At 45.7% G+C, this 226,747-nt stretch overlaps 5 protein-coding genes across 34 annotated transcripts; 1 reads left to right on the top strand and 4 right to left on the bottom strand.

Moving 5' to 3' along the window:
• Nucleotides 1-422: 422 nt before the first annotated feature.
• Nucleotides 423-44,997, bottom strand: RBM44 (RNA binding motif protein 44). Its single transcript, XM_072874980.1, is given in 18 exon segments — nucleotides 423-1,384; nucleotides 11,376-11,514; nucleotides 30,866-31,149; nucleotides 36,107-36,144; nucleotides 36,146-36,254; nucleotides 36,376-36,521; nucleotides 37,301-37,697; nucleotides 38,018-38,091; nucleotides 38,192-38,265; nucleotides 38,972-39,103; nucleotides 39,449-39,551; nucleotides 39,863-39,935; nucleotides 40,902-40,927; nucleotides 41,008-41,197; nucleotides 41,890-42,063; nucleotides 43,290-43,348; nucleotides 43,467-44,798; nucleotides 44,856-44,997. Coding segments are annotated over 18 exon segments (3,723 nt in total). The 5' UTR covers nucleotides 44,973-44,997; the 3' UTR covers nucleotides 423-1,128.
• Nucleotides 44,998-48,313: 3,316 nt separating this feature from the next.
• On the bottom strand, nucleotides 48,314-167,511 carry LRRFIP1 (LRR binding FLII interacting protein 1). Of its 29 annotated transcripts, XM_072875421.1 has the most exons (20): nucleotides 167,332-167,511; nucleotides 115,080-115,166; nucleotides 107,661-107,678; nucleotides 103,668-103,715; nucleotides 101,995-102,039; nucleotides 101,415-101,465; nucleotides 96,003-96,050; nucleotides 92,774-92,830; nucleotides 82,312-82,389; nucleotides 73,610-73,642; nucleotides 72,686-72,811; nucleotides 71,258-71,329; nucleotides 68,875-69,045; nucleotides 67,830-67,922; nucleotides 65,369-65,510; nucleotides 55,064-55,110; nucleotides 54,009-54,126; nucleotides 53,443-53,522; nucleotides 52,674-52,778; nucleotides 48,314-51,264 (listed from the first exon to the last, which is right to left on the bottom strand). In XM_072875421.1, the coding sequence occupies exons 1-20, from the start codon at nucleotides 167,419-167,421 to the stop codon at nucleotides 51,154-51,156; spliced, it is 1,620 nt and encodes a 539-aa protein (XP_072731522.1). In that variant the 5' UTR covers nucleotides 167,422-167,511; the 3' UTR covers nucleotides 48,314-51,153. The 29 variants fall into 29 exon arrangements, 24 of the variants coding, with proteins under 24 accessions (XP_072731522.1, XP_072731523.1, XP_072731524.1 ...); XM_072875422.1 differs by lacking the exon at nucleotides 71,258-71,329; XR_012044493.1 differs by lacking the exons at nucleotides 48,314-51,264; nucleotides 52,674-52,778; nucleotides 53,443-53,522; nucleotides 54,009-54,126 and adding an exon at nucleotides 59,876-63,691 and having other exon boundaries at nucleotides 55,062-56,739.
• Nucleotides 167,512-187,299: 19,788 nt separating this feature from the next.
• RAB17 (RAB17, member RAS oncogene family) lies at nucleotides 187,300-191,746 on the top strand. Its single transcript, XM_072874379.1, has 6 exons — nucleotides 187,300-187,394; nucleotides 188,287-188,446; nucleotides 189,816-189,967; nucleotides 190,405-190,530; nucleotides 190,739-190,832; nucleotides 191,332-191,746. Exons 2-6 carry the CDS (start codon nucleotides 188,290-188,292, stop codon nucleotides 191,442-191,444), a joined length of 642 nt encoding a protein of 213 aa, XP_072730480.1. The 5' UTR covers nucleotides 187,300-187,394; nucleotides 188,287-188,289; the 3' UTR covers nucleotides 191,445-191,746.
• A 1,529-nt stretch (nucleotides 191,747-193,275) lies between these two features.
• On the bottom strand, nucleotides 193,276-194,976 carry PRLH (prolactin releasing hormone). Of its 2 annotated transcripts, none has more exons than XM_072874382.1 (3): nucleotides 194,896-194,976; nucleotides 193,745-193,940; nucleotides 193,276-193,459 (listed from the first exon to the last, which is right to left on the bottom strand). In XM_072874382.1, exons 2-3 carry the CDS (start codon nucleotides 193,842-193,844, stop codon nucleotides 193,287-193,289), a joined length of 273 nt encoding a protein of 90 aa, XP_072730483.1. In that variant the 5' UTR covers nucleotides 193,845-193,940; nucleotides 194,896-194,976; the 3' UTR covers nucleotides 193,276-193,286. The 2 variants fall into 2 exon arrangements, with proteins under 2 accessions (XP_072730483.1, XP_072730482.1); XM_072874381.1 differs by having other exon boundaries at nucleotides 193,730-193,940.
• A 3,272-nt stretch (nucleotides 194,977-198,248) lies between these two features.
• MLPH (melanophilin) lies at nucleotides 198,249-225,992 on the bottom strand. The gene is made up of 17 exons (XM_072874369.1): nucleotides 225,868-225,992; nucleotides 221,636-221,857; nucleotides 221,288-221,424; nucleotides 219,256-219,294; nucleotides 218,070-218,164; nucleotides 216,866-216,994; nucleotides 215,268-215,463; nucleotides 213,771-213,931; nucleotides 209,054-209,137; nucleotides 207,177-207,368; nucleotides 203,996-204,190; nucleotides 201,619-201,774; nucleotides 201,405-201,497; nucleotides 200,837-200,902; nucleotides 200,602-200,659; nucleotides 198,963-199,060; nucleotides 198,249-198,561 (listed from the first exon to the last, which is right to left on the bottom strand). The coding sequence occupies exons 1-17, from the start codon at nucleotides 225,975-225,977 to the stop codon at nucleotides 198,535-198,537; spliced, it is 2,058 nt and encodes a 685-aa protein (XP_072730470.1). The 5' UTR covers nucleotides 225,978-225,992; the 3' UTR covers nucleotides 198,249-198,534.
• Between the last annotated feature and the right edge of the window lie 755 nt (nucleotides 225,993-226,747).

The raw sequence follows: 226,747 nt of genomic DNA on the forward strand, positions 1-226,747 counted from the left end.
CTGGGTCTCCCCAGGGGACCCCTTCCTGAGCCAGCGAGGCACGGAAGGGGGTCTGGAGTGGTCCGGAGCCGTCGGGGATGCTGCCCAGTCTCCCACCCAGGGCGCCGACCCCACTCCTGGACCCCCGACCTGCCCACCCACACCCAGGGTCCCCCCTCAGGGACCCCGCTGCCAAGGGGTGCCCATGGGGTGGGGTTCAGCATTATTGGGGGGGGTCTCTGGGATCACAGAGGCTCCTTCAGGGCAGCGAGGGGGACGACTGTGGGGGCCCCTCGACCCACCTGGACCCCAGCTTTCACGGAGAGGATTCACACCAGAGACACCGAGGATTCGCACCAGAGATGCCAAGGATTCACACCAGAGACGGGCACCTGCTTTAGTTATGTATTTATTTATTTAGGTAGGAAAAGCACCTTATTCCCATTGCTCCTTAGTCCAGGGCCACCGCCAAGGCCACCACTGGTGCCACCAGCTCCCACTGCCAGTTTTCACCCATTGCTCCTCATCTGCCAGGCAAAACCCACCCCACGCAGGCCTTGGCCTTGCGCTGGGGGCCGGGGGAGGAGATGCCTTTCCTGGTGTGGAAAAAAAAAAAAAAAAAAAAGACAAAAAGAGAAAGCCGTGACGGTTTCATCACCCAGGGTGGCACCCAGACCCACCGGCCTCGCGGTTACACCCACTGGCACCTCCCGACGCCGTGCCAGCACTGCGGGGCTGGCAAGATTTCAACACCCCCACCCCCTTTTCTGTCTTATTTTTAAAAAATTTTCCTCTTTTGGCAAAACGCGATGCTGTGGGTGCTGGGAGGGAAGCAGGTGGGAAAGATGAGGCCATGCCGATGCCCGAGGCGAGCTGTGTTCCCCGGCACCCCGAGAGGGCTCCCTGCTGCCCGGGCAGCCCACGGCAGCCTCGCCAGCCACCGGCATCCCGTATCGCCAAACAACCGAGTCTTAAATGCTGTATTTATTTGGAAACCGCCGGGCGAGGGAGGAGCGGTGGCGTTACCGTCTCTGCCTCCTGGCCTTGGTACCCCCTGGGATGCTCCTCTGCCAGGGTCTTCCCAAAAAACCGGGTACTTTCGGGGTGGGGGCCCCCCCGTCCCTCCCCTGCGCCGGCGGCAGGGCATCCCTACACGATGCCCTCGCTGCGTTTGCTCCTCCACACCACCAGCGCGGTCATCAGCAGCGTGACGAGGACGGGCAGCAGGATGAAGGGGCAGAGGACGCCATTGGGGGGGTCGTGCAGCGCCCGGCCGGAGGGCGAGCAGTTCCTGAAGTACTGCTTGTGGACGGCCACGAAGAACTCGTCCACCAGCCGGTTGGGCCAGTAGCAGTCGAGCCTCTCGGCGATCAGCGCCGTGCAGTTCGTCAGCTCCCCGTAGGTGCTGCAACACAGAGAAGGGCACTGGGGTGGCACCAGGGAACAGCCCTGAGCACACCACCCCGTATCATATAAAATATTATATACTTTCTGTTATAGAAGTGTGTATACATTATTTGAGATTGTTATCATCTCAGTTATCTGAATTTTTTAGGGGTTTTTTTTGAGATTGTAGGTAGGTAGGTATAAAAATATGTTTATCTTTTTAAATTCCCATCAGGTTTCGCCACTTTGAGCACACTTTAAGTGCTCACCCACAGCCAAAAGCACAAGGAGTTTTCGTTTACAGAAGGAAATTACTAGAAGCATACTACTTAAAATTCTCCTTTTAATTGCCTAGAAATGGGGGGTTTTGCATATGCACCAGCAGCATGCTTTTGAAGCTCATCTCTCTGCAGTACCCCGCTTTGCAGGTCCACGGGACCATGACCCATCCCACCTCTCAATGGCCAGCAAGTCCCATTTTTTGAGGGTGTTTGGTTTTTTTTTCCAAATATTTGGAAAACAAGGAGCAGCCCTGAGCGAGAGGCACCACAGGGAGAGGAGAGCCCCTGTGCTGGTCCAACCTGCCACCCTCTGGAAGGACAAGTATCACCATGGGTTTCAAATCCTACCTGCTTTAAAACTGGCTATGCATTAAAAAAATACGTATATGTAATTTTTTTTTCCCCATCCCAATCACTCACATCTAATCCTAGCAAAGCAGAGCTAACCAAAACCCAGCTAGCCAATTAAAAACCCGCCTGGGGGAAGAAATCTTTTATAAGCAGCTTCCCAGCTACTCGCCGCAGCCTCTCTGCGTCTCATCAGCTGGGTTTTCGGGCAGGCTGCGGTTGCCTTGCCGTGCCCATGGGCACACGGCAGCGCCGGAGGGAGGCCCTGCGGAGTCCGGTGATTTAATTAACGGGGCGCCTGGAGCTTCTGCTCAGCATCCCAATGTGCAAAATTACCATTTCCCGTTCATCAGCAGCCTTAGCAGATCTCGGGAGCTAAAGCAGCTTCAGGAACCAGAGGGAAAGAGTTAACAGAAAAGCGAATAAAAGCTATTTTTAAAACTGAAGGGCCATACAGCAGCTGGCTTAGCCCTTCCCCGGCTCAGACCATGTTTTTGTGCTGAGAAATAGCTGCTGCTATCATTATACGTGAAAACGTGCAAGTAACCAAAGCAAAATGGTGTCAGCAACTAAAAGGATAAATTCTAATTACACTTTGCACTTAGGCAGCATCTGTAGCTCAGCGCTCAGATGGCTCCGTGCGCACCGGCTGGGGAGAGGATGGACCCGAGGCGAGGAGCCGAGTGGCGGCAGCCCCACGAGCAGCGAAGGGGGGCGAGGAGGCGGCCGTGGGGCTACGGCCGTCTGTCCAGGCGTGGAAGGAGGGCCTGCCATCCTGATGGGGGTCTGCAGCTGTGGCTTAAGATACCCTAAGTCTCCTGTCCCTTTTATTTTCACGTCCCCTGTCTTCATTATAGCCACCCTGCTCTGGGTGGGATCACGTCCTCGGCAGGAGCAGGGTGGCATCACGGGGACCTGCCAGCCCTGCACATCCCCCGAGCCTAGCAGAGAGCGAGCAGGAGGGGACCGGAGGGAAAAGAAAACATCTTCAGCAACAGCTAGAAGTGTAAAAGTGACACTGAGAGCTGCTGAGCTCTTGGCCAAGGGAAAGCAAGTCTGGATGCTCTTCAAGAGATGATTTTTCTGCCCTTTGCTTACACAAAGCACTACCTGACCATGACAGTTTTATGAACAGCCAACTACAAGCAAAGCCAAACTCTCAACTGTAGCCGAGTGCTTTAATTTCTTCCACTTTATCTCATAAACCCTTGGCCATCCATAGACATGAGCTGCCAACCACCGGCCAAGTCCATCCCTGCCAGCTGCACGGGTCCTGAGCTGCTGCGTCTCGCGGTGTTCGGAGAACGGTCCTGTGAGATTCCGTCTGTCTTCTGTCCTCACATGCAGAGCACCAAAACACACGGCATGGAGGACCTTCTCGTTACAGATGCACCACCAGCTACCGTAGAGGGCTACCACAGGGATCCATTTGCTGGGATACGGATAAACCAGACCCGGCGGACCCAGGCTGCTGCTTGCGATGCCTTGTCAGAAGGGATCACAATCCCACCGGAGAGCAGCAATGTTGACGCCCAGGGCTGAGCGTGCTCTTCCCTGCCACAGTGAACGTTCATCCTATTGCATCTCCAAAGCAGCATCTGGTTCTCCCTCTCTCCCTCCCCCCCGCGCAAGCACAGCCGCATTACTACGTTAGCACCATGCCAGCGTGGTCCCACCGGGGAATTCAGCCCGTGCTGATGGTGAAACCTCCTGGGGGGGGTTGTTCTGCTGCCCAGTACGACTGCTCTGCCCTCCCCTTGCCACCCACCTCCCACCCCACAGCCCAGCCCGGAGGGTGATGTCCCCCCGCCACACTCAGCCAGGCAAAGCTGAGCCAAGCTCTGGGAGCTGCAGGGATGATTGCGCTACTTCTGGCGTCCAGACAGAGGGGTAATCAGTCATAGAGTGAGAAACTCTCTTTGAAAGAAGTTAAGAGTCAAGCTTTTGGCTTTCGGACAAGCCTACAGCTCATTTGCAAGCCTCCATCTCCTCCCGCTGAGCAAGGGCACAGACCTTCCAAAGCAAAGCCTCCAGAGACGATATCCTTGCAAGCAGGAAAAAGGCATCGCCAAATCTCAGCCCCATGTCGCACACTACGGAGGACCGCGTGCCATGCCCCGCTGTGCTGGGGATGCTGCCGGGGTTGGGGTGCTGCTGCCTGGGGAGGGACCCCGCTGCTGCAGCTGAAGCAAGACGCGACATTGGTGACCGATGCAGAAATAGAGCGGCACGGCATGCCACCGGCTCTGCCGCCGTGGCTCTGGATGGGGGGCTCAGGCTGTCACCCACTGCCAGGGGAGGCGGCGGTCGAAGAGAGGGGCCGGGTGTTTAGGGAGCCCGCAGGGTGCAGCTGGAACCACCTTTGGTGAGGACACAAACCCAAGTCAGTGGCATCAGGGGTGTCTGGGGATTGCAACGCCTGGCAAAACACCCAGATGATTTTTTTGGGGCCGACCTAAGAGACCTGAATGCCACCAACCCTAAATCAGACCTGAGGTCAGGAGGTGCGCAGAGAAATACCTGCGCCCTGCAGACCAGGGGCTGGCTGCCCTCTAAAGCAGCTGAGCAGGGCCTTATGGCCGTTAGTGAGAGCGGTGGGATTAACCACAGGGCAGCTCCCTGGCTGGGCTTCTGACAAGCTCCGCGATGGCTCAGTTTGGTCGGGGTAAATAAGGAGGTTAGAGAAGCCACCGGGCCACGCACCGGCACCGTGGCACGTCCCCACGGCTTTGCAGAGCAGCCAGAGGATCTAAGGATGCGACATCTAAAGATGGTTGTCCCTGACTTCCCAACCTGCCTGGGAGCAAGGAGTACCCGAAGGAGCGGGTGTTTTTAATGCTGTTTGCCAGGGGCTATGAATAGCCAGCGCAGCCCAAAGCTACATGCCATGTGCTATTCATAACAGCCAAGAGCCAGGCTGCAAAACCTGGCTGGCAACGGAAGAGTTAGTTAGGATGATATTTGGAATTAGAGGATGTGACAAAAGCCCTTCCACTGGGTGCCTCTCCCCCACGGGAAGGTATTTGAAATTTCTCCTTGCCTCTCGCAAGGACCGTCCAGTTGTACCTGCAGGAAAATCCTGGTCAGAGCACTGGAGCTGGTCCTGCTTCCCCCGACCCCGAGGACAGCTCAGCAGCTTGGAGAAGCGTCCCCAAGTCACGCTCCCTTTTCCCAGGTAGGCTTGGGCTTCTCTGGGCTCCTTCCCGGTGCCAAAAATGGCTGGCAGCCCAGCAAGGGCTCCCTGGGAACGGCAGCTCTCGGGGGGTCGCCTGCGCTTTGAGATGGAGGGATGGAGGAGCGCTGAGCACGGAGGGTGTCCGTAGCTCTCTGTGACGGCCAGCGTGTCCCCAGGGACCACTAGACATGGGGAGAGAGGGAAAGGAGAAGCGGTCTGTGCCCATGCCACCTCCTTTTCCTGCCCCCTCCCTCCCCCCCCGGTTCTGCCTTGACTACCAGCATCTTAATTTAAAATCCTTAAAAATGCCTTGAAAGACTAGCTTTAATTACTAAAAAAAAAATATTAAAAATTGTGATTATTGAGCTGATGTAGGATAGCACCGGGAACAGGGCAGGTTTTTTCCGAAGTCATCCCACCGCCACAGGCTGCGGGGCTTTGCTTAGTTCTAAATATTTTTTCCCCACCCAATGTGAACTGCAATTAAAACTGTTTTCCTCGTCGCCATGGAAACGGGTTGGGTTTAAAGGATGCTGCAGCAGGAGGCGGCTGAGCGGCGCGGGACGAATGCCCGCGGGCAGGACGGGGCCAGGGCTGGGCCGCTGCTGGGAAGCAATCGAGGGCTGATTTATGGTTGGATGGGATCCGAATGCTTACACCGCTGTAAATCCTAAGCAATGCCTCTGGGGTTTTTTACCACTGCAACCGAGCCTAGAATTTGATCTGCCATTTATTCCCTGCCAGCACCTTGGTGCGGACGGTGTTACACTACAGATACCAGATTGGGTTCACAGGATTGCCAGCTCTCTCTTTTGCTGAGTATCAGGATTTTTTCCTTATCCTCCCCAAATCCCTTGCTTCAGAAGGAAAAAAAAAATATACCACAAGGCTTTCCTTTTGCTCTGTAAATTAAAAGAAAAAATTGATTTCTTCCTCTGCAAGGTTGCAGGGCGAGTCTGGAGACATGGTAAAGGGGTATCCAGAAGGGACCTGGCGACCTGAAGATAAATAAGTAGATAATGAGGTAATAAGCTAATGGATCAACCTCTTTTCTATAAGATGATGGATAAATAATCCAAAGACACACCGTGAGTATATTCACAGCTGTGAGAGCAGCCCCGCAGCGGGGGTAGGAGCGGGCAGGGTACCAGGCGTGCCGGGAGCCGGCAGCATCGGCACATTTCTGGACCCGGCTGCAGCTGTCAGACCGGCGGGCGAAACACCGCGTTGGTGAGCTCCTTCCCCGCAGGACGCCCACGGCAATGGGAAAGCATTCCCTGGAGATTTTCAGGCGTGCCACAGAGCAGATATATTTGGGATGAAGGCGCCTGGCTCGGCTGGAGTGACATCCGCAGCTGCCGCACCGCTCGGCACGGCGAGCATCCTCCCATCCTCTCGCTGCTGCCCGATGCACCAATGCCATGGCAAAAACCGCCAAGCCGTTCCCCAGCCACGGCCTGCTGGCGAGCTAAAACGGCGCAGGAAAAATATCTACAAGTCATCGGCTCCTGCTGATGCATGCGTGGGTGAGCGGCCAGCAGCCCGACCCCTCTAGCAGCTCCGGCTCTGCCAGCAGCGCTCCGCCTCCCCAAAATAGCTGCCCCGAGGGAGACCACAGCTAATCCCCCGGCTCAATCGCCGCGCCGATGAATCTGGACCTGGAATCAAAATAGCCAAGTTGCTCTTCGGGATAATTAGTCATGCACAGCTGAGCTCCTGGTCAAAGCAGCTCGGCCACCACCATGAAGCAGAGGAGACCACGATGCAGCTCCAGCTTTAAATAACTGGGGTGGCTGCAAGCCCTGGAAAACAAAAGACCAGGGTGCTTGGTCCGAATTGCTCTCGGGCCAGGGACCCACAGGGCAATGTCACGGAGGGGCCGGAGAGACCAGCTTGCAGCACATGAGCTGGGAGGTGGGCAGCTGACCCAGCAGGCACCGGCACGCACGGCTCCAGCAGGAGCATCCGAGGCCACACCGGATCGCTAGTCCTTGAGAGGGAAGGAAACCAGATGACCCAAGGGAAAACACCTCTCAGAGCAGTCCTTCTCCCCTTCCAGGAGACAGCGTTCATGGCCAACTTCAGGAACTAATTATTTTATTAAAAACCACCTGGCAGCCTGTAACGGCTCACACAAGTTCCCCTGTACACGATTTTGCATATCAAAAAACAGCAACCTTCCCCAGATAAGCACGGCTGAGAAAGCCAGCAGAGCTCAACGGTGTCGGACAAACCTTCTCAGAGAGGTTTGTTCACATGGTCCAAGCCCAACCTCAGCAAACACTCCTGGTCCAGAGAGACCCGCTCCGTTACATCTGAACGCAGCGCTACCAGCGATGCAAGAGCTCGGTTAATACTTCTGAGGGAGGATAATCTGCAGCCTATAAATAGGACCAATAAACCACAATTACAAACTCTGCCGAGACAATTCATTTATCCAGATGTTCCCATCATGTCATTCTCAATTGAGCAGTAAATGATGGGCCTAACGGGCATTTCTCCACTAAATGCTGCATACGAGAAATCACGGCTCCAACCCGATGCTGCTGATGGTATGGGACCTGTCAGAGGCAAAACCTTCAAATATTTCTCATTCTCGTTTTGGGCAGGTTTCAAGCATCAGAATTCCTCAGTTTGGGGGAAGATTCGGAGAGGAGACGAGGCTCCAGGCAGGTGGTTTACTTCCATCTTCTTTCACCATCTCACACCTGGTGGAAGTCAAGTCCTTGCCCCTGAAGCCGGAGGGGCGACCAGCCAGTCTGTGCCACCCCCTGCCCACTCCCGCTGGGACAGCTCCTAACAGTACCTTTTTCTCCTAAAAGGGGATGGTGAGTCCCATGCACACCCAGGGAGCAGGGGTGTCGAGCGAGGTGGCCACCCAAAACCCATATCCTTGCAGAGCAGCTTATTTACAGCAGCAGCTGAGCTATTTCTACCTGATTTTTCCCAGTGTCCCGAGGGCACAGGAGGATCAGAGGAATGTCATCCCTTAAATAACCTGAGCCTTGTGTTTGCACGGACTGAATGGATTCACGCAATCAAATTAAACACTGCAAGTTTATCAACATTTCCTCCAAGTGCCTCAAGGATAACCAGTTTAGTAGAAGCTATTTAGAAGAAAAACAGGACGTCGGAGATAAAGAACAAGCTCTTTAATACACCTCTGCTTCCTGTGTAATAGCTTTGCCGAAGGTCTGGAGGAGGAGATGGATTGCATCTCATCAACCTTGCAGATAGCACCAAACCAGGACCAAAAGCAAAGTCCTGCCCCCCGGACACGCTCAGCCCCTGCATGGGGACAGCCCGGGTTGGGGACAGCTCTGCTGGGATGTCCCAGGGGTGGGAGCTCACCCCCAGCACAGCCAGGAGACCCAGGGAGGTAGTTATCCCCTTCTCCTGCCACTCTCCACACCTGGACCACATCTGGATGCTGCCTCCAAAGGTGTCGGCAGAGGGGGACAGGTCCCATGGAGACCCCCACGGTGGCTGGAGCAACAGCAGCAGCCCTGGACATTTTTGAGGACCAGATGAGGCTTCCCAGAACGAGAAAACCTCCCACGGTCTTTCCACTCTCTTTTCTTCCCCTCCATTTTGTCACTGATAAAGGGGAAGGAAAACCCAAGCCATCCTTTTCTATCTATATATATATGTATGTTTATATAGATAGATTTTAATTTGCACAGAAGAAAGGGGCATGAAGCAGGAAATCAAGCAAAATCTTACAAAAACTCTAATTTTTGTCCAGAATACTCATGACATACGGCAACATCTGCTCACCATTTCCAACTGACCTCAATCCCCCTCCTTGTGTCGCAAGAGCTCATTTTTGTCTGCCACGTTTTCCCGGAGAAAGGCCACGGCACGACAACGCTGTATGATGTGTAAAGCCAGCTCAGAATGGAGAATGGGGTTTTATTTTCTCTTTTCAGGCCCTTGCGCCAACACACGGACACCCCTGACTGGTCTTTGCAACTTTAATCAAAACCGTCTCACCAGGAGAATGATTTATGCCATGGCGGTACTGAAAAATTCAGCTCTGCTGGTTATAAATAGGAAAGAGCTAAGCCAAAGAAAGCATTGTTCAGGTGGTTTGCAATTAAAAAAAAAAAATAATCAAAAGAGATGCCAAAAAAGCCAAAAAACTCCCCCCACAGAGCAGCACGTTCCCCATACGCAACATCCCTGCTCTCCCTGATGCTGCCGCCTTGAGTAGGGTTCCCTTATCACCCTCATCGTCCTCCCAGGGAAGCCACCGAGCGCTCCACCAGGAAAGCAGAATCTCTAGTTCTCCCAGGTCATAAATCACCGCTAATTCCCTGACACTGATTACAAACAGGAGGCTTAGCAGAAGACTGCCATGCCGTACCACGCCAGCCTCTCCCTCCAGTCGCTAAGAAAAATCAACACGCAACTTTTGGAAGTAGCGGGCGAGCCAGGACGTCTGGTGGGACAGCCTGGGATCTTCTCATAGGGTCTGAGAGCATCTTGGTGGATTGTGGGGTTTTCAAGCTGAATTAGCGCATTTTGGACTGTCTGGAGAACCTGAGCGCTGAGAAAAAAGAAAAACGTCATGGAAAATATGTCCATCAAGCAGCGCATCACCAGAAGAGGTAATGGAGGAGCTGTGATGGGGATCCCAATCTACTGCCTTATTAACACATCGATGCCCAGCACGTAGCAGACAGTGAGAAGAGTGGCCGTCTCCTGTTGAAGCGTGAGGTTTCTTCATACGTACATAACTGTATTGAGCAAGACCGCCATCCTGATTTCCAAACACAGCTTAGGTTGGGCGCCTTGAAAGCCCGTTTAAGCACAGAATGGTTGAGGTTGGAGAGGGCCTCTGAAGGTCCACCTCATCTTGTCCAAACGCCCCTGCTCAAGCAGGGCCACCTAGAGCTGGTCGCTCATGACCATGTCCAGATGGCTTTTGAATATCTCCAAGGATGGAGACTCCACAACCTCCCTGGGTGTCCTATGCCAGTGCTCGGTCACCCTCATAGTGAAAAAGCATTTCCTGATGTTCAGAGGGAACCTCCCGTGCTTCAGTTTGTGCCCATTGCCTCTGGTCCTGGGCACCACTGAGAAGAGCCTGGCTCCATCCTCTTTGCACCCTCTCTTCAGATATTTATATACCTTAATAAAATCCCCCTGAGCCTTCTCTTCTCCAGGCTGAACAACCCCAGCTCTCTCAGCCTTTCCTCAGAGGAGAGATGCTCCAGATGCTTCATCATCTTCATGGCCCTTTGCTGGACTCTCTCCAGTATGTCCATGTCTCTCTCGCACTGGGCAGCCCAGAACTGGACCCTGCACTCCAGGGGTGGCTTCACCCATGCTGAGTAGAGGAGAAGGATCACCTCCCCCGACCTGCTGGAAACACTCCTCCTAGTGCAGCCCCAGACACCGTTCACCGTCTTTGCTGCAAGGGCACATTGCTGGCTCATGATCAACTTGGTGTCCACCAGGACCCCTTTTCTGAGAAGCTGCTTTCCAGCTGGATGGTCCCAGCATATACTGGTGCCTCAGGTTGTTCCTCCCCAGGTGCAGGACTTTGCACTTCCACTTGCTGAACTTCATGAGGTTCCCATCAGCCCATTTCTCCAGCCTGCCGAGGTCCCTCTGGACAGCAGCACCACCCTCTGGTGTGTCACCCACTCCTCCCAGCCTGGTGACATCTGCAAACTTGCTGAGGGTACACTCTGCCCCATCACCCAGACCGCTAATGAAGAGGTTAAGCAGGACTGGACCCAGCACTGAAGGTCAGCTAGTTGCTAGGGGTTGCTGGCCTCCAACTAGTCTTTGTCCATTGATCACCACCCTCTGGGCCTGGCCATTCAGCCAGTTTTCAACCCACCTCACTGTCTGCTCATCCAGCCCATACTTCATCAGCTTGTCTGTGAGAATCTTACGGGAGACGCTGTCAAAAGCCTCACTGAAGTCCAGGTGGACAACATCCACTGCGCTCCCCTCCAAGCCCACCTCGTGGCCCCTCCACAAGTGACTGGGATGGGGAAGCCCCTTCAGCTGGACCCAGCAGGGATGGAGCCAGGGCAGCATCAGCGCTTGCAAAGTAGAGTGAAATGGCAGATTTGTCCCTCCCCCATGAAATAAAACCCACCACTGACCTCTTTCCACCCCAAAATCAAAGATGGGTGCAGGTGGTCCCGGGACACCAGGAAGGAAGGGGCGAGGAGAGGGACCTCACTTACCCCACGGTCTCATCCCAGTCGCACCAGAGCTGCTGCCCAATGCCCTCCATGCTGACCTGGAACTGCTTCAGGCAGTAGTGCCGGATCATCCAGCCGTAGTCCGCCTCCTGGCACGCCGTCGCCGCGATGAAGTGATGGGCTGGAAGACAGGCAAGGGGCGAGTGGCGTTAGGCTCGTGGCCCAATGACAGCCCCTTGCCCCGCACCGCGCGGTCCCCCCGCAGCTTTTCACGTGGAGGGCATCTGCCAAAGCAAAGCTGGACATTAAAGCAACCCCACTCTCAACCAGCTTCTTCAAAACCTCCTTCTCAGGGTTTTATTTCCCTCTTCACGTCCCTCTGACCCTGCAGCATCACCCTCTGTTACCCTCCCGAGTGCCTGATGCTAGACAAATCAATTATTCAAATTATGCCAGGTAAGTCATAAATAAGTAAGGACGCAGATTTATTCTCCGCTGATCACTCGGCACGTGTCTTTGGACTTTAAATTCCTAGTTTTTTCGGTTTACAAAAAGAGGAAGGGTGTTGGGGAATAACCCCCCAGCTCCCAGCCACATCCCTGCTGCTGCTGAGCAAAGGACCCCTTAAAAATTGTCTGCACGGTGCCACGCTTGGAAACAAATATCCATCTCTGATGGAGCCCAGGGACAAGCGCGGCGAGATTCAGCCCTGGCTGGACCGTGCTGGTGTAATTCACCTCTGCGTAGGTGTCCCTGCTACACGGTGCCTTCTGGTTTGGGACCGGAGAAGGAAGAGAGGCTGCTTACTTCCCCACACGTTTGTGCACAATTAGTGCAATGTTGCTAGCGCCTGGAAAGGGAAAAGGACAGTAATGCTACAAAGGGAAGAGGGAGGAGGCTCGAAGAAAAAAAACCTTCGGCGGAATGATTTACTGAGCCTGGCTATAAATAATATCTTTCCCTTGGTCCCAAAGTGCCAGCTAGTGCCTTTGCAGCTCCTGGAGTACATTGCAGGCAGGCATTGCATACCAGCTCTATTTTTTGCTACGTGTGAATAACTCTGCGCAAAAGAGTGGGGCTTTATTTTTATTTTTATCTGATTTTTTTTTAACAAAACAGAATTCAGCTACTTATTTAGTGGCCTGCATACGAAAGCCAGGGGACATCACCAGCGGCTCCTGCCCGGGGGATGCCCTCCTTGAGCAATCCCTCTGCAGCCCCCAAATCCTCGGAGCGCTTAGGTACCAGCATCCTATGGCAACGGGGGGGAACCCAGGACCTGCTGGGGGACTTGGGTGGCGAAGGGCCCCCAGACCTTTGGGCGAGGCTTCTGGATGGCTGCAGGGCTCCCAGGCTGCCTCCCACCATGGTAGCCGCTTCGGTCTGGCTCCGGATAAGACAACGTGAGTTATCAAGCCAAGGGAAGGGAGTTAAGGAGCATTAAACCCTCACCGTTGCAATAATAAAACTGAGTTTATCGTAATCTAAAGCTCTCCCCGAGCGATACCAGCCGGGGGCTCACCCTACAGCACCTGCGCAACACGACCTCAGCCAGAGACAAGCCCTGCTCTGAAATGGGAAGGCTTGGGATGCTGAAGCAAAGCGTTGAGCGAGGAGGAGGAGGAGGAGGAAGGAAGTTGCAATAATTTTACATGAGAGCTGGACTGCAAATCTCAGTCTGGGCAGGCTCAAGGATGACTGATGGCTGGGAGGCTTTTCTCCCTTTCTCATGCCTTCAAATCTGGATGAATCAAGTGAAGCAGCAACATGGCTGAGCGAGCACCAGCATCCGAGGGAGGCTGAGGTGCCACCCCAGGGGGTCACCCCTCGGTGACGACCGTGCACTGGGCTGCGAAGCACAAGCACCCTGCAAACATTACGCCCATCACGCGGCCGGACAAACAGCTTGCAGAGGAAATGCCGCCGGCGAATGCATCGAGTGCGGAGCAGGAGGGAGCTGCATAAGGGGAGAAAGGAGAGCAGGGGAGGCGAACAGATTAGAAAGCAGCCGGGTGAGCGGTTGGGGGGACTGAGGAGCAAAGGAGGAAACAGAGCCAGGCAGAAATGAGCGAGACGTGCAAAGCGTGGGGAGAAACTGAGGAAGACAAAGCCGCTTTAAGAAATTCAGCAGTGATACAGCACAAGAAGAAAGAGAAGCAGAAGTTAACCGAGCATGGCCAGGCTGCCCTTCACCTGGCTTCGCTCCTCCCCACTCCCCATTAGCACGGATGAGCCTACAGACAAGTCATCACTTGTACCACAGAAAAAACAGTCCTTAGAGATGCCCAAACATTTCCTGACGACCACGCAGCTGCTCCTGCAGAACGGACCTAGAGGAAAACACCTTAACAGGCAGCCCCACCTTGGGTGGAAAGAGGAGGAACACTTAAATAAACCATGGGGATGAAGCAACTGAGAACCGCAAACTGGCCACAACGCCTGCTTGACTAGCTGCAAGCCACGCATATCTGGTAGTCAGCATCAAAATGAGCCCTACTATTAAAACAAAAAGAAAAAAAAACCCAACCCAAACCAAGTGAAAACAAAAACCCAGGGAGCTTGAAGCACTTGCCAATCAAAGCAGCTCAAAAGACACTGCTGGGTCGGACGTGGCCATGGGCTGAGTACAGGTTTGGGCAGCCAGGAGAGAGCCAACGCGTGGGCTTCGTCATCCCCGGCGCAGGACTCCTACGCTTGCACTTTGTTCCTGCCTCTTGTCTCAGCTCTGGAGGTCCTTCGCAGGCACATCACCACCTTTCTTCCCCCCCTGGAAGCTCTTCACAATTTCTCCAGGAGCTCTGCCTTCCCCATGAGGATTTGTCTTCTGCAGCGGTGGACACTGCAGATGCCAACAGCCGAGGCTTGGCTTGGTAAGGCCAAGGAGTGGCGCAGAGACCGTGCTCCTGGAAGACATCTCTCTCCCACCGCATCTCCCATACCTCCCCGCCAATCCTTTTCCCCAGGGGCTGGGGAAACCAGACCCATCAGCCAGTCACCGAGACATTTCATGAGGACATTTGCTTTTTAACATCGTGAAGGGTTCTTTTGTTTTATACAGCAGAGGTAAAGAGCATCCAAGAGGAGCAAGGCTCAACAGAGCCCGTTGTGTAAATGCTGCGAGGACAGGGCTGGGCACAGCGAGGCCGAAAAGCTCTTTTGTTTTCAGCTGGCCGGGGAGAATTGGCTTTAGCTTTAAATGCACATTTTAAGGTCAAAGTGAGGAGAAGCTCCTGCCACGTTTCCACATGGTCCCCAGCTAAACCCACAGATAGCTCCCTGCTGCTTCCCAGATTTCCCCCAAACCCATGTTTATCAACACATTAGGCCGTGACGGGCTCAGGGCTTGTAACAACAGGGGAAAAGAAGCAGGGAGGGATTTTTGTATCTCCGGGCTCTCATTCCAGAAGGTTTTCCTTCCCCCCTCAGCCCTGCTGACGGAGGCGGCGTAAGTCAGCTGCAGTGAGCTGTAAATAACTGAGCTCCGGAGCGGTCACGTCTCTGTACTTAGCAGCATCCATTTGTGAAGGCTCTAAGGAGCTGCTGAATAAATGAGCTCCAAAACCCAACTATACTGAGGCTGAGCTGCCTCCCAGAGCTCCCTTCTCGCGTGCCCCCGGTGCTCCCGTTCCCTTAGGAAAAATGGCACGGGGAGCTGGGGGAACGCAGTGGTCCGCTGGGAACATCCCACCAGAGCCACGCGGTACCTCCAAAGCCCCGCTTGGTCTTTAGGTGCCACCTAGACAGGGGGTTATCTCCATCCTCCCATGTCTCCCCAGCCTGTGCATCCATATAGGTGATACCACTGCGAGCCGTCCAAAATTCATCCTCGCAGCACGTGTGAGCGCTGCCTTCTGTGTGCAAAGACGTCTTCAGCTGGAAGGAGGCACCATCCGATGTGATGTTTATCTCAGCGCGAGGACCTGCACAATGTTGATGAACAGCTTTCCCTGCCGAGAGGAGCGCTGATTGCCTGTTAAAAGACGTAACTTTAAGGATCTTTAATTTGCCTCCTCACAGGGAACATCCGGAGAGCGGCGGTGAGGAAGTGATTGGAGGGAAGGCTTTTTCAGGCATCCCAGATCCTCTTGATTGCCCTGGGACTGATGTCCTGGAGAGTCCCAGCAAATGTCTACCAGGGTTCAGCTTACTGAGGGTTAGCTGCAAAAAACCCAAGTCGCTCATGTATTTCAGCAGAAAAATAGCGTTGGCCCTGAATTGTTACAAAAATTTCGCGAAAATAACTGGACTTTCTTCCGTTGCACTTCTTATAGCCCAGCTGGAGTCTGGGCCAAGAGCACTGGGCTCACGGCTCCAGAAAACAACTTGGTGGACACCATCTCCTCCTTCTCCTTCTGCAGCCACTGCTGCAGAGCCCGCACACTTGCCACGGTGACGCTTCACCAGCAGAAAGCCCTGAGCTTTCTCTACAAGAAAAGTTTTGCATTTCACATCACCGTCCCCTCTGCATACTTCTTTGGCCTCTGACCATTTTCTCCTCAGTTTTCTGGGACTTCTTGGGCTGGTCTTGCTGGGACGTGCAGCCAACCCCAGGGGGAGGCGGAGGCAGGGAGGGCTGCGGAGCCTGAGAACAGATGAGCATTTCAGGCTGGCATGGCAGAGGAGGTCAAAGTGATGCCAGCGCTGATGGACCCGGTTCCCAGGCATCACAACGGAGCCTGCTGGCATTTTTTACAAGCCTTGCCGCCCCGGCCTTCTGCCATTTGACCCCTGCATGCTGCCCGTGACACGTGTGCACTGGGAATATAGGGAGAGTTTGGGGCAGCGAGTCCCAAGTAAGGCAGTCTCATTTTGGGGGACATCCCATCGAGGTGGACTCACAAGTCCTTCTAGGCTTGCTGGGTTTCTCCAGACGCAGCCAGGGCAGCCCCAGGCCATTGGCCACGTGGCTCCTGCAGATGAAGGCTCCTCACCCAATGCCCGGACTGCACCCCCCATTTGCAGTCTCATCCAAGAAGGAAGCCCTTGATGGAGGCTCTTATATAGGATGGGAACTGGAGACACCCTAATTTGTGAACCCTTTCCGAGGCACCGACTGGGTGCTGTTGGAAGGGCTGCCAGACCCACCCAGCACGGCTGTAGCTCACTGCTATTCAGCAAAAGGGGGGCTTGACTCCCCCAAGCCCACGACACCCCTTGAGGGTGCTGGATGAAGGATGGAACTATTGGACTACGTAGTCACCAGAGTAGTCACCAGACCATCCTGGCTACAGCTGGACTGGCAGGGTTTTTTTTGGTGGAAACCATTCAGGGCTTCATAGCAAAGAGCAGAAAAATAGCCAGTTATTCATCTAAAAGCTTAAAGGTCTCATTAAACCCCAAAAGATCACAGATAATTGCAAAGTGACACTCACAGCAGGGCTGGCAATGAACAAGCCAAACGTAGCTAAACCCGAGCACCAGCAAAGCTCTGGGCTCAAAGAACAAACAACCCAGCATCTTCTCCTGGGCTTCTCCCAAATGCTGTGACCCCCTCTGTGAAATGATTAGCTCTCGCAACAAGCCCGAGATGAAAGCAGTCTGTTTCCCCCTCCTTTTTGGTGTGGTTGTTTGCTCTGTTTTATTGAGAACAAGCCTTGTGGTTTGGACCCAGTTGCAAAATAAAACCCAACAAGAGCTGGAAATCTGGAGCTCATTTCCTGAGCAATGCATCAAGCCCTGCCTTTGCCATATCCCCATCCAGCAGGACAAATCCTGCCCCCACAGGTACCAACCCAGGAGATTAAAGCGGGGAAAGCCCAGCTGGACAGCCGTGCTGCATGCTGCCAAACCGGGTACTCGCCAGCTGGGAGCGATGCTGGGAAGGAGACGGTCACTTGCAGCTAAACCCAAATCTGATTTTTGTCCCACTCTCTTCTGGCCAACATCCCCCTTGGCCTCGCAGCCATCCCTGCCAGGACACACCGCTCGCCCTGGTGACAAAAATGATGTGCAGTGACCACAGCCCCATCTCCTCGCTGGAGGTACCGCATGGCTCCAGGAGAGCAGGTTTTGAGTGGGGGAATTTTGCAGGCACAGTCCTGGGAAGCCTTGAAAGCCGCTCCGTACATGGGGGAAGCACACATTAATTAGCCTCACGCTGCCTAATTTTGCTTTTCAGCCCTTCCCTTCATGTTGGGACCCACATCCACAAACAGACCAGCCGAGCCGGTCCTCACCAAAGTGCATTTCTCAGCATCTTCGCTTTGACTCAGCAGAGCCGCTACGTCCGCTGCTAATCAGTAACTCAACATAATTAAGCTCAAGTTTTCATCTTAAGCCTGGCGAGCAGGTGGTACCCCTCCATCAGGGTCTGGGCACCCTTGGGAGCATCCCTGGGTCACATCCGAGCGAGTCCCCTCCCTGGTGCTCTGCCCGGATTGAAGCACAAAGCCGAGGGAAGAATCAGACCCAGTCCAAACCTCCTCATCCAAAACATTCATGGGAGGGTGGGGAGAGGACACAGGGGCAGGAGGCAGAAGACGAGCATGAAAAACATCCTGGTTTGCGGCCAAAAAATGGAAAACTTGGGGTGGGGATTTCGCTTTGTTGACTCAAAGCCCACAGACCAGCCCGACTGCAGGCAGCAGATGGTTTCGCAGGGGATGGAGCAAGTGGCTCGCAGGACTAAAAATAAACCCACCGCCCCCGGCACTGCTTGCACATAAAGGGCTGGACTGGGCTCTGGCTGGCGCCCACAAACTGCCGACGTGGGAACTGGCAGCATTGCTGCAAACCTGCCCCAGGGACCTCCCTGACCGCCTGCCTGTACCTATCCACACCTTCTCCTAAGCCTGATTTTGCCCTCCCCAGACAGAGCCAGAGTTGGCATGGGGAGCATTTCCAGCCTGCCGCTTCCTACGTAGCCTCTGGCCCCCATGGCGGTATTAGAAAAAGTCAGATGTTTTCTCCAAAAAGCAGGCTGAGCCCCAACAGAGGTGCAAACTGGGCGCTGGGGACCAACCTCTGCAGCTCACCCATCCGAGGAGCACCTTCTGCACCAGGCTCAGCAGACCACATTGGGGTACAGCTCTGGATAGGGCTTAAAAACCAAACCACTGCGTAACCTAGCAGGAAGCGCAGGTCTTGCGCAAGAAACCTCATGCCAAGAAACATGAGAGGAGGGGAAGTCGCCCATGCCAGCTGGCGAGAAGCACGAAGAAAGGGATAACTGCCCCTTCCAGCATCTGCAGCCCCATAACCCCCAGGAAGGGTCCAGCACTCTCGGCTTAAAAATATACCTCCCGCCGGGGCTGCTTCGGGCAGCTGCCAGCTCAGCAAAGGCGTCAGAGCTTGCAAACATTCCCTTGGTTCACCAGGAAAAAATGAAGCTGGTGCTTAGCAAAGGTGTAACTCCCTTCAGCTGGAGCTGGCGGGGGGGCAGAAAAAGGTAGATGTTGGTTTTGGGGAACGACAGGGTGGCTGGCCCAAGGCTATTTATTTCTCTATCAGAAAGGAGGGAGCCATCCGCTAACACCTCTGCTCGCTGACAGCCTGGGATGCACCCCCGCAGTCAAACGAAACCTCCGAGCCCTGCCAGGGGATGCTATTTCTGTCCCGGTTTTGTACAGGGAATGTATTTTTAAAGCCTCTCCTCCCTGCCCGGCTGGGTCAGGCCGGGGGCACTCCCACCCGCCCCGAGCGGCTGGGATCCAGCGGCTCCTGTGGCTGTTGGGGCTGTGCAGCGGCTTGGGAACAGCGAGAGGGATGAAAGCACCCAAACTGGGCAGGCTGAGACCTGTCCTCTTCCCAAGCAGCCTGCCTGAGCCCCCCCACCAGCACAGGATCATCCCATCCCATCCCATCCCATCCCATCCCATCCCATCCCCATCCCTTCCTGTGAAGGCTGAGCCCAACTTCCCCCCAGGCAGCTCCTCCAGTCCCTTCCTCCCTTCCAAGCTTGGCAATATTTCATCTCCAGCATCTTTCCCTCTCGCTACCAGCCTGCTGCAGGGGAACATCTGTGGAGGCTTTCAGTATCTCCTTTGTGGTGATTTCCAGGCCCAGGTTAGAGGAGCACTGCATTACGGCTCAGGACACCTTTTCCTCCCGAGCCCAGCAAATGTAGTAGAAGGAGAGCACTGACCACGCTGACTCCGGCACAGCCCCCTGCCCGAGGTGCTCTCTGGCCCCAAGTACCCGCTTTTCACAGAATAGTATAGGTTGGAAAAGACCTTTAAGATCATCGAGTCCAACCATAAACCTAACACTGCCAAGCCCACCACTACACCATGTCCCTAAGCACCTCACCCAAACATCTTTTAAATACCTCCAGGGATGGGGACTCAACCCCTTCCCTGGGCAGCCTGTTCCAATGCTTGAGCACCCTTCCAGTGAAGTAAAATTTCCTAATATCCAGTCTAAACCTCCCCTGGCACAACTTGAGGCCATCTCCTCTCGTCCTGTCACTTGTTACCTGGGAGAAGAGACCGACCCCACCTCTCTACACCCTCCTTTCAGGCAGTTGTAGAGAGCGATGAGGTCTCCCCTCAGCCTCCTTTTCTCCAGGCTGAACAACCCCAGGTCCCTCAGCCGCTCCTCATCAGCCTTGTGCTCCAGACCCTTCCCCAGCTCCGTTGCCCTTCTCTGGACATGCAAGGCACCTCCCTTTCCTCAACTGCAGGCAAGGACCATCATCCTGGCCTCTTCTGTAAAGCACCTGCAGATGCCAAAAAGCAATAATTGTTATTTAACAGGCAGAAAAGGAGCCCGCAGCCAACTACCCACCAGGCCTGCTGCTGCCAGAGCTACCCTGCCACCACCTCCGACCAAATAAATTTGGCCAAGGAAAATGGATAATATTCCATCCAGCATGTCAAGCATCTCAAAAACTTCATTTATTAACGTATGATTGGATAAGCTGCTGCTGCTTTTGCCATAGCAAAGCACCAGGCTCCCCGCATCCAGTTTAGGGACCTCAAAAATAAGTGGACGTGTCTGAAGTCCTCGCAGAGATGCTCCTATTTCCCGACTGCTGCAGGGATGCGGGTGCTTGGCAGGCGAGCCCATGGGAAGAGCCTGTCCCCTCCACCGGCAACCCACAGGCACGCAGCTGGACTCAGGCTTGGGGACATCAGGACAAGGAGGGACTCACTGGCCACCCAAAGCAGTCACCAACCATCCTGTTTAATGCGAGAAGGGCATTTCTCATGCCAGCAGCATTAATTGAGAGCGCTGCTCTGTCCCAAACCCGCTCCCTGATGCTTCTGGAGTATCCTCGGGTCCCAAAACCAGGCAGCCCCTGCCTCCCCTGCCTGCTGCACGCTTGTTCACTTGGCGTGTTGTGACGCTATCCCTTAACCCGCAGGATTTTCCTTCCCAGCGTAGCCATTCACGATGTAAATTAAGAGGGAATTCATGGGATTCAGGGGTTTTCACATGCTGAAAGGGAGCAGGGATTTTTCAACATGACACTGAGTCACAGTGCAGCAAGGATTTTGGGGGCAGAGCAGATGCTGGGAGGGGGGCGAACATCTGCCTGTCTCCCAGCACCCAGGAAGGCTGATCCCGGGATGTCCTGGACATGCTGCCACCGCTCGCTTTGGAGAAGAGAAGCCCCCTCCCTGCCTCCCCTCCGCCCCGGGGGGCTGCAGATGGAGCAGCAGAAGGAAACTACCCAGCTCCTACTTGAACGGAGCGGTCCGTAAGCACGGCACAGATGCAGTTACAAAGCACGGCCAGAGCTCCCCAGAGAGATCTGCAGATGAAGCCACAAAAGTTTTCAAAGGACTTGAGAAACTTGGATGGGAGAGAAGTCACTCAGGCTGGGGATGGGGAGGGGGGAAGCCTCATGGCAGGGCAAAAGTGTTAAATGAAAAGAGACAGGGCTAGGAAAGCTCAATTTTAGGAAATCAGATATTCCCTGAAAAACACACATCAGGTTGTGGCTTTGCTCATGCTGCTTTGGGGAGCGAGCTGCAGGCGCTGCAGTCCCAGGGCAGAGCATCGCTGTGGGCCTCCCCCCGGGGCTCCCCAGGTCTCTGCGCTGCATCTCCCTCCGTCCGGGCTTGCTCACAAAACAGCCCTGAATAAATTCTTGCTGGCTAATTCCATTAAACCACAGCGGAATGTGACCACCCTGGCGGGAGCTGCCCTGGCATAAGTGCCATGCCAGGGGTGTAAGCTGCGGCGAGGGTCAGTGTAAAACCTCGCTGGCTTGGGAGACAGGGGGGACCCGAATGCAGAATCCATAGAGAAAGTCAGTCCCTGCTCGGCCAGGCTGGGGACAGTCCCCTGTTAGGGACCCGGCCACACAGAAAGCTCCAGGTGCCCTCCAAAGAGGCCAAAGGCTTCCACATCTTCGGGAACGAAGCACAATGTATGGTGGGTCTGAAGAGCGCGCCGCGGTCCTGCCAGCCCCGTCCCACCGCTGCTTCCGGAGAAGCGTCCCCAGAAGTCCCATTTCTGGGGGGCCGTGGCCCGGATGAGCGTGGGAGCAGAGCCAGCGCCAGGGCTGCACCTTGCAAAAGCCAGGCTGCAGGCAGCGCGATGATGCTCCAGAAACACTTCTGGGGATAAACGTCACCGGGCATGAAGACTTATTTACAGTAAAAGGCAGTAATAGGAGAAGGCCAAAAGGAAACAAGCGGATCACAAATAAGCATCGGCTCCAGCTCAGCTGCACACCGGCAGCCGGATGCGGCTCTCGGCACAAACGCCAGCCCAGCAACCGCAGCAGCCCCGTACCGGCACGCTGCATTTCCCCATCCCCAAGCTGTACCTGCAAACAGGGCATGCAGCACCAAAGCGCTACCATTTCTACCCAGGACTACATCCCTACCTATTTTTTTGGCAGCTCAATGACCATTTGATAAACGCACCGTCTACAACTCGCTCTGAAGCGATACCAGGCACCGTGTTTTTACCAAAGCACTTTGTACCCGAGCGCTGCAATTGCTTTGCCCCGGCCGCGGTGAGGTGAGCGGAGCAACTCCAGTCCCTGCTCGCCACAGCCAGCACCGGGACCCTGCCGCCCCGTCCCGGCTCTGTGGCCCCACAAGGAGCGGGGCTGCAGTACGCTCCGCTGCGCCCGGCAATCAGCTCCATAGCTAGGTCCTTAATTAGGGCTGCTTTGTGAGCGGCGGGCTAACGAAGCCAGCCGGTACACGGGTCAGGAGTCCTTTGCTCCTCATCTCTCTTCCCAGCGCGACACCTCCTCGCCGCGTCCCGGCCCTTGCTGCCTGCCAAAGGCACCACACAATAACGCAGATTTCCCTGCCCGTCCCCCCGGGGATCTGTGCCTGCCCTGCCTGCCGTGGCAGCTGCTTTCCCACGGGACAAGGGACCCGGCCTGAAGCGCCTTTCGGAGATGCCCACGCTTCTCCCCGGGCATTGGGGAGTGCTGCAGCCGGAGACGGGGTGGCAGCTCTGCAGGGAGGAAAACAATTTGGGAGACTGAAATGAAAACCACTATAGCCTTCAGCCTGCCCACGCGGGATTTCACCTGCCTACCTCTGCCGATAACGCCGTCCGCCTCCTGCCCGGCAGAGCTCTTGCCTTGCCATTCCCCCTGCCCACAGTGACCCATGCCGCCCTGTCCCTGTTCCCCCCAGCTCACAGCCCAGCCTGAGCGGGAACCCCGACCACCAATTAACAAAAATACCATAAATCTGCTGGTTGAAAGTGTCCTGCCTCATCAGCTTAATAAACCACTTGCTTAAAAAAATAATTTAAAAAAAAAAAAAAAAGGGAAAAAAACCCCAAACAGGCATTGCTTTCAGGCAGCTGGCTCCTACCTCGACTTCGACAAATAATTCACTGGCAGTTATCTTTACACAGTTTATTTTGTGCCTTTTTGTAATGCTTGGGATAACTACAAAATGATAGCAAAAACTCAAACACCCCCATCCTAGCAAAAAACTGACTACAAATCATCAAAGTATCAAGTCAATGGATAAATCACTACATTCCTTCGCAGGCACAACAGGATGCCAAAATTAAAACCTTGGATATCCTTTTGGGTTTCATGATTACGTTCAGCTATATGCAAAACATCTCATTAGTGCTGGCTGGAAAAAAAAGCGATCTATTGATTTTGCTTTGTGTAATAAAACGAAGGGGAATAACCGTTCCAGGAGCAGGGTCCCACTGGATGAAGTCCCCCTTCTCTACACCGAGTTAATAAATCAGATTAAAGGCATTCAGGTTCTGCGTGCAAAGGACAACTCCAGTTCTCCTAAACATGAAAATGATTCGTTTTCTGAGGATTTGAGGGATTTAAGAAACATGGAAATGCTTTTGGACGGTGTAAGGCTTCCAAACCACTAAATTACTGCAAGATGCAGCGATTCACAAAAGTATCAAGTGATTGCCTCAACAAGCCCGCGGAAAACAGTTTCCCCAGCCCCTCCGGCTGGATCCCTGCCATGCTCAGGAGATGCTTGGGTAGCACAGATACTGCTGCACCCCATTATTCCTCTTCCAAGTTCAATATTCTACTGAACACCTCAGAAAGCAGCTTTCCTGCACCTACAACACAACAGCTGACCCCTCCCCAAGCGAAGGACAATTTAACATCGTTCTGATACAGGTTTCCACATAACGGCTCTTGTAAGATGCAGAATATTTGATTAAAATTAAAATGCAAAATAAATGCTGGTACTTTGCGACACACCACCCGGCACACGACAGTCCTGCCTTAGCTGGGTCATAAGGGATTAGCTTTTTGCCATATAGCATTGCTGTAAAATAATATTAACTACTAAATACACTGAAATAGGTTGTTCAAAGAGCCAGGACCACGGTCCAGTTTCTCTCCTCACCACAGTTTCCCAGATGTATCTGCACGAGTTATGGTATGTCCTCGTTATTCATTAGTGGCTGCCAAGCACATTTCCAGGAACGGGACTTATCTTTCATGTCCCTAGACTTGATTCTGCGTAGGGCAGAACGACAAATACTTTTCTTTCCCCAAAAAAATTCTTTTAGTGAGCAAAATAAAGTCAAAACCCAGGAAGGGCGGAAGGAGAATGGGAATCAAAACTCAGGCATGCTGAAAACCAACTGCTGGCTGACTGCAAATCAGGAGAGAGGAAAATCCACCATGAGCAGCTAGTTATAAAGATAATTATATCCTTAATGAATAGTGGCATCTTTTTAAAAATAATCCGCCTTGATTAAATTAATGGAGGAAAAACACAGGTTTTAGACACACACTGGAGATGCGGGATGGTACAGCCCTGACTTCACCCCTTCCTAGTTCAAATCGGCTCTGGCCGTTACCACTGTCAAATACCTGCTCGCTGACCTAGAACAGCCGAACCAGGGATCCCCGTTTAATTCTGCACGCCCTTCTTTTGCAAACAGCCCGCGCAGTCGGCAGCAGCTTCCAGGGGCTGAAGGGATGTCACCCCCGGGAACCAGCCGCCTCTCTCCTGCCTACCGGGGGAGGACAGTGGTTTCCAGCATCGTCATCCCGGCAGCTTAACCCGGCGTTAGACCCGTGCTTTAGAGCTAGTTTTAAAACACCAACAAAGCATGGGATGCCAAAAGAGGCCAGGTGTCGGCTGGGTCTCAAAGCCGGGCTGGTCTTGTTGCAGAAAGCCACAGAGAAACAAGCGGCCACCAGGCTCAAGATCTCAAGAACGTGCTAAAGGCAAACGTGCCCTTCTCCCCCTGCCCCCAGACTATTTTTTCCTTCAGCTATTTCAGTTGATTGAGGCTATAATAAGAACAGGGAAACTAACACCAAGGTTAAAAGTGCCCGGCATCGGTTTGGAGACAACACGCTTCGATCCTGTCGGTTCAGGTTTCAACGAGTTTGTGTGCGTTAAACGCCGATTATTCTGGTACGTGGGATTATGAACCATTATACTGAACTACCTTTGAGATTACATTTGTCTGGGAACCGATTTTTTTATTCACTCAAACAGATTGCCTATCATGAAGCACATAATAAATAAATATAAAAATTCATTAGGGAGAAAACCAAAATAAATAGCCGCGCTATCTTGTTGGTGCATTCATCACAGGCTGCAAAGAGCAGCAGCTTGACTAAATGCTTTCAATACACAGTCTCCAGACTAAAATCTGTTGCTGAGCCACGTGAGCAGCCTGGGAATAATTTATTTTCCTTTTTAACAGAGGTTTCTCGATGCGGTTTTCTTTCCTTCCAGCTGAATAACACGCAGAGATGGCACTTCTCTGCAACTCACCCACACTGAGCGCTGCCTTTTTCCCAGCCAGCGTTACCTGAAGGATACGGGGAAGCCCGGACGGATCGCAACCCACCCTCGGTTGAAATCCAGCGTTGCCGGAGGTGTTCGCCCAGGCTGCTGCCCGTTTCCTGGTGCAGAGCCCTGCTGAGATGCTTTCCCGGAGTGTCAGGCTGTGGTTTTAAACCCTGAAAAGCTCAAGTTGTAGAAGTGCAGAGACAAGGGACTGAAACCATTAAGCAGGTTCATTACTGGATTTGCTGATTAAAAGCACCAAGCTCGTAGGCAGCATCCACAGCAGCCCAACGGCAGAGCAACGGCACCCCAGGCTCGGGATTCCCTGGTACTCACCTACCCACAGCCCGAATTTGCTCAGCAAACCCTAGCCATGGTTATCTTTTAGAAGAGAAAAAGGTATGTAGCTATTTGACCAAGTCGAAACACGCTGCATATCCCCTATAAGCGGTTTTTAACGCTCCTCTCCCCCAAACCCAGGGCTGCGCTGTGGTGTTTTCAGTCCTCGCTCGGTGCGTGGTCTGTGCCGGCAAGGGCCGCGACCACAACCATCGCTTTGGGGTCAAAACCTCCACCAAATGTGCCTGCTAATACCAACAGAGCCAGACTTTACAGCTGGTTAGGGAGGCAGAAGGAACTTGCTAGCTCAAAGCAGTAACTCCGGATTTCCACCCGCAGGTTTCCAAGACCTCCCTCAACTCTGTAATGACCCGATATTGATTTCTAGCCCTTTGAAAACATGAAGGATGCCAACCCCATTTTTAGCGATTATGAGGTCTCTAATTTCATTCCAGGTCATGGCATTTATATTTTCATTACCCACAACCTCCAGGGTCATTACAAATACGAGATTACAGTGTCGGTGCTTAACGGCTGTTTAATTCAACAGCATTTCAGAGTTAATAAATGCAATTCAATTTCTCAAAGCCAAGTGGCTTCCTGACCGGAGAACACAGCCTGAATCCAGCCAACCAAACCCGTACGCCACTAGTTTCTATAGGAATAGAGCTAGCACATATGGCAGCGGTACGTGAAATTACACGGTGGAAGTAATTTCTTTTGCACCACTCACGTGCTTTTCTTTTAATGTATAGGAAGCCTCGAGTCCTCTCCATCTCAGACATAATCTGAAAGGGAGGAGGAACGTTATACTTTATTGTCAGGGATTCATAACACGGCACGCTTTAAATATTTAGGAGGATCCTCCCAGAGACGTGGTAGCCTTCAATTAGTCTTTGAAGCAAGACTAAGTATTTTTCTAAGAGAGGTGTTCAAGCTCAAATTACACGCAGGCATTACTGAGTGCGTTTTGGGGTGAAGGAAGACACAAATAATCCTAACGCACCGCAAAATTCTGCGGTAACGGTACAGCCGCCTGTCTCACAAAGCTGCTCCTGCTGACAGGCAGACCCTTTCGTGTTAGTTTTAGTGTTAATCTTTTCTTATTAATATTATTTTTGAGTCCAGGAAATTCAAGTGATCAGCTGACTACAGCCTGCAAAGCACTGATTGATGGTATTAAGGTGTAAAGTGTAGTGGTTTTAGGATGGTTACAGGGCAAAGGGAACATACAGGCACTCAGGTACGTACAGAAAACCCAAAACACCTCCTCTCACTGCCGCCTCCTCTCCCGGAGGACCAAAGTCCAGGGATCAAAGTTGCGATGTTTATATGTGGAGTTAAGACAATTTAAACCACTCCGAAGAACTCCAAAGGTTTTAAGTTGCTACCTTTTCTCCTGACTCCAGGGGTCCCAGCAGCCGAACAGAGGATACAAAGGCACTTGTAATCTTGTGTTTTCCGGGAGAGATCATAAATAGTGCCAATAACTGTTTTGTTTTTTAAGAAAGCATCATTTTCTGTAGAATATGCAAACATAATGCTGTACAGCACATACAGAAGATGCAGGGAGTCAATATGATATTAAAGTTTTACTGGCCTTATTTGCAATTCCCTCTTATTTCTTTCAATAATACAGCTATCTAAACCCGAAAGACATCAAAGCAGCATAGCACAGCACTGCGTGCCAGCAGAAACAGGCACAGGAAGCAACAGCAGACACCGGCGTGGGGAATGTCCGTACCCGGGGGGACCTCCAGCCACCGGCTAGCACGTTTGTGCGAGGCACCGCAGCTCCGCAAGCAGCAGCACCGAGCATCACACGGCCCTTCTCACGCCAGCCAGCATCCCTGGGTATGCACACAGGGGCACGGGAGGGATGCTCATCCCTGCAGCACCTCCAGCAAGCGGTGCAGCAGAACTGCCATCGGTGTGGGCCCATCTCTCTGCAAACCTGCGTGGGGTTTAGCAGAACTAACAGCGTTTGCCTGTTAACTCTCAGCTGCACGACCTTGACCTGGCTTGCAAGACATAATCCTGCCTCATCCATCATCAGCAGCAATAACGAAGTCTCCTTGTGAAACCCAGCCCTCAGGTAAACCCTTAAACACCGAAGTACGGCTGCAGAGCAGAGCGTGGTGCTAATCATCACCACTCCTGGTAACGATGAGCGAGAGCACGGCTCATTCCCTCTTCTCGGAGCAGCCTCTGCAGGGAACCGCAGCCAAAAAACAGGAAAAGCCTAACTTTACCTCTAATGGAAGTGGTTACCTTGGGATACAGCTGGATCTCAGGCCTGCTGAATGAGACCAGGGTTATTTTTAGGCAGTCGATACCCTAACCATCACTGCTTTTTAAGGACTCCGCAGCCAGTTGCAAAGTTGTTTAAAGCTTGAGCTTTACGAGAAAGGCTTTTCTTGCATAGGAGGAAAGCCCAGTCGGTCCTGCCAGGATCTGAACCCCAGCTTCGGTACAGCCGGGAGGTTATGGTGGCAGGGAGAGGGTCTGTGTCATCCTCTCGTGGCCCGGACCGCATGCAAATTTGGGAGTCAACAGCTTTGAGCTGCCGGGAAAAGCTCTCCAGTCAGGCTCTCAAAGCTTTAGGCCAGGGACTCGGTCCCCACCACCAAGAAGTCCTGCAGAGGCTGTGGTCACAAGGCAGGAAGGATGCTCCCAAAGTGGCAGCAGAAGTTGCTGCGCTCTGACTTGAAGCAGAACTGACCAACTTAACCAAGGCACAACGAAGCACTATCAGCCTTAACCTTGCTCTCCCTGTTTTCTTCTGCATGCCATCTGGGCATCTCAAATGGTATCTTTTTCTTTTGTAATAGAAAGACGGCCTCCCCAGACCACTTCTGCATCCTGCCGTGGGCTGCAGCGGCAGACCGCAGCTAAACGCAGCACGAAGGAGCTGGGGCAGGACCAGGCTTGGCGGAGGCCCCTGAGCTCAGGGTGAGCTGCCTATGGAGGCAGACACATCTCCAGAAACACAGATCTGAGGAGGAGAGCATCATAAGCCACCACCCAACACTCATTGTTCATAAAGCTCTCAACAATTTGCAAGGGAAGGCGCTTTAGTGACAAAGGCAGATGTCCGAGAGCACGTCCCAAGGCAGTGGCAGGGCTCACGAGCTGGCAGTAAAAACACCAACACAGCTCTAAAACTGATCCTCCCTGCCCGCTGCCTGTCCCAAGAGACTGCAAAGGTGTGTGGCACGATTTACAGGAGCGGAGACGATGCTCCCCACGTGAGCGTTAGGACATGGCATTGAGCAGAGGCACTCCGGATTTGTCTGCTACCTCAGTGCTCATGTTAGCAAGATCCTGGCACTTCCGTTAGCTTTTTTCCTCCCCCTTCTACCTTTCCCTTTTAAAAAAATATTTCTTTTCATTTTAAAACACCTGCTTCCTCAGAAGCATTGGCAACCTCGAAATTCACGACTCCACTGTGACTTCTGGGCTCTCCGAGTTGTCACTTGCAATTTCAGCGCAGCCCTGTCTGTGTGCGGGGCCGTAAAGCAGAAAGGCACAAACAGGTTTTTCTGTTGGGTTTTTTTTTAAATAGTGCAGAACATGTTCAAAAAACCAAAAATTGCAGGAGGATACAGTGAAAGACAAACACATCCACCACTCGACACCACAATTAGCTGTCATCTATCACGGTTAAGTGGCTTCCACAGAGGCAGACGTCCTGCTGCGACCGAGCCTACTGAAGATGGAAAAGAGCAGCTTGGAGTATCACCAACTCCCACTCCCTTCACCTTCAAAAGTTACAGTGCCCAAAACCAAGAGAAGGAAGGGGCAGGAAAAAAGGAGAAAGGGACTGGGAAAACAGAGCAGAGAGAAATCCTAACTCAGCAGGAATTAGTGCTCCCTGGCAGCAATAGCAGCCACAGGTCTCTCTGCTCCCTCCTCGGCCAGGGACCCAGAGCCCTTCCCTGCAACCCAGCACGGAGAACATGCTTCGTCTAATGGCACGGCCCTCTCCTCCCTGTGAATAACTGCCAGCTAAAGAGTAGTAACTGTTTAACTACGTGGTTCAAATAACACCATTACATGCAGCACAGCTCAACGAATTATTCACCAGGGTTCAGAGAAGAAAACTGGCAAGAGAAGGAAGGGGAGGAAAGAGAAATCCATGCTTCCTCAAAGAGCACTTTGACTTCGTGAAGGAACAGCATTAGGATGAGGGTACGCGGTTTCCCTTTTAAGTTACCTTAAACAAACACACTTCTTATACCAAGTACCAATACGTGATCCTTCCGAGCTTTCTGCTGCGGACACACAGGTTACAGGCACAGCACAAGCCGCTGCCTGTTGCATCTGAAATGCTAGGGACATCAAAGAAAGCCGGGCACGCTGCGCCCTGTGAAAATGATCAGGCAACACAAGAATTTCCAACCCGATTTTAAGTCGATCATCTGCTAAACCCAGAACATCCGACCTCAGCTTAGAAATGCTTGCTTGAACGAGCGCTTCTGGCTGCGTCCTCTCCCTGTGGCTCAGAAATAGGAGAGCAGAGACTCTTAAAGCAGTCTCCTAGTAATTAATTTCTACTTTTGAAACAAATGGCAGAGGACGTCTGCCAGCACGAGCATGCCTCAGTAAATCTCACCTGCCTCACAAAACAGGCTGTGTCCGATAGCATCATCACCTGGCATATTTAGAGGCCAAGTTAGGCGTTTTATTGTTTCCTAGCGCTTCGGAACAATTTCTCCTTTTAATTTCCACCTGCGTTCCGTGTTGCCAGCAAAGCCCAGCTGGAGACTTCACGGACTGCGGGATAAACAGGTCAACGGGCGCTGGTAAAGTCAGGGAGGGGGAGGCCGGTGCTGCACAGCGCGGGGCAGCGCACACCTCCCGGCCCCGCTCAGGAAGGCAGAGGGCTCCCCGCAGCCCCCACCGCCACGGCCCGGCTGCTCCGGGGCTTCCAGGGGAGCGTCTCCCGCTGGCACCGCCACCGGCACCCACCCGCTGCAGCGGCGGCCGGAGAAGTTTGCTCCCGCGGGCCCGGGGGCGCGCACTTACCCAGCACGAAGCAGAGGAATCGCCGCGGGAGCAGGGCCATCGCCGCCGCGCTCTGCCCCGCGCACCCAGCCCGGCCGCGGCGGGCTGCCGGCCGCCCCTGGCGCGGAGCGGGGCGGCGGGGCGGGATCCTCCCCCCGCGCCCGTCGCAGCCCCGCTCCGCTCCGCTCCCCGGGGCCGGGCTCCGCGCAGGGGCGGGCCCAGGCCGGCACCGCGCCCCGCTCTCCCGCCTGCCCCGCGCCCCCCGCTGCGGCCCCGCGCCGGGAGTGCCCGACCGCAGCCTCGATCTTGGGGAGAAGGCAGGACCGAGGGCAGGTGAGCTCTCCGGTGACCCAGCAGCCCGGTAAGACAGCGTTAGCCCCCTCTCCTCACCGTGGAAGGGGCAGGGGGGCGCCCAGAGACGCGGGAGAGGCAAAGGAAACGGCTCGGAAGGCAAGCACGGAGAAACCCTTCTTGCGCACACATTTTCCTTAGCCCTCCTTCCGTCTCCACCGAAGGCATTTCTCTCTAGCCTAAGGCTAAACACCATACCTTCCCTTTCTTTTTACAGTGTTGAATATGCACATAGAGAACGTAATACAATTTTAGGAGAAAAATAAATGTTTTGGGGTTTGAGGGGTTTTTTTTAACTGAGCGGAAAATCATTACTGAGCAGAAAATCATTACTGAGCTAGTACAGCTCCACCTGCAGCTGGTAAGTGAATGCGTGCCTGAACACGAGAGTGCCTGCTTGGGCTCTCGAGGAGCACATTTAGGATTAGGATATGCCATCAGGAGCCTGTCGTGCCAGTGGGCGAGGGCTCCAGCTGCAGGGAGGTCATCGCCCCACAGATTAGTCCTCTCACATTTTAAGTTAACTCCTCCTTTCAAAGGGAGAAGAAGGAACAAGAACTTGAACGAACACCACAGTGTGCTAACTTCAGTGTTTCATATTATACCCGTTCCTGCTCTCCCAACAGAAACAACACAGCTTGCATACCAGAAAGCCAGTTCTATCCTAAACTATTAAGAACACCCACCTAATTACAGAATCAAGTCTGGGGAACACAAAGGGCAGCACTTTCTATTAATAATGTGGTAGAGCAAAGCCTACGCCTGCTCTCATCTCGATACGAACAGGGAAGAAACCAAAGTTGGTCCTGAAGCTGCAGGTGAGGCCTCAAGCTTACAGTACCGGCTGTCAAAGACAAGGCTACCTACAGTGTTTCTGCTAAGAGGAGAGGGAACAGATGAGATCTGACAACAGCAGAACACCGGCACAACTTTTTGAAGAAGGAATTTTAACCTTTATTCACCAGGTAAGTAAGGCTGCTATTTTCAGCAGGAAATGCAGCTGTGATCTAGAACAAAGTACAACAAAGAGACAGAGATGGACAACAGCAACGTACGGTCTTGTCGTGCATCACAGCATGGCCTGTCTGTGTCAATCAAGGATAATTCTCCTCACCCCCTGACCAGACACGTACACCTAAGCTGCCTTTCCATCATTTACCAGAAGAGGATTTAAAATCTAGACCTCTTCTGTACACTAATGACACACAAACATGAAAGACTGGATACTCCCAGCTTTCCTCTCTCCCCTGTATCACCCAAACTAAAAGTCTCGGGGAGCGTGTGCTTCCCACTATACCAGGCCGTGGGACACAAAAAGAGGATTTAGAAGCTCATCCTCTGCTTGCAGCAACAGAAGTAGAATATGAGACAGCTAAATGCCATATTCTGGGGGAAAAAAAAAAAAAAAAAAAAAAAAAAAATATATATATAATTCAAATCTAGGCTTCATCCTGAAGGAAACATTTGGCCGCATCACCGCTCTGCAGTCTGCAAGATGCTTCCAAGTCAAAAATGGACACGAGATGACTCTGCTCCCGAGCAAGTGCTGCTGCTGCAGCAGGGGGTTATGTAACCACGGCCACCAGAGCTGCCAGCTCCGAAGCCTGGTTTTCTAAAATGAAGCCCTCGCTGCCTCCTCCATGCCTCCCTGGTATTCAAAGGGTACGTGGAATTTCTACAGACTATTCAGAATCAGATTACCCGGAAAGCACAAGCGTGTTGGCTATTTATTAACGTTTTAGCAGCCACCACCATGCCTCAAATGAAGCGGCACGAAAGAACTGGGGGTTGTGTACTTCAGCCTAGAAAAGCTCTGCCGGTATTAGAGAAGGCTTGCTTCGCTGAAGTGAGATCTTTCTACCTTAGCGAAACCTGCTGAAACGCTTGAACCAACTACAGGGGCAACAAAACTGGGAAGAATCATTTAATATCTGCATCAACAGAAAAATACCTCAAACTGACCTTCAGGTTATATTCTCTTGGATAAGACTGCATATCATGCAGTGATGATACATGAGCTTTCATTAAGATCTGCTGAAACAAATCAAACAAGAAACACAGTACGATCCCGGAACAAGCTGGAGTATAGAATTTGCAAAAATCTTCCAAAGGGAGATGATTGATTCTTCATAATCGGAAAGCCATCTACTTAAAAAAAAAAAAAGAACAACACAAAAAAAAGCAGCAGGTAAGTTTTGCATGTACACACTCAAACTGAAATAAAAGGAACATCAGCAGTTTTAATACCCCAGAAAACCAGGAGAAACTATAATAATTTCACTATGTACTACAGAAGTACACAGAAAAGTGAGGTTTCCTAGCTTCAAAAACCACATGAAAGAAATGACTACAATAAAATAACCTTTGTGCAACAAATTGTATCTGGTGCTCATTTTTTTTAATCAATTCAATTAATTCAAAATTAAGTTATCAAATGATCATTTAGGAGTACGTAGACACTCTGCATTTCTTTATGTTTCTCAAAGCACTGTTTTAGTGATGCTTTGATAAGACCCCTCTCCATTGGTCTGGTTTTAAAATTTTTACTATGCAGATCATTAATTTCACAGAAAGCTTCCAAGCATGGACATTTGGTACTGAAAAAAATTAAGGAAACAGCCATTTTTAATGCTGCACTGAATAACTTGTATAGCATCACGACTCCTGTTAACTGCTGCCTACCATTAGGTTTAGAAAACAGAAAAAGGTTAAACGTGCTGTTCAGGTAAATATGACAGCTGCTCACTAATGAGAATAAAAGGACTTTCCAGCCCAAAACCTAACTTGCCATTTCTAATGAAGTTACTCCTTCAAAATTAACAAATATACAAGATCTATAAACATGCAGATGTCCAACTCTGGGCCAAGTCAGCCAAAGAAAAAAGCAAGATTATATTGTGCTTTACTTTAAAGCTGAATTTAAGCTGTTATACATTAAATACTATGTAATACAGCTTGACATAAAAGTATTATCTGTACAACTCTGGACATTTCATCAGCCCGCAAGAACATAAGGCTCCGAGGTGGTATTTCTCAGTGGACACTTAGCCTTCAGGAAAGTCTGAAGCTATACATATACCAGAATTAGTATAGATGAGCTTTGAGCAGAATCATCTTTTCTTAAACATACTACGTACTTGTTTCTTACTACGGAAAGATGATAATTCTTTTTCCCCATTACTTATAATGACCTAGCTATTTCACAGCTCCCTCATGATGAAAGTAAAAATTGTTATAGGTCATCATCTCTTTAGCAAAGCAACAGAAAAAAAAAAACCCATCATAGGAACAATTATGACTGTAAAACCAACACACCATTTAAAAAAAATAAATATATCAGTTGACAAGGAAGGCACAACACATTTGAGGCTGTTAAAACCTTACTAATTGAAAATACTCTCAAGTGTAAGATTTTCTTTTTTTGGACGAGTTTATGTCCATATCTGCAGTCCTGTGGAAGTCAGTCAGTAGATTAATATGAAGACTTTTCTTTTTTAAATTTTGTTTTGATTCAGAGGGGCATCTGTAAAAGCTCACAGGGCAGCCAAATGCCACACTAACAAACTTATATTACACTGGTCCTTTCAAAAGGAACTCAGCCAAACACGCACACTGGTTGAGATTCTTTCATGCTCTTCATCACTACAGGAGGTACAATCTTACGCTGTATGTAAAATCCTATCCTATGTCTCTGTGGATTTAACACAATCTACAGTCAGTCTTTCTGAAGGACTTTTCTGGTCACTGGTATTACTTCCCAAAACAAGGCTGAGACGAATGACCTATAAGCATCTATTTGTATATTTAATGCATCTATGGAAGCTTTTCTAGCCCAGGCTTCCACTTCATCTTACTGGGCAGGATCACTCTACTACCATTACACTTCTAGTATATAACGCACAACGGTTCTGTTCAAGTTAAGGCTGTGTTATGGTTTACTTGTGCACTACAGTGACACATGCACAGGCATCCGACCAGGAGAATTTAGTCTGATAAGCAACATTCAATGGGTGGGAAAGATACTTGGATATGTAAAACCATCGGCATAAATACTACTTATCTTGGAAAAGGTGGTATCGATTAAAACCAAACTGACTCCTTGACCTCCTTGAAACGGGAGCTTTGAGACGAAAATCAGAGCATTAAGAATTTGGTGCAGTTTCAGGAAGAAACACTACAGAAGAATAAATATTGTACAGAGTGTGTTTGTGGGCAAAGGTGAAGCTGGAGCATTGCACTGGACAGCGTGGAAAACCTGCACTGCTAGCAGCCCTAAAGCAAGCAGAACACCAAGCTTAGTAAGAGACTGACACAAGCGCCAGCTCAAGGATGTCTCCTACAGGAGAATGTATATACACATCCCTGGAATTCTCAGCTGTGGTTTTAGCATGTTCAGCTTGCTGCAGCTTCCTGCGGCATCCAGTGCTGTGTCATCAGGCAAGAGGTCTTTTAACACGAAAAAACTAAAAAGACATACAATCTTACTCTGTTAGATTTCTAGTCCAGAACCGAATCTCATACATCAGATAGAAATCATCAATTATTAAACCAAAACTGAGCCTATGCTGGGATTTCTTTATGAACTGCTACACAAGGACTGGCCATTAGGTGTCACCTTTGTACAGAATATGTATGACGACGTTCTCCGCTAAGTTAATCAATAAAACAGTTTGCATAATAAAAGCCCTAGTATACCAAGCTTTATACAGCGCACAGAGCTAGCAAGCCAATCTGTTTACAGATGTTCTGCAAAACAGCTAACAATCCTTAGAGACCACTGTTTCAGTAGATTCATCCAGGTACTTCTTGCAGAGCTTTATACTAAGTTATTTACTAATCTGGTCAAGCTATACAGCTACACAAATTCAAGTGTTTTTCTTTCAGTATCTTTCTGTAGGCTAGAATACTCACTTATTTACATTGCCTTTCCCATGCATAACTGGGCGTCCATTTCCTTAGAATGACAGAGGTCCTTTCCACAATAGAACTGATGGACAAGCCACTTAGGATACCTTTGTTGTTTTTCCTCACCTCCAGCAGAGCATCCACAATTTTGTCTCTATATGAATAAAAGTAGTAACTGTTTACATCACATTTTGTGCAATACATTTAGCACTTAGTTACCATGGATATTGGATCCGTTACAAATCAGGGCAGAAATGAAATCCAAATACTCTCACCTGCTAGCCTCTGGGTGGATTTCTTGAAGTTTCTTCATTAATTTGGTAAAGCTGCTCAAATTCAACGTATTAGGAGAAATAAAGGCATCGTATGAATTAGTGGAAAAAGGAGCAGATGTTTTCTGCAGGAAATGTTCTCCCGTATCCTAGAATTGCATCAAAATAAGCAAAAAGTGAACGGGTTAAGTATTGTACAAGTAATACAACATATCTTTACTACTAATAAATATTCCTGTTATGGAAAGAGAAAAAATGACAGATACAGATTCAGATCACTAAGTTATTCTAACACAACCAGTCATATTATCCAATCTGTAAATTAGAAATAAAAATACTACATGCATTTATGTGTAACTGACATTCCTGCTACTTTAAATTGGATCCAATTTATATTTCCCAGAGGACTGGCATGTTTAAAGTTAAATCCCCAAAGGTAGCATACCTATGTAGTTTATGAGAGCAACACCAGCAGTTACTAACTTTGCCTTATCCTCCAACCTGAGCGAATACAAAATACTACATTTATACATAGATGTTTCTTAGATTTATATTAAAAAACCCAAGAGTTTCCCCTCCAGTATCCCAAAATCTTTCCTGTATACAATCACAAGATATTCACATAGAAAAACTGTTACAAATGGAAACTCAAAAGAGGAGAAAAGCAAGATAAAAATCTAGCACAAATGCCTAGGTTCCCAGCTAGCTTAGGATTACAAAAAAAAGATGGGAGTATCACAATTTGATGCAGGGGCAAATGAATGGTGCTCTCACTCTTCTGCAGCATGCCAGAAATTTATTACTGACACATAACATGTTTTCCTATACTAACATCATTCTATATATATTAAATGTAACATGTTACGGGACAAGAAGTTTTAAGGCTCTTAATCTGCCATATAAAGGAGCCTTAGTAATAATTATTTACCTTTTGATTAACTTCAAGCAAATAACATACCGAATCTTCAGTAGATGATTTCAGACCAGGGCACTTTGTTTCTGAAGGTACTTGTGTAGAGCGAGAAATTTTTGAAGAAGTTATGGGAAGGAGATGCATTTTCTCAGAAGCAGAGGTGGCGCCAGGTTCTTTCACAGAATTGGAGGTTGAAGTGAGTGTTTTATCTTGATCATTTCTTTGACTGTTATCAACAGGTTGGATTTCATGCCAAAGCTTATTTGTAAGTACTTGGGAAACCAAATCTTTATTCTCTGATGAAGTATTTACAAGTTCAACACTTACTGGTTTTCCTTTTATTTTTTTCTGGTTCATTTCCTCTACAGCTAACTTTGCTTTATTAGTGTCTTTAAAGGAAAGAAATGCATATCTGAGGCATAAAGTTTAGGAAAAAGAAAAAGAAAAAAGGAAACTAAGTAAAACACATATTAAATCACTACCAGTAAGAACACATGGTGGTTCTCATCTTCTGAATATTAACTGTATCTCCATTAAACATAACAGAAAATTTCAGACTCCTTAACTTCTCATAAGATGAGAAGCTGTCTGGGATGACAAGTTTTTGTCAACCTATCTGTATCGACATTAATTACCGAAACAAATTAATGAGCAACTCCCTCCTCTCTCCCATGATTTGCGCACTTTGACAGAAAAAAAAATCTGTAACATGTGAAACTTGTATTAATATACCTGTAGTTACTAGAATCCACAGAGATAAGGGTGTCAGAAATCTGATCCTTCCGGAAATGTGATCTTAAATCACCCTACAAAATAGAAACATATTTGGTTGCAAATGTAGAGTACGAAAGAATTCAAAAAAGAGGCAAGACATTACTGCTACTGTGTAAATAAGAACAGGCATACCTCTGACACTGAGGAACTTAGGCCACCAACACGAATAGAAGAACACTCATTTCCATTCTCCATTATCTTCCCTTCTAATAGTAAACATAAGAAAGCAAAGGGTTACTAACTATTCTTGTTTCAGTTCAAGCTAACATCTTCTCTGTAGATTTCAGACGGCACAGACAGAAAACCTTTAAAAACCCTAAAAGAATGAAGAGTATCTTCTAACAGAAAATGAGAGTGTCATGAGAAGGAACAGTTCAGTTTGTGAAATCTCTTTTCCCTGAGTATTTCCTGAGGGTTGAAGAGGCAGAAGAGGTACAACAAGAGAAAACACTGGCCTGAACTAACAGGTACCAGTGCTAAAGCATGGGTCGTGTACTGCGAGTCCCCACCACGTAGCACACAAGCTCTCTGCTTTCAACACCCTGGGACTTCTAACCATGCCCGTCACTGGGACCCAAGTCTCCAAACACAGACCATTCCCAGCTAACTCTTAAGAAGCCAGTATGGGGAAGGAAGCAGAGAGAGGAGGAAGAGGAAAAAAAGGAAAGATTTACAGCTACATGATTGGCTGGACATTTACTAAATTGAGTTTAACCACTGTAGGTAAAGTTTTCAAGGAAAAACATGGATTAAAAGAGCTGAATATCTGTACAAGCATTCACTGCAAGTCAATGAAAAAGTAAGTCTGAAAACCCAGCTAGCATTTTTTCCAAGTTCACTTATGCTTGTAGAAGGAACAATAATAAACAAACACCATTATTAGGTATGGCAGCTTACAGCACGTGACCTCACCTCTTAAATCAACTGTGTCTTGTTTTTCTTGTTGCTTTTTTGTTTCTTCAGATATTATTGAAAAATCTGCTGCTGTCAAGTCCTCTTTAGCATCAAACCAATATTCATTCCATTCTTCATTTTTCACACAGCCTTGACAGTTAAAATAAATTTCAGCGTGTTAAAATTCAGACCATGGTACATCATATGAATTAATATCAAATTTTTCTGTGTCTAGGGTGATTCCAGCTGCCTACATGACTTGGTACTACATTACGAAGAGGTGACACATACTAGTTTTCACTTCTGATTTAAGTAGCAAATTTTTTTTTCAAGATGCAAAGCATAATATAGAGCTGATATAATGTTAAGCATTCCATCACAGAAAGGACAGCTGAGTATCCATGTATGTGTTTTACACAGGGTTTGTTGTTTTTTTTTTTTTAACAACTTAACTAATAAATAATGTAGTACTTGTACTAGAAGCAGATCACTTACCACGTTCCACATTCTGATCTTTATGCTGTTCTTCAAATGTCTTGCAGGAAGTAGAGTCACTTGGCTGACCGCCACCAGTTAAACGTACAGTCTGTGGATTGTCCTACAAACATGTTTCAGTTACGTCATAGCACTTACACCTGATTACACGTTATTTTTCTGAGCTTCACAATATTAATTGATTAAACAGGTAAATTTTAAAAAGTTAACCTACTGATTGTCTTCAAGAACCCCCAGGTTATTTAATTTTGAAAGGACGATCAAAATTCTGGTCACATCAACTGCATTTGTGATTACTGGCAGAGAATCCCAGCTTGAGCCCTGAAGACTGTGACTGTATTTGCATACACCTAAAAGGAGACTATGCTTCACAACATTAACGTCTATGAAACTCAGTAATGAAGAGGTCCTTACCATGTTGACAGAAATCTTCCTTTCTTGCAGTTTTGGTGCTTCAAAGTCAGCTTTCCTTGTGCCTGAAACGGAACTAAAACAGATCCAAGAATTTCATACAAAATACGGCAAAACAATTTTAAATTCTACAATGATACCAAGTACTCTGAAATATTAATTTAAATATTTCCAAAAGCTCACAGTAAACTAAATAAAGTGTCCTTAATAAATCTTAGCTGAAAATGAGAACCAAAATTTTTTGATAGCTGTATTTTATAAAAGCATTGGTTGCAACCTGAAACATAAAGCTATGTTCTAGGTTTATGTTAGGCTATTTTTCCTTTATATCTAGATGGCTTTCTGTGTGATGTTTTGATGTATGTCTTTACAAGTTGAAATATCTGTGCAATTTTTGATTAATCTTACTAATACTTAACAAGAAATTTGAAAAAGATCTCTAGTTCTTTACCTGATGCAGTAAAAACTTATTGCCAAATTTGTTTTAATCTCTACTTACATAAAGTAACTGGACATGATTCCTGAACATGCAGTACCATATGTCTGCCTGAAATATGAAGTTATTTTTCTACCATTCTTCATAACTGAATGATAATCTTAGCAGAACAGCTGCTTATATGCCTAATATGATCTTTGTTGGCAGCAAAGTCTTTTTGTTTTGTTGGAGTTTTTTGTGGTTTGTTTTTTGTTGGTGGGGTGTTTTTTTGTTTGTTTGGTTTTTTTTAAAGACAGATAGCATTAAGATTGGAGACAGATTTTAGTAGTGAAAGTAGGGAACCAGGAAAATTACCTGTAAATTGAAAACTTTGGCTATAAAGACAGTAAAAATACAACTCCATAGTTTGCACATTAGAACACTACAGAGTAAAAATTTCCTCAAAATAAAATCACTGTACCCAAAGTACTACGCTAGTTTTTCAGCTGAACAGTTTGGAGCACCAAGATACATCCTGAAATAAAGAAATTCTAAGTTTAATGTCTTTTAAACTCACTTCTCATTTATTTTTAACTTTAATAAATACCACAAATGAGGACTACTTACTCATAGCAAAGATCCTCTCTGAACAACTGTCAAAAAAGAAAAGATTTGTCTTAATTTTCTGAAGAAAGCAATTTATATTAAAAAGAAAAAGCAATTAAGAAATTACCTCGCACGGAACATAAGAAGAGGAGATGGGGAACAACTTCATCTCAACTGATAGCGGTGGAAGTGCATTTAAAGGTATGCCCATTTTTATTTTCATTCTCATGATGTTGTAATTCTTTTTTAGCTCTTCCAAAACCAACACGAGAGATGAACCTAATTCAGTATTTCCATTACATCTGTTAAAATACGTGTAAGAAAATAAGACCAACATAGACAGACATTTCATTAATTTTACTGCTTCCAGAATTGCTCAAACCTTTGACAGTGTTTAAAGATTCCTCCACATCGCGCAAGAACAGGAGCTCACTCCTGACGCACAAAGTAGCTCTCTGGAGCCATACTCTGTTTCACAGCACTACTAGGTTCTCTCTTGAACCCCCTCCTAAGCTATGGAGCAGACGCTACGGTAACGAGGTTTTATCGCTATCCGTGGCACAGTAAAGCGTTCAGTGACAGGACTTCTTGGTTGAATTCCAGGTTTGTTGCATATGCTTTATCAGCTAGAGACTCTGCAATCGCCACCCCCTTCCTGCCTCGCCTCTTAACAGTCCTGCACCTCCTCTCTCTTTCTCCTTTACCGCTTCCTCCCCAGCTCCCCCTCTATGCATCTCGTCCACTCCTGAATGGATTCTCTGTACTATTCCTCCTGTACAGAAAGCATTCCTGGAAACAAAGTGTATTTTGCTGGGTCTGTGAATGCTACAAAAAATTTCAGGCTGAAAAGAAGACTTGGCGGTTATGAGAATGTAAACTCTTTTGGACAACAACGCTAACTATAAACACTATACAAGCTATGGATAGAATACATCAGTAACATTTAGCAATTTATGCCTCTTAACCAAGTTATCCATTTCATTTAAAAGGACATTAAAGTACATGCCTGCTAAAACATGTGTTTTCCTCCAAAGCCAGTTTGTAAACCTTCAAGCAGTGCTGATAGCACATCCGATAATGAGCATTTAGAATCTGCAATTCTGCTTCAATCGCTCTCTGCAGTATTTTTTGACAGTAGCTTGATGCAGAATTCTTCACAGCTTGTTTGTCAAGGTGCACCGGCCTTTAAAATAATAATAGACAAAATCTTGAAGCCCTTGAATCAATATTTTACATTCATTATGTTTTATTTTGAAACAAGTAGCTTTCCAGAAGCTATTTCTGATATGATTGAAGGAAAAAAAAAAAAAAGAAAAATAGAATCAGTTCCTCCTACTTACTACGCAGAAAAAAATGATGTCTTACAGTAGCTTTCGCATTATAAACAGCCTTAACTTAGAAGCAGAAACTGCACGAGCACCATAATCATTTCTATCCAAAAAGTGCAGTCATAAGAACAAAAAGAAACTTAGCAACTCTGCTGATCTACAGACACACTTATTTTGTTTCCACAGCCACAGAACAATTCAGGTTGGAAGGGATCTCTGGAGGTCTGCAGTACAAACCTCTGTTCAAAGCAGGGCTAACTTCAAAATTAGCTCAGCGTCTTATCCAGTCCAGCTTTGTGTTGGGTTTGCGGTTCTTTGTTTTAAATCTCCAAGAAAGGAGACTGCACCATCTCTCTAACGCTGTTTCATACTACTCTCACTGTAAAAAGCTTTATCTTGAACTACTTAGAATTCCCCTCACTAACTGCTGGCTCTTGCCCTTTCAAAAACACACCTCTGCAAAGAATTTAACTTTGTCTTCTCAGCAACCCACCACCGGGTTGCCAAGAACTACAGGGAGGTTCCCCACCTCCCCAGCCTTCCCTTCTCTGGGCTGCCCAAACCCTCAGCTCTCCTCACACATCAGGTGCTCCACCAGCTCCCCTCACCATCTCCATGGTCCTCTGGTGGGCTTTCCCCAAGTCTGCTAATCTCTTTCTTGCACTACAAGGCCCACAGCTGGAGATACCTTTCCAGATGCAACCTCATGAGCACCTAACTGAGAAGAATCAACACTACTCTCCATCCGCTGGCTGCACTCCTGCTAATGCAGCCCCAGGACGGGGCTTCCCTTCTTCACCATATGGGAGCACTGCTGACTGACACTCGACTTGTTCTTGGCCAGTCTGCAACTGCAGACCAAGGCTGCTTTGGTGTTTGTTCAACTTGAGGAGGTCTTCAGCTCATTCTTCTCACTTGTCCAGGTCCCTCTGAAAGGCAGCCCTACCCTTCAGCGTAGGAGCCGCTGCCCAGCAATCTTTTAGTACCAGCAGTTTTGCTAAGTCACAGACAACCTTTCAATCATAAAAAAAAATCTAATCTGGCATCTAGAATTCCAAACCAAAAACAATTCATGACCCACCTGTCAGTGCTTATCTTTAAATTGCTGCTACAAAGCTCATTTTTTGATTCCTGCTGTTCCTAAACAAAACACATTTTAAAAAGTTACAGATTAACATTTGTATAGACAAGTTCTGAGCAACTTCAAGTTAAAAAAAGTTCTATATATCAAAATTGTTTGGTTGGTTGTTTTAATTACCTGAATTTGTGAACTTCTTTCAGGTGTTGCAGTATTGCCATCTGAGTGTTCTTCCAGTGTGTCAGTAAGCTGTGACCTAATTTTCTCTGTGCTACTGGCTCCACATGACCAGTCTGTATTGCAAGCAACGTCTGCACAGGTTTCACGGCGCCATCCCACGGGTCGAGATTTGTTCATCATTGTTATCTCTGTATTAATAGCCCTGGACGAGAGACAAACCTGAGCACTGGTACTTCTGCTTGTTGTAAAGCAGGCTCTAAAATCAGAAGTCACATCAACAGCCTGGTTAACCGTAGAGTCACTGGTAACGTTTTTCAAGTTTTTACAATGCTCCAACTCCGAGTTCAGACAGCTGGTATTTCCACAGGAGGATTTATCTGTAACTTCCACTTCAGAAAAGGGAGTCTCGCTAGTGAGAATTGCAGAGACTGGAAACTGGGTTTCAGCATCCTTTGCAGTGCAGTGAACGCAGCCGGCACCATGTGCACACACACCAGATTCTTCACAACTGCAGAAAGCAGAGTCCCCTGCACGTTTGCAAAGTTGCATGGCTACTGCAGGGGCCCTCTCCCGTGCTGACAGCAAAGGATTGTCTTGCTTCACTGAGATGCTGTGAATGTGTCTGTCATTGTTTTCAGACACTTCGTCACTTGTAGCTGTTTGGGGTGGCAGCGTGCCGTCAATCAGTGGGATGTCTTTCACCTCTCCATTTTCTAAACTGTCACATACAAGCAGATTTGGACAGACCCTTTCTTTACTCCCACAAGAATGACTTTCAAGTGTACTTCCACAAACAACACTATGATACTCTGTTTGCTCTTCCTGATGATCACAAGTCATGCCATTGCAATCTGGCAGAGACAGAGAGTCCTGAAGCAGGTGGGGAAGCTCTGGCATAGCTGCTTCTGGGCAGGCCTGGTCACCTACGCCATACTCAGAAGCAGGAGAACGATCTTCTGACACATCAACGAGATTTGGTTCCTTTGTTACTCCACCCCCTGGAACTTCATGAACTGGATCTATCAGCTTTAAGTTTTCGATTCCTATAGTTTCCCTTTGCTCAGAAAACTCACTTGAGCTATTCCTATCATCAAAATCTTGCTCATTAGCACTGAGATACTCCAGGTGCAAATCTTCACCTAACTGGCTTTGTCTGCAATCATCACACACGCCGCAATTAAAGTGCATATTGTCACACGCCCTTCCTAACATATCAGCTTCTTTCTTGCTTTCATCTACCCATGCACAGCAAATTCTCATTCTCTTTTTATTATACATTTCAATATCTGCATCTAAAGATGAACTTAAATAAGGTAAGCTTTCTTCTGACAACTTTAATTCTGAAATATTGCCAGAACATGCCTGGCCAAAACCAGAGCGGTTAGCTGCTGCTGCAACGTCTCTGAGGAGCGTGTGCTCAGCTTCCTCAGAATAAGAAAAAAGATGCGAGATCTGATTGAAGCATCTCCTTTTGCTTTTAACATTGCTGTTCTTTTCTAATTCCATGGTGCAAACACTTAAGTCCTCCTCCCCAGAAGTTAACCACGCAACTCACTTCCACTGCAACCTCTCAAAGTCTTCGGCTTGTCTCTTCCTATCAGTTTCTCACCTTAATAAAAATAAGAGAAGTTCAAGATACTCCGCGGTGTACAAGAAGACACGATTGTTTAAAAAATATGTTAAATTAACCATCTTATTATTACCTACTGCATGCTAGTATAGAAGCTAGGAATTATATGGTACGTTCTCAAAGAAATCCTAAACAGCTCACCAAAGGCTGTTAAAAGAATTTGCCGTTCTTGCTTTTGCGGTTTCAATTGAGTAAAAGCATCCTCAGAGACCAATCAATCCTATTTTCTTAACTCTTGGGCAAAGTTTCCATCCTCTTACCACTGAAACATTTCTTGGCTGAATCATCAGAATCTCTGCTGATACATAGTGAGTTATCTAAATCGTACACTAACTTCATGACAGCCCACAAGGTGTTTCAATGTACGTACTGATGCCGAGTCAGGATGCTGATGTTATCCTGGATTCAGCAACCACAAACTGACCTCACATCATTCCTGATTGTATACTTGGCCTGTAAGCACTCCTTGCCACAGAAAGCTTACGGCTTCTCGATCCAAGACCAGTGTATTTACTGCAGGGAACATCCTCCAGTCCAGGAGCTATAAAAATTTTTAAAACTACTTAAATGTGTGAAGAGGTGAACTTAGAGCTCTGTGCCTTCCGAGAACTAAAAACCCTTCAGATGTTGGACAAGGGGGAAACAGAAGCACATTCCTTTTAATTCTGGGGAAACAAGAAGAAATGGCTATCAAGCACAGAACTGTAAGAAAACCTGAGAATCTTTACAACCAAGAAATGTAAACATAAGGGAAAACAGGAAGATTGTTTCTCGGATCAGAGCGCTTCTTTTAGCTAGAGAAGCAAGCTGGACGATACACCAAAACAATACACCTGCTCTGGACTTGCAACAAACCTAGTTTTATAGCAAACACGAACGAAAAGCAGAGAAAAAGCATACAGGGATGGAAGATGCTCTTTGTGAAGCACGTTTCTTATGAAGGGTTGTCAGGCCTTCTCTGCCTTCCCCCAAAGCTCATCATGAAGAGAGGAATACATAGAAACGTTAGACATATTTCTCAGCTAGGTATGCTTTTTAAGCTACTGAAACGAAATATAACAATTTTATATTATAGCCACAGGTCTCAAACCTGACTATAATCTTACATAAAGCACAGCAAATTTCAGTCCTCTCTAACTCTTCCCCCTGCGAGGGCATGCAGGCCAACCAACAGGCCCAAAGTCACTGGTTCATCCTCCAGAGGAAGCTTCCCGCTTGGTGAAACACAGCCCATGAGGAACCGAGTGAAGTACCGAAGCGAGACACAGGCTGCTGGTGGAGCATGAGAGGAGACTGGAAACGCAGGCCTGTTTCTTGGCCACTGCTCTGGGATTAACACACAAGTTAGGCGAGCTCAGTCCACTCCAGACATAAACAGTGCGACCCAGGCCTGGTGTCTGCGCAGGAAACTTTGCAGAATGGACCCCTACGAGAGAACTTCATGACAGCCCTTCCTCGCAGGGAAAAACGGCTTGTCTCTAAATCTGCATCCAGATTCTCCTCCACTAAGGATCATCATTAAAATGGCATCATTTAAAATCACTTAGTAAAAATCATTTAATAGAAGTCATCGATAGAAGTCAGTCACCTTCCAAAAAAAACAAACCTTACCGTGATTTCATTCTGCACTTCCAGTTATTTTTGCTTCACAAACATTAGCCTTCTTCTTATGCTATCTTTACCTTCATCTCCTAACTGAAGTTTTGAGCAACTATACCTATGAAATTAAAAATCTTGCCACAACGCTGCCAAAGCACATCTCAGACGCCTATACATAAATTACAAGATATTATCACAGAGAAGTGACTTCCCACACACACACACTTTTTTCCTTAAGAACAAGTTAAGAAACAAGAACTACCGTAGCTCTAGGTATGCCCTAGATAAATAACAATAACCTTGTTGTTACTACTACTGACACAGCTAGATGCTTGACAACAGCCGAGTCGGTTAGAAACCGGCCCTGATATTAAAGCACTGCCTCCACTCCACAACGCAGCGCGCACAGCCACAGCTGAGGAAGGGGGGAGCCCTCCGAGCAGCCCGGTGCTCCCGCTGGCCCAAGGGGAACCCCCAGGCAGGGACCTGCCGCTCACAGCGCTCACCCCGGCTCCAGGGAAGGCTGAACAACCTTCCCGACGCCTAAAGGAAGCCTCCCCGCCCGCCCCGTAACGCCTCCGTACCAGCGCCGAGCCCGGCCGCTAGCCCGCACCCGCCGCCTCCGCCGCCTCAGCCGAGCGACAACGGCCCCGCCGAGCACGCGCTCAACGGCCGCCAGCCGCCGCTCCCCGCCCGCGCCTCCAGCCCATTGGCTGCGGCTGGAGGCGCTCGAGCACCTGATTGGCCGGCGCGGCGCCTGCGCCCCCGCGGCCATGTCTCCTCAGAGGGGCTGGGGCCTTCTCCTCCTCTTCCTCCTCGACGGCGGCGAGGGCTTCTCCCAGCGCTTACCACAGAGAGCCCCAACCGCAGCCTGCGGGGGACAGCACCGTGTCTTCTTGTACCGTTGTTAAAACCCACCAGCAGCTGGAAGGCCTTTGGTCTGAAGAAGTGCACTACAGGCAGCAGAGAGTGGAGACGAATGCAGTGAACTGGGGAATGTCACCCCACAACTACCAGCTTCTGCTACGCAGGTTACCTGTTATTTTTACAAGGTTGGTTCTGGCCCTTTTAAACACATACATGTAAAGTTCCTAACAAAGTGTGCAAAACATCGTTCAGCTGCCTAAAACAAACTAAACCCCAAACCCATATAATTCATTGTTTAGAGCATTTAAAAAAGCACTAACTTCCTCCACTTATTTCATCTAAGTGACCGCTGTGTGACAATGCCTGTGATCCGTGCAAGATTAAATTTAATACTAAAATTCACATGTTTTTGATGAACCTAGTTGCCTCCTGTTGTGAAGGATTCTTCTATTGAAAGTTACTATGTAGGTTACCTATACGTTCACCATAAATACTTTAAGGAAGTGGAGAATGAGTGCCATTAATAATACCATTCAAATTTCTCCTGATGGGATGCTGTCCCTGTCCCCCCACTCCCTAAGCACACCCTGCCATTAAAAAAGTTAATATTTGGGGGTATGTCTCACCTCAGTGCCCTTACTCACACAAGCCCCTGCCTTTGCACATTTTACAAGCAGTGTTGCTCACGTTTGTGTGTCTGCAGTAATACATTAAGAAGGAAAATGAGCCCGTTACACCAGTATCATCCAAAAAGTCTGTATTTTCCAAGAGAACTTTTTACCAGTAACATCATCATGACAGACCACTCCATAAAAACTACCCGAACAAATGACATTTTTATTGGCGAGTTCTGCTAATGAATTTCCTTTTCCACGCTCGTTATCTCCTAACAGATTTGCTTTTAAAAATCCAAACAAACAGAAAACCATTTGGGGTAACATTCCATTTGCAAACAATAAAATTATTTAACATTTAAAAACAAAACAAAAGATAGCCATTTTAAATACAAATTCTGGGAAAACCCATCCTGGTTCCCCCAGGAGCCGTTCCTCACCAGGATGCCACCACCTCGGCTCCGCTCTGAATTGGCGGGCTGGGTACCGAGGCTCTCCTGTTTGGAGATCAATTAAAAGGACTGGGGCATGTGCTATTATTACCATTCGAAGCCCTGTTGTACATTCTTCACAGGAAAACATGAAACAGTTTGCAGGAAACCAACCAGTACTTTTTCTTCCCTTATTCTAAAGCTAAGTCATACTGAAAGTTAAGGGGGAAAAAAAATGTGGCTTCAACATTCAGCTACTTTATCACACACAAAGATTTCTACTAAGAGCATATCCAGGTTGAAATACACATCTGATTTCTGTCATGAGGTTAATGCTTATGGGTGCGAGATGCAATCTACTTCGAAATAATAAACACGTCACTTCTTGATGAGCAAAGTATTCTTGTTAGCCTTTTGGACCAGCGCTTAGTTGCTAGGCTGTTTCTCCTCCATCTTGCCAGGAGAGACAGTCTTCACCGCTACCACAAATAAAAAGATGACCAGTGGCAATCACACACCTTATCATCAGTTACTAAGATGTTGTATTTAGCACATTTATTTGCATTCTGAAAAACCCTTAGTTTATTTTTTAGGCCCCAGAGGCTTTGTACACCAGAAATTACACAAGTCAACCACAGAAAATTGTAAATTGGTATCCACAGCGATTTTGAGGTATTCCACAAGAAACCTGGCTCTGCACCTGAATGTTCCTCTCAAAAACAAAAAAAAAAAAAAAAAAAAGAGAAAGAACCCAAAGCCCTAGCTGGAGTGGAAATTTCATTTAAAAGATTCCTTTAATGCCCGTGTTCCACCACATTTGATCGACAAGGACATACTTATTTCCCCAGGTGCACCAAAAAAGCCTTCTTCATCCTTTTCCTGGAATATTAATTTCAGTACTTCATTCCTAAATTTCCGGGTACGCTCAGAAAAGATGACGAGAAAGGTGTTATTTTTCTAGCCAAACCAGAGAAACACATTCAGACACTGTTTTTGGTTTATTTAATTTGTGAAGGTGCTCTAAGAAGATACCAGCGATCCCCTTAACGTTGAAAATAGCAGCGGTTTAGACTCTAACCTCCAATCTGCGAGGAAGAGGCTAGGGAAAGATCTGGACCAGAGAGTCTGAAGACCAAGTTAAGAAGAAATGGTCTCCCGGGTCTGGATTTGGCTTGAGAGAACCGCATCTATTGAGGCCGTCAGCATCGACAGAAGATTGCGCCTGTCGAACGGGAGATGTTGCTTCATAGCGTGAGCAGGTTCCTAAGGGACTGGCTGCCTGCCTTACTCGCAAGCTTCTCTGTTAGGGCTGAAGGGGGAAGGACAGCTTTATTCTTCAGGTAACTGCTGTTCTCCTTTGAGTAGTACATTCAGAACAATTTCCAACAAACCAGAGCTGTAGTGCTAGCTGTGTATAATAAACTGCCTGCAACGTTTCAATTGGTTATGTTACTTTTCATGAAAAGTGGAAAACCTTTAGAATGACCTTAGACGGAAATAATTTGCTACCTGTATTTGTACAAAAACCATAGGCAGTAATATTTTCTAAAGTGCTTCTTTACTATCAGTTACTTTTTTAAAAATTAGACTTGTATTTTGTAGCGGCATAGTTTCCTAGTAGTTCATGGACCAGTAGATAGTTTCTGATGTAAAAAACCCATTACATATTTTGTTTAAGCAAATTACACTTGCTTTGACAAATGCACCGAAGTGAGTGATCTAAGTGCAAAACCCACCATTTCTTAAAACACGGCCTTCTGCTGGTTTATTAATGCAACTTACATCCTTTAAAAGTAGTTTACTTCAATTCAAGAGCAGGGATTAAATAATACAAATAAAAGTTGAAAATTCAATGAAGCTATTGCCTATTTACCCTGAAATAAAATAGTCTTATGATTCAACTGGTGCAAAAATCCCTCCAAACACCTTTGTTTTATTGGCAAAGTCATTTAAGGTCACTTTTGCTTCCAAGACCATCTTCTTCCATGGTTTCCACTGAAGGAGTTTTGCTTTGTAATGGCTTGTGGTTCCACAGTGATTTGTAAATGAAAAACCTACTATGAATAACTCTACCGTAGTCACTAAATTACAGATACTGCCATGAGAAAGTCCAAAACTTACAGTGTTGGTTGTTTTTTTTTAAATTTTCAGCAAGACACAAAATTCCAGTCCAGTTAAAATGTTTTCTTTGAATGCCATTTTAAACGGCAATAAATGGCTGCTGTGCCTTCTGGATGGAGAACTTAACGCGATGCCCGATGTGCTTCTTATATGGTAGACGGATATTGTACTTCAAATGTACCCAAGGAAATGTGTAGAAGGGCCCCCGCAGGCACAGCCATTTGGATCAGCTACTCCTATGTATATAGTGCAGTAGGTTTGAGTCTGCGTAGAGTGAACCACAACTGGGTGGCACGTAGCAAATGTTGGGGTTGTCTGTTCTCAGAAGGCATGACACAAAGCATCCCGGACAGCAAGAGACAGAAGCATCTGCGACGTTGTTCTGATTCTGTCAAGTAGTAGCAGTTTCCATCGGAAGGTGGTGGTTATTGCTGAGACAGTAAAGCACTCCGGTTGGCTTTCATCTTCTCCAAGCGTTTTACTAGATGACCATTGCTGACTTCAAGCTCTTCAGTTTTATCCAATGCTGAACGAAGCTGAAGGAAGGAAGCAGGAAAAAACCCGTAACTTTCACAGTCTTTTCCCATTCCAAACATAAAGCAAGGTTTGTAGTTACCAACACTAACTGACCATATTGCTGGAATTTCCTTACAAGATAAAGCAGTTGAAAATTCCTGTTAGCGGAGTTAAAAGTAAATGTTGTGTAACTGCTTTGAAGGCCACGCACACAGATATTTTCTAAGCACAGTGCCAAGAATCCAAGGTATTTACAGAATGTTGAACAAATGGCTCAGAGTTTGCCTCAACTTCAGAGGCACGGACGCTCAGAGATACCTGCTGAGTGACATACACCTGTCTCACTGCCTGGCTTTCATGTTTCTGGTTCCTGGAACTACAGCCACAGCCGTGACTTTGGTGCCTTAGTTTTCTATAAAATCCACCACGGGATGGGGTCAGGGAGAGAGAGGTGGACTGCCCAGAGCAATATTTATAGGGAGCAGAGCAGAAGGTGTATTTAGAAAAAGCAAAGAGCCACACTGAACAAAAGTCAGGAGGCAGGTGTGAAAAGCTGACAAACGTATTTAAGCTGGTTGTAGCAGCTACTTGCAGAGAACACAAAGTCTGGTAAGACAAATAAGGTCAAAATTACAGACAGCTTGAAGATGCAGTGTTTTGAGAGAGAGAAACATGGACAGAGTCTGCAGATGGACACATTACAGCAAACAGGCATAAACAGATTGACAGAGCAAGAAAAACAGGCTCAATAAGAACGATTCACATCCATTTAGCACTCAAGTTTAGACTCTGAAGCTTGAAAGTTTAGACAGTCATTCCTGGTAAGGTGTGGCACTGTGCTTAAATAATGAAGCGCCCAAATTAACCTTACAGCACAATTTCCAGCTTTCTACTGCTATAATTTCTGAATCACATATTCTAAAAAGACCAGTGATTTGTATTTACAAACTCAGAATTTATAACGCCCAAAGTAACGGGTCTTCAGGTACAACAAAGGACAAGGACAGCAGAGTAGAAATAGGAATTCTTCAGCTTGATGAATGTCAAAGCACATGAACATTCACAGCTGCAAAGTAGCATGCAAACCTGAGCATCTGAAGACTGCTTCTAGATTCAAGTTGTACAAGTAGAACTTGAATTTGCTCCAGAGAACCGACTCTGGTACAAAGCAAAGCATTGCAAGTCAGTTTAGGAAGGAATGGTGAAAAGGCAGTGGGAGTTCACCCTTGTGACTGTTACTCCAGTTTGAGTGCTGAAAGGTTGGTTAAACATTTAGAATGAATAACTAAAGCAATAAAAAAAAGTCGATGTCTATTCTTTGCTCTACCGAGAAGGGTAGTTCCTCCTCTAAAATGCACCAGATGGACAGGTCTCCCCCCATGTGGTGCAGGCTGACTGCTAGCCTATGACACTTTGCATTTAGAGTTACCTCTCTCTGTAGTTTGCGTTTCTCTGCTTTCAGTTCATCTTCTACTCTTTCAGCATTTTCAGCAGCAGTTTTGTACCGGGCTACCTGACCTTCCAATCGTATTACCTAAGGTGAAGGCAAATTTTCTGAATTAAAAGTTGTACCAAGAAGTTACTCTGAAGCTTCACTCTTCCACTAGTAGTTAAGCAATAACCAGAGAGATACTCACTTTGCTTTAATAAAATAAAGGCATATTTTGGGGAAAAAAAAAAACTTATACCAAGGAAGCCTGGCCTTATGGTAATTTACTCCATATTTTATACATATCCATATTTAATACGCTTCCAGCAACAAAAAAGTACAGTCCATTGACTGAATTTATCTTAGCAAGAGTATCGCTGACATACTCTGGACAACAGCGAACAGTCAAAATTGAACAGTCTTGTATAAAATCCATATATACTACATCATATGCCAGGAGCCATTTAAAAATTGTCGATAGCTAGGCATAAAATGCATTCTGAAGAGTTCAGTAAATGCTCTCAATATACCTTTGTGTTTGAATGTTTTTCCTTCAGTAAAGATGAGTAATACATTCACTCTTCCCCATACATAAATGAAAGCATTTTAGTCTTTATGACAAGTGCAGTAGCCCTGATGCTCCAACACTCCTGCTTCTTATTTTAAGGGAAAATCGCAGTAATCATGATTTCATTTATCACATAATAAAATACACTTTCTCTTTGCATTCTCACCATGCCTGAACAAACAGAACAAGCCAGAAACTTACATTCTGCTCCAGTGCTGTTATCTCTTGCTCAGACTTTGCTAGTTTAAATTTGAGATCACTGATCTGTCTGTTGGCATCTCCTAAAAGAATTGCAGATTTATCAGAGATGTCAGAACAAGGGTCAACAGTGTCTTCTAACAAGTCTGTCATAAAATTTCCGTGCTACAGGAATCTACTTGGGGCAGCAGTAGATTAGCAAATGCCCTCTGCCAAAAAAGTTTCCTTCTACATCAGAGCTGGCAGCTAGCCCCACTCAGTGCCCAGCAGATAGGAGCTATTCCCAGCCTTGCCCGATTCCCTTGTGACCACTCTGAAAGCAGAATTAACCAGGAACTCAAGCCCAGCTCTCCTGGGGAACATAAGGGAGATTTCCAATTGCAGTCTTGTTCAAACAAAGAATAATTGTTCCCTCACTTATAGTAGAGGTGCATGGCTGGCTCCCAGATTGAAGCTCTCTTAGAACTGAAGGCTCATTTCTACTTAGACCCATGTCGTTATTGTACAGATACATTTTCTCGCTCACATGCAGGACACAAAAGTTCTCTTAAAATCAAAATGTAGCTCACTTTGGAGGTCAATCATGTGCATATCTGTCCCATTTTCCAGAACTTCATCTTCAGACTGTGTATTTTCCACCTTGCCATTCTTTTGCTTTTCTTCCAGTTGTCCCTTTAATTTTTTAACCTGAAGGGCACAAAATAATTAGTTATTAAAATCTGTAAGGGAAAATTGTGGCTCAGTACTCAAATTCACTTGAGTGTTATGAAACTTTTTTTTTTTTAAACCCTTAATTCTAAAAAGCCTTAGAAAATAATTTCCCAGACATTCTTTTGGCAAGTGACTCACCAGTTTTTAAATATCAGTGCTTATGTATGTGTAAGTTCAAGACCAAAAGTAACGAGGGGAAGAAGAATGTTTTATTAGAAAAGCCATAGATGTTCTGTAGGCACATTCACATAAAACATCCTTAAAAACCCAAACTGTGTTTGGCTGTGCATGAAATCTCAAGGTCAAGGATATAGTCCGTAAATGAAAGCATAGAGCATCCTGCAGAGAAACAGATCAGCTAAATTTTTTTTAATAAGCTTTATAACCACTATGGAATATCACAGTACCAGCAATAATTACTTTAATTGCTATTTACCCATCTACTGTAATTCTTCCAGCATTTCTTTATGAATGGCCCACTGGCCACAGATCCAGCAATCAGGAGGGCTTACTCTTGGAGATAAAATTTGCTCCTACAGTTTCTGGACCATATTAGTTTCTCCCTTGGGCTTGGCCAATCTGAAGTATTATTTTTCAGAAATAGTCCTGGGGAAGGAGTTTTAGGCGACTAAGGACACTGAATATGACTGGTTAGCAACACAGAACAGGCACACTGGGTCGTATCTTTCTTGCCCTGTATCCTGAGTTAACACGCAGGAGAGATGTTTCAGAGGAAGAATAAAGTGGCAAGCAACGCAGTAAGTCTTCAGCAAAAGCAACCCAGCACACGTTCTGAAAGGCAGTGGCACTGCTGTTCTATACCTTATGTTAGGGCTACTTTGATTTTTTTAATCTCTACTATTCTTATCAGAGATTTAGGAAACACACAGCATTTCAGTTTTCCTGTGATTACCTGGTCTAGTAAGGATTCTCGTTCATCAATGAGTTTTTTCAGCCTGTCTGAAAGAGAAAACTGAAAGTTCAGTGCTGATTTGATCGGGCTGCACATTTCAGAGTGCATCTGATGTAAGACCAAACCGTTAAGGTTAGTGAAACTAACGATGAAGGTAGTTATGCACGTACCACAGGAAATGAGGCCACAGACAGGGCTGGGAAGGGGCTGCAGCCGGGGGAGGTTATGTCATTCTCACAGAACATGCTTGTCACGGCAGTAGCAGCACCCAGCTGCATGCAAAGAGGCTAATCTTCTACGTTAGGTTAGCATGCAAGAACTCTAGGGTCAAACACAACTGCAACACAAAATCTCACAAATCTTTACAGTTTAACATAATGACAATACTGTAAACACCTATAATCATAGCTAAGCACATTCTCAGCACTTTAAATCTGCACTTCTTTTACTAAACAGCATAGCAATAACACTGTGTGATCTCCAGTATTATGACCAGAAAAAACATTTGCCCATTAAATTACTTTTGTTTCAAATGCAGCAGTCTGGTAAAACATTCTTTTCTCTTTAATCCTTCATAGTCAATCCTCCTGGTCAAACATCAAGCAGGCGATGGGCAATACGGACCAACTGTTGTGTTACACTTGAACTTGGAAGTGCTACAGATCAGCACATGGGTGTGCGTGCCATTGATTAATAAAGTACACACTACAGAATGAGACAACTGGAAAAAACAACTAGAAGTAATCAACCAAATCACTTGGGTTTTTTCTTCCCTCTTAAGGGGTGCAAAATGTGAAAGCATTTTTAGCAGGTACTGTATGCAACAAGTCTTAACTCACAAATCTTCTTATCACTAAAATTACTTTCCCTCATTAATTAACAACCTTAGTTTGTTCAGGTACACCTCAACAGAAGTACACCGGAACATAGCATTCAAATATTCTTATTAGAAGAGGATATATTGACCGCAGGCAGGGTCTTACTCCACAAGTTTGATGTGTATGTTTATTGCAGTTTTATTTAGCTTGCCTCCCTTGCCAGCAAGCGGTCACCTGTGCAGAACCAAGCCAGTGGATGTTCCGAGCTCAACTCCACATCTAAGGTCTGGCCTGTTAATTAAATGGTTAAAATCCAAAGGTCACTCAAGAAAAAGGTCTTTTTGTAAACTTAAGGAAAGCAATTGACAAATTACAGATAAAAGGCTAGTGGGCTTTTACCAGGTAAATTCTGTTAATAGACTTAAGTATTTTTGAAAAGCTTTAAAAATGCCAACACTGTAGTCCTCATTTGTTGTTAAATCCTGAACAGGCCAAAGCCTTGTGGTTCAGCATTTTTCTTGTTAACACACGCAGTAAAGGGAATAAAGAGTCTGTATTGAATCAAATCATGGGGAAAACTGAAGTTTTCAAATACAAGTCCCTCTATGTGGCAGACATGTACAGTCCATTAGCTAGTAATAGTGTCTCATTCCCCTCCTGGGTATACAAGTTCCCATTTACCAACAGTCATTCTAGAGCATGGAATAAAACCTTTACCTTGGCTTCTGATGCAATACCCAAATAGAGATCTTAAAGTGACATCCCCGTTCAGCAGTTCTATGCATTCACTTTGAACCTCCTCAAGTCCTATTCTTTTTTTTTTTTTAGCCATTTGTAACACACTCAACATTGTTACACCTGAGCATTGACATGGAAAAACAAAACAGAACAAAAACAAACAAACCACATTTTTGTAAACTATCAAGAATAACAAAAATTTACAAGTATAAACACCTTCAAAATAATAAAACAATTTCACATATCTATATGGAAAGGAAAGGAAGTGTAAGACAGAAATTCTGTAAAAGACGAAAGAAAGGGAAGAAAAATAAAGGTCAATGAAGAAAGCAAGGAGAGCGACCAGTAAAAGAAAGGTCAGAGGTATTCAGACTTGGAGACAGGATTGGGAGTCAGAGGTCTGCAGAGATCAAGAAATAAAGTTACTAAGAATGGGGAAGAGAACAAGGACTGATGCAGAAGGAAACCTCTAGGCCACTACAAAGTTAGCCCAAACTTACTGACTCCAAAGGGGCCAAATAATCCACCTTGATCCTGAAAATAACTTCAGTCATGCACACAGCTAAATAACTTCTATTAGCACAACCAGTGCTGCAGGGTGAAACATGCCTGCCTGAAGAAAGGACACCTCCTCCAGTTTCCAGTAAGGAAGCACATCAGCTTCTCCCAACCCCTTTCCCTGCAAAAGGGATGTTAGCATTTTGGGATGAACCTTGAAATCCAGTCTCACCATCAGTTCTCTCTTCCCTCATTACGGACATCCGTGCACCCCACTGGGACAGGTGACATGCTGGCAGCAGGATTTACAAGACCACAGAAGAAATTAGTTTGCTAAAATTGCCATACATGTAGACAAGTTTTCTGCAGGTACAGATGAAGGTCTCTTAGGTTTCACTTATCTTAAAACCCCACACTAATACAGAAAACTTACTTTAGCTTTAACAGGTATCTCTGCAGAGCCACCTTATTTTTGCATTTAGGAGACATTTTTCCAACAAATCAAGGATCTGAGGACCTCTAGAACTATGAGCAGAAAAGAGCAATCTACTGAACTAGCACATGAAGCAGCTAATTACAATTCTTATCTGTAAAAGTAATTTTCCTTATTTTACGTACAAAGGTACTACAACGAATAAGGCGTGACATTCATCTCACTTAAATTTAACTTTGGTAACATGATTCCCAGGCTACTCACTGCACCAATTCACGGCTCACGTACGCAAAGGAGCTTAACAGAGGGCTGATGCGAGGAGCTGGGCCCTGGGAAGGCCTGGGAGAGAGCAGGGCAGACAGGGGTGGTGGTGGTTACCAGTGTCTTCTGCTATTGTGCAGGCCTGTTTGTAAGTCAAAGGACTATTCTCATGACCTTGGTAATGCAGTCGACTCAAGTTATCGCTAATTAGGGTGCTGTTTAGTGGCACAGTTGACCTAACATCCCCTAATCAGCCACAGATCCTTGATGTCTCATCCTACTTGGAGGGGAGCACGGGGTGGGAAGCAGCTGGTTTTAACCTGAATCATTTGTACGATGTGTGGCCCAGCAAGTAATTAATACTGATGCAAATGAGAGGGGTAAATTGTACTTGGAGGGTGGGAAGGCATCCCATGAAATCACACCAGTAGCCCTAAGCAGCTATTCAGAACAGTTTGCAAGAACCCAACTGTCAGATCAACAGTAGGTTGGGCAATACTCCTTCTCCAGATCTGTCAATTTTTTTTGGATAATGAGAAAACAACCACCACCACAACAAATATTGAGAAACGCCTTCCTCTCTTTCTCAGAAGAGGGATCCTGCTGGGGACAGGCTGTTGGGACAGTGAATAAGCACAGGATTTAGAAGACACCAGCTTGCAATATTGATTTTGAGGGGGACAGGAGGACTGTTCTTTTCCGTAATAAAGGAAATATTGACCAAGGCCTTTCACTATTACTTGCTGAATAAGAGGGGAAAAAAAGTTCCTTCAGCTATTGCTTTTGAAAGCATTTCAGGCTAGCTCTGAGTTCGCAGTAGTGCACAAACCTGGGCTACAGGCTACATGTGCCACTAGGTATTGAACAGAAAACCCAGCGAGCATTTGGAGCTATGGCGCTATTCTGAAAGACAAAAGTCTTACGCACGGAGAGCAGTGCTCACTGCAGCACACATCAGCAAACTGTCCCTGCTCAAAACAAAATGGGCAAAGAATAGTGGCAAACATGAATCTTGATGTTAGTTCATCTCATGATTTCTTGGTTTCACGTTAGACTTCATGAAAAGACTGATTTTGGTATTTTGCTGTCTTTGAAAGTCAAAACCAGTGAAAGGGACAATCTAGACGTTATCTTGTATCTGTTAGATATCGCAGGGAAAATGCCAAAAATGGTTTTCAATTGTGTAACTTTATAAAAGATGGATCTTCTAGGGAATTCCTCCTGAGACACTGTCCCCTCCCTCTCTCTTATGGCACACATTTCACTCAAATGCTAGCTGGCATATAATATTTAAATTATTACATTTGGAATATAACACCTAGCAGTTCCCTTTATCTTCAAGACGATTTATCCCTCGATGTGCATATACTCAAGCAAACACCAAAAAGGTAAAGAACACCATGACCTTCTCCTCCATGGTACTTGCCCAATTCCAAGTCAGGGACCAGCTGCCCACAAAGGTACCACACAGGTAATGTTCAAGAATGGATTTATAGTACACCAGCTATTCTTCATTGCCTGTCCATGTTCCTGCTCCTACTCTAGTTTCACCGAGAGCTGGCCAGTTACTGCGGGGTAAAAGCTGGTACGTGGACAGTTAGTTAAGACTAGAGTTGTTATTATTTCTCCTTCTGTGACTTGGCCTTAAAAAGGACTTCTCTTACAGCTGCTTTGCTTTCTGAAGTGGGAAAGCTAGTTAAAAACAGCTCACCATTAATTCCCTCAACCATCCAGAAGGATTTATATTACAAACAAGCTCATACGAAAAATACAGGAAATGCTGGCATGTGCCTAATTTAACTCAGAGTTGCTTATAGATCCATCCCCAAGTATATGTGAAGCCTGGCAAGCACATTTAATTATATATTTAAGTGTATTTAACATTTAAATATAAATACATTTAAAGTACTTTCAACATTAAACCATATATTACAGTTGCGAGTATAGCAGAGAAATCTTTAAATAAACACTGCTACGTAGCAAGAAGAGATGCTTTTAAGATCTATGACTTTCTAGATTAGCATTTAGTGTAAACCCTTAAGAAGAACAACTGCTAATACTTACAGAAACCATACTGGAACTGTTGTAAGTTGGAGAGAAGCCATATGAAAAGAGTTACAGGTTTACAGTCCTGTTACAGGTTTACAGTTACGGGTGCCATCACATATTAAAGGTCCTCAAACACCAAGGCTGCCCATTCCTAGTAAGATAGCTCTTCTAGCTACGTAGCACAATGCAATAAATTTAACGAAGAAAGCTGCAGAAAAATGTTTCTGAAATTATATAGTTTAAATAAATATTTATGCAGGTTTATAAACAGTGCACTGGACAGGCAATTTAAAGTATAAAATATGTTTATTTCAATTATATACAGCTCAGTACATTTTGATATACATCTTGAAATTTTGCAGTCTGTTTGTGCTCCATCAGCTTTGTAACATCAACACAAATACAGCCTTCCATAGCCCCCCCACCCCGACTCCTCAACTTGCATTCCCTTGGGACGTTCATGGCTTAAAACAACTGTACGTGAGTTTTTAATTATGCAAAACATGCTCTTCCTCCCAAGCACTAGCAAAGATGCAAGAAGAAATATACCAGTGGTGTCAAAGTGTCTCATTTATGCCAGCAATTCAAAGCAGTCCAGCTTTTCAAAAAGGCATGGGGGCTAGCATACAGAACAACAATCATCTATGGACTGGTATCCAACAAGAATTAAGACATGCAAAGTTATCTTCTTTCCAGAAAGGAAGAGGAAAGAATTTTCCAGAGATAAAAACTTTCCTTCAGAATAATAGTTTGCAAAAAAATATAATGCAGTAAGGAAATGCAATTTTAAACAAAAATCTTCTTGGAAAAATAGATATTTTATATATTCATAACTGGACAGTACTTGATAGCAAACCTAAGCACACATTACAGTGTGTATTGACACTTTCTTTAGAAAAAAATAAAAAACCATGTGAGACATGGTGTAAAAGGCCTATTACGGTGCAAAGTGCCTAGATGAAGTAAACATGTATATATTATTCCTTTCAGCAAACTAAGGCCTGTATGTTCCTCTTTCTTCAAACTGTACATTGCTCTTCCAAAGTGTTTAGACTAAGCTGATTCTGTGATCTAACTATATTTTGGAATATGACCATATTAGAAATACAAAGTGGAATGAGAGTATCTTTTTTTTTTCCATAGTAAAAAAAATAAATTGGTTCCTAGGCTTTAATCATTCAGAAAGAAGTTTCAACATCAGATCAGCGTTGCTGATCGACTGAGTTCCTTCATGAAGTATGAACAGTACGTTCAACAGTACTGCAGGTCTAATGCACGTAAGTACACATAAGTACGGCATGAGTTCAAAGGTCCAATGCACAGAAGTAAATTCAAGACATCTCTCTATTCAAGACAGGCTAGAAAAAAAAGAATTTCATATAGAAATTCCTCAGTAGCAGTTATCCACACTAAAAGTACTTTAATTGCAAGATAGTCTGAACAGTTGATTTGTGAAGCTTGCTCTTTTGGTGATAAACTTTAAACCTGAGACATAGCAAAACCAAACCCACGCACGATTTCTTGTGGCTAGGTACGTCAGTGAATAACTGAATACTTGCATCATTACCGCTTACATAACATTGTATTATGATGAGAGTTACCTATAAAGAAAAAACCCCTTAAGAGGATTCCTAAGGTCTGATGTACTGTGCAAAGTGCATGCTTCTGTACTGGGACTGATCAAATGGCATGTAACTCGCGTAGTCTTGAGATTCTCAGCTTACGATATTGTACAGTCATCTCTGGATTTACCCTTACCCCTTCTGCCACCCTGCAAATCCTCCTTGCTTTCATCCCTGTTATTGCCAGCACTTGCCAAATCCTGTTCCAAAACATTTTCATCTGGTATTTTTTCCACTTTATTGGAATCTGATGCTTTGATTTCATCTTCCATCACATCAGTCTTCTCATCAGTTTTCCATGACGCTTCCGCTTGCAAGCACCCTGTTTCTTCAGGCTCATCTCCTTTTGTATGCTGCAAGCTGCCATCTTCAGTCAAGGCATCTTCGGTTTCTGTTTTGTCTGTTCTTTCTCTGGCTTCATCTGCTTGGGGAGTTTTTCCGACAGCACCATTTGCTTCATCACCCTCTCCTTTCTGTGTATCAGCTTTCTCTCCATCACATTTTTCATCAGTTTCTGCTATCTGTTTTGACTCCTCATCAAAATCAAATGCATCACTATCATCTTCCAGTCTTTCCTCTGCGTCACTCTCCAATTTAACTTGTTCACTAACACTTTCATCCTGCTCAGCCTTCTGCGCAAGAGAATTATTCGCACCTTCCTCAGAAGCAAATCCACCACCATGGGGGTCTGCAAGCTCTAACTCTTCCTCATTTTCTTTCAGTGTTTTTTTATCAACTTTGTTTTCAGTAGTCACACTAACATCTGCAGTTGACTCCTCTTTAGATTCACCTTCCTCTTGTTTAACTACATTCTGCGCTTCCCCTTCTAAGGGAATGTTTTTCTCTCCCACTGTCTCACCTGTTGTTTCTTCACTACGCTGAACTGTTTGACCTTCTAGCTTTGGCTTTGAATCTTCTACCCATTCTGTCCTACTTTCCTTTCCTTTCCCAGACTCATCTCCTATTTCCAATTCTGACTCCTGAATTTTGTCATCTAAAAGGCTTGGGTCTAAACTGGTTTCCTGAGTCGTCACCTCTTTCACAACATCCGTGCCTGGCTCTGCCTGCTGCAGCACACTTCCTTTTACCTCAGTAATACAGCCGACAGCCTCCACAGATGCCTTATCTTGCTCGCCTGTTTCTGCAGAATCTGAACGCATCTCCAGCTCTTCTATTAATACTTCCTTCTGTCCGTCCTTCTCAGCCGTAGCATTTTCAAGTTCAGTTTTATCTTGCTGATTTTGTTCCTCTGATGATGCTGAAGGACTGTCCTCTGAAGAAACTGGTTGGATCGATGCCTCATCTCCTCCACCTTCCTTTTCACTTGTATCTGCTGGGACATCACTTTCACATGACTCCCTGCCCTCCAGACCCACAGACTCTTTTTCCATCGTCTGACCCTGAACTGCATTCCCAACCTCATTTTCTTCTTCAGCTCTATCACCTCCTGTTTTATCAATTCTTCCATCAGTGCAGTCTTTGCTTTCAACAAGCTTTTCCTCCAAGACATTTGTAACCTCCTTTTCAGCACTTTCTTCTGCGTGCTGGAGTCCCTCAGCGTGACTCTCCACATCTACCTCTTCACTAAGCGAGCCTGCTACCGTAACCTCTGGTAGCCCTGCCTGGTTAGAAACCAACTCACAGCTCTCACTTGTAATGTCGGCTTCCTGATCCATTTCATTATCACTCAGGGCATGGCTAGTTTTAAGATCCTCTCGTTCTTCCTGTTCGGGCGCAGCTTTTTCCAGTTCATGCTCTGTACCCAAGACACTAGGCATTTCCTGAGGAGTCTCAAAAATCTGATGACCTTGCAGAGAGCCCACCTCCAAGTTCTGATTTGTCCTTGCATTTAAGTCATGGTGTTCAGCCTCAGTACTAACAGGCTGTTGGACTGCTGTGCATGTGGACTCTGTCTCCTTTCTCAAATCATCTGTGTCACTATCATCGTTTGAAGAAGCACCCCCTGATACATGTTCTGTAAGGCTTTGAATTTGTTCTGTAAACCTACTATCTGGTAACATCACTGTTGACAGGCCATCACGTTCTTCAACCATTTTTTCTGCCTTTGCATTTTCATCAGCATGCAATGTCTGTACTTCCTGCTCCTCAGACTCCTCTTTGTGTTCCTCATGCTCAGAATTCTGCAAGATTTCTCTTTTCCCCATATCCTCCAAAATCTCATTTTTCATGTCCACTTCATTGGCTTTGCCTAAAAGACCATTGAGAAAGTTGAAGGGACCACACCATAGCACTTACCTCCCCACTTAAAACCCGAAAGAGAATGAATCAAAGAATAGGTTAATAAAAGATCAGCTTTTGCCAATTACGTGAGGCAAAGCAGCAATTGAATTAGTAAGGGTTTGGGGTTTTTGACCAGTGAAATTCACCACCTCCCTCTCAAAGCAAGAAGTCTCTGGTGCTGGCTTGTGGTTTTGTAAAGTAAAAGATTTATGCTCTTGGCTGTGCGAATTACAGCTTTTGTAGATGAAAACAACTCTTTCAAGCAGTGCAATTTAACAGTAATGCTTGCAAAGGTAACACTAACAGTAAAGATTATTTTTTCCTCAGCAATATTCTCTACAACTTTAACCCTAACACCACTCTATGCATGCAAGAGTGTGTGTCTGATGCCATTATAATGAAGTAATCAAGGATTATTCAGTAATATTTTACTTGTAAGTATCATAAACAGGCATCATCAGTGTATGAGACAAACACTGAATGTAAAATCTGATTGGCAAGCAAATGGTTCAGCTGTTTAACATTACCAACACAGATCAAAGCTCAGGTACTTAGTGCCCCTTACAGCCACTTCATCCACCCAAAGGGATGGGGATTTCTGTGGTTTTGGGGTTTTTTTTGTAACAGTTTTTCTTCAACTTCTATTTAGAAGCAACAGGTATTAGAACAACAGTGTTCGTAGTTTCAACGGTTAGCTTTTGGGTTTATGTTGTACCTAGGTCCAAAAAATTAAAAAATAAAAAAATAAATTAAAAAACCCCAACAGAATAAGGAGAGACAGAAAACATATTACATTTTAAAATACACCCTTACCTTGGTTTTGGTGTTCCAGATTGTTTCCACACAAAAACTCAGTGAGGAAAAAGCAGCCAACAGCTAAAAGCAAGATAACTTCCACTTGCAACAGTTGGCTGCCTGTTGCTATTTATTAGTATGTTCATTTAGAACAAAAACAGGAGGAAAAAAAATAATCTATTATTTCCTTTCCTTCCACTAGTATAAAAGTTCTCTGAGTGGCCATTCATCACAAGTGCATAAGAACAATGTTTTTGCCAACCAGATTTCTCCTTCCTAACACTATCCATCTCAGAGTCATATTCTTTGAATTTAACAGCGTTAATCCTGTTACAACAAGTAAAAAATGTTGAAGTGTTAATATTAACTGCTCAATAGTACTAGATACCAAGAACAACGAATTCATACATTAGTGTGTTTTAACAGCGCCCAGCACTGTTGTTCAGCAGACAAACCAACATACAAGTTCTTTATAGGAAACTAGAATGCTTTTTTCCCTGATTCTTTAGGAGATGTGCTGAAAAATATTGAACAACAGGAGGATTATTCTGGGACAATTTTCAAATTCAGGGTTTAAATAGTAATCTGAATGATTGCTACTTATCTGTAATGTAATATTTGTATTCTCGTCCTTTGTCGCCTTGAATGGGAAATGAAGTCTGCCTTTGCAGGAAACTGCACAACATACTTGAAGTGATAATAAATATTAAGCAGAAAAATGCATAGGAAGTGATTCGACAAGTAGCATGCTGCGTGATGTGTTAATTTTCCCACTAACAAACGCCCAAACTCCAAGCAAAGATGAATGAATGGACAGACAGAAAGATATGAAAGGATATTCAGCACTTACCTAGCATCCCATCCCCTCCTGTCTTTAATGCCTGAGTTGTGCCTGGAACAGTTTTGGAAGAATCCAAGTGTCCTTCGTTATCAAGAATGTCCGATGTCTCCCCATTGGTGGCTATGTCAGAGTCTGGGATTATTCCATGTTTCTGTGGAGAAGCAAAAGCAATGCTTTAGAGCCTGCTGCTCAGAAACGGGAGGATCGTTCAGGTGTTCTTGTCCTTGATATTCTGAATAAACAATTGCTTCAGTCGTTCCATTAAACATGGCTGGAAGTTGGAAAAGAGCACAGAATATTACAGTTCTCAGTTTGTTTGTTGGGGGTTTTTTTATTTTTTTTTTAAACATAAATCTGCTGCGTAAAATGTTCCTCAGATAAGCGTCTCCTACAAAAGCAACTACATAATACTACAGTCTATACTAAGGGCTCACGGTCAATATTAGGGGGAAGGACTTTATACAGAAAATTCCTGAAAGGGCAACTTAAAGCCAACGTGAAAATGGAGTACTTGCTGCTGAGCTACATTAAAATTTTTTGCAAAAATGTACAGGAGGAAAAGGTCAGCAGTTGAATATAAGTTTCTTTTATTCCTCTTGCATACCTTCAGTTGCTCCTTCAGCACAACCACTTCATCTCTAAGGTCATCCCGCTCACTCCTTATGGAATCAAAGAAATCTTTCTGCCTCTCTAATGCCTGAGTTCCCAACACAGACAGAGGGCGAGGAGATGTGAAGAAAGGAAGGGAGACAAGTAAAGACCATGAAAAGCAAGTGTAAACAAGAATGAGTAGATTTAAGATATTCAGAGATTCATGGAAGTGGCATGTATGAAAAAGGTAAAGTTTACAGATTAAAGGACCAAGTTTACATACACACAGATAAACTTCAAATCCAAGAAACGCACAGCTTATTCAATAACCAGGAATTCCTGCTAAAACATTCAGAGCCCAGTCCTTCACTAGGGATCCTTCAAATGAGGATGATCCACTTTTCATTCTTATCTGCTAGACAAGTTCACTCATATCCATATTACTTCAACATGCACATAGAAGACATAGTGCCATGCCCATGTGTTAACAGAAGGGCATGAAAGCAGGCCCAGCAGATATTAGTAGTCTTTTTATTCCATGGGTTACCATGGCGGGTGCAGTACTTTTCAATGAATTTGAAAGCTGCCATTAAGCGATCTTTAGACTGGGATGTACCATGTGCAAATGCGTATTTTGCTATTGACCCCCCCCCCCCATATTTCTATATAAGTACAAATAGAAGAGTAACAAAAATTAGACAATTTTGAGCTTCCAGTTGCTAGAAGTTATTGGACATCACAAGCATCGGCAAGTTGCCAGATTTCTTTCTCCTTCTATATTCAGAAAGTCTTTCAGTGCTCATTGGTAGAAAAAAAAGCCATGCTTTTCTTTAAGAGTGGCTTTCCATTTGGCCTTGATGGGGGGTGGTGGGAAGGGATGAGGAGCAAGGGAGAGTTAGAGACTTTCATCCCAATAGCCCATAAATAGCTCTATTACTTCTTTCTCACACTCCAGTTTCTGCTCAGTCTGCAGACTAAATCTGAATAAGCAAAAATTCAGTGCTGATGGAATTGCATTATAAATAGCACTTCCTTTCTCAATATGGCAAATACAAATGGTGCACCACAGCAAACAAATTACCCTAGGTTTTGAAATCAGACCAGCTGCTAAATTTTTCTTGGATTTTATGGTACTGGCCAAAGACAAAATCTGCTATTTGCTAGTTCACTGGTAATATAGCAAGACAGCCACACCAAGCAAAGTCACTAAGGAGGATTTTATTCACGAGGTTTTGCAAAAGCAGGATCAGCTGGAGACTGACAGTGCCACTCTGAACACATTTCAGGAGTTGACAGTCCTACCCCTATTTTTTTGTCTTTCCACTCTATTGTCTCCTGAAGATCAGAAATTTCCCTGACATAGCTCTGCTGTTTCTGTTGCAGCTGTTGGATTTCCTGAGAGACGGGAGCAAAACAAGAAGACAGAAAGCAGGTAACAGGTTAACAAAGAAGGTCAAGATTGCAGTGATGCCAAAGAATGAAAAAAGTCAGGTGCTAAAGTAAAAGAGTATCTACATGCACAGTTTCTGACATCTCAACTAAACCTACGCTCCTGAAGACAATCTTACTATCCACGAGATGACTTAAAACAAGTTAGCTTAATCAGTTTCCTCTGCACCTCCACAAACGGCTGTCCAGACACAGCTTATTTCATATTAGGGACAAGGCGAAAAAGCAGTCCAACTTCAGACAGTACTTACAAAGGTACTATTTCTATTAGTCAGCTCTGAACCTGTTTGGCCTGAAACACTAGTATTTCTTCAGGTGAGAAACTTGAGCAGGTAATAAAATTCTCCATGCCTCGCCTTCTACACTTCTACTGCTAACTGGGAACATACCAATCAAAGAAGCCATTAAAAAAACCCCAACAGTTACTTACTGCAAGCATTTCTTCTCTTTGCTTCAAAGCCTCTTTGACTTCCATGAACTGAAACTGCAATATGCTATGAGCATGCTTCTCCCTCTCAAATTCCTATGAATAATGAAATATTAATGAGATTTTTATTGATGAAAAAATAGCATCCCATTAAAAAAAAAAGGGAAGAAAATAAGCCCAAATACAAAGAAAATGCTTACTGCAATGCAATTCTTGAATATTCCTCTAATCACAATCCCACCAATAATATAATTTTTGTCTTATTTGTCCTTTTTCCAAGAACCTATTATTCCATCAAATATAGAAGTGACAGACATCATTTAGCCAGTTCCATAAACTGAGCAGCAGGCTGGCAGTGAATAGCTTTTACACTCAAGTCCTACAGACTTCACAGATGAATGGATCAGAATTAACCCACTCTTTCCACGTAGCCGTGTACTCAAAGTTAGCTAGACATTGTGGACTTTAAAAAAAAAACAACACACTGTATCTTCCAGGAACTGTGTGTTTTGAAGTGCACCATAGTCAGCTTGCCCCAAGCTAAAAAGCCAGTTCTGAAAAGCTAACACAAGCCACAGCTTTATTGTTTAACACCAACTTACTAGCTGTCAGGTGCTGAATTCATGTAAAACTTAATTCAACATTCAACCATGTAGCTGCCTTAACTATATAAACTGCACAACTCTCCCACGGGCCTTCTGAAGAGAGCTTTGTGTGTAAAAACGCTCCAGAAGTCACTATGAACAAACCTTCTGAATTTACATTAAAGATGGAATATAAGGACATGTGATAATATCAATATAGCCTTACCATATTAAAAATTTCTTCACTTCTTCAGAAATTGCTTTATAAGACAGAAACTTGGGGAAGATTCCCATTTGTATGATCACAAGCACATATTATGCTGCTACTCCACTTGCTTTAACAGTAACTAAAACAATAACTTATTTAAATTCTTGAATAGTAATTTGGTTGCTTCCTCCCAAAGGTCTCTGACCCCCCCCATAATTTTTCCCTGTGAAATAACATGCCATAGCTATATACATACTTTACTTTTTTCTTCATATTGCCGCCTGGATTCTGCCAGCTGTTCTTCTAACTCTAAGAGCGCATCCTTCAGGGTATCTACTTGGTACATGAAATTTGTTTTTTCATTGTCTAGTTGAGCATTTGACACCATAGCCTTTTTATATTTCTCTTCAACTTCAGCTAGGGAGTCCTGCAAAGAATAAGCAACCACAGAGTCAGTTATAAAAGACACTTTGCCAACCAAGCCCTTGCACAAGAAAATTAAGTACTAAACCACAAGCACGCCGAGTACTCCTACAGAAACCAGTGCTAACTGTGTGCTTGCCAGCTGTCCCAAGGTGAGGATAACCTCCCCTGTGTTCCCACCAGATGTCTGTTTACAAGCAAGGAACCTTACCTCAGGATGGATAAAACGTCTCCTGTTCTCTGCTGCTTCAGCTTCTGCCTTCTCAGAGTTTTCTTCCTTCTCCCTCCTCCCCCTGCCCCTGCACACTGGCAGCTCAAAGCAGCTGCTGAAGATGACATGTTGGATTTTTTTTTTTTTTAAAGGTAAACTGGCCTTGATTTAAGATCATTTTAGATGATCTTAGGCCTTAAATTAAGGCAGTTTGACAGCCACTTCACACAAATTTCAGGGATCCTGGCAGTGTGGGAACCACTAAATATACCAACTCAGGAATTAGAATTTGCCATGAAAGAGCTGCAGCTTTTGTGACCTGATGTATCATTTTTCATTAGGTTTCCTATATCACATCCCTTCTTTACAAATTTACTCTGTAAGATACAATTCCCGGGGTCTCAAAAACCTCTCCTATCAACTTGACCTGAATATAAGATACTGAGGTATTTATAACAATAGATGGTGGCAAAATAAAGATCAGGATCATTTTCCATGTTGTACAGTCAAACATTGCAGTATTTGATTTTAATACAGAAATAAAAAAGAGTTACATAAACAAAGCAGTGCAAATATGCAAACAAGGTGGACACTCATGTCAACATTTTAGTTTACTGATCAAGTAATTAAGGAACTTAAGTAATTCTAATAATTACATCTAAAGCACAGCTGAGTTCCATATACTTCCCTTTTCATTCAGTCAATGGAACCGGGGCTGACAGTGGTGAGATGATGACAAAATGAAGTTTGAATCAGTTTAGTTTACATTTCTATTGACAAATAAGAGAATTTGTCTTTAAAAACATGAATTTGTACAGTTCCAAACACAAACCAATGTTTTGGTGCACCTTCCAGCCCAAGGATGAGAAATACCAAGTAACGGAAAGCAGCCAGGATTTGGAAACAGTGGTAGGATCAAACCTCAGAAATTAGCTGGAAAGGAAGTATATGCAAGTAAGAAGTGAAGGTAGCTGCTGCACCACTCCTTCAGCATGCTACGTTTTATTTTCTTAGCATCAAGCAGTGCGGCTTAGGTACAAATCACCACAAAAGGCAGTCTAAGGGACACAAATTTAAAAATGACCTACATTTTTTATGCAGTGTGATTATTTTGCTACACCTGCTACATAGTGATCAGGGGAAAAAAAAAACACAATTAAGTTTTACAGAAAAACAGCCAAACTACTCTTTTTCCATTGAGAATTCACTTAAGACAGCAGCATCTTCACCTGTCACAGCGTTGAGCCAATGACACAGTCAGCAATTAATGCTGATAAATGTCGCATTATATGCCTGAATGTCTACATACATATTTGCAAGACTGCCTTTTCCAAAAAATGCAGCTCATGTTGCTGCTCACTTATAGGTGGTGGTACACAGATGCACAAGGTAGTTGTTGGACCAAAATTCATTTATGGCTTCATGAAAGTGGTAAGCGCTTCCTTTGTGCCAACTGGTGCGAGCATTCATTCTTCACGTAACAAGCTTTGTTACAAGAAGGTTTGTTACAAGAATTGTTTAAGGGTGTCTTCTGTGTTCTAAATATGAAACCAAAACCATAGTCACCACCTCACAGGCACAACTTTCCAAAGGTATGCTGGACCTTATCGAAACAAAAACATACAAGCTTTTAAACTCCAATTTTTCATAGCACTGTAGGACATGAGTTTTAGTTCACGTTCCAATACTGGGAGGCTTCCTGGACTAGGCAACTATAAAAAACCCCTAATAATTTTAATTTGCTAGCAAAATGATTACCTTCTCAAAACAGCAAAGACAACATGCAACAGTAATCAGCAGCCTTTCAGTTAACGTTTGGAAGCGTTCCTCACCACGATCAATCGAGGTCAGAACAGATACTTTTCCAGTTAATGAAATGCTTTTCACACGATTTACAACCCCTCCCAGAAGAAAGCATGCAAGGTCAGTTCTAGGTCTCACACTGACTCTCTGAATGTTTAGCTGGTGTTAATGATCACACTCCCAGTCTGCGGTAAACCAGTACCTTCATTTCTTTCAGTCCCTGCATGTATTTGCCTTCTACATCCTGAATCTGGTCCTTTAATTCATAGATATCCTGAGGGAAACGGTGAGAAAGGTGAATGATGCCACTGAAACTAACGGGCAGAAGCACAGCTGATAAGGAAAAGCAAGTATTCAAAGTTCTCATTTAAATATTTCTACCACACAGGTTAAGCGGTCTGATCCTAACCTGAAGCCTTGCCGGACAATGAAATTTCTTGGTTAGAAGTTTATGCTAATTCTGCTCTTCTTGACTGGAAAAAATGAAGTCTTCAACGTTACGGACAAGATGCAGACCCAGCTTCAAAGCTTCCAACAATTATATGCCCTAGCCACACAGCCCTTCTCTACCTCTTCCACTGATTATCACCCTCTTTGAGGAATTCTGGTATTAAGGGTAACGGCTGCCAAAGCAGCCCTGAAATACAGGCTATACTAGAGATGTAGGATGAAAACCATCCGTCACACTAAATTTAATTAAAAGTCCTATTTCACAGTCTCTCTCCTCTCTTGTCCTTGGTCACCAGCAAATGGCTATCTTTCAGCTGTTTTACAGTGCTGAAACTGGGACAGACCTGCTTGTATCTGAGGTCCTAATATGAATTCCAGATGTTTTAACTGGCTGTAATTTCAGAAGAGTTGTAAGTCATATGCATGAAAGTTAATAGAATTCAGATTCCCCATTTTAAAATAGTCTTCGGAATGGAGCATCAAGAAACAGATTACATAACACAATTTAGCCACGGGCTACCCAGATGAGCACTCAATTATATGAACACTCGATTGCATAGCTATTTGCTATTCAAATGTGTCAAACTTCATGGAATCACGAATTAAGATTACAAAATACAGTCCCCTCCCCAAATTAGCATCCAGTAAGTGTAGTGCTGCTTGCATTATTTCAATCCTCCTATCAGTGTGCTATACCGAGTCCACTTCCTATTTCGTTAGGTTAGGATGAGGTGTGTCTATTATGATCAGGCTGATCTGCTATCATCTGCCGTAGGACTTCCCAAATATTCCTGCAATACACACTAGCTTCCCAGCAGCATCGCTCTAATAAAGCTATTAACTTTTCACTTACAGTACACAATTCATTTTGTCAGAACTGCCAAGAGGGGGAGACAAGACAGTTTCTTTTTTGGAAAGAAGTCTAAAGCGTATTTCATAATATCCTTTAGACGATATTAGTCTATTTAATTTATTAGTCTATGGGGCGGGACAGTCCTAGTTAGTATTAGCCTGTCAATCCCAATTCTTACTGCCAATTTCTATAGTCAGTAATGGGAACATCAGCACTACTTTCAAGTAATCTTATAGTTTATTAATTTATCAAATGCAAGGCATAAAAACATTCTGATCAAAAGAGACATAGTTAAGAGACAGATTCCTAACAATTTATGCTTCTTACCTTTATTTCTCTGATAGATGCCTCTGTATCAGCTGAAATGGAGGTATCCCCACTGCCTCTTCGTGAAGAAGTCCCACCCAGAGAAGCTAAAGTAGCTGCTGATAAACTTGAAACAGTACGTGCTCCCTACAATCACACACAGTTAAAAATGGTTATAATTTTTTTTCCAGATACACTGTAGGTTTGTAGTTCGGGTTTTTTTGTTTTGGTTTGGTTTTTTTGTTAATACACACATTACACCAACCCTTGCACTTCTAAATTATGCAAATTTGATTAAAATGTAAACTTTCTAAGAAGAAAAATCAAAAGACCAAGATTTAACAAGGGAAACTAATGAGAAAAGGCAGATCAGATGTATTTAAACACTATTGTAATATGAGTTTGCATGACTTGGCTTCTAACTATTAATTCTTAATTAGACAAAATCTTCAGGGGCTAGTATCGTCTTGCCAGATATTTTCAAAACTTGTAATAATACATTTTGTGGATGCTTTTGTCTACCTCTCAAGCTCCTCTCCTTTCAGGGATATTTATCGACTCTGCAGCAGTAGCTCCATTAACTGTTTTACTGTACTGAGGGTTCTGCATTAAGCCAATTTCTCACTACTGCAGTATCCTCTTTTGTAATTATTATTTGTTTTTCATAATACCATAATTAAAGTCTAATAAACAAACACAGTATTCATGTGGCTTAGCCTAAAGCAATTTCAGCCAACTGCTGTTGAAGGTCAACTACTTAACATCCTAATGAACAGAGGTTGAAAAGTTCTTCTTCAAAAGTGTAGTACTAGCATAGCTCCAACAATTCAAATTTTTGCCCCACAATGGATTTTATATATTTCTGTACACTCACTGCGAGTTCTACCTACCAAAAAGAGTGTGAAAAAGCACTATTGTCAGAATAATTCATAACATCCTTCTTACCTTCTCAAAGTCTTTTTCTGGCCTTTCCTCAATCTGTAAAACAAAGATTTAGAAGGAATCGTTAGATAACAAAGGACAAGTGAAGGCAGGAAGATATCAGAAAGAGAATTCTTAAACCTGTAAAAGACTTTTCATTAGCAATTTCTATCCACTCAAAAAGCAGCCAGCTCGCTCCGAAGAACAGTGTCCTGGCTGGCATCTCAGGGCTCAAGGCTGGACAATTCGCTTCAAATTTCTAAGCAGTATGTAATTAAGTGGAATATACTTATTGATAAAAAACTATTTGGGCTATTAAATAAGACAGAGGAGTACTTTTTCCCATATTCTACATCACAATATTTCAAACATGAAGATGGCACTCGATCTAGGAGTTAACAATGCAAGAATACAAAGACCTACCATGGGCATGAACTCAAAGCCTCAGATGTCTTTCCCTGGACATGAAAACAGCCGTATGCTGTGCCAACATATGCACCAGCTCCTATTTATTTTAGAACAATTTAAAAAAAATATGCCTCAAATAAATCCAAAATAGTAATTTACCTAAGTAGAGAGGTTAAGTTTTTAATTGAAAGATCAAAAGACTTCCTGACCAAGACAGCTTATTGAAGCTACAGTTTTATAGACCTTAACTAAAATAAGCTACCTCTGAAGCCTGCCAGCACAGCCTCCCCTGCTTCAAAAAGCAAGGTACCAAGTCAGACTTCAAGGACTGTACTATGTCTGCACCGCTCCCAAAAGAAGAATGGGACAAAAAGAATGAAAGAAGAACTCTAAAGCTTAAAACCCCTGCTAAGTGTTCTCCACTCAAGACAAAAGGTGACTGTGACTTCAAGTGAAGATCCAAGTAAGGCCGAGACTACAAAAACTGACCCTCAAGTCAAATATCAGGGACCAGTTCAAAGTCTAAATAAACAGCCCATTTATGGTTTCAATGCTTCACTGGAATTTACTGATTCAGAAGAGAGATCCTGCACTAAAACTAGTCTAGAGCCAAAATCAGAGCCAAAGTAGCATTTAGGAGTACAGAAAATTACCACAGATAGAGACAACTTAAAAGCTTAGAAGAAAGTTACAAGGCACAAAAACCATACAACCTGGGCAGATATTTTTTTTTTCTCCTTGATGGGAACAATCCTATCACTTTTTCCTGCTCTGAAACCAAACAAGATATACAAGTTCCCAAGAGCAGAAATTTAAAATCAAGTGTTTTGTCAGATTCACTTTGGTATTGGGGGGTGGGGGGGAAGTGTTTCAAAACAGAATCTTTTTATGAGTATCTCCATCTAAAATGGATCTGAGTGTAGGACGACTGCATGAAAGGAAGAGCTCAGCAGAACTCAGAATGTCCAGAACATGTCAACTACTTCTGGAAACATTCAGCATCACAGTCAAGATGTTTTCCCAAAAGACTTCTAGAAAGTTAATGGCTTCCTCAGATCAAGAGCCTGAGTCAAAGGGATAATTTTTTTGAAACAACTGGGGAAAAAAAAAAATAAATCAGAAGAGATCTGTTTCAGGGGAAGGTGAGGAATAGTTGAGGTTAAGTTGATAAGTTTCATTGAAAACACACTCAAAAACTCCATCTCTTTCCAACCAGTTCACATTCAGCATAGATTTTTTTTCTTTGAATTATACAGAGCAATGTGTGGATGATCCCACTTGTTATTTTTCACATTACCCATGGTACTCTATTAAAAAAAAAAAATCCCAGAACTCAGAGATACCTATTACAAATCAACTTTTTACACTGACAACACATCTCATATCGTAAATTCCCTATGATTAGCATTAAGAAAATTTAAGACTTAGGCTTTGAAGTAAAATAAGCCAGACTTAAAGCACTAGATATAAACTTTGCAGAGACACTGAATACACGGAGTACTGGGGGGGGGAGAATATCTGCATTTGAATGCAATAAGAAAAGGTCACTAATGAAGGCAGATACTTCAGTTCAGACCCGAGAAACAAGATGGACTGATTTTGGCAAACAGCCTACTATTTTCATGCCAGCCAGCTCTAAGTGGTGGATTTGGCAGCCTTCTAACCCAGCCAAACACTATGTTGTTGTTTGTCAAGACAGTTGTGGCAGTGTAAATATTGGTGTGTTATCAAAGATTAGTGTATTCACACACACAAATCTATCTCCAGAAATTTAATGTACAGCCTTTTGCGAAGTCTGAGTTGTGCCCTGAACCCATACGGTAAAGTATTATTTTCCTTAAGCCATTTGCAGAATGTCCTCTATTGTGCAACCAGTTTTTAATAAGATAAAAGAAGGGAGTAAATCTTGATATTGTTTTAAGGATGCATCACGAGTCAAATAAAAGCTTCCATTTACAAAGGGGAAAGCGTTGAAGACAATGTGGTGAGAGATATGCATACAGTGGACATTTCTACTCAGAGCACTCATAACCACAACTGTGAAGCTTGCCACACATTCATTGCAAAACAATCTTTAATAATTCTCTGAGGTGGCATAATCTTTAATAATTAAACTATGAAGTAACTTCTAAAATACGGGTGGGTTGAAAAAAAAAAAACAAAACAAACAGGAGACTTCATTTTCCCTAGTGATGCCCTCATGCACACATCCATTTGGTGCCATAAATTGAACACTCAGAGCATTTTCTCCTCAAAACCAGTAATTACCACTACCAATATATTTAAATATTACCGTTTAAAAATTTAATCTGTTTTGAGAGAAGCCAGTTCCTCATCCTAACATAGTTTCCTTTCATTACAAAGATGCCTCCTGCTACACAACACCTTTCTAAGCAAAAAGTCAGTCTGAAACAAGCAGCATTTAATTTTATGGTTACATGGCAGCAATACACTAAAAGCTGCAAAGAGTGTCTTGTAGAAAGACAGAAGTCTATTTTAGATGAATATTTTATTGAGTTTTCATTCTGCTCATCTTTAGATCAAGGTATTCACAGTATCACTCCCTTAAAAAGATATCTTGTGATTTCCAACAGCACTCAGCCACCAGAGGGAACTCCAGGTTTTCAGCCTTCACCCGGTCCCCAAGAAGCCCTTTGGCATTTGATCCAGTAACAAATCAAACAGATAAAGGTCAGGAAAAAAATGTTTATTTTTATTTGAAGTTGCACAAAATTCTTGCCCAAAATACTTACCTTCAGTATTATCATTCATTAAAGAATGCTGTAATGATCAAACAGACTGAAAACCACCTCTCCACCTTCACAGTACCGTACTCAGCATAGCCCTTCATAGAAATATACTGGCTTTGGGACTTTTCCACATGAAAATATAAAGGACTAACAGAATACTTGCTGGAAGAGGAGATCTAAAGAGGAACTCACCTAATGATATGAGACCTTTAATTTCTAGAACATTATACTATTTTTCATTTCCACAAGGGTACAGGGCTGGCTCTAATCACAGATTACCTTCCTCTTCACCAACAATTTGGGCAATTTGCAGTTGAGTGTGTAAAAAAGCAGGAAAAGGAAATAATTTTCCAAGGAACTCCAGCACACACACTGTTGTTTTGGCAAGGGGAATAGGTTGCTCTCTGCAAAATAAGTACAATGGGATCAGAGTTCAGCCTCTTCTGACAGAGATTTCGGAATAAATCCAGAGCAGTGTTACAAAAATGTCAGCAATATCAGAGGCTTACTGCAGCTGGAAACTTAACAAGAGCAAAATCATCCCACAAGTCTATATATGGATATATTGCCTATTTTTCATAGATGATAAAAACATTTTAGTATAATGTTTGAAAAAGTATTTCTCTCTACTCTGCAGTCAGCTAGCAGGTTAACCCTTGAAGCTCTTTGCCAGTGGTGAGTGCCCAGGCCAAAATTAGAGCCGCTGCAGCACTATCGCAGTGCATCCAAGAAGACGACTCTCAAACACCTACTGAAAAGACCAGAGACCCTGGGACAGTTAAGCATTACACCCCAGCTGCAAGTAAAGAGAAAAAATTACTCAGATCTTTAAATCGATGGAGGAATCAGGACTAAGGCACAATTTCCAGCTTCCAGCCTGCTAAACAAGGCTAGAGAGGAAGGGAAATACGAAATGCTTGCAGTTGGGCAGCACCGCATACCACCCTCGGGTATGAGAACAACTTCAGCGTGTTCAGTACGTGGCTGTCACTGCTCAGCTCCATCTAAGATCTTGCACTTAGGTCAACTTCTTCATAAAAGCAAGGGGGTTTTTTGGTGACAAATCAAATTAAGACCATTTCCTGCTCTTAAAGTAGTACAGCACAGTTGGAAATGGAAATGCAGCCCATACCAAAGAAAAATTCCTGCAATAGGTAGTGCTGAACACAGGATGGTATCTAGAAAAACTGGAATTAAAAAACAAGTAGTACTGCAGTCAATATAATCGCTCCTACAATCCCCATCTTACCGGTTTGATCAGCTGGGCTGGGGCAGGCAGTAACACAGAGGGTTCCTGCGTGTTTTTCTGGCGAGAGCCACCTTAACACTAGCAATTAGCAATAAGCCTTTAAAAGTCAGCAGGGGAAAAACGCTGCTGAACTTTGTCAGGTCTAAAGTGGATTCGTCAGAAGTATCCTCGCTCAGGAATGAGTGTTATGCCAAACATCATTGCTTAAACAAACTTATCAGTCTCTGAAATGCACGTTAGCACTGCAGCAAATCCTCACTCCGGAGGGGCCGAAAATACACCCAGACTGTCAGTGGCTGGGCTAGGATACAAGCCTACCGTAAATTTGTAAGTGTAGAGGAGAGAAGGCAAAGCTTGAGCATGCGGATAACTGCTTCCATGACAATTAAGTCTGACTGTCTTCATTTTATTTCTGGTGAGAACATGACAAGCTTCTGCAAATGAAAAAAGCTACTCGCAACTGTGCATTAATGTATGACCGGAGGACTGCACACTCGCTGAGCGGCTCTTGCATTTTCAGTCTTGCACTTTGTATGATCACGCTGCTGTCGGTACCAGCCCGCCTGGCTAGGCTGCATGCTGACTGCTCGTGCCCGCCATCTGAGACTCCACGAGAAGGGAGAGAGTTAACATGAAAGATCATCTTCTCAGGGTAGCAAAACGTGCCCTCTCCTATTATTTTGCCTTCCTTTGCTCAGAAAGTCTTCACAGAAATACTATTGCATTCTGAGTCTATTTCAAATGTATAAAAAATTGCTTTTCACTACTAGTTTATTCATTAAAAAAAAATCAGCAATTCCTATTAAAAAGCCCATCTCAGCCAAAACATGCCACTAGCTCGGGCACAAGATTTACCTCCATTTGTGCAGACGGGCCCAACATTTGCTCTCAGCAGTCTTAAGATCTGTACTATATATCAAGTATAATATTAAACAACACATTTGCATATCTGCAGTAACTGCAAGGACAGCAGATAATAATTACTAGTGGGGATAACGGGAAAAACGTTAAAGAAAAATAATCAAACAGCAAACTTCATGCAGATATATTGAATTCTTAAAAATACATACAAAGACAAATAAATATTCACATGTTGCGTTTAAGTATCTTCCTGGCTCTTACTGTATCACAAACATGGTAACACAAATGAGAACACAAGCTGGCAAAGCCGTGCGCAGCAGGAAAACTACTGTCGCTTTTTGCTCACTGTTTAATGAACAGTGATAGAAGGGGGAAACAAAATTCTGAGAAAAGATTTAAGGGTGAAGTAACAAGATATTGTACACTTTAATTTAGAAAGTTACATTGAATCATTCTCCATTCTCAAGAGATAATTTCTCATGACAGTTAGTCAGGCTTGGGAGCAGTTCAGTTTTGGTCTTCTGCCTAATAATGCCCATAATCATAAGAAAATAATATTTAACTTCAGTGTTAAGCACTCATGATTACACTACATGAATTTTGTAAACTATCACACTCAAGTGACATAAGCATGCTGGAAACTCAGCTTTTCAACCCAACAGATACTCCCCCCCCTTTCTTTCCTCCTCTGCCAGCCATTTAAAAAGTAAACTTGGAATCAAATCTTTACGTGTGTAAATGCCAGAAGACATATAAAGCAGAATCACGAAAGCATATGGCTCGATACATTAAGGCAGGGAACAACTCAGTTTTGGGGGTTAGCACTATTAAAACAGTTCTAACATAGACTACCGATATAGACAAAAACAACCACTTTTTTCCTCTCATAAGTTATCGCCATCATCCAAGGAGATTTTTATTCTTCCTTTAGGAAGTCCAACCAGATGGCATTTCGGGAATGTACGAGTGGAAGCGATACACTGCTAAGCCCACTGAGAAGACAGGGCTCTATTTCAGCATCTTTACTGCCAACAAGAAGTACAGAACTGGAAATGTTAAACGCCTCGAATCCTCTGTTAGTAAAAGGCAAGGCAAGTGACTCCTTACTGTGAGTTACATGAAAAGGTGTTGTCTGTTTAATACAGGGAAAAAAGAAAAAAAAAAAATCACAAGGTGCTGCTGCACTGACCCCGTGTAGTCATTAGAACTTAGAAGAGCAACACCACCCTGTTAGCAAGGCTTGTACTACCTTGCATCAGGAGAAGCAAAGCCCCTGCAGTGGTGCCTTTTAGAGCCACTACAGCATTAACTCTCAGCTCTTCTTCAAGGCCATGGACATAACGGAAGCTCTTCACACCCTGCGATAAACCACTAATGAAAAAACTAAAAAAATTAAAAAGTGCCTGTTGTCTCCTTGCAGAGCAGATTCAGCTTGGCACCTCTCCAGCATCGGTGCTGACACAGCTAACCATCTCCAGCCACTTGCATACAAACAGTCCAAAGTGTAAGCAGAGAATTAAAAAAAAATCCCCTATAGCTCCCAGGAGGGGCAAGCTGCATTTTGTGATTACCATAAGCAACTTGCACAAATGACTCAGACTGCGTACAAAAACCACATAATGGAAAGCGACGTCAATGTATGGGTAACCAATTCTTACACTTAAAGAACTTTAATGGAATCCCTGGTTATTCTGATTATTTTTTGCTTTGGGGATAATTGAAGTTCAGTTTGCAAAGCCATTTAAGAAGTATTACTAATGTAAGATATATATATACTGCAAAAATGCATAGCTCAGGGACTAATTGAAATACTGATTTATTTATAGCTCACCGGCTGCCCTATATTATCTGATGAAAATCCTCTTAAAAAAAAAATCATCATTTTAAAAAGTGGATATACCCTTGTCTTTAAGAAACACCAACACTTCAGAGCACATAGCTTTTCTATCAGTTCCATTTCCTCTTGCTCCAGTCAATTTATTCAGCTCTTTTTCACTTAGAAGGAAAGGGCTCGCTTGATGATCAAAAGGCTCGCCTAGTCCCTGCCTGATGACAAGCAGTAACCCGGCACGGAGAGTTCAGGCCCCTTTCACCACCGGGATGCAGACCTACTGCACAGTTCTAACTACGGGAGAAAACCCCCATAGCACACAGGTTTTCAAATCGCAGGCTACGTTTGAAGGGGAATCAGCACGATGGGGGACATCAGATACAAAGCAATTCCTTACTGCAGACGATGTGTGTTTGCTGAAGAGGAACACTCCAAATGTTCCTGTTACAGCTTACCGTGTTGCATGCTGTGGTAGCTTCTTTGACTATCCAGACGCTCCTTTTTAATTAGTCCTTAAGGCAACATTTACAGCATTTAAGGTTCAGCTCCTCACCAAAGGAACACAGGCAACAGGATGTTATGACTAGAGAAGCACACTGTGTGTGTTAATTTACAGTATCACCCTCCTCATCACTTCACATCTTGGGGATGTGGTAGGTAATATGTGACAGGTCCCAGGAGAACTAGCACGTTAAAACTTCACTAGGAGGAATGCTTCCATGAAGTAAAGCCAGCTTACCAAAACTCGATGCAACGCTTCAAAACTCACTTTCCATGGAAGATTAATTTTGTTATAGACTAGTTTACTGTAAGCTGCACATTTCCTCTACAAGACACGCTACTGCCCTCCACTACTGTCACCACTCTGTCAGGCCTTGCTCTGAAATTAATCAGGAAAGATATTCAGAGTTGTAAACAGCTAGATGGAACAATCACAAAGAGAAAGCACTGATACGCCATTGAAAAAATAGAAGACAATTACTTCATATCTGTAAAAAGCAGGGGGAAAAGTCTTGTCTTGGTCAACTACAGTCACAGGAGTTGGACAAGCCTTTAGCATTTGAGCCTTGTTCTGCCATGACTCCTTGGGAATTCATGATGCTATACATGTCGGGTACACGTAATCCTTCTAGCACTTCACCATGCTAAGGACTCCGCAGTGCCTAGTAATCTACAGTCCAACAAATATGTTCAAATCCAATCTCTGGATAGCCCTGCTGCCCTGCAGCAACACACCACCAAAATACTGCTGAATAGAGAGAAACTAAACTACTTGAACGCTGCAGTAAGATTTAGGGTCTCCTGATTTTAATAACCAAAGGAGATGTGGCACTAGCATCAACAATGTAGTCTTTTTCACAATACCCTTGCTGATGTGCTTTATGCATTGTCACATGAGTCCAAAGTGTACTTCTATTGCAAAACATGTACGTCTGCATAGAAATTACTTTGGTTTTGTAATTTCTCATCTGGTTCACCCCTTCTTTGTCTTAAGCATTGCCCAGAAGGTCCAATTAATACCATAAGAAACTGTCTCATGAGGGACAGTGACCTCTTTGTACAAGAGAGACGTTGATGAACAGAAGAATTAAACAGTTTAGAGACAAAGAAAAATAGAGGAGCTCACCACCGGACTGGCCCGAGCAGAGCTGGCTCTTGAAGATGCCCGAGATCCCGAACCAAGGTAGCAGCTGTACTCGGAAGGCTGCCGCAGGTAAACCAAGAATAGCAAGCAGAGAAAAGAGAAAAGAATTAGAATTGGGAAGGGAAGCGAGAGAGGATTTAGAGCATTACATCTGAAGTTAGTTACAAAAATAGTTACATGCAGCTGGACAAAGGAACAGCGGTGAAAGTCAGAGAACAGACACCTCAACTGTTCATTTAAAAATTAAGGCAAGCAGTAATTCCAGTTGGCAGACCAAGTAGAGTTTTGATTCAATTCTTAGAATGACAGAATACTAATGATTTATTTGTATATCTTAAGATACCAGTCACAATTAAACAACTCTCAGTCTCTATACAAAAGGCTCAATCGTACTACTCTTCAAGAGCTCTGAGGTTCTCTGGTGAGCCTTCTTCCCATGTTTCTGACATTGTGCACATATAAAATGAATCTGTGCTCCACAGGCCAAAGCAAGAAACATCCATGTGGTGATTAAAGTAAAAACTGAGACCATCTCAGAGACTGGGTATCTCTCCTGCTTTTCCAGCACCTGCAGTCCTCATCTCCTGCCAAAGAGAGTATTTTAGTCCTCCTTAAAAGCAAACATCTAAGCAGTGATGCAGAACAGACAGGGCTGACTTGTTGCTGACAAGGACAAAGAATGTGTCTACACTGTTTTATTTCCAGGGGTTATAATGCAGTGGAAGTACAGAAGGGAAATGAAAGTTTAAAGCATCAGGGGAACAGAACTAAAACTTATCTGGAAAAGCATTTTAGAATTATTGCCTCTATTTTCAGATTTCAGAGTAGCAGCTTCACACTCAATCTTGTATTTAGATGAACTTTATAAAAAGATACATAAGCATATATAAAAGGGAGGTTTTGATACATTCAGAACAGAGATGAATTAAAGAAGTTTTTGAGGTTTACCGGACATGGTATTATTCCGATTGCTGCCACCTCAAGGCAATTGTGAACGTAGCCTTTGTAAAGAGGCACGGCAGTCCGTCAAGCGTCACGTGCAAAAGCTTGTACCGGCACAAGGGCAGAGGCAGTTCAGGGACAGGAACAAGCACGAGGAACTGCTCTTCTCCGCAGCTCAGGCTATGCTGCTAATGACCTTTATGTGTTTATTTTGTAGACGCTTAAGACTGTTTCTCAGATACAAAACCACTGAAATCTAAAGAATTATCCTACTTTTGAGATGCATGTACTCTGTCTTTTTTTTTTTTAAGGTTTCTTCTATTAAGTTACCTGGCCACTACAGGAATCCCCTGGACTCCTCAGCTACAGAGACAGCCAGGTCTTCACCAAGCTACTGAAGGACTGTTTCAGCATCATTAGTCACGCTAACGAAGCGGCACAGTATTAAATGAAAATTAAGCTTACAGCACTAATAAATGATAAGAGGTAATAAATGATAGGCTGGAAATAACCCCAGCTACAGTACAGCCATAAGTTTAGTTACTAACCACAAAGCATTACGTTCCAAGGTACGCAGCCCTTAGCAAGCCCCTGAAGCAGGGCAGAATGTGACCAAGCCATGTCCTCGGACATCTTACATGAAGCACCGAGTTCATGCACCTGAACTACTGAGCTTCATTTCAGAGATGAGAATACGCAAAATTTAGGACTGTGTTGAAAATACTTGTAAACTGTGCGCAATCACAGCCACTTCAATTCCTAAATTAAAACCAAAAAGCACTCTAGTAAATATTTAGATTTTGTTTTCTTAAGAAGTTCTAGCACAGAAGCCTTGCGCCATCACTGGTGTTGTATGTTTAACATAACAAGGATGTAGCATAAACTTGAAACACATGACAAGGAAGAAGTATTAACTGCTGATGAATCCCATATTAATGTTTCACAGGACCTATTTATTCCATAGTTGCTCTCTGTGTATTGCAGGGCAGAAGATGGAAGCAAGCGTCACTTGTTCAAGCTGAGACCAAGCACAGCCAGTTTCAGCCTCGCCCCCTGCATTCACCTGTCCTGCCATCATCCAAAAACATTCTTTGGAAACAGCTACCCAAATGGCACACCCTCTACGTGTTACAAGTGCTACGAGGTTCAGAGACTTTAAAATAACCACAGATAACTCGGTAATTGTGACAAGGCCGTTCCCTTTGAAGCAAAAATCTCATACTTCAACTCTCTCATTACTATAGGTGGCTGTGCAACAGAAACTGGAAAGGCTGGGTTATACACAGGCTTCCAAATACCTGTGGCACAGGGTGGGATGGGATGGAGGAAGGGGAACAAGCCCCAGCATTTTATTCAGCGTTCCCTGCTCAAGCCATTAACAGTGGCTGAAAGACCTGTAAAGAGCGTCTGGGCTTGGAGCCCACCATAAGTGATTTCTCCCAAGAGCAGTAGCGTATCATCGGGACCTTTGAGAGACTTATCTCAAAGGAAGACATCCTGTACAAAGGGCTACAACCAGCTCAGCGCAGCCTCAGTAGCAAATTCACTGAATTGCAGGCTACCACAACAGTCCAAATGGGTAAGTATCAATGAGTTTTCCAAGGCACAAAAGGTGAAACAAAAAGTAACCTGAAGCTTAACATCAGTAGCAGCAAGATGCACAGCCCAACTAGTGAATCAGTGTGACTGCAAGAGGATGGAATAGCCCTTTAAAGACTAACAAGCACTTAGTAGGCATTCTTGAAAGTTTGCTTCCTTCTCCAAGCTAATAAAATTGTAACTGGTAACATTAAATTAACATCGACACTTTGTCTTGAGGCTTTTTTCTATTCAGGTCTTGGGCGGTGTTTTTTTGTTTGGTGGGGGTTTTTTTGTTTGTTTGGTTGGTTTTTTGGGTTTTGTTTTGTTTTGGGTTTTTTTTGATAATCAGCAAAGGAGTTCAGAGGCAGAAGCAGCACTGGGTCCCCAGAGCAGAATTTAAAAAAATCAAAAAAAGACTGGTTTATTTTTTCCAGGCAGATACAACAGCAGCAGATGTACGGGCTGGCCCAAACACCCACCACGACACAGAGGCCCCATCTGAGAAGAGGTGAAGGCATTTTCTGCCTTCGAATCTGTAAACAGAGTCCTGCAGCCTCTCTTTTTTGAAAGAAAACAATTTATATTGTCATTCCCCATATCGTCTCTCCCCATAAATGACAGAGCTCTCCACTTACAGGAACATGTAATTCAAAAACGTTGTCACAAGTTGCCCGAGACATCCCTACAGACTATAAATCCAAGAAACAAAACCAAGCAAGCTATATGTTCACAACAATCCTTTACTTCATGCTAGCAGATAAGTGCTAATGGGAAAATGATTTTATTAGTTTCTTTATTTATTAAAAAACCCTGTTTTATTCTCAAGCTTTCAAAAGAGGAATTAAGTCTTAGTGAGGGAAGGGACTTTATGTACCGTCTTTCCAAGGTGTTGTATCTGCAACCCAAGTGCAAGGCAGAGCTGAATTCCCCTCGCCGCAGGGGAGGCGAGTGCCTAGCGTCGGGCTCTGTCGGTGCTAGCCAGAGCCGGTCTGCACGAGGCCAGGCATTACAACAGCAGATAAATCACTACTTATTATTTCACGGAAGCTCACAGAAACAGTGCTCGTACTTTTGCCTACAGCAGCAGGCTATGAATCTCACACAGTCTATCTTAAATGTTCCTCAGCCCAGAAAAGGCTGTGTTCTGGTACACACAGGTTACTGGAGGACAGAGACAAGACAACAGGGAAATGCAGAAAACATCTTACAGCACGAGAACTAGAGGCACTATACCGACGACTCCCACTGTAAACGCTCTCGTCATACACAGACGCCTACAATTAAAAGACAGAGTCAGAACAGGACTGGCAGACCTAGTTTCTGATTTCAGTCTGGAGCATTACAAATTCACAAGGTGCAGCGCGAAGGACGTACGGGAATGAGCAGTATGTGCAAGGACAGGGACATCTCCTGTACGCAACCACAAGCAACATGCAAGTGAAGATCTAACACAACCTGAAGTCAGTGAGCTGGGAAACGCCATAAGGCACGTGCAAAACCTGACATCCACCCCCCGGTCCATCACACAGTCATGCATTTCTAACTGTTCTCCCAATCATCAATTCAATGGTTTATGTTGCCTTCCAACAAAATGGCTACATCAATTCTCAAGTTGTTCAAATCTGTTCAACTTTCATTTCTGGTGCTGGCAAAATATGGGGGGAAAAAAACCCCACACTTATGCCTGATGAATTTCACTTGCTAGCCAGTTAACCAAATTAATAAAAGAGGGGGAAGACGCATATTCTAAGACTCTGGCTCCAGTTTAGCGTATAAATGTCTGGCTCAGGAAATGCAGGAAACTCTACCTTTAAGCATTGAGAATAAAATCTGAGAGCAGCTCATTTTAAAAGGTTAAACAAGAAGAGTGGAAATTGGCTCCAAAATCTTTTTAAACAGAGTTTAGTTAGCTGTTACACAACCAGAAAGAATTGATGTTGCCTCTCTCTGGCCTGCTCCTGCACGCTGTAGCTAACACACCAAAATGAAGACGACCGTCTCCATCCAGAGAGAAGCCCGTGGCAGCATCACAACCCCGCGAGCAGTGGTTGCACAGTTCCAACGGGAATAAAAGGAAGGACGAGCAAATCCAGGTCTGTACAAACAGCATTGCACACGTGCATTCAGATGGATCAGACACCAGAGTGTGAAATAAATGGACCCAACAGGAACTACAGAGACAACATATGCACGGCTGAAGGCGAGTGGCTTCGGTATTTGTGTTTAGAGCATTAGTACAACAAACCCTGTAACTTCTGGCTGGCAGGGCATCGCTGTACAGCAAGGAGGGCTGAGGAAGACAAGCACAAAACTTTTTTGCACAGAAAATGAAACATAAAAAAAAGGTGCTTACAGCAGAATTAACCATCTTGATAAGAGATTAGGATTATTAAACTACAACAGAAGGAAACCCAGTACAGAGGGTATTAGTCATCTGCGCTGTAAAAGCATTAGATCTCAACTCCCGAAGACTAAGAATACAAAGCAGACACATGCATTTCCTACAGGAAGGGAGGACACAACAGTATGCAAAAGAAAAACAGCATAATTTAATTTTAGGTTAAGTTGTTATCGTCTCACACAAATTTGTGGATAGCAACCAGAAAGGGTGTTTCTCCTCACTTCAACCAAAGCCAGAAAAAGAGCTACATACAAAGACAGAAGTGTTTTAAGGTATACATTTTAAAGTGTTTCACACAGCTATAAGATCATCTCTTCTGTATTTTATTATTAAACAAAAATGCAGAGAAAACCCAAATAATTCAGGACAAAATTATGAGTACTTAAGTCAGAGCACCATAAAACAAATGACTTTGCCGTTAGTAACCATCACTCACAAGATGCAGCAATTAAGTTCTGAGAGCACATACTGTATCCGGCATAATTAGGTGCAAGAGATCCTCCAGCAGCGGTCCCCAGCCCGCAGCTTGCAGACAACGTGCTGCTGCAAGTCACCCCGCTCATCTGCGGTGCCCCCATCGCCAGCCACCGCAAAGCACCGGGCGATGTCCCCGTCCCGCTGCCCGTCGGGCAGGACAGGCTGCGGACCGCTGCTCAAGCACTGCTTTGCTAGCGCCGGACTGGCTGAGCTCTAGAGTCCACACGCAGAGGACAATCCAACCTCCTGGGTGATTTTGAAGCTTCAGTGATTTTCTTCTAGCAGTCTGTGATTTACTTGCTTGTGATTTCGTTTTATGCAGACTGGATTGTCTTAAGCTTGCTAAACTGACACGGTCAGCAAAGAGTTGCCTCAAATAGAATACAGAGCTTCAGTTAATTAAGATTTCCCTGATTTTTCCAGACCAATTCAGGCCAAAACCAAACAAAATAACTGTAGGAAAGGGAGGAGCAGCAAAGGAAAACTAATTGTGCTCGTTTTAAAACAGCCTTCCATTACTCACTCCACCCTTAAAAGGTCTGTTTTGGGTTTGTTTTTTTAAGTTCTACTAAAAAGAGCTACAGAGACTCTTGACAATTGGTCCAAATTCATGCCTAAATACAAGAGGTTGTAGTGTCCAAATGAAGTTAGAACAAGTCCAGGCCAGGTAAACCCAGAGGGCAACAGACCCAGTTTCCGTTTTGGGAAGAAGGTTGAGATGTGGAAGCATAGCCACTGTTGTGAAGACCCAGATCAGAGTAGTACGAAGCCTGCATTAATAACAAACAAAAAAACCCAAATCTCGATAACTCAGCTTTGTAACATGAAGGACCTTCTAAATTCCTTTAAATGGGAAGCAAAAAGTAAATTAGGTGATTACAAATAGAAAGGAGTCAAAGCAGTCACAGATGCAAAGAGATAACTGCATTAAGGAAACTGCATTAAAGATGAGGATGTGTGAAAATTGTGTGCCCTTTCCATTCGTAAGGTAGAGATTTTTTTAAATAAACAAAAGGCCTTTCCTCTATCGCTACAGCATCTTATGCACAAAATACCCATCTGGTTTACTTTCCACTGAAAAGGCTTCAAACCCTCACATTCTCTCCTCCCTTCTCGTGGCTATGACCCAACGTGACAGTATGCTGCAAGGACAAGGTTTGTATGGGACTTGGAAGATGGACCATGTTTCCAAAAGCACATATGCAGTTCATGCACCTAAGTTTCATCCTAACTCTAGTTAAGTGAAGCTGTATTTACCAACATACTTCCAGCTTCTGTAAAACAGAACAGACAACATCTGTTTTACAAGATGCTGGAAATGTTAGCTTCCAGACTCAAATTCAGAATAAATGGCTGCATCACAGCTTCATACCTAAAAACCCAGGCTCCTGCCTTAGAAGATTTATTTCTTTGCATGTGCAGTCCCACGGGTGCAGACAATAGAGTGGATTGCCACTGCCCATCAAGCGCTGGAAAAACATATTGGTCAGAGAGTAAGTAGGTCAGCTTCCTTCTGAATTCTTGAGGAGTTTATGCCCTATAAGCTAAACCCACAAGAGATGCAGGAGAACGTGTCAGGACAACTCTGCTGGGAGACAGAGAGCAAAGCCAGGGACCAAAACTGTTGGGTGTGCCCATGAGGAAAAGTGAGCAGCCCACTGTCAGATACGGCAAGACTGAATGCAAAGAAAACTTTTCTGTAAGAAGTGAGACTGTCTAAATTAAAGACCTCCTTTTGTGCAGCTTCCCACCTAGCATCTAGCCAACCTTGCACTTTTGGTCCACCCGTCTGGTCTCCCCACGAATGGGGAGATCTTAATTCAACTCCAGGTGAAATACCAGAAGTACCAATAATGACTGACTCTGAACTCCAGTGGACTTAAAATCACCCTTACTCTCCAAAATACTACCTTCTTTATCTAGTGTGATATACAACAGCTCCATTCGTTCCCCGCCAGCACCTGTACTGGAGTGCAGGATGCCAGCTCAGCTTTGCTGCTGTTGTGTGTTATCTGTGAGAATTTCCGCTGCACAAAGGCTTCAACACAAAGCTGGCAGGCACGTAGGGCTTGCCAGGGTGCAGGAAGGCTGACAGCAGTAGGATATTTATAATACCGAGTGGAACTCAGCATTTTGGCTTCCCAAAAGCTTTAGGAGCATGCAACGATATATTATGAACAACTTAAGTTGTTATAAACAGCTGTTTTTAACATGGACGAATATTTAAATTTGCAAATTCAATGCAGATTGGAAATCCATATATAAGACACTATGCATCTCACAGACCCAAAGGAATCAAGAAAAATACAGGCATACTAGGAAGACTTTGTATTTTCCTTATTTTCGGAAAAACGGCAGCCTAAAAGCACACCTAAAATATGATAAAATAGTTACTCTGCCGCGCCAGGGACAGACACAGCCCCGAGCCAAGCAGGCAGGGTATAAAGCCACACCAAGCAGGCGTGCTTAGGAGCGAGCGCAGGCTGCCGCAGCCAGCGTGCAGGGGCGAGGGAGGAAACGCTACCTCCCCGCGTCCCCACCCTCGTGAAATGACTTCTGTGCTCGCTCAGTCTCCTGTAACTAGCCCTGCAACAACACGCTAGTTGCAAAGGTATTTTCAAAGCCTCCAAGGCGCTGTTTAGGTTCCTTATTTTCCCACTGGTGCATGCACGCTGGTGGGAATGGTTGTTCTGAAAGAGCTCCACACCTCTCCCTTCTTTGCTATACTCCAGTCTCCTTTTACAGCTGTTCTCTAACATCCTGCTTCTCCAGTCATTTCTTACGGGGGTCTAGACAACCAAGATACTCTGCTTTTAGTAGTCAGCAATTACTCAGCTTTCTTACAAGCCCTAACTAATCCTTGCATCGTCACTCTAAGTTACATAGGTGTTAACTCCATTTACAAATGAGGGAGATCTGCGGCAAATTAAAGAAACTTGTTTGTTCTTGACACTGGACTTCTGTCACTGCAGGCAAACAGATCCGTGGATAAGAAACAACACCCACAGGTATACACTGAGGATAAATCATTGTCCAGCCTCAAAAATGTAGATCCCTTTCTGCCTCATTCTTCCTGAATGCCTGTAAAATAAGACTTTCACTGAAAAGAAATCTGAATAAACTGAACTGATCTTAAAGAAATTACTTTCATTCCCACCTAGGGAGTTTGTAATCCACCCGTGGACTACCTAGGCACAGAGCATTATTAATTTTTACGGAATCGACCCACAATGTTGCAAGTACAGTGTACAAAGGTTGATCTCCATGCGGATATCACTCCATTTTGTGACTTAAAATTGGACACCTATTTTGGAAACAACTATTTTATCAGCAGATTCCTCACTTCCTTCCTGACTTGAAGAACTCTGCCTCTTCTCTGGTTTTTGTTGTCATTTTGGTAATCTTTACAGTTAGGTTTGGGGTTTTTGGAGAGATTATTCCTAAAGGTGAATGCCAGCTGGACTGGCATCAACTGGTTTTGGAGTTTCAGCTCTTCCAAGTCACCCCCAAATTCTCATCCCCCTTCTAAATAATGATTAATCTCAACTACCCCTAGTAATGAAAACAGCAAGGAACTAATGATGTTGCCGTGATTATGCTCTACATACACTAAACCTCCATGCTACAAACCCTAATACCAAGATGATTTTAAATTATTTAAATGGAAACCAAACAACTTATTTTCCCTGGATGACTTTCTTACAGATATTTTGCTCTTCCTGCAGTACTTGGAGCTCTGGGGTATGTCATTAAAGAATAAGAACATCATTTGTCAGAAGCACTACATAATAAAGTTGCTTGAACTTGTCAAGCGGTTCAGCAAGAGTGCCAACAACAGGACATACTGTTTTCTTAACGGTTTAAGCAACAGTATTTCATTTTCTCTTGTCCACATATACAACCTAAATGCATAAAACCATATGGAAGCAACAATTTAAAATGGACATGAAATATAAGGTCCCATTCCACTATTTATACAAGCGCCTGCTTAACTTCATGCTTACAAAGTCACTCACTGACGTCTCTCTCACGTTTACCATGTATTGCTCAAACACTTAGCTAAATGGAGTCTTAAAATAGTTTATTTTTCCCCTAAACATAGCGCTCTAGTCTGCATACCACTAAATTTCTTTAGAAGTCTTGATAGCGTAAAGTCCTACAGGCTCTGAGCTTTTTTCTGCCTTTGTTAAAATAAAGGCAAAGAAAAAAAACCCCAAACAGTTCCCCTCCCTGCCCCCCAAGGAGGCTGTGCTTGAGACAATGCCTATAAATAATTTGCACAAACCCCAATATTTAACAAAGCAGGACAATGAATTCCTATAATTGACACAGAATACTTGTGCTGGAACAGAAGGGAACATTGTGACCCACATAACACAACAGAGTTAATTATTAAGCTTTTTTTTGACAAGAATATTTCTAGAACTAAAAGTAAGTAGCTAAGTGGTAAGTAGCTAAGTAGTAACACTTGCACTGGCTGTTCACCTCTGTGGGAGTTTCCAGAAACCCTAGGATAACAAGTTTATAAAGGAAAAAAACACCAAACATTTAGTTAAGCAAACTTCAAATAAACAACATACATTTGGAGAAAATTCAAAATCCAAAGCCCATTTTACATATGCAAATCTCAAGAACAGACTGAATTCTAGCTTGGGAGTTTCAGTGTGACAGCATGACGTGAACATGTTGCACAGGTTGGAAAACAATCGTTCTGTTGTCCAGCACGTGGAAAGCCTCCATGCCAGGTGCCACCAAACTGTTTCTTGTCACAATTTAACTTTTACCCAATTTTGTTTACAAGTTAAGCAGTTCTGGCTTCCAAGTTCTACTTGTACCAAATTCAGAGACTTCCCACTCATGGCCTAATTTTTTTATTTTTTTTTTAGACAGCTTATTGCTGCACCTCCACATCTGACAAACTGCAAAACCCTTAACGTGCAAGACAGGAAAAACCTGCTTTACCACAGAAAAGAATTTGCTAATTAGCTTTAATCCCATTAAATAGAGCAATAGATTTTATAGCAATATAAATCATCTACTAACCCTGCTAGATTTTCTACTCTGGGATGATCCATACACGTCTTCCTCATAACCATTGGTCTGTTACGGAAGGAAAGGAAAAAGAAAAAAAAAAAGAGGAGAGAAAAAAATTGACACAGACCCAGAAGGGAATTTTTAGCAAAAGTCATCACTTATGAAAAGCAAAGGCAGACACAGAACTTTTCAAAGATACACCAGAGACAGGGGAAGGGCAGGATTAGGTCATGATTTCAAACGTGAGGCCATGAACATTTGCGTGTCTGTCAGTACCTTTATACCAGCCAAAAATGTCAAGGATACTCCTGCTTGCCTTTTCTGACCCCTTTTTTTCTTGTTAAGAAACACTTTTGCTTCCCCTATTATTACTGCACTATAGCACTTCTCTCTTCAAACGCTCTGTGAAAGGAACACAGGACAAAAAGGGGACACTAGGGATGAGAGACTACAATAAAAGAAATTTATCACTGTAGTTTCTTACTGCTCTGGCAACTAAGCAATTAAAAAGCAGCAAATTGTAACAAAAGAATTAAGTCAAAGTTTATATTTGAGAAATTCCGGTTAGTACCCATGCAATGCTGTGCGAAACCTCTTCTTTTTCACTTTCCCCAATTACATCAAAATTAAAGCCAGACAGCGACCATCTGCCACATGCCAGTATTTTGTGTGGCAGTCCAAAGACTAATAAGAGATTTCGGTCGGTTCAGCTGTCCTCCGTCATGCTCAGTAGCCTGCCTTGTTGTCATTAAGAGGTTTCCTCTCAAAGGAGAAAACACAAACAGGCTCTGAACAAGCGTTTCACAAGCAAGGTGAGATGCTTCAAGTCCTGACAGCAGCAGGGTCAGGAATAAAATAAAACAATCACTACAATGCAGTTTTTAGTCTGGAAACATGATGTTGAAGAAAAGAGAACAGACCTAACAGTCACCTCAATCGATACCATTAAGAGCTCAGATTTCTCAAGCAATTCACTCTTCTGGCACCACTTCACAAAGAGGCCCGGTTTAACATCAAAAATGAGGAAGCGCTCTGTGTATTTGGGGTGGGTTTTTAGTAGAAATTGAATTAGAATTTCGATTCAAATTAAGTTTTGAAGTCCAAGTTTTAATGCATTCCCCAAAACGAAAATCCACTAAACCTGTTCTGAATCAATTTCCAAGCAAAATAATCATATACTATACAATGACTTCCAAGAAAAATTAAACAAATTAACTTAGAAACCAAGCTGGTAAAGCAACTTCTAGGAAAAGCATAGATTCTCTACTGAAATGCAATATTATCACCACACATGGAGGGCCAACATCCAGTTTCTTTTTTCAAGAAGAACTGATTTGAAATACTGCTACAGCCTTCTCACACAGCTTGGCTTCTTTCCAGTTTTTACTAGGTTTTTTTTTCAGGCTCCTTGAATTTCTCTAACACTTTCCTAAAGAATGGTTAAAACTTATCTTCAGCAGCTGAAGCCAACACTCCAGCTGCAGCCTCAACAGCACCGTGCAGACCCGATACCTCCACTGCCCCTGCCACTACTACACGGAGGAATTAAGTTTACCTTTTTCCAGCAATGTAATATTGACTAAATGTAACCTCGGATCATTATCTGAACCATTCCTATGCAGAATTCTTTACTTTGTAATAGTATATTTTATTTTTCCTCAAGTGTGGTATTCTTCATTTATTTTTACTATTATTCAGTTTTGACAAGTTGTCTCCTGTTCATCATTGGTTGTCTCCTATTCATCATCAGTATTTTTATTCTAACATCACATGAAACTGCCTTCACTCCCTGTACTTAGACAGCTAGGCAATACAGACTCCTGTAGAACTGTTTTCTCCTTTAAAAACAGATGATGCTGTCTTAGACGGGAATAGACCAGATGAGATCCCTTCCAGCTGTCTTGTTTTCCAACAGATTTCTTTCTCAACTAACTGTGCATTTCTTTTACAAGAAGTAGATCTTGCCCAAGGTTTCACTTGATGTCATGTAAAGACAGGCCAAGAGGCTTATAGTCAAGTTATAGTCACATCTAATGCTTTTCCTTTATGCCCTTAAATAATTACCCTGCTTAGGGAAATTAAGTTGAATCGACATGATTAATTTTCCACAAATCCATGTTAACTGTTTATCACTTTATATTTCAGACACTTCTAAATGTTTTTGTTTAGTTTACCCTGTATCTTTCAGATTTCAAACTGAAGCCCCATAGCTCAGGTCATTTCCCTTGTCACCATGACCCATCCTCTCCAGAAACGTCTCCAGCACATATTTTTGAAGGCAAATGCTCCAGACAACTCTTGAAGAGCAGGATCAATTTTAATCAGACCTGGCTGACCTTTGTTCTATGCTACATTAGCATGCTAAGCATCCGATCATAACTTTCATGAAAACTAGAACAAATAAAATTGCATACTGGAGTGGCTAAAATATTCAGATTGTACTTGTTCTCCCTTCATGTGCAATTGCCCCTATTCTATTCCGTATTTTCCTCTTGCTTTTAACGGATGCTGAAGACTCTTCTCATTGCCGTTATGTCCATTTATACTTGTAATGTTTTTTTACCTTAGACTGTGGCTAACACTGCTCCTTCAGGCCTTCTCAATCCCACATCCAACCTCCACCTCTCAGAAAATTCTCTGCTGATTCCCAATGTACTGAAGAACCCCAATGCAGCCTGGCAACCTCCTTCTGCGATGAGGAGCCTTCCCTCCGCAGCAGCAGTACACCTCTCCGCCCTCTCTCGTGTACTCTTTCACGCCCTGGAATTGCTCCCCATGAGATACAGCTAAAATCCTGACTGTGTGAAAGCACGTTATTCTTTACCTTCAATCCAGGTTCGGCTTTGCAGTGCTCTAAGCAGTGCCCTATTTGTACAGGTGCTAGTAAGGCATTGATACTACGCAGAGCTACCTTTATGAAAAGATGCAGCCTTTACTACATACATATTCTATCAATATGTCCTACTTCTGTGTAATGTTACAGCTCAAGTTACGTTTTGAGTTTTTCAAGATGTTTTTTATGTACAACACTGACGTAAGCATTTGGATTATACCACATTTTGCAGATGAAGTCAGGCTCAGTATTCTTGCAGACCCAACAAGTCCTGATAGTTACACCGTATCCTTGACATTAGGCTGGTGAGCTCTTACAGCCAACGTATTTGCACGCATTCTCTTGTCCTCTCACAGTGGTTTCATATGCAAAAACCTCTTTGAGACAGTTACTCAAGATACATACTGCTTTGGAGTAGTTCTTCTTTTTGGTCCTCTCATTCTCTAATCCAGCCTGCAGTGAGATTAAGAATGCAGGGTGAAAAGATCAATGAGTTTATGCGCACCCATCCATAGCCAGGCATGCATATCAACATGCAAAAACATCAGTCCAGTTTTCCTCCAGCTCTACACAACACGGCTCAGTAAGCACACATGAAAAAAAAAATCAAATCGCAAAGTCAAATGACCAGTTATTAAAGAATATTGTTAAAAGTGATGATAACGCTGTTAAATTTAGTAGCCACAGTTAAAATCATTCACGCTTGCTGGGTTAAGTCAATTAAAAGAGCTACCAGCTGTCTATACTTACTACATCGATACATCCATGCAAAATCCAAATGTGTTTGAACTATTTCTGTATATAGGTCACTCAAATAGATACATTGCATTCCTGATTTGAAATAGTGCAGGGAACAAAGGAGAGTGAAAAAGCTAGAGAGTCTGTAAAGCTGCTCTCCGCAGTTTGATTTCTGCGGAAACCGAGACACCTCTATTTCAACACAGAGCTGCCACAAGACAGCACTGCTGACAGTACGAGGGAGTTTTTTAAACTGAGCTTAAACTCCCAACCCTCATTCTCCCTTCCACACCCTTTCTGTTCTTCCAAGAGTCAGCTTTATCTCAATGCGTTCAATGCAAATACTTGCTCTCGTCTTCTTACTACCTTCAGAGTTTGATTTTACCCTCCAAAGCAAAGGTAACAGCTTGACACACAAGCTGCAGCTTTGGTAGGCCATGTATTTGTCCTGTCACCTTTGCTAGATCTATTCAGAGTGAGTTTGTGAGAGTTTTATTCCTTTCCAGATTTATGCTGAAATAAAACCAGACATACCTGGTCAAACGATGGACAGACTGTAACAGAGAAAGTCTGTTAGGAGAAATAAAAGCTATTCTGCTCTGTCCTATGATAATTACTGAACTAGACCTAGGTTAGATCTCTCTAATCATTCAGCGCTTTTCATCTGAACTGCGTCACATAGTAGGTAAGTAAAGTAGCATCTTTACATCACAGACCACAAACTGCCTCAGGATCATTTCAGATCATCCCTTATCTCAGATCAACTATCACAACTCATGTTAGCTGCTTCTTCATGATTAGTTTTTAACACACGCTGCAACTTGCAGACTATTCTCACCACTGGGTAGGTGCTGGTAGATTCCAAATGAGACTGTCAAGGCATGAGAGGAAAGAAAAATCAGAATACAAAGGAAAACACTGAAGCCAGTTACGGCAATCAAAAGAACCCCCCAAACCAAAACAAAAACAAACAGGCACAGAGATGTAAATCCCACCTAAAGAACTTTGATAATGCAGGACTTCTTGCACAAAGCCAGGAGTTAGGAACTTTGTCGAGCAAACAAAACAAGGAAAATGCACAAACTCCATCACGAGTGATTAGTAACACAACAATAGTTCATGCTGAATGGTCTCAGATTAAAAGCCAGCTGAGAAGTGGGAAAACAGGGACACTTGCAGTAGAAAAGAAACTGAAGAGAGGCTCGAATGTCTCAACAAACACGGTAACAAGCTCAGTAACAAGGAGGATGTTACTGAGCTTCCCTAGGAAAAACTGCGTGATACAGAGCCAAGCTTGCAGAACTTCTGAAACAAGAGAGGCAGGAGACTTTGATGGGTTCAGGATGAGCCACAGAAAAGCTAAACATGCCCCTTGATTGCAGCTGAAGGTCTGCCTGCAGGAGGCAGAGATATACTCAAGCTAGCATTATATCAACACACTAGGCCACTGTTTACAGTATAGTCAAGCTATGGAGCTTAAATCAATTTGCTAGCCTGGTCTAATCAGCATCTCAGGTGGTTTTGCAGTCCATGCTGATGGTTGCTCTGCCAGAAACATCCAGGCCAGCTCCCCAAAAGCTAGCTCAGCAGATCTCTGGTGCCTGCAGTTCAGACATCCACTTAGAAAATATTCCAGGAGAAAATCCAGAGTAAAACCCACACAGATTAGTAGGGTGGTAAAGTTTTAGGGAGAAATACATTTTGATGTTGGCTCGTTTCATTGAAAACCTCCTGTACAGAAAAGAAGCATACCTTCAAAAAGCAACCCCTAACACCATCAGCCCCTCACAGTGCAATGAGCCCGAGTGCCAAAGATGCAAGATCAATTTTCAGAAAATGGAAGTCTCGTAGACCAATTACAATGGCATCCTGCAACTATGGAAGGAGCCTTCAAATATCCAAAAAAAGAGGAACATTCAGAATTCTCTGACTACTTTTATAAACCTTTTGTGGACACAAGGCAACAGTTTTTGGTGCCTTCTTCATGCTAAAATAGTTCAGAAGCCAAACTGAACTATGGTTCTCAGAGGTAATTTTTTAGGTTGGTCACTGTTAGGGGTTTTTTGCCTTTTTTTTTTTTACTTTGTTGTTTTGAAGATACACACAGCAAGAGCCAAACCTTCACAAATAGCCAGAGAGGATGCAGTCAAACTATTAAAAGCATCTACTATAAACCCACACTAGGAAAATGATCAATGTCTGTTCTATCAATTAATTGTGAATAAAACAACTAAAAGATGTGTAAGGGTAAATTTCAGTTCAGACTAGCAAACATTTACTTTCTTCTACAATCCCAGTGACATTCGAATCAGGGAAGGAACCTCTGTCAAAACTCTTTTCCTGTGCATGCCCAAGCATCAGCTTGCATAAGAATATTCACCCAGGACGGGGGAGTCTGTGCAACATCACTAGAAATACCAGGGTGAAAAGTTTCAACCAGATCCTTCTGTCAAAAAAGGAGATTCTTTGCAAAAGTATTAGGTATTTATGGGCCATCCCGTAAACCAGCTGGAGACCGTTGCTCACCAGACCAGCAGTGGTTATCGCAGCCTGAAGGCGTGCTGGCAGCCCAGAGACTGGCTGCTCCGGGGGGAAAAAAAAAAAAGGTCAGAAAAGCTCCTTCTCAAGGGATGGTGGGGAAAGAGAATGCAAGGCTTCTGTTGTTTAAATATATAACAATAAAACACAGGATCGTATTACAAAAACACATCAAAAGGAATCAGTAGTGGATTTCCATGAACAAAAGGTATTTCAGATGGACAGGGCTCCTGCTATAAATACAGTGCCAGTGTACTTGTGTCTTCCTGTATCAAGGGACACACAGTTATAGTCATGGTTGAACAAACTATTTGTATCGTAATCACCTTCTAAATAGAAAAAATTGACATTTCAACCAATCTAGAGATTTTTTCCCCCTCCAAAAAACACTTCCATAAACATGTCCAAATTTAAGTAAAATAAACATCGGTTTTCACATTCAGCTGCGAAGATAAGCTTTTCTTCGTTGAATCTTTGGAGTTTTAACACATCTTCTAGCTTGGAAAAGCAATTGAATAAGTTTGCAGTCTTAAAGATTTTAACAGCATTTCATAAGCAGTAATAAGGATTCCACTAAAAAGGGAACAAGGCAACACTTAAAATTAAGTACATCTTATGCTATCTTACAATGAACTCCATTAGGAATCATTGAGCAGGCTCTGCAGTAGTAATTTTTTTTTATTTTTTATTTTTTTACTCTTCCAGACTCTTTTAGAGGCATATGAGGTGTTTCACTCAATCCTGTTCTTTGGGGGTTACTTTGTCAGGAAAAATGGTAGTTCTAGCCTAGATAATTATTAGCAAGATTTTTAAGGAGAAAAAAAATAATACTTTTATGACAGGAAATCTCCAAAGAAGCCAGAAACCAAGGATTACAAATAAAGATCCTGCTATGAATGATACAGGTCTTGCTTGTTCTATAAAAATACAACTGATCATCCAGCTTAACCACATAACCAGCGCTACCAATAAGCTAGGAATAACATCAGCAGAAGAACAAATTATTCTCAAACACAACTGGTTTAGGCACAAATGACTCCATAACATAAACTAGTCGCAGCTGATTCAGGTTCAGGACTGCAGAGAGCTTCCTCCATAGTGCTGTTACGGATTGTTTCAGTTTTGTGGTTAGCTGAATGCTTCTCCATAGGTCTCAGAAGCAGTGAGCTCTGATCGTCTTCTGAAGACTATCAACACATGCAGAGACAATAGCATTAGCTGTTCACGACTACTAAATTGCTTAAACTGTCTTCACAATTACAAGAGCTGGTTCTGTCTATGCTAGAATGGAGTTAAGATTTGCACACGTGTATTATCTAGAAAAATACTGTATGGATATTTTGAGGAAAAAACTGTTTGAACTTTTCCCATAGATGAGTACTGGTGCACTCCAGCACTCTGTGCTCTGCTAATCCCTCCCTCCACAAAACTGAAGTCTGCAGATGAATTTCAAATATTTCGAAAGCAGTTTTGAGGAGAGCGTTCACCTGCAATTCCAAAGTGCTTAAGACTTATTTCTGCTGATAATTTTCTTTTGCTTTCCTGAGCTAATAAACACTGATCATGGAGTAAGCTAGCACTTCCTCTTCCCAAATTCTCAGTATCAGTAATGAAACATGGAAGTTTACAAGGTGCATACAAGAAATAGCTGCCTATACCAATGTTTTGGCTAAGTACTTCCTGCAACAGTAACAGTGAACAGCTTTTACCAGAAAGGTTTCTATAGAGTCTCGCACGTTGTGCTGGTGTTCCTGCACAGCACATACAAATCTGACAGTTCCCCCAGTTGAAAGAATTATTGACCTACATGTACTCCAAAAAACCCCTCATATGCCTTGAACATGGAACATGTCAAGACCTTGGAAGGATGATATTGTCAGAGAACTTGTGCTGGTTTTGGCTGGGATAGAGTTAATTTTCTTTATAGTGGCTGGTATGGGGCTGTGTTTTGGATTTGTGCTGAAAACAGTGTTGATAACACAGGGGTGTTTTAGCTGTTGCTCAGTAACGTTTACACTAGCCACGGACTTTTCAGCTTCCCATGCTCTGCCAGGCGCACAAGAAGCTGGGAGAGGGCACAGCCAAGATAGTCGATCCAAACTGGCCAAAGGGCTATTCCACACCATATGGTGTCATGCTCAGTATATAAAGCTGGGGAAGAAGGAGGAAGGGGGGGCATTCAGAGTGATGGCGTTTGTCTGCCCAAGTAACTGTTACATGTGATGGAGCCCTGCTTTCCTGAGGATGGCTGAACACCTGCCTGCCCATGGGAAGCAGCGAAGGAATTCCTTGCTTTGCTTTACTTGTGTGTGGCTTTTGCTTTACCTGTTAAACTGTCTTTACCTCAACCCACGAGTTTTCTCACTTTTACTCTTCCGGTTCTCTCCCCCATCCCACCGGTGGGGAGCGAGCGAGCGGCTGCGTGGGGCTTAGTTGCCGGCTGGGGTTAAACCACGACAGTACTATAACCACTCTGGTGGTACAGAGGGACAGCAACATCGATACACACACATGCACACTTAAATTGTACAGTTTACCAACCCTCAGGCTTCCATGGCTACCCACTGACATGCGCTCATCTTCATCCGAAGCCTATCAAAAGAAAGTATAAAGACAAGAAAACAATGAAAAGAACACAAGTAACAGGCAGTGAGGTAAATGCTGATGGCTTTGATGGAACAGAAGGAAAGAAAAGACATACAAAATAAATGTCTTTTTTAAAGAATCACATTAAAACTATAAGCAGAAAGTCAATGAAATCATACCCTGCCCAAGAAACACTGTCAAGCATTTTACTACAGGATGAATGACAAGCTTGCTCAGGTGTTCCCTGCTCTCTGCTCTTGGCCCACAGTCTGAATAAATGAACATTAAACACTCCAAGCAGGTTATTTCCCCACCTTCCACCCCTGCCCCCCTTTATTCTAGCACATTTGCAAAAGCTCCCCGGAGCGACTGGGGAGAGGGCAGAGAAGTCAGGAAGTGGCTTTGGGGTTTCCACTTGCCTGGGGTGGGGGGAACTTGTTGTGTTTTTTCTTTTAAAAAGGAACTGCCTTATACATGTCCGTTTTCTTAATTTGAAACGTCTAGCTAAGAAGAAAAAGCAAAAGTAGATACTAACCGAGGCATTTCTTCGGGCTCTACGGGAATAACGCTCACTGTCTTCCTACCAAGGCAGCACAGAAAAAACAAAGAGTGAAGTGTTGAAAGGACAGATACACCAACAGAGTGCTTTCAGAAAGCCACAGTGAACTTCAGCAATGTTTAGGAGTCAGTAAGGTTAAACCAAATAACAGAAGGTGACACCTTGTCAAGTCAGAAAAACCCTTTTTTCCTCATTTGTGACCACAACTTTCTTCCCCTCCATTTTCTTCTGCTACACACTTTTATTACTTTTGCAGAAAACTGTATGCAGTCACACCTTTATCTCAAAAAATTCTTTCAAGTGCATCTCCCTGCATCTGGGAATCAGTATACTTACAGTGCTTTTGTAATTAAGCTTTCCAGTTTGCAGTCCTTCAAAATAAATCTCAAAAATCTTCTATTTGAAATAATGTGGCAGGGCAATGGTCTCTCTCTAGTGAGTATCCCAGAGGTGCACAGCCTGGCCCCTTCTTCCAGACCAGAAGCATCTGTGCTCTGCTTACAGCCTCTGCGACACACAGCACCCACTGCCTTTTGCAGCCCAAAGGCTGCGTTAATGCTAGAAATGCTGTAGGATGCATTACGTTTCAACAACCTGATTTTACATGGAAATTAGAAACAGTGATAGAAAACAAGAAAAAAGAAGTTTCAACATTGTAGTTAATGGTTCTCACAGGTGAACTGATTTCTAAGCAAGGGAATTGCTAGTAAGGTGGAGCTAAGCTCACCAAGCAACGATTTGAAGAGACTTAATGGTTTATCCGTGAGATTGGAGCATCTTGGGTAGATGGTTGGTCCGTATTGGCAGCAGGCTTTCAAGAAGGCATAGAGAAACCAGCATTTATGCTGATTAATTATCAAGGGTCAAGGAAGTCAGGGAGTTTGAAAAATTATCTTCCACACTGGAAGCCAGCTGTTCGGTTTTTGCCTTTTCCAGTGTGTGCTACTCAGCTTGTAGGGCAAGGCCACGAACAACAGTTTTCACCTGGCGTCACTGGTAAGTTTATGAAATCACTTATGTTTGAAAGACATTTGAAGTGAATGCCTTCCAGCCCTTTAGCAACTTCTTCATCTTATATTACGGGTGTTAAAACAGTCAGATGTTGCTAATGGCCAAGTCCATATCTGGGATCAACTTCACTGGCTAAACAAATAGTAAAATCCAGGACGTTGCATTATCGGAAGAAGCAAGCATTGCCATAGTAGCAGTAATAATGCATCCGAACAGTGCCCCTGGACCAGTAAGTACAAAAGTAACTGAAGAAGCATGGATAAAACTTGCCCAAAATTTAACTGAAGACAGATTTGAGAAGACTCAAATTGTAACAAAATCCACAAGAAGTAAAATGAGTACATATATTCCTTGTATGACAAGTGGCTTTAACGGGTCTATATGCTAAGCTACTCTTCAAGTGACAGGGTGGAGACAGAGGTCTGTAAAAAGAGATGGCTCTAACCAAACCCTCGACAGGTTTAAGCTGATCATAAGTCACATTTCAGGTGTTGATGCGGACTGCAAAGAATCCCTGTGTTGAGTGGAATTCACGTTTCCAATACATGAAAATACCTACTTTGTGGGATTTCAAACTCTACGAACTATACAAAGCTTCGACATGTAAAAGTTGTTCAGCTATGTTGATCAAGGCCTACCATCCATTGCTCGATGTCTCCCCATTTAGTATCCAGACCATAATATTTCTACAGACAGAAAAGGGAAAAAACAGAATTTAGATGAGAAAGGCAAACACATAACATTGAGACATGCATTGCCAGGTTTTTGCCAAGCCACACAGCTACACACACACAAACATGCCAGGGAAAAGCCACGCCAAGTGCCACCAGAGCCCTCTGCAGCACGTGCCCAGGAAAAGCTGCCCAGCAAGCGGAAAGGAGTGGTTGGGGTACGGCCGGGGTACTCGACAGCTTCTTCTTTCTCGGCAGTGCAAAAAGCCAGTGCTATGGGACAGGAGCAAGGAGCGTAATGAGTCTTGAATTCCTGACCCATTTAAGTCAAGTCTCATTACAAGCCATCTGAACGCAGAACACTTTCAGGATGAAAAATGCTGTCAAATCATGTTTACCGTATAGATTTGTCAAACCGGGAAGACAAGTTGAATACAATACAACTAATCTCCGTGCATTCTTATTCACTGTATTCAGAACTCCCCAGAGCTTCTTTTCTGAGCATAAGGCTTTACGCCTACACTTCAGCCATCTTGACAGTGGTGGTATCACCAAGAAGGATAGAAGAGGACATGTTCACCAACGCAGGCAAGACTGGAAAGCTCTCTGCATTTCAGCACCAAGTGCCACGCACTTTCCTAGTAGGCCGCCTCTTCTGAACCGTTTCTCAGTTCATAATTTCTTTGCACAACATTGGGAACTTCCCAATGAACTTGCATTTCCACCAGACAGCAAATTTTTCAAAGATCCACAAGTTTAGTTTCCTCCCAAAACACACGCTTCAAATCAGGTCTCAGGAAGTTTGCATTTATGATGGTGACCATAACATTCCTGTGTGAAGAAAAATCACGGGCCTAAAGCACAGTAATCGGCAAACAGAAATCCTGCTTAAGGAAGCGTAGTATGTATTTTAGAAAAATTTAGATTATGTGCTTTGAGGTTCGTGTATTTGTGGAAAAAACAAGCCTGTATTTGCCAGCTTTCCTAGAGGCTTGAGGAGGCAGGAGTATAGACAATCAAAACCTTACGTAATTATAAAAAAAAAAACAGAAAGCTGTTCTGTATTACACTCTGCATTTAACACTCACTCAATGGTATTAATGTAATTTTACTTTCACCCTTAAAAGCCTCATTCACTATTTATTAATAAACCAGAACAAATAGCTGCGTGTTCTTTGATACTGTTATCAGTTTATTCCCACTTTAGAGTTCTTCCTCATTAAACAACAAAATTATTTTCATGTTAAGGTCATCTTCATTTTCATCTTAACAGCTCTGGAGAAAAGAAAGTCTGTAATGAAGTAGAATAGGCAGCGGGGTGCTCAATTACACATCCTGGATAGCCCAAACTGCACAAGGACCTTTAAATGCTGCCAGTTTGGGGGTCAAACTGGGAAAAGGCAGGAGCTCACAGCAATCCCATTTATTAGGAAAAATACTAGAAAGTAAGTTTTTAGGCCAGTAATTTGAAAACAGGAAATAACTTCACTGCATTGCAGATTTAAATAGGATGCAAACATCTCTCCGAAACAAGGAAAAGGGGGAACAGTTCAACAAGCTCTTTAACCACATCCCTATGAGAACAGGGAAGTATTCCCCTCCGCTCTCCCTGCAAAGCATCTCAGTGCGTGCTCAGATACATCTAATACCCCTATACAATGCCTAGCCAAATTGCACAAAGTGAAATTTCTCCTAAATTAAGAGTGCACAACATGAACCACTGTTTCTTCAAGCATTACACACTTCCTCACGAGTGCTCAGACTAGTTACTTCCAGGCAGAAGTGTAACATACACAACAGCCTGTTATAAAATTAAGTTTTATGTACATCACATCCTGAAAATTACCCCTGAAAATTATATGAACTCCAGCTGGTCAGGACTGCGTACATGATCAGAACCTACAGATTATATGCTTTGTAGTAAATCAGGTCAGGTAAAGCCTTATTAGAGACCTTCTTTCCCGCAAGAGATGTATGACATCTTCTAACACGAGAAACCAATTTAGAAAAACCACTATGAAAATGGAGAATCCTTTTCTCACAGTTAGGAAGGATCCATAAACATGCTAATAATTTCTGTAAGGTCTGCTGCTTCCTTTTCCTGCCTTCTGTTCTCCTTACCTTCTGACATAGGCTCCTGAATTCAGTTGTGCAAAGGGAGATGAGGAAATACCCCTTACAAGACTTGTTATGTCACAAGTTAAGTTCCACTTACAGTCTTTTCCTCCACCACTTAAAATTACATAGCTACATGCTTAATATCCCCTACATAAAAACGTTAATGAATAGCTTTGCCTTGAGACTATTTTTAAATTATAATCTTTTAAACTGCACGTCTCATGGTGGACTGAACTGGCAGCATTTGAAGTCTCAGGTATTTTACCCCCACTGACAATTCCCATTTCTTTCTCTAAACCAACTGTTCTGTTCTGCCCCAAAGGGCCTGGTCTGAATGGCCTCATGGGTTAAGGGAAGAAATTGTGCTTATCCATTCATTTGGTGTTTAGTTGGAGGCCTTTGCCAGACTCAAGTTCCCTTCTACCCTGAAAAGTGATAGTACAATTAAATTATTAATGACATTAATACCATTGAGAGAGAATTCCAGATCAGATTTGCTCACTAAGTGACAGTGAAACTGCTAGACTTGCAAACTTGCTACAGGATGTTGTGAGGCTAACCCACTTATCTTCTCATCCATGTCAGGACACCAACAGTAAACAACCTCCCTGTCTCCCATGAGGCTGCATATGTACCAGAAGATTAAATTAGTTCCTATAAAGGAGATTGATAACGAGCCTGTTGATCCATGGGCAGATGTTAATTTGAGCCACTCAGTACATAGTCAACTCCACAAATAAAAACAAGAGTAAGATATATTTGTCGTCAAATTAATGCGGTCAGGATTAAATACCAGAGCACATGATTTGAGTAGCTATCTTCATATACATATGCACTTAAAGAGGAAAACAGCATTTCCAAGAAGCACACGCACTGCTGGGTCAAGCGAGTGAAACATGCAGTTAAGGCTGCTGGAGTGCCGGAACAAAAACAAACAGGCTGTGGTTTTAGGACACATTTATCATTCAGCAAGCAATAAAAATATCTCAGGAAAAAAAGAAATATTCAATAAGGTAGAAAATGGCAGGCTTGAAGAAAGATATGCTTTCCCCTTCCCTGCAAAATCTCTTTGGAGCTATTTCTCTATGCAAGTACCACACAGTCCACATGCTGGAAGTATACAACAGCCAAACATGGTAACACAAAACCCAAAGCTCTATTGTTACATAGCAAGTGACCTCAGTTATAGCTATTATCATTATCTTTGCCATCATTTGGAACTGTGAGAAGGAAAGGGGGAGGAGGGAAGAGATCATGACTTTAAACTGAGGTGAGAGAGGATTAAATAATACAAAAGCATTTACAACGCTTAGGTCACATTGGAAGAAAGGCCATACGGTTTATTTACCGAAAGATTTCAAATTCAAACACAGCATCCTTGATTTACTTCAGTGACTTTTTGCAAACAAAGTCATCTGAAAGTCATTCTTCCTGCTGGCACCTGTTAGATGCTTGCCCGGCCTGAAATATTTTCAGCAATACACCTGGCCTTCAACACACAAATGTCTGTACGGTTCTTGGTGACACGTGGAGCCACCGCACTCTCTTATGATGGCTGCTTTGCCAAATTACTCTTCTGCTCATTGCTTATTCTTTGCCAAATAGCCCGTAGAAAAAAATTGTATTAAGTGCCTGACCAGACACATTTTACACGGGTCATCTTCCCCCAACTCCCCTTTATTATCCACCCCACAAGACTATGGGAGGGAAGGAGAGAATGGCATGGAAATACAAAGCCTGCTGTGCATCTTCCATTCTTAAGAGGTTTTTCTGAAATGCTAGCAAGACTCATAATATGGGAACACACACATGCAAACAAGAATGAAGGAGAGCAAGCCCTACCTTCTGAACTTGATAGATCTAGGGGAAAAGAAAAAGGAAAGAAATAAGGAAACAAAAGCTAGCGTGAATGAATAAATAGCAATGCAAAGTTCCATAGCTCATTCTGAAGGGGAAAAAAAAAAAGTCATATACAGCAAAACACGAATACAAAAAAGTACACAGTGAAGCCCTGTAGAGTTAGGTAGAGTGAAAGCAGCGTTTACATTCTAGGCCTCCTCCGTGTGCCCAGCTAAAATACAGCATTCCTGTTTTCATACCCGCCAGGCTCTTGGAGGCACATGCAACATTTGCTCCCTAGACTTTGCACCTGAGCAGAGCCTAACCCCGCTGTGAGCTTAGCACCTCTCACTTTTTTAACCCCCGTCCTTCAAAGTAATGGATGCCCAGAGATTCGCCTAGGATGACAGTTCTGCATCTACCATCCCAATAAAAGCAAACAGCGTTTACTACAGAAAAGCTGTTCTTCTGTTAAGGACAAATTTTGTCCTTAACCGACTAAGCATAGTTACAAAAGCATCGATGCTATACATCTTTCACCTGCGCACAGCACAGTGTCAGCTTGTTAAAAGCCTTGGAAAATCTCTTGCACATATATTGCGAGCATTGGAGGATCTCTGCAGGTTGCTTTTTCAATCTTTAAATGTTTCCATGGAGCCTCACACCAGTTGCAGGCCCTAATAAATGCACTGCTGACTCTACAAAGTTGTTCCATAGTCTTGAATCATTTTAATAATACACAAAAGCATTACAGCCACTCTAATACATCTGAGTTATGTTTAAGTGGAGAACTGCCCTTGACTGATCAGCTTTGTAAATTCACGTGAAAACAGAAAACACGCATTTCTAAAACAAGAAACCCTTCTTGTTCAAAAACACCTAACTGGCTACACAAATCCAGAAGGAAACTGCAGCTTCATTCTCCCCGCTTGTCTGCTGAACACCTAGCTTTGTATCTGTAGGAAAGGTATCACAGCTCTGGTCCCAAAGCCCTCTGCTGCCTTACTGCTTATCTTCCTAGATAAGCACTGATGCTGAATAAACACCAACATGAGCCCCTCTGCTCTCGGAGCACAACCCAGGGGGAACAGTACATTGCTCTGACTCCAATCCTTCAGCTGGTCAGCAGGCGGCAGGGTAGTCAGTCTCCCCTATTTTGGGATATTCAGCGGATCCCTGCCATCCATTGCTCTTCTGGGCCACCTCAGGTGAGCCCAGATCCCAGTGCTGGGAAACAGAGCGTACTTCTTTCAATCCCTGCCTCCACGCCCTGATCAGGTTCCCCTTCGTGATCGTGAAGGACAACTGCAGAACCCAGCTTAATACCTCAGAAGCATTAATTCCTATTCCTGCAAGCGCAGGGGGGATAATTGAGACCCACATTTGAAGCTAGCATTCCCACACACTAATCACCTTGCTTACCTTTCACTAAGAAAGCCTTGAAGAGGAAAAAGAACTAAACCCTCCCACAGTTCCCAAGACTGCATACTGACTCTGATCTTTTGCTTCTCTGTTGCACACACAGAGTGCCTTTCATCCATACGCAGAAGCCAACCACCGCTGTTTTGGACGTGGCAATTACCACGTAGTTGTTTAACCTTTAAGCTTTAACTTTCCCATGCCGATGTTTCACCCATGCTTCAAGGCAACATCATGGAAGTCTTCTTTTCCAAACCCCAATGCTTCAGGCTTGGCATAGCAGGTATTCCTGTTGAGTGCAAAGTGAGACACACAAGAGGTCTTGTGTCCAGGACCCAGATTGCCAATGGGTAAGATAACAACGAGGCCCTTGTTCCAGGCCAGACACCGCGGAGGGTGGTGGAGAGGGGCACAGGGACAAAGCCAAGCGCGTCATTGTAACTGTTCCAACTTTTTATAAAACCTGGAATTTTTTGGTCATCCGTTAGCTAACAGGCATTACAACAGCTCTGCTCTGAAGTGACCGATCTCTCATCAGCGTTCTGTCCCCCTTAGATAGTATGTTATAGGAAAAAACAATCACTTTTAAACAATAATCTGTATTGCAGGAATGCCCCCCCCCAAAGAGCTTAACAGAGTCAATGGATATCTAAGCAATCTAATGTCTTAAATAGCACTTTCTCGTATTACAGTATGACAAAAACTGTGGTTTTGTCCACAGAATTAGTGGCAGACTGCTTTCCTGGTTTCCTCATCATATGAGGTTTCCCACAAAAGTAAAGCTTTTCATAGAAATAACTTTTGAACTGGACAGAACAAGCCAGTGAAGCATGGTTAGATGGCAGCAGAAGGCAGAAATTCAGAGTCTACTAAAAACACCTTCAACATTGTCCCTCTCCAAATTTTCCTGTGCATCTTCACACTGGTTGTATAAGAAAGATACAGATAACCATCACAAATCTCCTTAATTTCTTCCCTGTATAGGCAAGCACCAAGTTTCATAGTCAGCCTCTCCCCTCCCATTCAAGCCACGAGAATTATGCTTTTCTCTAGTTTTCCTTGCACTGCCTGGCATTTTAAACAGCTTCAAACAATCCCGAAGGCCAGCTACGCCATGGGACCCCCTGACTCAGACCAGACTTGCAGGCACCAAATCCTAGCAAGGAAGAAGGGGCCTAAGTCACAGTCAAGAGGATGGGCGAGCAGATCAAGAGCGTTTGCAAGTCTGTTGCCCACATTGACTTGGCTTTAGTACGTTTACTAAATTTACTACATGCTCAAGGAACTGACATGGAAAAAAAGAAACCCACGGCAGAAAGTACTGGTAACATATTTTATTCCAAAGAAATGTGAATCCAAAGGAGGAAAAGTACGTGCAAATGAGTATCCTGGTAAAGAACAAATTTACAAAGCAGCAAAGCCAAGTTTTGTCCAAGCTGTGTCCTTAAAGCGAGAGCTGAAAATGAAGCGAGGAGACAAGCACAATGCTCTTGCCTTGAACTAAAAGTACAGGCTCATCTGCTGTGTGAACTGGCAAGCAAGAATTTTATCCTGCAGATTAAGGAGTGGGAGGAGATCATTCTCTTTTCACTTCAGGCATTAATATCAGCTTAAATTGTGGTCTCCAAGTGTCAGGCCTCAAAGAGACATTTAAAGTCTTGCCAGCAGAACACACAGAAGGTACTCCTACATAAAACGTTCTCTACAATTAGCCCTAATGCTGCAGCTTTTACGTGTCTTGAAACATTACTGTTAAATACTTCTTGGAAAAAAAGGCTTTAATATATCTTACACCAACTTTCTAAGAAAAAAAAAAATACACAGAAGAAAATTCTTCTCTCCATTTTACCTGGTAGCCCCACAAGAATTAACAATTTGTTACTCAGTAAAACTAAGCCAACAACTCCTGACATAATCTTTTTCATGAATTAAAAATAAATATCTGAATGCACACAAGCATTTGCCTCAGTACCAAACACATTTCTATAGTATGAGCCAAACGGCCTGGCTTTAGACTCTGCAACTGTAAAACCAAGTGTTTAGAGACCATGGAAGCATGGTATGGTAAAAAAACACAGGACCCATCACTGCTCTGACTCCCACCAGCCAGGTGGGTACCAGTGGTATGGAAACAGGCAAGAGAGCAAGGACCATCTATTATAATCATCCTTTCAGCTTAGAACGTGCATTGGCATTGCGTCACGAGAGTTCTCCTGTACTGACTTACTATGCATGGAAGCATACCAGAAAACCTACCGTGACCTCCAGATTAATTATTTACATCTTTGGGGGATAACAAGAACAAAAGCAGCACAGAATAAGAAGTCAGAAATGTTCAAGCAGTTACGTTTATTAGATCTGTGCCTTTCTTAGAGCCTCATGTCCAGGAACCTCTTCTCTACTAAACAAATATTTATATACATAAATATAGCCATCTATATATGATTCAAGACTTACCACTACCCTTATCTTCATAAATCAGCATATATCAGATCATGATTCTTGTGCTTTTCTTTCTTCAGCTTCAGAAAACACTTTCCATTTAGCTAGATTACTTTCCTACTAAACTTGTAGTCATGATCTCCTCCTTACCTTCCTCTCCCCCTGGAAAACCAACCAACTGGCACACTTATCTATCCTTCTTTCTGCTGCCTGGCATGAGGTGATGCCAGGTGATGAGATGATACCGCCTCTGGAACACACATGCAATCCTGCCCTACCACAGCGAACGGCAGCAGCCTTCCACAGTAACTTTCCCACATCTCACACTGCAAGTCAGAGTGTTTTCTTCCAAAAGCCCATCTATTTCTGCTATATAATTTCTCCAGCTATTGTTCTACTACAGCAGTATGTTGCTTCACATTATGTTTCCAGAAGAATTCTTGTATTTCAAGCCAAGTTTACTAAAGCTATCCCTCCGAGCACACAAGCCACGAGATGAATAGCCGCGACCGCTGGCGAGAGGTACGGCAGCCTGAGCAAGGGCTGAGCCCACACCTGCAGCAAGCGTGCTCACCATCATCTAAAGCCAAGCTGTCTGCCATGAGCTTCTCATCGTATGCTCCTTTTGAAAGGAAAGGAGCTTATCAATAGTGTGGCTGATGATGAATACAATTTCACATTTCCAAAAGAATTGACTATGCAGCAAATTCTGCTGTCAATTATGTGTGCTACATGAAATAATTTCTGCCAAAAAGAGGAGCTCGGTATGATATCGTGTAGCCCTCGCCATTTACTGATGAGCTTTACTACACAGTTGTGACCAATCTTTGGTGCACTCTTCATGTACGGCTAGCCTACGGAACCAGCACAGGGCATTTTAATAACTTTCTAATGACGTTGCTGCTCATTCTACCTACAGAAACATTCATAAAAGAACAAAACTCTCAGATACCTGGTGCTTTTGCATCGATACTTCTTTCGTAATGGCTACAGAACATTACTTAAATCACATATGTAGCCTCATGATGCAAAAGTCACCGAATTTATTTAAAATGAGGAAAATGAAGCACAGATTAAGAAATGTCATTAATACTAGGTGATGGGCAGGAAAGGAGCCAATTTCCTCTCCAAATCCAAATCATTAAAACACCCTACTTCACTGCCAGCGAGAGCTATACTGCTACGTTTATAGCTTGTAATGGTAACATATGGAAACTTTTAACCCAGACCAACAATATAAATATATTCTCAAGTAATCCATGCTCCACAAGAAGCCTGTCAGGGCATGTACATTGCTTTAAGCATGAACAAGTACATACACATGCAATAAATTTATTTATTGCTTTTTAACTCCTGTAACTGGCTCTAAAAAGCCTTCTGAAGTAGTAAAACAAGTGCTTTAAGTTCTGGTTATTCAACCTGGCAGTAGTGGGAATGTGCTATTTATTCCTCTGAGAAGTTTGCGAAGGAAAGTGAAGATGGCAGACAACAAGCTGTACCGACACCAGTATCACAGTATGTTCTAAGGGGTAGGTGCCAAATCTCATGTTGATCGCTGCTTGGATTTTCTATACTTATGTTTTCTTTTATTATATCTGCAAGATACTTCTGGCAACAAAAAACTTCCTGCAGCCATCCTTACTAGCTCTACCTTGCATCTGGGGGCTGAGATTACGCTATCTGAAAAAAATTACAGAATATCCAAGCTTGCAAAATATTAAATAAATGCATAGTCACATTATGTAATTTATGCCAGTGAATTACAAAACAGATTGTAGTGGATATCTGGCTTAGCTTTCACTGAATTTGGTATTTCAGAGCGACATCCTGTACCATGCGATTTCTCTTTATACAAAGAAGTTTTCACAGATTTTCAAATCACTAGCTCTTCATCTATTAACTGCAAGAGCACGCACACAAGCTTTAGTTTTCGTACCAAAGTTTCAATTTACTAAGACACCCTTTGCAGCATCGGCTTTTAATCTTCAAGGGGGTCATCAGCTGCGTTAAAGTTACCTGCAAATTAGATGGTAACACCACTGTCAGCTGCCATGACACCCATATTTAGTTTGCCACCCAAACAAAACACCCAGTGGCTGTTTACCACAGTTCTTCCAAAGGCTGCTCGGCAAGTCCCATCACTCAGGCTGTAGGCACAGCAGGCAACTTGACAGTACCGATGCTCATCTGCAGTCCACGCCTTCTGACTGTGGTCCAGGTTGCAAGAAACATCCTTCAGAAAGCAGCAACTGTAGCAGAAAAAGGCTCCTCTTCCACAAGCACTGTGCTTGCAGCAATGCTCCCCCACAGCTCTTGCTCCTGGTGTGTTTACAGGTACATCTAACCCTGCTGAGGCTCCAGGGTGCTACGACACATCCAGACCTGCCTCAACTAGACGAGACACTCCAGCACAAAGCTGAGCACAGGCAAACTGCCCAAGTGCTTCTGTTCCAAGCTGATTACTGCAGCCTGCACCGACACTAGTCTGCGTCTGCTATCACATCCCGATTCACTGTTTAAAAGCTCAACTGAATCCTTCTCTGCACCCTAAAGCACCGATGTACATTTATTCTTGCTACGTATTCCCACACCCTGCCCCCAAACTTACTTCTTCCCTGTCCTTCAAAATCTTTTTGAAAAAATTAAATTATGACTCCTGCTGGCGCTGTTATGTCTACTCTGCTGTTTCATTAAATGCCCATAAACAAATACAAGTTTTAAGCCCTTCTGGTTCAGCCCACCTGTGCCAACCTGTGCTTGCAGCCCCATTCTAATAGCACTGCTTTAGCTTCCAGAGCTTCAAAACAAATGCTGCTCTCAGTTTCTTGGAGTGGAGAGAACGACATTTAGTAGAGCTCCTACTTGTCCAACACAACAGGAACCAAACAAGCCTTTTTGGTCTTTACGATCATTCCTACACTGGAAGCCCATGATCTCCCACACACTGACGTGCAGAGGCACGGAAACTTTGCTGATGGTATAAAAACAACTAGCTCTTCCAGAATCTGGAAGAAACTACACCGGGCATTCAATCCAAACACTTTGGAGAAGGTAATGTTTTGCCAAGTTCAGTTTCTATCATTACTTCTGCCAAGTTCAGTTTCTACCATTACTTCTGCCAACAGCAGACCATCATTTTTACAAACGGGGGCGACCACAATGCCAGCTTCACAGCAACGAAGCAAAACAACTTGCAAGTGAAGAATTATACAGGGCCAAGAGTCTTCCATATTCATTAGATTTCTAACGAAGTGATAAGAATCCACCCCCCCAATGCACACACAAACAAGCTGTGTACTTCAAAGTTTAGTATTCAACAATGATTACTAACTAACCACCAGTATTTTCTGTGAATAATTATCCTGGCTTCACCAAGATAAAATTCTTGCCACAATCCGTACTTTTTCCAGGCTATTTTATTCACTACCCTATGATCAATATTAGCTCCACACAGACTATTAATGTTTCAACAAAAATACAGATTAACCCTTTGTTCCAGGATCTCAGATTATATGCAGGAAAGAAGATGATCAAAAAACACCCCCAAAGCCTTGACCATACCTCCTTCTGCTGCCTCTCCAGTTCCTTCATTCGGATCTCCCGTGCCTCTGCCCGTGCCGCTCGCTTTGCTGCAAGTCTTGCTTCAGCCTGCAAACGGGAACACAGCAATGAAATAAAAGCTGGACAATTCAACGTGAAACACACTTGTTAAGCAGGGCATGAAATAAGGAGACTTGACTCGGCAAGACTGTAAACGCATCCGTAGGAGTTAATTCCCTATCGCAAGTAATGGCCCTGCCTTCCATAACTTGTTATGCTTCACAGGCAGGTAATACACCCTCACGTAGGCACTACCTTTGGTTAGCACTTGTGTTTAAAAGTGCCCTGCGTTTCTTTAATTACTATTTGTGTGGACAGAGGGGAAACAGCAACATTTATTTAAGAAAGGCAGGTTTTGCTCCCCCCTCCCCCGGCGCAGATTATTTTTTATTGATGAATTAATTTGACCAACAGCAAACACATTATGTGCAATTTTTCCTAACCGCTGACATTGCGCACACATGCATTGGCACTGCGGTTAAGTAAGCATTGCTGTTCGGCGTGACTATGCACAACTCGGGCTGAAATGATTGAGGCGAGGGAGTAGGGAACCTGAGAAAATGCGCAAACTCAATTAAAGTCTCCAGACGTCCATATTCAAGTCCAAACCTCTCCGGAGTGGAAATCTGCCAAGGACGGGCCTCTTGGGAGATGTACAGTGCTTCCTCATGTCAGCCCAGTTGGAAGTGCTGGAACATGCTATACAGTAACATTTTTAATGCTCTGCTTTTAGTCCCAGGCAAAACCAGTTAGTCTTATAGAGAAAAATGCAAGATTAGCTCAGGCTTGGTACAGAGTGACTGCGAGCAGTTCGCCCAGTGTAAATCAGAAAAGCTCAGCAGGGAGCAAGAGGCATCGCTCAGCTAGTCACCCTGGCGTTACACCCAACTCCTCTGCTTCCGAAACCTTTTACTGTAAGTACAGCATCCAATTTAACAGGAAAAACTGCAGTAATATCAAGGTCAAGCATACAGAAAATCAGTACGCCAGCGCTTTCACTAGCACTTCTAAACAGAAGAAAAAACAGAAAAAAAGAAAGGTGTAACTTCTTTTCCCTTCTGTAAGTATAGTCGCCACTCAAACTTGCAGAAAAGGGCCATAACCTTCAAAAACACAAAACAAAACACTGACAAAAGCCAAAAAAAGGAGTAGGTTGGCTGAAACTTTCAGCTAACAAAAAAGGGCTAATGAAAACCAAGCACAAGCTGGTGTATGGGAGGACTAGGAGCCTCGCAGTGCGCTAGATCTTAAATCCTCACCACCAACAACAAAACCCAATATATACAGTCACTAGGCCAAAATTTAAGTTCACATCACCCACCTTCTACAAAACCCCACCACAAACAGCCCCAATCCCTAAATACTGCCGTTGTTCCGTTATCAACATTCTCCCCCGTTTTCCTGTGTTGCCCCTAGACTCGAACTGGTAGGCAGGCAGATTCCTTTTGACGACTACTGCAGCTCCCTGTTGTGCAAGTATGATCCATTTAAACGAACTGAGTTTCTAATTCTTGCAACACAACTTCAGCCTGAAAAATTACTGTAACAGAAAAACCTTCTCAGAGGGTAAAAATGCCCATGGCAGAAAGAGAAAAGGGTTGGTTTTGCACAGAGTGCTGTTCTCTCTTCAGTTCCTTGCTTGAATTTCAAGGCAACTGGCTCTGCCATGGAGAGAAATTGCAAAATGCACCCGTGGTTTGGTACCTAGAGCAGACCTCCATGCTTGTGCCCGAAAGCTGTCCCCTCTCGTCACCACAGTGTGCTGTTACTTACGGAGCCAAATGACGGCAGACTCCGGGGTGAGGGCATCTATTACCACAAGCGCTTTCAAGGGACTGTGGCTTCAACAGCACTTACCAACCTGAAGCGGTTTGTCCAAAAAAAAAACCCCACAGCCCTGCTGCTGGGCAAACACTAGGTGGAATCCCTGCCAGGCTGTGTTATGATTTACCGGCAATGTCTGCAATCGTTTATGACACCCCCTACATAAACGTGCTGTCAGATGTACTCTAAAGGTACGAAATCACAGTACGGGAACAAGTATGATACCGACTTGACATGATCCATTTCTGTTTATCCAAAAATAAATTTCAATACCTCAAGAAGCACTACTGTGTGTCAGTCTCACAGTCCATACTGCTGTAAATACAGGACAGTGTCAGAGAGAAGGACAGCTCCGAGCTATTCATCGCAAGAGGCTGCCAGGCGATTCATACCATACCAGGTAACAACCACCGTCTCCTGCCAGTAGCCGCTCAAACACAACACGCACATACCCCAAGGAAGGGGAATCTTGCTCCAAGGACTTCAGCTCATTAATGATTTTTGGGGGAGAGAGAGAATAGGAGATACAGCTTTAAACAACACCTTTGAGTCCTTATAGTTTAGGGATGCATTCCCTCATCCTGAGACGCAAACTGTAAGTAGTCTTAAGAAACAGCACAAAAATGAACGTAAATAAACTTAACTGTACATATATTTGAAAATTGCACTTGATCTGGGTGAAGAACAACATCAGTGCAAACAATTAGCTATATTTTCCCCACATGTAAGACAAAGGACCTTAAAGTCTCCATAAGCAAAATACACCAAACGGTACAGAACTGTGTATCTCTAACTTCCCACCTGCCAGGAAAAGACAGAAACAAGATTATTTTGATGTTAACATTATTGTAGATACCATCCTTATGAATTTCAATAACAAGCTGAGTTTTCATGTTAGAAAAACTCTATGCCTGTATGTAAAATTCAGATGTTGTGCTTAACACACACATAAGTATTTCCCCTTCTGTTTTCTTCGTATGATTAGGGTCAAAGGATTTACGTGCTCGCTAGCTACGTCGCAGAACCATATATTCTCCAGAAGTGAGCACAATATACAATGAAATGAAGCAACTTGAAAAATGGAAGGAAAAAAAAGTTTAGCAAGTTATCCTAAGGCCTCCCTGAGAACAAGGCTCACCAGTTCCCTCCGTACCAACTGCAGTAAGTTAAATTAATTTTTCTTTGTCCAACATCTTGGTAAATGACAGGTTACATGTACGATACATTTCGGTTTTAAGTGCCAATCCATGGGGTGTCTCAATTTATTCTATTTCAGCTTTGCAGTCCTCCACCTGCTCATGCAAAGCCAACTTGCAAACCTTTAAGAGATGCAAGAGTAAAAATGCATTTTCACCTAGTATCTTTAACTAACAATAGCTCACATCTGGAACAAGCATATTTTTTATTTATGAACTTTTTCTTTCCATGGCCACATGGCTCTTCAGCATTAAGTATCTTTCAATACAAACAAGAGAAACAATATAGTCTGGAGCCTTTTAAATAACTGAACTTTTTTTTTAGCATAACAAATTCTGCCATGAGCACATACCCTCCCAGAACCTTTGTAAGAAGTCAACACAACGTTATTCCACCCAGAACACTAGTATTTTAAAGCAACTCATTTTTATCACATCAAAACAAAGAATTACAGAATCGTCCAGGCTGGAAGGGACCTCGGGAGGTCTCCAGTCCACCCTCCTGCTCAAAGCAAGGTCAGCATCAAATTCAGACCACGTTGCTCAGGGCTTTGTCTAGCTGGCTCTTGAAAACCTCCAAGGCTGGTGGCTCCACAGCCTTTCCAGGCTCCTGCCGCGGTGCCTGATCATCCTCACAGTGAATATTTCCCCCACCCACCCAAATCATGTCAGATGTCAGTTTCAATTTAAAACTACTGTCTCACTTTTATTTTATTTGATAGAAGTGTTTAAAAACACTTCCACCAAATAAAATTTGTTTCGTCTCCTTGGGTAAGGTTGGTTAAGAAAGACTTAACATGCTCTTACTCGTCATCCATCTCCCTTTGGCACCTGAAGGAAACAGGACCACTAGAGTCCCCGGGAGGGTAAATAAGAGCTCCGCATACTCACAGGTCCCCAGGAAAGTTGTCATCTGACAAACAGCAAAAACAGTCCCCAGCTGCACAAGTCCAATATCCTGCCTCAGCGTTTCCAAACCTCAGTCATCTGAGGCTACGCATGAGTCTTTGGAGGGTGTTCTCCAACACGGCAGAAATGTATTATGCTATAATCAGGCTGGTCATTAAATGATCAGCCTGTGCCCTTCATAATCCTGTTTCTATCATGCTTTAATTGATATAGTTACTTAACCCGAATGAATGTTTTTGATATCTTGTGGGTGGCATTGGTGACAAACCAGGCATAGCTCATGAGCTCAGAGGAAGTAAATCAATCAGGGCAGGGATGAATCCACACCTAACACTTACTGTGTACGATTTCATCGAAGTCAAACTAAAAGTCTGGTAGCAACCCGAACACCTTGCAAATTCTGCAGCAAGCGTGAGAGACAAACAGGAACCATTACACGCAGATTTTCCTGTGCAGAAGCACAGCTCACCTACTGACCGAAGTAGCTACCCCAACAGCAAGCCACATGGCATGGACATTCATAACACGACCTCCACTGTCACCTACAGACTTTCAGACTAACACTATAAGGGCGTCAGATTTATTATGGACCTCTTCCTCAAAAGCAGGGGCATGAGTGAACTCGTCTGAGTTTGCCAAACCACACTCTTTAAAAATCTTGGACTTTGTTTTCACGTTAATAGTTCTGTGCTATAAATACCTTGATTTCTTGCACACCCTGCAAACAGCAACTTTAACTGCACATTTCTCTCTCTGTGCTGACTAAAACAAAACAGGCTTTGCCTGGATGACTTTGGCCTTCATCCAGCCCAAGCACTTGTCAGAGCCCAGACCCAAGTCACCTCTGAGGGTGGTGGCAGAGACAGACACCATAGCCTGCAAGAGACACAGCTAAAAGTCATGAAATCACCATTAAATTCATACGGATTTCTGAAATTCAGACTACAAAAGCTAAAACGACAGTCTCAAGGTTGCCAGCATAAATAACTGTTCAACAGATTCAAGATTAAAAAAAAAAAAAATCACTAAGATTGAAGGAACTAATCTTAAAATCATCTAAAATTCACTAGTGACTCAGTGAGCAATACAGGCCTCAATCAAAAGTGACAGATCGCTGGCAAAAACAGAAGAATAAAAATATGACGCCTAATTGCACTCATTACCAAGCTTTTGTAACTTCCCTTTTATGAAGTATTGCTCATCTGACAAGGAGAGCTGGCAGCTTCAGCTGTACTGTGCATATCATACAAAAAAAACCCCAAACCAACCAAACCTCTCCTAAAGGGCTTCTGTAAAGCCCTGTGGGCAAAACAAGAGGAGATGGCAACCACACTGCCGAGATGAACACGGAAACGCACACCAGCTGAAAAGTAATCACCTTAATTTATGTAACTCGCTCAAATACTACAACTACACATCCTGCATTTTTGTTATTTTATTGCTGTTGCCCAGAATGCCCCTAATAGCCTCTAAGCCCCAAAACAAGTATACTGTTGCACTGCAAAATGCTCGTTGCTTTTGTTGGTCCACTTGCTCAGCACTCGATGCCCCTGCTTAAGGGTCACTTCAGTTTTAAAATAAAAAATCAGTCCTATGCAGCAGCAGATCTTTACCCTGCTTTAAGGAGTTCAGTACATTTAGCTCTGAACACAGAAAAACTAAGCAGGTTGTAACCTGGTTCACTACTGAAATGCAACTGCATCTGAAAAAAGAAAAAGCCAACGGAGATCTTTGGTATCAGTTGGAAAGGGTGAGAAACATCTCCTTCTGCTGTCTGCAGCATGAGGCAGTGGGGAGAAGTGGGAGTATGAGATCTGCAACTGCTGGGGAGTTACCCCCACACACCCCCTTTTTAAATACCACTCATCAAGACGAGGCGAGGTCTGGTTGCACCCATAGCCAGCGCTGCCGGGGCCGGCGTGAAACGCACAATGGTTACGGAAGCGACGACTTCCTGGCCCCGAGCGCAGCGCTGGGGAAGCCGTACATTCATTATCATTTTGATGAGAGAATTATTTAGGTGACTTCGTTAGGTAGAGGCTAATGACAGACATCCTGAAGGTGGGCATTCTCAGAGCTTTTCCCTTACGAAATGTCCAAGAGTTCATTGTTCCACTGGAAGCCCCAAGAAACAGCCAACAAAGGCAGGAAATTATGCTGCTTTTTTGAGCAGTGAAAAATTACTATGTTGACTTGCCACATAGCTACATACGTAAGAGTTTTCGATCTATACAAAGCACCCCTTAATTCCAATGTACTCAACATTATCTGCTTCTAAGACTAGTAATCAAAGTTAGTACCATATTTTTTGCGGAGGACTGAAGTCTTAGTTTGCCAGCACCAAACCATATTCAGAAAGCTCTCTGATCCCACTGTCAGAGCAGCTTTAAAACACAAGTCTGCCCAACTAAATTACACCTGCTCACTGTATGCAACTACTATTATGTACTTCTGCAATAACTATGCTCAGGCTGATTTAACTTCTTGTCAACATGCTTAAGATACAGCCAGCAAGCCCCTTTTGGGGCAAGCATAATAATTTTTCACGACTGATGCTGTCCCATTCCAATATTCTGCATGTAGAGGCTTTTCTTCAAATGTTATACAACTGTTCACTCTATGTAAGTCGTACTTCATCAGACAAAAGAAGTCTGATAGAGTTTGTTGTAATTCCACAGAATTTAAAGCCTAACTAGACAAGCAGCACCTGATTTGCAATACTCCTGTAGCACAGCTGACCAGCGTAGCTACAAGGTGAAAATAGTGCTAACCCACGGCAATGTTCTTCCTGTCTCCACTTGAGTAACAAGTGACCTAAACCAGTGAGTTCCAGCTCACCAGGAGTTACCATGCGCTCCTTAGCATCAAAGCAAGCGCGTCTATAAATGACTTCTATGTTTAGAGGTCAAACCGGCATATTTACCTGACATTTTTTGTATCCAAGTTATAAATATAAACATACTTTGCACCACTTACTCACATGACAATGAGCCTATGAATCACGTAGGGCTCGTTCAGTCCACATCCTGCTTAACTCCTCACCCTTCTCTTAAACGCAGATTAGTATTAAAAGGCAGCATGTTCATGAACCTTAGCCTACACATAAACATAAGGATTCCCTTCTAATACCCACGTACCAGCGTCACTGGTTACACAGTCAGGCCCATTATGGGCTTGTCTAACAGCTCCGCTCCCGTTCGTACAGTAACGGTGAACCAGAGAGCAACACTTTATGTCAACGGATGACTAATCCGCCCAGTAACATTTTATGGTCACACGGGGCTGTTTTGAAACTTTATTTAGAAAATATTTAACAGGTTCAGTTGGCTATCTGCTCCCATACCAAACCGAGCAGTAAGAAGCTTACGTTTTAGTCTCCGATTTTTAAAAGAAAGCCTTAGAAAATTCCATGCACTCTCAAGAATTGGCTACCTTACGCAGCTGTCAGCGGCAGGCGTAAGTACCTCCCTGGCACCCACCTCTGCAGAGCTGCTGCGAACTACACGCCGTGCCCAAACGGAGACTACATCCCAAGTCGTACCAAAGCCCGGGGACCCCCGCCGGCTCCCCAGGCCCCTAGACCTCTACGGCCGAGCTCAGAGAGCGAAGGCACCCGCAGGGCCAAGCCTGCGGGAAGCGGCGGCGCGCAGCGGGGCTCAGCGGTTTGACAGCCGTGCAAGGGCACACGCCGCCGGCCCGGGCCGCCACGTGGAGTGCCGGGCTGTGCCGCTCGCTTCCCACGGACGCCCGTGGGCGCGACGCGGAGCCCGGGCCGGCGCCCCAGCACCCCCCGAAGCGGGCGGGAGGGTGCAAGCGCCCCCGCCGCCCCGCCTTACCTGCTGCCGGGCGGCCGGGCTGAGGCAGTCGGCTGCCGCCTCCATGGCTCCGGCCCCTCCTTCCCGCCGCCGCCGCCGCCGGCCGTCTGCCCCCGCCGCTCCGCGCTGCAGGAAGCCGGCCCGGCCCGGCCCCCCGCGGCTCCGGGGGCGGAGCGCTGCCGGGGCCGGCCCCAGGCCGGGGGAGCCGGCGGCTCGGCGCTGCTCCCGGCCGGCTGCGGAGGGTCTGGTCCCGGCTTCAGAGCGTCTCGGCGGCAGAACGGAGCGGAGCGCGCCTCGGGCTCCTCCTCTCCGGTTAGCAGCACGCCTGCCGCTGCTCCCACCCATCGTGACTCTAAAATCCCCGCCGGAGCCGTGCAACAAGCTTCCCTTCAGCAGTTTGCATCGGAGCAGGGAATTCTGAGAATGGTTTCAAAGCTCATAAGCCCCTTTTTCGGCTGGAGGAAGGTGAACACCCCCAGCAACAGCCCAACAGCCCTCCGGGCTGCACTTCTAGGCTGCTTCTCCCAGCACCCTGGAAGATAACATTCAGAAGCACTTGAACAGATGCTTATAAATATATATTCACACCAACCTGCATTTGCATAGCGGAAATAAACCTCATAACTGTTGTTAATTTGCTGCAATTATCAGTATGGTGCATTTGGTTGTGTAGAGCGAAGCTTAAAGCGGGTAACCAATGCTAGATATGCCGGTGCTGGTTTTATTCTTTAAGAAACAGCATTACACTCTAAGCAATTGAAAAAAAAAAAAAAAGGGAGCAAAAGAAAAGGCCAGGAAAAAAAGGCATCTAATCAGAGTTTGAGTACTGCAGAAGGGCAATCAGGAACAGTGCCTGGACAAAAAAAAGAAAGGGAATTCTGCTTTTGAAAAGGTCTCTTGTGATGAGCTGGATGAGCCTAGAACACACTAAGGGAAAAATCAGAAGGGTTAGAGGACACAAGTATTTTTAAGTGACACTAAATGGGACAATGCCCCAAGATCAGTTCAAGGCACAGTCAGAGCAGAAATCTTGGCTCCAGGGAAATTAGTGCCATCTTGATTTCCACCTGATTTCATCCAACCCACCTCTTGATTCCCCCTGATTTCATCCCAAGTGCACACACCTACCCCCTCGCGGGGAGAAGAGGGCAGAGAGGCAAGCACCAGGGCAGGGAGAACTACCAAAGCTTAAGCAGCTCATTTTATCCACTGCAATTTTGCAGCAGCAACGACAGAACACATGAGAGTCACCTTCCTGGCACCAGCTTTTCTCCGGTTGCAGAGACAAGCGGAACAGGTTGCTCCTTAGCAACTCAACCCTGCGCTCTCCTTCCCGGTCAGCCAGCACAGGTCAGGGAGCCCTGCAAAGCCTCCACCCAGCAACTGAGCTCAGTTTTTCCATGAGCTGCCAGCTCAGTTTTTCCATGAGCTGCCAGCCCAGTACAGAGAATCCAGTTTTTCATGCTGGCAGAGCACACATTGCCATGCTGCTGACAATATTTTAGCTAATTTGGAAGCGCTGGTGCTATTTGACATTCAGGGGGCAATACTTCAACTGGATTCATTGACGGTCCCTGGACACCAGCCATATCCCACTGTCCCTGGTAAGGCCAGACACGCTTCCTTTAAATAACAGGCATTAGGGATGTCTTAACTTGTACCCTGGCCCTGGGAGAAACCCTGCTTAAGTGAGGGGAAGCCTTGCATCTGTAAAACACACTGTGGAGCCATAGAATCACAGAATGGTTTGTGTTGGAAGGGACCTTCAAAGTTCACCTAGTCCAACCCCCCTGCCATGGGCAGGGACACCTTCCACTGACCAGGTTGCTCAGAGCCCCGTCCAACCTGGCCTTGAACACTTCCAGTGACAGGGCACCTACAACTTCTGAGCAAGCTGTTCCAGTGCCTCAGCACCCTCATCGTAAAACATTTCTTCCTTGTATCCAATCTAAATCCACCCTCTTTCAGTTTAAAACCGTTAGACCTTGTCCTGTCACTATAGGCACTGTTAAAAAGTCTCTCTCCATCATTCCTATAAGCCCCCTTTTGGTACTGAAAGGCTGCAATAAGGTCTCCACAGTCTCCATCTTTCATTAAACTCCAAAACCACCTGTTGAACCTACAAGTTATTCTTTCCTCTTGATTCATATTTTCCTTCATTACAGGGTAAAGGACCCAATTTTGCTTAAAAAAAAAATCTGAACTGTCTTAAATCCACTTCAATGTGTGTATGAAAATAAAGTAATAGATGCAGAAATAATATATGTTCCTGTGAAGCAGGAACATAATCACATGCCTCAAAAGTATTGGTTTTTCAATTAGAAAAAGTCAGGCTTAAGGTACTCTGAAAATTGATAATTGGAGATTCAATGATACACTATAGCCTTGTGTTCAATTTCTTCTTGGTAAACCTGCTAGCTGGAGGGTATGACAGGTATGCCTGCATAGCAAAATATGTGAAATTAAAGGGGAAAAGGAAGCCAGTCAATATAGCCTGCCCAGCACACTTCATAGGCGGGCAACACTCAGCACAGAGAAAACACCTGTAATTTAAAACTAAGTTTAACAGATACCCATTTCATCCCCCAGTATGGCTTATACTGAAGTCAGGAACCAGGCCAACGTAAGATGACCAGGAAATGCTTTCCTATTCAGGCGGTATAACACACAGCCCTAAACCTTTAGGATGGCAACCGCTCCGCTCTGCAATGCCGAGCAAGTCTGTCTTTTGTGAACGGCCCTGAGTCCAAGAGAAGTTACGCCCTAATTCCCAGAGAGTGCTCAGCATTTAATTTTGGTGCAGTGAACAGTATCAAGCATTGCAGAAACCCAAAAATCATAAACAGCTGTGAAGTCCAGAAGTGAGGAAGGCACTCCTGGACTACGGCAGCTCACCGTAAGGTAACCAGGGGCCAGGCACTGGAGTTAATTCTTCAGGAAAAATATGTCTTGCCTTATATGTAGAAGTTTTCACAGAGAAGGAAAGGAGATTGATGTTAACCATGTAAATCTGAAGCATCATAACAACTCAGCATGAAGAAGTATGCATATTTTCATCTTAGCTTAAAATAGACAATTTGTTCTGGTTTTCTTGGTTAATGAGAATTAACCTCCCCTTACATTCACTAGCAAATCTGTACAGTTTTTGTACTGGCACTTGGAAGATACACTAGAGATGCGAGTACTTCCTATAAAAGGCATAAATTACTGAGGACCTGCACACGCACCTTTTTCTAACTACTTTCTAAATCAATGTAGAAGCCAAGATGTTTGTTTTTATTTGGTTTACTTGAGGAAGCACTTCATACCTCAGGATAAATTCACACACACAAGTGTGCTATGGACCTGCTGGGTAGGAACTGAAGGATCAGGAGGTCTTTTTAATACTAGTGAACATCCATTTTTTGGTAATACAGAGCTGACAGCATTCCAAACACACACTTTGGCACGTCTGAATTGATTTTATATGGAGCGAGCCCCATTCTGCTTGGACTTGCAAGCAGGTCCTGACAGATTTCCCAAGAATGGGAATTCTCTGTATACCCACATACACACTTTCTTCCTCATCTCTCCTTCCTCCTGGCACCCCACACTCCACTGGATCCTTCAACACACTGCTAAATAAAAAGCAAGTGCATATGGTTCTGTAACTACAGGAGCTGAGCCACAATCTAGGAAGCTAGTGATGCATCTTACTTGATTGCTTGCCAAAGCTATTTAGCATTGTTAAGCTGACAGCAGTCAGCTCTGACTCCTTGTCCTTTGAACTGCCGCTATGTAACTTGGGGGAGCAGGGGGATACTTGCAGTACCTAGAGAACACTGTCTGAAAGTGGGTATTAGTCCATCTGTTTTTTTCCTCCCCTCAAAAATGCAGTGTCTATCTAGTCATACCTCCCCTGTACTCAGAAAGATAGCCAAAGGATCTGAAGCTCTGCTAAATATTGTGCCATCAGTGCATGGTTCTTGTGTCTGTGCATTTCCCATCTGAAAGAGGACATTGCAAAAGTGACATGAATTCAGGGAGACATCCAAGCAGGAAGAATGTTCACAATGGAAATATGCATTACATGTAGTACAATGCTAAACTGCGCATAAGAAAAACAGGTAACAGGAGAGGTTGAAAAGGGGAAAGAAAAAAAAAAGTCAGCTGACGTTTTCATAAACCTGGCTGGTTAACTGTGAGTTCATCTTAGGTACTTGTAAGCAGAAAAAAAAAAAATTACGGCACTCAGGACAGCAGCTCAGTTTCTGATGACAGACTCCTTTATCTCTCCTTGGGGAACGTACCTCACCTTTGCAAACATGCATACACAAAAAATGCATGCTTGCACACAACACAATGCATTCTTCCACAAATACAGGCCTAAATCCTAAAAATCAGTTTCACAGAACTGCAACCCTTTACCCTTAACTACTAAGGAGTTGGATCAAAAGGAAGAGGCAAAGATCATACAGTCATCTTTGAGATACGTTACAATCACTGAGAATGCAAACAATTCCAAGGAAGCCTGGCTTCCAACACAGGTCACACCCAATTGATATTTTTGTCTTCAGGGTGTGTTGTGCCAGAGGTAGTTTTAAGAAGCATGGAAGCAGGGCTTCAAGTAGGAATACCGCAGTCAAAACCTTTACAGACAGGTTTAAACACTGAAAAAACCTGCAACATAGAGCATGCTGGCTCCAGCTTGGCCCACCCCAACATTTATTCTTAAGCAGTATCAGCAGCCACCTTGCAATGCTATCTGTCACCTACATGTAGAACTCTGCTTATTTCATTTGTATCTAAAGAAAAAGAAATTATATTGTGCATTTCCTTTATTCTCTTCAAGTAGTATCTCTTAGAATTTCAGTAACAGAATCACATTTACTCCTGGCTTTCAAAACGGCGGGAACAGACAAAGCAAGGCTCATTTGGTAGAGAAAAAGGCTGGAAAATAGTTCATATTAGAAGAAAAATTCGGTTACTCCAGCCTTTCCCCCCCACCTCTTTTTTTTTTTTTTAAGGTTCATAATCTTGTTCTTCTAATGTTGAAGAAAGTCTATAAAAATCTATGGAGTAACACCCATCTGAAGTCACAAAGACAGAAGAAACTACGCATGCATCTCACTTCATCATCCCCGTCTGCTGTGGGCATCCTGGCACCCTTGCAGCTCAGCTGGCAAAGTTAACAAAACCTCCTTGTAAACCGTAACCAAGGCAATGAACTCAAGTATACACAACTAAGTGCTTCTTAGGAAAACAATGTCCGGTTTTCATCACCAAAATGTACTGCCAGTATCAACAGATTATTTGCTATTGAGGCTAGAACACGACACAGCAAGGAGGCGGCAGGAAACTGCTGAACCAGGCGCAAGTGCTTCTCGCCGCACTGAAGTCAGAGGAACTGAATCGTGCTGGTGGGGAAGTTGGAAGACTCTTGGGCAGCCTATACATGGCATGTTTATCATTCAGCTCAGGGAATCCATTCAAAACTCAAAAGCATTCTGAGACTGAATATATTAATGTCTTGCTACTATCAGAAAGCTTCAGAAATTTGAAATAAGGGTGGATGAAAAGTTACGTGATCTTTCAGTTTTAGAAGAGACAGATTTAAGAATAGTTCCCATAAGCCAAAAAATTCCTGACCTACTCCTAAAACCCACACGGAGTTTTAAAAGATCAGACAAAAAAAAAAAAAACTTTGGTTAGGAGTATCTCACAGAACCTGAGTATACAGACATCTGCGTAAAAAAAAAAAATTATGCAAAAGTGATCCAGTAAGAGACTTTCACTTGTGCTTCTCTGCTGCTGTATCCACAATATTAGGCTTTGCCACCTCCCAGGCTCTACCTCAAACCTATTCAGCTTTAAAGAGTTGGAAGCTGCATTAACCATTTCCGCCATGACTGCAAATTTTGTAAATTGGAAAACTAACAGTAATTTCAAAGAATACCAGGCAGAAGGGCAGAGGGTCTGCACTTCAGTCCTACCCCCCGTTAGGGGCATGAGGTAGGGAAACAAGCAGCATTTGAAAACTCTGGGAGCGCTTCATCAAGCTCTCCAACTCAACATGCAAAGAAAAAAGGCAACCAACATCCAATTCACAGTAAAAGCTGAGTCCGAAAATTCAGACTCACAGCTAAACATAATTATGGTTTCAACTCAAATATTTGACTATATTCCCAACAGAGAATAAGCCAGTATGGCATCTTAAATGTACAATGATCATGTCTTTACCTGAAGATCCTTTGCAAACACTGAAGAATCTCATTATCAAACATCTTAGCAAAAAATGGACAGTTCACTTTGAGAAGTGAACAATTTTCCCATACAAAGGGGATAATACAGACACCTACAGAGGAAAACTGACCAAAAGAACTGTTATGGAGTTTTCCATGACCACCCTAACTGCAGCCTACACCTCTTTTTCTGAATTGAACTCATTCACACAATGCAATCCTACAAGACTGAAGTTTGGTGGGAGATTAAATAAGTTTTTTCATGGAAAGTTTTTCTTGGAAGGATATTCCAAGACCAATTTCTTATTCTGTTTTTAAAGTTTCTCAGAATGTCAGAGCTTTGTTTTTCTCTTTTCATTTATTCCCAAGTGCCAGGAGCAGGGAGTACAAACAGGCAGACGTTCCCCTCTGACATGCCAATGGTGCTGTTGCGAGTTATCTATGTTTAAGGGGTCAGCATTCTTGGTCTTCTTGCTTATACATTTTGAGCCTAAGACCGGGAAGAGGAGGAGGGGAACAGACCCATGACTAATGAGGAATTTACACATGAACATTGTCCACTTCAGAGAAACATTTGCTTATGTGTTTGCCAGGAAACCCATCTCAGAGATATAATTTAAGCATGTGACCAGAGGCTGGAAAGTCTTGTTGACATGGACCTTTTTTCCTCCATAAAGAAGGAGAATGTTTATTCTGCAGAACACTGCAGTGAACAGTGTGTACAGCTCTACAATGTAAGAGACAATTAGGGAGTCGCGTCCTACTTCATAAATTATATTGCCATGCACACTGCTAAAAATGCAGTGTAAACAATAACTGAACTCCATCATGAGCTTGCATGGATTACCAAAGTAAATCCTGCCACAAGGAATTGATCTTAAAACAGGGTATGCTGTAATCATTTCCATAGATCCTAGCAGAGTTTTAAAGGCATTTATTACCTTGGTAAATGTGTGTGGTTTGTTGTTTGGTTTTTTTTTTTATTCCCCTGGGGGTTTAAAAGTGATATTGTTGTAAAATTTACTAGTTACTCAGGAAAGTGATACGGTCTCTGTATGGTCTCTTTCCCTCTGCTACCTGGTCACATACCTTCACATGCACACTAGTAATAAAGACCTCGTCAACAAGTTCTTCAGCGGCTTGTGCCTGGTGTGGTCTCTGTTGCAGTGCTGGGTTCCCTTTGCATACTAAGCCACCGGCTTAATTCCACTTTAAGATGCGCTGCACTTGTGGTAGGAGGCAAAGGAAAAGTGCTCAAAGCATGTCCTTCAATTCAAACCAACCCTCTCCATGAGAAAACACTGGAGAGTTCAAAGCAGCTTCAGAGGCAAGATTCAGAAGAAAATTACAGAATGCTACAGAAAAAAATCAGTTCTGTAGAATCCTGTAAAAACAGATTTTTCATAAGCACTGTAGCTCCAGAGCCTGGAGAATGGGAAGATCACTGTATATATAGGGCATACCACTTCCACTGCTATTTAGCAGTAAACAACTTGTCCTGTTTCCATACTCTGAAAAAGCAAAACAGGGATGAAAGAACAATTCCAGCATAGGATGTTGGCTAGCAGCTCTGCAGAAGTGTGTTACAGCTTTAAACCCCAACCAATTTTCTATAGGTAGTGTATTCAGCAGAGGACCAATGCAGTACCAACTAACCACATTTACGTCACTTCTTCAATTGGCATTTCCTCTCAAAATAGCTCTAGTCAGTAAGTGGCTGCTCCCACCAGAGAAGAATTTGGATACCACTCTACAGCTGTTATCTCAAAGAACAAAACCACACGTTTTATACACCCTGTATAATACTGCACTCATATACTTCAGATCAAGACTATTACTCATGTAAAATAGTTTTGAGGGAGTTGACATTGTCCTTGGAAACAGCTGGATCACTCATTCAAGTAAATGAATCGGAATTGTTGAGGCTACCATGATACCTAGAAGGAAAAAATTAAACAAAACCTGCTGATAGTATTAGCACATATGAACTGGAATTTCACCAGAAAAGCATACAGAGCTTCCCAGTGTTGTCTCCTGAAATGCTTTATTTGCATGAAGCTGCATTCAGTGGTTTCTTCCACTTGCTTTACCCAACTTCTTTATAAAAAGAGAGAAATTTCTCTTTTACAGCGACCGCACTGATCCTTTTAGTTCTCCTTCCATTAGATCAGCAGTGTTTTGCAGCAACTGCTTTCCTCATTTAAAATTTAGATAAAACTGAACCTCAAGACAGACAAGTAGAATGGTGGTATTCCAGAGTGCTTTTTAAATCCTGTATTTCTGTATAGTTGTAGAACAGCCTTTGCAATTAAAGTCGCACAGAGTTCACTGCAGACTTTAGAGGGCTTAATGCAATCTGGCTGAAAGAGGGGCAGTATGCAAACAGGGGGGTACCTACGGGAGATAAGAGCTTGTAAAACCCATCCCACAGTAAGTCTATAGTATGTACACCTCAAAAGGCTTTAAATCCTTCTGTATTACAAAATGCATATGTTTGGCATTCTGCATTTCTTTCTTTGGAGAGAAAAAACAGCATGCTTGCTATAATACAGGCACTAGGGTTATCCAGGTAGGGCAAATGAATTGGTAACAGAAAACTGGACAACTTTTGCTTAAACCAAATATAAAGTGAAAGATAAGGTACCACCTTAACGACCCTGCATTCTTCCTAGTTTGATATCTTCATGTGACACCACAAATAAAATAAATAAAAAAAAATTAATTGTATTTCAGACTCTTGGTGCTTGACTGCCATTTCTTTCCAGTGAGGGACCAAAGCTACAACCGGTGTTTCCCACCAGGACCAGTCCGCAGGCACCCAGCACACGGGGGAGATCAGCAGGAAGACTCTAAGTAAGGAAGCACACATGCAAAATTAATTCAGCCGTTGGTACATATTACTGAAGAGCAAACACATTTATCTTGACCATGCTCACAGAGAAAGTAAGCACAATAACCAAATTTGGAGCCTGCAATAAACAGCAATATTTCATCCGGCTTCTTTACAGCATAAACACAGCTTGGGGAGGGCTTTGGGGCTGGGTGAATGCCAAAATCTTTTTGAACATGGACATAAACAAAGGTTTTGTTCCTGACTGGTAAAAATATTTGAAGTATAAATAAGAACTGAAATTCAGGGACTGCTACAAGCAATGTAATCTGCGGGGACTGCATTCTGGTGTCCACTGAAATGCAAATTTCATCTGAATAAAAGTTGGCAAATCTTGAGCACAGCTCTGTGCTCATAGCACATTAAAATGTAGATACAAACCTCAGCAACTGCTTAAAACAATGTTCAAACTACCAGTCAAGAGAAAAGAAGCCATGAAGTTTGAAGTAAAGGTTACTGATACTGTTCTAGGGATTACCCAGTCTGCGACAAGAAGTGATGATATAAAGCTGTAAGAAAGGGCATAAATACAAGGTTAAGTGCTGTTTTGTTTCTCAAATCAAGTGCACCTGTTTTCTGGTTTAATCACCTTAAAAAAAAAAAGCAGCAACCAAAAGCCCGCCTTTACTTGCATCACAGTGAGAACAAACACATTTACAGGGAAGTATGTGTCCACCAACACCACCGGGTCTCCACAGAAGCACAGTCTTTGCATCCAGACAAGTTGCAGACCGATTTATTCTTTTAAAGCCAAGTAAAATGAAGATCAGAAGTTTCAGGTAATCCACTGAATACTCCCCCATATTATACGCTCCTGAAGAGGTACAGAGGCACTAACAGATTTCAAATGTTATCAGATACCTAGTAGCTGGAGCTGCTTGGTCAGACGCTAATGAAATGTCCAGTTCTTGGCCACACAAGTCATACGGTACTGAGAAATTATGCAAACAGGTAGTGTGACGTAAAGAAAATAAGAGATAAAGGAAAAAGGTGCTGAAAATACCGTAGACCAACCAACCAAAACCATTACATAACTAAAACAGATGATGAATATACAAGAAGAGAGCACAAGAGGGAAGGGAAATAAGACACTAGTGAAAATTAAAAGTCAGGCCTAATAAAAGCATAGGAGACAAGCGCCAAAGCCTAGGGGACCCAAGATTTAATAGCCATAGTCAGTTCCTGTACACAAACAGCTCAGCATCAATTAAGTGAGTGAAACTGAACAGCCTCCAATGCTAAGACAAATTGTATCATTATTTTGAAATGGTGTAAGACTGGAATTAGATCATGTGAACTGCTGTTATTTCAGTGTCACACTAATGTGAGACCTTTCCATTTTGCAATAGGTCAGAACAATTTGTTTCAAAAATTTCCCAGTGAAAGTTAAGAGCAGCTTCAGGCCAAGAACTAGTCAGGGAAGTTACACAGGTCTTTGCCACCAATTAGGAGCAATTCAGAATTCCTCTGTGCTTCAGCTTCTTGCCTGGAGAATAGAGATTACATGTCCCTCTGGAGGAAAACAAATACAAGTAGTATTTTGCACAACACGTTACATATGGAGATTTTATGCCAGCAGAGCAATTGAGAAACTACAAGGAAAAAAAAAAAATCTTTCGCACAGCTACGGCATTTATATTACTGGATATACAGGAGAGCACACAGGAAGCAAACAGCGCTCTCTTTTAGAATTTAGTTTTCAGGAGAAACTTGCATAACATAGCAGCTCTCTGCAGACAAGAGCTATAGCCCGTGAAGTGCAACTCAGAAGCGCTGACTACAGGAGAGGAGATATGAGCAAGATCTTAATGCTGTCAGTATAGCAGGCACTTGCCAAGTCTGGTACAGTTGCGATACAGACTTCTCTGCTTTTACAAAAAAGTCATACTGTATACTAATATAGTATGTAATACTGCACAGTATAGTACATATACTGCACAGCAGCACAAGTTCTTGAAAAAGAGTAAATTAAAATTTAAAAAGTTAATTAAATGCTTTTACAGATTTAGTCCTCTGATATAAAAGAATGTTCTAATTTGTAGAGGTATGCAGTGAAGCAAGTCTTAAGGTCGATATCCCACTCAGTGGATCAGAGGAGTCCTGCTGATAAATTATTCCATCTAAAAAGACTGAGAATGAACTTCAAGCTTGTTTAAACTGGCCTGAAACCCACAAGAGGGAGCAGCAATCAAGTAAAGCAAACTTTTTTTGTGTTTCTAAGGAGACAGTACTTCCATCACACAAAGCTGGATCCCCGAATTTTCAGTATAAATGTTTAATTACCTGACTATTCAGTCATTGAGAATGCGAATGAAAATTATTAGCACCTTTTAATCTGACCTTGGGATAACAAAGAAGATAAGAGACCACAGTAGAAGGTATACTCTTCTGTATTCCTGCTGAGGACATGGTAATTCAGCCTTCCTTAAAGTATTACCCTTACCAAATGAATTTCAACCACCTCTGTAAAGTAAAGAAGCAAACCAACAAAGGTGACAGGGGTGTGGGTATATTTAGAGTTTGTGTTAAGTCTCCAGATCCCACAGCCCCAAAACCCACAAATCCTAGCTAACTATTTGGCCAGTAATTCACACTTTATATCCTCGCTCTTCACTTCATCAATGCTTTTGAAGAACTCCAACAAACCCCACACAGTTTTTCTTCAACTACCAGCCTTTCAAAAGGTAACAGCTTCTGCATTCAGCATCGCTTCAACACAGCAGAAAAAACATATTAAGAGTTTGAAAAGGTTCACAATATTGTTTCTTGCAGGCTCCCACAACCATATGACAGCCTTGTTTTCACATGAAAGAATAGAAACAAATAAGACAGCAGCATGCTTTGCTGACAGTTAGATGGTTTTTTAAGTAGGAACACCTCAGAGCTCAAAGCAGAAGCTGAGGACTCAATTAAATGCTTACTTATAGAGACAGAACCTCCTGCATACTTTGTCTCCTACCTCCCAGCCCAGTATTTCAGGATCTATTAGTAATTTATTGCCTTTTCTTAGTTTAGAGCAGGAATTGTAAGAAGAGCACATTCAACTATAAATTGCAATAGAGAGGAGAGACTGCTGGAAGATTTTTGACAGAAGAATACTTCAAGACAGAATTTTTTCTTTTCACACTTCAAGGCGATCCCAGGAGGGCCGAGGAAGTGCAGCTGAGCAGGTTACCAATGCAGGAGCCACTGCATCAGCCAGCTACGACCCACGCCGTGCCGGGGAGCCGGGCCCCACACAGCCTCTGCTTGGGGAACAGCTCCCTCGGGCTTTGAACCTGCGGTGTCCAGCCAGCCCCATGCAGTAAGGCTGAGGAGCAAGGCTGCAGAGTCCCATCAGCAGTTCTTCTAGCAGCTCCTGGAGGGTACACTTGAACTTCTCATCCCCCCTGTAGTTTTTGTTACTGCTCTCCCTTCCCAGGTTTCTCCCTCTGGGTTTATCCATAGTGACCTCAACAGGTATTTCATTATATGCATACACTACTCACCTGAAAAAGGGGGAAAAAGTAGGAATGTGAATTGAAACTATGCCTTGGGTCATAAAAAAATTAGGATTTTACATTCATGTGTAAAATCCAGCACAGTGGCTAGCAAGCCAGTATCACAGACAAAAAAACAACCCAACCCATTTTTGCATGTTCTGGGTTCCTTTGGGAATAGACCTTGCACACATCAGTTGCTCCAACACAGACTTTAGTAAAAGCTCTGACTGCCCCTCATGCTTCCCTGACTTTTTAGAGCCATCTGTTATGGATGCAGAATTACTCGGAGCCACAGACATACAAAACATAACTGGTTGTAGAGGCATGTCTGCCAGAGAATACAGGATTTGCTGGTAATCATTCAAGAATGCTAATGTCAAATATTATTAATAATCACAATACAGTTTACTACTAAAGCTAGAGTAGGTTTTTAGGTTATATGAAAAAAAGCAATACATAAGGAAGTTGTACACCAGAATAACTTCCATTTATTTTCTTAGCTTTGACAACAGTTCATGTTTCATGGAGAGTAACATTTCAGAAAAAAATCACAGCAACTTCTCAAAAGCTTTAATGATGCTTACGGCCATATCACCTCACACAGTCAGATAGTACAAGAGTTTAAACCAACTAAAATTTGGAGAGAAGACCTCAAAGCCTTCCATGTTGCCAGAAGCAATGATGCTTTAATAGGCAGCAAATCTCCATGGCTCAACAGCACCAATTAACTAGGGAAGTAACAGAGCTCCTTGAAACCTGAGATGCTGCCTGAAAGGAAAAACATCTCTTTGAGGTCACTGAGAATTCCTTGTGACCTTTTGCAAACACAGATAAAGCCATTAGTTTGTCCCTGTTGAACTCCAAGTGTCCACCTGCTCTTCCCTGGCAGTTACGTGAGGATATTGCGCCAGTGTACTTTATACAGTTGTGAAGCACTTGTGTCCTGCATTACAAGCAGTGTGCTGATAAAAATGTACGCTTGCCAAGCCAATTAAAAATAAATAAATAAATAAAATCAATCTGTTGAGACTTAAGGGCATGAATGGCAAACTCATTCTACTACTCCCAGCAAACACCAGTGAAGCAAGTAGCACTACCTGACCATTTTAAGTGACTCTTCAAAAGATCTAAGAATTACTGCTGATCAAAATATTACCTAAAAATTTGCACAATTAAATTTAAGATAGCGCTGCTGACAGTAGCTAGATACAAACTGAATTATGGAAAGACTTATTTGTCTTTAAGTCCAGCACAAATCTTTTGTTAGGAGTGCATTTTAACTACACTACACAGAATCTGCAGATATTGCATGCATCTTACGGAGTAAAACTTGTTAGGGAACGAAAGTGTGCAAATATAGCATACAGCTTGGATATGCTCCATCTACAAGTAACTGAGAAAGCCTACTTTCACCTCGCAAAAGCATTTAACACTACTTTAAGTCTAGCCAGTGCTGAGGAACAGACTTGCAAGCTATTTATACGCAGAGATAAAGGTGCCAAAAAAGGTTTTTAAAAACCTTGAGGTCATCAAGCCTCAGTCTATCTAGGAGATGTAGCGTTCCTGCTATACAGCCAGTTCTTCATATAGCTGCTAGCAGAGAGCAAGCAGAATAAAGTAAAACAGGGGAGCAATGCACTATTTCTCTGAAAAACACATTTAAATAAGCAAGGACAGAAGCTAGAAGTGCTGAGTATTTGGCCAGCATACGAATGCGTTCAGCTCAGTACACTATGCATTAGTTAACAGCAGGTTTAAGATTTCCTCTAAATAAAACATGTGGAGCTGCATGATTTTACACCATTACACAATTAATGAAACAGTCACCTCACAGTGGGTAGCAATATCACAAAATCACGTCATTGCTCCATTCATACAGGAGGAGAAAAGGCTGTAGAATTATATCGTTATTAGCTTGACAGGGCTTTTGAAATTCTGGCAACGTCAAGGTTATCTGAAAACAACCTTGAATGTTCAGAGGACACTCCCCAGTTATGTTAATGGCTTGACAAGAGCCGCAGTCAGCAAAATCCGCTTCACTGAAAGGCTAGAGTACCGAGACTGGAAAAGCCACTGGAGTATATAACTACCGTTTGTGCAAATCCAGCATAGCATCTATAGCAGGTCTGGGAAAAGCAAGGCTAATTCTCTTCAAATGGCAGAAGCTCTGCCATAAATCCAGCTATATACTAGAAATAAGCATGATAAATAGTCTGGGTTTTGACAAAAATGCCATTATAACCATTCTGCTGCAACAAACTGCTTGGAGATGCTCACACGCTTAAACGGCATCTATCAGATCACCATAACGTAACACACTACCCGTGCAGAGACGCTACAGCTAATATCCTGGCAATTACCTGGACACAAGGAAACATTATACACAAGAACGGGTCACAAAGCAATCAGTATCAGTCCCAAAGGCACATTTAGTAGCTACAAATTAAGGATGTCCAGTAATATTTCTAAGCCTGTCAAATACCTAATTTTTTTTTTTTTTTTTTAATCTGAACAATGTGGCAGCAGGAGAAAATCCATCCATGGATTATTTAAGAGACAAAGCAGTGCACAGTAGGATCCTAAGGAAACTCTACATACAAAGATATGCCCATGGAAACAGCTCTTCAGCTATGTAAGAAACAGCTAATTGTCTGTTTCTTGAAAAATTTAGGCAATGTCTTATTCAGAAGGAGAAACGGGTCACATCATACTAAGCACGTCTCAGAATTTGCTTTACGGCAGGCTAAATGCTCAGCACTCATACTGAACACTGGGTAAGCAGCAGCCAGGACAGCCAGATGCCACAGAGGTCCTCAGCCCAACCTGTATTCCTCACTGGCCAGTTCTTCCACTCCAACCTAGGAATAAGGCTCCCTCACCCCAAATACTACTTTGAGGGGTGGGCGGGAAGGATGCCCCTGCTCTCTGACATTTCCACACAGTAGCCAAGATGCACAGTGGTTTCAGTGGGGAACATCCACAAAACACAGATCTTTAAGAAATGCCTTGGGGCTGCACACCTTCCCTTTGATGACACTGCAGCTTCTCCCCAGGGCCCCTGGCAGCCAGCCCTGCAGCATGCTCTGCTCCTGTCCCGCTTCCCTGCGGAGACCAAGCCGGAGTCACACACAGAGTATCAGACAGGGACTACACTTGGACACAAGCACCAAATCCAACAAGCCCTGCATCTTCGCGTATGCACTGATGGCATTTTATTTTCCGCATCAGATACAGGATCCCACTGAGCTTATCATGGAGAGCAAAGCAAACACAGGCTTTGCAGGTATATTGCATCCAAGCCTGACTTAGGAGGCGCCACTTTTAAATACGAGTTAAGAGGAGAGCCCAGCCACCCAAATGCCCACTGCAAAGGATGCAACTACAAGCATACCACGGTAATGCTTACAAGTCTGCCTCTCCAGTGGCCACTTCTGAACCAGAAATCATTTGTCATGATCTGACCTCCTCCAACAGAGAGGATTTTCCAACTAAAGACACAAGCAGGCCAACTAATTTTAAAAGATTGATAAAAAATTTCCCTCAGTTTATTCACCAGGCTCAGGTTTAACACCTTTGGAGATAAATCATCCAGATTAAGCGTAATGGAGTATCATTACAGCTCTGTTGCAATATTTACTCTTCACAAATAAGTATCTATTTCTGCTCTCTTGTTTATCAAATATCCTTTAAAAACTGTTCATTTTTGGTGGCATCCAGAGACCAACTGAGATCACAACTCACCTGTCTAAATATTTACGCTACATAATATGCTGTAGTTGTGATGGACAACGCAGACCAAGTATAACGCTGATAACTTGGGTATTATTGACCCAGTAACGGTATCTGGCTGATACCATCATCCACATCAAAATAAACTACTTAGCTGATCAGGATTAAACATGATGTTTGCTCTATATTAGATGTTTCATGCTGTTTAGGTTTTGTTCTCCAACTGGCGTGTCGATAGCAAAGTAGGTGACAGCTTTCGTATGCTACTACTGGAATACATTCCTCACTTTCATGCAGACTCACGTGGCTTAAATACTATGGAAGAAGAAAGCCTTCTGCCACAGTCACTGTGAAGTCATATACTCCACCTCCTTACAAAAAGCCACCATACAGCTTTCATTCTAGCTACCTGAAGAAATCAAAGTATATACAAACTATTTAGCACCTTTCCCTCTTGTGTAGTTTTTGTTAGTCCTGTAAGTTTTACATAAGTATACTGTTGGGAATATTGATCATTTGCCCCATATAAGAAAGCGTACCTATTTGACCTTTTCAATTTTGCTGTGATATTGCATCAGTTGAAATAACAGCCATCCCTCACCACCACCAAGCCAGAGGAAGGGTTTATTTTCCCTTAACGATGTTCAGGATTGAGCTTCTGCCATGTTCTTTCACTGCAGCAGAAAGAACTCTAAATAGGCCAATTATCATCATCAACCCCATGAAAACCTCTATCCAGAGGATCAATGAGGTACACACAGACCAGCCCACAGAGGCAGCTGCAGAACCTGAATATTCACGTGGTGAAGCCTTTGGCATTTACAAGAGGAATTCACACGTTTCTCCTGTGCTGAGTCTGTACCTCCTGCACTATTCCCCTTTCGCAACTCGTGGGCAGGCACTGCTTGATCCGATCTCCTTAGGGAATTAAATACGTGCTGCTAGCACAGCAGCTGCCACCCGTCCTGCTCCGTCCTCCAGAGCAACGACAGCTCCGGTCTTAACTAGATGGATACGAGCGACAAGGGACAGATGGCAAAAGCGTACTCGCCATGTGCTTCTTTCTGCAGGAGATACAGTGCTTCACAAATTTGTTGCACTAAGAAAAAAGCCTGACTTGGACTGCTGACGGATGCCAAGGGATACTCCTATACGACAACAGATTACAGTTCCCTTTTCCTTTGTTCAGCTTTCAAAACCAGTAGCAGGGGCGTAGCTGAACCAAGACTGCCCATCTCTCCTTGTCCGGCCACAGACTTTACCTTTACCCCAGGGTGGTAAAGAAATGATTTCTCTGTTTGTTCCCCTGTGGTATCTTAGTAAGAAAAGACAAAAAAAATTGGCCATTTTTCATCACATTCATGCTGTGAAGCTTCCCCATGACAACACGGCTGATTTGCACAACAGTATTTTGGTCGCTAACAAAAAACACCCAAAAGATCAGGAACAAAAGGAAAATTGAGTAAGAAAGGGAAAAAAACCACCCTAGTGCTGGAAATATGATTCAAGTGTTAAAAAATGGAGTCTGACTTATAAAGAGTACAGGCTACACAATCAATAACAACCATGTTCTCTGACTTGAGTGACAGTACCTGGCAAAGGGGGAAGAAATGGGACTTCGAAGTCCTGTTTATTTATAAAATCTAAGACCTGATCTAGTTGTGAGACTAACAAGGAGAAAACAAATTTAAGTGCTGACCTATAGTTCTAAACTTAGTTTCATTAAATGCATTTACTACTAGCAAATGCCATTCTGATGACATGAAAGACAGAACAGGACTCTAGAAAGCTGTGTGTTCCTCACGGCATACGTCACCCTCCAAAACTAGATTTCTTCGTGTCTAGTAGGTATCGATGCTCTTCATAAACATAATTATTAGGGTTTTTTTATGGGCTCTTCTATGTTGCCATAGCATGAACAGTATCAAAGTCCCCAACTTTGTAGTCCCCCAGTGACACAAAGCACCAGCACTGTTCTGAATCCAACAGAACTGCCCAGAGCCTTGACAATAAAAACAAATGTTCAAGCGTCCATACAGAGGCAGAGTTCTGCTAAATATAAGTAGAATATTATATTCCTGATCTTAAAAAAGCATCCAAATTGACAAGATGCAACTGCATGTTTTCTAACGCACAAGCTGTATATAAAAAATAGTCTTTTCTCCTTAAACCAGTCTTTCATTCTTCACAGTGACATTTAAACCTTGTATGCTACAGGGGCATTTCATCCTGAATTCAGCACAGTTCTTGTGTTTTTTATCCTTCAAATGTGTTCACTAAAACACTCAGAGACCATTTCATTAGATTCATGCCCCACCCCCAGGCATCCTCAGTCCCAGCTCGCCAAGCAATAGTCCATCTACACATTACTGGGCTTTCTACAAAACTGTTTCAAAGAGAAACTGAAATAGTTGTATACAAAAAAAAAATTGATGAGAAGTTCTTGTTTTTATTATTTTAAAATATAAGCACTGATTCTCTTCTTGTCACCACTGTCACCAACAATTGGTCAGACTGGAAATGATGAGAATCAACCTTTTAAATATGAACCTTTTTCCTTGGAGTTAGATACTTCTAAACAGGTTTTCAGTCTCATGGACACAAACTTGCAAGAGTCATTTACCTAAAGCATTCAGAGAACACAAGATCAGGATCCGTGCAATGTTCTCATCGCTAAACCTCTGGTTACTGAAAGGAAGAAACAGGGCATCAGGCTGCTGAGCTTAGGCAAGCCCCGATGTGATGAAGCCGCACTGGAGTGAGGCGAGCGGCCTAAGCATCCTGCTCCAAGGTCTCCAAGCTGAGTCTCAACTGCATAACCATAAGGAAAAAAAAAATGCAGACAACTACAGAAATGGGGGCAAGCGCGAGGTGGTTTTGAAGTCACCGAGACCTAGATAATCAAGAAAATATTTTCATGATCTGAGCCTTAGGCTTTTGATTTACAATTCACTGATAGTTGATAGGTTTCAAAGTGTTCATGCTGCTCCAGAAGACCTTACAGACAAAGTTGTCTTAAGTAAAAAGCTATTAAGCTCCATTAACACAGAGGTATTTACAGAATATTCTATTTAAAAAATGGGCAGTGTCTTGATTTGCCAAATCTAAACTTAAACCAACATCAACAACAGCCTATATTAAAGTTTGAAATACCCATCAGCTACATCATTAGTAAAGCAGAGTCTAATAATGTTTTAGTTTTGCAACAACTTATAAACAGACCACTTCAGCAAACTCAACAAGACAGGAACCTTGGCACATGACACAGTGAATTTCTAACCCAGTTCTCCAGCAAAATCCTGGTTACTCCAGCCAAAACCCCTTTATTCTCATCCCGTGTTTAGCATTAGTTTTTATATTTGTCAACTGACACTGTCAGTTTGTTCACATACCTGAGTGGAGTAGTAGTTTATTACAAACAGAAAAAGGACAGGCTCACGAAAACAACAAACAAACAACCAAGCTAAAGTCAGTCTCTCACCCACACTGCCTAAGCAGAAGATAAGATCTGTAGCTCTGGGAGCCATGGAAGAAGTTCAGTCCTACAGAACAAAATCTATACAGGCTAAATTCTTCATGAACACTTGACTTCACCTGAAAGAGTATTTTTATTCTGAACTTCAGGGCTGCAAGCGATGAAAGCATGCATGTAAAAAGCTTCCCAGAAGCACAGCAATGTATTCTTGCTTCCACCAGAGGAATAACAGCACCTGCCTGAATTTCGCTTCCTTCACACGGAAATAAGACTCAACCACAGCAGACACAAACAGCTCAACTAAATACAAGGGTCTGAATGCATTTGTCAACTCGTCTCCCTGATCCCTTCTGTAGATGTATTACAGGCTCTCCAACACCACAGGCCCTACCATATTCTGCATAATTCCCACTGGTTCGGCGGGGAGTAGATTCAGGACCTGTGCAGACCCATGAGAAGATATGGCCATCTCCAAGAATTAACTGGTAGTTAGTCTCAGCCCTTCTTCCTCAACACTGCGTGAATCTGCGTACCTTTCTGGGGATGACTGCACTGCACTCCCAGGCAGAGGTGGAATGGGACGCTCAGAAATAAGATGACAATTTATCTTGATGACTTACTGACTTTGCAAACAACATATGAATTCCGTCTTTAAATCCAAGAGTTGCCACTATTAAAATATCAAAAGTATAAAGTGTAAGCAAAAAGTTGAAGCTACAGTTTTATTGATGACAAAAGGGATTGTGAAAATACTGGAATTTATCAGTCCAAAAAATTGAGTGACTGACTGTTTCCTGGTCCCTCATGCAACCAAGACAGAAATATAGGCAAAGTGACTTTAGGAGCAATGACACTTAAGCATTTCCATAGTGCAGACGAAGATATCTCAAACTTAGCCTAGCGTGTCACTATAGTTTTTTTGTTGTTAAAATCTAGGAATGAACATTCTGTATTTTGATGAATAAGACATTAAACTCATCTTTAAGCTTTAACTAAACTGAAGAAATACCTAAGGAACAGGACCAAGACAGCTTTACTACCTAGAATTTTAGCACCTTCTTAATTATGTCAATTGGACAATGTTGTAAAATACTCTCCCTCCCTTCCTTACACAGGCTTTGTAGTGAGTAGGTAGTGATTAACTTTTCATTAACAGGAAAAGCGCTAGCAAACAGCCTACTCACAAATCTGCCTGGAAGACTGAGATTATTCTAATGTAAGCAAGAATACCGCAACAGGCCACAATCCTGAAGTCTTTATAAACACTGCACCAAAAGATGGAGTGTAAATTCCTCTCACCAGGAAATCTCCATCAGCCAACTATCCCAATATTAACAGGCGAGTTTCTTTTCTGCATCTCTTCCATGCTAATCGTTTTCGCAGGCATCGAACTGCAACAGCATCTTCCTTAGTATCAATACAGATCTGACAGCTAGAGATGAGAGTTTACAGAACCCACGAACAACAGTCTAAGGCATTAATTCCCTTCCATAGTATCATTTTAAGTTTATTACAAGTGCTCAGGTGACTAATTTATGCATGCAGACAGTCGCAGATTAAGTTAAGCATCCTCTCTGTAAACACTGCACTCTAAGGAGAAGCAAGTGGAATACAAAGAGCAAAAAAGCAATGTAAAGTTACCTAATTTGGCACACACTTTTGGTTGAAAAATGTCAGCTGTTGGAAGTACAAGCTGTCAGACTTCCTATGAAATATTACTTAGTAACGGTCATCTCGGTGCATGTGCCAGCACTGCCTTGCTCATTTCCAGAAATCTGCCTAAAATCTGGATGTTTGGGTTCACAGAATTGTTACTAATTTAAGAGGTCCCCACTGAGTGCCTAAAATTGAATAATCCTTTTAATTTCTAATGTGGTAGTAATAGGAGAGTTATTTTTCCATGTGCTCAGATATTTATACAGCCTTATTTTTGGTATGGTAAGCTGTTTGAGGATTTATATTCAACCTATGGCAGAGGAAAAGGAAAATATGCTACACCGTACATTCCCAGTAAGCCAACTACGGCTTTGGATGCCATACTTTATATATTTAGACTCAGGCAGAAGCAACTTTACCTGAATAAGCTGCAGCTAAAAAAATAACGCCATTTAAGTCTTATTAACAAAGTCTAATCTAAAAGTTTTTTTTCTTATTTCTGTTTTGATTAAGAAGAGCGCTTTGACTTTGGTTGCAATTTACCTTAAAATTAAACCATTCTGTGTTTCCTTTGTCACATTTGTCTTAGCAAGAGCTTAGAGGACAGGACAGCAAGCGTCTACATCAATATACTATCTGAATAAAACCAGAGACTCCAGAAAGAAAATCACTTTCAATAGTGGGGAAATCCCAAATGGTAAGCCACTATCATCATGACTTTGGGACAGGGGATGGGACCAAAAAAACGCATGGATTTAATTACAAAGGAAGTTTCAGAGATTATGAGTTGCCTCTTTCAGAAAAGTGTCAGCCCCTTCGTAAGCAATTGCTGCTTCAGCCTCCCCCCCACCCCACAGTCTCTTTCCTTTATCAGGCAAAATGTCAACATTTTGGAAACTGCTTCTGCACTAAACAAAAAGTTATCCGCCTCATTTTCATATTCAACCTTCATCTGCAACCCAGTAGACTGGACAACTCATAGCATCTATACTGCACTGTAAACACCATCAGCCTAGCAATCTGCTTTCTATTATGGACTACACTATGGACAGATGGAGTTCATTAAAATAAGCAGTGTGGCAAAAAGCAAACCATTTACACAATAGCAGAGGGCTGCAGCTGTTGACCAACTCAGCCATCTCCAAATAACTCTCATAACTACAGCATGTAACACAACCCTTCCTTACTTGTTCGCCTCCCTGCAAGGGAATGACTGCAGGAAACGTACTCTCACCCTTCCTTTCCAACAGGGGAAAGGGTAAAGAGAGCAGATCAGGTTCAAGGTGACGTAAGTAACTTATCCTTCAAGACTTCAAAAATCCAAGCAGATATTGGAGATATTAGCGTTGACCAGTCCTGGCATGAAAATTCTTTAATGGGGGCTCTTTGCTTGTCCATATCCATAGAAGACTATGTAACACACCACTGGGAGAAAGAGGGGAAAAAAAGTTATGTGAAAGTTTGGTTTAGTTTTAGAAACTGATTTCCACACCCCACCCCATGAATCACAAGATGATGTGGGATCTTAAAACCCCTTCCTTTTGTCAAGCACACAAAGTCTTCACTTTCATGAATGGTAAAGACACTTTCAACTCAATGCCATTCAAATTCAGTGTTGAAAAGCCAAACACCATCACAAAAAGCAGCTTAAAGGACTTGACACACTACAACACTATAAACCTACAGTTTTACACAGGTTAGGAGAGTGTATCTGAATATTTTTTTTTTTACACTGCAGAAATTCAACACTGTTTACATAAGTACACCTAGTGTATTTACTATTATGAAAATATTCTATACAATGATTAATTTTATTGCACAAGGTATGTAAACAATGTTATTTCCTCAAACTAGAAGCATCAATAAAATCCTTGCCAGAAAGCTGCCGCTTTCTCTGTGAGGTCTTGTTCTCAAATCACAGTTCTGCTCAAGCCTATTAGTTCTCACCAACATAGCAACTTAATCTTTACTTCTCTAACATGTAATTTCCTTTAATTATATTTGCAGAACATTTGTAAGGCTATTAATTATAAGAGTCAGAGAGTTCTTCAGCAGTAATTACCAGTACAAATCAAAGTTCTGAGTGATTTTTTTTTTTAAAGAATCAATTTGATAATCTATCATACTGAATTGCTCAGCATGATGGAGCTACTTCACTCAATACAATGAGCAGCTGAATGGGCAAACGTGAACATCCCTGTAGACAAGCTTTAGCACCCAAATACAAGTCTATATTTCCCCTCCTGTTCCAGCAAATCCCAAAATTCACTTGGAGATATGAAATGGACTTCTGAGAAAAAGCGTCAGAAAGAACTGACGCTACTTTCATACCTTTTATAGAAATCATCTTACTTAAACACATGTGTTTGGACCTCAACTCACATTGTGTAGCAATTAGGAAATCTAGTTTTTAGCCAAGGCGCTAGCCACAAGCGACAACTGAATGACTGCAAGCATCAGGGGTCTACTGGGGGACGTTCATAAGGTGAAAAGGAGATGCTGCAAAGGAGGGAGGCCACAGGGAGATCTCAAACCAGTAGTACAGAGGCTGGTTCAGCTCTAGTTATTATGCACAGATTTACTACGTCACGCAGACTTCACTCTCACAGACCAAACCTGCAAAACTACAACCTGGTTCCACCGTATGATAGCGTTAGCAACGCATCTGTAACGCAGGGAGGTGTCGTCAGAAAATCCTGCATAAGCCCTTACCAGTGTCTGAACAGTGAAAAGCATCAGGAGCTCCTCCTCTTTTAGATGCGTGAGTTTTTTTTCAGCTCTCAGCTGTCATTTTCAATGTCTTTTTTGACAAAGCTCTAGCTTCAGATGGCACGTGGTTGCAACATAATCTTATAAAAAGAAATTAGCTAAGCTTTCAGACTTCCTACAAGGGGCAAAAAGCTCAACTGCAATCACAGTGCAAAGCTCTAATCTAGTTTTCTACTGTTGTTCAGTCTTTTTACCAGAAGTAAATGTACACGAACCTCCACAGCCCATTCAGAGGTGTATGCCATTTGTTGCCAGCAACAGAGCTATGACCTTGCCCCCTTTACACACACACACTTCCCATATCTAGCTTTGTTACATCTGAGAGCACGAGGAATGGATGAAGCCAATAGTTCTGCTCCTGAACTTTACCAGGATGCTTTTCTAGCTCTTCTTTTCAAAAAGCTCTTTGAGACTACTGCTAAACAATCATGGTCTAAAGCCTCTACAGCTAGATGAGGAGAAGAGTCAGGATGCCAAAAATCTTGGATGTGAGGAAATGACTCCAGTCCAAATGCAGTGATAAAAGGTACTCTACATACAAAAGCAGCCAGAACTATTAAGAGTCTCTTGGCTTGTCCTGCCTACTCTTTTCACCTCATTCATTAACTCATAAGTCCTACTGATTCTTTTCTGAGACAAATATTTAAAGTCATATAGTTTAAACCTGCCAAACTTGGGGGGGGAGGGGCGACTTCTCCAATGTGTACCAGAAGAAGAGATGTCCTAGAGGAGCAGAAAAACTGCCAAGCACAAAAGTTCATTTTCTCTAGGTTTTTATTAACAAATCAGTATTGCTTCTAAAGATATACCTTGTCTTCTAGAATTATCATAATACAACAACCATTGCACCAGGGAGCTTATACTCACAATAAGTAGGTCCAGTGCCATTTTTGCTGAACTCAGGCTGTAGTTTACAATGTGCAATTCCATCCAGTGTAATCACTTTATAACGGCCTTTAGCATCTAAAATCTAACACTAGATTAAAACCATCCTGACAAGGAGATAGGTGAAGGACTGGCTGCATCAAGGTTAACCTTCCAGTCAATTCATCTCAATAATAATCCTTCAATTTTGGCTTCCCATCTTGCCAAATCCAGGCAGGAAAAGACAGGTCTTCTACAAAGAAAAAGGCCCTTCTCATAATGCTACCACTAATGTCCAAAGATGCTGAACCCAAAAAAGCTGCCGCAGATCTCTAATCTGTTTCAGAATGGAAAGGCAAATTAGTCAGCAACACACACATGCAGAAAACCTCTGCTGCCTGTCTGTGACACCTGAACCGGAGAGACTGAGCCAGTTCAAGTCTTGATCTACTTCAGCCTGAACAGGAGATTTCTCCTGGTCAGGAGATTTCTAGTACTGAGGCAAAACACAAACTCCAAAAGGGAGCGGGGGGGAGAAGGAGGGAGACCAGTTTTCCTGCATTCACAGAAAAGTTACTATTTTTTCTCTTTTAAGGAGTTAACTTTGTCATTTGATCGCAAGCATGAGTCAGCGGCAGGGAGGGGAAGACGACAGAACCGTTAGGACAGGAAGCTCATTCCTATGACACCCTACTTAGCTAAACCGCAGGCATCGCCCCGGCAGAGCTCAAAGCCCTGCCACAGCCGGCATTGCTTCACCTCCAAACAACGAGAAACAGCAAAGGGAGGGAAGCGACTGCTTGGGAGTTAAGAAACGGGATAAAGATGCACCCTAACCGGGTTCTGCTCTCACATCTACGCTAGTCAGGCAAGACTTAAGCACTGTTTTTGCCCCATCTTTTACAGACGGGCAACTGCTTTACTGGTACACTGGATGGACCTACAGTATCATGCCCCCTCCCTTAATGATGGCACAACTTCCAAGGAGCTGTTAAAATCAACACCAGCGCTTTGATTTCAAAGATATTTTAAGGTGTAAGACGCCTCCCACCTTTTTCTCCTCCGCTTTTTGCATGATCAACTTATTTTTCCTTTTTTCCCCCCTTCTGAATAAGCATTGCAGTTGTAAAACGTGGCATTTGACCGCCCCAGAAGCATAGATTTTTCCCATGATAATCTGCCAGGATCACTTTGTTCTCGCTTTGACTCAATGTCCAAGTGAGGAAAGTTCACTCTGCATTTCCATTCCAGCCATAATCCTTTCCTCTGAAATTTCCAACAATGCTGTGGTAGAAAAAGCCACCAGACAACAGAATAAAACAGGCTCTTGTAGTTTTCTGCACTCCATTTAAGTGTACCCAAAAAAAGGCTAAAACTTGGATTTGATGAGCTTAGAATATTCCATAATGAAGACAGCTGACGCGAGCATGAGAGGCATGAAAATGAGAAAGCGGTTGCACAGAACATTGATTATCTTCTAAAAGCAGTAACATTAAAAAGCATTCAAGCAAAACAAATGCAAAGTACTTTGACATCTGAAGCATTTGATGGCATTACCATGATTTTCTCTCATGCCCCTGAACTATCCTGTTTCTAAAATAAGCACTGCTTGACAAAGTAAAAAGGCTTCTAGGAAGCTGTAGGATATTTTCTTTGTCTTGAGGTTTCATTTTTATGTAGTATAATCTCACAGCATAAGCAGCCAAACAGGATGAGGAGATAACCCATCAGAGTGCAACTTCATTGCTGTGCTCACACTCAGCCCTCAGTTGGAGATCTTTTATTTAAGAGACCTTTATGCCTAAAGCTTGATTTTATTTTTTATGGGGGCATGGGGGGGGAGTACTGAGCATTGCCAGTCACACAATCTTTCAAGGGTCTCCGGCTCTAATAAAACTTGAGAAATAAACAGGATGCTTTGAAGCCAACACCTATATTGATTGATTTGCAGTGTCAAACACAGCAGCGGCATAACCAGGCTCCTGAATGAGCTGCCTTCAAGAACCAAGGAATCTCAGCATCTCATTAGTGAAACAACACTCAGGAGTAAGAATCATGCATAAATAATTATTATTTCTGCTCTTCAGAGATAAAAAGTTTGAATTCAGAAAAATTAAGACCAGCAGCTGATGAGTAAGAGCACAGAAGCTGGCCAAGAGCCATCGCTTTAGGGAATAAAAATATTTATTGCAGATTCCCACCCACCCTAAGTATTTTCATGCACTATAAAAATAGGCCTGGTTTAAAAACTATTGTGCAAGAAAAGTTATTTCAACTTCATAATTAAGAGAACAGAAGACTGTCAACAAGACCCATTATGTTATATAAAAACAAATCTCACTTTTGTACTTTCCAAGGTGTTCCATGTACAATCAGGTCACACTTCAGACAGAATTCACTGCAACGCTACAGAATTGGAAATTAAATCCATTTATACGCTTGTCCTGGTTTGGCAGTATTAGGATGAATATTACATCTCACTGCACCCAGTCTGCCTGTATTCCTGTTGTAGAACTGAAGCAAAAGCAAACTGAAGGCAATCTGACAACAAACAAAGAAACAAATCACATAACTACTGTATTAGCCATTTCTAAAGCAAGTATAGTATTTTGAAGGAAACCATTTCATGACGTTAAATATCTGGATTGCCCTTATTTGCCATACCATACTTTCCCTCTTTTCCTCAGTGTTCATCACTAAGCAAATCCAGCCAGAGTAACCACTTACTGCGTCTCAAATGGAATTCTGTCAAGCTTAGCACATTAAAGAGAGTACTGGAAGGGTGTCGTTCTATATATAAACTGGCTATCTGGTGCACAGTATGTCTGAATAATATGGCCTGCTTGACACCGAATGCAAGTTCTCCTGGGTGGGGAAAACAGAAGTCTTCCTTTGGACTTACTTTCCTATGACCAAAGCACAGCATAATGTTCTCAAGGAACAAGAGTGCATGTAGAACAGAAATAAAAATATGATCCAGTCTTTGGAAACACTCGTCACACCTACCACTTACACTTGATTATTTAATTTCTTTAAGTCAGTAAAAGCCTTTCACAAAGCATGTCACTCAGTGGTAGAAATAAACGTTTGAGCATGTAAGTAGACAAAATACTTCAGGAGTTACAAAGTTATACTGCACAGAGGGTTATCTGCCTACGATCTTGGGCTGCAGCATCAGACCTCTTCAGCTGCCTCTTTGCTCTGCACCCGCATCAGCCCTTTCCCTCAGGTGGCCTTTTCTTCCTCCCTCTCTATCTGCCCACGCCTTTTCCTTTTAAAAACAACATATCTGAAGACACACCCAAGAAATTCATGTATTTACTAATAGAAGAGCATGGGGTTTATCCTACACAGAAATAAATCTACCTAAAGTTTCCACCCACCACCATCTAGGCATAAGACAGTTACCTGCGATACAGTTTATAAAAGTCCGCAAGGCCTTCCCAAGACGACACTTGGATTTGCAAGGCTGCTAGGCAGGATTTCCTGCCATGCCCATGGTGTAAGTTCCTGGAATGTCCTCAAGTTTAACGTCAAAAACTCAAGTGAAATTAATATTTGTACTGACTACTGACAAAGGCTGCAGGAAGGATTTTTAATGCGTCTAGTTTTCAGAATGCCTGTTCTCTGCTTTAGCACACCTCGCTCCAGCGTTAGGTAGCACTGACCGTTTTGCACAGCATTACTCATCTCCGGTGCTACATAGCATGTTCTTTTAAAGAAAACACTGGACAATGTTCATGTCAGCCTTACTTTACAAGATTGCATGATCAAACTCAGTTATATGGATACTACACTAACAGTTTATATCAGTAGTATTTAAACTGTTAGGGAGTCAAAATGATTAATATATTATCTATACTAAGCACTCTTGACAACAGTTTTGATCCTCAATCCTACCGCTCACTGACAGCAAGAGGAAAATCAGCGTGTTGTGACGCTTGATGTAAGTTCTCATAGTAAGATAGATATGCAGAGCCTACCTCCAAAATGTAATTAAAAAGTTTGTTAAAAACAAGAGATAATACTATAAAAGCCACTCAAAAATGTGGACACTTTACAATACTGTTTGAGCACCCTTTTCAAAAAAGTCCGTCCAAAACAACTTTTTAGTAGTGAAAAAGTTTTCATGTACACTCAGTGCGACTTTTCTTTCCCAGCCATGTAGTGGAAAATAGATATTCTTCTTCTTCCCCATTTAAGAACCTTTCTTCCTGGAAAGAGCTGACCTAGAAGTCAGGATATTTAAAAAAAAACAATTCACTATTTACAGTTAATTACTTTAATAAGCGGGAGTTCAAAACACAAACATTGAAGTACCAAGTCAAAACAGAGGGTTCAATCTTTGTTTGCATAGCACTTTCAATAAGTAAGAAATATCTAAAACTACATACACAAAATTAGTTCCTCACACCTTATAGGTATACTTCTATTTTCTGTCACAAAAAGTCAGGAAGGTCAGACCTCTTCAAATAATAATTAATAATAATTAAGAAATCCTTAAAGCTACATTCCTATCTGGCTTCAAGCAAATGAAAGACAAAACAGATTTTTACATGTAACGTTAAGATGCAAAACTGGAGATGACCTTTAGTGTATCTTTCCATGGGTGGAATGTTCTCATCCACAAGCAGATTTAATTAAATTTAGCTCTTTAGACTGATTAGAGTTAATAAAGCAACCTAGTAATAGACCATTTTATTGTGTTTACAATATGATGGTTTGTGGGACTACATTATAACGGTTACAAGTTGCAAGGCACTGTTTTTCCATTACTTCAACTACACTGACTTTATATCAAAAGAAGGACCTAGAGGCATTGTAAGTACTGGAGAAGATCAGAAGTCCAGTACATAGATTATATGAAGGACCCTACAAGAGACATCACCAGAGGAGACTGACAATTTTTACAATAGTTCTCTTGTATATGGTAAGTGTGTGTACATTTTATTTATAAAATAAAAACATTTTCATGCCCCCCACTACTTTATACTTCTGTTAAGCACTGGACCATTTGTTACCTGTGTGTAAGCAGTGTTTGGGGACAGCTAGGTGGGAAAGAGTTGCGTGCAATTCTTTGAGTTGTACCACCTTCCTGCAGAGAAACTGTGCGTTTGATTAACTTAGATATTCTACTAGAACAAATAACCTGCAGCTCTCCTTCAGCTACCTATATTCTGATGGAAAAGTCAGGACACTGCAAATACAAGCTGAAGTTCTTGATTTGCAACATCAACCAAAGAAATGCCAAAACCTGCTTGAGCAAATCTGATTTAAGGAAAAGTGTTGATATCCAGGGAAACGACCTTAAAAAAAGTGTGGTGAAATTGCCTTTTCTTGTTAGTACAGCTGTGTGCTGCAGAGTATGGACACCAGCTTCTACTACATCGTGCTTTACCAGATTTTCTGTCCTTTAAGCACAAATATCAAAGTTCAAACATTTAGCAACAGCACTCTAACCATGTCTCTTCAGGAGAGGAGCCAAGTTCTACACTGAGTTTGCAGAAAAAGCACAGAGAGGAACCTTCATAAAGAAAACATTTTAAAAATTCACACTTCTCAAGGAATTAAGAGACCCGTCAAAAATAAGTTAAAAAAAATGTAAAAAACAAAAACAAACAAACAAAAAATCACACTATCCTCCATATCTCACCATTACAACCAATTCAAAAATTTTTTATCTACAAGATACTCTTACCCAGCCAGTGGACAGGAGTTACCCCCTCATGCTTGCACAACCCATTCCCTCGTAGAAAGAGGAGTTCCCAGAGAGAGCCAGGACATGTCAAGACAACTTGCCCCGAGGAAAAAAGCACTGAACAACCCATCAGAATCACAGAATGGTTTGGGTTGGAAGGGACCTTAAAGATCACCTAGTTCCAACCCCCCACCATAGACAGGGACACCTTCCACTAGACCAGGTTGCTCAAAGCCCCGTCCAACCTGGCCTTGAACACCTCCAGTGATGGGACATCCGCAACTTCTCTGGGCAACCTGTTCCAGTGCCTCAGCACCCTCAGAGTGAAGAATTTCTTCCTTATATCTGACTTAAATCTGCCCTCTTTCAGTTTAAAGCCATTACCCCTTGTCCTGTCACTACATGCCCTCTCCAGCTTTCTTGTAGGCCCCCTTCAGGTACTGGAAGGCTGCTAGAAGGTTTCCCCAGAGTCTTCTCCAGGCTGAACAACTCCAACCTCTCTCAGCCTGTCTTCATAGGACAGGTGCTCCAGCTCTCTGGTCATCTTTGTGGCCCTCCTCTGGACTCGCTCCAACAGGTCCATGTCCTTCTTATGTTGGGGGCCTCAGAGCTGAACACAGTACTCTAGGTGGGGTCTCACAAGAGCAGCGTAGAGGGGGAGAATCACCTCCCTCAACCTGCTGGTCATGCTCCTTTTGATGCATCCCAGGATACGGCTGGCTTTCTGGACTGCAAGCGCATGTTGCCAGATCATGTTGAGCTTCTCATCAACCAATGCCCCCAAGTCCTTCTCCTCAGGGCTGCTCTCAATCCATTCTCCACCCAGCCTGTATATGTGCTTGGGATTGCCCCGACCCATGTGTAGGACCTTGCACTTGGCCTTGTTGAACTTCATGAGGTTCGCATGGGCCCACCTCTCAAGCCCGTCAAGGTCACTCTGGATGGCATCCCTTCCCTCCAGTATGTCGACCACACCACACAGCTTGGTGTCGTCAGCAAACTTGCTGAAGGCACACTCAATCCCACTGTCCACGTTGCCAACAAAGATGTTAAACAGTGCTGGTCCCAATACTGACCCTTGAGGAATGCCACTCGTAACTGGTCTCCACTTGGACATCCATCAAGCCATTGACTGCGACTCTGAGTGCAACCATCCAGCTAATTCCTTATCCACCAAGCAGTCCATCCGTCAAATCCATGTCTCTCCAATTGAGAGACGTGTCAAATGCTTTGCACAAGTCCAGGCAGATGATGTTAGTTGCTCTTCCCTTATCCACCAACGCTGTAACCCCATCGTACAAGGCCACCAAATTTGTCAGGCACGATTTGCCCTTAGTGAAGCCATGTTGGCTGTCACCAGTCACCTTCTTATTTTCCATGTGCCTTAGCATAATTTCCAGGAGAATCTGCTGCATGATCTTGCTGGGCACAGAGGTGAGACTGACTGGCCTGTAGTTCCCCGGGTCTTCCTTTTTTCCCTTTTTAAAAATGGGGGTTGTGTTTCCCCTTTTCCAGTCAGTGGGAACTTCAGACTGCCACGGCTTCTCAAATATGATGGATAGTGGCTTAGCAACTTCATCCACCAGTTCCCTCAGGACCCGCAGATGCATCTCATCAGGTCCCATGGACTTGTGCACCTTCAGGTTCCTTAGATGGTCTCAAACTGATCTTCTTCTACAGTGGCCAGTTCTTCATTCTCTCAGTCCCTGTCTCTACCTTCTGCAACTTAGGCAGTGTGGCTTGAGCACTTGCCGATGAAGACAGAGGCAAAAAAGTCATTAGGTACCTCAGCCTTCTCCATATCCAGGATAACCAGGTCTACCGTTTCCTTCCGGAGAGGGCCCACGTTTTCCCTAGTCTTCCTTTTATCACCGACATACCTATAGAAGCTTTTCTTGTTGCCCTTGACGTTCCTGGCCAGATTTAATTCTATCAGGGCTTTAGCTTTCCTAAGCTGATCCCTGGCTGCTCAGACAATTTCTCTGTACTCCTCCCAGGCTACCTGTCCTTGCTTCCACCATCTGTAGACTTCCTTTTTGTGTTTGATTTTGTCCAGGAGCTCCTTGTTCATCCATGCAGGCCTCCTGGCATTTTTGCCCGACTTTTCCTTGTTGGGATGTGTTGCTCCTGAGCTTGGAGGAGGTGATCCTTGAGTATTAACCAGCTTTCTTGGGCCCCTCTTCCCTCCAGGGCTTTATCCTATGGTACTCCACCAAGCAGATCCCTGAAGAGGCTGAAGTCCGCTCTCCTGAAATCCAGGGTAGTGAGCTTGCTATGCACCCTCCTCGGTGCCCTAAGGATCTTGAACTCCACCATTTCATGGTCACTGCAGCTGAGGCTGCCCTTGAGCTTCACATTCCCCACCAGCCCCTCCTTGTTGGTGAGAAGAAGGTCCAGCATAGCACCTCTCCTCGCTAGCTCCTCTATCACTTGAAGAAGGAAATTATCATCAACACATTCCAGGAACCTCCCAGATTGCTTATGTCCTGCTGTGTTGTCCCTCCAACAGATATCAGGGTGGTTGAAGTCCCCCATGAGGGCCAGGGCTTGTGAACGTGGGGCTGCTCCTATCTGTCTATAAAGGGCCTTATCCATTCCATCTTCCTGGTTGGGTGGCCCGTAGCAGACCCCCGCTATAATGTCACCTGTCCCTGCCCTCCGTTTAATCCTGACCCATAAGCTCTTGGTTGGCTCCTCATCACTTCAGGTTAAAGCTAAAAATTAAAAACTAAAGCTAAAAACCCAGCATTGTTTAAGAAATGACTGGACAGCTTTTGTGTGGGGGTGGGACACGATTACTGTATCCAAACTGGGTCTGAGCTATAACGGATTACCTGGAGAATCTGCGTCCTAACCCTCACTAACAAATGAGTTCAGTTTGAAATACGCTACCAGGCTACATGCACCTTGTTCAGTTGTACAACAAAAGTGACCTTCACAGCTATTTATTGGAGTTCTTGAAATCAAAGAATGCCACTTGGAATACATCAACAGCATTAGAGGCAGCCCTCCCCTAGTCAGGTCCTTTCTTTGCTTGCTCCTTTTTTTCCCCCAACAGCGATTACCACCTAGCAGATACAATTATAGCTTTATCCTCAGTCTCACAGACTACTTTAACACATCCATCAACTAGTTCAGTGTCAGGAACAGCTGTGTTCGAAAAATGGCAACTCACAAGAAATGGTGAGAAAACGGAATAAACCAGAGGCAAAAGCTCAGCCCCTTGAGAATCGCATTCTATTAGAGGAAATTACAATGAAAACCCAGTTCCCGTAAGGCTTACTACCAGCTCCTGAGGTGCACCAAGCAATCTTAGAAGTGTTATATGTAAGATTTTTATACCTGATTGCTGTATTCACAAAGCTCGCATCCAAGATGTTAGACTCTTTTCGGCACACTGTTTTGATTTTACGGTGGGAAGGCTGAAAGAGCAGACTTGTTATGCCAGCAGCACAGGTAGCAGACCTCAGAGAAGCAACTCTAGGTAATGCAGATCTCTACAAGAAGGTTGCTTCTGTATTAACAGGTTGAGCCGACCCCCCAAAAAATTAGGATAGATTGCTGTAAGAGCATAGCTCACTACAAACCCATTGATCTTTATTTTCTAATGCTAAACCTGTAGATTGCTTGGTTAGACAACAAGTTCTGGGTTACCAGATGCCTTTCTGCTAGCCTGAAAATTAAGTCTGACAGTATGTATTTATTCCATCAGCAATACAAAAGCATTTCACCAGCACACACAGAGAACCTTTCTTCGCTTACTCTAATTCACCAAATAATTATATTTTTTCCAGGGTAATTAGACAAGAATGTACAAATATTACTAAACACGCTGTGTAACCCTCTATAAATAAAACACTGACATTCTCTACATATACCAACATTATCCCTTGTAGCCACACACAAGCATACTATTTCCCAGAGCCCCTAGATTCCTCCACAGTTCATGTAAAGGTTAGGTCACATCACTGTTTCAATGTACTCATTTTGCATCAGGGCAGATTTAAATTTCATACTTAATAGACAGTGGAATAGCATGACCTTTGGGTATCACAAAAAATGTCCCAAAAGCCCACTTCAATTTTCAACAGATGTTGATTCAACATATTTGTCAATGTAAATCCTCTTAGAGCTCAGTAACACATTCAGCAAAGCAAGAAAATCAAGACCAGCACACACACATTTCATATGGGAGAACGGATATTTTAAAGAAAACAGATTATGGGAAATGCACAGTTGCAGAGCAAAGCAATAGGGCTGTAGACCATTCAAATTTAAACTGACTTATTTTCTAAAAGCACCTAAAGTTATATCTACTATTTTCCTAGCAACTCAATTGAAAGAACTTCAAGTTTGCAATCAGAAAAAAAAAACAAGAAGTGATTACACAGATGGAAAGGAAAAAAAAAAAGAGTAGGCTGTTATCTTTTACTGTTCATAGTCAGCAAAAGCAAATACGATTTCATGTTTCCATGTGAAGACTGTAGTATATTGGCACCAGTATAAACAGCCATATCTGAAATATCTGAATCTAAAGCAATGTGCGTTTTAAAAGCGAAGGGAAAAAGTGTGAAGCTACAAGAGTTTGATAGGAGACTGGAGCCCAGGGATTTTTCTGCATGTGAAGCACACCAAGAGCTTTCCTTGCTCTCCTGTCGTCCTAGTATGTTAGCTGATAAACGCTCCATAATTAGAAGACCCAAGTGGGGATGCCTGAAATCTATCTGACCTGAGGGAACAAGTTTAAAAACCTGACCCAGCTTTTAGTGTGCCAGATACTCCTGTATTCCGTTTCTGTCTACTGGAAGAGGCTGGCAAAAGCAGACAGAAGAGACAGGCTCAACTAAATTTGGTATTCAAACGTGGGATTAGAGAAAGGATATTTTGGGATGTAGGAAGTACTCAAAAGAGGAAGGCAGAGAAAAAACCCACACAATATTAAATTTAAATCCGATACTGGAGAAGGGAAAGGTCACAAGATACGCAAGAGCAGAGACAGAGAGGGAAGAAATGTTACTCCTTTACGCTCCCTGTCTGTGCACAGCTCTGCGCTTGAGGCATCCGTGGGATTGAGAGAACAGTCTGCAGAGCGGTCTGTTCCCAGTGGGAACCCACCAGTGGGACCGCTCGGGACAGAGGCATCATCACTTCATTGCAGGCAATATTAAAACACAAGTCACTGACCAACCAGCTAAATCAGTAAACACGCAAATAAACTGCTTTTGTGGAAGTCGCTTCCAGTAAGCTTTCCGTTCTGGGAAAGATAAATCAATCTGACACTAATTACATCTAAAAACTGCAAGTAATGACATTATGGTGAGGAAAACCCAACTCTGAGAATCCATTTTTGAGGAAGCCAGAAGCAGTTGGAGATACCATCTTGCTTGTTTCTTTGATAGAAGTTTGAATACAAATTGAATAATCCACTCTCATTCACATAAAGCTTCCGACAGCTAAGAGGAAAGAAAATTGTTGCTCTGAAACTTAACTATCACTTTCGCATTTCTTCACACGCCAATGATAACAAGCACTGCCCTACCTAATTACCAGGTATTAAAAATAGGAACACAGCAGTGGTGATGCACCTGGCAATTTTGGTTTACCAAAGGCTCGGATTTCTTGTACAGCAACACATAATACAAAAATAAAATCTAAATATTTTCTCAAAGAGCACAGGAGCTCACGAAGCATCGAGGAACTAGAAAGCATCCAGTGTTTTTGCAAGTATAGTGTCAGGATTAAGCTGTATCACAAAAGAAACTCTCATCTTGCACAGAAAAGCAGCATGCAGGAAGGAGAAAAGAGCTGTGAAAGAGAGCAGTGACAAACCAGCAAGGAGCTAGAAGCAACAGGAAATGAAGAGGCTTCCTCACCACATCCGAGACTGGAACACAGCTCGGATTTGGCACTATCAGATCACTTTCCCTGTTTGCTGTCTCCAGCTCAACTCTTAAATGCTGCGGTAGTATTTAGGTGGATAAAACCCTGGCCCATGCCAAGCTGCTGGCTCACAGGCTGCAGCCACACAGAAGGGCAAAGCAGATGCGACTGAACAAATCCACCTCTTTTCAGATAGCACCCAGGATATGTTACTGAAAGTACATGGCGAAGCAATCAACTTTCCAGTTCTAGGTCAGAAACTTTTAATGAGCAATTAGCTCAGACACTCATTTTTATTGGCACCAAACAGTATCTTAAGTCCCTAAGTTAATAAAAGTTATTTCAATCTATTCAGCAGATCTTCCAAGTCAGAATTAGTCACTCAAAGTTTTAGACCAGAGTTGTGCCATTTATGTGCAAATATACTCAATACCCAAAACATCCATCTTTCCTTAACCCAGAAATAGCTAGTTTTGTTAAAACTTCCTTTTTTTTTTTTGATGTCTGACAATAAACCCAACGTTTTTCAGAGGATTTGAAGAAAACCACCCCCACTTCAGAATTCCACACCCTAAAGGGGTACACACTGTATCAGAAATTCACTTACAGGGAAACATGACACACTGAAGGGATGAAGGAACAGAGAACAGGATTGCAGGCTAGATGCTGATGTGCAAGTCAAATCCGTCTTGCAGTGACGCTGCTTCATTTAACCAGGGATACACTCCTTTCTGCCCAGTTTTTGGTTTAGGCTTACATCCACGTCCCCAAACAAGCAACAGTCAGTTTTGGGAACAGCGTTAGTCAGAGTTGGCTTGCATTTTCTCCTCTCTCAATGCCCAGAGTTTGAGTTAGCCCAAACCTCAGAGTTTTTGCCCAAAGGTCAGCTGGCTAGGCCATAAAACTGCTCCTAGTTCTGCTCACCAGGAAATACTTCCCAAGCCTTTCCCTTCACACTGCCCTCCACACTTCATGCCGCTTGGATAAGTTTGTTCAAAGGCAGAATTAGAAATCCATCCAAATACGCACAGGAAATGTCTTTGGCACTGAGGTCTAACCAACAAGTACTCTAGGTAAGGACAGTTGTCGAACTAGGACAGCGGTCAGAGTTATGGCACGTTCCTGCCAATGTGAAAGTATTACTTCTGTGCTTTTTCCCAGCCTCTGAATACATGACTTCTGTACCCTCTCTGTAGCCTCCAAAAATCAGTAGTTTTTACCAGCCTGACCAGAACTTCCACATTTTCATAATAGAAAGTTATGTCACATGGTCATTCACCTACCTGAAGTCATTTACACACTGCAAGCACTGCATGGCAACTAGGTCAGCTCCTCCTAGGTAATTAAAACCTTCAAATTCCTAGGAGTGAAGTATTGCCTTATTTAGTATTTATCATGCCACACCAAGCTTTAATTTCAACAGTTAAAGCTCCTACAACCAGGCCGTTGAGAGTTGCCTTACATTTCTTGCTACCTACCAGCAACACTGGTGGTTCTCCACCCTCAAAATATCTAAGAGTACCTGCAAATGAGCTCCAGCACATCAGACTACTCAGTTTAAGAGATTACTGTCTCCCGTTGCTAGTTTCATTCTCCTGTAAGAGGTTACACTACTCAGAGGGCAGAGGATGAAAAAGTATACGGCAGCTCTTCACCAGCAGCAGTTTACCTTACAGCATCTTACTTTTAAGAGTTTAAAACAAAATTATGGGCTAGGCTGATGGCAACAAGATGCTAGGCTAGAATCCAGCAGTCACAATAACCTTGAACCGCAGCGCTTTGCGCCACAACTCCTCTTCTCAGCTACCTGTGGTATGAAAAACACATTCACCAGGAACTGGCCAACACTAACTTGCAAGACTGAAGACCAAGCCTACCCATATGGATGCTTTTAAAATATATTTTTGACTGATCCAATATTCTCAGTTCAATGCACATACCAGTTGTTTTTCCGGCTTTAGCTGGGGAAGTTCTACAGCCTACTTCTTGTTCCCCAACTGAAATAAGGTGAAAGAAAAGGAGAGTGTCTTGGGAGTAAGTGGTTACAGATGTCTTCCCATAAGAAGCCCTTAAGCACTTCCCTCATCTTTACTGCATGACGAAAGCCCAAACATCAGCTATTTTTCCTACTATGTGCAAGGCCAGCTATTCATCTCTAGTAGATTCAGGGTGATGAGCAAGAGCACCAGATAACACCAGAAGCAGAGAAAGCTCTGTGATGAAGTGACCATGCACTTTCCCTTCTCAGAAGCATCTCTGGTATTTAAAAAAAAACAAAACAAAACCCCATCAAAAAACCCCCACAACTCTCAAAGCCACCTTATGACTATCTGAAGGAAAATTTGGCTTACTGCAGTTCCCTCCTCCCCCCCCTCCCCCAATGGGCAACTTCTCCCCCAAAAAGTATTTCAACACAAGCAAGACAGCAGCTGATATTTCAGAGCTGCTATTTTAAGGTTTGCCTATGACTGCTTATGTCTAGCTAGACAGATTCACTGCTCCTGGCAACCTGCTGACTTGACAGGAGGGACAAATACCTTGTTTCACAAGCCCAAAATGCTATGCGGATTATGCTCCTTGCAACCAAAGGATGAAAAAAAAAAAACCTGAACAGTGTTGAAAGCCTTGCAAGTACACTTGAGCTCCAACTTTATTCAGCAACAGGCCTGGAAAAACATCCTTCTAGATGAGGTAATGATTAGTATTACATCCTGCAGACAAGCTCAGCATCTGGGCTTGCAAAGAAAAAGGCTGGGCTTCCCATGTTGTTAATCCTAACAGTAGTCTCTTGCTTGACTGAAATAGGAATCACAGTTCCTAAACAGCTGTTTCCTCGGACAGCGAGGGAACAGCTGAAGAGGACTCAGGCCAGGCACAGACACAAAACCAGGCAACTAATTATTTAAAGTTGCAATAGGCATACTGTGAGGCAGATTGTGCCTTGGGAGACAGGCTACAATCACCCATTTAACTAAAATGAGATGGGTCTTAAGATTTTTGTCTTGCTTTTTAAACCATCCAAAGCTTCTCCTTCACACATTTCCTTTGGCTTTGCTTATAATCCTTCCCAACGCCAATTGTTGGATACATAGTCATAAAACATCAGGAAAAAGGAGCGTTCAATGAAGAAGAGCACATCTGCTACACAAAATCATCACAACTTTGGAACAATTCTCCACACCCTACTGGCAAGCATTGCCTACAAAGTCCTCCTCCCTTCCTATATTTAGGTCAACCGGGCTGAATCAAGCCCTCCATGAGCATCCCTTGCTTTCATAACTTTCTATTCTAGAAGGGAGACCTACAGCCAGGCATGCTTTTTCACATCATTTGTTCTCTTGGCCTGATACATTAACATTCATAAAGACAGAAAGTAGTGAAATTAAAAAATAAGGCAAGTACAAGCAACTGGTGCTACATAAAACAGACTGTTTAAGGGCTTCTCTTGGAATATTTATCTGGCTCACAAAACTCTCCACGCATCTCTTAAATGCCAAATGCTGCTCAAAAAAGTTCCACCGCTATACTAACGAGGCACACAGATCTTACACTGGTGTCACCTGGTATACCCTTAGGGAATACACTGTTTTAAATGCTCTGGTTTGCGTAAAAGTTCAATAAAGTCTTCATGGCTTGCGCTCCCACATATAAATATCCATTCTGCTTGTGTTAGCTTCGACTTTGACCAAATTGTTTCCATCTCTATTTATGCAGGTCACCCAAACTGCTGTATAAACCAGAGGATTCTCCCCCAAATTATCCCCTCAATTTAAAAGCCAGGCCTTTAGATTCCACATACAATGATCATAGCATCTCTTCACTAGCCCCAAAACTCCAATTTAGGCTTTTGAAGTTACGTAGTGCCTTCTTACGGTAACCAGTAAAGCTGGCTGGCTGGTTTCACCTGCATTTTGAGCTATTTCTAATCAGCGACACTTCTGCTCCTTCATAGGAATGTAACATCCCAATTTTTGCATCACTAAGAATGCAAGTCAATGCCCAAGCTAAAAACTTCACTGAAACAATCAAATTTACAGTCCATAAACAGATCAAACCAGTTATTTAAAAAATAATCTTTATGTATGCATAAGTATGTAGGTGACAGTTCTTGACACTTCGAAAGTGACATACAGAGTACAAAGAGTGAATAAGCAACCCTTATAACATAAATTTTTACTATTAAAGACAGTAATGTTGCTTGAATTACTAACTTCAAATTAATTACCAGCTAAAGAGTTCTACTCTGTAAATCGCTGGATGAAAGAGAAGATTTCTAGCACAGAGAAGACACAAGGCAGGATTATTTTTCTGAGCAGTATAACACATCTGTTTGCAAAACATTAGCAAAACGAGGTGTAAATTACTTCCCTAAACCAAGAAATTTACCTTGACCTTGTTCTTTCTCATTCAAGAAAATAAAAACCAGTAACTAATATTATCTGTCTGTAAGAGAACTCTCTCATTTAGACAGATGGCAGTTCCTCATTGGATTTGCTAAATTCTTTCTGCTCATGTAACACTTCACCGTTACTGTAGCTAGCAAAGAGCAGAGTGGAAGTTAGGGGAAAAATATTCGCCTACAAATGACATCTCAAGGTATCACATCAAACCCATCTAACCCAAGCAGGAAGCCAGTCCCTCTACGGTTCAGCAGCCCAGGACTCTGCCTTCCCAAACCACGCGTACACCAGCCCGAGAGAACAGACAGATGACTACGCAGTACGCGTACGCGATTACTGCTGGCTGTGCTGGCACAGACCTCAAGGAGTATCAAACTGCTAGATTTTGCAAACACTGCTGGCTTGTATTCACAGAGAGGAATAAAACAGCCCAAAAGTTTCCGTTGACCTAAACACAGAATAATCTAGTGGCGTCAACATGAGTCTGAAAGCGGAGAAGCCTATCATTGATCAGCTTCGCTCTCATCTGTAAGAGCTGACACCCGGAAAAAATAACCTCAGCAATACAAGCTAGGTGTGCATACAGCAAATCCTGAGTGGCAGCCATCTGTGTCCGCTAGAAACTCAGAACACCATGTTCTTATTTTAACTATATTTACATATTTGCCGTCCATTTAATTACCATGTAAGTCAGAAACTCAACAGCCAGATTTAGCGGTACAGTGCTACTCTTTCCTGATGGGCAAGGCGATTTACAGTAATCATCCCTTCTACCTCCACTCTAAACAGCTCTAGACAAGGTGATAAACTACTTGCAGCTGATCTAGTTCAGAAATTGCCTCAAACATTAAAACTTACTACTACTGCTTAACATTACTAATACTGCTACTAAAACCCTGTCACTACAATACGCTTCACTTTTACAATTTCCTTCCGCTTGCTTGGTTACTTCCTCTTAAGACTGTTCTCACATCCCACGGGGGCGAGGGCTGCCTTCTTCACTGCGCAAGGCTCTCTTTCGTCTACGCAAGACTGCACATACACGGCAAGACACCCTGGCTGCAAATTCAAAAAAATGCATGCTTCAAATGGCTGGAGTTTAAGAGAGTCTTTACAAGTCTTAATGTGTCCTTATAGAAGCACGTAGTATAGCAAGAACTGTTGATTTTTCAAGATCTTCCGACAATTACAAAATACAACTGGAAAGCATCAAAGCACCACAGTCTTTTTGGAGGAAAACCAAAAGGAGAGAAGATGCACACATTTCAGCTTACTCCCAGAGATCCCAAGGTAAAAGTACCTCTATGAATAAATCTGGTTTGGATGCTCTTTTAGGCTCCCATCTGAACACGGCAAAATGAGATCCTAGAATCTGCTAATAACTTGCAAGCACCTGTGGCTTCTGGGTAACAAAGGGAGAAGACCAAAGGAAAGAGAAGAGGGAAAAACTATGCACAAATGCTACACATCTAGGTCTCAGCTTTGCCTACACACCTGCGAGGAAGGCTGGAAGAGACAAAACATCAGTAACCCCTGTACCCTTCTCAACATGAAGACTCTCAGCATCTTTATTAGGAGGAGACAAAAGGCTTACATTTTTAAGAGTTCTTAAGATCATACAGAAGGATTCATCTGGGATCCCTTGTGTGGAGAACAGGCAGTTAAACAAGAAAACTATTATGAGTGCATAAAACCCAAGACAGAGTAATGCAAAGAGTTAAAATAATATGGGAAAATGCTGAACCTTGAACTTGGCAGTTCACAGTTTTAGCACTCAAGGGAAAAGATAAAAGACATGCTTGTGTTGGGCTTTTTGACCAAATGGAGTCGTCCTTTAAACAATCCCCAGAAGATAAAAGAAAAAAAACAAAAAACAACACACAAAACCACACAATATTTAAGGCCTCAAACCACTTCAAAATACAGTGAAGAGCAGTACATAAGCTAAATAAAAGTGAAAGCAGGACCGAAACGTGCAACAGAGAAGGACAACCTAGGCCCCCTGTTACAGATTGATGTTTTCCTTGATCAAATGACAGCACGGCCAGAACACAGTTGTGGAATTTAAACCCTCATCCTGAAGCAATTCCAAGGATGTTATCATGACTCAAACTCTAATAGACAGCACAGTCACTATTACTTGCTATCTTATGTCCAGGACATGAGACGTTCTTGTCCTCCTACCTCAAACTCCATCCCTAGGAACTTTCTCATCTTGTCATCATACTGCCACAAAAATCTGACTTCTGGAAACACGCTATCCAAATCACTCACACAGAAATTAGTCTACTGCATGCATTCCAAAGATGGTACAAACCAGTTCAAAGTGGTACACAAGAATAGTAAAGACTTCCCATGTCAGGGCTGCCATTAGTGATAATATCCGAGGTGCACAATGTTACAGCTAACTCAGTCTAACAGCCAGTTGCCACCAAAAATAAGCTGCACATTAGCATTCATCCGCTCCTGCTGCGACTGTGATTCAGGAACGGAAACCAAGAGAGACTTAAATCTCTTCTAGAAGAGCGATTTATCTTGTAACCCATCTTGGGGTCAGACCACCACGAGATGGGGAGGAGACACACATAACCCATGCTGGGGAAGAGGGTGACCACCTTCAGCAGCAGCCAGCATCGGATCAGCTTAGACATGGCGAAGAACAACCCCACGGGCGCTCATCCCAATCTCAGGTCGGGGTTGCCCATCTCCCCCACTGGAAGACCGTGGGAGGAACGACACAGAACAACCTGCGTCAGCTTTAGTAGTTTATATTTACTAAATTATGAACCAAATTCATGTCATCCTATTCACCATTGAACCAATGCAACTGTACACAACAAGTAAGAACAGGGAGGTAGAAAGAAAACAGTCATCAGCTGGTTTTAACTGTTTAAAGTCAGATCAAGCACAATGCAGTGTCTAGTGAGCAGCAAGCTAACTCATTAAATATAAATATAAGCGAGTTTCCAAGTTGGATTGTACACTTATGCCTGCGTCTAGCATCATCTTGCAACCTTCTGGCTTACATTTTTCCATTTATATGTATCCATAAAAAACCCGAGTGGCCTATTTTCCGGTTCTCAATCATTAACACCAACCTCAGCAGCAGCAGACAATTAATTTCCCCTCACGGAGGGGCTGGAGCAGGGCGAGATTTCTGCCCGGGCTGGTACTGCACGCCCTTTTCCTCACGGATAAACACTTTAAGCGCCTCAGACTTAAGTGCTGCCCTAACATCATAAACCAGGCCGACACCGTTGAGACGAATGCGATTTTTATTTCGCGTTCCATCAACCTGCCCTTGAAGCGCCGTCGTGCCCGTTGCCCGGGGGCGCGTGCGCGGCGGCTGGGGGAGCCCAGGGGAGGAGGGGGGAAGGGGGGGGGGGATCGCTGCCCGCCGCTCACCTCGCGGGCGATCTGGTTGAGCGCATCGTCCTCCGCCGTCAGGCGCTCCCGGTTCGGCAGCCGCTTTCGCCCGGCCCCCTGCGTCCCCATGGCGGACCCGCTCCACCGCCGGCCCCAGCCCTCCCGCCGCTGCCGCCACCGCCGCCGTCTCTGCCGGTCGCGGGGCCGGCGTGAAGAGCCCGGCCGTCACCGCCCCCCGCCGCGCGCATGCGCCGCCGACCCCCGCCCTGAGGGGCCGGGCCGGGCGCCGCCTCACGCCCCTTACCCCCCCCTCCCGAAGCGGGACGCGGGCGGAGGAGGGCGGTGGGCCCGCTCCCCGCCCACCCGTTCCTCCGCAGCAGCCCCCTCAGCCGCGGGCAGCCCCGCCGCCGCGCTGGGGACCCCTTCCCCGCGGCACTCGCGCCCCTGGCCGGGCACGGCCCCGGGCTCCCCGGCCTCCCTAGCCCTCCCCAGGCCTCTTGTCCGCAAAGCTGAAGAAAATTTCCCTCAAATCGGGGAAACAGGCGTCGAAACCTCACTAGCTGTGAACCTGGGGGCTTTCTCTGCCACAAGGACGGGGGGAGTGGGCCAGAAACCCGTCTCCTCGTGCCCCAAACCCTCACCCGGCTTCGTAGCCCCATGGGATCCCCTCAGCCATGAATTTTCCTATTAAGGATAAGTGGACGTGATTAATTCTAGTGTCAAATACATCAGTGCTTAATTAATTCACATTGACAAGGAGCAGGTATTCTCTGGGATTCCTGTCACAGCCCCTGTACCTCAATTTTCACAATAATTCCTTAAATATGAATTATAAGTCTCTCAAGCTCAGGACACCGAATGCATTACACAGATGTGTGACAGAAAAAGGGCTGTGACCCCCATCCCTCTTACTGACAAAGACCAGCGAGCTGCATTTAATCTTTACGACTTAATTTTACCATCGCTTCAAACTTGATAAAGGCAACAGGCAACGCCTGCCCACTCTGGTCAGCCCAGTGTTTATCTGGCAGTTTTCATGTACAATGACCGAGATTTGGGTCATTCTCAAATTCAAAACTGTGTCAAGCAGTTTAATATATCATCCCTTCCCATGAGGGCATGTATCAGAGAATAAAGCAATCGGTGGCTGTTTCAGGAGAAAAAAAACCCCTAGTTTTAGCAGAATGCCTTTCCCCAAGAGGGTATAGATGCCCTCCATCGCTCCCAGGCTGGTACTCGTTCTTCAGAAACTATTTCATTCTCACTTGTTGCTTTTTCTACGAGTGACGCCAAGGTGCCTATTTGCAGCCGGTGCCGGCGCTGAAGCGATTGTCTCCGGGTGATTGCCCTCCGCTCCGCCGCAGCGCAGCGCGGCGCCCGCCAGCACCCAGCACCGCCGGTGGAAACGCCGTGGTCTGAACTTGGCAAGAGATTGCGCGGACCTTTGAGGTGTGGCCGTTGACTTCCGAGTAGAGGAGTAATCGAGAGCTCCTAACGAAGTCCTCCAGATCAGCCACCCCACCAGGCAGGTCCCCTCTTCTCAGCCCTGGGATCTGCAGCCTGAACAGGAATCCCTCCATTTTTGACAGTTTTCTCCTGTTTAGCATCACTTTCAAGAAGGAACTTGAAGCCCACCCTCTCCTTCATCCTTCACCCTGCCATTGCTCCAGCTCTCATTCAATGTCTACAGCCTTCTTAGAGCAGCCAAACACTACCTCTTTTTTTCAAGCAGCATTTGGGCTGCGCGTGCGCTCACTGCTCCCGTTACAGTTTTGGGAACCATGGCTCTTCTGATGACCAGGTAGTGGTATTGCGTTGATACTGCTTCTTACGCCTGGGACTATTTATCTTTAGAAGAAGCAAATGATTATTTTGTTAGCAGAAGCAGATGGATGAGTTCCCCACCTTACTTGGGCATTAAAAACAAGTGTGTCACATCCTGAGATTTGGCATCGAGCTTACTCTGACCCCACACGAGTGGAAAAAAAGCACCTGCTCTGCAAGGCAGCGCAGGGGCCTTAAAAGTGAGCTCTGACCCTGCTATGGAGGCAAAGCCTTGCTGTGTCTGGCATTCCTAGATATCCCACAGGCTTCCCTTCTTCAGCCACCTCAGCTCCAACCTCACCTCCCCAAGACCTGGCTTAGCGCTTTCACCCTTTCAGGCTCTGCATAACTTGTTCCCTGAGCCCTTATCCTTGCATTTGCCCCTGCCCTTTGAGGAATTCTGGCTAAAGAGGCGAGGCAGTGCCTTATTTTTAGGTCCGTGTTACCCAGGGATTTCAGCCACCTGTGCAGCTGCATCACTGTATCCATGCAAGGAATTTCCACTTCAGTGGTACAATAAGATTTGCATCAGTGCTGTTTGCCTCACTGGCTGAAAGCCTTACAGAGGCTTGGCCTTACAGCCAAACTGAGGCTTGTGCTAGACAGGTTTATGTCTGAAAACCTACTATGGAGGGGGCTTTGTAAAAAAGAAAGAAATAAATTTAAAAAATAAAGCAGAGAAATTGGAAGAGAAGCTATTGGGTGACTGCAATCAGATTTCAAATCACACATTGAACGTGCGCTGCAGTGTAAGAAATCCTTCTTTTTTCTTGCATTCCAGACACTTACAGTATTTTTTTCTTTTAATATAGTCAAAATAAGCCACCTTGTTATAAAAATACTATACATACAGAATTTGTCCAAACAAATGTGAAATAATGATGCAAATACGTTAGTTTTGGCTATGCTATGAAGTGCAGTGAGTGCAGCTGAAAATGAAATACTGAAATGTACATTTCTTATTTTAACAAGCAACATGAAGTCGAGGCTTATTTTGTCTGAGGGTCGTAACTGTGATTAATGATACTCAGACAAGACTGAGTATCCCGTGCCAGTTTCAAAGGGCTCTATTTTCAGTGCATAATACGTACCTCATTCTCCAATATCCTGTGTACAAGGAGGTGGTTTGATGCAGAGCACACCCCAAAGATACAATTTGCCCTCTGTGCTGCTCTTAAACCAAGCCATCGTGCAAAACCTCACTCTTGAGAATCAGAACAAGCAATCGGCTGTTAAAACTGCCGCTGCTGGTGTACTCAACAGACCGCTTTTACATAATAAAATGGATGTAAAATGTTTATACTCTGTGCAGCAAAATATGATTACATCTTTATTAGCGGCAACCCCTGGGATAGGGGAATCCAGTGGCTAGCTGACGGTGTTAAAAGAAAACACAAGGGCACCTCTCCGTTACACCGTAAGATCGCGGCATCTACCAAACCAGAAATGAAGTCTGACAGCTCTAACAAGATGTCCATTAGTCCAAGGAGAGCAGAACGCTTAAATACCTTGGAGAAAGCACAGTTAGGAGGTCAATATTTCATATTGTCAAGATACGTGAAACGAGCTGAGCTCCATTAGCATTGTAACATTTTGCAAACATAACAGCAATGGTATCCAGCAGGGTCTGTGGATTTATTAATGGAAAAAAATTACATCACAGACAAGTATGTGCTGGCACTGAAATACTGCAGAAAAAATACCCTGGTGCAACTAAAGGGCTTTATTACACCTCCTAAGGAGCCCAAGATGATCCTCGTCAGCAAATCCGACCTCCTGGGAAAAGCTTTCAGATGTTGTTGCCACATTTGAGCAGTGTCAAGGCAAGGCTCAGGAGACTGGTAGTGTCCACGCAGATTTTGTCCGGGTGAGATTCATTGTTGTTACTTCATCTCTTCAAGTCAGCAGAGTCACTGTTTGCATCAGCGGAGCTCTGGCACGCTGGGAACCTTGCTTAGTTTCGATGTGTCTAGCCTGGGGTTTGTAGTTACACAGCGACTCATCACAGCAAAGCCGTAACTGATAACTGTCTTCCCAGGTGGTCCAGAAAAGAGATCAATGAGCTTGGGTTGACCAAAGAGAATACAGTCCATAGAGTGGTGGGCTTCCAAGCCAAGCTTTTGGATGACTGGAAAAAAAATATATCCCACAGCAGCAGCAGATGATTATCTTGTTCCTTTTTTACTGACAGCAATTTACTTGCTATACCAAACGTGTTTTTTCTGAAGAGGGCTTATTTGTTGTCTTCATCTTGCCAGAACCCCTCAATGACTTATTGGCCTCCTCTAGTCACCTTGGCGTGTCATGACAGATAGTTTTTCATCTGTAAATTTTTCACAGATCACTGAAGATGCCACTTCGGGGATCTCAAGGTCTCAGAATTGGATCCCTTCCAAGGTTGAGGAAGAATCTTCCTTTGGAGGGTGTTTTTTCAAAGGTTAACCTTGGGGTTGATTTCATTTAATATTTTCATTAGCACCCTGACACAAGTAGGACAGCACTAATGAAATACGCTGATGACACAGTGTTATGAAGCATCACCAATAAAGGAGGATAAAGTCATACAAGAATGGGAAGAGGTTAAGGACTTGAGAAACAAGTGGAATGAAATCAAGCAGACAGCAAATATCATGTCAAGGACTAAATTCACGATCTCATCGGCTGTAAATGAGGGAAGAGAAGGAATCTGTGGGGTTATAAACTGGTCACAGTTTGGTTGTGTGCCACCATCACAATATAAACACCAAAGAATTACATTTAATGTTAGAGCACTTCAGGTAGGGGTCTACCGATGCAAATATTTATACCATTGCACAACCATCCACAAGACCTTGCCTAAAACAGTGCCTGCAAGTCTGATTTTCCCTGTTCAGAGGAACTCAAACTTGCATAGCTGTACAGAGAAAAGCTCCTAGGATAAGCAGTGCGAGGACCTTTCCTGAGATGAGAAAGGGTTGGCTTGTCTAGCCAAAGGCAGAAAAACCGCGTCTCTTTTCTATAAACTACTTTGGAGAAAAGGGGAGGGGATGATGCTATGTAAAGCTTAGAGCCAAGTTAGCACAAAAGCATACAGCTAAACAGGCCATATATAATTGTAGTCTGGAAATCAGATGTTTCTTGCCAAAGTTCTGGACGTGCATGCAAAAGCAGGTTTTGGGTAGCCGGGGTGAAGTGTGTTAAGTCTGTGGTAAGCATTATACTGAGAGTCTGTCTGCCTTAATGAGCACTAGCCCAAACACCGCAGGCTCTCCGCCCTGCCACTAAATTTGGGACATGAATATCCATCACGGCTGACACTGCAAGAGCCCCAGAGAGGTTGTTCTGGCCCTGCTGATGCTCCTGTTTGGAGGACGTAAGCTAGCCTTCACCCAGACTAACACTGCAGTCATGTAAGCTCTCCTTTACTGTGCCAAGCTGGGAGCTTACCTGCAATTTGCAAACTGTCACCGAGCTCGCTGAAAACTGCCCATCTCGGGCTAAAAATGGGAACTCGCTCAACACAGCCTCTGTGGACCTAATCTAATTAGCAGCAGACACGCCACGGCTCAGAGTGTTTCAGCGTGAAGCAAAGCGAAGCCAGCTCCACAGCAGCTGTAGTTGCAGGGAGCCAAACCTATCCTAGGCTGCTGAATAGCAACCGATTGCCGCGCCTGGCTCACAAAGATGGCCTGTTATGGTCTGCCGTTTGCTATCTGCGCTCCTATCTGCTATTCCCAGCCTGCCACAGCACCGCAGTGAGCTGCAAAATCTGGCTGTTCCTCCTCCTTTGGGTTCCCTTCTTGCCATGTAAAAAAAGCTAAGTTTTAAGAGAGACCCAGGCTGTTTTCAGAATAAAATAGCATCATACATCTCTTCCACCTAGCCTAAAACCACTCCTCGTTTCCTACCTCAAGTGCTATGGGCACAAAACCCATTCCAGACTGCGGGACGCTTGGGTATTACAGTGAGAAGACCTGCATACCCCCCGCCTTTTCTTCCCAGAGCCTGGGCGGAAGGCAGGCAAGAGATCAATATACATATTTAATTTGGGAATATAACCTCTACATCTGTCCAAAAAAATAGTCTGAACTAGTTAGTCCTTCAGCCAGACAAAATCAGGATGGCTTCGGCGAAAACAATGCATTACATCAGCTGAAGCAGCTGAGAAACTGGCTCTGTATCACTTTGGGATTAATATATCAAAGCATTCCTCCTGCCATTGTGCCGGTGTCCTTGCCCCGCTGACAGCGTGTAGACACGAGAGCGAGGAATCACGTGGCCTTGCTACAAGGGCTCGACGCTGTCTGCTTATTTGATTTTCCCTGTGGTTTTTCTGCTCCATGCTGTGTGGCCTCATCCACTCCCATCCCAAATGTTGCAGAGTTAAGCTGAGCCACATTTTCCAATCAGGCCCTCCAGGTTTTCTTAAACTCCAGTTGTTTTGGACTGCAGTAAAACAGAGTCACAACACATGGTCTAAAAACAACCAATTGTTTGTAGCAGACCAAGTGCTTGCACTAATTAGTCATACTGTTCCATAAAATGGCGTATGAACATAATTTTGGAAAAGCTTATGTGAAACCACATAAGTTTAACTCCCTCAGCTGGAGCGGAAGAGGGGGAAGGAGGTGCCGTCCGTTGTCCCTGTGGAAATCCATCCAGATTCATCCAAAGCACAAATCAGAGGCAAAACATCCCTTTTCTCAAGCACAGCAGAACTTAACCATGCTCTGCTGCTATCCATCTTTCATGCTTGTCAGGGAAGAGGTATTCTCCACTCACCTATTTTATAGCAAAATGAAAAATTGCCACGTCTCTGCTCAGGGAACGGTTCCAACCAGTTCACATCAGACAGAGGAGCAGCTGCGTCTGATGTCTCGTGGGTCTGCATTATGAACTGAAGCTGTGCATTGCTACCCCATCTCCTGGCACCTCTCCGGTCACCCACCTACACAGAAGAGCAGCAAACTGGCGGTGTCAGCTAATAATTCCTGGCTTACCTAAAATAAGCCATGCTGGTGCTAAAGGATTTCGGATTCCAGCTGCGATAATCACTAGTAGGGCAGGAAGGCAAGCCATTATAGTTTCCTGAAATAAAGAAGTTTGCCTAAACTGGGAAGTGAGAGAAGATACTGGAACAAAACGTTAGAGGAAACAGAGACAAAACACTTCAGATGTTACAGTGTGTCAGAGTTGGTGCATCTGATTTTAAGTCGTAACACATTTTTCTGGCATCCCCAGCATTCCTGTTTTTCCGTGCACAGTGACTGATGAATGGCATGTGGGACTGACTCATCTGCCCGGCGTGCTTTCCCTGCCCTCTGCCTCACTGTGCACCCCCAAGCCAATTCATCCGTTAGTTACTGCACCCCATCCCAGCCCTGCAGCAGTTACCGTACTCTGCGATTTTCCCGTAGGCTTTTCCCCAGCATTAAATTTTATGGCACTAAAACCCTTCTGATCCTTCCCTGTAGGAATGTGAAGGAATTAGCTCCTCTGTTCTCCATCAACAAAGAGCCAAAACAGTCAGGCAAGTGTTGTCAAATTCTCCAGTGTTTAGTTTTCCCTCTGATTGTAGAAACAATTAAAAGAAGACTTTTTTTCCTAAACACAATGAGTTGCTGCAGAACCCTTTCGTTTCAGCTGCACATAAAAATAAATAAATAAATAAAGCAAGCAAGCAAGCAAGCATTGAATACTCCAAATTGGACAAAAAGCAAAATGTGTGCTTGCATCTAGAAACCACCAACTTCCATAGCTGGCTGAATGGCTTGTCAAGGACCAGGGTGGAAGCAGATGCCAGAGGCAGGAACAGAATGGCCTCAGCCACAAGTCTCTGCTTTTCCTTTCGTTTGCCTTCTGCCTTTCCTAGCTGTGCATGTCCCTAAGGACAGCTACTCAATATATAGCTACTTATTGCAGGGTTTCCAGCCTCAAGCCGTGTAGGGCTAGGCACTGTTAGAAGGAGGCATCTCCCCAGGGACTGACGGACACCGCCTTTGTTGCCCAACCTCAATTTCTACAGAAATTTTCATCCTCCCTGACCTTGTAGCTGTGGTGGCAGAGGGGAAAGGCAGGAAAGACACTTCTCTGCAGTGGCCTCTTTTGGGGCAGTTACTAGTTTAAGTTTCTGAAAGATCCTGAGTGCATTAGTGGCTCAACTCAACTAATTAGAAATTCCCAAAATAATTTTTAATACATTTTTCAATTATAAAAGGAGTTGCTCTACGTAACAGCAGATAATGGTTCCCCCCCGAGGCATCTTTGTTCCTTCCTAGTTTATTGGCAACAGATGACTCATTTCACCTCTACGTAACGCTGACTGCTTTACTACTCTTCCAGCAGTGGCTGGGATTAAATGAGGTTGCTCAGGCTCATACTGATGAAATAATTTATATTCTTGTGCCTTTGCAGACCATGCCTGTAACACCCAGTGCATGAGACTGAAAACCAGTTGAAAACCAGCCAAACATTTAGACAGGACCTGAAAAAAGCAGGACTACAATGTGGCCACCAGCCTGCTGCAAAGCATGGAGAGGCAAAACCCATCATCAAATGCCCTATGAACATGTCTGTACTATACATCCAAAAGCTGGGTGGGGACTTCAGGGAAAAGAAAATTCTATTCACACCCACACGAGCTTTCCAAGTCTGTGCTAGACAGCATTACTTAAATATTTCCCTTTCCAAGCACCAGCAAACCGTTTTCAGTTGCATTCATTACAACTGTCTCACAAACACAGACAGATGAAACACTTCTGGGGGAGATTACTGAGCTGGGAGCAACTTCTGGCTGTCAGTGAGCTCCTCTATAGCCCTTCGCCTAGAAAGGTACCGCCTACAGCCATTTTTAGCCTAGTTTCCTAAGGGAACATGTGTGATCACTCTGTAAGTGTGCGCCAGTCCCAGACTAATAGCTTAAGCCAGCTGGCCAGTTGCCACCAAGTTTATTGGAGAAGTCAAAGTCCATCCCAAACCTGATATCCCCACTGGCAAAAAAGCAGCACATGGCGCTCATGGTAGGCACCAGATCATGCACGTGGAAGAGAGTGAAGTGCTTTCATCATGTAAAACACTGCAAAACCTGCACCTTGTTAGATAATGATGTCTCTTATTTCCCAGAACTGTTTCCTTCATTTCCATACCCTTCAGGAGCCGGCTCTCCCTTCGAAGTCAGGCACCCAAGCTAGAGCCAAAGGTCTCTGCATCGCAGCTCTCTTGGCAAGGTGGGCTGGACTGGCGGAGTGGGGTCCTCCTGGCCAAGCTCTGCGGGGTAAAAGAGAACGTGAAGTTTGGGATAAGCAAAATGTTCGAGGCATGTATTTTTACTAGAGCGCCACATGTACCTTTCACAAAAGCTGCAATTTACTTATTAGACATACAGCAAAAACCACTCCATGCACTACAAGGGAACACTGACTACTTTTCCTATCTCTTCCCACCCTGTCTCCAGCACCCTCAGCAGGGGCTGTTCATAGCAACTCCTAAACAAATTTTGAGAAATCCCCTATAAATCGCAAGGGATTGTGGCTAGCAGGTAACCAGCGTGGATAGGCAGCTGCCTGCAACAGACTCTAGCCAAAGCATGGCTCCTCTCAAGAGTAAGGAGGTGAGTGGCAAACGTTTCCCACCTCAGCACATCCCTATACTTCAAGGCTATTTACTGTGACCCGTCAAGTGCAATTTCAAAGGTGTAAACAGTATTACCTGTCTTTTCAGACGGGTAGCAGGCAACGCTATAGGAAAGCCTTTCTTGTGGTTCACACTTGTATTCTTTTTGTAATTTAATCCCTCTATACTTAAAAAGTTTATTGTAGTCAGTAGTTATTTTCCCTCCTCGGTCTTTAGCACGTGCTGATGTTCACCGTCACTTATCATCTGGGAGCCATTAATATTAAGCTTGTTTAATGTTTCCAAGCCAATCTCTGGAGTGTTTTAGTGATGTTAATAATTAATACAGGAAGACTAGCATTTTAGAAGCCTGAAGCGGTTCACAGCAGGCTCAGTTTCGAGCCTCAGTGTAAATGATCTGTTCATCATTAGAACTCCACCTATCCTCAAAATATTTCTTAACTCTATCAGTACAACAGTGAGGAGCCCAATCTTTTTTCATGAACAAAGGCACAACCCTTCCTCCTCTCAAAACTGACAAAATGATCTTTTAATGCTCCATTGCAGTGGTGACAAACCTTGCCTGTATGATCACTGGTGAGCTACCCTGGGTCTTCAGGCTACCGTGGGTCTTCGGGCTTCAGGAGTTGAACTCTAGTTCATCTTATTGCATCAGTTCATGACATTACTGCAGGTACAGAAAAGGAGGAACAGCAAATACCAGGATGCTTAGAAAAAGCATTTCCATTCCAAGCCAGGCCTCTGTGATTAACTTCTTACCCATGTCTTCTAGGAGAACCATCATGCAAACAAGGGACTACACATTTAACAGCACAGGTATGGCGAACAGTTTTGAGAACATAATTTGTTGTGACCTCTGGATGGACCAAATATTTTGAATTCATTTTGCTTAGCGTGGTTTCAGATGTTTATTCTTGAAACAAATAGGCTTTTAAAAATAGACGAGCCCCCAGCCTATTTCCGAGGCTCTGTATCTGCTGGCCACTGACAAGGGCCAGGCTGGCTTGCTCAGCGAGAGGCAGCGTGCTCGCCTCTCTCAAAGCGGGCCGGGGGCTCCCCAGACCAACACTCAACATTTCGGAGCCCTGCTCGAAGGAGCACAGCGAGGAGAGCTGCTCTGCAAGAGCAGGGTCAGGGCCCCAGGTGGACTCTGATCAGTGAGCTCATTTGTAGCAATACCAACCGAACCAAAATAGTTATATCCCAAAAGCAAGGCATGTTATATATACTCGCACACAAGTGACTGGTTCCTTTGAAGCTGGCAGTGCAGAGAGACAAGTTGTCTGTCCTACAGCTGGTCTGGGAGCCAAAATCGCTTAGGCAAAGTCATAACGAAAGCCACATTTCTATGACCATTAATTCTGGGCTCTGCGTGCCCATCATCAGTTGTCTAAATCTGACCATAACCTCACTTCTGTCCAGCTAGCCTGAGCTCACAATAGACACAGTGTTGGCCTTGCAACAGCATCAAGACGAGGGGCGACGCTCTCAGAAAGCCTGGCGATACAGAGGCAGCCCATCAGAGCCTATATATAGAGCGGTTTGCAGCAGCAGAGGGTTTACATCAGGTCAGCAGTGGCCTGTGGCCACTGTGGGCTTTCAGCGCAGCCCAGAGCCCTAAAGCCACCAGACCACGGCACAGGACAACAGCAGGATTCGGACGCTATCAAATATGCACCCCATACTTTCTAAAATGTCTGCATATGTATGCACATGCATTATAGATATGAGGCTTTCTGAAAAAGCAAATGAGGATTTCCAGGCCACCATATCTACTGAGCTCGTACTGCTCTATCCCTGTTGCAGCAGCTTCAGTCTGTACAGGTGTAACTTTAAAGCAGCTCTAGCAAATCCCAGCTCTGTGGTTTAGGCCAGAAAAGTTTTGCAAAGCCCTTCCAGTGTAAAGAACACGTTTTTTTTTTCTACTCCTCCACATCCACCGGAAGCAGCAGGAAAAAAAAATAAAAGGAAAAGCCGCTTGTGCTTTCAGACATTTTCTTTGGTCGGTCTGAGAGCAAGAAGCAGCAATACGGACAGCAGTGCTCACAGTATAATCCAGGCAGCTGAAACATGCTCGCGTATCTGTTCCTTGTCAGACCAGCCAAATTCAGGAGTGAGATCACGGCCACCTGTCCCCATGCGAAATGGTGCAACGTCGCTGCGATCCGAGTGGAAAACAGGCGCCTGGAGGTGCCCAAGCAAGCGGCACAAACAGTGGTGCTCAGCTGGGCAGGGCTGCCGAGGCCGCAGCCGTACTCTTGAAACATGCTAAATACGAAGAAATAGGAGCGTTTCAGATGAAAACTGACCCATCAGGAACAACTCCAGGGTATTCAGGGATCCCAGGCATCCAAAAACGCTGAAACTGGGTTCAGCAGTTAACAGCAGTTAACAATTTCTGAGCAATACAAGGTCTCAGTGTTGGTTCAACAGTGTGGGAGCCTCGATGGAGATCGGACACCCTGCACTGGGCTGCCCGCGCAGAGCATGCCGGGGAGCACACGTAAACTGAGCAAACAAGCCAAGGGGAGTGGGAAAAACAAGTCGGGGAGACAAAATAGCTCTCCCCATGGGCAGACAGCAGTCGGGTGGCAAAGCTGAGGTTTTAGTCTTGTTTTTCAACTCACGGTAGTGCCCTTATTACCAGGCCCTGCTGCCTTTTTCAGCTAACCGCTCTTCCTTAGGCAAGGGATGATTTACAGTGCTCGTATTGATGAGCTAATGCTTCCTCACAGCAGTCAGAGTCAGGAGGAATCAAGTGCTACACAGCCACTGAAAAAGAGCCCTCCAGGAGCTCCCAAACTACTCCAGAAATGTCACAAGGGTGCCTCCTTTTACTCAGAGAAAGAGGGAAGGAGAGGCAACCTGCCCAAAGAAATGCAGCAGGCAGAGCCAGAAATACGAGCTTATTGGACTTATTCTTGCATGTTTACTCAAGGAGTTCTATTTTGACCTGTTCTGGTATTCCTGTGCACTACTGAAATGTCACCATTTCCTTCACAGCTAAAAATCAAAGGAAAAGTCTGAGGTGGAGCAGTGAGGGAAGGTCTGCAAGGGGGTTCCAGGTCCTCGGATCATGCACTGCTGGGCTGGAGTATTCGATCCATACCACCCCTGTGGCCAGACCTGTCCTGCAAATTCTTGTGGCATAATTACATCGAGCAAGCATAAAATTAAATGGAATCCTTCACCTCAGAAAAACAACCAATACCCAGTTTTTACCAGTAAAGTTTATTTCAGGTAAGGAACCCTTCACTGCACAAGCACATCTGAGCAAGGTGCATCCCTAGCTTTGTGCAGGTCGCTCTGGGTGCTCTACCTATCCAGTGTTGATGCAGCCACAGTCTTTATTTGCAAACCACTCGCTGCTGAAGGAGGTCTGATCCTGAGCATCCAGGACAGCAAGATCTTCGCATGCTCAAGAAGCAGGCAAGCAGACCAAGATACTGTGTGAAAAAGCTCTGGCTTCCTGACACTGCAACAGCGCTGTCCTGGTTTCAGCTGGGATAGAGTTAATTTTCTTTATAGTGGCTGGTATGGGTCTGTGTTTTGGATTTGTGCTGAAAACAGTGTTGCTAACACAGGGATTCTTTAGTTGTTGCTGCACTGGTCAAGGACTGTTCAGCTTCCCATGCTCTGCCAGGTGTAGAAGAAGTTGGGAGAGGATACACACAGGACAGTTGATCCAAACTGGCCAAAGGGCTATTCCACACCATACGGCGTCATGCTCGGTATATAAAGCTGGGGGAGAAGAAGGAAGGGGGACGTTCGGAGCGATGGCGTTTGTCTTCCCAAGTCACCGCTACGTGTGACGGAGCCCTGCTTTCCTGGGGATGGCTGAACACCTGCCTGCCCGTGGGAAGGAGTGAAGGAATTCCTTGTTTTGCTTTGCTCGTGTGCGTGGCTTTTGCTTTCCCTATTAAACTGTCTTTCTCTCAACCCACGAGTTTTCTCACTTTTACCGTTCCGATTCTCTCCCCCATCCCACCGGGGGGGAGCGAGCGAGCGGCTGCGTGGGGCTTGGTTGCTGGCTGGGGCTAAACCACGACAAGCGCTTATCACAAAGGTTCACATCCCAGTTGTTTGGACAACAGAGCCCACCCAAAGAAAAGCTGGCTGTCCAGCTGCAGTTCTGGCAGGAGGCCTCGGTCCATCTGTCTCGTCACCCTCACTGACTGGTGTCTATTTGGGTGCCCGGTTCAGAAATGAGACTCGGGAGCAGACATCCCCGTTGTCTTAAACCATAGATGAGCTGTGCCCTCTAGTGGGGTCTGGCTCACCAGGAGCCGGAGAAGGCCCCATGCAGGAGGCAGATGCCCCAGCCCATGCAAGGTGCACGCTCCCCTGGGCTCCAGAGGACTCGGGGGCATTTACACCAGTCAGGCCATACCACTTTGCACGGGCATCTTATTTATACCATCTCCTTTTATAAAAGCTCTTAACAAAAGCATCTGAGACATAACATCTGCTCAGGCAGATGAAACTGGTACGAAAATAACAGAGCACGAGACGGGTGCTTATTGCAGCAGTGCTAAGAGAAACTTCATTTCCAATTTGCAGCTACAAAGCAATCCTTTCATAAGGCTTCAAAGCCTTCCAGCCAAGAATGAGCGCCTCATTTTCTACTAAGAATTAGATGCTTAGTTTAGGTGCATGATGTTACCGTAGCTTGTAGGTCCAACGCAGTGGGTAAGTGGGAGCAGACTGCCTTTCAGCATTGCTCATTGCTGTGGGCAAGGATTCTTGCTGCAGCAATCCCAGCCTGAGGTATCTGTGCTCCCAGCCCTTCCCAAACCCTCAGACACCTTTCCACCCCTCTGCTGTGCCAGTGCGACTGTTCACAGGGTCACACTGAGACTCTCACTGAAGAACTGTTTTTTTCCAAAGCCCTGGAAAAAATGAAGGCTTTAAGTCAGCTCATTTCACAGCACAGCCTTGTGAAACAAGTTATAGGAGAGGGACAGGAGCACATAAACTGCTTCTGTGCTGAAAAAAATTGTACCAGCCTCAGATGGTTTGGGTTTTCATAGGGTTGTTGGGAATCGTCTTCAAAGGAACTCCAAATCCTGTTCTAGCCTCTGCAGAGCTGATGGGAAGGGACCTGGGAAGGTAAACATTTTCCCTCCCTGTGGCAAAAAAGCTGCATACAGCGTAAGATCTGCTCTCAGGCTGGAGGCGTACATGGGTATACTCAAGCCAGTTTTGCTGCGACAGTGCAAATCCGTGCATAGACACATTCCCGAACGAAGGGAAACCCTCGTTTGGCTCGCAGACCGAAACCTCTCATGGTGATTCCCACATGGTGGGGGCACTGCTCCCGAATGAAATCTGTGCAGCTCTCGGGCGTCTGTGCATGGCATTTCATCACAGAAATGGGAAGTAATCGAGCTACAGCAGTCAGGCCTTGGAAGTCACAAGACATGCTATTCATTTCACAACTGGGATGACATTTGTTGAAGCTTGCTTGTAGGACTCCTGCTTTTCACCCTGCTCCCTATAACTATTAGGACTAGATTTTGTCAAGTCTGTTTCACTTCCAGAAAACTTTAGGAGCTGTTACTTGAAGGAAGGACACTGACTATGACAAGATGATTGACAGAAATACAAAAACAATCTTCAATGAGATTTTTAATTATCAGATCTTCCTGTTCTCACTTCAGACCTGTTACTCCAATGCATTAACATGCTGTGATTTCTCTCTCAAGATATTAGAGCTTTAAACAAGACCAGCCTTCTCCAAAGCACCAAGCCCCAGCCGCCTGTGGTAAACTAGCTATTACCTTAATTAAAAGGCAGTAAAAGTGCAAGTGCTTAGTTTTTGCTTGCTTTGCACCTCCCCAGCTCGTCCGCTGAAGCACTTTGCAAGAGAAGCGGATGTCACATCTCCCACCACCCGGTAAACCAGCCACACTCCTGAAAACAAATCGCTTTGACGATCCTGGGCCCAAGTTATCTGAGCCTGTACCCTGGCACAAGACCAAAGCCAGGTCTAATGTTTGTCAGCAGAAATTGCCGTATTATAAACACCCAGAGAAGGCCAGATCCCTGGCATGCTATGGCTCCCGACAGCGCCGCACCCAGTCCTCCCCAGTCCTCAAATCCCCCATGGTGGGGCACGGGCTGCTTTTACTCCCCATGCCCCTGGTTGCCGGGCTGGCCTCGGACCTCAAGGCACCCAGAAAAACCCACCCATTCATCCATCTGTCCATCCACCCCAGGCCAAACGCCAGCGTGGGAAGTGGGGAAGGAGGGATGGATGGAGCGGGTGCGGGGGCATGGCCACTGGCCCTGCTCACCGTGACGGCAGCCCCGTGGTCCCGCCTTGCCCAGCTCGCTGGCGGGTCTAAGGTTCACTGATCTCCGGTTGCCTCTCGCCTTTGACACCGCTCCCCAGGAACTGCTGGGTGGTTTCGCTTTTATCTGGCCCCGGAGCAGAGAGACTGGGGCAGCCGGACAGGGCTGTCGCCCCTGACTCCACGGACCAGAGCACCCGGAGGAGAGCAAGGCTTCGGGAAGGTAAAGGCATCCTCCGCCGGGGGATTACCTGCAGGGCAGGCCCCAGCCCCGACCCACCATCTCCGAGGTGCCTTTCCCAGACAAGCTCCTGGGACTCTCATTCTCCCACCGGGAAGCAGCCCTGCATCCCAGCCGCCAAGGGGCATCCACCGGGGAGGGCAGCACCATCCTCAGCGGCTCCCTGCCCAAGAGAAGAGATTTTAGGAAGCCCTCTGCCCTACCCCCATCCTCTCGGGCAGCCAAAGAGCCACTGCGAAGGTCTTAGCAGAGTGCTTGCTCTCACCCACAGCCCAGGGCCATCTCTGTTTATTGCTGCCTTGTTTCCCCAAACCACTCCGGCTGCACAGTTAGTGACCCTTATTCTCTTCCCCTTAGCTTTGAGGAAGGCTGATCGTGTTGAGAAATCAGCACTATGTAAATCTAACAGTGTTTACGCATTAAGTCTTTGCAGTTGGGATTTTTGTATCCCCTGGTAACCTTGGCTTAAGCAAACTTTGCAAGCAGCCGCACTCCTACAGCAGCACTGTTGAGAGCTTTAGCAGGTACGAGGAGGCTCCTAAAAGCAGGACGTCTATTAGCAGGACAAATACTAGACAAGTTAATGGGGGAGGTAGGTGCATGACCACTATCTGGGGAGAAAAAACCATCTGAATCTGAAAGAACCTAAAGCATTGTGTCCAAAAATTGCAGGGCTAGATACTGCAGACTTACACGGGTAGCACTGGGGTCCTGTTTTTTCCCGAGGAGCTGATTAACTGTGGTTCTTGTTCACTGCTGCACCCCTGCAGAATCTCAGCAAATGTCTTCAATGGTTTTAGGATCTTCTTAGAGCTTGTTGTTTAGAAAAGCTTAGACATCAGTTAGACAACATTAGACTTAAACATCATTAATTTCCCAGGAAGTTAGAGTCTTAAATAACACTACTCAGCAGCTCCATCCCCAAAGGTATGCATTTATTTTCTTTTTTTACTGTTTTCTTTTGGAAATAAACGGCTTATCCCCTGACCGTAAATATACCAGGATCCCCCCTCCCCAGGTTAAAAATACTGCAGAGATACCAATTTATTGCATGGCAAAAGCCAAGCCCTTGCTGTTGCATTCCAGCGCAAATATCTACTCTGCCACCTCAAGTTTCTGTTTTTTATTGCTAGTGTTTATGCCCATAAAACACGAGTTTGAAAGGATGCTCCTTAGATAAAGTCCACTTTCCTGCTAATTATAAACAACTGAGTCACCCTCATAAACAGATTTGTCAGGTTCCTTCTTGGAAACAGTGAGGGCAGGCGGTTCAAGCGCAGTGTCACTGATCTGGCACTGCTGCTGTAGCCGGCAAACGGGTTACCTTTAAGTTGATTCACATTAAGGCAGCGGGCTCCATAGGGGAAGCTGGTTAACGCTGGTCGGAGCTGCCTCCGCACCATGTACCCACCCATTGCCCACGGGAAGGAGAGAGGAGACATCGAGACGGGGGGACAGCGGTGTCTGGCTGAGAACACAATTTCCTGGGTGCAGCGATGCTTAATCCTCAATTAGGAAGCGAGAAATGATCTGCGTTGCCGCCATTTCGGTACTCACCTTCTAGGTAAGTGTAAGATCAGGCAAGCCCGCCCCAAATATCTGCTGCTAGACACAGCTGTCACAAAATGTTAAGCTGTATCTGGAGACTAAATCTGCCAACAGGATTTTTACAGTCGATTGAAGAGAAATGCTCGTCTAGACTAATCTCCAGCTCTTTATATTGAATCTGAGCAGGTTCAGCTTTCCCTGCCCTTTGGCGTGGCCTCTAGGCACGAGGACAGGGCTTGTAACACCTCAGCTGTTCCCCAGGCTGCTCCCTAAATTGCTGGGTTATTCTTTACCAGGATCAAAGTAAAAATCCCCAAAACCTAGCATCTAAGCAGTCCCAGTTCAGGTTACACCTCAGCCTTTCAAAGCCTGCATGGGAAAATTTGCTAAAGCCATTGTGCACAGAAGCATCGGTGACTTCTTCAGAGTTTCGAGTTCGCAGTGAGATAAATCAAACTTATTCTAGTTACGCCAACAGCAGCTTTCTGGCATGCGCGTGCACTCTGCTGGGGCTTAACTCACAGAAATCAGCAGGAAAGATGCTTTAAATGTTTCTCCTGGATATGCCCAGTCAGACAGTCCCAGCCCAGGGAAGTCGGGGAGGTTTCCAGATGAAGAACGAGCTTCTGCTTCGTTGGCAGTGCAGGCTGAAGGAACAGGGATGCTGTTTCCTGGGAGGCAGCAGCACCCTTATCCGCACCTGGAGTGGGCATCAGTGACCCTGCCGGAGCAGCATGCTGGATTTGCAGAGCTGACTGTAATCCTAAGCTGGCTCTCGCTGCCAGGCTCTTCCCCAGGGCAGGGAGCAGCCACAGAAAGGTGACTACCAGCCGCAAGAGATGTCTGGAGGGTTTTTCCCATAGTCCCTTAGCCAGCAAGCGCAGGCTTTTGCTCTGTACCCTCCTTTCTTCCAACCAAAAAAAAAAAAAAGGGAGAGAGAGAAAAAGAACGGTGTTTCCCGTAAATCCTATTTTCCATTGAATCAGAATAAAGCCACTTGTTTTGCTTCCTTGCTGTTCTCCTCGGGTTGAAAGGGAGACTCACCTTCTGCCTCTTAACACAGAAAATAAATTGTTTCAAATGAGCTTTGGCAAAACTCCCTGTCTCCAATAGGTGTTTGCTAGTATGAAAAGTTTGCAAGGAAATTTCCATCAATGGCAGTAATTCTCAGGTAAGCTTTGCTCCGGTATTAGTGCAATCTTCTAGGGTTAAACAGAGCAGCAGAGTGAAATAACGAGAAACTGAATTTAAGAGAGAATCTTGGGTGTTTTTCATGCAGCTTCTTGCTTCCCTCTTGAGTTTTATGGCTTATCACCTGTGGTAGCTAAAGTAACTGCCCATAAAGGACAGCAGTCTTATTTCCAGGCCTTCAAAGAGGCAAATGTATGTAATGAATACCATAAGGAGCACCCTTATGCTGCGCCACAGGGTTTATCTTTTTCCTGCTTAGAAAAATATAACCCACCCCTAACTAGCTGTTCTGCACAAACTGCGATGCCGCTCTTCATCACTGGGCTGTACGAGCTGGGAGAGATTTTTATCCCGGGTTTTTAAGGGGATGAAAGCCCATCTCACCGAGCAGAAAAACCACCCACATCTAAAGATACAGACCCAGGTTCAGCCAGCACTGAGGAATGCTTTTAATGACAGCCTGCTTTGATAACAGCTCAGGGAAGGGAGAAGAATTAAAGGTCCGGAGCCTGCCAAATTGCAGGGGGAAGACAAGCCAAATAAAGGACACATGGGATGAGCAGCACGCAGACACAAGAGGCTTTTGTCAGACGAGGGAGCTGCAGAGACCTTCCTGGGCTGGGAGCGACATTGCTAGTGCCGCTGTTAGCTGTCTTTATAAAGGTACTTCTTGCTCACCTGCAAGTTCTGCATACCAAACTCCTGCCAGCCCCAGGCAGGAATTGGAGTAATTGCACCAAATCTTCATTATAAGTCGTGCAGGTCTCTGCTCTTTGGCTGACCAGGGCTTTCTTCAAAAGCACACGGAGGGAAGCGCCCCACGCCAGCAGCGTTCACCCCAGCGTGCAATAGCAGTAAGCGTCAGGACACACGGGCAGGGACCAGGAGCAGGACACTAACATTTTAGCATCCTTCAGAAGGCTTCTCTGCTGCCTTTGGGCATTAGAAGATTAGATCTATGTAGGAGGCACATCCCATCTCTGCACACAGCAGTTACAGGCTTGTTGGTGGCATATTTTCCCCTTTGCTGCTGGGTGTGAGGTGGGATAAATGCATGCAAGGTCATCTCATGCCTTTCGCCTGCTCAGTTCAACACCCCATGACCCTTCATCTTCAAGCTCTGCATGAACCTCCCTCTCTCCTGCATAGCTCCCTACATGAGATGAGTAATTTTAGAGGAGGAGCTCTGCAAGGAGGAGCCAGGGCAAAGCTTTGGCTAGCTGCAAGAAAGCATTATTCACCGCCCTTTGCTGACAGCTCCCGCTGACAGCGAGGCAGTGTCACTTCCTTGAGCTCAAGACTGGGAGAAGGGGACACATGCCGCCAGGAGGGCTCACACCGACCGTCCTCTTCCCAGCGTATGGCCAACGCTCTGCAGCAGCTCTCTGAGTCAGGTTTGAGGTGACCAGCATTGTTTCGGGCCATGCTCCCCCACTGTCCTGGGTCACCATGCAGCATAGCTCCACCCCAAGTGATGCAGAGTCACACTCCATGGTGCAACGGTCATGAGGGCATGAGACTTCATGGGCTTGGTCTGCCCCGGGTTTCTTAATCCATGGTGGAAGAGCATGTGCCACCTGCTTTGTGGGCTGCTGTCCTTGAGGGTGCTTGAGTCAGGTCCTCTCACTCCTGCTTTTTCACCCTGGCAAGCAACATGCTGACTTGAAGCGTTGCTGCCACAAAGCCCATGAGCTCTTGGGGTGCCCAGCCATCCCCTGGGCAGTGTCTTTAGTGAGCTGGTAGCAGCTCCATGCCTGAGGTCACCTCCAACCTGAGTTAGGCTCTCCTGGTATAACTTCTAACCAAGACCCACAATAAGCGTGGAACATCAGCCTAAGCTCTTCACCAGGACTTTGGGGAAGGAGGCATGCTCAAGAGCAGGGCACACCCATAAGTGATGTCCCTCTGCCATTAACTTTCTTATTAGCTTATTAGAAAGCTAATAAGCTATTAGCTTATTAGAAATTTGTCCTTATTAGAGGACAAACATTAGCTTGTCCTCTCTTTAAAGGAGATGCACCCAATCCAATTCCCTTGTCTACATCCAAGAAGGCTTCTTGCATCAAGTTTCTTCCTAAGGATCTTCACCCTCTGGTCATAACTGACAGTGGCAGATGGTTTGATGTATTAAATTTGATTCGGGATATTAATGGTTTTGTTCTAGCATATTTTGAGGTTAAACCCCACCTGCCCCGCTGCCACCGGTCAGGAGTTGATGCAGGAGGCTCCGCTGATGGACCTGGGATCACTGCAGACGTGTTTTGAACAGAGTTGGTTTCCTTGCAGAGCATGGCACAGCAAGCAATGCCGGACACATCCCTGGGGCAGATTCGTCCCACCTACATCTACAAGGTGGTTCTGCTGGGGAGCACATCAGTGGGAAAGTCAAGCCTGGCCTACCGATACGTGAAAAATGACTTCAAGGAGTCGCTGCCAACCGTGGGATGTGAGTGAGTGGATTCAATAGTTTGATGGCTCTGGACAAGAGGCCAGGCCTGATGCCCTTCCTTGCAGTGTGGTGGGATGCAGGAGAACAGGTTGGTATATCCTGCAGTAGCACAGACCCACTTTTGAACATGATACAGACTTACCCCAGAGCCAGACCTCCATCGCTGTCATCTTCAGATCTTTGCAGCCCATTTTCCTCAGCACCGGGCTGTAACCAAAGCCACATCCAAATTGCACAGGTTTGGTTTAGCGCTGCTTTTTGGAGGCAGATGAGCAGTGAAATGAGTGAAACCTCAGGTCCAAACTGTGTGGCCCCATCTACCCTATACGTGCTTGGTCCTGTGCTGCCCTCACAGCTATTCGGACACCCTAGGAGAGTCTCTCCCATACATGTGCTGCCCCAGCCTCAGTGTCCTGCTGGAGCAAGGAGGTTCTGGCTGGGGTGCAGGTGGGCAGGACAGCCCCGGAGGCAGTGACCAGCTGCGGCAGGACCCCCCCAGCACTGCCTGATGGTAGGCTCGCAGCAGTGCCTCGCTCCTCCAGCCTCCCTGCAGACTCCCCACGCCCTGGCCAGGCTGCAAACCCCGCTGGCAAAGGGGAGAGCGTCTGCCCCTGTGAGTCCTGTCCTGACAAGCCATGCTGAACAACCCACTTTTGAAGGCAGGCCACGTGCATGCTCATGCTTTGATGAAAACCATCTGGAGAGCTGAGGCCCCTGCTCCCTCTATAACCTCCCTCGAGCCAACACACTTGCTGCGATCAAGCTGCCTCCCCTGTACTTTCACATCAGCACAGCTTCCTACAGCACCTAGATGTTCATTTTATATGACATACCTGGGTTTTGCCCTAAGAAGGCACAGCAGGCACAGAGGTTGTGGTCCCACTTGGAGCCTGAAGAGCTAGCTGGTGGAGGAGAGCGAAGCCCTGTGGAGCTGCTCCCCTTGTCCCTCTGCCTTGGCTCTGGTTGGTCCACAAGCAGCCGTCTGCTCCCTGGGAGCAGGGATGGAGGCTCTCCTCCAGTGGAAGCCCTTTTCAGGAGATATTCCTGTTCGCAGCTCTCGCAGGTCTGACCTACCAGCAAGGTGGAGGTGGCTCTATCTGGGGGCTATTCTGCAAAGCTCAGAGCTATCTGACATCAAAACTGGGGTGCGGCCACCAAATCTGCTGCTAGGAAGGGCTCCCAGCCTGCCACAAGCTGCCCTGCCTTGCGGCACACCATCCCATCAATGGTGCCAGTGCTTACGAGAAACCCATCCCAATTTTGTGCATTAGAGCACAGTTACCAGCCCTCGGGATGGGCTTGACCTCGCGGCAGCTGATCTGAGCTCTCTGCTCTCGCTGCAAGCAAACGTGAATCTTGCTTGCAGGCTCCTTCTTCACACAGACGCTCAACCTGGAGGTAGCCACCGTCAGGTTTGAGATCTGGGACACGGCAGGCCAGGAGAAGTACCACAGTGTCTGCCACCTCTACTACCGGGGCGCCCACGCTGCTCTCCTCGTTTACGACATCAGTAACAAGGTAAGGCGGGGGGTGCTGATCCCATCCGTGCCGAAACTACGCCACGCTGCAGCAGCACTGGCAGGGCAAAGGTGTCCAGATGATGGTGGTTGTCCTTGGTAGAGCAGAAAGCAGTACACGAGCACCACCTGAGAAGATGAACGTCCCACCTGGGATGTGCCAGGGGCTGTCCCTGCCCAGGCAGGACCACGCCACCACCCCAGGGGCGATTTCTGCTGCCATGAAGAAAGGGTGCATCCCATCCAAGGCTGATTTATCTCTAAAGGTGTTTGAGGGCCAGTGACCTGTTTCCCTGAGAGAGAGGGCAATCAAAGCCTCCCCATCACATCTCTTCCACCCGCTTTGGTTTGGTGCCACCCATCCAGCTTTGCTGTGCCTGAGGCAAAGGGATTAAATCAAAACCAGATCACTGGGTGGTTTTGTCTCTGTCTCTCCAGGAAACACTCAGTAGAGCAAAGCTGTGGCTGAGGGACCTGGAGAAAGAATTCCTTCCCGATGAAATTGTCATCGCTTTGGTGGGCAACAAGACAGACCTTGCTGCTGAGCGAGAAGTCACCACCGAGGTGAGCACCTGTGGTGAGCTCCCAGGGGCCCTCATCGCCCCCTCACCAGCAAACACTGGGATATGTCCTAGCAAAGCCGAGAATTAAAAGGCTTTCAAGACACCTCCCAAGTCCCTCTACAATTATTGACCTGCCATGAAATGCCACCGTAACCAAACAAGCAGCCCCAGAGAGGGCTGGGGAAATAACTCTACTTGTCTCCACCTAGGAGGGGGAAGAGTTTGCAAGGACCAAAGACCTCTTGTTCATGGAGACATCTGCAAAATCCAACCACCAAGTAAACGATATCTTTATGGCCATAGGTGAGTTGTGCGACAGCTCTAGCTGAGAGCAAGAGGCAGGTGAACCACCGGCCCCAAACCTCTGCTTCAGGGCTGCAAACACCTTCCCTCCCCTAAAGCTGACCCCCTTCGTTGCTCGTGCTTGCCGCCAAGGTCTGCTTCCCTGCCAGTCCAGCCTGCGCCGCATCTGGCAGCTTCAAGGGTCATAGCCACAGCGTGGTTTCGGTGCAACACGTCACACCTCTTAGGGCAGAAGGACAGACAGATCCACCCCAGGATGCTCCAACATCAGAAATGGATTTCAGGCCCTCACCCAAAGCCACGGTTTTCTTTTGCTTTAGTACCTGAGCTAGGTGTAATAGTGTCCCCGGTGTAGCTGTTTGGTAGAGATCTAACACTGTTACTGTGGGACGGTACCGGTGACCATCGGTGGGTCCCCTGGCGTGGGACAGGACAGCCATTGCATCCCACCCCACTGGCAGGAGAAGTGAGCCCTTTCTCACCTTGTGTTTCTTCCTAGCCCAAGAGCTCCTGCAGCGGGAACAAGTGAAGGCACGCACCCTGTCCCCGCACGGGAGGTCAACAGTTGACCAAGGGGAGAGCAGGGCAAGGACGGGGTGCTGCCAGGTCTGAGGACAGGCAGCTCTGGACCTCAGCAGCGGCTGGATGAGGTCTCCAAGAGGAGCAATGACAAAGAAGAGGGGACGCAGAAGTGCAGGGGTAGCTCAGCCGGACCACCTTCTCCCTCAGAGCAATGTCAGAGCCCGTCCTGGGGGCACGGGGCCTCTTCAACCCTCTAGCACTGGCTTCACCCCAGAGGTAAAGGACAGGGGTTTTGTCCGCCAGCTTTCTGCTTCCAGAGAGGAGTGCAACCCACCAGCACCGCTGCCACCAGCCACGACTGGTGACATCCCCCCCACCCCAGCTGCACCTCAGCTCCTCTGTGTCCCTTCCCATCTGAAAAGGGAGGGCTTAACTTTGTGGAGCGAAGCAGGTGCTTCTTGGTGGCTTTATACCCAGGCTGCAAATAAAGAGAATATTGCCCTAAAGGTGTTATTTTTTTATTCCTGACCCGGATGTCAGCCTGCAGGTGGGGACCACAGGGAGCCTTGAGGTGGCAGGTACTGGGGCCAACGCTCCCTGCACCCTGCCGGCCCCTACCTGACCCATTACAGGGGTCACAGCCCATCCTCAGGAGAAATCACCCATTTATTGCCGATATAAGAGCCAGGTCTGGGTGTAGAGCAGGGCCAAAGCAAATGCCAAGCATTGCAGTAGCCCGTGCCTTGCAGGGCCTTCCCTTTGTTCATTAAGAATTACGCTGCAGGAACGCATTTTGGCTGGAAGAGGAGAAAAAAAAAGAAAAAAAAGCACCTGGGCTTTCTCCAAAAGCATGCTGGTGCCCAGCAAAGCCGGGGGATGTCAGGCTCAGGGAATACGTTGCCCTTTCTGGGAGAGCTGTAGCAACATGGGCACAGCCACAGACAGAGAGCAGCACCACCCCCCCGGTCTGCAGGGCAACGTAACCACCGAGTTTTTGGGGCATGCCCTGACGGCGATACCAGCCCATGGGGCAAGGCTTGGCCGGGCAGAGCTCGGCCACAAGGCAGCAGACACCTTTGACGATGTTCCCCATGGAGAGGAGGGGACCAAAGAACCCTTTGCCCAGGTTTGCCAGGTCAGGTCCCCCCCCAGGACCCCACACCAGCTGGGGACACCCACCTGCAATGCCTCCCCAGGGGTGAGCCATCCTGGAGAGGGACAGGGGCTCCTCCTCAGCAAGAAGGCAGATTTGCTGCCTCCTCTTGCCTAAATCCCCTTCCTTAGGGCAGCTGGGAGACATCGGGTGCTAATTGCCACTCGTCCCCCCCCATCTGCCCCCCTCCCTCCCAAGATTAACCCTTCCCACCCCAAACAACCCTAGACCCTCAATGCTGGGCCAGGAGCTGCAGCCAGGGATGCTGAAGGTCACCCTTCTCTGTGGCCCCTCTTGCCCCCAAACTGAGGAGGGGGTAAAATGCTCTGTCCTGGGGACACAGCTCACGAGGGGACATCTGAGGACATGCAATGGACAGGGCCCCGTGTGTTCCCCGAATGTTTCTGACCCACGCCATGGAAATGGGGTGGCTGTTTCTGACCCCGACACCATGGGAATTAAGGTGTCGGGGGCACCCATGGGTGCTGGCATGCTGTGAGGACCCCAGGAGACGCACCTGGGAAAGTGGGGCTCCCGGGGCTTATTTTTAAGGCATTTTTTGGGGTGTGGGGGGATAAACATGCCATGTTGTGCAGAGAAGGAAGCGCTGCTGCACTGCGTGCACCGCTGGGGCAGACTGCAAAACTGCAGTGAGACCAGCATTTTTGGGGGTTGCACCCCCGCCCTGCAACCCCCCGCAACCTCCCGCACTGCATTTTGGAGCAGAGAGCCTGGGACACAGGGATGAGAGGAGAAGGGCTTTTATTGTCGGCTTCAGCTCAGGGTCTCCACTCCTGCCGAGGGGGCTGGGGGTGCAGGCCGGGGGGGGCGCAGACTTGCCGCTGGCCGGCCCCCCCGGGATGGGTGCCCTCACCCAGGGCTTGCCGACGCCCGAACCGCCCCACCGGCCTGATCCCGCGGCCCGTGTACCAGGAGGGGTCGATGTCCGGGTCTGCAAGGCAAAAGTCGCGGAGCCATCAGGGGGTGATGGCAGAGGGGACACGGAGGGGGGGACAGAGCATTGCACCCATGGGTGGGGGGGATGACGAACCCCAGGAGAGTGGGAAAAGGGGCTGGGGGGGGGATAAAAGCTGTCACAAAGGCTGTTTCAAAGCAAACCTTTGCTTCTGCATAGTGACCCCCCTTCTGTCCCCCAAATGCAGCTGAGTCTGGGGATGAAGAGGGGGCTGGAGGCGGGGGGTGGCTGGGGGGAGTCCCTTACTCCTGCTCTCCTTACTCCTGATTTCCATGGAGCGCTCGCGGATGCGGCCGTGGGCGATGGGCAGGGTCAGGCAGGTGAGCAGCAGGCACAGGAGGCAGGCGGCCCCCAGCTTCATCCCCGGCACCTCTCCGGCCACGGCGGCTCGGTCCCGAAGCTCCTCAGCCCCTGGTGCTTCCTCCCGGTGCCACGAAGACAGCGGCCTCCGACACGGCTGTGGGAGCGAAGGGGTTTGGCCGTTGCAGAGACAGCCTGCTTGGTTAAATGCTCGCAGGGTGAGCCTCCCATCAGGAGGGGAAGGCTGCGATGGAGGGGATGGGGTGACCGTATCGCTGCTGCCATGGGACTGCCGGCCCCATCACAGCATCCCCGGGTCAGCTGCGATGCAAAGGGCACGGGGCAGCTTGATCAAAACCCGGGGGTTTAGCTGGGGCTGATACCTCTGGGAAAAATCTCCCCTGCAAACATGAGTTGTACAAACTTCTTGTTAATTAAAATAGGTTTTCAGCCTAGCCTAGCGCCTTAGGCCAGGCCTGGCGTTGCCTTTTCTGTCTGGGACCCCCAGCATGCCCATGGCGGCAGGACCCCGCAGCCCAGGAGAGGGGGAGAGGGGCCAGTGCTGAAACACGGGGCTGGAGGCACAAATGGGTTTTGCTGTCGGATGCTGGGTGATGGATGGACCACGGCCACCTCTGCACCCTCGGCACCCACCCCTAGAGCTGGCTGATGAAATGATAACCTGGGAGCACCCTGTAACATGCTTTACGGCAGCAAGGCAATGAGCGGGACCGTGCAGGGCAGGCTGAGCGACGGGCTTGATTTCTACAGCCACCTGCAACGAGGGAGCGGGGCGAGGGGCAGAAGCAGGAGAGCCGGGTTAAGCAGGACACGGCCACGGCGGGGACGCAGCGGCAGCTTTATTTCCAGGGACTTTTGCAAAGGGGAAGCTTGCAGCGTGCCGGGCAGGAGCCAGTCGGGGCTCCTGAGAGCTCAGGTTTGCTGCGGCCGCTGACTTTTTACAACCCCCTTTTGGAAACCTCCCAGCCAGCTGGACAGACACAAAGACACGCACATGCAGGCAAAGCAGCGCTCAGGAAATTATCCAGCAACAAAAGCATCACGAGAGGGAGAGAAAAGCCGTGCTCCCCCTCTGCCGGGGCTGCACTTACCAAGGTAGGGTGAGGCGAGGTGCCCGGCTGCTGTCCCGCTGAGCCGAGCGGCCGCCGTCTGAGCCAGAGTCCCCTCCGGTCGCCGTTTTTATGGCTGGTTTTGTGCTGATGTCAGAGGCGAGCCCCGGCGGGGACCGAGCTGGGGCATCTTCCCTCCCCGCTGTACCCTCTCATCAAATCAGCAGAGGGATTTTCATGACTCAGAAGGGACCAGTGTTTTATCTACCGTTGGCTGAGGCAAATAGCTTGGAAATATGTTAATCCTTGTCCTCGACCCCATGAAGTTTTCCGCTCCATCACCACGCTCACAGGGAGCCCCCTGCCCAAAACCCACTTGGGAGGGTCAGTGGGTGATGCCACCCCGAATGCTGTGCCCACGCGTCGGGGTCCCGCTGCTGCAAACCAACACTGCAGGAGTTACGCCTTCACCTTCAAACCACCCCCCAAAAGCTGCTTTAAGGAAATCAGAAAATTAAATGCGGAGAAGAGGGGAAGGCAACTTGCTGGGGTGTGCAGGCTGGCAGGAGAGGGCTCGTCCCGGTGGCGTGGGGGCTTCAAACCTCCCATTTTAAATGGGTGAAGCCACCAGGTGAAGGTTTCTGATGATGTTTGTTTTACAGATGTGGAGGAGCCAGCTCGGGTCCCCAGCACAGGGGGTCGGTCGGGGTCCAAACACTCGTCCACCCCCAGGCAAAACTGGAATTACGGGGACTTTGAGGGACATCCCAAAACGGGGACATCTCTGTATTGGCAGGATGGTAAAGACACCATCACTGGTGGGGTGTGGGTGGGGGAAAGGGGTCTGCCTGCCACCGCCATGTGGGGCTGGCATTGCCCTGGGACAGATCTCCATCTCACGCCACGGTCGGCTCCGATGCCCGAGCACAGCCGGTGTTGGGGGACGGTCACGGGAGCAGTGTGGCACAGAGGGTGATGGCTGTGGACGGGCATCAAAGGCAGGGAAAGGGATGAAGGGAGGAGAAAAAAACCCCGTCAGCCAAGCAAACCCAGGTCCTGGGCTCAGCAGGGCTCTTTCCACCCCAAGGTTGTTGCTGTTATTTAATACAGATTTAAAGCATCCTCTTGATATTGTGGGCTTGTGTTTTGAGTGGCTTCAGCTCCCAGATTTGCTCCTGGGTTTCCATGCAAGTTGGAGCAGTGTGTTCAGGGTCAGCCCCTCCTTATCCCCACACCGCACATCCCCTCCGCCTGCCTGGCCTTGCCCCTGGGTACCACCAACCCATGCTCGTCCCACGCGCGGCTCCGTGACCAGCACCTGGCAAGTCATATTGCCATCCTCTTCATCACCGTCTCTCCCCGTTCTTCTTCGGTGCCGCTGATTTGGCTCCTGTCTGCTTTCACCTGCCTAGTTTTAAAGTAAGGGGTGCACCAGCTGGTTAAAGGAGAGGATTGGGAAAGAAAGGAGCCTTCGCTCGAATGAGCTGAAAGAATCAACGCTGCAAAATGGGTCCTAGGTTCTGGACACAAAATTGGCTTTATTGCATGATTTAGTGTACATATATATCATCTCTACACAGGCAGATGGGGCAGAAAACCGGCAAATAACAACACAGGTGACTACAGCCTGAACGATGCCTTAGTTTGCACTGCCGAAGCTCACTGCGAGGACTTCTTCGTGGGGTCAAGCGTCCGAGCGGTTGCGTGGAAGGACTCGAGTTACAGCTGAAACCGGGTACAGCAAGAGGTGCTGTTGGGGGGAAGGCTGAACCCTGACACCAGAAGGGTGGGTGCAAACCCATAGCATTGCCTAGACCTTGGTGGAGCTCCCTTCTACCAGCCAAGGAGCTGCCATCCTAGCACTGAGGCCGGCTGAGCAGCGAGAGATGCACCCGGCAATGCCACGGTGTCTGGGAGAGTTTCTACAAGGGCAGTTGTTTGCACTTACCCTTTTGAACTTCAGGCCAGAAGGATTTCATTTTAAAATAAGAAATTGGTTTTGCTTCCAGCTGGAAAGCCCAGTCTGTGGACTTACAAGACTGCTCTGGGATGACTGCGGGACCGATTTCTAGGCAGTTAGCAGTCTCTACTACTACCAAAGCGAAACGTGTTACTTGCATGAGAATTCACGCTACCACTCATAATTAAAGTGGTTTTAGTTCAGATGCACAGGAATAGCCTAAAATGGTCCAGTCTGAGCAGCCTTCGATGGGAAACTGCCAGCATTGGTCTGACGTCCCTGCTCCGGCTGTGAGCGATCCTCCCCCGCACCGCCCGCTGCGGAGGGAGGGAGGTGGGGGCTATAAAGGACAGGGACCAGCAAGTACTGAGCAAAAGTTTTTAACATGAACCTCCTCCAAAGATTCCTGCAAGAGAAAGCAACCCTCTCCTCATCCCGATGTCCTGGGCAAGGGTACGGGGCCAGGCACTGATCAACTGGGGTAAACGGGTGTGGAGAATTAAATGTTGGAGGAAAAGAAACAATTTGGGGGTTCTGGGGGAGGGCGTTACCAATGCTGCCGTCACCTGGCAGGAGCCCAGGGCCACCGCAGCCCCCCAAGGCCATCACAGCCCCTCCAAAGGATCAGATGCACCAGGTCCTGCAACCCCAGCATCAGAAACAGGGGACATGCTCATCCGCAAAGGCTCTCTCGCTACGGGCAGCACCAGGATGTCAGTGAGCATCCCACCTCTCCCTCAAGCTGACCCCTCTTACAGAGTGGGGAAAGCCTCCAGAGAAGCACCTACACTCTGCTTGCTGGAGTCCTTCTGAACTTGCTGGTATAACCTCGCAGGGAGAGGGCACATCTTCCAGAGCTGGAAAAACAAACCCGTCTCCAACAAGCCCTCTAGCCTTTCTTCCACCTTTCTTGCCACCACTTCCCACAAGCCTCACCTCACTCACGTCCCCAGATGGTCACAGCTGCTTCACGTACGGTGGCGAGAAGGCTCAGTGGGTGTTTGCATGGCTTTGTGCAACCCTCCGTTGGCCAAGTGCTCTCTGGGAGGGAGCCAGCACTGCTCTCACCCTACTTTACTGCTCAGGGAAGGGAGGCGATGCTCCAAGGGACGTCGCAGGGAGCTGGGACCAGCGCTGGGATGTGAATCCCAGTCTGGGATTGCCTGGGTCCCTGCTCTGCCTGGGGCACCCCAAGGGCATCCCACGCCTGCTGTCAGCCCCTGTCCCCGCTCAGCACCAGCCTGGGAGAGAGGGGGGACAGGCCCCGACAACGATCAGATGACTGCGGCAGATGAGATTGGCCTTTTGTCAAGGGCTGGGAGCAGCTTTTGCCAAGTGAGGGCCATGTCACCGCCCCCAGTCCCCATGCTGGAAAGCCACACTGACGTCCAGTTCCTGAGGAGGAGGTGACTCCTACTCTGCACCCCTCTGGTCCCCTTGGTTGGCCTGGTACCAAAGAGCTGCCCAAAGCTGAGGTCTCACGCCTGCATCCTCCCCTGGGAGCCCCTGGCCACGTGTCAACACCCCACTGCCTCACTCCTCTCCCTGGCAGCTCCCGGCAAGACCCCTGCCCATGGCCTCTGGCTTCCCTCCTGTCCGGGGTTTCAGGGAGAGATGGGCGTGGGAGAAGGAAGAGCAAGCGCTGGGGGGAAGGCGGGGAGGCTTTGTGCTGAGGTCTTGTATCATCAGTGAAATGCAGCGGCAGGAGGGTCCCCCTCTCCTCAGGACAAGTGGGTCATCACAGGCTTCTGCAAGGCACCGGAGGGAGAAACCTCAGCTCATTGCCGTGCCCACGCCACCCCGAGCCACCTCCGCCACCCCAGGTGACAAGGCCAGCACGCTCCCTGTCCCCTCCAGCTGCCACTGCATGGAGTGAGGACCTGCCCTATCCCATGGACCACGCGGGCAGTGGGAATTCAAAGATGTACATCTTGTTTGGTCCCCCCACCCTGGGGCTTACGACATCCCAGACCTCAGGGGGTGATGCCCAGGTGTGCCTGCCCTCACCGGCTCGCATGGTGAGACCAACACTGAGAGCCTGGGGCTCGAGGGCAGCGTGGGGAGGGACAGGTCCCTCTGTGCAAGCCCAGGGAAGCAGGTCCTACACAGAGCCCAGGCCAGCAATCCTCCCGGGCGGGTGGGTTCGTACCGCAAAGAGTCGCTCCACTCTCCTGTTCTTCCCATTGGGGTTTCTCTGCGTCAGGGAGCCACGGTAAACGGAGTTGCGGTCAAAGGAGTCATCAAGACCTGTAGTGAAAGAAGAGAGATGGGCAGCAGGTCCTCATGCACCTCTCTAGAGGTTTCAGTTACCCACCAAGCCACTTTTACTATCCCCCACTTGCTGTGGTTTTGGATGCATCACGGCACTTCCCTCTCCAGGAGGGTGGTGGGAACCCCGTTGAGAACAGGGAGGCAAAAGTTGCTGCTACTCAGGTTTCCAGAGCACCAGGCAACACACAGAGGTCAACTTTGGGGCCAGTCCCTTTGGACGTGTCTCCTGGGCTGTGCCTACAGCAGTCCCGAGCACAGGCTGTCCTATTACCTGTCCCCACATATGTGCAAGCTGGGTCAGCCTGCCAGCAGTCAACCGCCAAGACCTCTGCTCTGGAAACCTCCATGGTACGGAAAAAGCCCAGCCCATGAGGAGCTCTCACCCCCCAAGCCTACAACGCTCTCTTGACCGACTAAGTCATCTCTTCTCTGCCACCAACCTCCGCCAACTGCACCTTTGCAGGCCCAACTTTGCAAGTCATTGACCTGTGGGGAGGGCGGTCAGGAGACCGAGTTGCCCCATCGCCCAGCCCAGGCAGTAGGGATTAGGCTCGCCTGGTGACGTCCGTCCCCGCTGCATGTCCCTCTATCTCCTCGCGGGGCTGACGTGTCCCCTGGGCTGCCTTTATCTGCCTGCCCTTCGCAGGAAGGAGAGCAGATGACTCCTCCTCAGCACGAGGAGAAGGGACCTTTCCACCTACCAGCCTCAGCTTGGGAAACGGGACCGTTAATTGCCTGCATGCACGGGGGAAACGCGATTCCTTCTCTGCATTAAATGATCTTTCCCCCCTTCGCTCCCTTCATCTTCCATTATCTGGAAGGAGAGACGTTCTTGCTGCCTTTAAGCTTATGAGGTGAGATAAGAGAGAAATAGAAAAGTCATTTCCTAATGGGCCTCGCTGATATCGGTCAGGATGAAACGTTTCCAGTGATTGCCCCCTGCCACACAAGCTGCTGTGCCAAGCTTCAGGTCACTGTCTACTTCAAAGCACTCCCAAGCTGCTGTTTGTCATAGCTGGGCTGCGGAGGGCCTCTTGATCCCCGCCAGAGACCAGTGGCTGAGGAAGGTGGGCAACAGGGTCAAGGATACCTTCCCCCAAGCTGACCAAGCGAGGAAGAAATTGCTGTCAGAAGAGATGGTGGGCTTAGGCGAGGCTTTGAGGTCTAACAGCTAACAGGATGCCACAAATGACGTAACGCAGATGTCTCCCTGGACTCTGGGGTGGCAGGAGCCCAGGCTGCAGAGAAAGTCCTGGTTCCTGGGGACTGAGCCAACTCGGCCTGACCTCTGCTCTGCCATCACAGTCCCCGATCCTGCCAGCTGCCCCCTCCTTTCTAAGTTATCCACCACAGGTTTCCCCTGTGGCTGCCCTAACAGGAGGCCACGAGCACAGGGAAGGGGCCCCCCGATGCAGACGCACAACTGGATGCAGAGAAAGAGAGGACTGAGCATCCCCCAAAGCCCAGCCCATCCACCCACCGGTCCCCACTCCCGTGGGCAGAGCCGTGGTCCTTACCGTTGATTTCGAGGGGGCTGTTGAACTTCCTCCTGAACCCCTGCAGTCCAGGCATCGCCTGCAAGAGAAGGGGAGCAGCCTGCCGTGGGGAAGGGGGTGGGAGGACAGAGGTACCCTCCGAGGCCACCGCTTCAAAAGCAGCTCCCTGGAGAACCTGGTTGTCCCCAGGCTTAATGCCATGCCACATGCACACCGGGAAGGTGCACTAGCCGGCACAGATTAAACACGTACTCACTTTAACGTCATCCGAAGACTCCCCTGGGCTGCTGCTGGCGGGAGTGGGAGTGGGGAGGCAGGCAGCCTGTGGGCAGAGGAAGGGCAGAGGTTTCTCTGGGGGTACAGAGGAGGCAGATGACTCTGTCTGCCTCTCTTTGTGTTTTCACCTCTTTTATTTAGCCTGGATTGATCCTAAGGTGAGCAAAAGAGGCAGCACACTGCCACGGCAGCAACTCTGCCTGATGGCCTGCGATTATAAAAATCAGCATGGAAATGCAGGAGTTGGGTCCAGGCTGTGCTGCATGCAGCAGCCCTGCGTGCCCTCCCTGCAGCCCCGGGAAGAGCACCAGTCCCCAGATACAAAATCCTCCCTTGATGCATGTAAGGAATCAGCATTGTCCCCCGTCCTCAGCGAGACACCCGCTGGCAGAGCCCCGGGGCAGAGTACCAGGCAGCAGGGAGGGAGCTGGGCACAGCTCAGCAAGCCAGGCAGCCCTTCACAGTGCCCAGGGGCAGCAGCCACGACCCAGGGGAGCGCGTACAGCTTAGGGCTGGGACCTCTCACACCTACTGTCCTCCACGCTCACCTGCCCGCTCGACTTCTTCCTTGCCTTTTCCACCGACTTCACTGTCAGCCCCGCAGCGGACAGAGCTGCAATTCGAGATTCGATGTCTGATATCTTTAGAGGGAGGAAAAAAACCCCAAACATATGGATGGTGGCCAGAGGATCCATCACCAGCTTCGTTTGCCATCACTGGCCAGGGGTCTGGGCAAAGCAGCTCCCAAAGCCAAGCCCTCACCTCGCTCTCTGCCTGTTGCACCTGAGCGGCTGCCGAGGCCACTTTGTCCTCCAGCTCCGACAGCTCCGAATCGGTAGTGCTGCTGTGCCGAGTCCCTTCCTCAAGCTCCTTCAGGGTCTTCTCGAGCTGGTAGGTCTTCCCAGCCGTCAGGTACACCTGAAATACAAGAAAAAAACCCCACATTGCAGGTTAACCTCCCTGGAGTTCTCCTCTCCTGGCGTGACCGCAGCTCCAGACGCAACAGCTCCTGCCGCTATTTTACGACTGCCTTCTTGCCTTGCAGCACAGACAGTACCGGTCAGCTCTGGCAGGGCTTTTCATCTCATTTCCTCCCTTCCCCGGGCTTTTGGAGAGCAATTACCAATGGGGTGAAGTGGTAAAAGGCTCAATGGGAACACAGGAAGGACCAAAACTCGGTGACCTACTCGAGTAGCATCAGCATCTTTACGCCGTGTGCTCAGAGGAGAGGCAGGTAACTGCAAACAAGCGCAGGCTGCCATGGCCCATGGTGGCAGCAAGCTGGGAAGGAGATAGACTGACTCTCCGAATCCACTCCGTCTTTTTTAAGGGTGTCTGTGCTGCTGGGTTGCCTGGGAGTAAGGTCAGGATTTGGGAGTTTGGCCCCGGGCAGTTAATCAACCTGCCCCCTGCAAAAGGCAGCTTTGCCCAGGGACTGCTCCGGACACACGGGAACGACCCCAGCCAAGAGCCCCAGCAAACACGCGTGCAAACGGAGCCCAGCGCAGCTGGTGAACCAGGGGGGGTGAACCAGGGAGTGCTGACTGGGGATGCACCTACGGGCGGCTGTGGGAAGCAATGTGTTAACTTTGCTGTCTAGATAAGAAGGGTGAAAGGACCTGGCCCAATAAAACCACTGGTTTTGCTGTCACTTGCCTCCCCTGGGCTACTACAAGGATGCAAGTCCAAGCAAGGCAATTTAGGAGACATTAATATGTCCGTATGCAATCACACGAGATGATCAGATGGGTTGTGGCCGCTGTTTTGCAGACCAATCCCAAAATCTTGGTACTGCCAATGCAACTCCTGCTCCTCCAGCCCCCTCCGCTTTTCCTGGGCTGGGTATTGTGCGAAACTGCCTGGCACGAGCCCCCTGCATGCGCCCAAGTACCGACCACCCACCCAAATCACAGCGACACTCCCCGCATCCCCTAGGTCCCACGGATCCCAGTGCAAACCCTGAGGCCATAACAGATTGCCAATGTTTGCGGGTGCTATTCGTGAAGCCGCTCAACCGGTGAGTCACAGGGACGCAATTTGTTGTTGGGCCATCAAACTCTCCCAGCGCCCTCCGAGGTGGGTGGCATCCCTCGGAGAGCGGCCAGCCAGCCATGACTCAGCCGGGGCCCCCGAGGGAACGGCGGGATGGGCAGGCAGCTCCTGGGGCCGTTGTCTACCCACTGCCTCGCCCCTGCCCCGCCGCTGATGGCAGCAGCACTAAGCCCGAAGTTCATGTCCTTCCCAGCCCCAGCCCCTCTCCTGGGAGAGGAGGAACCTCAAAAGCTTCATGCAGTCACCCCTCTTGGGGTGCATTTGGCCAGAAACCAGCCGGGTGGTGCAGTTTCTGAGCGTGCTCTGCTCCCAGCAGCTCCCTGCTTTTATGTATAAGCTTTCCCCAGTGAGAGACGAGCCACAGACCGTGTTATAAAACCCTACTCCCCATCACAGGACGTTTCTGACAGCGAAACCTGACCACCCAGATGGAGATGCGACTCTTCACCCCATCTTTGAGCTGTTTCTTTGCAGCTTGGTAAATGGCCCTGCGGATGCAATCCATTCCCCACGGGGAATCGATTCATGTGCGTTTACAATAGCTAAAAAAAAAATGTTGGTGCTTCACACAGTCACACAAACCTAGCAGGGGATTATGCTCTAGATGTAAACTTATCACCTGCATGAGCCCATCAGCCCCAGGCACAAGTCAGCCTTAGCGAACAGGCAGGTCGCGCTATCCTCGTTCGTAAAAGCCGTGATGAAATGCAGTGCTGGGGAAGGAACCAAAGGGAAGAGGGACAAAAGCTTTTGCTGCAGCTGGAGCACAGGGCCGCTGAAGTCCAGCAAAGCGATGCTACAGCAAGCTGGGGACCGCGCTCATCCTCTCTCCCTGTCACTCACCCGGGGGGAACCGGGGACTGAGGCAAGGGAAGCCACGAGACAGAGCATCTGCGCTCACTGTTGTGCCGTCTCCCTCACAGGACAGCCCTGGCCGCCTTGGACAAGGCTGGACTCTTTAATCCCTCTGTGGTGCCCATCCTTTTAATGCTGACCTACCCACTAACAGGAAATCTGGGGTGGGTTTTCTCTGTATTCCCACCCCCCGATGCCCTCCCTGCTTGCAGAAAGCTCTCGTGAACCTTACGTTTTCTTCAAGCTCACGGTAGGCTTCGGCCACCTCTTTCCCGTCTCCCAGGCTGGGAAGCTGCCCTGCGGGGGGGGCACAGCTGCCGTTGCACTGGCTCTCTCCATGCAACGACTCACACACTGCTTCCTCCGTGGCGTTTATGGCTCTCAGTACTTTGGCCGTGATTTCGCTCAAAGCCTGAGCCGACGACCTCTGTGAACGCCCGGCACAGCCAAAGCGGAGGGTGGGAGGGGGAAAAAAACAAGGACGTTATTTTAACGTGGTGTACGAAACAGCGCAAGTTGGGGGGTGAGAGGGGCATCAGACCTTCAGGAGCTGGAGGAAGATGGAGAAGCGATAATTAAAGGGCTTACGCTGTTCCTGAAGGGCTCTCCACCGGAGTCTGATGCGTGGCTAAAGCAGGGCTTTGATCTCAGCCCATGCTTTCTGGAGGATGGCTGTGACAAAAGAAGTCATCTCAAAACGCTTGGGAAAGGGGTTATCAAGGGCTGTGTTTCTTGCTGGAAGTGGTGCCACCGGCGCTGTCTGACAGCAGCAGCACCTGGCCACCTGAAGGCCGCTCAGTTACTCAGCAGTTAAGGTCTAATTGCAGCATACTGCTTTAATTGCTGCATATTGCAGCATATGCAAATAATTCCTTAAGTTTCTGGCGAAAAAAAAAAACCCAAGCCATAAAATTATTGTATTGCCACACTGCCAGAACTTGGGACTAATATCCCCTCTTCCCACCCCAAGGAGCACCGACAGCAATAACGCTCGTAAGTGCTGCCTTTCACTTGATAAGGCACTAAGCACATGTAAAAATAGACTGAAGAAACTCATCATCTCTCTCTCAACTGATAATTCCCTAGAAACCAAGGAGATGGGGGTGATATATGCACTGGCGACAAACAGTGGTGTTTACAACTGCACGTATTTCCAGGCGAGACGTCCTGCAGAGAACCAACTAACTCAGTCCAGCTGATATTTTTATCATTTTATGGTGCCTTCATGGTACAGCATAGTTTTTTCACATTTTCCATTAGGAGCATCTGCTTTCATCGCAGTGTTCCCCAGTTAGAAGACTTCCTCCTGACTGGAGAGGAGACTCGCATAAAAACAAACTCAGAATCATGCAAAATCCAACTCTGGGTCTGGTAGAAGTATCAGGAAAGTTGCTGTTAAAAAAATCCCCGCTGACACAGCCTTTGACCGAGGCTGGTCCATCTACGTCACTGCAGGCATTTCTCACTCAATACCGCACGAAGGTATTTAACACTTTGAGTGTGGCTGCGATGCAAAAAGCTGGATTTTGTTTCACTTCTCAGATTTGGTTGTGATTGAGCTGTTGCAACCCAGCTGGGTCTCTCTTTGTTCAACCCAGCTGGGTCTCTCTTTGTTCTGGGTCTCTCTTTGTCATATAGCTCCTGTGTTACCTGCCTGCATGACCCCACTGAGAGACAACTGTGCCCGTATCCTCCCTGCTCATAGCTGGGGTTTGGTCAAAGAAAGTAGCAGATCTGGAGAATCTGGGCCCCATTTTGTGAGAATGAAGACGCTTTCATTGATACCCCACTAATATCTCCCTGTTCCTCAGCGCAGGTCAGGGCTTGAGCCTCTGTCTGCTGCAGATCAGCAGCTCACACAGGAATTAAGTTACCTTGGCTGGGTGAGTTACCACTTATCCCCTGTGCTGCAATTAGCTGGAAATGGTTACTAAGAAGATGCACGTCGTTCAACCGACGCGTGGTAGTTAAGTCTGGCTGCAGCAATCACCTAAAAGCAGCTTTCAGGAAAAAGGAGGCGGAGAAGGAGGGTTTCGGTAGGGATGCAGCGCACCGCTGATCCAGTGTTGGTAAGAGCACAGCAGACGGTACCCAAAACCATGTAGGAAGCCGTCCTGGGAACAGTCGCTTGCTTTAATCTTGAGATTTTACGTAGAGCCGTGCACAGACTCATACCTGAGACAGACTCACTAAATGCACCACCTGAGTACAGGCAGCCACACTCTCCAAGCCCAGCAGCAGCCCGGTTTTGCCTTGCGATGCTGAGGAACAAAAGCACATTAAAGAGAGGCCTCATGGCACAACAAAAGTCTCTGTAACCTCGGATGAAAGGAGCTTTGCAGGAGAGGAAAGGGGCAGCGCGGACCTCGCTTGCTTCCTTCGCCACCCTCGCCAGCAACGGATGTGTCAGAGCAAACACACGCGTACTCCATCCACCACCAAGGCAGAAGGGAGGGGATGATCAAATAAGCCATTAGAGACCCAACAAGGAACGCTGACCTCTCCAATTTGTGCTAATGGACCGTCTCAGGAGGCTCTGCACAACTGGGGACACACGAGATCTCCGTTTCTTTCTGAGTCACCTGAGCCGTCATCGGTTGCTCATCCCTGATGCTGTCACCCAGCCCTGCTGCCTGCTGGGTGAGGTGGGGGGGAAGCGGTCCAGCACCTCTCTCTGCTCTCGCTCTCCAGGGGGGAAGCGATCCTCCCCTGCAAGGCTGCACACAAACGAACGCCTCTCCAGCCCTGCCGCGGGCCATGGGGCTGAGGGACCCTCTGGGGTGATGGGAACGGGGCTGCATAGGTGCTGTGATCCCTCCTCCTCTCCCTGACCCGTGTCCCCATGGATCACCCACTGCTGAGCAGGGGACAGGAGCCAGCACAGTGCTGTAAGTACAGGAGATGCTGACCTGGCAGAGTGAAAGTGGGACCAGGGATTCTGGGAGTCCCTTGCCTAACGCAGGAGCACTGACAGGTCTGGAAGAGACGTTTCGAGCTGTAGAAGGTGCCTGACAAATCCTGCCAGTAGTAAATCACCCTCCTCCCACCCCAGGACTCTCTCCTCTAATGACATCCAGATCCTGAGACAACTCTTCTAAATAGATGTGGACATTGTGTACCTCTCCCTGACAGGCTGTAGCCTGCAAGACCTCTAAGAGACTTTACTTTTGACTCTTGGATGAGACTGGGAGAGCCTGCAAGGACAAAGGTCCAGATCCAGCACCCTGGGACTTCCCTATCCCTCGACACAGTGTTTAAGGAGGCAGCTGAGCCAGACAGCCCTGGGAGGCATCGAGGTGTAGGTGTGGGACAGAAGAAGAGTCGCGTTATCACGGTGTGAGCCATAAACCACCGCGAGCAGAAGGAACCGCAGATGGAGCCCAGAACGGTATGGGTGGGAGGACACAGGTTACCTTTCGAGCATCTCTGGCCATGTCATCCCTGGAGGAACTGATCTCTGGCTTCTTCATTCTCTTCTTTTCTTCACACTCCTCTTCTTCAGAAGAGACTTCTTTGTCGCTGATGTTGCTAGCCAGCTCCTCCAGCTTCCTCTTCAACTCCTCCTCCTCGGCATCAGGATCAAGTTGGGACTCTGGGGCTGGAGACTGAAGGAGCAGAAGAAGGGAGCCGTGTAAGAGTCTCCTGTGGTGGACAATGGGGCATGCCCACGTCCAGACACACTCACCAAGACTGGCCAGCAGAGCAGCTCGAGAAGTGCTACCACAGATGGACTTTGCAAAGGGGACTTCAAGCCCCCTCTCTGCACCCATTTTCGCAAAGGGTGGCCAGACAGCCCAGGGGAGCAGCAGATCCCAGCGAGCTGCACTCCGGCTCCATGCTGAGGCATACAAACTCTTGATCTAAAGAACTTCCCGTCCATTTTCCCCATGGGCAGAACTTGTTTGTTTTTCCCTGTGGAAAACTGCCTTTTCCCCTCCCCTTAAAAAGGTGTGTGTGGGGGATTCGTGGCCAAAAATCACCTTATTTTCATCAGGAATCAGAGCGGCCCAAAGACATAGCCCACCAGGGTGAGGGAAGCAGCCACGGAGCCTCTAGGTAATCTTATTTGCGATGAGAAAAGACACAGCAAATTTTCCTGCAGGATAGGTGGCATATTTCCACCCAGCTCTGTTATTAGGTGCAATACATGGTACCTGCAGAAGCATCCTATTAAACTCCCAGGCGCTGGAAGGGATCTCCAGAAGTTACTGAACTCGCCATCCCTTGCGTTAAGACGGGAATAAAATTATCTGTGTCATACCTGATGGGTTTTTGTCTAAGCTGTTCTTAATGACCTTGAACAATGGCATCTGCAGCAGGCAACCTATTCCTGGGCTCTGCTATCCTTTCTGCTAGAAAGCTTTTCTGAATAGTTAACCTCAACCTGTCCCACAGCAGTTTAGACCCGTTGCCTCTACTCTGATCTACCCTAGACATGGGAACAAGGCATGGGAACCTGCAAACGTGCACGTCTCCTACTCCCTTGGTCAGATTTACTGACAGAAGCACTGAATGGTTACAGACATGGCCATCTCCATTACGAATTTTAGAAAAAAGAATAAATTGTATTGTTTCATCTACGCCTAGGGACTTCTCTGTAATTATCACTGTCCATTCTACCGAGCCATCAGCCACCAGAGCAGCTCATAGTGATGGGTTCACACGAAGGAAAAGAAGAGTACCTGGTCTGAAATTAGAAACCCAATATCAAAGTTGAGTGACCTAAGTATTCACAAATTCTACATCGCTGCCCAGGTTTCACTTAATTTAGCTGTTTTCTTCCAGGCTTGATGGCATGGTAAGATACAGCAATCCTTGACTCAGATCTCATATTCACAATAACCAGGTGTCTTCCTCATATGTACTAATTGATCCTCCCATGATTTCAAACAAGCCGTCACAGCTCTGCGAATGTACCGACACCCACTTAACAACACTCCTGAAATTAGCGTTTCATAATGTGTCAACCTGAAACCCAATTTTCCTTGCGCAGAAGGGGCAAGGAAGGCACTAGCTTGCACAGGGGCCTAAATGCCACGGGTTAAATTTGCTTCTGTTTCTGTCCTGCCATGCAATGTTTTCTAAGGCACTCCATCACCTGAACCTAGAGAAGAGCCTCCAAGGCCAAAACAGAGGATTAAAATCAAACATCCTGAGCCATTTTGTCTGTCCGGCTTTCTCCCTGCAATGCCAGCTGTTTCAGAGCAGCCCCTACGATGACGAGGGGAAGGGACCAGCACAGCCCATGTTCTCTCCCTGCAGAGAGAGTGCCCTGGCTTTGCCTGGTTACCTCATCAGAACGCACCAGGATTTTTTCCTCCAAGCGGTTCAGCATGCTTTCGATTGCGGACATGCGTTTGTTGAGCTCATGGATCTAGAGGAAAGGAGAGACAGAGAAAAGGAGTAGAGAACAGACCAGCCACCGCTGCCAGGACAGTGAGAAAACAGTGCAACCAGCAGAAGAAAGCAAGCAGCAAGTGGGCTGAGTTAAAAGACATTAAAAAGTAATGTCTTAAAAAAATGGCCCTGGATACCCTGAAGAGCTCCAGGAGGTGCACGGCCTCTCCTCGAATCTGGCAAACTCAAAGCGATGCTGCGTACCCAGCACACCACAATTCCCACCAAAGCATCGGTAGCAGTGAGCATAAAACCACATCGCTAACCCCTTGTCCAGACAAAAGCACCAGGCGGTAACAAAGCCATCTATCTTGCCATCATTCGCATGCTGCCCCAAATTCAAGTCACCATCAATTTTCATTTCCTACTAACACATTTTTCAAGCAGCTTCTACCCCATCATCCCCCTGCCAATACAGTGCTGGAAAGGACGAGGGAAGAAGGTAAGAATTTCCCATGAAAAATTCCAGATAGAAAAACTGAAACGGAAAGTTTTCCCCAACACACTTTGAAATTTTTTGACTTCTCCATGCATTGATTTACCAAGATGCTTGCCCCTCTTTTCTCCCTCACTCTTCCAACTAAAAAAAAGGGGCATGGAGAGAAAAGGGAAGGGAAGGGAAGGGAAGGGAAGGGAAGGGAAGGGAAGGGAAGGGAAGGGAAGGGAAGGGAAGGGAAGGGAAGGGAAGGGAAGGGAAGGGAAGGGAAGGGAAGGGAAGGGAAGGGAAGGGAAGGGAAGGGAAGGGAAGGGAAGGGAAGGGAAGGGAAGGGAAGGGAAGGGAAGGGAAAAGACAGACAAAATCCTGAAAATCAAAGAGAAGTTACTTTCTGTGTAACAGCCGAGACAAACTTTTGTGGTTAAATCACTGAAAACATTAAAGGAAGCTTTTTTTTTTCCTTTTAGAAATTGAAGTTTTGCTTTCTTTAAAAAAAGAAGTCTTTCTCCTTTGATCCAAACAAATAAAACACAAATGATGAGAAATATTGCCCGTTTTATAACACTACCTCCCACATCACTGCTGTTTTGAGTGGCTGCCTCCTATTCAAAGGGGAATGAGCAGCAAATGCAGTAAGTAAATGCAGTAACAAAGAGATGCAAAGGCTTGGCTTTGTTTTTATAACATTTCCATCCTCTCACTTTGGTTTTGTGCTTGCTAGTGTTCGATTAATTAGATCCTCACAACAGCTTGGAGAGATTGCATCTGCTTAAGGGAAGATGAATATAAAAACCTGACACTCCGGAGAGCAGAGCGCTGTAATTACCGTCCCGAACTGAATGCATCTTTAAACAGCATTAAACCCACAGGCAGGAAGCAATCCAATCCATCTCTAAGTGGTTTCTCGGTGCTGTTTAAGGCCTGACTCTTGCATCGCTCCTGGTGACAATGAGAAGTCTCTGATGGACCACCAGCTTCAGAGGAAGAGACGGTGACGAACTGAGCACCTGGCACCACCGTGCCACCACAACAGAGAGGTTCAGAGAGGTCAGAGCATAATGCATGGTCTGCTGTTGATGGGCTACAAGGATTGGAGCTGAAGAGCTTGCTTTCGTTCTCCTTCCCAGGCAAGGCTGGTGGTCATCCCATTAGGGTGCATCCCCATCAGGGGCTGGACCGCCCTGTACTGCTCTCTGCAAGACAAAGGCTGGCAAATGCTTCTCTGTATTAAAACTTTTAAAGCGAAGAAACTTCAAACACAGTCCATAAGGAGGACGTCACTTAAGGCAAACTATCGCTTGCTGCTGGGAAGGGAAGACAGGTTACTCTGGCAGAGGTGCTGCCTCCAGTCTCCCAAATACACAAGACATCTAACAGAAGCTTTATGTAAAAAAAAGGAGCCAGGTGGCATCAAAGCTTCAGGAATCCAGAACGACTGAGCTGCCTTGATGTACAGCAGGACGGCTTTTGGGGAGAAACTTGGTAAACTGGTGCTGTTCCTTGTGGCTTGGTCTTGTTCCTACCTGGCTTCTAAAGACCTAAAGGCAAAGATCTGTGCAGTTACCAATTCAGGGCTTCTTTTCATGTCTCAGGAGGTTTAAGAACTTCTTTTAATAGTGGGTTGGTTTTTTTTTTAATTTTGTTCTAGCACCTTTAGCTCCTGGAGTCACAGGGCTAGGGAACAGCCTCTGCTTTTGTAACTGGAAAAGTTAAGTTTCTTGTGTTTGGGACTGAACTGTGTATCCTCTCCAGAATTACAGCAATAGTGATTTTCAGATCAAACATATTTTCACAAACTTGCACCTAAGGCAGTTTTAGAAAAGAGGGTTTTCATCTGTGGGGTCAAAGTGATGGAGGGCAAAGAGCTGAGCTCTCCACCTCTTGAAACCTTCAGATGCCAACAAGGTGTCTACCGGGAAAACATTGCTTTTGAAGCCAGGCTATGGGATTCAATACAGGGTTAACGGGGGATAACAAGCATGCTTCCGGACCCTACACCCCACAGGCCAGCATCTTGAATCGCCAGAGGGCACAGCCTCTGAGAAGTGCAGCGCCAGGGTGACCAGTTGTTCTCAGCAGTCCTCGCTGTCCCATGAGGGGCTGGGATACCCCAGAAGCCCTGGTGATGGCTACGTGACATACCCTGGAAGTGCCTGTAAGCAGCTCGAGAGCCACCGCTTTGCTACTCAGGACAATGCAGTCCGCTGCTCGCTGTCCCAAATCCCTCATGGCCTGTCTCTGCCCTCCTGCCAGCCTCAGCCCCTCCATCTCCTCCAACCTCAGGAAAAGAGGATGGACACCAGCCTCTTCTGAACCTCCTCCAGCTCTGCCAATACAACAGAGCTGGCTAGCACTGAAACCTGGATGTTCTTGCCTTCTCTCTTCTTTGGGCTTATACCTGGCCTCTCCGTGGCCAACGGCGACAGTGATGCACCCGTGCATCATTCTGAAGTTAATGGTCCAGCACAGAGCCAGGTCTCTTCCTGCTGGTCGAGGAGAAGGCTCTGTGGGAGGGTGGTTGCTAGCTGTAAACCCATCAGCAGCACAAAGGGCAGGAAGGACGAAGAGCTATTTAAGCTAATGAACGATATTGGCATAAGAGCAAATGGGGTTAAATTGGGAGTGAGAAGATGTCTCGCAACCATTAGAGTGACAAGGCTCCACAGCAGCCTTCGTACTGGTGTGACGGAGCAAACCACAAAGCATGCCGGACTGCCCTGAAGCGAGAGCTTGCCCAGCTGATGAAGGAAGTCATCTGAAGCGTCGGTAGGAATTTGGCCCCATTTCCCCACTGCAAAGCACGCTGCACATTTCATGCCTAACGTACCGTGGCCTCATTAAGGACACCCAGTCCAGGGTTCTTCCATTTACCGCTGACTGAAAAAGGAATGGCATTTCCTAATTAAAACATGTGCCGAGAGAAGTAAAAGGCGAAGGAAAGGTTTCCCTACACAGGCACATGAAGTGTGGTGCCTAGGGATGGTTGTGGTTACAGATCCCCCCACGGATTACCCAAAGGAGGGCCCAGGATGTGCAAAATTACCAGCTTGAGCAGAAACAAGTAGCGGGCTCTCCCCGTGTATCTGCATACTCAAACATCATTGCACATTTTGCAGCTTAAGAGGTCTGAGGGATGCTTTTTACCGTTCCCACCACCCACCATTCACAAAGGTGGCATCGGGAACTGCGGGTCCTTGCTTGACAATTAAAACACACGCTCACAGCCTTTTTGACACCCTTCTCTAGACTCTTCCCCCTATTATCATCATTCAGGAGAGTTACATGACAGGTTGTCTTGACCCAGTCCTACTGGGCCAGGAACAGTACACACTGCGAAGGAAGAAAAGGATCTTGATGCTTATTAAATATCCCTCTCCAAACCTTGGTCTGATCATAAAGCACCAGCGCATTCAATTGAAGAAAGCCTTTTTGGGGACACAGAAAACCATAGGTAACTCGCAGATTAATAAGGACAGGCTGGAAAATTAACAGCAATGAAGGCAGGCTTGTTGCTGTGACAGCAGCATGGGCAGAGTGAAGCACCAGTGCCTGATTTTCTCTTTGCCACGGGTGTAAGAGAGGAAGGACTGGAAGGAGGACCTGGGAGAAGAAGCACAGAGCTCCCGAGTACTTCTACATCATTCTAACGGTGCAGAGAAAAGTCTATTCTTCCTCACCTTAATGAAAGAAGGAGCCTTAAGCACACCTTCCCAGGTCTCAGCCCTGCTCCCATTTCACAACCACCTTGGCAGGTCCCTCAACACGGAGGGCAGGACATGGCCCGGGCATTCATCTTGCTGGTGCCACGCAACCATGACGTGACACCCAGATGAGCCAGCTCCTAGGTCATCCCACAGGCTCGCTGTATTGCTCTGGCAATGCAAAGTGGCTACACTCCCAGCTTCTTCAGTTCCTGAGCTGAAGAGGAAGAGAGGGGGATCTTGAGTCTGCAGAGATCTGGGATCCACTCTGCTCCCCCTTGGATGCGCACATGGGAAGCATGGGCACCAAACTGCCCCTGTGCATCCTGGCTGGGAGACTACCTTGGTTTGCCACCACTGCTTCTCTTCTCCTCTGAACCATCCTGCACCTCACAGATAACAAGCACCATGTATGGCAAGAGAGGCTTGGCCACAGACTTGGTCTCACAAGAGGTTCGGCAGCTGTTTGGTACCTGATTCCCGGAGTGGCTGGCGTTCTCCTGGGAGGAGGCTCTGTTCTGGCATTTTGCGTGGTGGGGCAGGTAGGCACAGAACTGGGCTCCCTTCACGTCCTCGTCAGAGGTGTCCATATCTGCAGAGTACCGGGACTGGGGCTGCTCGTTCCAAGGGCTGCCTTTGGAGAGAGAAGGCTTCAGCACAAAGGTACAAGAGATTCACACCCCTGAGTTACTTCCTGGACATTGGCCCCATCATTAAGACAAGCAAATAATGAAGCACTTCTCCAAATCACACTTTCTATCCTTTGGCAGGAGATGCTTCTGCAAGAGAGACCAAGGTTAGGGATGGCTATGCTGGGCCACGCTGCAGCTCCATCCACTGCGGCTGCCCAGCACCGAGCTCAGCAGGGTCCCACGCAGTGCTGCTGAGATAGCGGTGGGCACAAGGAGCATCATCCTTGCTCTCTCGTGCCCCAGACAGCCAGGCCCCTCACCAAAAACTGCTATTGCCTTCCCAGTTTTGTTGGAGCACAGGTTTGGACACTGCCCTTCATGCGTTGTTCAGGTGCTGGAAGGTGTTTATCTCAGGCTAGAGAGGTACCAGTCTAGGATAGAGAATGTAAAAGAGTGGAATTTCTCCTTTTTAAAGGAGAATTTCAAATGAGACAAAAACAATGAGAGAAAAAGGAATTAACAAGCCAGAGGGTCCTGCTGCTGTGTCACTCCAGAGGGGCTCAGAGTAGGAATTTAAACAGTGCACAGTAAGGTTTATCCAGTGTTTCCTAGGGCCCTGAAAATCAAGCACTTGAAAATACAACCAAGCAGTTGGAGACCCAGAAGGATATCTATATTCTACAGCTGCATGTGCACAAGCCAGTACCCAACCCTCCGCTCTGCCACCACAGCAGGAAAAACAACAGTAGTAAAAGGCAAATTCTGCACCATCATTCGCTAGGGTATTTATAGACTCACGAAACCACCGATCCCGCAGCCTGCCAGTGCACCCTGCCATAAGGATGCTACTTAGCAACCCCCAGTGCTTGCCTCCAGTTCTTGTCCAGCCTTGCTCCAGTGCAAGTCCCCTTAAAACTTTAAAATTTCTGCGCCTACAACATTCTTTGGCAAGGAGTTCAATTCACCTGTCGCTGCCTGCAGAAGGAAGCACATCCCGTTGTTTCTAGCCTGGCTTCTAGTAGTGTCATTTGGTTGTGCCTAGTTCTTACTCTGGACAAGACCTCCAGATAGGAAAGGGCTGGACACCTTAAGAACAACTCCTCTGGCTTTGAGAAATGAGTTTGTTGGGGACGAAACCAGCCCATTACAACCAAATAACTTCAGCTGATTCTCTCATGAAAATAAAATCACTTTTGCAGATGGATATTTTGTCTTGACACTCCAGCCTTTTAGTGGCTTTGAGGTTGTTCAAATAAATCAAAGATATTTTCATTTTTGTCCAAGTCTTGCAGGCACTTTTCCCCAAGATACAAGAGGAGCCTGGCCAGAGACACCTACCAGGTTTTACGTTTCTTTCCAGGCTCCTTCTCCGCGAATTGACGGTGAGCCGAACCTCTGTGCTGAAGTGCTGCTCCGGAGGGCTCACGCCCGGTCCCTGTTCCTGCAAGATGTGGTGGAAGACCAGATCTGCCTCTGCGATCCTGGACTCCTTCTGGGAGGCATCTTCAGCTGAGTTGGGGAAATCTGGGAAGGACTGGGAGATGAGGGTTGCTGCTGAGCAGCTGCCCGCGAGCTCTCCCTGCCTCTCCCGACTGCCGCTAACGGCTCCTCGCTTTATCCTCCAATACATGCATGGATTGACCTTTTATAACGCCGATTCCTAATAATCCATTTTAAAGCCTTATTTGTCTTATTATCTATTATTTATCTATGCGGATGAACCCTGAGCAATACTTCTCAACACTGCCAGGGGGCACTGTTAATTTTTACGAGAACTAGGTACAGAGTCCCTTCAGCTAGGCTGCAAAAAGCTCTAGTCTTTTAAAACAGCGTGCCCTTTTGCTTTTTCAAACAACAGCCGCCTTCTGCCCCTCAAATAATGTGCAACCAATAAATTTAATTCAGATGATCTCAACAGAGGCCAGCCTTCCCTAGACTCACGTTGAATTCTGCTGCATAAAGACGGGCTTAGATAAGGAGAGAACGAATCTACTTGTTTGCTGAAAATTCTTAGCAGTTTATGTTGAATGGGGTGATTTTTTTTTTTTAAAGCCGTTGTTACACATCTCAGCACATCCTAGTTCTACCCAGAGGTACAGTTTAAAGTTGCTTAATTTTTTAAAAGTGAAATTTCAACAGAAAAGGCAAACAGGAGCAGCCCAGAAAGCTTGATGTGAAGCATCTCAGGCTGGAAGATCTTTTGCCGCATCCAGGGCAGCCCCGTCTGCATTGCTGCCCAGAGCTGGAAGGTGGGGATGGCTGACCCCCAGCCCTCACTGGGATCACGGGGCGCAGCTCGCTGCAGTCGCTCATGCTGGAGCTGCCCCTGGGTCCTGCTCCTGGTCAGGATCTCCTGACACTGAGACACTTATAGTCTCCTATATAGACATAACCAGTGTTCATGCAGGTTTTGTTCTCCCCATGTTCTCCCCTCTGATGATGGGGACCCCCACCCCGCAGGTGCCATCCCTGCAGTCACGCTGGCTCTGCAGGATTCATCTTCTCAATCTTGGAAGGGTCGTGTGTTCCACGAAGCTGCCGGCCAACTACATCCCCAGTGCCACCACATGGCAAAACGAGCCCCAGACTGGATGGGATGATGGGAGAGGAATCTGTCTTCATTTCATCCCTTGAATACTGAACCTCCAAAAGCTTGCTGGAAACTAGGGTGTCCCATAGCCTTGGGACAACACAAGAAAACTGTTGTCTGCAAAAAGCCTCTTGCTATCTCATCTTACCACTCATCCTCGCTTTGGTCAGATGTCCTACTCCTGACTTAGCCTTAGGCGAAGCACTCGAAATGAGAGAAGAGATAGCAAGCGGGGCGATGGGAGGTGAGGATTGGCACCATCGCCAACACCAGCTGAAGGAGGAGGTAGCAGAGGTAGCAAGGAGCAAGAAGAGAGGAAAGGAACCCCCCAGCACTCTCCCAGTACCTGGAAAGCATCCGGGCCGCCGGCTGCTGGAGAGAGCTGCACCGACTGGCGGCGAGACTGAGCAGAGTACTCCGAGTCCAGTTCAAAATCAAAGGGATGGACAGACAGCAGGCGCTTTGTCTTGCGCATCTTAGCGTAGGAAGTGCAAGAAAGGAAAATTCACCATAAAACACAGTTGACCTTGAAGAAAGGGGGAGGGAGGGCCCTTGTCTCCTTAGTTTGCCTGAGTTTGCACAGCCCAAAGCAAGGCTCCTGCTTTTTGCAGAGAAAATTTGGGTCCGACGTTGTCCTGCTTGCAGGGAGCCAGGTATATAGGGCAACGTGTGCTTGAGTTAAGGAAAAGTGGCTTCCTGATTTCCACAGTCTCTGGCCCTGGACTGTGGCCATGAGCAGGCAGTGAAAAGCTCTCTCCTGGTTTGTAAAGACACCATGGGAGAGCTGAGCCAGGTTACAGCTCAGAGAGAGATCCAGGAGATGCTTTCGAGTCCTGAAGCATCTCCCCATCTTCAGAGAAAAGATGCTGTGGGCAGGTCTCCCCGGATATTTGGGAGGTTATCAGCTGCCTTGGGGCAGGAGCGGCTTGGACAAGCCTCTAGGACTTCAGAAGCAGATCAAAATGAAGTATCAAGTGTGTGAAATGCAGCACATACCTGTAGCTGCAGGCTGAGATGGTGTGTATGTAACAGCATGTATGTAACCGTACCAGCATTTCAAACACACCGGCAGATTTCACACATGCTTCAAGGACAAATACACTTCCCATCAGGCTTCTTAATCTGCATTTCAATCCATACACATAGTCCCAGGAAAAAACAGGAGATAAATCAATGAACCCAGCTGTGCTTTGCTACTCTACCAGGGATCTCTTCTTCTAGTAAAAAAACAGGTGAGTTCTCATTATACGGGTAGGAGCTGGAACATTTACATTAATTGGGGTCTTCCTGAGTGTCAGGAGCAGTTATTTTTTCCAGAGGGCAAGTATCTGTGATTTTACTGACTTGGCTGTTTCTACACGAACTGGGAGAGGGCCTCATCTCAGAAAAGGAAAATAGAGAGAAAGGCCCAGTTTTGAACGTGGCACAGAAAGCCACCACCACCGCCACTGCCACCACCACCACCACCGCCACCACCACCACCCAAGGCAGGCCAGCAGCAGCTGAGGGCACAGAGCAAGGCAGAAGGGGCCCCCGAACAAAACGCTTACTCTGCTGTAGCACTCTGCTTCAGCTCCACGAAGGACATCATCTTCGTCATCGCTGTCGTCCCCAATGCCACTGCTGGCGAGGAGCTGGCATTCACCTGGAGGGGAGAGAACGGCAGCTCCTGCACCCCGTTCCTGGGGGAGGTAAGTCCCCACCGTGGTGGTCACACCAATGCAGCTATGGGTGAGGCCGTGCTTCTTGTATGGGGTGAAAAGGTCCAGATTAGAAATACCTCTCTTTTTTTTTTTTTCTTTTTTAATTTTTTGCATATTACACCATGGCCAGTAGGTTGCACAAGTAAAGGGAAGGGGACAAAGGAGATGGGAAAGGGACGAGAACACATTAAGGTAGTCCCAGTGCTGCAGCTGGCATGCAGTGACCACAGTCTAAGGCCTTGGAGGGCTGAAGCTCTTTGGGGTGCAGCTCCTAGGCAACACTGCAGATATCCACCGGTAGCACTTGATCTTGCAAAAGCTTGGCTGGCCTCTCATTGCTTCCCCTTCCAGCTGTGCACCAACACAGACGTGGAAGTGACCACTGCAGGAAGATGAAGGACACCTGCACCACAGAGAGCACCCCGAGGTCCACCTGGGTGACTCCAGTGTTTGAAGGCACTACAGCTCAGCCCAACACGGCTCTGCCTCTCCTATTCCCGGTTCCCACCAGCCAGCTCCGCTATCTGTCCGTGACCCGTTCCTTTTTGGGTCTCCACCTCTGTGCCCAGATCACTGCCAAGCCCAGCACAAATGCCAGACCGAGTCCAAAGTCAAGGTAGGCAAAATGTTCTTTCCTATATCAAATGGTGAGGTGGAGCGAATCCTTACTGCAAGGGCTCCTAAGGAATGCAACCTGAAGTCCCAAATTCAGTAGGTTCCTTAAGAATATGGCCAGCTTTAAGCGTATGACGTAGGAGCATTGAGATGATGATGAGTACTTGCAAGCTTCAAGTTTGGCGCATAAGTAAAAGCCCTGTTGTATCCGAGTCTACCCTTGGAGACCCCAGGTGTACCACAGTGTCAGAGATGAGCATTACAGTCCACCTCCACCGCAGTGGAGAGATGTCCTCCCTGGTCCAGCCACACCAAACCGTGCTGGAGTGCCCATAGCCAGAGGGTGTGAAGAGAAAAAGACATCAGAAACCTCTCTTGAACTGCAAGCCACATGCTGCAATTCTCTTTTCTTACTTACTGTTAATGTCTGGCAGGCTGTAAACTCTGTCGTGAAGACCTAAATGAAAAGAAAAATGGTGGGAAAAATAAATAAGCACATTTTCTCCAGGTACCTCGCAGAGAACAAGCCTCAGAGCTATGGTTAACTGGAGTTCTCATTCTCTAGCCATCACAAGGCACAATCATCAAAAGGGCTCTTTAGAGAGAACAAAACAGGCACTTGGAGACAGGACTTGACTTTTAAAAGTCAAAGACCTTATTTCCACCCCTTCCACAGTCCTGCTGCAACACCCCGCAGCCGGGGAGTGCAGCAGCAGGGGAAAGGCAGAGCCAACGGCAGACGGCCACGCAAAATGCAATGGTCTCACGTCATTCTGCTGTACCTCCTCAACCAGAGATACGTCCCACAAGGAGATTCTCACTCGTTCAGGGTCAAGCCAATTCACCAGTGTTAATGAAGTAATAACAACAAAATAATCTCTTTCTGAAAAAGACATCAGAATCTCAATTTAAAGAAGCCTAAAGCCCTTGGTTTGTCCTCACTTGGTTTGGTTTTCTCTAGGATTGTCCTTTCTGTGGGGTCTGAAGCATTTTCAGACCGAACGCTGCATAAATTATTTCTCAGTCCATTAATTTTATGTTCAATGCCACTACCTTCCACGCACTTTCTGATATTTCTGCCATGAGGGGTCTGGATAGAAGAACGATTGGACCAGTTGAATCAGCTCATGTCTATGGTATTCGTGCAAACTTTTCTGTGGCTCCTCAAGATGGGAATAAAATCCACATCGGTTTTCAAAGGCAATAGGCCAAGCAGTGCAGGAGCTGTATGAATGGCAACTAGCAGATACCCAGTAAGTAATACCGTATTAACAACAGCTTTCAGCATATATTTATGCACTATCGGATCAATCTCAGAAATACTGAAGATCCATAAAGCTCTTGTCCTGGTTTCAGCTGAGGTAGAGTTAATTTTCTTTATAGTGGCTGGTATGGGGCTGTGTTTTGGATTTGTGCTGAAAACAGTGTTGATAATACAGAGATGTTTTAGTTGTTGCTGCACTGGTCAAGGACTTTTCAGCTTCCCATGCTCTGCCAGGGGCAGAAGAAGCTGGGAGGGGACACAGCCAGGAAGGTTGATCCAAACTGACCAAAGGGCTATTCCATACCACATGACATCATGCTCGGTATATAAAGCTGGGGAAGAAGAAGGAAGGGGGGAACATTTGGAGTGATGGCGTTTGTCTTCCCAAGTAACCACTACGCGTGATGGAGCCCTGCTTTCCTGGGGATGGCTGAACACCTGCCTGCCCGTGGGAAGGAGTGAAGGAATTCCTTGCTTTGCTTTGCTTGCGTGCGCAGCTTTTGCTTTCCCTATCAAACTGTCTTTATCTCAACCCTCGAGTTTTCTTACTTTTGCTCTTCCGATTCTCTCCCCCATCCCACTGAGGGGGAGTGAGCGAGCGGCTGCGTGGGGCTTAGTTGCCAGCTGGGGCTAAACCACGACAGCTCTGAAGAACATAGCTATGGGGACAGGTAACTCACTAATTTTGATACAGTTTTGTCAGTGTCAGAGCATCATCAGATTGGCTGATCTAAAAGTCATTAGATCATGAGGAAAAAAAAGAGTGCTGTCTCTATCCACCCTCTGTTTTTTGGACCTGCAGGTTAAACTTGGGTTAATTTCACAAGCTCTCCCCTGTGACAAAAAGAGCTAAAAGAAAGAAAAACAAGAGCTGCAACTCTTACATACTTACAAACTGCAGGACACGAGGCTTTTAAAACTAAGCATGAGATGATACTCTCAAGTCTGTGGTAAAATCTTAAACCTTAACAGAGATAAAAAGAATCCACCGAGAACATCTGCTCTGCTGCTCCCAGTGCTTTGAACCTCTGCTTCCTCCCTCAAATGTTCTGCACAGTCTCGAAACCACGTGGCACTGGGAGCGGCATCAGTGCTGGTGTCCCTCCCTCGGTGCAGGTCCCAGCTGGGTGCTGAACAGGCACGCCATGCACAGCAGGGCCGGAGAAACCCCGGCGGTCGTCCTCACCTAGAAACGTGGAGTTCACCCCCTGCCCTGGCTGCAGCCTGCCGTAGAGGGACTGCAGCACTTTGGCACTTCCGAACCTCTTGAAGCGGGATCGCACGTGTTCGTAGTACCACTCCAGCGAGCCGATCCTCACGATCCTGCCCAAAGAGAGGATGCGCATACAGGTGAGCCGGTCCAGCCACGCTCATGGTGACCATACCCTCACCCAGAAACCGCCTCTTAACAAAAAGTTTGTGCCTGTTTTCTAACCAGCAAAGGGGTTTCTAACCAGCATAAAGGAATGCTGAGTTTCGGCGGCTCTTCTTGAGCCTCAGCCCCGAGGCTCGCCCTGCCTTGCGGGAGCAGTACCTGGAGAGGCGGCAGGGATCGCAGACCCAGCCTTGCTCCTTCTTGTTGTAGCGGCTGCAGTTCTTGCAGGTGTAGAAGCGGCAGTCCAGGCACTGCCGCTTGCTGTTCAGCAGGAACTTGAAGGGCTGGATGCAGTGGACACAGTGGGTTTCGTTGAGGTGGGACTGATTCGTCAGAAACTCTCTCTTGCTGCTCTCCTGGTCAATCTTGCATTTCAGCTCCCTGCAGAAAACATCCCAAAACACAGGAACTTGGTTTTGGTAGAATTTCACTGCAAACTCTCACGTGGCAAACCCCGTCATGCTTCCATCATTTCAGGAACGATTTTCGAGGGAACATCTTGAGTCCTGCAGCTTGTGGAAACAGCTGTAGGGCAAATCTAATAAATATCATATCATGAGTTAAATAAGCTGAGCAAAGAAGGCGGCTCCAGATTTAGGGCCGGTTTACTGTACATTAGGATCTGCCACTGTTAAATTTAAGATTAGATTTGGTTGTGCCAAAACCTGTCCCATTTGTTTCGCAGGGTATTGATCATAAATCCCAGGAACCTCAGGAGAGCGACTCTTGAAGCCTCATCTGCATCCCAACCCAACACGATCTCTGAGCCTGAAGTACAGCTAGAAATGAAAAGCTTTCTGGAGTTCTCAGTTTAAAAAAAAAAAAGCAATCTGAGATTAAAAGGGATTAAAGGGGGTTTTGATCTAGTCCTTCAGTGCTAAATTCAGCAGCGACTTCTGCCCTTTATTAAGGGCAGGAACCCAGAACTGCGGGAACCACTTCTGCCTTTATTAAGGGCAGAAGTGATGTGCAATGAGGCTGTTCAGAGGACAGCAGCTGGAGATGCTCACGACAGTCCTGTGAAAGCCCGGCCAACACGAGTGCTTTCCAAGAGCACCTTCTCCTGGCAGTCCATCACTACAGGCTTCCTTGGCTATCCAGACCCGGCTGTTAGAGCAGGTCCCCACGCAGGAAGGCGCCTGGGCGAGGCCGAATCCCCAGTGGCAGCCAGGGCCAGCTAAAACGCCTGCCAAGCCAGCGGGTCCCCCTGCCCTGCCCAAAGGCTTTCTCTTTGTTCCCCCTGCCACGCACTACCTCAGGTATGTTTGCCTTTGGGGCTATGGCTGAGAGGCAATGTTTGACTTGTAGGGGAGGTCCTAGAAGGTTGTTTTCTGTCTAGGCAGGGTTAGGAAGCTGTATTTTCCAGAGAAGAAGTCAACCTGGGCCAAATACCCTCAAGTAATCAGGTTTGGAGGCTGCTTCAGGAAGACAGCGTGGACCACAAGGCTTCTGGTGATGCTCCCGGTGCCCCCCAGCCATCGGGGAGACGGGCTGACGCCAGGGTGACCGCAGCAGGAGCCTTGCTGGCGTGGCAGCGCCGTGCCGGGAAGTCCACGGGAGAAGTGATGGGGCTGGTGGTGGCAACGACACGAATGTAAATCAAGCTAATCTCTGTTTAACCAAATCAGTTTGCACATTAGGGGTCAGCTCTCGTTTTTTCCGGGGGGGGAGTTATCGCCAGCTCGCTGCCAGCACGCCTGGCTGTTACACTGGAGCGATACCAACTTGCATTAACTGAGGATCTGGGACGTGTAAAAAACAATATAAAGACTGAACTGGCCACCTATTTTTTATATTCAGCTATTCACCGTCCTAGCAGTGCTTCAAATGACCTAGTGCAAATGTCCAGCAGTAAATTTGTATGTGGCTACTAAAAACAACCCCCCAAATAGAAAACCCTTGGGTTGGGCTCAGTGTTCCTTTTCCACCCCATGCTCAGGCTGTTTCCAGCAGGATCCCATCTTTCACTGGACTGCTTTTTCTGGTTTCCAGAGACCGGTTGGATCCCTTCACCTCCCCTCCCTTGCCCACGAGACCTGCCGAAGGAAGGACAAGTGTCAGCCAAACCAGTTTAAAACCTGCAGGAACCACATGCCTCTTGTCTCCTCTTGCTGGCAGGAGCACAAGCCAGCCCTTTCCCCGCTCTGCTCATGGCAGAATAAACCAGCGGTGGTGGGATGCCAAACTGCAGCGGGGTCGGTCCAGCTGAGCTCCAGGAGAGCCGTCCCAAAACCAGGGGGTTGCTGGTAGGGATGTTTTTGGAAAGAAGCAGGGAGAGCCCCCACAGAGTGGCCATTATTTAATTTCTCGGGCAAAGCATTACCCTCGCATGGTTGTGCAGTTTCTGGCCAGCTGAAGCCTTTGTCCGTTGTCGGTGAATAGCTTCTGCCAAAAAGAAAATGCAGAGAAGTAGCAGAAAGGGAAGAAAAAGACCAAGCTGGGGGGGCGGCACACATTTCTTCAAGGCTTGCAGGTTGAGGCAAGCCCAGTGAATAGAAAAGCAAATGAATAAAAAAGCAAATGAGGATGGCCAGAGCACAGGGAGCAGGGTGAATGGCTGCAGGGTCTCCCATAACCTCTCATCATGTCCCAGCTTGTTACAGGCAGAAAACGCTCACGTAGCTCTGTGTCCGGCATGCAGGAGCGTGGCAGACTTTCCCAGACTGGTGGTCTGGTCTCTGCCAGGTATTACAGAAATATCCGATTGATGGATTTGGCTGTGGCTGAGCCTGCGGAGAGAGGCAACCAAGCCTCGGACCAGGTAACATGCTCTACCCTAGAGACTTGGGCAGTGCCAGGCACCGCTGCGTTAACGCCAGCCCTCCAGGATTTAAAAACTTTAAAAAAAAAAGCCGTGAATGCTGGGACAGAGAGAAGGCTGCTTAGGGGAGACAGCAGCCTGGTAGAAGCATCTGGAGACCTTCCCCCTGTCTTGCACACCCTCTCGCACCTTCCATACCAGGGCACTCAATCTGGGAGCTTCCTGGGCATCAGAGCAGACCCAGATAATCCAGTCTGGCACCAAGGTCAAGTAGGTACGGTATTCACCTCGCCCACCTCTTTGCTGCAGGGCACACCTCCTTCCTCCGGGCAGAGCTCAGATCCATCACAAGGGAGACATTCACCCTGTCCAGGGTGATAATTTTTTTTAAACACCCTTGTCTGATCTCCGTCCTGCACTTCAGAGCTACCAGCAGAGGAAGGCAGTAGATGATGATATTGCCTCCCACACAGACTGGGTTTTCTTAGGCAAAAAAATAATCAGGAAGTTCAAAAAAATGTGACCGAGAGCTTCTCGTGGCTGATGGTGTAAACGGAGAGGCTCCCACACAGCCTTGCGTGGAAACCCACGAGGGCAAGCTTTTGGGGGATGCTTCGACAGCTCAGATGCAGATATCCCAAATGAAGAAGGATGACTCTCACCCCTCACCTTTCCCTTTGGATCTGATAGAGGAACCAACGAGCTCCTGGTCCCTAGAGCATCACTGTGCCATTGGAACCAGCCCTGGCTCACAACATTTGGAGCTAGGAGGGTATGAGGGCTTGGTGGGGGCACAGCACTGCCCGAACCCGGCCCGGGAGCGCAGACCATGCCGTCGGGATAATAATGAGAACGTGGCCAGGGATGCTGCAGCTTCTTGAAAGAACGTTAAGAAATTATTAAGTTCAATGCCTGATGTAGGTAATGAACAAGGCCTAAAAACCCACAACTTCTCATGCTCAAAATTTAATCTAATCTGACTGAACATTTTTTAAGCAGTACTTTTGTCAAATGCCCTATACATCCATTTGCTGCTCCAGTGATTTTTCAATCTTTTCCCAATCTGTGGCCCCTTTAAACTTTCCCAGAACAGCACTGCCCTCTCTATAGCATATTTAAGGCTTAACTACAATAGGTTTACTACTCCTCTCAGTTATTTTTCCAGGATCCTTCAGGAGTTTGTGGACTCCCAGGACCCACTGAATCACTGAATACCCCTCCTGTCCTAAACGCACAAGAACCATCACATGAAACAAAAGCAAGGCAGCCAAATCCCATCCTTTGCTCCAAGGTAAGGTCTCCCCGCGAGAGCCACGCCAGCGTCAAGCCCCACAAAGGCATTTCCTGAGCGAGGGGCAGATATTTGTCCCCATGAACTGCCGTAATGACACCGATCTGTGTCGCCGCCGATGGCACGGTGCCAGTTTGCACCTTTGCAGCCCGAATGCGTCACCTCGCCGCTGATAACATAATCTATTAACCACCGGGTTTGATTTTAACAGCCAGGTCCTGGCTGTTCCTCCTCAATGCATTGCTTTATTCCTACAACCCATATGCATCAGGACATACAGGGATCTGCGGCTACGTCTTGCTTGAACCTGACCTCGCGGAGCAGAGAGCAGATACTCACTCCAGCCGTTCCTCCTCTTTTTTCCGCAGATCAAAGTCCCGTTGAACGACTTCCCAAACGTGCTTGGCCTCTTCATCGGTTAGCTTGGAGAGGTCCAGCTTCCTCCCCATCTCGTCCCGGCGAGTCGAACCCAGTCCCGTTACTCGCTACGCCGAGCGCTCACTCTCCCGTACCCTGGGATGCTGACGGAGGGGGAAGAGCTCAGCCCCACCTCCGTGGCTGCCCATATAAACGGGCAGAGGCAGAGCTGCGGGCAGGCCAGCCGCTCCTGCCAGCACCGCAGCCGGTCTGCCGGGCGAGCCTGCCTGCGGAAACGGGCAGCGAGCAGGACTGGCGTGGTGCCTATCTGCGGGGACTCCCCGTCACCCGGGCGGGCAGCCCAGCCTTCCCCCGGGGTCCTGCCCAGAGCTGCCGGCAGCTCCAGACCTCGTCCGCCTGGCTGGGCTTAGAGGAGATGTTTACTCTCAGATTAGCTGCCTGCTTTATGCAGGGTGCGCGAATCAAACGAAACCTTCAAACGCCTCCCCGGGGAAGGCAGGCCACGGGGTTTGGGAGGGGGCTGAGCATCCCCGGGAGGAGCTGTGCCTGCGCACCCGGGGCACTGGCTCCGTCGCGGTGGGTCCTGCCCCACCACCAGCCTCTGCTCCCCTGCTGCTCGCTCCCCAGCTCGCTCTTCTGTGTCTGATCTCGTTACACCAATTTCCCCCCCTGCCAACAGCTTTGTAAGGAGAAATCAAGAGCATCTGGCTTCCCCCCACCAGTATGACCACACCGGGGACTGGCCTCCCACATTTGCTAGCCGCTCTCACAGCGGGCAGGAAGCTGAGCTTTGCTTGTAGCAAACAGCTTAATTAGGACACAGTGCTCCCCTCATTTACAG

This window comes from Ciconia boyciana, chromosome 10, assembly GCF_034638445.1.
Source record: "Ciconia boyciana chromosome 10, ASM3463844v1, whole genome shotgun sequence".
NCBI lineage: Eukaryota > Metazoa > Chordata > Aves > Ciconiiformes > Ciconiidae > Ciconia > Ciconia boyciana.

Bases quoted from the DNA above. Each gene is read 5' to 3' on its own strand.
- RAB17 (XM_072874379.1), top strand. From the start codon at position 188,290: ATGGCACAGCAAGCAATGCCGGACACATCCCTGGGGCAGATTCGTCCC. The intron at 189,968-190,404 runs GTAAGGCGGGGG...CTGTCTCTCCAG, and splicing joins TTTACGACATCAGTAACAAG to GAAACACTCAGTAGAGCAAA. The intron at 190,531-190,738 runs GTGAGCACCTGT...GTCTCCACCTAG, and splicing joins AGCGAGAAGTCACCACCGAG to GAGGGGGAAGAGTTTGCAAG.
- PRLH (XM_072874381.1), bottom strand. From the start codon at position 193,844: ATGAAGCTGGGGGCCGCCTGCCTCCTGTGCCTGCTGCTCACCTGCCTG. The intron at 193,460-193,729 runs GTAAGGGACTCC...TTTGCCTTGCAG, and splicing joins CAGGAGTAAGGAGAGCAGGA to ACCCGGACATCGACCCCTCC.
- MLPH (XM_072874369.1), bottom strand. From the start codon at position 225,977: ATGGGGAGGAAGCTGGACCTCTCCAAGCTAACCGATGAAGAGGCCAAG. The intron at 219,295-221,287 runs GTGAGGACGACC...CTTTTCATTTAG, and splicing joins GGTGAACTCCACGTTTCTAG to GTCTTCACGACAGAGTTTAC. The intron at 199,061-200,601 runs GTAAGGACCACG...CTTTCACTACAG, and splicing joins CAGCCCCCTCGAAATCAACG to GTCTTGATGACTCCTTTGAC.
- LRRFIP1 (XM_072875398.1), bottom strand. From the start codon at position 167,421: ATGGGGACGCAGGGGGCCGGGCGAAAGCGGCTGCCGAACCGGGAGCGC. The intron at 82,390-92,773 runs GTTAGTAGATGA...TACCTGCGGCAG, and splicing joins AGAGTAGAAAATCTAGCAGG to CCTTCCGAGTACAGCTGCTA. The intron at 69,046-71,257 runs GTACTGGTTTAC...TATTCTTTGCAG, and splicing joins AGGGACTGAAAGAAATGAAG to GACTCCCTAGCTGAAGTTGA.